The sequence below is a fragment of the Strongylocentrotus purpuratus genome, unplaced genomic scaffold (assembly GCF_000002235.5).
Source record: "Strongylocentrotus purpuratus isolate Spur 01 unplaced genomic scaffold, Spur_5.0 spur5_scaffold_19, whole genome shotgun sequence".
NCBI classification, from domain to species: Eukaryota; Metazoa; Echinodermata; class Echinoidea; order Camarodonta; family Strongylocentrotidae; genus Strongylocentrotus; species Strongylocentrotus purpuratus.
Genome location: NW_022145604.1, coordinates 18,686,603 through 18,959,304, shown reverse-complemented (window position 1 = coordinate 18,959,304; position 272,702 = coordinate 18,686,603). Strand labels below are relative to the sequence as shown.

Sequence of the window (272,702 nt, the reverse complement as noted above, 5' to 3'; positions counted from 1 at the left end):
TTTGTCTTCAAAACCCCAAATTACATTTTCTAAATTAAACTCTATTTGTCCTGGAGAACCTTCATTTATCCATTTACCGTTTCATTCCAGATTGATCTACTGATTTTACAATTATAAAATAAATTTACAATATCTTCCAGCTCATTTTTACGAAACGAACATTTATTATTACGGTACTCACTATTTTCATCTTATACAGTTGCTTGGTCAAATACAGAATCCTATTTACTTTCTTATACTGAAAATATCTCAAACCGATATCTGGAGTAAAACGAAATATCATCCTATGATATTTCTGCATTCTTTGACATTCAGGGGTATATTCTAAATGTCGTTCCCAATTCAGACATATTGAGGGTACACAACTTGTTTTCCAAGAGAAGTTTTGTAAATATATTGACAACCTTTTATGTCATGTATTAGTATATTGATATGTGACGGCATTAAAGGATCGACTACATTTTTAAAACATTTTTCAATATTCATTCGATAGCGACACTTTACAGCTCGGGTTAAAGAATAATACGACAAATAATTTAGTTTCAATCAGATTTTGTGTTCACTTTGCTGACGAGTCAGAAGTTTTTCCTTATCATCAATCAAGTAATTTTATACATCTGATACCTTTTTTCATACAGATTTTTGTATACCATTTTGATACCATTGTACGGCAGTAGGCGCTAATTGAAATTTATCAAAATTTACCGGGAGCACCGGTAAATTTTTATATTCAATATAAGCATCCACACACCAACACAAGTTCACGCATCCACACACGCACACAAGTTCATGCATCCACACACCCACACAAGTTCACGCATCCACACACCCACACAAGTTCACGCATCCACACATCCACACAAGTTCACGCATCCACACACACACACACAGGTTCATGCATCCACACACCCACACAAGTTCACGCACCCACATACACCACACACATAGTCATGGCAAGATATCGCCGTCTTAAAGTGATCCCTAATTGATAACAAACTTCAAATGCGCTATTTCATGAATGTGGGAGAATGAACTCAATCATGTTTAATATATACATAACATGCAAACGACCCATTTCAACATTGAATACCTTACCTCCTGCCTGGCGATTTCTACCTTGCCTCGCTGTAGTGGCATAAGAAGAAATAATGATGAAATAAAAAACACTGTTACAGTTATACATGTAGGTTCAAACAAAATAAAATAAAATAAAAACAAAATTAACAAAAATGTATACTGGCTGAGTAATGAGCATAGAAAGATAAGGAAATCAAGGTTAGTAGCCCCGATGCCATTTGTGTAGTCCCATATACATCTTCCTGTGTACAGTGCTTGTTACTTAACCAACTGGGCCAGAACCTTACAGTACACACCACTACTTACATGCTACATGATCAACTTTTTCTGATCCATTCCACACCTGTTTTCTTTCACAATGCAATCGCATGACCAGAACTCAACTTTATCTTTAACTTATCTTGTTACATATTTCAATAGCTCGCATACTTAATTCCGTAGAACTTTTGTAGTTATGCACTTAAATCGCATCATAAACTGGAGATGGGGAGGGGGTAGGCAAACATATTGGGGCATATTATGGCGGGCAACCGTCACCCTCATATTCGGCAGCGAGGTGGTGTATTTGTAATTCTTTTACTTCTTTTCAAGTATCAATTTTGTCATTTAATTTCTAGGAACATGATACATGGCGATAAAAACAATACCGATAATAAGCAAATGCGAGAAGTACCCTAATGAAATAAGGATTATCTCTATATAAAAGCTTTCCTCAGTTCTTGTTTCAAAACACCCCTGAAATCCCCCCCAATAAAACAATGACAAGAACGACAAGAACAACAACAACTGAAACAAACAGTAAGTTATAAAATATCTGAAAATTAAATACATGTATATCAATAGTTTGTTTACTTACCACTAAATCTGCGTCCAGTTCTTGATCCTCCGCACATTTTAGTTGAGATGGATGGGGTTCTTGTCTGGCTCGTCTCTGACTCTAAAATCAATGAGTAATTAATCATTCACGTTTGGAAAGCTTTAATGTTTTTCCACTTTTCGTTCATCTGACCATTATGGTGTAAAAGATCATATGATCATGTAAAACATGTGACAACCTTCTGGTTTTTTTCCTTTCCTGTTTTGGTTATCCGAAAACTGTGCAGTAAAAAAGCACTTAAAAGCGTAACTTATTATTTTTGTGTGCTTGTCTCATATTTTGGGGCGAGTTCCCTATCCCCTCCCCTTGTGGCCAGATCATCATTTCCCTTTTTATCTGTATACTTGTTATGCTTCGTGAGAATAGAAAAACGTCAAGATCCCTCGTAGTCTGAAAATATCGGATCCGCCACCATCATACAGATTACAGAACATAAAGACTGCTTTTACCTTGACTTGTTATGAGCAGTGAGAATCTAATCCTGCACGTGGAGGCGACATCAGGGTAGATCCTAAAACAGGCTCCCTCAACTTCAGCATCAAACGAGATTGACATCTCACCACCAAGCACATTACCAGTGAAAACCTTGCAAGAAAAATGCACGGAAAATGATTTGAATATGAATATGAAAATGATTTGAATATGAATATGAAAATGAAAATGATTTGAATATGAATATGAAAATGATTTGAATATGAAAATGATTCGAATATGAATATGAAAATGATTTGAACATGAAAATGATTCGAATATGAATATGAAAATGATTTGAATATGAAAATGATTCGAATATGAATATGAAAATGATTTGAATATGAAAATGAAAATGATTTGAATATGAATATAAAAATGATTCGAATATGAATATGAAAATGAATTTGAATATGAAAATGAAAATGATTTGAATATGAATATGAAAATGATTCGAATATGAATATGATAATTCGAAATTCAGGTGGTCTTTCGTGAAACGAAGAAGATGGACGTTAAGGACGCGACCTTTCGTACATTTGCCGTAGGGTTTTCATAAAGTGTCGGGTAAATTGGGCCGGACCCAGTTTAGAGGAGAGGTCGTTATTTCACAATTCACAAACATTACCCCCGACATTTCGTGAAGAAGGGGACATGTTTTAGGTTGGGTAACGCGACCACCCTATCCGACGAGATGATCTGATTATTCGAAGTGAGCCATAATAACAACAATAATAATTATATTAATGAAAGTGATCATGATGACAATAATATTGATATGAATAATCATGATAATAATTAAAAATATGATAACAATAATACTATCGAAAATAATATCGCTAGTGATATTCCTTTGTAATAATAATTATGATGATGATGATGATCAAATCTACCCGAATATAAAAGTATACAACCTAAAGAAGGCAATTATACTCGATACAACACGACTCATTGGGAAGAAATGTTAACAGTAGAAAAATACATTGCAAAGTTGAACTTGATGACAATTAGGGCAATAGAATATACAAACTTAAAGGAAAAGTTCATCCTGATGTTAAGCTGGGAAAAACCAATCAGTGAAAGTTTGAGTAAAATCCGTTTAAAATTCGAGGTCCTCTCCCATTTGTTATTTTTTCACTTTTTTTTAATAAAAATACTTATTTGTTGGTCAATGAATAACTATGTTGTTTTTAAACAGAGATTGTGTAAAAACATAATTACAATTAATTATCTAGGATGCACGTTTAATAATGAATCTGTACAGAAAATTTAATTTTCCGATTTTTGCTCAAGCTTTCACTGTTCTGTGTCACTAAGTTTTCTCACGGAGTTTTAAGACATGGAGTCATATCTAGCTCATTCCCTCTGTACCATCTTCGATGGCGCCATGAGAAAATACGTCAGGCATACGCTTAACTGGATCTTCCTTGCAGATACATATACAAAAGATTCCTGCCTAGCTGCAAACTAACGGGCCACTTTTGAAGGGAAATATGCTTTTGTAATGTTAATTACTTTTCGCTACCACTTTTTTTTTTTTACTAATAAAACGAGCAGTACACAGTGCCACCTTTACAGGAGGCAAGCGAAAGGAAATGGAGCAAAATTTCCTGAAATATTAATCAAAATTACTCGACTGGGCATGTTTGGGCACTAATCTGACATATGACATCATTAAGGACTGTACTTGAACACAATTTTATTTTCGTAAGCCGGAAGCAATCGGAAAAGTGTCAAATTGCAGGTTTTATGGTTGTAAAATTTTAATATGTTTTCAGAAATTAAAACTGCTATTATACAATGTAAGCAAATTTCTTTACACAATTAGGCTTTTGTATTCATATTTTTATCATCAGTACGATTTTTCCCTTGTTAGTTCAAATAAAAAGTGTAATATTAACGACATTTCTTTGTGAAAAAAATCACTACTCAAGCTTTCCAATTATATTGGCGAACCTCGGACATCAAAGGTAACAGCACACCTGTAGATTCTATTGTGCAACCTTAGAAAACGGCGGCTGCTTAAAATAATTTGTTGCCAGTTGGGACTCCAACTCTTAAAACTCCTTTGTTTTCTGTCACTATTAAAATCAACCTATTATCAGAGTGGACTTCCCATTTAATCCAGCTTAAAGAGAAGGTTGAGTTCTGGGAAGAGGTGAAAATAATTTGTGAGCGTTATCATTGCTATTATGCAAGTGTGGAAGAACATCAGATAAAACTTGCTCCCTGAAAAGTATGGCTCTTAAAATGCCATCATATTCTAAATATGGCAAGTAAAATCGTATAAATCGGGACGGATTTTTACGCCACGTGTTCGTGTAGTCCCATATACATCTTTCTGTGTACAATGCTTGTAACTTTACCAAGACCTGGCCAAACTTGTTATCATTTTGATGATTCCAGAACCTTGCAATACACACAAATATTATGCTAGATGATCAACCTTTTCTGATCGACTCCACACCGTTTCTTTCACAATGCAATCGCATTACCATAACTCAACTTTATCTTTAACAGATAATCAATCATAACAAGAAATAATATTAACCTTTGGCAGCCCGTCGGCACCCGAAATCATTTGACAATCCCCATCCTCGCCTTCTGCTGGACATGTTGAGCAGTATTCGATCTCCAGCTCATTGACAATGTCCGTAAGGCCCGATGGTTTGATGTCCAAGCCGTTAACGACGGAGGCGGCATCAAGTCGTAGTTCGATCGCAAGTCCTTCGGCCTCGATGGTTTCATAGTTTCCATTGATCACGGCGGTTTCTTATATTGTTAACGAAAAGATTGTCATTGAATATAGTAATTGGTTCCAGGAGAACAATTCCATTTTTTTTTTTGGGGGGGGGGGTCGGGGGGGGGGGGGGGGGGTAAGGGCTTTGATAGAGGGGCTTTGGGCTTCTTGTATTCGATTTCTAAACTTGCCTTGCGAGAATTTATTCGTTGTAGTGGGAGGAGGGGGGGGGGGGGGTAAGGGGCTCGAGCCGGTACAGCAGGGTTTCGCTGAAAATTTGAAAATTATCTATTACACCGGGAAATCGTAGTATCAAGTCAAACACGATAAGCAAAGGTGTACATTGCAGTTTTAATGAAAGTTCTAAATTTTTTACCTTAATCTTAATGACGTTACCTACATGTTTTATGGTATCCATGGGTTAGAGGAGCTGAGGAGGAATTACACATGTTGCTATTGCGTCAGTACTATCTTTAACTAACGTTTATAAATTACTTCATGCCGGATACCGATTTACGTTACCTGGGCAGAGAGATGCAAATGCAGATTAATGTTGAATAGTTCTAGGAATAATTGGTAATTGTCACAAATTAGAGGAATAGTAGCAGTAGTCGGTATGGCTGGAAATTACCATGGGCTAGAATTCCAGGTAACTGTCCTAAATTTATTGTTGTCATGGAGTTAGGAGTCTGGAGTAATTATCAAGAAGAGAGTAGTCCTGAGTAATAGTCCTAAGTTGATAATTGCACTAGGACTAGGAGTACTAACTGGTCGGTGTTTGTTACGGGGTTAGTCCGGAGTCCGGAGTAATGTCCTAGAGGTATAGTAACGAGTATTAGTAGCAGGAGTATTAGTAGCAGAAGTAGTAGAAGTAGTAGTAGAAGTAGTGGTAGTAGTAGTAGTAGTAGTAGAAGTAGTAGTAGAAGTAGTAAATGTAGTAATAGTAGTAGTAGTAGTAGTAGTGGTAATAATAGAAGTAGTAGTAGTAGTAGTAGTAGTAGTAGTCGTCGTAATGATACACTCAGAAAGAATGGTGCAATTGGGGTGCAAATATTTGGCATAGGGTGCTGCTATCGAAGCAGAATTGTACCTTTATTTCTTAGTGTGTAATATGGCTGGTAATTTTTATGGGATAGTAGTCCTGGTTACACTGTCTGTAACTGACCTAAGAATAGTAGAAATAGTAGTAGTAGTAGTAATCGGATAATAATCGGGAGCGCCAGGAGGGTCAAATCTGACTGACATGAGCGCTATACAAGAACCCAATATTATTATTATTATTATTATTAGTAGTAGTAGTAGTAGTAGTAGTAGTCCGGCAATAAATATTACGGGTGAAGTCGACTAGGGTAATTGTCCATGGGGCTAACCCCCATGGACAGGGTGATTGTCCTAGGATAAGTCGTCTAGAGTGTTTGCCTAATGCAAGGATAATGAGTAGCATGGCTGGTAATTTTCATGGGTTAAGGCGTCCGAAGTAATTGGATAGTAATCTGGGGTAATTTTCCTAGGGGTAATGGTCCGGGGTAATGGTCCGGTCTAATGGTCCGAGGAGCAGTAGCAGCCGGGCTAATGGTCAAGAGTAATTTAGTTTACCTCTGACTTTCTTGCCTCGGCGGCTTCCTTTGTTCCTGTTTCCTCCTCGTTCTGGAAACAAAATGTAACATGGAAAATGTGAACACGGATCTTTAAAAAAAAAAAAAAATGTATATAGGCTATACATATATATCTTCAAGAATTCTCTGAAGTCCCATTCATTTTGTTAAAGAACGGGTGACTCACCTGGTCTGTTTTGAAGCAATATGTTACGGTTTAAGTGGCCCAAACATATGGAGCAATGCGTGCAACGCTTTGTAACTGGAAGGAAAGTGTCTTTATCAAATACTTTGTTGATTGGATTGAATTGAATTTGAAATGGTTCGTAATTTAACACTAGAAAAGGTCGAGGGAAAATGTTGCCCCGTACAGTACTAGGGCAGATAGATATTTCAAATTATTCAAATTCATCGAACAATGTAAAAATGAAAAAGCTCGTGGGCTTTCTCAATCGTTTTATGTCATAGTATTGATATATAGGAATAAACAGTAGAAACGTCCCCTGAAAAGGATTGCTCTTAAAATGCCTTCATATTTGGAATATTTTGTCTTGGTTTTATTGATAACTACATCTCTTATGATTAACCATGGACCATTTAGACTCCCACACCATCATGAACCTTTGGCAGAATTAGAAAGGGTAGTTGATTTATGTAATAGTCTAAGACCACAATTTTCATAGAGCTGGAATTCCATGGGTCATTTTTAAATCAGAATGTAGAGTTCTGGTAAATTCGTAAAATTCGTCGCTGTTTTCACGAAGTGACGGTAGTGAAAACAAATTGCAAAGACGCGCTCATCCCGTGCAGGGCTCCAGTTTCCAGTGGGACGTGTTCATCGGTTCATCATTTAATGATTCATCAGCTCTTTCATTCATTTTATTTAGTGTAAAGTAGTGTCATAAAAATGTCACCGGGAAAAGATTTTTTGCCTATAGACCACATTTTAATGCCTCATGTTCGTGTAGTCCTATATACATATATCTGCGTACAGTACATGTGACCTTCTAGCGAGACTCGACCAGTTTCTTATCATTTTGATAATTGCAAAACCTCAAGTATATACACCAATACTTCACGGGCTACATGATCAACCTCTCCAATCGCTCCCTTAAAGTTTCTTTCACAAAGCATTCGAATGACCTGGGCCCTGTTGCAAGCTACTGTTATAAGCTACTGAAATCATGGCATCTGATTGACTGAGAGCAAATTTGTCATAGAAATTTAGCAGTTGAACTCAGCTTTATCTTTACTTGGGTGAAAGGAACCAGTCATCTTACCTCTTTTTTGTTCTTGTTCTTGTTCTGTTTGAAAGAAAAATTGCTAAAATTATTCCAGAACAATTATACAATCTCATTTATATTTCTATCTTTAGTATGTAGACCTATTTCGTGTACAACAACAAGAATATGACGATAACCATGGGCATGTGCAGGAATTTGCGATGAGGGGGGGGGGGGGGGGGGGGGAGCTGACAAATTTCAAGCTTGTTTTTTGAGGGTAGCGCATACAATCTAGGGGCCTCATCTTGGATACATTTTCGACAAATTTAGCTATGAACGAAACAAACACCGTTTCTCCTTTCATACACGTCTCAAATATATCGCACAATAGAGAGTTTAGTGTTTGAAATACGAAATCATGAAAGCTATGCGAATTTTTGAAAGCTTGACATTTTAATAATTCTGTGTGTTGGAACAAAGGGGAGTGTTGTCCGGCACTACGCCACAGTGACGTTACCGATTCAACCAATTTGAAGACCCAATACGTAAAGTAAGAAATAATAAACAGTCATACCTAACAGCTCTCTGCCCCTTCTTGATCCACTGCATTTCCTAACAGATCTCGAAGATGATTTTTTTGCTTGTCCTGTATATGAAAGAGAATGAAGATTATGGTAATACTGCGTGAATAAATACTGTAATACAATCATGTGATAACGATACTGACGACGACGATGATGATAGTAATCGTGTGCTACTGTAACTACAACAACAAATACTACTACTACTAACAATAAAAATTCATGATTTAGTAAATAAATAGATGAATAGATAAAATAAAAATGATTGTATAAATTAAACAAATATAAATATAGATAAGTACAAGAGCAAATTTGAAATTTGACCGTCATATCTATAAAAATAGTAAGTTGAATAATAATCCTTGAGAGGTTCAATTCGCTATAAACAATGAAACTAGAGGATCTTTATTTCAAATGGTTTTATTACTATAAGTGTTAATTAAATGATTAAAACAATCAAATTAGAATCCTTGAGAATTTCCTTCTTCACTATGACTGGTTCAATTAAATTTCTTCAGATAGTGAATTCAAAATTACAAATTCCAAACAAGTGCAACAAAATACATACAAACAAGGTGTACAAGCGCTTGTGTCACACACACGGACAAACACATACACACAGATGACAGGACCAAGTCCATTTCCAGACATGGATGAAATCTGGATCTCACCAGCTGGTCTCTTACAAACTTCTTTCTTCTCTCCAGATACATAAAGCTATACTGGACCAGAAAAACTTCCTGCACAACTATTAAAGAAGCTGTCATTACAAATAATTCAGTGTTGGCTATGCTTTTTCAAGCATTAATGAGACGTTCCACAGGACTGGAAGAAGGCAGATGTAGTCCTCATCTTTAAGAAGGGAGAGCGGTGCCAAGCAGTCAACCACAGGCCTGTGTCATTGACATCTGTTGTCTGCAAGACATTGGAACACAACGTATGCAGCAGTACCCTTAAGCATCTTGATGCCTTTCACATTATGTAAGATGCTCAACATGGATTCCGGAAGAGACGGTCTTGCACATCCCAACTTCTCTTCACTATTCAAGATTTTTCTAGTAGAATTGACTTGAAAGACCAGATAGATGTGCTCCTGTTGGACCTATCAAAGGCTTTTGACAAGGTGCCGCATGGAAGACTCCTTCATAAGATTTACTTCTATGGAATCCGAGGTGATACCCAAAACTGGATTGAAGAATTCCTTACAAGCCGCTCACAGAGGGTATTGCTTGATGGATGTACTTCTCACTTCTCTTCCCTTCTGTCAGATGTTCCGCAAGGCAGTGTAGTCGGGCCTCTTCTCTTCCTGCTGTTCATTAATGATCTTCCTGACTGCATATCAGCCTAGTCTATGGTGAAATTGTTTGCAGATGGCTGCATATTGTACGGGTAGGTGATGTGCAGATGATGCAGAATGCCTGCAGAAGGACTTAGATGCACTCTAAGAATGAGAAGCAGACTGGCAAATGCAATTCCACCCTTAAAAAAATGACAGGTTATGTGTGTCATCCACAGCCTCTTTTTCTTACTTTATTCACAGAGAGAAACTATAGGTGACGGAAACTGCAAAGTACTTGGGCAGTGGCGGATCCAGGGGGGGGGGGGCCGAAACGGCCGCGGCCCCCCCTATTGGCGGCGCAAAAAAAAGAGAAAAAAAGAAAGGAGAAGAGAAGAAAAAAGGAGAAGAGAAAAGAAAGGAGAAGAGAAAAGAAAGAAGAGAGAGAAAAAAAAAGGAGAAAAGAAAAAGAAGATACCCCCCCCCCCCCCACCTCACTCCCACTCCGGGGTCGGAGGGATCGAATTTGTGTTCCCAAAATCTCCGATAAAGGGTTACTTTTCACGCAACAAAGTCCGGCCCGTAATACACAAAAATCCGGCCCGCACTGACTTTACACACCGAAGATAAAGGGGTGCTTTCAAAGAGAGGGAACATACATGTACATGCGCGTACTCTAAACAACACTGAGTGGGTGGGGGGGGGGAGAGAAAAGTCGGGTGAGAAAGGGGGAAAGACAAGGAAATGGCGCTAGGTGACAGTAACGACGAATAAGGGAAAAACTGTAATCGGAAGATTTGGGGTCATTCCAGAAGGCTTGGGAAACGTTATTGAATAGAGGGGGCCGGGCCGGCCGCATAAAATCTCGAGCCACGGATTCAAAGTAAAACGTTAAAAACAGCCCCTGCTTTTGAAAAAAAAATTGAAAAGGGCACAATATTTTGGATGTCTTTTAAATAGAAGCTATATACTCAACAGTCAAATTTTAAATTAAAGGTAGGGCCGCTTCACAACTCTTATGTTGCTCTTCAATTGGATTCAGCTCATACAAACTCGCTTGCTTATATATCATGTTGGTAGTAATCATGGACAGGGGCGGCGATCCTGGGCCCGATAGAGGGACACGTCCCCCTGGAAATTTAGATATATAGCTAGAAAGAAATGAAGGAACGTACATATTGGGCTGAGGGATTTTCTAGAATGCATAATTTCAGCATTCTACATTGCAAAATCATGCTTGGTTGCTACGCCCCGGCCCTCGCCCGATAACACGAAACTATGACATGGATAGTGATCCCGGTCGGGTCGGGATTATTCCATGGTTGGTGTAATAATTTTTTTTCCCCTTTCATTTCTACTGACCTAATTGTGTGCTATCACAATCATGATTGTTTCATTTTCCCTTTAAAGCATGCGTAGCTAGGGCGGTAGGGGCATTAAAAGGACATAGGAGCAGACAAAGAAACAATTTTGAGAATTCTTACAAGTCGAGAACGGTACAACAAATCGTCTTCTTTCTCTAATAATTTAATGAAACGTTAAGCTTCTGCGCTTTCCGCTAGAGGGGGAAACTGAATTCAGAGAAGGATTAAGAGTCGAGAATGAAACAATGAATTATCTTCTTTCTCTAATAATTTCATTACACTATAAAAGGTCAAAGCTTCCGCGCCTCGCGCGGAAGGGGGAAAATGAATTCAAACAAGGATTAAGAATCGAGAATGGAACAACGAATCATCGAATCATTTCTCTAAGAATTCAATGAAACGTCAAAGCTTCTGCGCGGGGAAAAAAAAAACTCAATTCAGACAAGGATTAAGAGTCGAGAATGGTACAAAGAATTGTCTTCTTTCTCTAATAATTCAATGAAACGTCAAAGCTTCCGCGCTTTGCGCGGGAGGGGGGAGGAACTCAATTCAGACAAGGATTAAGAGTTGAGAACAGTACAACGAATCGTCTTCTTTCTCTAATGATTTAATGAAACGTCACAGCTTCCGCGCTTCGCGCGGGAGGGGGTGGGAAAACTCTATTCAGACAATGATTAAGAATCGAAAACGGTACAACGAATTGCTTCTTTCTCTAATAATTGAATGAAACGTCAAAGCTTCCGCGCTTCGCGCGGGAGGGGGTCTAATTCAGACAAGGATTAAGAGTCGAGACCGGTACAACGTATCGTCTTCCTTCTCTAATAATTTAATGAAACGTCAAAGCTTCCGCGCTTCGCGCGGAGGGGGCAAACTTAATTCAGACAATGATTAAGAATCGAGAACGGTACAAAGAATCGTCTTCTTTCTCTAATAATTTAATGAAACGTCAAAGCTTCAAAGCGTCAAAGGGGGGAGGAACTCAATTCAGACAAGCATTAAGAGTTGAGAACAGTACAACGAATCGTCTTCTTTCTCTAATGATTAATGAAACGTCACAGCTTCCGTGCTTCGCGCGGGAGGGGGTGGGAAAACTGTATTCAGACAATGATTAAGAATCGAGAACGGTACAACGAATTGCTTCTTTCTCTAATAATTGAATGAAACGTCAAAGCTTCCGCGCTTCGCGCGGGAGGGGGTCTAATTCAGACAAGGATTAAGAGTCGAGACCGGTACAACGTATCGTCTTCCTTCTCTTATAATTTAATGAAACGTCAAAGCTTCCGCGCTTCGCGCGGAGGGGGCAAACTTAATTCAGACAATGATTAAGAATCGAGAACGGTACAAAGAATCGTCTTCTTTCTCTAATAATTTAATGAAACGTCAAAGCTTCCGCGCTTTGCGCGGGAGGGAGGAACTCAATTCAGACAAGGATTAAGAGTCGAGAACGGTACAACGAATCGTCTTCTTTCTCTAATGATTTAATGAAATGTCACAGCTTCCGCGCTTCGCGCGAGAGGGGGTGGGGAAACTGAATTCAGACAATGATAAAGAATCGAGAACGGTACAAAGAATCGTCTTCTTTCTCTAATAATTTAATGAAACGTCAAAGCTTCCGCGCTTTGCGCGGGAGGGGGGAGGAACTCAATTCAGACAAGCATTAAGAGTTGAGAACAGTACAACGAATCGTCTTCTTTCTCTAATGATTTAATGAAACGTCACAGCTTCCGTGCTTCGCGCGGGAGGGGGTGGGAAAACTGTATTCAGACAATGATTAAGAATCGAGAACGGTACAACGAATTGCTTCTTTCTCTAATAATTTAATGAAACGTCAAAGCTTCCGCGCTTTGCGCGGGAGGGAGGAACTCAATTCAGACAAGGATTAAGAGTCGAGAACGGTACAACGAATCGTCTTCCTTCTCTAATAATTTAATGAAACGTCAAAGCTTCCGCGCTTCGCGCGGAGGGGACAAACTTAATTCAGACAATGATTAAGAATCGAGAACGGTACAAAGAATCGTCTTCTTTCTCTAATAATTTAATGAAACGTCAAAGCTTCCGCGCTTTGCGCGGGAGGGAGGAACTCAATTCAGACAAGGATTAAGAGTCGAGAACGGTACAACGAATCGTCTTCTTTCTCTAATGATTTAATGAAATGTCACAGCTTCCGCGCTTCGCGCGAGAGGGGGTGGGGAAACTGAATTCAGACAATGATAAAGAATCGAGAACGGTACAACGAATTGCTTCTTTCTCTAATAATTAAATGAAACGTCAAAGCTTCCAAAGCTTCAAAGCGACCTGCCCGAATATGATTTTTTTTAAATCTTTTCTCGTATATTTTGGAGATAAATAACACTTTCACAAAATATATATTATCCTCAAATTTGTGCTCGCTCGCTTCGCTCACTAGCCGAATTGTGAAACCATAAAATTACTTTTTCAGGAAAGAGGCTTCAGCCCCCCCCCCTCGATGAAAATGTAAAAAAATTGTACCGGTATGGTGCTTCTAAAATGACCTAGTCAGTATTGGTATGTTGAGTTGAAAAACGGTCTGCCGTTTTTCAAATCTCCGGCCCCCCCTATTGGAAAATCCTGGATCCGCGCCTGCTTGGGGGTACACATCCAGAGCAACCTGAAATGGAATCACCATGTACACATCACCACCCCAAGAACCAACTCTGTATGGTGCTTCCTGCAAAGAAACATGAGGGCCTGCACACAAAAGACAAAGTACATTAGGACGCCCTGTGATGGAGTATGCTGCAATAGTGTGGGACCCGTCCACCCAGAAGAACATCAGAAAGGTAGAAATGATGCAACGCCGTTGTGCACGCTTCGTCCCGGATGACTATAGGCGCACAAGCAGCGTCACAGCAAAGCTGAATCAACTTCAATGGGCAAGTCTGCATGAAAGAAGGGCGCAGCAGAAAGTATGCATGGTTTACAGTATACTCCACGGTCTGGTTGATCTTCCAGTCACCTATTCCAGTTGTTGGTCCTGAACCTGTGGAAATCCACGTCTCCTTTGCCCGAACTCTGCTATTCCAAACCACATTCTACCCAGATACCATCCGACTGTGGAATTCCTTACAATCTTCTGTCGTCGATTGCACCTCTTTGGAACTTTCAAGCAGAAGGTGCAACACATTAAGCTCCGTTGAGCATCAGACTGTTTAAAGATGCACATAGAATTCTTGTAGAGCATGTTTACTTGTACTGTACACTCGGCACTTGACAAGCACAAGGTACGATAATACGCAAACGGCGGTCTGTACTATACCTTGGAAATATACCTTGGAAGTAGGCATTTAAAGTTAAAAACTTATTTGCCTCTCGTTGACATTCAGAAGAAGATTCCATATTTTGGCACATGTTTAGTGGCGCTATACAGCAATTGACGAACATGGACAAGCGAAGGACTCCTCTGGGTCAAATTGGTCTTTTCTTGACGACCAAAACTTCAACAAATTGGATTTAAAGCTGTTTAGTGACTTGCTCTCCACAACTACAGAGGAGAGGTTGTTCCATTCATTGATACTTCTCTGTGAAAATGATCCATGTCTAAGCTTCGAGTAGACTTTCTTCTTAACGATCTTGTATCGATGGCCACGGGTTCTATTATCAGTTGGATGGTCAAAGAAGTGTGCTAGATCCAGTTCATCTAGGCCATGCATTATTTTGTATATCTGTATCATGTCTGCTCTATGGCGTCTGTAGGCAAGAGATGGTAAGTTGAGATGTTTTAGTCTCTTCTCGTAGCTCAAGTGTCGTAGCATGTGTATTTGGCGAGTTGCTCTACGCTGTACCTTTTGTATTTTCGTGCTGTCTTTTTTCAATACAGGATGCCACACCGTTGAGCAATACTCGAGTGTTGGTCTTATAATTGATTTGTATAGATGTATAAAGCCCGTTTTGTCCAAATTAGAAAATGTCCTCTTGATAATCCCTAGCTTGCGATTTGCAGCAGCACATACAGCGCATCCACATGACGTGAAAACCTCAATTGCTGGTCAAAGGTTACCCCAAGGTCTGTTTCTACTTCAACGGCAGGAATAGGTATATCTTCGTCTGACATGAAATAATCATAACAAGGATTTCTTCGACCATAGTGGGTTACCTTGCACTTCTCTTGATTAAATGGTAGTTGCCACTGATGGGACCATTTTGTGAGCTTTGTTAGATCTGCTTGTAGATTTTTGCCATCCAATGAAGAGTGAATTGGTGAGAAGATTTTGGTGTCATCTGCAAATAGTTTGACTTCTGATTCAGTGTTACATATAATATCTGGAATGTCATTAACATACAACAAGAACAGTGTCGGCCCCAGCACGCTTCCTTGAGCTACGCCGCTGACAACTTTTGATGCACTCGATGGGGTACCGTTTATAACTACCCGCTGAGTTCTTCCAGTCAGGAAAGGCTTGATCCATCTATGCAGATTACCTGTTATACCGTAGGCCTCTACTTTTTTCAGAAGTCTAGCATGTAGGACACTGTCAAAGGCCTTGCTGTAATCCAAGTAGATACAGTCAATACTTCCCTTGTTGTCTAATTCCTTTGTCCAGGTTTCAGAAACATTTAGCAACTGTGTAGCACAAGATCTACTTCTTCTAAATCCGTACTGTTCCTCCGTGAACAGAGAGTTCTCATTCATATATTTGACAATTTCATCACGTACAATGGTCTCCATTAGTTTGGAAAGAGAACTGGTTAGACTGACTGGACGATAATTTCCTGTTTTCTTTTTATCTCCTTTCTTAAAAATAGGAGTCACATTGGCTTCTTTCCATGAGTCACATACCACGCCACTCGACATAGATTTGTTAAAAAGATGGGCAAGTGGCCGGGAAATGTCGTCTACTAATTCCTTCAGGATGCGATTGTGAATGTTATCTGGTCCAGGAGATTTTGATTGGTCCAATCTCATGATAGCTTTTTTGACATTTTCATAATTAAAACAGACCGTATCCAGTTGCTTGTCACGAATTCTCAGATCAAGGGCTGGTACAAGAGATAAATCCTCCTTAGTAAAGACTGATGCAAAGAATAAGTTCAGTGTTTCTGCTTTATCTGCATCATCGCTTGCAATGGTTCCATCAGGCTTTTCCAAGTCACCAATACCCTGTCTAAATTTGTTTTTACTTTGAACATATCTCCAAAAACTTTTAGGATTGGATTTTATTTCTAAGGTCAGCTTACGTTCAAATGACTTCTTTGCTATGTTTACTTTATCGGTTGCCTCATTTCTTGCTATATTGTAGGATACTCTGTCGGACTCACTTCTAGATTCTTGGAAACGGTTCCAAGCTTTATGTTTACATTTGATTGCTTGACGTACATCGTTGTTCATCCATAGTGGCTGCTGATTATTCCTGGCTTTGACCTTTGGTATAAACTTGGCTGTTAACTCTTCCAAGCAATGTACAAGAATGTCATTATCCGTATTAACATCACTGTCCTGCACCATTGCTGAAACAAACATATCTTTTACTTTCCCATGCTTCCTCATACTCTCATAATCTCCTTTGAAGAATGCAAAGCGTTCTGTTACAGGTACACTTGTTACCCCACCAGGCAGAAAAAGTCTGAAATCTAGCACCATGTGGTCACTTTTACCAATCGGTGGTGATATCCCTAAACAGTCGACCATGTCTACTTGGTTTGTAATGACGAGGTCTAAAACGTTGGACTTCTGCCCGTCTCTCATCCTAGTGGGCTCTTCCACAAGTTGTGAAAGATATAGATTTTGTAGAACTTCCACTAAGTCTCTGGCAAATTTATTTCCAGTTCCCGATACAGACGGAATATCCCAATCTATCTTTGGTAAGTTAAAGTCTCCAACAATGAATATATTTGTGTGAGGAGAATTTTCTATCTCATAAAAGAGTTTCAAGAGAGCCTCATTATTTGGGTCCGAACTATTTGGGCTTCTGTAGACACATCCAAAGAGAAAATACTCTGATCCTGATGAAATTGCACACCATACACTTTCCATGAAGTCACTGTCTTTGAAAACTACTTGCTTTGATTGTAAGTTCTTTTTGCAGTAAATTATAACTCCTCTCTGACTTTCTGCTGGCAAAAACATATTGTATCCACCAATCTGAAGTTCACAATCATCAACTGGATGAAAAAGTTCTTTGGAAATATTTCAACTAAGGCTATGATGTCTGGGTTCCTCATAGAGATTCTTGCTTCTAGTTCTGATTTCTTGTTGAGTAAAGAATCTACATTGCTGTACATACAAGTTAAATGTCTATTATTAATAATACTATTTACATCTGAAAAGTTTCCTGGGTTGACTGCTGTGTTAGGCATCCTGAAAAGGCTGTGGGCCTTTTTGTTTACCTTTGTTGCTTGGCTGAGATGGGGGATCCTTTCTCTTCACAAGTTTTTCACCCCGAATCATCCAGTTGTTGTCACCCTCACTCTTCCTCCTTTTCATTTCCTTGACGAGTTCGTTCCTTGCTGCACGTTCTGTTTTTGTGAGATCTGCTTTGATATATAGCTCTTTAAAGTCTTTTGGTCCAAAGCGAAGCTTACTAGCTTTCCTCTTTGCTTCCGCACTGGAGTCTGCATTTGAGAATTCCACAAGCACCGGTCTTGGTCTCGAGCTAGTTTCGCTTGCATCCAGTTGCCTTCTTCCCAATCTAATCACACGTTTCACCTCTCCTTCGATTTCCAGGTAATCGAGCATCCCTCGGGTAGAGGCTGTATCATAGTACTGCCTCTCTTTGCCGTCCTCAGAATCATTTTCTGCCAGTCCATAGACAACTATGTTATGTTTTCTTTTATCTTTTTCACTTTCTTCCTTAACACAATCTTGGAAGATTGACTGGACAGATGATGCCAGGACATCTTGAGCTATGTCACTTGGTTCCATTCTCTGCTTATCTGTAAGGGAGCTCTTGATTTCTTTGACGTCAGATTCAAGCCGCTTGCATAACTCTTCCACCTTAGACCAACCGTTGCTCATTTGTTCAAGTTTTTCAAGTCTTTTCTGTGTTTCTCCGAGAAATTTCTTGCACCGTTCCTCAACAATCTGGTCCATTTTGACAGCTTCCAAGGCCTTAAATTCACATGGAGGACAGAACCAGTGAGCTGCATTCACCTTGGTGAATAATCCAAACTCTTCCGACGGCAGGGCACTGCATTTCAAGCAGAACCATTTTTCACATCGCTCACATTCGATGCTGTCCTTTCCACTAATGAGTTGTGATTTACAGGCTCCACCACACATTCGGCCGGGACTTCCGCCCGTTCTAGGCTTATCATTCTCTGTGTGAGATCCCTGACCCCTAGACCTAGTAGTAGCCGACGTCTCCTTCAAGTTACCAGGTTTTTCCAGGATTTTAGGTTGGGTCTCTGTATTAACGGTGCTACTTGATGAGGATCTAGTGTGAGGTTTACTTCGCAGATCATCCATAGCTGATGATGTATTTAAACAACCAATATAGGTCTAGATCTATAACTCAAAATTGAATTTGAAAAACTTTATTTGGATTTCCTTGATCAAGTACAAATAAGGCTAAGTCAATCTTCCAAACATCCACTCAAAAACCCCAAAATAGATATGCATTTATAATGATGTGCATAAGTATTGTTAAGGTTCTGGCAATAACAAGGTTGGTCACAATGTTAAGTCATCCCCAAGACATATCATTCTAGGCAGATGAAGCCTGATCCTTCTCACACCAAAATGAATGAATGGGATAGTGCTAAGAGCAGCATAGCCAAGTATACATACAGTTTGCTGAATAATATCCATTAAAATCAAGCTGAAGAACTGGCCATCCTGCTTCAATCTTCCTAAATCCTGATTGTCCAGATACTCAGAACCCTTAAATATCCACTATTATGTTCCAGTCTTCCCACAAATGGTGAAATTTTGACCCTAAAAACATCTCAGTCTAGAGCCCTAATATTAAACATGTTCCTTGCTGCATAGCGCCCTCTCCCTAACTCTACTGAAACCAGGGGCGTACGCAGGGGGGGGGGTGTTTTAATGTATGTAAACCCCCCTAAAAAAACCTAAAACCCCCCCCCCCCCTTTGGTTTTTTTTTTTTTTTTTTTTTTATTTAAAAAAAAAAAAAAAAAAAAAAAATTATACCCACGGCTAACCTAAATAAGGTGACCTTACCCCCCCCCCATACGTAAAAAAATGTCAAATTTTGAAATTTTGAGACAAAAAAAAAAAAAAAGTGTCCGCTTACCCCCCCCCCCCCCCCCCCCCCCCCCCCCCCCCCCACTGAGCGACTTTTCGGCCGGCGCGATTTTCAAATTTTCGAGAGCAAAATATTTTAAAACCCCCCCCTTGAAAAAATCCTGCGTACGCCCCTGACTGAAACTATACTGAAACTATACTGAAAGTGGCAGAAGAAGACAGTAAATTAAAGTAGATAAATAGCACTCACCCTTTGCAACATTAAAAAGGGAGAAGTCGACTTGGCATGGGCCATCAACATTTGCATACACCTTGAAACAAGTTCCGGAAATCTCATCAAATTGGACGGTTACGCTCGAACCATCTTTACTGCCAAGGAAATTCTGCAAATGATAATTATGATGATGATAATGATAATGATAATACTACTACTACTACTATTACTACTACTACTACTACTACTACCACTACTACTACTACTACTACTACTACTACTACTAATAATAATAATAAAAAACAACAATAACAAAAGTAATACATGTATCAGCAACAAAAATAATAATATTTATCCTAGTATGAGTAGTTGAAAATATGCGTTGTTGACATTTTTTCTATCGTAATTCCTTCAAAAATTTAACTTCAGAAGATGTTGAATAAAGGCATACTAAAGAAAATCACCTAAAAACACGCAACTGGTTGTCTTATAGCTTTTGAAAGTAAATTACGTAGAGCGGTTATATATTTCCACATTATCCTAATACATTAAATGCCGAGGTCGCGGATTCTTATGAACGGCCCTTTACCCTCTGTTCGCCGTCCTCGTTAAGAACAAACGTGCAGGCATCATTGTCCTCGTCGTCGGAACATTCGGAGCAATACTGAAGCATGAACCCGTTGACGATGTCGAGAGCACTTGCTGGTTTGATCTCCAAAGCGTTGATGGTGGTTAGAACTCCGAGGTCGATCTCAACGACGCTTTCACCAGGGAAGAGAACACCGACTTGATTTTCTGTAGCATCTAAGACAATGATGATAATAATAGTAATAATACTAATAATGATACTGATGATGATGATGATGATGATAATGTTGATAATGATAATAACAGTACGTTAATAAGTTTAAAGCCCAAATATCAATCACTCAATTTCGGTGCTAACTACAGTGCCTCCCCCTCCCTCTATCTCTCTCCGTATATGTATTCATATATTTCAGTAACAAACTGTTTATCATATAAATTAAGTTCCGATAGATTAAACGTTATTGTAATTACTCAAAAGGTGATTTTGACTGGTTTAAGTTGATTTTTTTAAGAAAGTCCTAACGATCGTATTCAATGAACTTACCATTCGAACTTCGTCCACTTGGGCGATTTGAGCCTCGACCTCGATTTCCTCTTCCAACTCCTCGGTTGTTTCCTAAATGGGGCAATTATTGATGTAAAAGATTAAGTTAAATACTTTTCATGTCGCAAAATCATGAAAGAAACTGTAAGCAATATGGGATGGTCGATTATGGACTCCAATCGCAAAAGAAAACCCCTCACTCTCATAACTTTCTCTGCCTCAGCGTACCAAACCGAAATAATACTTCTCAATCTCTTTCTTTTTCTCTTCTATCCCCTTTCAAACCAAACTTTCCTTTTCAGGACTACCCACACGGTGAAAGCGCCATAGCTTCAGACTGCAGAAGAATGTGGTGGTTAAACAAAAATCATCTAAACATCATCCTCAAGAAAGGATACCACTTACGTTGGAAATTCCTTCCTCCCCTGGAGCCCGTACATCTCCGCGTTGAAACGGACGTTGGCGATGATAACGGACAATGATGATTATAATAATAATACTTATAATGATAATGATGATGATGATGATGATGTCGATAATGATAATAACATTACTAATATCGATCACTCAATGTCGGTGCTCACTACAGTGCCTCCCCTCCCTCTATTTCTTCGTATATGTATTCATATTTTTCAGCAACATGCTGTTTATCATAAAAATTAAGTTCCGATAGATTAAACGTCATTGTAATTACTCAAAAGGTGATTTTGACTGGTTTAAGTTGGTTTTTTAAGAAAGTCTTAGCGATCGTATTCAATGAACTTACCATTCGAACTACGTCCACTTGGGCGATTTGAGCCTCGACCTCGATTTGCTCTGCCACCTCCTCGGTTGTTTCCTAAATGGGGCGGGGGATCAATGATTGATGTAAAAGATAAAGTAAAATACTGTTCGTGAAAGAAACTGTCTGGAAGCAATATGGAATGATCGATTATGACGAACTAGCTTTGGTGTATACTGTGAGGTTCGAGGATCATCAAACTGACAAGAAATGTGCTGTCTTGCTGGCAGTCGCTTGAACTACAGACAGAAAGAAATGTGTTAATGGGACTACACAGACATGTGTTAATGTGACTACACAGACATGTGGTATGGATGTTTTGTTCACAACTTTTTTCTGCTATCACTTGTCTAGTTTAAAAACTCATTTTAAGAGCAATCCCGTCAGGAGACATTCTTCCATGGTGTTATCCAAAACTAACAAAAAGATAATGAGAAAGCTCAACAACTATTTTTCGCCTTTACCAAATCATTATGAGTACCGACTTCCATGCACAGGTTTAAAAATTCACATTTTCTTCACACTCATGTATCTTTTCTTAGGAGGCTTATTTGCTTTATACTAACTTTTCACCCATTATTTTCAAAGGGTGGTTTGTACCGTTTAAAGCCTATTAAAGGGAAGGCAAATTTATTCCAAATTTTCCTTCCCTATTTAAACGCACCTCTGAGACTAAAAAAAAAACATCATCTAAACATCATCCTCCAGAAAGGATACCACTTACGTTGGAAATTCCTTCCTCCCCTGGAGCCCGTACATCTCCGCGTTGAAACGGACGTTGGCTCAGTGACTCCGTTTTCTGAAGGAAAAAATGAAACACCTCAGGTTGAAATCACAGCTCAGGTTTCTTCTAAAACCTGATGTTATTTTCAAGTTAAATATTTGATACCTCGTACCTCTGTAACACCAAGAGTGACCGACATTGGGCCGATGACCGATTGAACGAGAACAAAATTACACTATCCGAATGGCCACACTGTGAAAAGGTTGGGCAATATTTTTCCAACACTTTGCCCAACGTTGTGCCAAAGTCAACCCAATCATCTATTGGGCAATATTTTGCCCAGTGGTGTTGGTAAACGTAAGTACTCTACTCCACACGTGCATAATTGTTTCGTATTTTGTCCAAAATGTGGGCAAAGATATGACCCTTCAACTGCCCAAATACGGTAGCCCACTTGTTTGGAAAATCTTGACCAGCTGTTGGGCAAAATACGAAACAATTATGCACGTACTTACGTTTACTAATACCACTGGTCAAAATATTGCCCAATAGATGGTTGGGTTGACTATTGGCACAGCGTTGGGCAAAGTGTTGGAAAATATTGCCCAACGTTTTTACAGTGCATGGTCGGCTTGGAGTCGTTTATTGGGTAGACGGCTTGGCGGTGTGACAAAGCTATTTATATCTAAAATAATATTAAAACTAACGTATAATCTAAAGCGTATGAATTTCTAATGTAATCTTTTTCTGATCAAATCATTATAAGAAATTATTTTAATGATTTTGATAGATTGTACGAAATTTACCTTCCAATTCTTTTTGCTAAGCGCCAGAAAAAGTAGTTTCTGCGTTTAGACGCTCCATATCATGCACATCTAAATTCAATTGATGTTTACCTTTTGATATTGTTTCTATGCATGTATAGCAATATCTTTGAACAGGGCATTTATCCAAAACCCAGTAAGAAGCACACAATTCAAGGACTTTGCCAACAGCCAACAGCCCTCGACACCGACTATGTTGATCTAGTTATCACTCGATCAACTTTTCAAAAGGCCAACCAGACCAACAATATCGGTCTCGTTGGCCATTGGTTTCGCGGCATTCTAACAAACTTTTCAGAAAACCTGACAGGTTGACAAGGTCTGTTTCGTTGGCCATCGGTTTCGCGGCATTCTAACAAACTTTTCAGAAAACCTGACAGGTTGACAAGGTCTGCTTCGTTGGCCATCGGTTTTGCGGCATTCTAACAAACTTTTCAGAAAACCTGCTTGACTGACACTGTCGGTCGCGTTGGCTATATCCATTGTGCCTTCTGAAAACCTTTCAGAAAGACCGTCAGTTTCTTGGTTTGTCAGTCATTCTGATAACTTCTCAGAATGTTCGCCAACTGGACAATGTTGTGTCTTCTGACTTTTCAGAGTGCCCACCAGACTGCCAATGCCGGCCTCGTGAGCCCTCGGTTTCTTGAGTTCCTGTCCACTTTAAGGACGGCCCTACAGACCGACATGTTAATATCTTGGCCATTCTGACAACTTTTCAAAATGGCTGCCAGACTGCAATGTCGGTCTCATAGGCTGTCGGTCTCGTGATCTGTAACCAAAGTCCCCAAACCAACGAATAGATATTAAATTAAATACATTACCAGGCGCCTTTATCAGGAGAGAAAAACCAATTCTACAGGTTGATGACACAATGGGGTAGATCCTATAACATTCCCCTTGAACCTCATTAAAGACAATAGACAGCTCCTCTCCATTCAGATTGCCAGTGAATTTCTGCAAAGTATAAACGAGAAGTATGTTGAAGGGCTGCCACTCTCATGAAATATTGTGTTGCCATATCTCAATTTTTGTTTTCTGGTGTTTCTGTCGAAATGCAGACAGGAGCTCACCAAACCCCCTCTAACTAATTATGAGGGGAGGGGGTGTAAAAAGTGGGATTGAAAAAAAAAGTGATTATATCCCCCTTTCCCACACCTTCGCCTGCTTGGTAGCCGTTCAATTTAGGCCGTCGACGGGTCGTTGACCAAGGAGGCGGCATCGGGTCAGAGTTCGATGACATCGCTGTGGATAATTTTTTTAAAGTCTTGCGTTCGTCCTACCAGAAAGCATAATGTTGAATATTAGTCATGCAAAGTAAAATAAATAAATCAGCTGTCTGGAGGCAATCGAAAAAGCTTGCAATCAGCGGTTCAATGATAAAAAAATTGACTCAATTTAACTGAAATCTGAAGAGCACACACCCACTCAACTCAGTATTTCGTATATTAAAGGGATTAATACTTTGGCTATTTGTTGTCATATTTCAAATTCGAGGTCATTTTGATAAGCAGTCCTTTTCAGGGGACGTCCCTATTATATTCCTCAATGGTAGACAGAATGAGGACGCTCAAATCACCCTCCCCTTAACAGAACGGAACCTTCATATACCGTTGAATTTACGGACACCTTATATTTGGCTTTAAAGACACCATAAATTCCCGAGAATCTTTGCAGCAATGGTTTTCCAACGACAAAGTATTTTTGTTGGAGGTCCTAAGCCCCTATTTAATTTCGATGATGCACTTACATGTGTATCTTTATTCTAAAACGCAATTCGAGATTACCTTCGGATTTCCATCAGCATCTAAAATCCTCTGGCACTTCTTGTCATCATCATCGTCTTCATCATCGACTTCAGATGGACAGCTTGAGCAGTATTCAATCTCTAGGGCTTCGACGATGTCTTCACGACTGGATGGTTTGATCAACAGGCCGTTAACTACGGAGGCTGCGTCGGGTCGGAGCTCGATGGCGAAGCTGCCGATCTCGATGGTTTCGAACTGACCTCTGATTTCAACAGTTTCTTGGATTGATATGGATTAGAAAAGGGCGATAAATACATGATATTGATGATGATGATGGTACTACTACTACTACTACTACTACTACTACTACTACTACTACTACTACTACTACCACTACTACTTCCACTACTACTACCACTACTACTTCCACTACTACTACTACTAGGCCTACTACTACTACTACTACTACTACTACTACTACTACTATTACTACTATTACTACTACTATACTACTACTACTAATAATAACAATGATAATAACATTTGTAAGTACTTAAGGGGCCAAAGCACAATATTTGGTTGGGGGGGGGGGGGGGGGTTGTAAAAGGTTGCTCGGCATCAACGTACTCAGAGGACCTCCCCGCACGATTTCTAGGTTGACTTCCTTGAAAACATGCTGCTGAACAAAAAATGGCGGCCATTTTGCAATATTGCTGCCATGTAACTACTGTTGGATTATTTTGGAGATCACTTTTTAGCACAACCTCATTTACCATGTGTGAGGGTCATATGACAGTGAATCAAATTTACTGCCAGTTTATATTACATGAAATAGGTTTGGAGATAAGAAGCGTAACAATTTGGAGCCATAATTTTTTTTTTTAAACTATTTTTTCCAAAAATATGAATTGCGCCAAAATATTTCTCAAAATTTGAATAAAATTATCACGGCTGCTGAATTGGTACTATCTGGAAAACTGTCTATAAATATGGTTGATATCACAACCAAATTCTAAGTACATTGCTTTTCTAACAAAGAAGTTATAGTGCTCTAATTGTTAACAGTGATACTATAAAAAATAATACATCATATACATTACGCAGAAGCCATTATAAATTATACGCGGTACTAATGTCCTTTGGCAAAACATTAATCTAAGAAATGAATCGAATGCCAGAGCGCCTTATCTGAGTCACTCGGTTAATACCGAGGTAATAATAGTCCAGCTCTAAGAAAAAAAATCACCATTATTATTGATTTAAACTTTTATACATGCACGTAATAAATATAGTACATGTACAAGGAAAGCGAAAATACGAAGAATATGCGTACAATCACATGATTTCAAACATTTGTGAGTATGAAAAGAAAAAACAAATCAAGTACGCTTACCACTGAGTTGTCCGAACCTGCCACGCCTGGGCCCCTTGCCGCGGTTACCCCGTTCTCGACCTTGAATAAGATGTCGAATATTGAATGTATTTTATTTATTATTAGACAGCATGAAGACCACTTGAATCAAAATGTTCTCTGCAGATTTCCATAGTGACTGAGTATTCACGACTGGAGAGAACGAATAAGTGATCGAGATCGATAAGGTTGTAAGTAGGTCACAAAAGTTTGTTTGTTTGTTTTAATGTTCCACATTCCACATGACAAGGTTGTCTCACTATATAGGGCTGTTTTTATTAGACCGAAGTTGCAAAATAACCCGTTACTTTAACTAGCCCGATCTCAAATTAGCCAGCTAATTTGCGTTGTCATCAGCCTGCAGTTGCAATTAGCGGGCTATTTGGTCGAGAAAATAGCCCGAGAAATCTTGGTCTCGTTTCCCAAATAACCCGCTATTTGGGAAATAACGGGCTAATTTGCGCCCGTCCTACCATCCTCATTGATCCAATTACAAAAAGTATGAATTGACAGAAATTCTTACCCAGCAGATTCCGCCCCTCTCGAGACCCACTGCATCGTCGACTAGACGCAGATGGTCTATTTGAACCTTCTACGAAAAAAAAAAAAAAATTATAGTAAAAACATGAAAAACACAAAAAGAGAATAGCTATTTCACCTTTGAATGTTCAAGCAAATCATTCTTCTGATAAGAACTGAAGAATAAGGTGCTATTACCACCACCACCACCACTACTACTCTTGTACTGTTTGCACTGCTTAGCGCTTATACATGATGCTGCTACTACATACAAATGCAACGGGTTCCAGAAGGAAATAACTAATAATTAAGGTAATGCTAAGAACTGGTTTAACAAAAGGAAATTTATATATATATATATGACCAGTTAATACATATTGAATAAAAAAAGTTGGAATAAAGATCCTACATAGTTTGAATTCAGTCTTACAATGATTACAGGTTATATACGGCCCGGAAAAGAGATAAAGTACCTTCAATATACCAACAAACCATCAATGATATTTCACATGACTTGATAGCGGGTAAATATTTCCTGTTTACCTTTTTCCTTTATAAGAAGATCGAGGGAAACGTCGCAGGATTCTTCGACAACGGCGTAGACTCTGAAACATGAACCTTCAATATCATCAAATTGTACGGTCAAATCTGCTCCATCGACATTACCGAGGAACTCCTGTATTCAACAAACAAACAAGAGACGAAAACAAAGGTAAATAACGAAAATAATACAAATACAATTACATTTTGTACTTACTCGTTTTGCTGCGGATGTTTTTTGCCTTCTAAAATAAATAAACAAACAACATTACAAGTCTAATAACTCGAATCCTAGATATTTTCTACATACAGAATATTATGTGCCCCATATCGTGTTTCTATTATCGAACCTTATATGAATGGAATGCTTTATGTTGATTAGATGATTTTGCATCTGAAATACAGATTAGCAACCGATAATTTCAAATTGCATAGATCATTTCCTTTCCTGGGGCCCATTTCATAAAACTTTTTATCTATAACAAATGCTTAATTTCTCTGATAAATTTGCTCTCAGCCAATCAGATGCCTCGATTTCAGTAGCTTATAACAGTAGCTTGTAACTTGTTATTGATATCAAGTTTGATGAAACAGGGTCCTGGTCTATCATCTTTCTAATAACACATGTATAGCATTAGCTTGGTAGGGTTATTTTCCAGTTCAGTGGGCTGTAAAATAACCCCAAAGCAAGATATTTAGCACTGCTTGGATCCTTCCCTTAACAGTTTCAAGACAGATATTTTAGTGCATAAATTGGTCGCATGTTATTCCTCAAATTGGCAGCAATAATATTTTGAAAACAATGTACATTGGTAACCAATTTTGTTCGAAAAACAATGTTAAATATTTTAAAGATTATTTTCCTTTTTCTAAATACCTGTCCTGAAGCGCAATGTGATCATGCAACAAAAATAGACACCTTATTTAAACAAATATTTGCCCTTTCTTTGTCATGCATCCGGTATCTTCTATAGGGCTCTGAATAAAAAGTTACTGAGTCAAACCAGAAAATCTGGAATGTTTGTCGGGATAGGGTTAAAGTGCATATTAAAGACTAAAGAAGTCTTTACCTTTGGCTTTCCATTTTCGCTTTTCACAAAGAAACAGGAGCCCTCATCCTCCTCCTCATCAGAACAGACCGGGCAATACTGCAACAGGAATCCAGAAATTATGTCTGTGGGACTGCGTGGTTCGATCCGCAATCCATACACCGTCGAACTTTTGTCGAGTACGATTTCGACAATGCTGTCACCGGATGTTATCGTATTTGATGTCCCGGAAACTACATTTAATTCTAAAATTAAAAAGGATTGCGACATTATTATACTTGTACTACATGTATGTAAATTGATTTCAAACCTGCAATTGAGGAATAAATCTGAGAGAAGTGCAACATACCATATTGATTTCTATTTCATTATTCAGACTTTACTTAATGAAATAGCATACAGAGCGGAAAGAAGGACATAAGAAACAAAAATGAATGATGAATAATAATGAATAAAAATTGCAAGGCGCACACATTGATGCAATTATCTTGGTTCTTTCATGGAGCTCCATTTTGAATACATCAGCTGTAAACACAGGTACGCCATATGTGAACTCATTCTTATAATGATTTGTTTTCTTCAGTTGCGGTGCATTGCGAACCGACATCGCATTTTCATTCAGATCAGACACAACTTCGAAAACTGAGAACACGGAATAATGTTCACTGAATATAGAGCCATCATCACGCAATGCTAGGCATTGTGTATACAAGGCATGGGAAAAGTCAACATGATGTTGATACTTATACATATTTTTTAAAATAAATAATGCTGTGGCTCAATTATCTTCCAATCCATCAATGAATAGTCTTATAAAGTACCATTCAAATAGCAAACAATTGAAGGCAGTGCATTCACAGCTCCCCCCCCCTCCCCGCCAAAAAATATACTTAACAGCAAGTTGACTTTCCCCATAATATCACCTAAACAGCCACTGCTGGTTAACACTTTGTTAACAACAAGGAATTGCTTATGAGATCTGGTTGTCTTTACGTAGATACTACAATATTCTAAGCTTTTGGAGGAAGTCTTACCTATTGTATTTCTATATCAATGCAATATTAGTTTTAATAGTATTTCTATATCAATACAATATTAGTATTATCATAATTCGATATCACGTTTCTTCAACAGGGTGAAATTAAATTAAGTAGGAGGAACAACTTTTGAGAGCTGACACCTTTTCAAAGGGACCTCCTTTTTGTTTTGCCTTGGGGTGACCTCTTCCCTTGTATTTTTTCAATTATATTTCGATAACAATATAATACGGTAATAACATCATAGTAATCGTAATTACTGCCTTCAACACTGATCGCATTAGATAATAACTAGTTATAGCTTATGAGAGCGGGCATTCTTTTCGGAGGTACTTCTCTGTTTTGGGTACATTGCCTACCTATTTATGTTTATTCATCGATATAATAGTAATATCATCTAAATAGATACTACTGGTTTATATCAAGATAATGACATGGAAAAGCTTTTCAGAACTGATATTCTGTACATGGGTACTTGTTTATGTATATGTATATGTGTCACCGTTTTACGTCTACATGTTCCCTATTTTGTTTTCTCTTATCCAAAAGATCTGCATATTATTATTGAGTCACGGCTCTTATTAAAGAGTGTACCACACCATTTAATTCCGAATTCCAAATATACAACAACAAAAAATGAGCACCAACAAAAAAAGGAAAAGAGAATGAAAAAATATATATTATATATATATTTATATATATATGAATATATAAAAAGAAATACCGCCATTTTTAGCTGGCATAAATAGTCATTTCTGACTGCAATGCCAAAACAAATTTTAAATAAACAACAACAACCCATTGCCCCTATTTTACACACTGCCTTGCATTTAAAGAGATAGTTGTGTTCTTGATTCAGACCGCAAATGCCTTCAAAGTGCATGGTTATTGTTCTTATTCTTATTTATGACATTTCTAGCGCTCTTTTAGGACCTAAAATTGCTATAAAGATAATTTTAGACTCCAAAATGTGTAATTGAGCCAATACGATCATACCAAATCAGCTCCACTTTCAAAAAATACGATGACCCTTAAGTAACTAATAATAACAATACACGGGCCGGCTGGTTGTGCGTATTATAACCAACACTAAAAATCCAACAAAGAGCCAACATCAGCATTTGCTGGAATAAAACTTAAGAGGCGCTATCTCGTTTTTTCAACGGCTGATTCAAATTATCGAATATTTTGTGGGGCACCACAAATATTAGAAATCGTTATATTTATGGATATTTCAGCCGTATCTGAACCGATTTTGATCCAACAAAGAAGATTTTGACATTATAATTGTATGTTATTTCAAAATTGAAACTCACTTTTTCATTATCTCTCAAAAAAATGATTGTGTGTAGCGTCCTCTGCAATAAAACTCAACTATCCCTTTAACGATGAGGGATTATATTCAATGTGTGTAATTCCCTATTTTCGAAGAATTTGCCTGTTCTCGGTTTCCCGAAGTTGTGACTGATTTTCATTTAGCGATATCTTCGGAAATTTTTGTGAATAATTTTTCTACTTGCACACATTTGTAGTCTTAAACATTACTCTCTGTTTTTTTAATAAATTGACATAAATAACTTTCGCAAACATTATGAGAAATTGTGCATCCTCAAAAATCTGAAGTTATGAGCGAAACATTAAAACCCCTTCAGGGGCGGCAGAGCAACTTTTAAAGTGGGGGGGGGGCACCAACAAAAAGGGCAGTTTCTGGAGAAAAAAGGGCACCCTACAAAGGGAAATCTCAAAGCGAAAATATACCATTTTGTATACGTCGGTATATAGGCTACCCCTACATTGTGATTACATTATCGGGGATGATTTCAATATTTGTTTTTCGTAAATATCATACAAGATTTTTCTTAAGCATCAAACTCGTCAGTTGGGTGTGATGGTCTGAATATTCATTTGCGAGAGAGGAACATTTTAAGGATCTGTGAGGTCGCAGTGCGAAATGATGACCTTTGTGTATCTGTTTGCTTCTCAGTAAATGTTAGGAAAACTTGGCCTACGAGCCCGACCATCCTTCATAGAGACGGGATCTGAACATTTTCTGTAGCTCGTCCAAGCCTTCCGGCAACGTTTTCGTCATTCCAGAGGGTTCAAAAGGGCGACATTGTCGGTCTCTTTGGCTTTTGATCTACATAGATGTCCCGGATTAAAATGCCTTTATTACATTATATTTAAGTTTTAGAAAGAAAGAAAAAAGAAGGAGTAGAAATACTTTTTTGTTTTACCTGTCGTCTTTCTTGTTTTTACGATCGCTGGTTGAGTGTCTGAAGGTCCACCTGAAGAAAAAAAAAGATGACAGGCGTTTTAAATGATAACAATAATAATAATACTCAGTTTTTATATAGAGCTTATTAAAATCACTAAGCGCTTCCAAACTTGGAGATTATTACCCCGGTTTTAGCTGTGCTGCCATTACGACGCTCTAGCATTTCAAAGAATTAATTCCTGCCAGGTACCCATTTACTTTGGGGACAAGATAAGATGACCCTTTCAGCTAAAAATGCAGTCTAAATCTGCAGATACACAATAACAAGTTACCGTTTAATTAACGTAGTGTTCTTTGTGATGAGCATCTTTAAAGGATACCTGTTTAATCTTTTGCGGGTACAATAACACTATTTTGCCAATAATTCGAGCAGTGTTTTTCATCATTAAAATGTTAAATCGATCTAGCCTGTATTTAACAACATCGTCCGTTTAGAATAATATTATGCTATACAATATAAAAAAAACTTTCAATGAAAGAAAAAAATAAAAATCTAGTGATGAACTTTGCTGGTGTCATTTCAGATTCAAAATCGTAACTCATGACCGTAAGTCGATTAAAAAGTGTTTCCTTTACTTCGCATACTTTCAAGAATATTTTCCTGAAATTACGAATCTTTGTGGTAAAAGCAGGTTCATAATGGCCTCTGAAATTAAAAGGTTTTTGGCTTTAATGCCAAGTACACCTTTTTTTCCTTCTTAATGTTATAAAAAGATATTCAAATTTATAATTTGCAGGCAAAGTCATACAAAGTTAAAAAAAAAGAGGGATATCATTTCTAAAATCCACTCCCAACTATTCCTAAAACTATCAGGTTGAAAAGAGATGTAATAGTCATGATAGTATATAGACAAGACAGCTAGCTCCCAATCAACAGTAGCGAAAGCTTTCTCACTCAGCAATAAACTTTTTTCTCAAACATACCATCATCTGAAGGTAGATCAGCGGTCTCAACTTGATTTCCTGGGTTTTCCTCGACTTTTATGGTGTTTTCATCATTCGTTACAACTTGATCGCCGGTGTTTTCAGGATCGACAGCTGTATTTCAGGAAACATATTGATGGGTATGATATTCCAAAGATTTTAATAAGTTAGATTTTAAGCAGTATTAAAGATAACTATCAACGGACCGATATTTTGGTATTGATGTGTCTTACAATTTTGACCTACACAACCAAATTATGTTAAATAATCAATTCATTCACTCTTTCTTAAAGGGATAGTTGAGTTCTGTTTTCAGACCGCAAATGCTTTCAAAGTGCATGGTTATTGCTCTTATTCTTATCTATAACATTTATAGTGCCCTTTTAGAACCATAAATTGACATGAAGGTAATTTTAGACCCCAAAATGTGTAAAATTTAGCCAATACGATCATACCAATTCAGCTCCACTTTAAAAAAAAAAACACGGTGACCGTTAATTAATTTTTTAATTTAAAAAAATTAAAAAAAACATGAGCCGGCTAATTGTGGTTAATATAAGCAACGCGAAAATGCAAACAAAAAAGCCAACATGGGCATTGGCTGAAATACGACGTGAAAGGCGTTATTTCATTTTTTTTTTCAACGGTTTTTTCAAATTTTTCAAAATATCTAATATTTGTGGTGGTACACAAGTATTAGAAATCGTTATATTTCAGCCGCCTCTGAACCGATTTTGATCAAACAAAGATGATTTTGTCATTTAAATATTATATTCTTTCAAATTTGACACTCAGTTTTTCATTATCTCACAAACAAATAATTTTGTGTAGCGCCCTCTGCAACATAACGTAACTATCCCTTTAAGCTTGTTTCTTTATCAGTGTCTGATTGAAAGTCGAATAATACCTGTTTCTGAAGTCCCACTTTGAATCTCCCCCACGCCGGCTGGTGTTTCGTCAACAGACACCGCCTCGGGAAGATCTGAATCTTAAAGATTAGATCAAAAGATATATGACGTTTATAGCAAGTACTATAATGGAGATATTATACATACAAATTAGAAACTAGGAATTCCATGGCACTTCAGAAATACATAGTTTACCAAAGGCAAGCGGGTAGAAAGAAGGCACAATAATCAGGGTTTAGACGAGACACCCCTCCCCCTTGAAAGTATCAATAGCTGACTCTCTCTGCTCGCTTTCATCTACCTTTTCTCTATTGAACAAACCTTCATTTGAAATTTCACCAGCTGTATCAACTTGATTTCCTTGGTTGGACTTTTCGAGTGTTTGCACCATTCACTTTGCACTTCTTCGCCTTCTGTGTTACCCCCTCCCATCTTAAATCTACTACAACTAATAGGCTCTTTAATATAAACATTAGTCTTCATAGTGGGAGATTCATTAAAAGGTACAAATGAATCATGATGACCTTTGTGTATCTGTTTGCTTCTCAGTAAATGTTAGGAAAACTTGGCCTACGAGCCCGACCATCCTTCAAAGAGACGGGATCTGAACATTTTCTGTAGCTCGTCGAAGCCTTCCGGCAACGTTTTCGTCATTCCAGAGGGTTCAAAAGGGCGACATTATCGGTCTCTTTGGCTTTTGATCTACATGGATGTCCCGGATTAAAATGCCTTTATTACATTATATTTAAGTTTTAGAAAGAAAGAAAGAAAGAAGAAGGAGTAGAAATACTTTTTTGTTTTACCTGTCGTCTTTCTTGTTTTTACGATCGCTAGTTGAGTGTCTGAAGGTCCACCTGAAGAAAAAAAAAGATGATAGGCGTTTTTAATGATAACAATAATAATAATACTCAGTTTTTATATAGAGCTTATTAAAATCACTAAGCGCTTCCAAACTTGGAGATTATTACCCCGGTTTTAGCTGTGCTGCCATTACGACGCTCTAGCATTTCCAAGAATTAATTCCTGCCAGGTACCCATTTACTTTGGGGACAAGATAAGATGACCCTTTCCGCTTAAAATGCAGTCTAAATCTGCAGATACACAATAACAAGTTACCGTTTAATTAACGTAGTGTTCTTTGTGATGAGCATCTTTAAAGGATACCTGTTTAATCTTTTGCGGGTACAATAACACTATTTTTCCACTAATTCGAGCAGAGTTTTTCATCATTAAAATGTTAAGTCGATCTAGCCTGTATTTAACAACATTGTCTGTTAGTATAATATTATTCTATACCATTAAAACAAAAACTTTCAATGAAAGAAAATAAAAATCTAGTGTTGAACTTTGATGGTGTCATTTCAGATTCAAAATCGTAACTCATGACCGTAAGTCGATTAAAAAGTGTTTCCTTTACTTCACATACTTTCAAGAATATTTTCCTGAAACTATGAATCTTTGTGGTAAAAGCAGGTTCATAATGGCCTCTGAAATTAAAAGGTTTTTGGCTTTAATGCCAAGTACACCTTTTTTTTGCTTAATGTTATAAAAAGATATTCAAATTTATAATTTGCAGGCAAAGTCATACAAAGTAAAATAAAAAGAGATATCATTTCTAAAATCCACTCCCGACTATACCTAAAACTATCAGGTTGAAAAGAGATGTAATAGTCATGATAGTATATAGACAAGACAGCTAGCTCCCCATCAACAGTAGCGAAAGCTTTCTCACTCAGCAATAAACTTTTTTTTTCTCAAACATACCATCATCTGAAGGTAGATCAGCGGTCTCAACTTGATTTCCTGGGTTTTCCTCAACTTTTATGGTGTTTTCATCATTCGTTACAACTTGATCGCCGGTGTTTTCAGGATCGACAGCTGTATTTCAGGAAACATATTGATGGGTATGATATTCCAAAGATTTTTATAAGTTAGATTTTAAGCAGTATTAAAGATAACTATCAACGGACCGATATTTTGGTATTGATGTGTCTTACAATTTTGACCTACACAGCCAAATTATGTTAAATAATCAATTCTTTCACTTTTTTTTAAAGGGATAGTTGAGTTCTGTTTTCAGACCGCAAATGCTTTCAAAGTGCATGGTTATTGCTCTTATTCTTATCTATGACATTTATAGTGCCCTTTTAGAACCATAAATTGACATGAAGGTAATTTTAGACCCCATAATGTGTGAAATTTAGCCAATACGATCATACCAATTCAGCTCCACTTTAAAAAAAAAACGGTGACCGTTAATTAATTATTTAATTTAAAAAAAAAACAATACATGAGCCGGCTAATTGTGGTTAATATAAGCAACGCGAAAATGCCAACAAAAAAGCCAACATCGGCATTGGCTGAAATACGACGTGAAAGGCGTTATTTCGTTTTTTTTTTCAACGGTTTTTTTCAAATTTTTCAAAATATCTAATATTTGTGGTGGTACACAAGTATTAGAAATCGTTATATTTCAGCCGCCTCTGAACCGATTTTGATCAAACAAAGATGATTTTGTCATTTAAATATTATATTCTTTCAAATTTGACACTCAGTTTGTTATTATCTCACAAACAAATTATTTCGTGTAGCGCCCTCTGCAACATAACGTAACTATCCCTTTAAGCTTGTTTCTTTATCAGTGTCTGATTGAAAATCGAATAATACCTGTTTCTGAAGTCCCACTTTGAATCTCCCCCACGCCGGCTGGTGTTTCGTCAACAGACACCGCCTCGGGAAGATCTGAATCTTAAAGATTAGATCAAAAGATATATGACGTTTATAGCAAGTACTATTATGGAGATATTATACATACAAATTAGAAACTAGGAATTCCATGGCACTTCAGAAATACATAGTTTACCAAAGGCAAGCGGGTAGAAAGAAGGCACAATAATCAGGGTTTAGACGAGACACCCCTCCCCCTTGAAAGTATCAATAGCTGACTCTCTCTGCTCGCTTTCATCTACCTTTTCTCTATTGAACAAACCTTCATTTGAAATTTCACCAGCTGTATCAACTTGATTTCCTTGGTTGGACTTTTCGAGTGTTTGCACCATTCAGTTCCACTTCTTCGCCTTCTGTGTTACCCCCTCCCATCTTAAATCTACTACAACTAATAGGCTCTTTAATATAAACATTAGTCTTCATAGTGGGAGATTCATTTAAAGGTACAAATGAATCAAGATGACCTTTGTGTATTTGTTTGCTTCTCAGTAAATGTTAGGAAAACTTGGCCTACGAGCCCGACCATCCTTCATAGAGACGGGATCTGAACATTTTCTGTAGCTCGTCCAAGCCTTCCGGCAACGTTTTCGTCATTCCAGAGGGTTCAAAAGGGCGACATTGTCGGTCTCTTTGGCTTTTGATCTACATGGATGTCCCGGATTGAAATGCCTTTATTACATTATATTTAACTTTTAGAAAGAAAGAAAGAAAGAAAGAAAGAAAGAAAGAAGAAGGAGTAGAAATACTTTTTTTGTTTTACCTGTCGTCTTTCTTGTTTTTACGATCGGTAGTTGAGTGTCTGAAGGTCCACCTGAAGAAAAAAAAAGATGCCAGGCGTTTTTAATGATAACAATAATAATAATACTCAGTTTTTATATAGAGCTTATTAAAGTCACTAAGCGCTTCCAAACTTGGAGATTATTACCCCGGCTTTAACTGTTCTGCCATTACGACGCTCTAGCATTTCAAAGAATTAATTCCTGCCAGGCACCCATTTACTTTGGGGACAAGATAAGATGACCCTTTCCGCTAAAAATGCAGTCTAAATCTGCAGATACACAATAACAAGTTACCGTTTAATTAACGTAGTGTTCTTTGTGATGAGCATCTTTAAAGGATACCTGTTTAATCTTTTGCGGGTACAATAACACTATTTTGCCAATAATTCGAGCAGTGTTTTTCATCGTTAAATTGTTAAATCGATCTAGCCTGTATTTAACAACATTGTCCGTTTAGAATAACATTATGCTATACAATATAACAAAAACTTTCAATGAAAGAAAAAAATAAAAATCTAGTGTTGAACTTTGCTGATGTCATTTCAGATTTAAAATCGTAACTCATGACCGTAAGTCGATTAAAATGTGTTTCCTTTACTTCACATACTTTCAAGAATATTTTCCTGAAACTATGAATCTTTGTGGTAAAAGCAGGTTCATAATGGCCTCTGAAATTAAAAGGTTTTTGGCTTTAATGCCAAGTACACCTTTTTTTTGCTTAATGTTATAAAAAGATATTCAAATTTATAATTTGCAGGCAAAGTCATACAAAGTAAAATAAAAAGAGATATCATTTCTAAAATCCACTCCCGACTATACCTAAAACTATCAGGTTGAAAAGAGATGTAATAGTCATGATAGTATATAGACAAGACAGCTAGCTCCCCATCAACAGTAGCGAAAGCTTTCTCACTCAGCAATAAACTTTTTTTTTCTCAAACATACCATCATCTGAAGGTAGATCAGCGGTCTCAACTTGATTTCCTGGGTTTTCCTCGACTTTTATGGTGTTTTCATCATTCGTTACAACTTGATCGCCGGTGTTTTCAGGATCGACAGCTGTATTTCAGGAAACATATTGATGGGTATGATATTCCAAAGATTTTAATAAGTTAGATTTTAAGCAGTATTAAAGATAACTATCAACGGACCGATATTTAGGTATTGATGTGTTTTACAATTTTGACCTACACAACCAAATTATGTTAAATAATCAATTCATTCACTCTTTCTTAAAGGGATAGTTGAGTTCTGTTTTCAGACCTCAAATGCCTTCAATATGCATGGTTATTGCTCTTATTCTTATCTATGACATTTATAGTGCCCTTTTAGAACCATAAATTGACATGAAGGTAATTTTAGACCCCAAAATGTGTGAAATTTAGCCAATACGATCATACCAATTTAGCTCCACTTTAAAAAAAAACACGGTGACCGTTAATTAATTATTTAATTTAAAGAAAAAAAACATGAGCCGGCTAATTGTGGTTAATATAAGCAACGCAAAAATGCAAACAAAAAAGCCAACATCGGCATTGGCTAAAATACGACGTAAAAGGCGTTATTTCGTTGTTTTTTTTCAACGGTTTTTCAAATTTTTCAAAATATCTAATATTTGTGGTGGTACACAAGTATTAGAAATCGTTATATTTCAGCCGCCTCTGAACCGATTTTGATCAAACAAAGATGATTTTGTCATTTAAATATTATATTCTTTCAAATTTGACACTCAGTTTGTTATTATCTCACAAACAAATTATTTCGTGTAGCGCCCTCTGCAACATAACGTAACTATCCCTTTAAGCTTGTTTCTTTATCAGTGTCTGATTGAAAATCGAATAATACCTGTTTCTGAAGTCCCACTTTGAATCTCCCCCACGCCGGCTGGTGTATCGTCAACAGACACCGCCTCGGGAAGATCTGAATCTTAAAGATTAGATCAAAAGATATATGACGTTTATAGCAAGTTCTATAATGGAGATATTATACATACAAAATAGAAACTAGGAATTCCATGGCACTTCAAAAATACATAGTTTACCAAAGGCAAGCGGGTAGAAAGAAGGCACAATAATCAGGGTTTAGACGAGACACCCCTCCCACTTGAAAGTATCAATAGCTGCCTCTCTCTGCTCGCTTTCATCTACCTTTTCTCTATTGAACAAACCTTCATTTGAAATTTCACCAGCTGTATCAACTTGATTTCCTTGGTTGGACTTTTCGAGTGTTTGCACCATTCAGTTCCACTTCTTCGCCTTCTGTGTTACCCCCTCCCATCTTAAATCTACTACAACTAATAGGCTCTTTAATATAAACATTAGTCTTCATAGTGGGAGATTCATTTAAAGGTACAAATGAATCAAGATGACCTTTGTGTATTTGTTTGCTTCTCAGTAAATGTTAGGAAAACTTGGCCTACGAGCCCGACCATCCTTCATAGAGACGGGATCTGAACATTTTCTGTAGCTCGTCCAAGCCTTCCGGCAACGTTTTCGTCATTCCAGAGGGTTCAAAAGGGCGACATTGTCGGTCTCTTTGGCTTTTGATCTACATGGATGTCCCGGAAAATGCCTTTATTACATTATATTTAACTTTTAGAAAGAAAGAAAGAAAGAAAGAAAGAAGAAGGAGTAGAAATACTTTTTTTGTTTTACCTGTCGTCTTTCTTGTTTTTACGATCGGTAGTTGAGTGTCTGAAGGTCCACCTGAAGAAAAAAAAAGATGACAGGCGTTTTAAAGGTAAAGACCAGTTATGGTCATGCGATTGCATTGTGAAAGAAACGTTGTGGAATCGATCAGAAAAGGTTGATCATCTAGCATCTGGCATCTGCAAGGTTCTGGAATCATCAAAATGATAAGAAATTTGGCCCATTTTTCGTAAAGTTACAAGCACTATACACAGAAAGATGTATATGGGACTACCCTATATCTCTCAAAGACCATGAGAGAAACAAATTTACCAAATATATGAATTAGTAGGCGGTTTCCCGGCAAATTTTTTATCATCATATTCTTTCACATGATTGGTAATGAGAGCTTCCATTTCATTTTTTGAATTTGGGGCATTTCCAATACTGGTCTTTACCTTTAATGATAACAATAATAATAATACTCAGTTTTTATATAGAGCTTATTAAAATCACTAAGTGCTTCCAAACTTGGAGATTATTACCCCGATTTTAGCTGTGCTGCCATTACGACGCTCTATCATTTCAAAGGATTAATTCCTGCCAGGCACCCATTTACTTTGGGGACAAGATAAGATGACCCTTTCCGCTAAAAATGCAGTCTAAATCTGCAGATACACAATAACAAGTTACCGTTTAATTAACGTAGTGTTCTTTGTGATGAGCATCTTTAAAGGATACCTGTTTAATCTTTTGCGGGTACAATAACACTATTTTGCCAATAATTCGAGCAGTGATTTTCATCATTAAAGTGTTAAATCGATCTAGCCTGTATTTAACAACATTGTCTGTTTAGTATAATATTATTCCATACCATTAACACAAAAGCTTTCAATGAAAGAAAATAAAAATCTAGTGTTAAACTTTGATGGTGTCATTTCAGATTCAAAATCGTAACTCATGACCATAAGTCGATTAAAAAATGTTTCCTTTACTTCACATACTTTCAAGAATATTTTCCTGAAATTATGAATCTTTGTGGTAAAAGCAGGTTCATAATGGCCTCTGAAATTAAAAGGTTTTTGGCTTTAATGCCAAGTACACCTTTTTTCTTCTTCTTAATGTTATAAAAAGATATTCAAATTTATAATTTGCAGGCAAAGTCATACAAAGTATTAAAAAAAGAGGGATATAATTTCTAAAATCCACTCCCAACTATACTATCAGGTTGAAAAGAGAGCTAATAGTCATGATAGTATATAGACAAGACAGCTAGCTCCCCATCAACAGTAGCAAAAGCTTTCTCACTCAGCAATAAACTTTTTTCTCGAACATACCGTCATCTGAAGGTAGATCAGCGGTCTCAACTTGATTTCCTGGGTTTTCCTCAACTTTTATGGTGTTTTCATCATTCGTTACTACTTGATCGTCGGTGTTTTCAGGATCGACAGCTGTATTTCAGGAAAGATAATGGTGGGTATGATATTCCAAAGATTTTTATAAGATAGATTTTAAGCAGTATTAAAGATAACTATCAACGGACCGATATTTTGGTATTGATGTGTCTTACAATTTTGACCTACACAGCCAAATTATGTTAAATAATCAATTCTTTCACTCTTTTTTAAAGGGATGGTCGAGTTCTGTTTTCAGACCGCAAATGCCTTCAATATGCATGGTTATTGCTCTTATTCTTATCTATGACATTTATAGTGCCCTTTTAGAACCTAAAATTGACATGAAGGTAATTTTAGACCCCATAATGTGTGAAATTTAGCCAATACGATCATACCAATTCAGCTCCACTTTAAAAAAAACACGGTGACCGTTAATTAATTATTTAATTTTAAAAAAAAACAACAATACATGAGCCGGCTAATTGTGGTTAATATAAGCAACGCGAAAATGCCAACAAAAAAGCCAACATCGGCATTGGCTGAAATACGACGTGAAAGGCGTTATTTCGTTTTTTTTTCAACGGTTTTTTCAAATTTTTCAAAATATCTAATATTTGTGGTGGTACACAAGTATTAAAAATCGTTATATTTCAGCCGCCTCTGAACCGATTTTGATAAAACAAAGATGATTTTGTCATTTAAATATTATATTCTTTCAAATTTGACACTCAGTTTGTTATTATCTCACAAACAAATTATTTTGTGTAGCGCCCTCTGCAACATAACGTAACTATCCCTTTAAGCTTGTTTCTTCATCAGTGTCTGATTGAAAGTCGAATAATACCTGTTCCTGAAGTCCCACTTTGAATCTCCCCCACGCCGGCTGGTGTTTCGTCAACAGACACCGCCTCGGGAAGATCTGAATCTTAAAGATTAGATCAAAAGATATATGACGTTTATAGCAAGTACTATTATGGAGATATTATACATACAAATTAGAAACTAGGAATTCCATGGCACTTCAGAAATACATAGTTTACCAAAGGCAAGCGGGTAGAAAGAAGGCACAATAATCAGAGTTTAGACGAGACATCCCTCACCCTTGAAAGTATCAATATCTGCCTCTCTCTGCTCGCTTTCATCTACCTTTTCTCTATCGAACAAACCTTCATTTGAAATTTCACCAGCTGTATCAACTTGATTTCCTTAGTTGAACTTTTCGAGTGTTTGCATCATTCAGTTCCACTTCTTCGCCTTCTGTGTTACCCCCTCCCATCTTAAATCTACTACAACTAATAGGCTCTTTAATATAAGTATTAGTCTTCATAGTGGGAGATTCATTAAAAGGTACAAATGAATCATGATGACCTTTGTGTATATGTTTGCTTCTCAGTAAATGTTAGGAAAACTTGGCCTACGAGCCCGACCATCCTTCATAAAGACGGGATCTGAACATTTTCTGTAGCTCGTCCAAGCCTTCCGGCAACGTTTTCGTCATTCCAGAGGGTTCAAAAGGGCGACATTGTCGGTCTCTTTGGCTTTTGATCTACATGGATGTCCCGGATTAAAATGCCTTTATTACATTATATTTAAGTTTTAGAAAGAAAGAAAGAAAGAAAGAAAGAAAGAAGGAGTAGAAATACTTTTTTTGTTTTACCTGTCGTCTTTCTTGTTTTTACGATCGGTAGTTGAGTGTCTGAAGGTCCACCTGAAGAAGAAAAAAGATGACAGGCGTTTTTAATGATAACAATAATAATAATACTCAGTTTTTATATAGAGCTTATTAAAATCACTAAGTGCTTCCAAACTTGGAGATTATTACCCCGGTTTTAGCTGTGCTGCCATTACGACGCTCTATCATTTCAAAGGATTAATTCCTACCAGGTACCCTTTTACTTTAGCGACAAGATAAGATGACCCTTTCAGCTAAAAATGCAGTCTAAATCTGCAGATACACAATGACAAGTTACCGTTTAATTAACGTAGTGTTCTTTGTGATGAGCATCTTTAAAGGATACCTGTTTAATCTTTTGCGGGTACAATAACACTATTTTGCCAATTATTCGAGCAGTGTTTTTCATCATTAAAATGTTAAATCGATCTAGCCTGTATTTAACAACATTGTCTGTTTAGTATAATATTATTCCATACCATTAAAACAAAAACTTTCAATGAAAGAAAATAAAAAATCTAGTGTTGAACTTTGATGGTGTCATTTCAGATTCAAAATCGTAACTCATGACCGTAAGTCGATTAAAAAATGTTTCCTTTACTTCACATACTTTCAAGAATATTTTCCTGAAATTACGAATCTTTGTGGTAAAAGCAGGTTCATAATGGCCTCTGAAATTAAAAGGTTTTTGGCTTTAATGCCAAGTACACCTTTTTTTCTTCTTAATGTTATAAAAAGATATTCAAATTTATAATTTGCAGGCAAAGTCATACAAAGTAAAAAAAACAAAAGAGGGATATAATTTCTAAAATCCACTCCCAACTATACTATCAGATTGAAAAGAGAGGTAATAGTCATGATAGTATATAAACAAGACAGCTAGCTCCCCATCAACAGTAGCGAAAGCTTTCTCACTCAGCAATAAACTTTTTTCTCGAACATACCATCATCTGAAGGTAGATCAGCGGTCTCAACTTGATTTCCTGGGTTTTCCTCAACTTTTATGGTGTTTTCATCATTCGTTACAACTTGATCTTCGGTGTTTTCAGGATCGACAGCTGTATTTCAGGAAACATATTGATGGGTATGATATTACAAAGATTTTTATAAGTTAGATTTTAAGCAGTATTAAAGATAACTATCAACGGACCGATATTTTGGTATTGGTGTGTCTTACAATTTTGACCTACACAACCAAATTATGTTAAATAATCAATTCTTTCACTCTTTTTTAAAGGGATAGTTGAGTTCTGTTTTCAGACCGCAAATGCCTTCAAAGTGCATGGTTATTGCTCTTATTCTTATCTATGACATTTATAGTGCCCTTTTAGAACCTAAAATTGACATGAAGGTAATTTTAGACCCCATAATGTGTGAAATTTAGCCAATACGATCATACCAATTCAGCTTCACTTTAAAAAAAAACACGGTGACCGTTAATTAATTATGTTATTTAAAAAAAAAACAATACATGAGCCGGCCAATTGTGGGTAATATAAGCAACGCGAAAATGCCAACAAAAAAGCCAACATCGGCATTGGCTGAAATACGACGTGAAAGGCGATATTTCGTTTTTTTTTTCAACGGTTTTTTCAAATTTTTCAAAATATCTAATATTTGTGGTGGTACACAAGTATTAAAAATCGTTATATTTCAGCCGCCTCTGAACCGATTTTGATAAAACAAAGATGATTTTGTCATTTAAATATTATATTCTTTCAAATTTGACACTCAGTTTTTCATTATCTCACAACCAAATTATTTTGTGTAGCGCCCTCTGCAACATAACTCAACTTTCCCTTTAAGCTTGTTTCTTTATCGGTGTCTGATTGAAAATCGAATAATACCTGTTCCTGAAGTCCCACTTTGAATCTCCCCCACGCCGGCTGGTGTTTCGTCAACAGACACCGCCTCGGGAAGATCTGAATTTTAAAGATTAGATCAAAGATATATGCCGTTTATAGCAAGTACTATAATGGAGATATTGTACATACAAAATAGAAACTAGGAATTCCATGGCACCTCAAAAATACATAGTTTACCAAAGGCAAGCGGGTAGAAAGAAGGCACAATAATTAGGGTTTAGACGAGACACCCCTCCCACTTGAAAGTATCAATAGCTGCCTCTCTCTGCTCGCTTCATCTACCTTTTCTCTATTGAACAAACCTTCATTTGAAATTTCACCAGCTGTATCAACTTGATTTCCTTGGTTGGACTTTTCGAGTGTTTGCACCATTCAGTTCCACTTCTTCGCCTTCGACCAGCTATTTTATGCTTGTATCAATGAAAACATATTTATTTAAGGTAGAATTCTGTTATTTGTAAGTGTATATCTATGTGAACAGCGGCTTCACTAGAGACAGAGAGGTCGAGAGTAGTGACCTTGTGACATTTAATTTCAAAATATCATTTAGCAATATTTCATTTCTTAAGCCACTGACCAGAAATTTGTGACTTCATCATTTTCAATTTTATTGTTATGGAAACATTTTTGAGCTGAAATGGTTTTTAAATAGCTTACAGGCTGTATGATTTAGACAGAAACTATTTAAGCCTCTCTATAGCCTTACATTGAGGGTACTTTCTTCTACCTATTGTTTGAATAATAATAACCTTCCAAAGAGCCTACATGAAGTCAATATCAACTAGGCGATGCTGAGTTGTAATAGCAACATAAATATTTTAAGAAAAGCCTCCAAATTCTATTTTGCAAGGGCAATTATAATGTTTTTATATGGTAAAACAACTTAAAGCTACCCATAAATGGAACATTCTTTTGCACAGGAAAGTGATTTTAAAAGATTATGTTGTCCACAATAGTACACTGTTGCTCATAAAGTTGGAATACTTTTTTTTAACCCCCAATTAATGGAATTATTTTGACAATGATTTATTCCTAATAGATCTAGATAATAGTATACATTCTCAGATTTTGTAAATAATTTGCCAGTGTTTGTTTTGCGTTAGTGCTAAAGCATGTGTATGCTACTATGCTCATCAACTAAAAATAAAATATTCCAACTTTATGAGCAACAGTGTATGTGTAAGATCCGAAAGGCAACTTGGTGGTTTAAATGACGGGTCATATGCAATATGTAGGTATTATTCTTACTCCCTAATACAGCTTTGATCAAATGAATGGAAATACGGTGTGCAGTAGAAGTGTGATACACAAAGAATATTCTGAGGCATTTTTGCCTCCATGCCTCAAGCGGCATGTGTATGTACATGGATATTTTGTTTAATTCGTTGGTAATTTCAGATAGTTCCCATGCCTTATACAACGGATTAGGCTTAGGAATTTCCTAATGAAAACAGTGTCATTATGGATATTTTTCTTTTAAATATAATGATTTTATCCATGCTTTATGACAAAACGCTTTACACCATATGTCGTGTAAATGTTTAATCTATATCTATTGACTGATTAGTATATTGGGTCATAAAAATGCATTTTAAATGCAAATCTGATATTGGAATGATATTGACCTGCAGACACAATCTGTCATTAACTTCGTAAGACTACTATAGTGTTCTTCCAAAGAGAACAAATTTACTAATGTCATGGATATGACTTTTATAACAATATCTGTTAAACATATGGCAGAAAAGGCAAACTAACATTCAAGGAATCCTATTTTTTATCTTTGGGTTTTATCGTTCGTTTTGTGCTCCTTTAGATTTTTTTCTTCAAATACTTGATTATTGGTGCATGCAACTAAAGAGGTGGCAAACAAAGCAGGATGGACTTTGGTAGAAAAAAGAACACCCTCCTATTTGTTATCTTTCCATCGTTATTTCTCTTTATCTCTCTTTCTTTTTATATCTTTCTCTGTCATTCTCTATCTCTATTACTCTTTCCTATCATTTAGAAGCTGTGGTAGTACGATTCAAACAAACGATTGAATATATTAATAGAACATAATATTTGTATACCTTATGCCAGCCTCTTCCTACTCAAATCGTTACTATTCATACTATATCAAGAAGTCAAACAAAAATGAAATATTTCGTTATACTTTCCAAAACAGTAAATTTACTTTACTGCTCGAACAATATGATTATAAATCTTTATGAAAATGATGAAAAGACACAAAAGATGAAACGGACATGTGACCAGGGCCCTGCTTCACAAACCTTGCTCTAAATAGCTGCAAACCAAATTGCTTTTACAGATTTGCTCACATCAAATCAGGGGCGTACGCAGGATTTTTTCAAGGGGGGGGGGGGGGGTTTCAAAATCTGGCCCAAAATATTTTGCTCCCGAAAATTTGAAAATCGCGCCGGCCGAAAAGTCGCTCAGTTTGGGGGGGGGGGGGGGGGGGGGTAAGCGGACACTTTTTTTTTTTTTTTGGTAGTCCAAAAAAAAAATCGCAAAGACTCAGCCAACCGAAAAGTCGCTCAGTTGGGGGGTGGGGGGGGGGGGGGGGGGGGGGGTGGGGTAAGCGGACACTTTTTTTTTTTTGGTCTCGAAATTTGAAAACTTGACATTTTTTTTCGTTGGGGGGGGGGGGGTAAGGTCACTTTACGTTAGCCGTGGGCATAATTTTTTTTTTTTTTTTTTAATTTAAAAAAAAACAAAAAAACAAAACAAAACTGAACAAAAAAACAAAGGGGGGGGGGGGGGGTTTTAGTTTTTTTTAGGGGGGTTTACACACATAAAAATATCAAAGGGGGGGGGGGGTTTGAACCCCCAACCCCCCCCCCCCCCCCCCCCCCCCCCCCCTGCGTACGACCCTGCATCCAATCAATTACAAAGATGCCAGCAGCTTATATCGCTTCACGTAACCTGTAATAGCTGAAATTTCTTTTGGGAAACAGGGTCCTGAACCAATTTACAAATAAGACAAAGAACACAGAACACAGAACACATATAGAACCACAAACACAGTGAGTAGAGGATGGACATTGAGTTTAATTTGAGACAACAGGTGACAGAGTATTGACAAGCAGAGGTGTGAACAAACAAACAACGAACATTTCCCGCTACATAAATCCCATTTAAATACAATAAAGATAGAGGTTGAAATAAGGAGTATTTATCACAAATTCAGAAAATAAAACATGTAATGAGAAATTAAGAAAGGAAAAAAGGGAGGGGGGTAGGAAACAAACGTTACATTATAATGTTTTTAATAATGGATGTGTTATATAAAAAGCATTAAGTAAAACGTACAATGAGAAATTTAATTTCTTTTAAAATGTATTCATTTTCCATAATCGTTAAGAATTTATTGCTAACCCAGCTTCCTAGCCATCTTTTTGTAGAATGTTAGGTTTCATTGGAATATTTAATTATTTAAGATCATGATTTTAGCCAATAACATACCTGTGCATCGAGAACTTTTATGTCAATAACTTAACACTTTTGTATCATTAAAAAGAGCCATAAAATGTATGCATACAGCCAATACAGACGTACGTATATATTTTTTTTTTTTTTTTCATTCTTTATATAGGACTTCAGTGTATATTCGATCAGCTTTGAGTTGATTTTTTTAATCCTGTCAAAATATATTTAAATAAATGAACAAGTAAATACATGCCTTTTACGGGTGTTGAAAGTTCTCGAACAGGAAAAATGGACAAATATAGAAAAATGAGTTACAGCGTCTCAACACTCAGACACTGATCGAGTGTGAAGTATAGACATGCTTGTCAGCTATTACATAAATAATGTCACCTTGTTTGTGCGGCAAAGAGTTTAGAATTTGTGTTAATAGCTGTTGCTCTGAGGCCTCTTTAGGAAATGAAGAAATCTGAGAAAAACCAAGAAAATAAATGAAGAAACAAAGAACTACGATTTACAGTATCTCAACAATGATCGAATTTGAATTATAATCATGCTTGTCAGCTATGACATAGAATCAAAGTCACGTTGTTATGGCGGCAAAGAGTTCGGAATAAGCGTCAAAAGATTTTTTTCTGAGATCTTTTCCTCGTTTTTTTTTTAAATTAAGAATTCAAAGCAAACCCAAGAAAATAAATGAAAGAAAATAGCATAGGCACGAGAAATAAAGTGTATTAGGTCAAGAAAGATTTGGTACAGAGGTACGCAAAATTGCCTAGTTTATCTTTATTTTACTCCTTAAAATACATTTAACCCTTACCGAGTGATTAAGCAATATGTTAATAATTACATTGATCAAAATATATAGATCAATCGCTACTTACCATGTCTTGATTTTTAATGTGATTTTTTTTCAAGAAATCATAGAATTTTGACAGAACCACTAAGTAATCGAGAAAGCAACACAATTATTACAGAGTTTTTTTTTCTTCTTCAAATGAGCACGGTAACAAACACAACTAAACATAAATATCCCACATAAACCAGGTTATAACATAATAATAACTGTACGCATACGACATAAAAACAGACATCTACTGTGCCAACACGATGGATACATCCTGTAATATATAACCTGACACCCAGGTGTCTAATGGGTACCCGGTAGGATGCGGCCATCATTGTTGGCCAAACAGCTTGTGAGCGTCAAGTAACGCCCGGCTGGAATGCTCCCCATGGAGTGGAGATTGTGCACAGTGTGTGCGGGCAAGCACTGAATCCAATGACCGGGGTAATATTTTATTTGTAAATCGCTAAGAGACATTTGAATTAAGCGCTTTATACAAATTAAATATTTTTATTATTATTTAAAAAGTCCGAATAAATTCATGAAACCGATTTGAGGATTTAAAACTAGATTGATATTTTCTAGAACGTTTTATTCTAAATTAATTCAAACCAATTTATCGGGCAATATTGTTTTATTTTTGTTCCTTTTTTTAAAATTGTTTTTATATCTTTTTTAAAGTTTTAGTTTGTCTCGAATCCATTACCTCGGCCCAGTTTCTCGAAAATGTCAAACTTAAAGAGGCGAATTTCGTGGACATCCCATTGAAACCGTGTCATTTCTACAACACGTATTTTAACGGGATACGTAAGACGTTAGACGTGTGACGGTATTGATAAACTGACCCCTTGTTCCCACTAACTTAGGTATACTTCATTAATAATGACTCGACTACGAATACAGAGATATAAAGCAGACAGCAGGAAAAATTAGCCTTAGTAAAAGCTTGGGGAATACACAAAGCAGAAACAAAACCTGTTTTACTTTTTGGTATATCGGTATACATGTTCTAAGACTAGAAATATTATTATAGGACGGATATATATATATATATATATACTCTAAATTTGTTTTCTGAACGTGTACCTGATTGATATCGTTATTATGATTACGATTATTATTTTTATGATCATTATCCTTGTACAGAACGCAGATGCATGTTGATATTTTCCATTCCATACATCAATGGAGAAATTATAGGGGCTGGAGGGAGGGGGGGGGGGGGTAAACCTTGTCTAAAGTTAAGTGTTTCTCTATAGTACGGGGTAATAACATTAATAAGACAATAACAAAGGATGATAATGTTTATTGAATTGATAATAGGATACATGAATAGGGTATTTAGACGGAACGTACTATTAAATAGCGATCCCCTGAATTTGATTGTATTTTATTGGACTTAGCTATACTTTGGGTCGGGGGTTCTCGCTCTCGAACTTAGTTACCTGCAAGATATGGGAAGACAAAATGAAAGATAGAAAAACAAAGAAACTTCATTAACAATTTTATATACACTCATTTCACGAGATTATTATTACAATAAGATAAGACTATGTTCAGTTCCGATCTATCTGTGTACGGCCCATCAGACCGACAACCCACGAGTCAGACGGCCCAACGGACCGACAACCCACGAGTCAGACGGCCCATCGGACCGACAACCCTCGAGTCAGACGGCCCATCGGACCGACAACCCACGAGTCAGACGGCCCATTGGACCGACCACCCACGAGTCAAAAGGCCCATTGGACCGACCACCCACGAGTCAGAAGGCCCATTGGACCGACCACCCACGAGTCAGAAGGTCCATTGGACCGACCACCCACGAGTCAGAAGGCCCATCGGATCGACGACTCACGAGTCAGACGGCCCAACGGACCGACAACCCATGAGTCAGACGGCCCATTGGACCGACAACCCACGAGTCAGAAGGCCCATCGGATCGACAACCCACGAGTCAGACGGCCCAACGGACCGACAACCCACGAGTCAGACGGCCCATCGGACCGCCAACCCACGAGTCAGACGGCCCATCGGACCGACAATCTACGAGTCAGACGGCCCATCGGACCGATAACCCATGAGTCAGACGGCCCATTGGACCGACAATCCACGAGTCAAAAGGCCCATTGGACCGACAACCTACAAGTCAAAAGGCCCATCGGACCGACAACCTTTTTCTTAAATTTTGTTTGTACTCCGCATACATAGGGCTCTATGCGAGAACCACCGAAGCAGCGAGTTAGGGAACCATACTGCTACAGGTGACCTGAGATGGTGCTAGAGGGGATTTCGCAGTATTGCTGCTAGTACAGTATGGCTTCAACCATTATTTGGGAAAGTATTACACTATAATTTTAAATGGGTTTGACTTTCAAGGAAGTGACCGTCAAGGTGACTCCCAAAAGTGGATTCTCACTCTTCTGCTTAAAAAAAATGCTAAAGACCAACTCGTAGATGGCATAAATAACCCAAAATATCCTTAAATTGTAAGCCCCACTATGTGCATTTTTAAAATAATCACTGCCAAAGTTATGGAGGTACATCACCTTTGTGTGTGCCTTCTTGAGAAAAAAAAAGTTTCTGTGTATCATAGCATGTGCAGTGGTGCATAAGTAATAATGTTTACATAACTTTCATTAACACGTATCCTGCATTTGTTTAGATGAATTTCACACTTTTGTATAAATCACCATAATCGGCCCCTGCGAACAGATATTTTCTACGAACTGGCTTGTTCTCTCATTTCGGGTCTATATCCCTTTTCTATTCCTCTTTCAAATAAAGACTTTAATAGCTAGTGGTATGTGATAAAACAACCTTATTATGCTAAATAGAAAGAAACTGGTCTACTTCATGGAAATGCATTAGCATATTCTTTAAAGACAAAGTTGAGTTCTGGTCATTCGATTGCATTGTGAAAGAAACGGTGTGGAATCGATCAGAAAAGGTTGATCATCTAGCAAATAAGTATTGGTGTGTACTGCAAGGTTTTGGAATCATCAAAATAATAAGAATTTTGGCCCAGTCTTGGTAAAGTTACCTAACTTACAAGCATTGTACACAGAAATATGTACACTGTTGGTCATAAAGGTGGAATAATTAATTTTACTCCAATTTATGGAATGATTTTGACAATAATTTATTCTTAATAGATCTAAATTATAGTATACATTCTCAGATTTTTTTTGGAATAATAATTTGCGAGTGTTTGTTTTGGGGGGGGGGGGGGTATTTGTGGGGGCGGCGACGTACCCTAGCCCTCGCTGTGTACAGCCATGACTCAGTGGCTAAGCAATGGTCTCGTTACTGTGAGCCCCCATTATCAAAACCGTGTCGATGTGCTATATTAGTGCCCTTTTATGAGGCATTAATCCTCATTACTGTCAGTTATGACTTAAGGACGTTGGCCCCCTAGTCGATTATCATAGTAGCATACACATACTTTAGCAGTCACGCAAAATAAATACTCACAAATTATTATTCAATAAATTCTGAGAATGTATACTATTATCTAAATCTATTAGGAATAAATCATTGTCAAAATCATTCCATAAATTGGGGTAAAAATAAACATTCCATCACTATAACCAACAGTGTATATGGGACTACACGAACATGTGGCATCAAAATCTGGCCCGAGTTGTATGCTGTTACATGCCATATTTAAAATATTAAGGCACTTGAAGAGCCATGCTTTTCAGGGCACTTTTTTTTAATCAGATGTTCTTCCACTCTTGCATAGTAACAATGATTACGCTCACAAATTATTTTCACCTCTTCTCAGAACTCAACCTTTATTTTCCCTTTTTACCTAGATGGGCGTAGACTTCCACTCTCATGCAGAGTAGATTGGATGGTGTGAAAGCTTCTGGAAAGATACGGAGTATCTGCATCTTCTTTGGGTGAGGTAACGTGATTACTGCGTCACAGTTGGGGCCAACGTTGGCTTTGAATATCTGGAGAGAAAACACAAAACAAATAATAGCAATTTTTTAAACAGATGTTTAGTATTATTATCGAAAGTTGGATATTTGCGAAAAAAAAGTCTTTTTAATGTTGTTTACATTCAAAGCAAATTTATATTCTGCTTCCAATATAGTGTTTATAAGGATCGAGGTTATATCTAATGTTCTTTCACTTTGATTTTTTTCTTTCTCATTGTATGTATAGCTGAATCAGGGGGTTATTTATATGCTAGGTTGCGAAATGACACTTGGGTGTGGTTTGTTCGCAGCATCCACGTGCACAGAGGTATGGTAGAGCGGGGCAATTTTTTTTTTTGTTGAGATTATTCGGGTATGTAGACTTATACTTGTAGATGCAATTTTAAGACATTGAGAAGTCACTTAGTATTTATCTTAGTATATCTTATACATGGATCACTTTATGCCAAAATGTTGGAATCATGTGTACACGTTTATGAATCGTCCTTTGATATAACAAGTTAACAGTGAATTTGCAAATGATTTATTGAGAGTGAAAATAGATAGTGAAATCATTGTAAGTCTTTGCTTTGTTAATTATTTCACGTTTAGTAATAACAAGCGCAGAAACTTGTTTTTAGTAGTTGAAGAAAATTATCAACTCAATTAGTTTGGGCTAAGCTCTTAGTAGTTATGAACGTAGGTGGAAGCGTTTTGTAAACAAAAATGGGGGATCCCATGAATCGTAAATACCAACGTAAGGTATAAGATTGTGTTTATATAGTATAATCATAGATTACAGCAGATAACCGTAGCAACGAACAGAGTTGACAAAAGACGTAATTCCGTTTCGTTGATGATCAGCCATGCATCAAGTGTTTCGTCTTCTTTGTGCATGGCTGATCGTTTAATCAAATTATGGAAATACAAGCACTACTTTAAACAAACTTTGTTATTCCTGGCTCATTTTTCCTGATTGAGGTGCCTTGTCATAATTATGAAAGGGCAAACAATTTTAGAAATGTGATTTACTCTTTGAAATTCAGATACCGCCCGCCAAATTACTTTTTGGTACCCTCTCTTCAAATTGATTTTAATCACTCATGCGTGACATATGCATCATATGAGTTGCATCAAATGAAAGAGGAAGATCTAAGCTTTACAAATATGTGTCATTTATTGATTATAATTGTGATTAATTTAGGGTAAAACATCGATAATTCCCGGTTTCGTTTTTTCTGGGACGCACTGTATATATTTGTTTGTTTGTTTGTTTGTTTTATATATTTTTGTTATAAGAAGGCATCCTCACATGGCGCATCTGGCAGTGCATGACTCGCTGACGATGACAAATTACGGCTCTCGTGCACAAAGAGGGTGGCTTCTGATTTTTGTTTGCCTCGAAAACATTATCTTGAGGCTCGTTTAGATATGATGTGGTAAACCTCCCAAATAAACCGCCATTTTTATTTCTCTTTCTTATTTTCTTCTTCATATCAGATGATGTTGAAGGCGCGCAACAAAGCAAAGATTCTTCGCGTATTCTCTGAGCTCAATGTTATAATATACATAAATGCGAAGCGTATATATACGCTTTACGTCATCATTTTAAAACTAAAACGCCGTGGGTTTGCCGCGTCATAACTAAAAGGAGGCTTCACAATCATGATGCTTACCTCTTCGATTACTTTGGTGACTCCGGAAGTGTCGACATACTCCAATCGTACAGACTCGACCCACGCGGGGTAATCTTCGTGGTTATTCCCGCGAAGGACAATCCCATAGACGTACAATGGATCTCCTAAAATAATGGAGACGTATTCCTCCCCTGTCGTTGTTTCTGCAGCACACCAGGCCAGGGGGTTGTTGGCAGGATCTATCAACGGAAGCTTGTCGGCGCCATGATGGATATTGGAGCGAGTAGAGGAGACTTCGACATTTAACTCATCGAGATAATTTCCGCTAAAAAGTGCCACTCCATTGGGGTATTCTACTTCTGGGCACTCCTCTGCAAGGAAAGAAAGGAAATGAACTTTAATCGACATGTACTTTCTATTAGATATCTATTTTACAGTAGAAACAGTAGGAGTAAGATGTAGGGGAGGAGGAGGGGAGAAGAAGGAGTGGGATTAGTAGTAGTAGTAGTAGTAGTAGTATTAGTATAGTAGTAGTAGTAGTAGTAGTAGTAGTAGTAGTAGAAGTAGTAATAGTAGTAGTAATAGTAGTAGTAGTAGTAGTAGTAGTATAGTAGTACTAATACTAGTAGTAGTAGTAGTAGTACTAATATTAGCAGTAGTAATACTACTAGTAGTAGTAGTTGCAGTAGTAGAAGAGGTGATGTTTAGTGGTAGTGATACATGTATTAGTAACAGAAGTAGTAGGAGTAGTAATAGTAATAGTAGTAGTAGTATAGTAGTAGTCAGGTGCCTACGCAGAGCGCGGGTTTTGGGGGCTGAACCCCCTCCCTTTTTTCTTTTTTTTTTAAACAAAAAATAATAATTACAACAACAAAAATCAAACAAATTGTGTTAATGGGTGACCCCAAACAAGCTGCCCTTACCCCTCCCCACAACGAAACGAAATATCGATCGGCTAAATTTGCAAATTTTGAGACACGAAAAAAAATTAAAAATGTGCTCTTAAGGCCCCCCCCCCCGCTTTTCAGCGGCTGGCTGAGACGTTGCGAAATTTTTGAGACCCCCCAACAAAAACATGTCCTCTTACCACCCCCCCCCCCCCGGCGTGATTTTCAGATTTTAAACCACCCCCCCCCCCTCGAAAAAATCCTGCGTATGCGCCTGGTAGTAGTAGTATTAGTAGTAGTACTAATAGTAGCAGTGGTAGTAGTAGTAGTAGTAGTAGTAGTAGTAGTAGTAGAAGAAGTAGTAGTAGTATTAGTAGTAGTAGTAGTGCTGGCATACGTTGTTATGCGTATATGCGCGCGCAAAAAAACACAATGGAAAGCCTCTTAAAATCATGAGGTTTTTGTCAGCTTTGGTGAATTATAAATCCCTTACATTATACAAAATCTTCAGTTCATAATGGGCGTAGAAGAGGTAGTAGTAGTAGGTATATAAATAATGTATAGGTCAATATGTCTGCGTATGTCTAAAATAGTCTTTATCACCATCGACATTATTCTATTGAGTTCTTTTTGATCATGTTGATTCGAAGTTATGCCTTTAAAAAACATGAATGATCAAAAATATGAACACATAATATGTGTTCATAGTATGTATATATTATGTATGTATGTAGTAAGAACACTTAACCAACACTTTAGGGAACTCACACAAATAAGATATATCGATCCATGAGAGGGAAACGAAATGGCTTAATATGAAGAAGAAGAAAAAAAAAAAAAAAAATCGTGTACATTATCCTTGTTGTCCCTTGGAATTTGACAAGGGATTAACGGAAGGAAAACTGTTTGTATACCTGCAAAATGAAGGCTTTCAATGTTGTTTCTACGTATCTTTAACAATTAAGAAGGCGTACGGAAATTATGAAAAGGTGTTTGCCCTAAATTATACCAAAAAAAACTAAATTGCTGATTATAGCACTTGGAGGGCTATATATAGCACTTTTAGGTGCTCATTATAGTGACTGCACTTGCAGTACCGCTCAAGCACCATTGCAGGTGCTACCTGGTACAACACCTAACAAATTGCTAATGATTTTGCACAAGGCCTAAGGGTATTATTTTGTATAGCGCCTGGAGAGCTAGTTTCAGCGGTTTTCAAGTGTCCGTATAGAGACTGAACTAGCAGTGCTGCTTGTATGAAACACAATCCGGACACAATTGAACCGCGGTTGAATATCCTGCACTAACCAATTTGTTAACCCCTACCCTATAAAAGGCAGAGGGAGGAGGAGGCGGGCACACCTGGCCCGTGTCCGCTTTAAACGGAACAGATGAATCCTGTTGACCTGTGTGTGTGTTTTTGCTACTCAGTAAACTATCCGTACGTCCTCATAATCATTTAATCATGATTGCTAATATTAATCAAATGATTATTATATCTCCTATGGATGGTAGACGAAATGGGAAATTTACAAACTGGGAATTAAACTAAATGCGCAATAGACCAATTGATTAGCAGACTTATTGGAGATGGGACCACGTTAAAATTAGACCAAATGACTTTTTGACTGAATGGTCTTTAGACCAAATGACAAGAAGACGAAATGATTATTAGACCATATTGGGTAGAAGACGATCTGGTTGTAGATCTAACGACAATATATAGGTAGCCTACATATGGTGGTGGTGGTGAGTAGTAATGCCCTCGGAGCGTTCATATCTACCGAAGACAACGGGTGGCGCATCTGTAAGCAGGGATAAAGGTTGTATCTTCTTTCCATCATGTGTTCCGATGTTTGTTAATTGGTAAATTATTTAATATAGATATGCCGCTGCTGGCCAGAACCATTAATTTCAATAACAAGAAACTTGTTCTATTTTTCAACAGCTTTCACCTTCAGCGGTTTCACTTTCTATTTTCTTTCAGATTCTTATATGCATGGTATGACTCATTAGACATTAAAGTATCCGTAGTACACGGGGGGGGGGGGGGGGGGGAGCAGCACGTGCCCGGTACTAAAATAACAAAAACAAACGAGATAGAGAAAAGGTCGAGTGATGTCCCATTCAGTGCAGGCCAAACAATGAAAATGTTAAATTCCAACGGCATTTGAAATTCAAATACTGATTTAGAACTTCCCTAAAAAAAAAAAAAGGGGGGGGGGGGGCTTGAAAATGTCTTTAAGAGTGAAAATAACGACTATTAGTTGTCGAATCGACATAAGAGCTATAGAGCCAGTAAGTAATAGTCTAATCTTCAGACCATTGTACCGAATTGTCGTAAGTTTTATGCTGCGCAAAGATTCAATCAGTTTAATTTTGGCCATTACAGGAAGTGGGTTATTGATGTAGACAAATGCTCATGTACCCTTTACAGCTCATTTTATGTCTGTTATTACCAAAGAAGAAGAAAAAACCAGTCAGTCACTCAATAGTGTCTGCCAGTGTAGTTTAGCAAGTAAACGGGTTTCCTTGCATAATTTGAGCATTAGGACACTGCTAACGTTTAAATTCCACAGATAAGACATGCATGAAATATTCATAATTCCTGCAAAGTTCTACAGAATTTGATGTTGGCTGCAAAAGGGACATAGTATCTTTAAAGGTTAAACATACTAGATGTGCCATCCCTGACAAGAAGAAATACAAGAAGAAGGAGAAGAAGAAGGAGAAGAAGAAGGAAAAAGTCGAATGAAGACGAATATGTGTAAAAATATAATTTGAGATAAGTCGTTACTCTTTTTTAGAAAAGAATTAGAAAATACATAAAGAACTAGATTATGTGATGAGCCACAGAAAAATCGACAGCTGAAATTAAAAAGGGATAAGGAGACAATCCCAACGTTGCATGAATGACCTCTTGGCATTAAAATACATTAATTTGTGGTAAGAGAGCAAGTGTTTAACATTAATTCTTGATACGTTTGTTTAAAAGCATTTATAAAAAAAAAGTTTGTGAGGGTACCAAGAATATATAGTTTCATAGCTTGGGACCTTAGAAAAGTATAGACCATTGGGTAAATATAGTTTGTACAGAGGGCATATTGTAAGCACATTGTCTGTGAGATTCATAGGAATGAGTACTGACATTTAAAAAGAAATATCTACTTAGTGAATCGAGGATTATTTTTTTATGACAAGAGAACGTTAACAGTGCTAGGAACATTTGATACAAGTCAAAGGCATTATGATGTTTTAGTGGTTTGAAAACGATGTGACATATTCAAATTAATAAAAGCCGGAGTTGCCCACACATTACAATAAGTTAAAAAACTGAACATCATTGTTCGATATATATATATATATAGGTTAATTAAATTAATCTTTGGCAGGAAACTTACTTTGTTCATTTTATCAATATTTTCTCGAAATTATAGAACATACATGTATATGATCAAAATGATTAGACCAGAAAAGTTAATCATCAAGTAAGACACCCAATATTGTATTATACATTGTATGTTTAAAAGTACATTATTTTTTGGAAATATTATAACAAGTATTCAGATTTATGTTGAGTTAAGAAATCAACTCTGACGTTTCAGAAATATTTGTGTCTATATTCTATTGCTGTAATGTAATTTGGGTGGTATGCAGCAAAAGAAGATAAATTCAATTTCAATAAATTCAATTCAATTCAATTATTATTATTATTACTATTATTATATCAGACCCGAAACTCTTACCTTTTTTGACGTAAACTTGAAATTCGAATTCACATGTCTGGAAGCCTTTAATGCAAAGAACCTCATATGTGCCTTCTTCGTCGAAAACGCTCGGTGTGCACTCCAAACCGGAATTTACACCCCATTCCATGTCCACACTCTGCTTCTCGTCCGTCAGAGTCACATACCTGTCTTCTGGGCATTCTAATGCAGGTTGGCTCGGTCCTACGTGTTCAAATGAGTGAAGAATTCGTTGGTTTATTTTATTTCTGTCTTTCTCAATATTACTACGCATGGGACTGTGAAGGCCGTCGTAGATGGAACATAACATTGCAGATTATAACGGATTGGATCAGAATTTGATAACTAAGTTGCGTATTAAAAAATGAAAGCAGTAAATTGATTGAAGCGAAATAATTTAAGTGAAATCAGAGATGAAAAGCTGTTTTACGTGGAAGCTGAAGGTTCTATTACGTGCGAGCAGAAAATCAATGAGTGAAAGCAAAAAGTTGCTTAATATGAAAGTAGAAGTTGCGTTAAGTGCAAGTAGAGCAGAAAGTTCTTTTACGTGAAAGCAGAGCAGAAAGAAGTGAAAGCAGCAGACAGCTGCTTCACGTAAAAGTAGAAAGTTGCGTTAAGTAAAAGTAGAAAGTTGCGTTAAGTAAAAGCAGAAAGTTACATTAAGTAAAATCAGAAAGTTGCGTTAAGTAAAAGTAGAAAGTTGCGTTTAGTAAAATCAGAAAGTTGCGTTAAGTAAAAGCAGAAAGTTACGTTAAGTAAAATCAGAAAGTTGCGTTAAGTAAAAGTAGAAAGTTGCGTTAAGTAAAAGCAGAAAGCTGCGTTAAGTAAAAGCAGAAAGTTACGTTAAATAAAATTAGAAAGTTACGTCAAGTAAAATCAGAAAGCTACGTTAAGTAAAATCAGAAAGTTAATTATGCTAAAGCTGAACAGAGAGATGTTTTGCTAGAGAGAAACAAAGCGAATGCAACTGTGTTTCCAAAATGCCTACGCCAGAATTCACTTAAAGGGATAGTTGAGTTCTGTAGCAGAGGGCGCTACACAAAACAATTTTTTGTGAGATAATGAAAAAACTGAGTGTCAAATTTGAAAGAATATACAATTTAAATGACAAAATCTCTGAAACAAGAACTCAACTATCCCTTTCATAATAAGTTCATAACTCAAACCAAATGCGAAATGTCGAACTAACATGGCTAAATTACCTAACAAAATTATAGGAAAAGATCCCAATACCTATAAAAATGAATTCAGCTTTAAAATTTAAGTTAAATCTGATCAGATCGTCTTCCTGTGGTTATACATACTGACAACATGCTTGAACGTCATACCTGTGGTTCATGAGACATTGCGACAATATGAAAGAGGACATACAAATGTATCTAATTCACCTAAATACAAGTTTTAAAATCGTCTTGGTTTCGAACCCGGGTCACCTGATTATGAGACCACTGCTTTACCGACTGAGCTATCGCGCCTCCTCCTAGACAATACAGGTATATTAATGTATTAGTCGGGGTCCTCTCTATTGGAACCCCTAGTGTTTGGTTGGATGAGGTTATTTGTTTTATGTTACAACTGTTTTTCATCATTCGTACAATCTATGTATTGAAAATATATTCAATCATGTCAAGATGAAAAACAGCTGTATGTTTAATAATGATTTATGTTGTTAATGTTATGGAATCAATAACAAAAAACGATTTAGAAAAAAGGGTGTGTAAATGTATGAAGCGTGAATGAAACGATTGAGTTTTGCCTGATGTACCTACCTACAGTAATGGACAGCTCGCATGGTGCCATTGTGTCCGTCAATCCAGCACCGTCTGTGATGATACATTCAACGTCTGTCTGCCCTACGTCCCATACTAATTCTTCATCGTAAGGAAGGTTCGCTCCGTCGGCCTTTCGTCTACAGTTAATGGAGTACGTTCCCGAATTGTCACTTCCAGTGACTCTTCTGCTGAGTGTCAGTTGATTGCCATTCCTTCTAATCCTTTTGCTCTCACAAAAAAGGAAATTTGGAGGCATGATATCTAGTAGTGGAAAGAAATTAAAAATTGTTATGTGCGGTGGAAGATATACTCTTGGGCACGCGCAACGTTTTTAAAAGTGTGTGTGTGTGTGGGGGGGGGCTAAAGTATTTACAATAAGGTAGAGTGTAGGAACCCCCGATATTTTTGACCTAGCCCGACGTTTTTCAAAGTGAGGGGGGCTAACGTATTTACGCTCAGGTAGAGCGGAACGTAAACTGGCGTGGGTCCAGGGTCCAGGGGGCAGAGCCCCCTGAAAGCTCAGGGTTTTTTAGCATTTAATAACGGTCAGATAAGCATCCAAGGGGCGAATCCCCCAGAAGTTCAGGGGTTTTAGGCATTTAATTACGTTCAGATAAGCATGATCCAGGAGCTGTCTTAGTGCCCCTGCATGGTTGGGTCCAGGGGAAAGCCCGGGCGGGGGTCAAGGAGGTGGAGCCTCTGGAAGCTCTGGGGCTTTGAGGCATTTAATTACGGTAAGATGATCATATTTTAAAACCGTAATTGTGACATTAGCAGGTCACTTATGCAGGCACGTAGCCACGGGGAGGGGCACGTGCCCCCTTAAATTTCCAAGATCGGTTGAACTTTTTTAGACCCCTTTTTTGACCTCGATCGATTACATGTAGGTGCCCCCCCCCTAAACATCGAACTCTGGCTACGTGCCTGCACTTATGGCATGGGGTCTAGGGGGCCCCCTTCCGACCGTAATTAAAAGCCTAAAACCCCTGAGCTTAAAGGAGCTTCGCCCCCTCGACCCCCGCTGGGGCTTTGCCCTTGGATGATCATCTGACTTTAATTTCAGGGGCAAAGCCCTGGCGAGGGTCCAAGGGGCTGAGACCCTTGGAGCTCTGAGGCATTTAATTACGGTCAGATAAGCATATTTTGATACTTTATATTTGTAATACTGGCAGGTCACTAATAAGCGTGGGGTTTAGGGGCCGTCTTAGGGTCCCTTGTGGGGTTCAGGGGAACAGCCTCGGCGGGGTCAATTCCCCGGAAGCTCAGGGTTTTTTAGGCATTTAATTACGGTCAGATGAGCATGTATTATGATACCATTTTGAGACACTGGCTGGTCACTATCCTTACTTTTCTTCTTTCTTTCTTTCTTTCTATTTCTTTTCAACAACTTTTTTAAAAGTGGGGGAGGGGGAGCTCGAGCTCCTCGCCCCCCCCCCCGAGCCCCGCCTGAACGCGGACCCTGACTCCTATATGACAACTGCTCCACGATCAACTTACCACAAAATATTTCATTGGGGCTTACAGCTTTACAAGCTTGCTTTCATGTAGGTCCCATCATATTTCTCTCAGTTAAATCAGTACTCTATATTGACCACTTAGTTTATGTAATATTTATTATGTCTCACTTATTGTTATTTTATCACACACAAAATAACTTGAACGTTATTTTGAAATGTATATGTAATTTGATAAATATGAAAATAAATGAAATGAAATAACTTTAAATAACCGAATCTCTTAATTAAACCCACAACCTAACCTTCTAATCGTCTTTCACAAAATTGTCACCAGAGCAAGTGTTAGAGGGTCGGAAGAGGAGCCCATAGAAACAGCCCGCAAAAATATATACCTCGACTGTCTCGACATGACATGGAATATAAAATGTTGATATTGAAGAAAACAAAGTCGTGCAATGTGTCCATGCAGATATGACGCGCGCTGGTTGTCAGAGGAGCCGGAGAGAATGGATTAATCGCCAGGCTGAGAACCAAAAGGTACACGATTCGTCTTTTTTGCCACAACACTTTCTTTTGTCAAGCCATTAATCGAAAATTGCCAAACTCAAAACAGGTGAATTAATTGAGCCCCTAATCATGGTACACGGAGTAATTATTTCGATTGCAGGGCCCACCAGGGGAACAATATTAATGATACGAGACAAAGTTGTATACAAAAAGAAATAACATAAACACTAGTTGAGACATTTCTGTCAAACGATATTTCGCCCCTTGGTCTTCTATCTTGAAGTCATACTACTATAAATAAGCACAATACATTTTTTTTAAATCCAGACAACGAATACGTAGGATGTCAAGAGTACTGGCTAAAATCCTAAAGCAAAGCAATTCAATTCAAGGACGGAGAGAGAAAAATAGAAAGAGGTAGAGAAAGAGACAAGAGAGAGAGAGAGAGAGAGATAGAGAGAGTGAGAAACAGAAAGAGAAAGAGGGCGTGACCACAAGTAAAAGAAGAAAGTATACAAGGACGTAATATAAGGACAAAAGAGAGAAGGGAAGGAGATCGAGAGGAGCAAAGTGAGTGAGAATAACAACAAAGGAAAAAGGAAAAAAAACAAGGGAAAAGAGAAAAAATATTAAAAAAAGGAGAGGAAGATTAACATGTAAATACGTCAAACGAAGCAGTGAAATAGAGTTTTAAAAAATATAAAAAGGAAAGAAAAGAAAAGGAATGGGGAAAGTGAGAATGAGTAGAAAGTGGATTGACAAGTGAGAGTGCAACAGGGGGGAAAAGGTACTAAAAGAAGGAAACTTGGAAGAAAGGTAAGCTGCAAAATGAGGAGGCAAGAAAGAGGTAGGATGCCCTAGCATCGTTTATCCATCCATGAATAAACCTGCATTCAATCAGCAGATGTATTAGATTATTTTGTTGTATTAACAGAAAACCAACGCTCCTTCTCTCTCCTTTCCTTTTTATTTTTTATTTCTGTTGTTTATTTGTAGCACGTCAAGCTACTTTGCTTATTCTGTAGCCCTCCTGCATCTAATGTATGTTAATGATGAATTAAATATATATGTTTAATTTCGTATATCATCTGTATAAAATTATGTATACTTGAAATTTTGTATCAAACCATATTATGTTCATGAACATGTATGATGAAAAAGAAAGAAAAAAAAGATGCAGAAACCAATAAATCAAATCAAATCAAATCAAATCAAAGTAGAAAAGGAACGGTAACTAGTTGCTAGAGAGAATATAGGCTTAAAGTTGATCTTTTCTTCCTGGCTCTTTCTTTACTCATCTATCATCATCCACCATAGTTGAACGACAAACGTTTTGTCTCGTGGCATATCTATATAGTTCTATAGTTGGATTGTTGTTTTTATATTGATATATGTATACACGTTTGGTCAATCAACCCTTTTAGAACTTACCTTCAACGGTAACTTGAAAATCGCAGGATAAACTGTCCAGTGTACATGTTATATTATGGAGACCTGATTTGAATTTCCCTGTATGTGGGACACACGTGACGCCTTCATCCACCACCCAGTCTACCTGTACGTCATAAACTTTTTTGTTCGGTGGTGTGACGCTGAAGTCAGCTGGGCAAGTTGGACCTTCTGTATGGGCGAGGAACATGCACACAAATTAGGGTGCCAGGTAAAAATGTCAGAGGTAAAAATGTCAGAGGTAAAATTGTCAGAGGAAAAAATGTCAGAGGTAAAAATGTCAGAGGAAAAAATGTCAGAGGTAAAAATGTCAGAGGAAAAAATGTCAGAGGTACAAGCAAAACAAATGAGTGCCGTCATAATATCTCAGCACTTTTATCACTCAGAATGTTGAGACGTACAGCTACTGCATGGGCTAGTCTATTATATTCCTTTCTAAATGGCTGTGTGTTGTATATCGTACATGTCCTGAGGATAATATAATGTGGAAAATAGATTTTGAATTTTTTTTTTTTTGTGGAAGCAATCAGAGAAGGTTAATTATCTAGCATAAACATGTAAGTATTGGTGTGTAGTGCAAGGTTTTGGAGTCATCAAAATGATAAAAAATTTGGCCCAGTCTTGGTAAAGTAACACGCACTGTACACAGAAAGATATTGATATGGGACTACACAAACATATGGCATACAAATCGGGCAGGCATACAAAGATGTTACTTGTCATATCTGGGATATGAAGTCATTTGAAATAGATTTTCAGGGAATAATTTTTTCTTTGATGTTCTTCCACACTTGCATTGAACGCTCACAAATTATTGTTCACCTTTCCCCAGAACTCAACCTTCTCTTTAATTGATGTAACATGGGCGGCTTTCTGCTTTGTATCGGAGTAACAAAGCTGCTTATTGATTTTCTCCCAGACTATTTTATACCGCAATAGTAATCGACAATATTTTATTGCAACGCACGCACTTCGGGAATGTGATGGTGCGGTTAGCATTGATAACATGGCTCTCTGCTTTGTTTCAGAGTATCAAAATACCAAGCCCACAAGAAAGTGGAATTGTCGGAAATATGCATTTATTGGAAATTACATATAATAGTAGACATTGCCATGCAGTTAAAATGTCCAACAATCTTCAAATATGAAGGAGAAATGGGAGGGGGAAGGTTCATAGATATCTGATCCTATTTTGGGGACTGTACTGACTTTTCTTTTTATTTAATGATTACACCATGGAGCGACAACTCAGCCTATAAAACATGGCCAAACTTCTCGATTTTAGAAATCTTTTTCCCAAGAAGTTTGCTCAGTGTACCAGTACCATTTGCTTATACAAAAGCATAATATACCGGTATATAAATATTGAATAAGGCAGACTAATGGGACATGCATGGTTGCTACTCCGAGTTTCACGCCTTGCAAGCGATCATCAGACAACTGATAGTATTCTTACATGATTCCTCTTACAACCTTGGTACAAATACGCTCAAAATAAGACTTAACTAATACAATACAATAAGACAGCGGTGAAATAACGACTGCAAAATATCCCTCGCTGTTCTTTTTCGATAAGCCTGATATATAACCCGGGTGTAAACATAACAAACTTGTCACATGCTTTTGTTTTTATTTTATACCTCTAACATTTTTACCTCTGACATTTTTACCTCTGACATATTTACCTCTGACATTTTTTCCTCTGACATTTTTACCTCTGACATTTTTACACCGAGCCGGCTGCAAATGGGACACAGTACCTTTAAGTGACTCGGTAACATCGTTGAAGGTTGATTAAAAAATTTCGTAATTTTTGTATGAAATGATACTTATAATCTTCCTTCTACTGTACCAACCATTTAACGTGCAAACAATCCTGAAAAAAAGTTAAAACATTTTCAAGCCCCTCCTTTTTTTCTTTTCGTGATGTCATGCAGGCGCCATTTTGTGAAATCACATTATCAATCATATCTTCATGATGAGTCATCAAAGGTCATTCATATTCATATCACATATACTTTAGGTCAAGGGTCAACAGGTCATGTCATCAAAAGTTACATAAAGGTCACGATGCGCTCGTCAAAATTCAAAAATGCTCAAAATCACAAAACTATTAAACGAGAGTACGAATCAGGTCATTTTAAGCATTTCAAAAATCTCCACCCGCAGCGCCTACAAAACGTAAACTTGCCGTTTTTAGCATGGTTTGCATCAGCACCATTATCATCATGATCACCATCACGACCATCATCATCATGATCATCATCACCAAAATTATCATGATCATGATCATTATCTTTATAATCATTATCATGATCATCATTTATTCATTATCATGATCATCAAGGAGTTAATTTCATTATGGTCATGATTCTGATCATAATTATTTCTTGATATTTTGTTCATCAGTTAAGTTATCACTTCAGTTCAGGTCCAATCAGTTCAATCTATCAGTTCATCAGTACTTCATTCATCAGTCCATATCTTAATACATAATATTACATTAACATCATTATATTGGATCATTGAATTGAAGATGAGCATGATCATAAGAATTGAAGACAGACCACCTAATTCGTCATCATGACGATTTAAATTTGTCATTAAATTAGATCATTGTCATAAGACGTGTCATAAAACAACAGAAAATGAAATAAATTTTCAATAATTTATTGCTTTTACCCCGGTTCCCAACATAAACAAATCTTCTGTGTGCCCATGCCTTGAGCAATAATGCATGGCCGTCCAGAGGATTTTTTTGATGTTGGAGACCGGGGTAAAATGCACTAAATTATTGCAAATTTATTGCATTTTCTGTGTTTTTTTTATTTATGTAAACTGCCCCCTACCCTAGCCCCTGCTGCGTACAGTCATGGTTCAGTGACAAAGCAATGGCCTCGTAAATGTGAGGCCCCAGGACCAAAACCGTGTCGATGTGCTATATAAGAGCTCTTTTGTGGGGCATTAATCCTCATTACTGTCATTTATGACTTAAGGGAATAGGTCCCCTAGTTGATAAGCATAGTAGCATACACATGCTTTAGCTGTCACGCAAAACACAGATTGGCAAATTGTTATTCAATAAAATCTGAGAATGTATACTATTATTTAGATCTATTATTTTTTAATTAATTTTAAAACAATACCATGAATTGGGGTAAAAAAAAAATTATATTCCACCTTTATGAGCGACAGTGTATTCATTACAATTAATTTCGACGTCTTTTCAAAGAATTAATTATATCATGTGACACTTCTAGTATATTTTATATTATGTTCTAATTTTGTCAATTATGTGAAATGTGAAACAAATAAAACTTGAAAAAAAAAAAACTTGAAGATTCCCATGAATGAATGGAATGCCACCAAGTGCGTAAAGGTGTTTTAAGATACTCACGTTTGAATACAGTAATTGTGAACGTGCAAGACCATTCATTTCCACTTGGATCCTTGGCCACATACGTAATATTATATGTTCCTGGATAGAAAATACCCGGTCCGCGAGAAACAGTGATTTGATATGTCGTGCCGGATTCATCTGTTGCTGTTGGAATTTGCCATGTAATGAATACCTGTGTTTGTCCACGAGGCACAGTCTCAGTAAAGTTTGAAGGACAAGTAAAATCTGGAGGGGTGGTGTCAGCTGAAAGATATTGCAAAGGATAATCAATCCAGTTAAACAGAGACACAACCACATTAGTATGACTTTGCTACATAAATTCTAGAGCTACATATGACACTGAACTTAGAAATTATAATCATTAGAAAATAAATCATTTCATGTATGCTATTCCGAAAGAAAAAACAGTCAGTCCGTCACTCAATATTCTGAAAGCGAGGTCTAGAAAGTAAACGGGTTCCCTTGCATAATTTCAATACACGGACATTGCTTATACGTTTAAATTTCGCAGATAGGACATACGTGACATGTTCATAATTCCTGCAAAATTCTACACAGAATTTGATGTTGGCTGCAAATGGGACACAGTACCTTTAAGTGACTCGGTAACATCGTTGAAGGTTGAATGATATGTCCCCTTTAATTTGTCTAGGGGGGTCGTCCCCCCCCCCTCCCGTAAAATTTGAAAAAGTGCAAAAACAAAAATATGTATAGCAAATACTGAATAAAGACTGCAACACACGTTAAGGCTCTGCAGGGCACAAGAGTGCAGCGTTTAGACTGATACAAATGCAAAAATCCTTTCTCTCTCTCGGTCGCTACGGTACCGATGATGGCGATTTAAAGAATAACTATAAAGATATCTTTTGGGTTTTATCTTCAGCCTTGCGAACACTTAGCCGGCACATCACTCGACCATTTTGAATATAGTGGGGACACGAAGATACTGAGATTTTAAGCATTGACAAGTCAGATGAAAGGATCTCAGACACTAATCTTTTCCAAAAGAGGTTTTGAACACATTTCGCAACAGACACAAAGATGGCTATTATTTATCAGGGAAAGTTGAGAAGACATGAGAAAATAAGTTCGAGATTTGGAGGATGACAAACCCTTATTGAAAGTCACCGATGATTGGTTGCAAGCATTAGATGGAGGCCTTTATACTGGTGCTGTGTTTATCGATCTGAAAAAGGCGTTTGACACTGTGGACGTTCAAATACTTGTTAAAAAACTTTCCAGAATTGGTGTTTCGAGGGACACATTACCTTGGTTCAAAAGTTACTTGTATAACCGTAAGATGTGTACCTGTATTGATTCTGCTACATCAAATATTTTAGATATAGATTATGGGATTCCTCGAGGGTCCATACTTGGCCCTATTTAATTACTATTTATATAAATGATCTGGTGAAACAAGTAAACAATAGTAAATTGCATCTATATGCAGATGATACTGTGCTATATTTTTCTCATAAAAGTGTTGATATTGTTGAAAAAATATTAATTTCGCTTTACGTAAAATACAAAGCTGGCTTTGCTGGCTTTAATAAACTCAGTTTTGACGTTGACAAAACCATTTGTATGTTATTTGGAACTGGTGCAATGTTATCGAAATGTAATATCTTAAATGTAAATATATGTGGTAAACGTATTGTTCAAATTAATACTGTGAAATATCTTGGAATGCATCTTGATACCAAGTTAAAATGGGATATTCATATTGACTAAATGTGTAAAAAAAATAAGTAAAGTTGTAAGTTGTTTAGCTCGTCTTCGACATTTTATATCGGAATCCAATCTGAAGATGGTATATAATTCAATTATTCTTCCACTTTTTGATTATGCAGATATTGTTTATGATTCGGCAAGCAAGAAATACACTGACAGCCTCCAAAAATTACAAAACAGGGCCGGTCGTATCATTTTTAAAATTAATCCTTATAACCATGTTTCAAATAACGATATTCATATTAAATGAGGGTGGAAATCTTTCCATTCAAGACGTAAATTGCATTCAAATATAATGGTCTCTAAATCCCAGAACACTTTGGCTCTTTCAAATACTGTATCTATCCATATTCTCTACGATCACAATGACATATTAAACTCCCCAAACCAAAGAGTAAATGCTGCCGTAAAATGTTTGTGTATAAAGGCTCACGTGAGTACAATGACCTACCGTTAACTATAAAGCTATCCAACAGCTTAAAAACTTTTTGCAAAAATCTAAATTTAAGAAATCAGTTTTGCTTTGATCTGTAATGGAACATGCTTGGGATAGGGGGTGCTTATGCTTCTCTAATATGTTTTAGATTTTATATGTATTCAAATTATATTATTTTATGTTGGATTGTATGTTGTTTAATAACTGTTATCTTAATTCCTGGACCCCAGTGAAGAACAGTTTTGTTATACTAACAAAGCTGAATGGGTTATCCGGCCATTCACTACACCATTGATTTTACTATTTACATGCATTTTCTTTGTATTGTTTTTAATATTGTGATATGGAAAATAAATACCAATACCAATACCAATACCTCTAGCATTACACTACCAACTAGGTTACCTCGTCAAAATAACTTACTTTCAATAGTAGCAGAAAATCAGACAAACCTATCAACAAATGTTTGAGCAAAATCGGATAACTAATTAGAAAGTTATGATTTTTTTTTAAAAGACATGAACAACTTTGACAATCACATTCTGGCTCGCTTCGCTCGCCAGAATTTTCGGACTCCAACAGCACCAGGGCCATCGACAAGAGGCTAGTGACGTCATAACCTCATAGCAACTTCTTGCCCTTTATAGGCATCGGATGAGATGGGAAATGGGACGGATACAATAAACGAGTGAAATCCGTCAAAGAATTCCTTCTTGGTTCTCAGGCTTCTTCAAACTCCTCTTTTCAACATCAGAATGTAATACTTACCTTGGCAGATTCCTTGAGGTTCAGACCACTGACCATCACCTTCCACTAGCGCACAAGTTACTGTCGAATCACCATGATAACCATCGTTGCATTGGAGGGTCAATGTGCTGCCGATAGTATGGTCATCTACGCCAACGTAGGTCCCGTGATCGTCGGTGGGTAATGCATCATCACATTCGATCACTGTACAATATCCAACAAATTAAACATACGTCAACAAAAGTTTCGCCGCAAAGTAAAATTCCTCTTTCTTTTTTACATTTCATCTTTTATATTCACCATCATGTATAAATTTATGTGTGTGCAAATGAGGAACAGATGCCAGACAGTATGATTTTTTAGAATGAGTATGTGGGTAAAATTGATCCAGGTGATATAAATAAGTACCTGTAACTGTACTAACAATAAAACTTACAAATAATGAATGAATTGATGAATAAATAAATGAAGTAATTAAATACGTCATAATTAAATGAATGAAATAGAAACTAAACGCACAACCTAAAAAGGAAACGAATAAATATATTAATAAATTAATAAATAAATACATGAATAAATGAGTGATTGAAAGTAGATTAATAACTGAAAAATAAATGATTGAAAATGCACTGAGCTCAATAAATTTCTATAATAAAGTAAAGAAAAACCAAACTTAAAAAAAAACGCTAAACGGGGGTTAAATGAAACCATGGACCTATTACAGATGGACATTCGACGTGATTCTTTCTTTGATCCAATAAGAGATACCGCCTTCTGATTATACATTCAGCTGTTTTAACAATAACGACTGCGTAAGCATTTTCGGTCATTGACAAAGGAGCAGTTTCCCTCTCTTGAGTTTTGTTTGGATGGTGTGCTCTCTAAAGCCCCTTTCACACCGGATCTGCGTAGAGTTGCGTAGTGTTGCGTACCGACTACGCCGAAGTTAAGCTGCGAACTCATGAATAAATTGATGTTTCGGCGTAGTCCCTGCGTAGGTTATGCGTAGGCTTGCGTACGGTGGCGTATAGTTAAGTACCCTGTGCGTAGGCACCGCGTACCTACGGCGTAGGCAATTGGCGTAGGGTTACGTACGATTGCATAGGCCTGGCGTAGGGCTAACGGTTGCGTACGGTTGCTTACTGTGTGCGAAAATGTCATGTAAAAATGCAATAGACGCTCGTAGGAGCCGCGAGTACAGCCATTGGCGCTTTACAAACATATATAATAAAAAAATATGTTAAAAAGAAAGTTCAATTTATTGTATAAATGAACTGTGCAGTGTACAAAGAATTGTACATGTTATTACATGTGAACATAACTTGATCTTAGTATAATAATAACATTCTGACAAACAGTGACATCCAAGGGGCAGTGGGTCTCTTTTGCATGCGTGAAATAGGGCTGAAACGCCAATTTGCGTAAAATAGTGAGTGCAGAAAATAACATTTATAAACCTGCCATAAGTTTTAATAGTAAAAATTGGCATTTGGTACACGTTTTTGACCGTTAAATTTTCAGTTTTTTTAGTAGGTATTAGCAACTGCTGAGGTTATTTTGCAGTAATGTTAATTTGTTCAAGATTTTATTTTCCAAAAAATGCAGGCATTTTTGTTGATGTACTACATTATTGTACTATGTATCATTCAAAAGGGTAATATATGAACTTTCTTTTGATGAACATTGCAAGGTCACGTGATGTGATTTGATACCTCAAAACGCCAACAAAAGAGAGCGCTTATTTTGATTTGTGAATAAATGTGGACAGAAGTCTGATATTTGTTGACCATCCCCTTTTTTCACTCATTTGTAAAATATCATTCCAAGAATGATCAATGATCAATACCTGCCAAGTTTACATCCAGGTATATACCAAAAAAAATCTTTATACCTTACGTTTTTAATGCTTCGTCGGACTGGCGTAGGGTAGCGTATTGTTGCGTAGGCTTGGCGTACAGTTGCGTAGGCTTGGCGTGCAGTTGCGTAGTAAAGTCTACGCCAAAGGTACGCGAAAAAAATTAAACATGTTTAATTTTTTGCGTTCATCTCGCGTACCCATTCGCGGCCCTCCGCGTACAGTTGCGTAGGGTTGCGTACGATCGGCGTAGGGTTGCGTACGATCGGCGTAGTCGCTACGCAACTCTACGCAACTCTACGCAAGGCCCGGTGTGAAAGCCCCTTAAGAGTGTGTCTTGAATAAAAACATCCCCAATGGGGAGCAGTAAAGTTAAAAAGCAGACGATTTTGGTGATATGAAATGTATTATTAATGATTCGCACACTTTCGCACACACCCATTACCTTATAAAACATTAACCTTATAAGCCCTGTGCGTCGTAACTTTGAAATATTATGAGTAAAATTGGGGGAAACGGGATTTTAAATCACAACCAATCCAAATATAACCTCTATGTGGTAATATCAACATGTTTTCAAACAAAAATACAGTACATAGAGCAACAATTTTTGATTATAAACCAGAACTGCACATCGATTTCCCATGATTTAAGGGATTTATTATCTTCTGCGCATGTAGATTAACATGTGTAAAATCACTATCTTGATTCTGTCCCGGCTTATTGGCGGTGACCCTCATGTATGACACGCCTTTAGGGAAACAAATAAATATATGCGACACTTTCAAAAAATATATTTCACTCAAATGTATAGACAATTGAACGGCGGTTGAATATCCTGCACTAACCAATTTTGTTAAACCCTACCCTAAAGGCGGAGGGAGGAGGGGGCAAACTTGGCCAATGTCTGCTTTAAAAGGTACACATGAATCCTGATCACCTGCGCTTGTTTTTTTGCTTCTCAGTAAATTTTAGAGAAACGTGACCTACGATCCCGACTACCCACCATGCAAACGGGATTCGAAACTTTCATGTAGCTTGTGCACGCCTTCAGGGCTTCAGACAACGTTTTCGTCATTCCAGAGGGTTCAAAAGGGCGACATTGTCGGTCTCTTTGGCTTTTGATCTTCAAGGATGTCCCGGATTAAAATGCCCTTATTACATTATATTTAAGTTTTAAAAAGAAAGAAAAAAGAAGAAGGAGTAGAAATTCTTTTTTGTTTTACCTTCCCTTTGGGGTTCTTCGGTCACGCCAGGATTGTCTAAAGGTGGAACTGAAAAAAGCATGTGATTATGCAACAACACCGTCCATTTCAGAATTCTTTTTAATCCATCCTTTTTTTAAACTTTCAATCAATTAAAAGTCTAGTTTTGAATCCCGATGGGGTCATTTCAGATTCAAGACTGAGAATATTATTACTTTTCGGACGGAGTGAGTCGACACTTTCAGCTTGATTTCCAGGGTTTTCATTGACTTCAACTTCGTTATTACTACCCACGATAAGTTCATCGCTGTCTGAATCTTCACCGTTTTTAACTGCATTAACATGATAAACACATTTTCTAGTATTGGTTGGGAACTGCTACAGCAAGCGAGACCTAAACCTCCACTCGTGTGGGGAGCGAGGGAGGGGAGGGATGAAGGGGTAGGGAGGAAGGGGAGGGGGAGAGGGAGGGTAGGGGCGAAAGGAGGGGAGGGGGGGAGGGAGAGGAGGGAAGGGGATGTAGGGACAGGGAGGTGGAGATAAGGGAGGGAGGGGAGGGAAGGGAGGGAGAGGGAGGGGTGGTTCATCTAAACATATAGGGTGCCTGTAAAATATCCCCAAAAATTAAACATAGGTCAGCCAAAAAATCGCCGCAAAGTAAAATTCTACTTTCCTCTAAATAGAAGCAGCAAAATAAAAATTAAAAAGTTCAATGAACGTTTGAGCGAAAACCGATTAAAAATAAGAAAGTTATGAATATTTGAAGGTACAATCAATTATGCGCAAATAGGCAACTCTGAAACGTATGTTGCGAGCTCCCCTCCCATTTCCCATGTACTAACAACAACAACAAACTCACAAATAATGAACAGATTGATGAATAAATGAATTAAATAATTAATAGTTAAATGAATGAATTTGTATAAACTAAACGCACATCCAAAAAAGGAAGCGGATAGATAAATTAATATATAAATAAATGAATGAATAAATAAATGAATAAAGTCATGATTAATTGAAATATTAAGTAAATAAACAAAAAATAATAATTGATTGAAAATGCAGCTAAATAAAATTCTATGATAAAATAAAGAAAAACTAAACTAAAAAAAACCGTTAAACTGAGCTTGTATATGAAACACACTCCGTAGACGAAGGAGGAGGGTGGGGACGGGAGGGAGGGGAGAGAGGTGGATGGGAGGGGAGGGAGAGGGAGGCTGAGAGAGAGAGAGAGAGAGAGAGAAAGAAGGGTAGGGGGCGTCATTCGCCCTGAATACTAAATGCATGCCACTTGATATGCTTAAAACATGGGGTGTCACGGTCCGGTTGTGCCTTGTCACAAGTGCTTTATAAATAACTTATATTAAAACTGACTTTTGCCAATTAGATGACACTCTTTATTCTATAATATGGGGCTCATCATGGTTCTATGGTTGGGGACATGATAAGATGACCCTTTCCGTTAAAAATGGAGCCTAAATCTGCAGTACACAGTTTGCTGCCCCAGAATACAGACTGTGCGTTATTTTATTTTTTTTAAAAGATAACAGAACGATTTTAAATTATTGTTGTAATCTTGTTCTTGGGGGGGGGGGGGAAGGGGGGAGGGCACACGTCCTTTTTCACAAAATGACTTTCATAATATCTTTTCTTACGCACTGATACACTCTCCATTCATTTACATGTACAAAACGGGGGATTCTTGTTTTTGCGTTTGCACTTTGCAGCGGGTGGTTTGTCGCAACATATTTTGTGAATGACCTTTCAATACTCTCAATATATTGTTAAAAACAAGCTAATCATCACCATCAACAAAGTAAACAATGTTTGTAACGGTTACGTTAAAGAGCATACAACATTTCCAACTTAGGCCTACTTACCAGCTTCATCAACATACACTTCCCATCGCAAGCATATACAGTCTTTCCAGGACTCCGGAGTGATTCGGATGAAACGAGCTGACAGCGGCGGGGCGAATTTAGTTATTGCGTAACCATCTCTACTGGTGCTCCCCTCAAATGCCTACATGTATGGATATGAGTTTGTCAGAGGAAGTATTAACCTATATCAGTGCAAAGTTACCTATATGAAATAGCTTTTCCTCCTCGAATTGGCAAGAATTATTTGTATTTTCCGCTCTGTCATAGTTTAAAAATGAAAATTACAAACGGTCAGCAAGAAATAGTCTGACGTGCCTATTTAGATCCCTCAAGGATCAATCAAATCACTCTAATTAATAAGCGACATAATTATGTTGCTGCTACAGAATTGGAATCAAAATTTCCAGTGATTTTTGCACTTTCTTCTCATTTCAGAGCTTTTTGGATCAAAAGATTTATTCAAAATCACTAAACGGAAGGTGACAGTACACTGCTGCGGGTTTTAATGAGAAATTGATCTTTTCACTTAAAGACAGTGAAAGTGGAGGCCTAATAACTATAGATAAAACATTCAGTGCTAAAGGTTGAGTAAGAAAAAACAGTAATGAGCATTCTTTAGAATTTGCATTCAAGTCTCGCTATAAATTTGAACAGAATACAGATGAATAAATACATGGTACAAATTTCTATGATCATTTACCTTTCGTATTCCTTACATTTCCATACACATCATAATGATGTTTCCAACTCTAGATATATACACATACATAAACACACATACAAGCACATGCATATGCACACGTTATACATGGGCACATATACTATTACTACTTCTTATAATAATAATAATAATATTATCACATATATATATATATATAGGCCTATATATATATATATATATATATATATATATATATATATATATATAAATTATGTTCATTGGTCGTAGACCAGAGTGCAGATTTTTCGTACAAAGGATAGGAAGTATGGACACGGACATGTGTTTTTTCGGAATATGATGTGTCAAGCCATTGCCCCATTATTCCTTTACGAAAATGATAGTAAATTTGGCAGTCACTAGGAGAACAATCAAAAGTGTTCGAGTAGTATTTTCCCGATTTACGAGAATTGTTATCAAAGAGCTTTAATTTTGCATTTAATTAATGTGAAAGGGCATAAGAACAAAACAAAAAAACTAATATCAATCTTATCCCTAAGAAAAGCCAAGATCTTCAATGATTTTTAAACAAACAAAATTGAGACCAATTTATTTACAAACACTGATTATACATTGCTTGGTAAGTGTCTTGCGACGAGATTAAGAAAATGTTAGATGAGATTATTATCTTTGATCAAACGGAATTTATCAATAGGAGATACATTGGGGAGAATATCCGTCTAGCGTTAGACATGATTGACTACACTAATAATATATATGGGGAGTGTTTCACAAAGACTAAGATCGAGTTTAAGTTGGACTTAATTAAATATGGCAGGCCGTTCATGCCACTGTTGTGCTAACCATTGGTCTCACCATTATGATCCTCATATAATATTTTTTCCGTCAATAATGAATTATCAACAAATATAAATTCTGTAGATTTGTGACCGTGATTTTTACGTCCCTTGAGAGACAACTGCCAGTAAATGGTACGCGCAATCAGTGGCATAAATGGCCCTTCCATATTTAAGTCCAACTTAAAGTCCATCTTAGTCTTTGTGGAACACTTCCCCTGGTTTTATGATGTCAGCAGATTTGGGAAAGGCATTTGATAAATGAGAGTGGTCGTATATGTTTAAAGTTTTAACATATTTTAAGTTCGGGAAAAATGTTCATATCGTGGGTTAAACTTTTATATACAGACATATATTCATGTGTCATCAATAAAGTTCATGCTTCAACATTTTTAAATATTACTTATGGTGTTGCCAGGGTTGTCCCTTGAGTCCATTGCTTTATATTATTTGCCATGAAATAATGAGTACGAGTATTACTGGGGGATTCCAACGTTCAAGGTATTATCCTCAATGATGTTGAAGTTAAAGGGATAGTTTATTGAGTTTTGTTGCAGAGGGCGCTACACAAAATAATTATTTGTGAGATAATGAAAAACTGAGGGTCAAATTTGAAAGAACATAATATTTAAATGACAAAATCATCTTTGTTCGATCAAAATCGGTTCAGAGACGGCTGAAATATAACGATTTATAATACTTGTGTACCACCACAAATATTAGATATGTTGAAGAATATGAAAAAACCGTTGAAAAAAACGAAATAACGCCTTTTACGTCGTATGTCAGCCAATGCCGATGTTGGCTTTATTGTTGGCATTTTCGTGTTGCTTATATTACGCACAACCAGCCGGCCCATGTATTGTTATTTTTAATTAAATAATTAATTAACGGTCTCCGTGTTTTTTTTTAAAGTGGAGCTGAATTGGTATGATCGTATTGGCTAAATTCCACACATTTTGGGGTCTAAAATTACCTTCATAGCAATTTTAGGTTCTAAAAGGGCACTAGAAATGTCATAGATAAGAAAAGGAGCAACAACCATGCACTTTGAAGGCATTTGCGGTCTGAAAACAGAACTCAGCTATCACTTTAATGAGGTAAAATCTTTTAATCAGAATTATGCATATTTTGCATGAATTCAAAATATATTCTGGATTATGTATAAATCGTAATTATTGTAGCACTTGGATATTACAAAGCTCATCCTACATTTAAACATCTTACTGGTCTGAAATATTCAAAAGGCTCATTTCTGTTATTGGGAATACGGTTTTCATATGACTCAAAAAATGTTTTTATGGTTCATTTTATTCCTAAACTTTAAAATATTGAAAAGAACTTTAAATGTATGGTCACAAGAGACCTTACCCCTTTGGGCAAAGTAACCATTGTGAAATGTCTCGGTATGAACTAGAATCCCTCATTTACTCTTGTATATGCGATGGGAAAACCTGACAAAATTAATCGTAATACAATTATTAGAGATTTAAGCACGGAAGGCTTAAAAATGTAACATATAGGCCTAGAGTAAATTAGTATGGGTTTTAAAATTTCGTTAATTATAAGACTGTTAGACAATGATAACAAAGGTAGCTAGAAATGCTTTGGTAATCTTTGTAGTTTTAAGTGGTCTTGGTGAAAGTTAACATTTAATAATTCCATCCTTGGCATCCCATATTTTCGACTAAATATTAAAATATATTAAAATATCATTATGAAGTTGATCCAGACGTAACAAGATAAGTTTGTTTTATATCTTGGTAGAAGGAGGCACGTTCAACTTATTTGTATAATTTTAGTTGGTCAAACGCATGTATCCATCATTTTGTATTTTTCCTTATATTGTTGTATGCTTTGAGTAAAATTGAATAAAGATGTTATTTGAAGAAAAAGGAATTATCGGTATGCATTCGCTTGTTTATGCAGATTGAAGGACTTGTGTATCTGAGCATCAAAGGTACCTACTGCGGTAGCGCCTTGTTCCCTGATTGGCGCAATTAAAGGAAATGCCGCATTTTTCGGCCGGTGTCACAGGCGGGAATCTCCAGCTGGTCAGTTCACTGGCCTCGCGCATAGCGTTATGAGTGTCCAGATAGTTTTTTTTTCTCAGACTTCTTTACAGCGTCTGTTTTTTATATTTAAAATCTTGTTGCATTTCTAGAAATAAGAAAGGCTAATGAATAGACCAGTTCACGGTTTGCACATTACTGCGATGACCCCGAATATTCACAGATCTTCAAAACATGAAGAGGTCCCACTTTGTACATTTTAAAATAATCTCTCCTACAGCGATGGAGGTGCTATATAAATAGCCTTTGTTTCCCCTTTTCAAAGAATACTTCCACCTGTGTATCAAGGGGTGCACTTAATGTGCATGAATGAATAATGATTACATAACTTTCATGTGCACGTATCCAGTATTTCGTCTCCGTGTATTTCAACATTTGTTCTGCAATGACCTTTATCTGCTCATGCTCAGACTGCAACCGTGAACTGGCTTATTTGATGTAGAAATACACCGAATGTTTATGCCACACAAAAATGGTTTCTTTGTATAATTATCGATGAATATCCTGAGAATTGACGCGGCCGGATAATCTCGCCCGCGATACCGATGCATTAGCATTGTCAATCAAATTCAAGAATTACCTCTGGCTCTGCACTGTCCCCAGACTTAATGAATTCAAAGAGTTCGCCATTGATGCTGGTGGATACGATGAAACGTGAGACCCAGAAGTCCCTGGTAGGATCACCTTGAAGGACGACTCCATTTACGGTAGTTTCGTAGCCGATGTCCATCTGAATCCACTCCTTTGATTCATCAGTGCTCTCCTGCGCGGCACACCAACTCCCGCCGTACTCCGGAAGCGCTGGAAGGGTTCCCAGGGGACTCCTGCTGGGAAGGTACTTCGGCCAGCTAGAAGACGCGGTGATGGTGCTTATGTCGACGAGTCCATTCTGTATGACTGGCACACCCTCTGGGAGGTCGGCTGTTGGGAAAGGAGGATCAGCGAAATTGCAAATGCGTCGTAACAGTATGTATCACTACAGTGTGAGTCAAAACAAGAGTTTACACCTACACGATTGCTTATTATTACAAAAAAAAAATCATCTATGAACAGTAAATTATTATACATCTTATGAAACAGTGTTTAATCCCGAATCATTTGGTATCATTTGTGTGTGGTATGTGTTCACGCTTGGATGAACAGGAGACATTGTTTAACCCTTACTGTACTAAGGGGGGGGGGGCCTGGGAGGCCCCCCTCGACATTTTCGGAGATTGCGCCGCAACCGCTTGGAATTTTGAATTGTCGTTTCATGACTTTTTTCCCTCAAGTCTTACGCACATTTTGATACCATTTTTGTCGAAATCGAATATACCTGTAAGGTGTTACATAACAATTAGTATGCGCATGTCATCAAAAATATGCTATAGTTGCATATATTCATGTACAAGCAGAAATGTGAATACTATGAATTGATATCAAATTGCTTTTATATGTTTCTCAAAGTAACTTGATGTATTCCAGAACAAAAGAATACATTAGAAATAAAACAACAGATATAATAAGAAATTAAAAAAACAATAAAATAAAAAAGAAAATAAATATTTGAAAATCGCATCAAATTTGCATAAATTATCATTATTAATTACATCAAAATAGATATTTAGTGTTAGAAAAGAAGTTTCATATGAATAATGGGTTTCAATTAACATTCAAAAAGTGGAGTCTGACAATTTTTGTAATCATTCTAGTTCCCTGTATATTTCTAGATTTGATATTCATGAATGCGTATTCATAATTTATGCAAATAAACCTATGCATTTTCAAATATCATAAAAATAATGTAACCTCATGAATTTGAGATGAAGGAAACATTTATTCAATACATTTTCAACATTCTTTACAAGTCTACAGACAAATATGAAGAGTTTTCTGTAAAATGCATAAAATTACCATTTTGCATAATTAATTAGGCTATAACGACAAAAATTTGCATATTAGGAAAAACTAATTATACCATCTTGTTCCTTACGTAAATATCTACAAACATGTAAATTTTCGCGTTCATCGGACTTTCGACGGCCGAGATCATAGGAGCCCCCCCCCCCCCCCCCAAGTCACGAGGTGCTCAAAATAGCCCAGTACAGTAAGGGTTAAGAGAGTGCAAAAATCGACTGGCGCCAAAGCAATACATGTAATACATGTTTTAATAAAACAATTGGGATTTGGGTATTGCAGTTCCAAATGACATCCCTAAAATTAATCATGCCACACATATCGAATATCAAATATTAAAGAACGTTTGTGCGCGCGTGTGTGTGTGTGTGTGTGAATTTGCTTTTGCAAAAAACATATGCCATCCATCTCATTTGATACATTCAATTCATTCTCTCTCTTTTGCGCAAGTCGATTCTCGCAAACGGTGCCTCCCTGTGTTCATCCAAGCTTGAACCCATACCACACAAAAATCATAACAAACGTTTCGGGATATTACACTCTTTCAAAACATGTACCTTTCGTTCATAGTTGAGTTTAAAAATAAAAAATATTCCGATTGTAAACTTTTTGTTAACTCATACGGTATATCATAGAGATGAATTCTGTCGCAGCTGCCTGCACGAGGTCATAAGAGCTATATGCATTGTCAATGGCAGAGACGGCCTTCTTGCCGAAAACGATTTTGTTCGTTTAAAATAAATATTTTAGTTAAGTAGCAAGGTTAGTGGCATGGTTCTTTTCATGGGCAAGTCTAAATTATTCTGCCCAAAATGTTAGCGACCACTTCTACGTACCGTCATATAAATTCAATTTCAATATAAATTTATTGTCCATTATTGGAAATTTGTTTTGCTCACATTTTACAAACGTACAAAGAATCAAAAGAAGTTTACATACATAATACATCATATACTGTGACAAATAAATTCTTAAGAATATTGCTTTACTGAAAGTTTTCCTACGTTATTATAAAACAAAATAAGTGAATTGTTTTAAATGTTCGAGTGAACGGGATGGTCCGGAAAGGTTACAAAAATAACTTTACAGAAATAAACAAGAACGCAAAATTCAGGAAGCAATTCAGGAAGCTGGAGCTTGGACCAAACACAATATCAAGTAAAATGTACTTCATATGAGCAGTCAAACCTGTCTAACGGCCACCCATATATCGTCTTCAGCTATATGTTGAAGATCTTTTTCGAAAGGCTAATTGTCAACAGTGACCACTTTTTATGTTTCCCTTGTGCCGCCGTAATAGACAAATCTGACTGTATATATAGTGTTCACGATTGAACATTACAATTCCATAATACCTTGTAAGGTATGAGACATACCTTGGTGGAACCTCGTTATAAAAGAAGAACGGTTTTAATAGAAACTATTGCTATAATAAGACAATTTGCCGTCGCAATATAATGTACTCTATTTTTCGGCCCTAATATAACATGAAGCTCAAATTCCACTTGGGTTATAAGTGCGCGGGTATAATTTTTTATCAAATTCTTTATTTTTATCATAATCCTGAAACGTTAGCCCCCCAGAAACCAGGTAAATATTGTTAATGTTGATTTTACATCGATAATTCTCGGTTTCGTTTTTTCTGGGTCGCACTGTATAGTGTAAAGATATTTTTTGCACTTTTTTAAATCTTCGATTCATGTGTGGCCGTAGGCACAAAAGTCCTACGGGAGCTGTTTCAGTGACATACCGTACCACACTATTAGTCTGAGGTCTAGACACCCTTGAGATCTTCGTGCCAAGGTTGGGGTTAAGCTGAGTAAGTAGAATATGGAAGAGTTTTTTTTTAATACAAAAAAATTGGTAAACTTCTTGAAAATCTTTCGTATACCTACCAGGGTTATAAAGTTCGTTGACATATATCTCAAGCCTCATGCACGCATGTAAATGGCTCTTTGTGATGTTGATTCGTACGAATCTCGCTATTGGACTTGGTGAGATACTATTGAAAGAGTTCCTTCCTCCTTCGAAATTCTGAAATGCAAATTTGATGACAGTAAGAAAGTAAGAATAGATGCGACGTACTGACGTAACCCTTTCAGAACAGGAATAATTGATGCCATTCCCTTCTTCAAATTGGCATGTTGGCAATTTATGTTTCTTCTATTACTATATTGTTCTTATGAACGCATGTTTATAAAAACAATATGCGGGGTTATACGTTTTCATGTAGACAAGTTGTAAAGAAAGAAATTGCCAATTCTCTTCGGGAAGCAGTGATTTTGAACCTCTCAACGTGTTGCCAATTTCAGGAATTTAAAGTTCATTTTTTCATTTCAGAACATTCATGTCAAGCACAATGCATATAGTCATGCGAGAAAATGGGCACAATGTGTGGAAAATGTTTTGCCCTGTTCCTTCCTGTGGGTTTTTGTGTATGATATGAAGTGCATCAACAAATATCATCAACTTTTTGGATTAAAAAAAATAAAATAAAATGTCATTGATAAACTGATATGAGAAATGGTTGAATCTTGGTGGAGCGAACCTTCCTGAGACCGTAGGAATCCTTTATGTATTTGTATTCCGTTCCTTGCTTCTTTGTCTCGATTTGGAACTCTTCCACAAATGCATCAAACGATGTGTGGCCTGTTCCTTGAACCACGATGCCCGTGATAGCATGGTCAAGTTGCAAGTCCACCTGAAATAAAATAAAGGCAAAGGAATGAAGATCCAGTCCAATTCATAGGAACCTTTAATAGTTTCCCGTAATTTCCCCAAATTTGTCAAATCTTCAAATGAGATACATTGAATATTAACATTGCGCACGTAGGCCTATCCATCCCCAGGGGATGCTCAAGGCGGCTACAAAGTAGTATTATTACCCTGGTTTCAAGGTACTGAAAGCCTTAGGAAAAATCACAACAGATATCCATTTACTACACCTTAATGATGAGTCGCAAATGTAGATGACTATCTTGCCAAATGACGTGTCGCAGCGGGACTCGAATTGGGAACCATGACATCCACTAGAGTGACTAAACCACAACACCTCTACATGCAGATGATAATGATGATTAAGCCTAGAAATGCAGGATTGGAAAGTGCTTTCACGTATTGTGACCGCGCGCGAAAGGAGACCTGACCTCTCATTTCCGCTTCCGTTTCATGACCGCAGTAGCAAACTACGCACCTATTCGACGTTTCGATGTAGAGATTCGGGATTACTGTCTTGTGTGTGTGGACACCCTGGAATCTATACTTTGATTCTTTATACGAAGTTTATTGTGTGCATGGAGGCCCTGAAATTTATACGATGATTCTTCATACGACGTTTCTTTATAGATTTTCGGGATAAACAAAATTGTGTGTGGACATGCTGAATGAGTGTGACTTATTTTAAAACTGCCCTCGCTCTAAATGGTCAATGGTGTTTTAACGAATGAGAAACACAATGACAGAATCAAAAGGACACAAACTGATGAAGTGTGAATACTTTTCAAGTTTGTTAAATTTTGCTTGTATGCATTACTTTGAATGTTGATAGTCTGTTGTCTTATTCTCCAGCTTGTCAAGGCCTTGTTCGAGATCTACTTGAACTGGCGTCATTATGTTTCCCTGTTAGTTCAAACACGAAGAGATGACCCGCGAAAAACACCATCGCAAAATCTTTCGATATTTCAAACTTCGAAACTGTCAACAGCCTTGCGCTTCACCTTTTGAAATGCGCGAACATCACACTGGCAAGTGATATAATCCGAACATAATTTTTACGGGTAATTTAATAGGGTATTGAAATATGTTGCCCTTGAGTTGATTATTTGAATGTCTAATTTGCTAACATGTTGCCAAATGATTTCACATTCATCTATATTAACATTCGAATTTGTAAACCATTGAAAGAAGTCGTAAATTTGAATCACACAGTAGATTCAGCAAGCCGGTGTGTAAGTGCAAAACAAACGACCCCTAAACACGAGCCCCCAAAAGTTGATTTCCTCTCCTCTAGGTTGACTCTTTGAGAGCAATAACAAAACTCCTCACTTCACCCAGAATATACTTGCAAATTTAAGGGGGAAAAGATCGGAGAGAGGGCGAAAAATGTTCTGAAAGATGACGTCAGAGCCATCACGCGTTGTAATAAGGAGTTTACAGATAGCACATGGTACAAATGACCCCAAATATCCACAGATCTTTTACACATGGAGAAGTTCCACTTTGAGCATATTAGTAGAATAATAACTGCCAAAGTCCTAGATGTGCTTCATGAATACCTTTTGTTTGCCCTCTTGAAAAAAATACTTCCACCTGCGAATCATAGAATGTACCGTTGGTGCATAAATGAATAATTTTACATAACTTTCATGAGCGTATATCCATAATTCATCTCTGTGGGTTTTACCTTTTTGGTACAAATGACCTTTATCTGCCCATGCGCAGATTGTATCTGTAAACTCCCTTATTAGGCGGAAACCCAGCAGAAGCCGTGTTTGTGGCCCTTGTTTAGATGCGATTTACGCATACTTTTCTGTGTGAACATATGCCAAATTTGGTATCATTCGAAAAGGCATTTCATCGGCGCGTATTGTACTTCAAGCATTTAACGCCCTGTTATGTAATGCATAATAAATTCATATTTTGGGGCGATAACTTTGCGATGACGTCATCAATTTTTTTTTACTAAACTTGGCAGAAAGTTGTCAAATGTATCATTCATTGACGTAGGTTCAAAATCGCCATTCTCGAGCAAGTTGAAGTTATGTCGCAATTTTCTCTGAAACTGCGAATATTGAGGAATATTTTCGCAAAGTCGGTTGGAGATGGGATATATTTGTTTAGATATGGCTGGAAAGGGCATATATTGAAGCCTCGGGTTCGGCCAGCTTCACAGAAAGAAAGCCATTTTCAGAACTTTAGAGGACGCTATTTATATCATGCGTGCAGTGCCATTGATTAGGAGAGTTCGGCCAACACGGTTCGAGTTGGACACAATATGGCGACTACTGCTTTGTTGGGCAAGCACAAAACAAAAGAATATACAACATGCTGTGACCCAGTGAAACCAAGTTCGCCAAACTCTGTGTATAGATGGCTCTGCATGCGTGATCATTGGTGCCTGAATTCGGCATGGGTATGTGCAATTATGGGATAAAGATACTGTTGAAACTGTTAAAAAACGGAATTGATATTAGAAAGTTATGGCAATTTTTCGATTTTCATGAATTAATTATTAAAGAATTTTAGCGATTTTTGACCTAGTCGATTTAGGATTTGAATTTCAAGTACGAAAATGGCATTTTGAAGGCCATGTCTAATATATCGCAAATGAAAGAAAATTTATTGGACTATCTAGAGGAATTTGTTAGAATTCTGTACTATTATGAAGGAAGAAAGGATGGCCTTAAAACGGACAAGAAACTTACAAAGTAGCGCCTGGACAGTTACGCTTGAGTGAATTCGGAAAACGAAGAGTCAGGTGATCTAGTTTGGATGCCGGAAATTGCACATAATATATGTAGGCCCGAATTCACAAAAGCGGTTTGTCGACAAACCTAGGTTTAAGTGCGTCATATGACGCGTTTTGACGCGTTTTTACAAACCAACACGTCGAAACGCGTCATGACGCACATACGTTTGAAAGGAATCGGGCTGGAGGAAGGAGGCACTGCTTGCAAAACGAAAGGGATTTTGGGGAAGAAGACGAATAATAATTCAGAACGCGAACAATAACAAGGCATTGACGAAAGGTCGTCAATGCAAAGTAGAAGAAAAAGAATATATTTGGAAGTCGACTGGGCCACATGCTTCTACGGGATGTCTAAGAAATCAGACGTTAACTAGTTGCTACGCTATTTACCTCTAAATACGGGTCAGAATCATCCGAACTTGCACACCAACCACCATTGCCATTGTTCAGTCCAATACTGTCGCCTGGGTAAAATTCATCTTCGGTGGATACGGTGATGTGATCAAAGCTTCCACTCTCTAAACCGATGGGCACACCAGTAGGATTGAAAGCTGAAAAATAGTGGAACATTTTCGTGACATCAACCAGCACATTTAAAAAGTCCATTAATAATAATAATAATAATAATAAATAATAAATATATTTCTATAGCGCATTATACAAGGTATGTCTCTATGCGCTTTACATTGTATTACAAGCTTAATTAATTACATACATCTACTATTGAACTATCCTCAAACAAAAATTCTGACAAGATCTTAACTAAAATAGTATAACAGTAACTAGATAGATAAACATTATAATTCATTCTTAAATAATGATACAGCAATTATGGTTCAAGATTTTATTTATATATTACCAGTTGTAGGCATATACAATTTCAATTGAAATTATAGATAGCAAAGCATGATAATAATTAATTCTTAAAAAAGGTAGGTCTTAAGTGCAGTCTTGAAGGTCTGGATGGAAGGTGCAGTTCTAATGGCGAGCGGGAGAGAGTTCCAGAGGGTGGGAGCATTGAAGGTGAAGGAGCTACGGCCGTAGTACTGGGTCTTAAAACGAGGAACCTGGAGAAGATGTTTGTTCTGGGATCTGAGAGCCTTCTATTTTGTTATTTTAAAAAAAAATATCTATCTTGATTTTTTTCTTGTCGTTTTAAATATGTGATGTACCATTGTCATTTTTATGTTAATTCGATGTATTTCATTGTTGCACACGGCCCCAATGGATTGGTACTGTTTGGCCTTTTTTAAGCGTGTGCAGTGCGACCCAGAAAAAATGAAACCAAAAATTATCGATGTTTTATCATAACTTAATCACAATTATAATTGTTTAAAGTGATGTTTACATTTCCATAATTTGATTAAACGAATTCGTTTCCACTGACTGCCTGCCGTAGCAACAAACGGAATTGACAAAAAACTTAACTCCGTTTCGTTGACGATCAGACATAGACGAAAGACTTCATGTATGGCTGATTGTCATTGAAACTGAGTTAAGTCTTTTGTCAATTCTGCTTGTTGCTACGGCAGGCAGCCAGTTAAAAGGAATTTTTTAAATTAAATTATGGAAATACAACCATCACTTTAAACAAACAGAACTTTGTTATTCCTTGCTCATTTTTCCTTATTGAGGTGTCATATGAAAGGGCAGAAACGGAACTTTTTCTTCGAAATTCAGTAACCGCACGCCAAATGACTTTATGGTTTCCTTCCTTCAAATTGCTTTTAATCACTTATGCGTGAAATATGCATTATATGAGTTGCATCAAATGAAAGAGGAGGAGCTAAGCTTTACAAATATGTGTTATTTCTTATTTATAATTGTGATTAAGTTATGATAAAAAATCGATAATTCTCGGTTTCGTTTTTTCTGGGTCGCACTGTATATATAAAGATATCAATTCAATTCAATTCAATTCAAAAATACCCTTCCGCCCTCTCTCAACAGATGCGTCTGTATGCCCAGCAGGTCAGGGGCGCCGAAAGCAATTTTGAATTGGGGGGGGGGGGGCAGAAGAAAAATCTGTACACCACCAATCTTACATGTTACATGCAGGCCCCGCAAAACGATTTTCAAAGTAGAGTTTTAACGATCAGGCATAGAGCGAAGCGAGCAAAGCGAGTGGAGCGTAAATTAGCATGGGGTCCAGGGGCTGAGTCCCCGGAAGCTTAGAGTTTTTAGGCATTAAAATACGGTCAGATAAGCATATATAAATACCTTATTTGTGACGCTGGCAGGTCACTAATTAGCGGGGCGGAGGCGGGGGGGGGGGGGGGGGGGTCAGGAGGCAGAACTCCCGAAAGCTCAGGGGCTGTAGGGATTTAATTACGGTCACATGATGAGCATCCTGGGGCCTGCCTTAGGTCCCTTAGTGGGGTCCAGGGGGCGGAGCCCCCGTCAGCTTAGGGATTTTAGGCATTTAATTACGGTCAGATGACCATCCAGGAGCCCTCATTAGGGCTCTTGGTGGGGCCCAGGGGGCAGAGCCCCCGGAAGCTCAGGCGTTTTAGGGTAATTAATTACGGTTAGATGAGCATCGTGGGGCCCGCCATAGGGCCCTTGGTGGGGTCCAGGGGGCGGAGCCCCCGTAATCTAATGGATTTTAGGCATTTAATTACGGTCAGATTAGCCATTTTTTTCTCTCTTTCTTTCTTTTTCTCTATAACATACTTTTTCAAAAAAGTGAGGGTGGCTCGAGCTCCCGAGCCCCGCCATCCTGCAGGCCTTGACATGAAGGCTTCTAGACAAGCATATTTTTTCGTCCGACTGAAAATTTGGGAATTTGTAAGTTTTCAACGAACGCATGAATAGGTAGGCCTATGATTTACCCCATAATATTGTCATTTCAGCAACATTTGTAAATCACTGGTATCGAATTAGAAATACCCCCCCCCTCCCATCCTATCAGAACGCCATGTCTTTCCATCACGTTTTTCCATCCTCTCATAATATTTCCACGGTTAGCGCGTATCGCTATTATAAAGTCCTCCATTGATAAATACAGGGGCATGCGAAATGTTTAGGAAATTGAACTCCTGTTAACTTTCCTTTTGTTCGAATGGATATAATTTATATGTGATTCATATATAAATTTGTTGTTCTTTTGAGTTAAACTAAATGGACCTTCGACTGCGCGCAGTCGAAAATGATGCCTCCGTCATGGAGCAATTTTACAAACCAAAACAGAAGCAATTTTCAAAAGATTATCAGAATGATTACAAGCCATTTTTTTATATACATGTTTGACCTTTCGATCTTTGACCTCATGAACCTAAATCTAATCACTTAATTGGCTCTGCAAGATACATGTTTTGTACTTGATAGTAATCCATCCGTCAGTTCTATTGATAATACGTTCACAAGCTATTTTTGCACACATAATGAGCCCCATATCCTTTGACATTTGACCTCTTGACCCCAAAATCTAATCAATCCATTGACTCTGACAGATACATACATGACCCAAGTTTGGCGGGAATCCATCAATTGGTTCTTGAGATTCCAGGTCGGAATTCCAGTTGAAACCAGTAGGTAACTGGTACCAGTTAAAACCAGTAGTCAACTGGTACCAGTTGAAACCAGTAGATTCAACTGGTTTTTAATATGGAAATTGAAACAACGCTAACTGGGACCAGTTGATTTACCAGTTGATTTACCAGTTGAATTACCAGTTGATTTACCAGTTGAATTTCCTGTTGAATTTACCAGTTGATTATCCAGTAATCAATCGACTGATAATCAATAATCATTATTAGCATCTGGCCACCAACTTGACCACATATACTAACTCTTGCAATTACCCCATCACAATGATCATTTGAAGTAGATTACAGATGTGTATTATGTAAGTTGTCATTTATAGTTTGTGCATTCATATATACAAATTTATACACTTTATTTCCTGGTTAGTAATTACATATATCAATATATCTAATGTTATGTCTTAAATTAGAAGAAAAACATGATCAGACATGTGTAATATATTTGTCAATAATTAACTAAGAAAATATAAATCACAAGAACGGGACGTACGTACGGACGGACGGACAGCCCGAAAACATAATGCCTCCGGCTACTTTGTAGCGGAGGCATAACAATAAAAACCATCTTTACTCATTTACTCCAATTTAAGTTAGATTAAGTTGATTTATTTATTCATTTATCTGTAACAAACTGTAATTTTGTAACGTAAACCAGGGGTGTTACAAATCCCTGCGTAAATATACTGTAATTTTGTACGGAATAATATTGTGTATTCGTGGTGCTGTCGTCCTGGCTTTTATTTCGTGCAAGGACATTGCTTCTGGCTGCTGGGACAACAGCACCACAGCGCCTGAAAACAATGTATTAGGCGCGTGTTGATTAACAAAAAATTGAGCTCCATATACTCTTTGGTAATTAAGGTTGAGAGGGAATCTCCAACGTTCCCAAATTTTACCACGTAAAGTCTGTCTGTTTCTTTTTCATATTAAAAAAATAGAGCTCCATACCTGGTAAGGTTGAGAGGGAATCTCCCATGTTACTTACTCAAATCTTCCACGTAAACCTCTAAGCGCAGACAGATGCAACCGTGCCAGGCCTTGGGAATTATTCGGACGTAACGGGCCGCAAGGCTCGTGGAGAGATGAGAGATCGATACACTGTCAACATCGACATTGCCACCATAGTACTGGGAATAAAAAAAAGAAAACAAGAAGAGTGCGGATGAGATTTAGGTTCATCAGGTTGGGGGGAGCAGCACCACTATCTTACTGGGCGAATGAAATATGAAAATAATAAGGCCATTAGTGGAGTCGTTTCAAAATGGAGTCCTATCAGAGGCATTGGTTAGGAGACTTGGCCAACTCGATCCGATTTAGGCATATTAATGTTGCGACCCGCGGGGAAATTATGTTTACCTTTTTCTTAATGCAGATTCCCGAGGTTAGATTTGATGTTGAAAACAATGGCACCGACTAATTTGTTATTAAATATGCCCAAAGCGAACAAATTTATTGTTTTTTATGTATTTCAGAACAAATACTTTGACCGTTTGGTGTCGAATACAAACTATGAACAATATAGTCAAGATGGTATAAGTTATGACCCACAGAAGACTGAAATTTGGTCCAAAAGGGCTACTCTAGATAGTCAGAGGACGATTTAAAAAAAAAAAAAAAAATTTTTTTTTGGGGGGGGGGGGGGGGGGGGGGGGGGGGGGGGGGGGGGGGGTAACAAGAGCATGGTAAATCTCTATTTCGGTAACAAAATACAATAACACATTGTGGGTATCAGGCTTCGGTAGCCAAATATGCGTTACATAAAATCTAACTCTCAGGGCTCAAAATTATGTGTAGTTCAAGAGCATAAAACAAACTATTGTTTGATATATTTTCTTTCTAAAGAGATGTGTAAGTGCGTCCTACTATGTATGTGTGAATATGAGTGAAAATCATGTATTTTATTGACCAAAATATAAAAACATATGCTATATAATGTTTTGAACCTATCGATTATCATGGATAATGAATTATACACACCAGTGACTATTAGACATTCCATCACGATGCTTAAAACCTCACATACACGGATTTTTCTTACGAGTCCTTACGGATCGCCAACTCGTAGTCAATCGCAATCATCCGTAAATAACTTGCTGGTATCCGTAAATAACTCGTCACAACTCGCAACAACTCGTAGACACTCTTAATGATCCGTGAAAGGAGAGGCAAATTTTTTGACATGTCAAAAATCTTCTTACGATTGTCCACGGATTTGTCCGTAAATAGCTCTTAAATAGCTCGTAACAATCCGTAACCATCCGTAAACCGCTCGCAACAACACGTAACCATTCGTAAACTGCTCGCAAGCATCCGCAAATGACTCGTAACAGATTTTCGTAACGATTCTTTACGGTTAGTTTACGATTTGTTTACGGATTATTTACGGATTATTGCGAGCAGTTTACGGATGGTAACGTGTACTTACGTGTTGTTTACGATTTTATTCGGGTCATTTTACGATGGCTTTACGGATTGATACGGGTTATTGCGAGCATTTTACGTGTAGTTATTAGTACTTTACGAATAGATACGTATACTTTACGTATGCTTACGAAATGTTTACGATTTGGGTAAAGGTATAAAAGCTGCAAATTCGATCACATCACTTTCAGTAGTTATTTTTTGGCTACAAATCGTAAGGACTCGTAAATACTCGTAACTTACTCGTAACTATTCGTAACAACACGTAAACAGGTCGTAACTAACACGTTAGTTGCTCGTAGTTATCCGTGACAACTCGTAACAAATCGTGAACTGTTGCCGTAAAAACATCGTAATAACTCTTAAACCGGTCGTAAAAGTGGCCAAATCGTAAGGATCCGTGAAAGATCCGTGAGTTGTGCGATCCGTAAGGACTCGTAAGAAAAATCCGTGTATGTGAAGGGGGTATAATGCCCATTTTCTTGATTAATAAGTAACTATTATGGGCACTTCGAAGGGCTTATCGGGCACTTTGGGCACCTCCTATAATGTACCATCTTTTTTAGGATTAGGTTTTACCTAGGAATCCTCATTAACAAAATGTGAACAACATCTCCCTGTTGGATCCGTCTGTGTACATTATAGTCTGGACTGTCGGGCATGTATTGTGAGCGAGTGTAACCCAGTTGGCCAAACTATATGCATGGTTCTGGGTCCTATCATCTCTTTTCCCTCGGGACTCGTCCTATTCCCGTTACCTTACTATTTTCTCTATCTCTCTCCCTCTCTCTCTTTCTTATCTCTTTTTTTATTTTTCGAAGGGAGGGACACCACTGAGTTTTACCTCTATTTGTCCATGAGAATCAAGGACGCAGCCCCAGTGGATCCCGTCCATACTGATCTCGATCCGGTAACGAATAATCCAACACGGCTTATCGGTTTCACCACTGCCTTGAATGGCAATTCCGATCAACATTAACTCATTCTGGAGGTTGATGGTAACCTGGAAAAAAAGACGAAGAAAGGTATTACTTTAAAGCCCTTTATTAGAGTTAATAGGAGTGGTTTTACTATACAATATCCCAATTTGCACAAAGGCATTTAAAAGTTTCTAGGAAAATTACTGATTCCATTTATTTAATAATAATAATAGTAATAATATGATAACAATAATAATAATGATAAAAATAATAATGTTTGATGCTGCTTGTAAGTATCGGCTTGCATGGTGATGTAGATATACAGTAGATTTGCGGGTGCACCCTCTCTCTCTCACATGGTGCACCCGCAAATCTACTGTATAATAATAATCTATATAACACTAAAAAGACAACTATATGTATCATTTCAACGTATTTACCGTATAAAATCAAAGAGGATTAAGTACTAAACTTGATTAACTTAATTACTAAACTTAGACCGGTAACCGCTCGGCAGCCTTTAAACTAGCGGCTTCGATTTTTGACCTAAATCGCTCGACGGCGAACGCTCGATTAGTTCGGTGAGCGTATGTTGGGCGGCGAGTGAAAGTAAACAGGCGCCGCCCGAATTTTAACTCCGCGCTCAAACTTCAGCGGCGACCGAGCGATGCCCTAAAGACAAGCGGTGACCGGGTGGCCGCCGCTCGGTGCCTTGTAGTCGAGCAGGCTACTTTTGGGGGTTGTGACCATAGCTTTAGAGAGGTAAAATATGTTATTAAAACATTTGCATTTTATTCCGAAACTACCGTAAATCCATAACGATCTGTAACAGCAATTACTAATCGGCTAATTAAACCCCGATTTTTGTAAATATGGTGCAGTTATGAGTTTTTGGATTAGACTATCATTGCAAAATATAATTAAATGGACATATTCAAAAATATTTTGACAAATATATATTGTTTAGCGCCTTTCAGAATCATCCAAAAAGCGTTATTTTAGGGGGGGAATATTTTTCTTTGAGAATGTTTTTATAAGTGGTAATGTTTTGAAGAGATAAACAGACCATGCTCTGCTTGCATAATATATGTGATTTGCGATTATTTTGAATTGTTAAAGATGTTTAAATGAGCAAAAAGGAAAGTCGGACTGGAGTTTCATTCCCAAAGGCACTATATCTCGGGCTTAATCTCCAAAAAATGAAATTATAAAAATCTAAGAAAAATATCATTTCTTACTGGATTTTTTTTTAAAAGATGATTGAAATTATGTACCACAATACGAAAGTGCAGTTTTAAGGGTTATAGCTGACGAAGGGAACGCAGTAAATTAAAAAGCTCAATAGAATTAGATAAAACGGTCGTGTATCCTCCTTACCCATTGGTTTTCATCATTTGAGGCCGCGCACCACGCCCCATCGTCCGAGTTAAGACGAATCAGATCAGTCGCATGATGTGATGAAACGGTCACTTGACTCAGAGGAAAGTCACCATTCTCCAGCCCGATCGGTACCCCTGTCGCTTCAAGTACTGGGAGGTGCGAGAATTCAAACAATTTATTGTAAAACGAAATAATGATAATTGTTTATTCACAAATTAACTGTCAGCCAATACGGCTGAATTGCAGGTTACTTATAGTGGTCGAATTTTCTGATTGAATGTATTCGTCAGCTTGACATAATATTATGGTTCTTGGTTCGAGTCCCTCTGCGACACTAATGTCCTTTGTCAAGATATTAATCTACATTTTGCCATACTCCACCCAGGTGAGGTAAATGGTACCCGGGGGGTGTTTCATAAAGCTGTTCGTAAAGTTACGCATGACTTTACGAACGACTTGTATATGAAGTGCCAGATAGGATGCCCAAAGTTTTTTCTGATATTTCCAATAACCTCAATTAAATTATGGCAAAAAATATGATTTGCATTAAAAATGTTAGTTATAATAAGAATGTTAATCTACATCTGCAGAGTTCAACTTAATAAATAATAATCAATAATAATTGAGCATCCCATTTGGCTTTTCATATACAAGTCGTTCGTAAAGTCATGCGTAACTTTACGAACTCTTTATGAAACACCCCCCCCCCCTACCCCCCCCCCCCGGTATGATGACACATCCTGGAATGCTTGAGCGCCTTTATCATGGTAGCTCGGCCAAAACCGAATACAGGGCCCTAATAAAGAGAACATTATTGATACTGGCGAGACAATCCTGAGTAAAGATGACACATTGTTATTATCATTATAATTATTATCATTGACATAACTCGTGGCATTGGTTAACTTTTTAATAAAAATTGTTTATTAAGTGAGGGGTAGTGAGCACATTTTTTTTTTTTTTTGTTCCTCGAAAATTTTAAAATTTGCACCCCCCCCCCCCTCTTGAGCGCCAGGGGGGGGGGGGGGGCCCAACCCCCCCCCCCAAAAGGTAAAAATCACGTGTTTTTACATGATTTTTTTTTCTCAAGGGGGGGGGGGGGGGCCGCCACTGTAGTAACTTGTATCAAATTGAGGATCTGAAGTCTAGCTTCAGAGAAAGCTCTTTAGTTATAGACTCCAAGGCAAAGGTTAAAAAAGGTAGCCTATTCGAGAAAAAAAAATCTATTACAAATCAAAATCGAATTATTGGAATACAAATTTGATTTATTCGAAAACAAAAGTTTCCTATGAGAACAAAAAAGCTATTAAAAAGCATAGGTACTCTACTCTTAATCCAAATCCATAAACATGTATGTTTAAAACCAAGTTAATCAATTCATAACAAAAGTATATATTCAAAAATAAAATAAGAATATTTTTTTTAAAGTCCTTTAAATTCAACATCGGGACCAATCTGAGAAGACTTCATAATTTGTTTTAAATATGAGTAATTGTGTAATGTGAGTTTTTGAAGAATTAAAATGATAAAAATCTTGCTAATGAGGACATAATAGTGAAATGTGCTGCACACAAATAGAGGTATGTGGGACTATTAATTCATGTGACATTAAATACTGTTTTTATTTTTTAATAAGGCAACTATTAGTCATAATTGGAAGATGAGGTCAATCAAGGATTAACGCCATAAACTCGAGAAAGATAACCCACAGTCCTTTTCATGACTCCCGATCATCCACCCCTCCTCTCTCTCTCTCTCTCTCTCTCTCTCTCTCTCTTTCTCTCAATGTGCAACCGTAATCCTACTGTATAATATTGTTATTAATATCAATATTAATAATAATAACTAATTAAAGTAATAATAATTAAAATACTAATAATGATGAGGATAATAATCATTATTATAAAATTATACTATAATTCTATATTAAAGATAGAGATGATAATGATTATAATCTTAATTACTATCATAATAGTAAATAATTACCATAGCATTAGTGACGATGACAGTTATACTAGTCATAATATCATTGAAAATAATATTAGTAACACTTTAATGTGTTTACTTTCTTCACAGCTTAACCTTCTCTTTTAGAGTAAAAGGAATACTGGGTAGGCTAACACCACAGTGGCAGATTTACAACACTACAAAGCAGAAAGAAGAAGAAGAAGAAAAAAAAAGAGGGTGAAGAAAAGAAACAGACTGATATCATTTTATTTTATTTTTTAGGCTTGCATGTTTATCGTTTTTAAAAAAATGCTCACCTTAATTCTTTGACCTTTTTTCTCCTTCTCTTGCTTTTCAAAGAATTTTTGGACATGTGCCCTCCCCCCCCCCCCCCCCATTCCTCCTGCCAAATAAGCCTGTATCCGCCATATTATTAAATCAATCTTACCTTTATGAGAAGCGATGCTACGTTCGCACGTTCTGATTTCATTCCTTAGTTTATCCAGGCTCAAGAGGATGGTCGAATGGGAGTAACCAGCGCACTGCACGGCAAGGAGACCTTGTACTGTGTCGAGCAATGAGTGTAAGTCTGCCACACTCGCCGCTGATGGCAGGAAGACCCCGCACATTAACGTCAGCAGGAGAAAAGAGCAACGCACGCCTCGCTGGGCGTTCATTGTTGGAGATAAGTCTACAGGGGATAAATGGACGAGCACAACAGTATTACGTTATCAGATTATCATACGATGACATATAAATAAAAAAAAAAAGGATTAACGATGAAGTATAGTAAAACTAGTTGTCGTGGCGGTGGTGGTGGTAGTGGTAGTAGCAGAGGCAGATCCAGCCGGTGAATAATCGGGGGGGGGGGGGGGGGGGGTAGTGAGCACTAATTATTATTAATTTTTTTTTGCCCCCGAAATTTTTTTATTCCCATGGGAGGGGCCAATCTTCTTTTCTTTAACAAAACATGGTAAAATTACGTGTTTTTACCTGTTTTTTGCTAGGGGAAGGGGACCCCCTCCTCCTGGATCCGCCACTGATAGTAGAAGTAGAAGTGATAGGTAGGTAGGTGGGTAATAAAAGTATCAGTAAAAGTGGTGGTGGTGGTGGTGGTGGTGGTAGTAGTAATAGTGGTGGTGGAGGTAGTAGTAGTAGTAGTAGTAGTAGTTTTAGTGGTGGTTGTGCTGGTATTAGCAGGTGGAGGAAGAGCAGTACTAGCAGTAGTAGAAGTAATACTGTAAGAGTAGGAGAGTAGTAGTAGAAGTAGTAGTAGTAGTAGTAGTAGCAGCAGCAGCAGTAGTAGTAGGCCAAGTAATAGTAGTATCAGTAGTTGTTGTAGTAGTAGTAGTAGTAGTAGTAGTATAAGTATAAGTAGTAGTAGAAGTAGAAGTAGTAGTAGTAGTTGTAGCTGCCGTTGTTGTTTTTGTCGTAGAAGTAGTAGTAGTAGTATCAAGGGCGTATCCAGGATTTGTTTAAGGTGAGGTATTTTTTTTCTCAACTTCGTGAGAAATATTAAGCGGCGAATCAGCCAACCGGTGAATAAGTGGGGTGGGGTGGGGGAAAGAGGGAGGGCGGGGGGTGTAAGGAGCACTTTTTTTTTTGGCCCAATTCTTGAGTAAATAGTTAGCGGCGAATATCAGCGAGCCGGTGAAAAAGCGGGGGGGGGGGGGGGAAGCACACATTTTTTTTCTTTCAACGGGGGGAGAGGGGGGGGGGGGAGTGAACACCCCTTATTTTTTCCTTAACATCCGACCCCCCCCCCCTTCATAACAAAATTGCTTTACCGGGGGAGGAGGGAGGTCATAAATAAAAGACAGATAAAGGATGTCTTTAAAATTCTAGAACACCCCTTTTTAACAAGGGGGGGGGGGGGTATTTGAACATCTAAAACACCCCTGTTTGCCAGGGGGTGTTTGATAAAGAACGCAAACATTTTAATGTTATTTATTTTTTCTAATTTCATTCCTTTCATTCTATTTATTTGTTCACCTAATTCACTTACCTCATTTTGTAAAGAAAAAGAAATTCCCGCATATATTCCTTTAAGGCGTTTTTATCACTCCGAAATCAAATAAAACAGTGTAAAAATTAGCTTTAATAAATTGATTGATTTAACGGAAACATATTTCTTACGGTATGAAGATCGAAAGAAGTTGAATGGTTATTCAATCAATACATTGATTTACAATTAACGTACAATGAGAATTTTCTTTTCATCTTTGATTATTAGATACAGTAATTACTGGATACAGGACCACAGTGGCACGTACCACCCTCCCCCATTGAGGGGTAACATAAATAATGAAGAAAGACAAAGTTAGAGAAGAGAAAAAGGAAATTAAAATGGGGGTGGCAAGGAAAGAGGACGCCTGTGCCCCAACCCCCGTCAATAGCCTCGTAAATTTGTATTTTATGTTCCGAGTAAGATCAGTGACCCCGTACCAGTGGACTCACACTATGCCAGTGATTATTGAACTTCACTTACCAAATTTCTTTTAAGGTTGAACAAACTGTTTAGTTCCGTTTTACTGTAGAAAACCGTACGTTCTGTTCTGGCGACGAATGCCATTGGAGAGAAGAACAATTAGGAAGACACGGTAGGCATTATAGCAAATAATGATAATGAAAACATTGATAATACCTAAATAGCGCATTGTTTAACGAATGTTCATTATTACAGCTGCAGAACACTGATCAAATGGGAGAATTTGGTTCCCATAAAGGCTTGTTCTATGACAATGACGATTTATTCTCAGGTCACCCACATTGGGGTATTGGAGAATTTTATAATCAGTTTGAATATGTCAATTTAGCACTGTACCATTTACAATTCAAGCCGGATTAATTAATCAATAAAAAATATCACTATCGACAGGAGTGTGAACAAATTATGATAACAATAATAACAATTACAATTAAAATAGTAATATTAATAATAATAATAATAATAATAACAATAACAAAAACCGATAATGATAATGACAATGATAATTAATGACATGATGAATGGAAGCAATTGAAAAAGAAATTGGCCTGCACCACTAAATTGTTATTTGAATTAATGAATTACTGACAATATTCTTGATATCAATTTATTAACTTGATATAAGACAAAAATGAGAAACAAAAAGATAATATTGAACTCATAACATTTTATGGGCACATACTTAAATTAATGAAAACGAAGCATTATTTGTTGACTGAATTTTACTTAGTTTAAAGGCCAAGTCCACTCCAAAAATAACTTACTTCCAATAGAAGCAAAAAAAATCAGACAAACTAATCAAAAAAAGTTTCAGCAAAATCGGATATCTAATAAGAAAGTTATGAATTTTTGAAAAAGTGCGTAAAACTATGGAACAATGAAAATCATGAGACAAATTGGAAATTTACTCATGAGTCTGTGCGTCATGTCCTCACTATCTACTAATTGTTTTTTTTATATTGATAATGTAAATTTCCTATTTCCCCCTAAGAATCTAATTTCTTCACACAAGGCATCCAAGTTAGATTGATAGTAATATGTTTTTGTGTGGATACACTAATATAGAGTAAATTTTTTTCAATTAAATCATGAAAAATGTGACTTTTGATAAACTATTTCGATAAAAACCAATAATTATGAATATACAATATTCAAAAAATAGTATCAATTCGTCAAAGTTCATAAAAGATTCTGTGCAATGTCATGCACACAATATGATACAAATCATATAACCTGGGCAAAGGCATGGGGAAATCAAATTTTTGAGGATAAGAAGAGAAAATTAATGGTTTTGTTTTGTTTTGTTAAATGAATTTATTGATAAATATATGCTTTTGAATAAATCAAACAATCATACACAATCAATTGAAATAACATCGTAACATCTTAACATAGTTCAAATAAGTACTTTTCGATCTCTCATCGGTTGTGGATTAATCTTTTGAAAATACAAATTAATGGGATTAAACTATGTAAAGCAATTGATAAATAGTGAGGGCATGACGTCACAAACTGATAACCATATTGGCAATTTGTGTAGTGATTTCCATTGTTCTATAGTTTTACAACTTTTTCAAAAATTCATAACTTTCTTATTAGTTATCCGATTTTACTCAAACTTTTTTTGATTGGTTTGTCTGATTTTTCTGCTTCTATTGAAGTGGACTTGTACTTTAAACGTTTTTGTACAATATTGGAGTTAAAAAGCTTATCCATTTTCTGTGTATTCGGTCTTTCAATAAAATATTTATCGAGGAATAATTTTCTGTCTGAATGAAAGGCAGGGCATACAAACAAGTAATAAAAATCATCCCCAAGTGAATGCAAATTGCAGAGCGTACAAACCTCATTTTCCTGGAATAAACGTCCGAGAAAAGGCACCTTGGTTTTTTTTTTTTTCTCGTGTAAATGAATAGCAGCTGCGCGCAATAAAGACTATGCGTGTTTTCAATGAGCTCTATGTTATAAGATATCGAAACTTCAAACGTATTACACTTTACGTCATCATTTAAAAACTTGAACTAAAAGTTTTGCCGCGTTCTATCTGAAGGAGCCTTAAAGTTCTCAAATATGGGCCGGTTGGATATGTTTTGTTTAATTTTAATTAAATATTCTATCTCCATAATAAGATTTTATGATGAGACAAACTTAAATTTTATCAATAATCCACCTTTTCATGCACAGTCATAAAGATTCATAGATCGTTAAATAAATGCTTGCCTTTCGCCAAATTCATGATGGAGCAATGTTTAAAAAAATCTGCTTGAGATATGTAAGACATGTCAGATTATCTAAATTTAGGCCTAATTGTTTCTATAAGTTCAATATGCATTCAAAATTATTTTAAATCGGCAAAATGCTAAGAAAATTTGAATAAATAAAAGAACTTACCAGCGATCATGCACAAAATCCGTCAGGAGCGGTGCACGGTGCATGCACCCTTCACAAAATAGCTCAGGCGTCTGATTCTCAATGCACCGCATGCATATTTGAAACCACGAAATACGTCAGCTCATCCGCACGACACCTTCACGAGCTCGCAACACGACCACGCCTGTCTGTACTCGCTCTGTGATTGGACGAAAGCAATGCCACGTTTCCCGGAGCCTATTGTTCAAAGCGATCACGTGGTAATTTTCGAGGCCGAATCCGCCGCTCCGGCTGTCGCCGAGTTGTCACTTGCACCATTGTCTTGATTGGCAGTTGGGCCGATTGCGTTAGGTGGGGTTACGGAAACAGTTTTGATTTTGACAATCTGTGTTGTTCCCAAAATACTTCAGTGTACCTGAGAGACTGTACGTAACAAGATTGTGAGAAATAGTTGTTGTTGAAAACTCACAGAACATGTGTTGTCTCCACAAATGGAAAATTTCTTATTTTTTCTTCCCCCCCCCCTTCCCGTTTAGAATATAATATAATATATCATTTATTGTCTTCTTCCGAAACAAAAGAAGAAAAGTTCCATCCAGGTGAATCAAATTACATAAAATAACACAATTTATACACAATTAATAATACAAATACATTCATATCAAAATACCTTAATAATAATGTCCCTTTTGCAGCCAACATCAAATTCTGTAGAACTTTGCAGGAATTGTGAATATGTCATGTATGTCCTATCTGTGAAATTTGAACGTTAACAGTGTCCTAATATTTGAATTACGGAAGGAAACCCGTTTACTGGCTAGACTTCACTGTCAGACACTATTGAGTGACTGACTGGCCTGTTTTTCTTATTTGGTAATAACATACATAAAATGAGCTGCAAAGAGTACATGAGCATATGTCTACATCAATAACCCACTTCTTGTGATGGCCAAAATTAAACTGATTGAATCTTTGCGCAGCAGAAAACGTATGACCATTCGGTACAATGGTCTGAAAATCAAGACTATTGCTTATTGGCTCTATAGCCCCTAAGTTGATTTGACAACTAATAGTCGTTATTTTCCCATTTGAAGACATTTTCAAGCCCCACCTTTTTTAGGGAAGTTCTAAATTAGAATTATCTTTTCAAATGCCGTTGGAATTTAACCTTTTTATTTGTTTGGCCTGCAAATGGGACATAGTACCTTTAATACATAAAAAGGATGACTAAATGAAATACATTATTATACAAATTACATGTAGCATAACGATACAGGAAAGAAGACTAGATGGAAGAAATAGAGAAGAATAATAGAATGAGGGGATTAAAGGATAATGTATATAGCCCTGGGGAAAAGTGCCTCCAAAAACCGACCCCCCCCCCCCCATCCAAAGTACGAAAAGACAGAGAGACAAAGAAAGGAAATGGAATGAAGAAGGGGGGAAGATAGGTAAGTAACAGAAACAGAGGGAGAGAAAGAGATGAATTAGAGGAAGAAAAGAGAGAGAGAGAGAGTCAGGAGAGAAGGAAAGAGGGAGAAAATACATAGCATATATAAAAAAAAAAAAAAAGGTTTTACAAAAGTTATTGGGTGAGCAGCTGCACTGCTGCTGCTCGGAGGAAAAGTACACACAGTAATTACAAATGACCAACTCCCAAGTACATGTTAAAATGCATGGAAATATCGGCGGGCGCAAGCCAAGTGGCTACCATGCCACCCATTTTTAAACTTGGAAACATTTTCAACAAACCCGGCTTTAATATGCAACTTCACTTACACTTTTAGGCGTGATTATTCAGAATTGAATGACAAGCACCATAAAAGTTTAATTAACAACATCAACGAGGCGCCTGTGAACTTATTAATCTAAGTTATTTGCATAGATGTTTCCCTAAAACTTAAATAAAGACGACAATTTAGTACTTAGATTAGTATAGATTGCATATTTTGTTGTTGTTTGTGTTTTTGTTTTTGAATTGAATTGATATCTTTATTTAAACACGGTTAAAAAGCCCAAACAGTTACAAGACTGATTTCCATTGGAGCCGCGTGAAACAATGTAAATACATCGAATTAACATACAAATGATAATGGTACACCAAATGAAATATTTAAAACGAACAAGAAATAATCAAGATAAATATCTAAAAAAATAACGATAGAATAGTACTGCCGAAAAAGTATATGTATATAAATAACAATAATCATGAGTGTCCAAACAAGAGTACTGTAAATATACTTTTCGGGGTTTCTGTTTTTGGTATGTATCCACCTAATGTGCAGATTGGGTTCTGTTTGAAGGTGAACAAATATCCTGAGCTTTTTCTCCCCACGTCTGCAAGTGAAAGAATAACATTATAGCACTGTCGCAATGCAGACGAATGGCCTTGAAGTGCTCTCATATTAAAAGAGATTACAACTTTCGACCTAAAGCTGGTATCATATGATTGTGTAGCCCCATTTGTCAAGTGTTTTTCATGGTATGTGATATTTAGAAAGCAGCGATCAATTTGGTAGGAATTTGATGATGATTACTCATCATTACCTTTGATAGGAGTTTGAGCACGAATATTCTTATAGGCTTGGTAATTTTTTTTTGATGTGGAAAGTAATGATAATAATAATAATCTGTTTTTGTTGTTAAATAGTTTTAACAAGGTTTGTCATCTCAACAAAGAGTAGTAAGCCATCGTCCTAAAAAAAATCTCTCACTTTACGGTAGAATGTTAGGAAAATATGTGACAAAAATTTATTCTAACAAAAGCAGCAAGATGACAGACAAGTTTTACATTCTTTATCTTACTCTACGATAAAGAGTAATACAGTTATGCATGTTCAAAGGATCAATACAGACAAAATGATAACATCTAAGTTAACATTTGCGATCGAGCTACTTTTGATATTTTGTCAACCAATTGTTCAAAAAACATCAACATTCACATGAACTGTTCACTTATCATCCTCTTCGTCGCTCCCCTATGAAAAACAATGTTCCCCCTTTATTTCGAAATTGAACATTTTGATATTTAAAAAAATGATGAGTAGCTCGAAATTATATCATTGAGTTACAAAATGTGAGTGTAGGAATCTTCACAAGTTAAAAACGTCGTAAGTGTTTCATCCTTCCGTCGGACTTCTCTTAACATGAACGGATCAGGTTCTCAGGGGGCTCCTTTTGCATCTATTAAGTATACTATGTATGCGTTTTAAGATGTTAAGGCTCATCATGAATTGTAATCCCACGTGAAACTCTCGTAAGTCTTATCAGAATTTATCAATGAAGCTTTTGGGGCGCAACAAATTCAAGATTCAAGTTGTATTCTATCACGATGATTAAGAAATTATTTCATTGAAAAAGGCTGCGCCACTGGTGGAACTCTGTCAAAATATTGAGTAAACATTTCCCAAAGTTAGGATCATTGTGTTTCCATCCAACTCTTCAGAAATGGTATGATTATGCCAAAGTCGGATGGTTTTGGCTCAATTTGTTTTCAAACATGAACTTGATAGGACCAAGCGTTATCTCAAATAGATTGAAATAGCCCAAAGTTGGTCAGTCATGTTGTTCCACTCACGTATGGCCATTTTTACCCAATATTTCCCTACAGCGAAGCTGCCCACTTATTGTTTTGTTGATGCAAGACATAGCCGACCCAGCTGATAACAGATATTGATTTTAGCACCTCTCCGTCGAGTGCGAAATTATGCTTTTGTCGTTCAACTGACGGCCGAGCATGAAAACAAAATTGTTCTCCAAATACTGTACGTCACTGGAACAACTGCAATTGGCCAACTGTTGCTATCCCATGTATCTGATAACTTAAGAATATTTGTGATAATATAAACGGAAATTGTTTTGCATAAAAGATTGGCGCTGGGTTTATTATTATTCCTACTTCGTTGAATATTGCACTGTCATGTTTGTGTCAACTTCTATTGAAAAACACAATAATTACCATAATTTATAACTAATATAGTCTCACTTAGGTAGCCACATCAGTATGAATACTGCTTTTAATGGTGATGGTAATAATGGTAATAACAAAAATTATTATTCACTATCAATATTAGTATTGCCATTATAATAATAGTAATACCACTATTATTAATAATGATAATAATGGTAATGATAATAATAATAATAATGATAACAATTTTTTTTAAACTATGGAGTCTTCTATAGCGTTCATGTCTGGTACGTCGCCACTACTGGTGCTCCACTATTATTACCCCAGATTTAGCACTCCTACCATTACAGCTTTTAGCTCACCTTAGTCGAGTGTGGCAAGTAGATAAATGTCATGGCAGAGTATAGAGCTGCGACAGGGATTCGAACCTCGATCGTACCTTGCGGCTCACAGTCCGGAGACTTATCCACTGGACCACAACACATTTTCGGAGAGCTATTCCCCAGGCATCGATCGAGAGGGACAAATTGTAGATAGAAGCACTTTATCTTTAAAAGATATGGGATGGTAAAAAAATGTCTTTCACAAAATTGGAATGTCTGTCATTCGCACATGGGAGAAAAAGATGGAGGAGAAGGGATAGACAGATCGAGGCTGAATAGAGAGAAGGGAGAGAGTGAGTGAGAGAGGGGGAAAGGAGGAGAGAGTGAGTAAAGAGAGAGAAGAGCGAGAAAGGAGGAGTAAGGCTAGAAAGATCGAGGCTGGATAGAGAGAAGGGAGAGAGTGAGTGAGAGAGAGAGAGAGAGAGAGAGAGAAAGGAGGAGAGAGTGCGAAAAGAAAGAGAGTAGAGCGAGAAAGAAGGAGGAGTAGGGCTAGACAGATCGAGGCTGGATAGAGAGAAAGGAGAGAGAGAGTGAGAGAGTGAGAGAAAGGAGGAGAGAGACTGAGAAAAGAGGGAGAAGAGCGAGAAAGAAGGAGGAGTAGGGATAGACCGATCGAGGCTGGATAGAGAGAAGGGAGAGAGTGAGTGAGAGAGAGAGAGAGAAAGAGGATAGAGTGAGAAAAGAGAGAGAAGAGCGAGAAAGAAGGAGGAGTAGGGCTAGACAGATCGAGGCTGGATAGAGATAAGGGAGAGAGTGAGTGAAAGAGGAAGAGAAAGGAGGAGAGAGTGAGAAAAGAGAAAGAAGAGCTAGAAAGAAGGAAGAGTAGGGATAGACAGATCGAGGCTGGATAGAGAGAAGGGAGGGAGTGAGTGAGAAAGAAGAAGGAGGAGAGAAAATGAGAAAAGAGAGAGAGAAGAGCGAGAAGAGAGAAATACAAAAATAGAGAGGGGATGATAGCTAACCGGGTAGGAGAGAGACAGACAGACATACACACAGAGAAATAAAAGGTGTTCTTGGGGAGTCAAACGAAATTGGAAAAATAGGGCGCACCCTATTACACCTTTTAGGGAGTAAAACACAAAAATATGCAAGGGTGTACAGAATAGTCATTTGAGGGGTGTAATTTTACACCCTATTTTAGTCAGACGAGCTCTGATTGGTCAAAGCATTTTTCTGTTGTGAGTGCATATGCGCATGTGCTACAGCAATGGCGCATCGTGTCGATATAGGTACTGCCAAACGAAGGAAAATTAGCGTAATTTACATATTTTAGTCATGTTGGGGGAATTATCATGTTTCATTTGGGCATATTATTTGTGTGAAAGTTATCTGATGAAGAATAAGGGGTTGTGCGGAAGGTTATATTTGATAATTTAATGAAATTAGCAGAAGCGTTGTTTTATTAACTAGTACATAATTGCCTTCTTATAGCAGGATTGTGTATTTAAGTAGTTCCACTACAGTTGATCCGATACGTCCATCCAGGCCAGCCTCACCGAGGCTAACTTAGTTGGTTCTTACAGTCTGCACTTGTGTTGAGTTCACACTAACTGAGATTTTCGACATATAACTCGAGATTTGGTTTGATTTCAGTAGAGCAGTGAAACGTAGACAAAAGGGTGAGAATCAGTGACTGTTATGTGATTACGAAGCATGGATGATGATTGCTCGAAAAATGATCAATTGGTTGATGCTGTGCATAAGAAGGGTGTAGATTTACTCCCCACAGGGTGTGGAATCGTTCATATAGGGTATAAAATTCAACCCAACGGGTGTAAATTTGAACCCATTTTTCATGAAAATGGAACCAAAAGGTGTTAATTGAGCACCATTGGGTGCAAATTTCACTCCTTAAAGGTACTATGTCCCATTTGCAGGCCAAACAAATAAAAAGGTTAAATTCCAACGGCATTTGAAAGATGATACCAGTTTAGAAAGAAAAAAAAGGTGGGGCTTGAAAATGTCTTCAAGTGGGAAAATAACGACTATTAGTTGCAAATCGACTTAGGGGCTATAGAGCCAATAAGTAATAGTCTTGATTTTCAGACCATTGTACCGAATGGTCATACGTTTTATGCTGCGCAAAAATTCAATCAGTTTAATTTTGGCCATCACAAGAAGTGGGTTATTGATGTAGACAAATGCTAATGTACCCTTTACAGCTCATTTTATGTAAGTTATTACCAAAGAAGAAAAAAGGCAGTCAGTCACTCAATAGTGTCTGACAGTGAAGTCTAGCAAGTAAACGAGTTTCCTCGCATAATTTGAATATTAGGACACTGCTAACGTTTAAATTTCACAGATAGGACATACATGATATATTCATAATTCCTGAAAAGTTCTACAGAATTTGAGGTTGACTGCAAAAGGGACATAGTACCTTTAAGGAGAGTAAAATCATAACCTTGGGGTGCAAATTTACACTTTTTTGGGGGGTGAAAATTTACTCCCTGCATTGGGGATTAAATTTACTCCCTGAGGGGTATCACTTATGAGACAAGCAGATACTCCATATAGTGAGTAAATTTATACCTCTTTTCTCTGTGTGTATGCCCCCCCCCCCCCCCACTCAGAGGTCGGAATGACCGCATGCGTGTTGCCAAAATGTCCGATTAAGGGGTACTTTTCGTGCGACAAAGTCCGGCCCGAGAAGTGTAAAAAAAAAAGGGGTGTATTTGACTTTTCACCCGGAGATTTCTTTAAAAAGGGTGTTTTTCTTCTTTTTTCTCTCATCTCTTTGGACTCCTGAGAAATTATTCCGAATTTAGGGGGGTATATAGAGCATTTTTCCTGATTTAGGGGGGTCTCCAAGGCAGAAAAGCCAGCGAAAAGCCCGCGAAAGGGGGTTCGGAAATGTTGGCAGTCCTCAGATAGGGGGTGCTTTCAAAAAGAGGGAACAAGCATATGCGTACCCTAAATAACACTGAGGGGGGGGGGGGGGGTGTGTAGGTAGAGAGAGAGAGAGAGAGAGAGAGTACAGAGATGAGAAACAGAAGGTGAGAAAGAGACTGACAGGCTGACAGGAAGAGAGGAGAAAGAGGGACCAACATGAATTGAAATAAACATTTATATCATTTTCATTAACATTAATAATAATACTAATAATACTAATAATAATAATTACAATTAAGTATCTAAGCGCTACAGAAATAGAAGAAAATAAGAAGTGAGTACAGAAGAAAGGAAATAATAAGAACATAATAGCATGATAAATATTCAAACTGGAATAATATCTGTATGATACCTTGCATTGTATAAAGAATGATAAACAATAAACAAATAAAAACAATACAGTAAACAAATTCAGAAAATTAAGATGCGAAAACCCGGAAAGCAAAATGCTTGCGTTATGAGTACCCATTACAAATGAATGTAAAAACTGTAAAAAAAAAAAATGAGTGTATACATGTGAGTTCATTTGAATTGTTTCTAAGAAACACTATAGACTAAAGATTGCACTGTACATGTACGAGAATATTATTGATAATACAAAACGCAGCAACTTAAACAGGGGCAGGTGGGCTGTTTGTGCGAGAGTGCGTGTGTGCGTGCGTGCTTAGGTGTGTGGAGCGTAGGTGTGTGGAGCGTGAGCCTTCTTGTGAATTTCCGGGGTTTCATGAGGGTGACCACTCAAGAGAGCGATATTGTCATAGTTTCTTTTGTTTTTCGCTTCTTCCTTTTCCTTTTCCTTACACATGGAACATTTTCCTTGCATAAGCCTACTTCTTTCATCTTTTCTTTTAGTGTTGCCCATGTATTTTATTTTGTTTTGTTTTTGCTTTTTTGCTTTTACTATTTTCAGTATTTCACTATGTTTACGTTTTCTTCTTTTTCTACTTCTTCCTCTTCTCTCTCGTGTTTACATTCTTTGTTCTCCCCTAATTGTTTCTTCGTCTATCTATTTCGTCTTTATATTTATTACTTTGTGTGATATCAAGTAATTTATTCCTTCTCATATATTTTTATTCTCTATATTTTTTCTTTTACATTTTCTATCTTTGCTTATGTATTTTGTTTATTGTTTTTGTTCATTCCCCGAACTGGCTGACTAAAAAGATAATATGGGCGTTTTATTCATTCCCATCTTTCTGCGAGTTTGATTACGCCGCTCTTCTTTATCAACCTCCAGCGTGCACTTCTCGATGTGGGTATCTCGTATTAGCGATTGTCCCAACAGTTTGCAATTAAAAAAGCTCCGTTTAAATCCCACTGCACTACTTATAGCTACTAGCGCCCTCTATACAGCAAACAATGCCTAATCGGTGTCTGTTGGTCCCCCATTATCCTCTTTTTCTTATGTTAATTGAGAGCTGATTTGATAAGATAACATGCACCTGTCAGTGACCTTACAGGGTGTTCTATTCCCCCTAGCCAAACTAGTACAGACGGGCTTTAAATTGTGTCTCGTTTCGGGGTCCGCTAATTCAGTTGGTAAGCAAAGAGAGAGCTGACCGTACCGCGGACATTTACTAGTCTGCAAGCACAAACCCTGGTCAGTCGTAAAAGAGAGTCTGCACTATAAGACTACCATAGGCCATGTACTGGGCTAGGCTTCTCTCAAGGCACAATGGTTTTTTGATAGAGTGTCAAATTAGGGTCTGTGCTTGCAGACTAGACATTTACCGCTAGACCGCGGTTCTCACGAGATCAACAAGTGTTTTCGTTGACCTTCACAATATACCGATTGGATCTGGATTGGATCTTGGTCTAGCGCCATCTGTCGCTTCTCAGCGTAAACCTGCCTGAACATTAAATAATCTCAATCGAATATACATGTGTTATCAGCTGTAAGCGATATATGTAGGCTTTTAATCCTAAATTGAACAAAAATTACGCCTAGCACCAGCATTAATCAAAGTCTACTTTTTTAAACCAAAGAATCACCTGTCTCTCAGTATTTCACCCTCCCTTCCTCGCCCATTCTCACTCTATCCCTCTTCCCCTCTCTCCTCTCTCAATCTCAATCTCTCTCTCTCTCCTTCTCACTCTTTCTCTCTCTCTCTCTCTCTCTCTCTCTCTCTCTCACTCTCTCTGGTTGCAGTACGATGTGCTCTTGCACAACTCAAGATAGTATGAATTATGTATAAGTTGTACAACATTTTTTTGTTCAAATTGCCTTCGCGGACTCCTAATTCTACTTCTCCTTCTTTTTCTTTTTCTTCTTTGTTTTTCTTCTTCTACTTCCCGTTTTGATCTTCTTCTTCTTCTTCTTAATCTTCTTCTTCTTCTGGGCATATGATACCAAGTGGATTGAACCCAGGACCTATCGTATGAGACTCAAGAGCCTCATCAAGATTAGATAGAGCTCCCATCAGAACTTGTGTTCCTTCCTCACTTACTATTGGACTCGCATGAATATGGCTTCCGGTATAGACTTTATTCCTATTATTACTTCATATTCACGGTTGTTCAATTGAATTATCTTTATCTAGGAATTATCCTAGGAAATGGAGGATAAGAGGAAATGGAAGACAAAATGGGAAATACCTGTAGGAAGTTTTCCATGTGACACCTTTTTGGAAGCTACCCAAGTTCATCTCCACGAGAAAAACAAGAGAAACGAAAGACAGGAGAAGATGGGATGGGTGGGGTTTGGGGGGGGGGGGTACATCGATGAAGAAGTAAATCCATGTAATTGGAAAAACATGTGCGATTTGTGCCTTTTAAAAATCGGCCTTGCTCCGATGATAAGGATCTAGGCTAAAGGGAAAGGGGTGAAAGGTGAGCTTTAATTGGCGGCGCCCTTACCCTTTCACGGGTCATCGAAGTTCAATCCCCAGCCGAAGAGGGCTCACAACGTCAGCACACGTCATGGGATTTTATTCCCGTTGCCCATGGTGATGACATTGGGTAGGATGTAAACGAAAGATGATTTCCCTCATGTCGGCCGAGGGGATCAGAAGAGTCATAATGGGTCAAGAAAAAAGCCTTGAACATAATCGGAAACAATCTCTAAGATCCCTCGATGCCACTTTTAAGAACGAAATCTAAAAAGATAAACCATCGCGGGGGCATTCACGTCTCGAAGTGGTAGCTACATCAGTGAAATTGCACATGTTATGTTCATGACAATACAATGTGTCGCAAGATAGATTAAAATGTATAGGTAAACCAGGGAAATGACATCTCCCTTGCCATACAGACCAGTATTTGCGGCAGGAATGATGGTATTAATCATTTGTTCGAAAATGTAGTTGAAAAATCATCATGATAAATTATGCATATCAAATATAAAATAAAATAAAAATTCTTACATTGAATTAAGGAGAATTAAGTTCTCAGTGCCCTTTGGTACAACTAATAAAGAAAAATACAGCCGAGTGTTGGCTTGTGTAGTTGGCGTAGCTCTCCGGTGGCACGGGGAGGAACGTGTCTCCGTGCTTTATAGTGATCTCATATTTGAAATATCCATAACTTTCTTCTTAATGATCCGAATTGACTTTCGCCATTCGATCTGTACATCGCAATGCTGTGCTGCTTTCATACAAATAAACTCGGATTGCCCTTTAAGAATACTAGTATTTGTTTTCTTCTTCTCGATCGTTACTCTTTCCATGGACCCTACGGTCCATGCTCTTTCCAAGGAGTAACTCCTTGCTCTTTCTTACTGCTCTCTTTGCTCTGGTGATCCCCTCCTAACAAGCCCCTGAGGCTTTTTCGGGACATCCTTTTCTCTCATTTCTTTGTATTTGTATTGATAGCTCATATGTATGTATTACTTGGTTATCAAATATATTGATGTAACATGAAATTATGCATGATATACTGTTAACATTTTGGAAGAAATAATGAGGGCTATATCATGGATCTACGCTCTCTCTCTCTCTCTCTCTCTCTCTCTCTCTCTCTCTCTCTCTCTCTCAATCAATCAATCAATATACTCAGACGATATATTTCCTACAACATTTGAGAGAATTGATTCAGTCATATACTGTAAGTCATATCATTACATTTGAGTAATTTTTGAGTTGTCCGGCACCACATCACAGAGACATTACTGATTCAGCCATTCCCATACCTACATTAATTACAACTTTCAATGATTCATAACTCTCTCATTTCTTGTCCGATTTTATTCAAACTTTCACCAGTTTGCTCCTCTGAATTTTCTGTTTTCTACGAGAACAATTTCCTATCAAGGTTGGATTTCCCTTTGAAGTTAGAGTTGAAGTCTGCTCATGGAATATTATATTGTAAAAGGCACTGTCCAAGGAAAATATGTGGAAGGGATGATTATAAATTATATTGGTTTTCCAGCCATGGGGTTTAGGAATACCCAGAATAAAGAAGATATTTACTCTATCTCTCTGAAAATCTCATGAACTTGACACAGAAATGGGTAGATGGGACGACACTCAAAAGTGGCAAGAAAGTTTGGTCCAGACTCTTCAGCCGTTTCTTGTAAGCTTCAGTCGAACATCAGGGCATTTGCAGTGCGCCTTTTTCAGGGGATATCTTTTTAATATTCTACCAAACGTATGTTTATAATCAATGTTCAAAACAAGTGAAAGCTCATACATTGCTTTTCATTTCTGAGAACTCAACTTTATATTTATTATGAAATGAATTACAATCATTGCAGCGGTTATCTCCTTTCGTCAAAAGGTAACTTCCGCTGATTCGAACAAGAAGGGTTGATAATGAAAACAATCTGTCGTTTCTCCCCCATTAAGAGTAATGGATTTCGCATATTTTTCTCTGTTGGTAATTGAAATAAACCTGAAAGTTCAAGGCTAAAATGTGATACCTTCCATGGGAAATAGGTCAATTCTGTCAAATGTCATTAAGTATGAATTCAGCCCAATGATCCCATTTAAAAGTAAAAATACTGTTGTGTAAATAATCTGATTTAGAATTACATTTAATTTATTACTTTTAAAGATAACGTTGAGTTCTGACAAGGGCGGAAAAGCGTTTTCAATCATTTTAAAGAAAATCATAGGAGAAAATATTTTCCCCTAAAATATTGCCCTTAACGATTCCCTTATTCGAAATACAGTGAAAAATAGCTTTAAAAAATATATGAAATATTGCCATCAAATTGTTGGGGCTCCCCACACCTTAGATAGGCTTTAAGTTTGGTCCAATTTTGTTAATGTGAATTAGCGGAAGTTTATTTCAATTCGATCCCTCCAAAACATCACATGCTTATGTAAGATGATCGACCTTCCCGATGGATTCCATATAAGTTTCTTTTACAATTTCTGTAACCGCATGATCAGTACTCCACTGTCCACTTTCTCTATTTTCAACAATGTATCCAATCTTCATAAAATGTGTTTCCTATGAAAGACACTCTCGTCATGATTGTCTAGTCACGTGCTTGTTGTGTGAACTGCGTCGGATTTCCGATTCGCAATACTAGCACATTTTTTGTTCTTTTTTTTGTATTGTTTTTGTTAGGCTGGGGGAAGCGGGGGCGCGACTCTAACAAGAAGCACTTATAAGTTTGAGGTTCCGAATCCCCCCTCCCCAACCCCTCTATTTCGAAATTCAGGAACCGCCAGTGATATTGTTAGTCAGATGCATGTGTTCGTATCTACTTCAGGGGCGTAGCAAGTGAACTCATTGAGGGTACTTGTATCACGGTGGGGGCACCGATATTTAGAATAAGGAGGGCGATTTTTTTTAAAAGGGGAAATAGTGAGGGGAGTGACCTCTCCCATCCTCTCTTTCTCTCTCCCTTCCATCCTTTTTTCCTTTTTTCCTTTCTTCCATTCTTCTTTCCTTCCTTCCTTCCTTCCTCCTTCTTTCCTTCCTTCCTTCCTTCCTTCCTTCCTTCCTTTCTTCCCTCCCTCCTTCCTTCCTTCCTTCCTTCCTTCTTTCCTTCATTCCTTCCTTCCTTTCGTCTTTCCTTCCTTCCTTCCTTCTTTCCTTCCTTCCTTCCTTTCTTCTTTCCTTCCTTCCTTCCTTTCTTCCTTCCTTCCTTCCTTCCTTCTTTCCTTCATTCCTTCCTTCCTTCCTTCTTTCCTTCCTTCCTTCATTCCTTCCTTCCTTCCTTTCTTCCCTCCTTCCTTTCTTCATTCCTTCCTTCCTTCCTTCTTTCCTTCCTTCCTTCCTTTCTTCTTTCCTTCCTTCCTTCCTTTCTTCCTTCCTTCCTTCTTTCCTTCATTCCTTCCTTCCTTTCGTCTTTCCTTCCTTCCTTCATTCCTTCCTTCCTTCCTTTCTTCCCTCCTTCCTTTCTTCATTCCTTCCTTCCTTTCGTCCTTCATTCCTTCCTTCCTTCTTTCCTTCCTTCCTTCCTTCCTTCCTTCCTTCCTACCTTCTTTCTTTCTTTCTTTGTGTGACTCCATTCTTTCTTCCTTTTCCAAACTTAGGGTGAGTTCACAGAACTTTTTTTTTTATGATGTATTCACTTCTCCTCGGAACTGTCCAATCTTTCAATTTGTCCAATTTTCCAATGTAATAATCACCTTTCGATTTATTCTCATATCTGTCCGAGTTCGTTTTTTATTTCATAATCATAAAACTACTTCCAACCACCCAATGACCTCGTAAGAAGACTGCAAAGAAAATTGGAATCGACATGCAGAGATATAATAATTCCTCGAAACATTGTAGGTATCTTTGCTGACTCCGGCGTGGTCGGGTTCAAGTCATGAAAAGGGGGCGGGCCAGGGCGGGGAAATAAGGCTAGTGGCACAGTCATCTTCTTTGTAAGTATGATCTCTCTCTCTCTCTCTCTATTTATATATATCTAGCTCCCCCCTCTCTCTCTCTCCCTCTTTCTCTATATAGCTTCTTTTTAATATCTATCTATCTATCTATTTCGTCGTCATTATTTGTATATTAATCTATCTATCTATTTGTCTATGTGTAGGCCTATATATTTATGTCTTTATCTATTTAGTTAATTACTTACTTACTTATTTGATTTATAAGCAGCTTGATCAGGCTGAGACGCTCGTCACTTTAAAATCAAATAGCAATGTCATGTCACGTTGCATAACAGCTTGGCAAGAAAGTTATACATGACAAGTGGTAATGTATAAACCAACTTGTCATAAACGGAACGAATGATAGATCTGGAGTACTGCACATTACAATCTGCAATTTCAAATTCATACATGATTCATACTATCTTGAGAATATACAAGAGCACATCGTCGTACTGCATAGTTGTTTTCCTTGTCCTCTTTCTCTTTCTGTTTCTTTTACTCTTTCTCTCTTTTTTTCTCTCTCTCTCCCACTCTCTCTCTCTCTCTCTCTCTCTCTCTCATCCTGTCTCTTTCTCTTTTTGCCTCTTCCCCCTCTCTCTCTCTCTCTCTCTCTCTCTCTCACCCCTCCCCCTCTCCCCCCCCTCTCTCTCTCTCTCTCTCTCTCTCTCTCTCTTCCTCTATTATATTGTTATGTAATGGTAGTACACCCATGCCCCAATACAGATAAGACCCACCCTGTGATATACCAGACTCCACCTTCCAGAACATTTGTTTAATAACTAATTAATCCCAGCCAAATAAACCCCAAATTGTATACATCTGATAAGAACCCCCAAACTTCCAAAACAAAAGACTTCGTGTCTCCCTCCTAATAATTAAAGCACCCTTTGTTTGATAAGACCAAAGATAAGACCCGTTCCCAGAACAGAATACGTGTGTTAGCTAGATGATCGTGAGAATGAACTTGGGAATATATTGAGTGTGCAACCCTCATGAAAGAAGAGAGGAATTCAAACCATCACCAAGCTAACACCTATACTTTGGCAGCTCTACATCTTGTGAATATAATTATATTGAATCTGGACTATGTGACTCATCGTTTTTAGCGTTAATAATTTATACTCTTGTATATTACACTTCAAAGAAAGTCTCAGCACCTCTTTATTGATGTACCTCTCGATATTCCAATAACTACAAACACGCCGATCCCAAACACAACAATATATATACATAAATATATATATATATATATATATATATATATATATATATATATATATATATATATCCTTCCTCCTCATCTCTCTCATTATACCCCTCTCTCTCTCTCTCTCTCTGTCTGTCTCTGTCTGTCTCTCTTTCTCTCTCTCTCTCTCTCTCTCTCTCTCTCTCTCGCTCATTGGTCTCTGTTTTCAACCTCCTCTTTTCCATCTAGTCGAATTATAATGAGGAAGGGGGTACCAGGCGCGGATCCAGGATTTCTTAGGGGGGGGGGGCCCAAATTTGAAATTATGCGAGCCAAATATTGGTACGTTTTGGTGACTAACAGTGACGTAATGCGGGGGGGGGGGTCTGTGCAAGGGGGGAAGTTTCCCCCTCCCAGGCTTTGACGTTTCATTATATTATTAGAGAAAGAAGACGATTCGTTGTACCGTTCACGACCCTTTATCCTCGTCTGATTTCAGTTCCCCCCCCCCCCCCTCCTGCGCGAAGCGCGGAAGTTTTGACGTTTTATCAAACTATTAAAGAAAGAAGACGATTCGTTGTACCGTTCACGACCCTTTATCCTCGTCTGATTTCAGTTCCCCCCCCCCCCTCCCGCGCGAAGCACGGAAACTTTTACGTTTCATTAAATCATTAGAGAAAGAAAACGATTCGTTGTACAGTTCTCGACTCTTAATCCTTGTCTAAATTCAGTTCCTCCCGCTCCCCCTCCTGCGCGAAGCGCGGAAGCTTTGACGTTTTATTAAACTATTAAAGAAAGAAGACGATTCGTTGTACCGTTCACGACCCTTTATCCTCGTCTGATTTCAGTTCCCCCCCCCCCCCTCCTGCGCGAATCGCGGAAGCTTTTACGTTTCATTAAATCATTAGAGAAAGAAAACGATTCGTTGAACAGTTCTCGACTCTTAATCCTCGTCTGAATTCAGCCCCCCCCCTCCCGCGCAAAGCGCGGAAGCTTTTAATCTTCATTTAATCATTAGAGACGTAGACGATTCATTGTACCGTTCTCGAAAATAATCCTCGTCTGAATACAGGTTCCCCCTTTCCGACGTTTTATTATTAGAGAAAGAAAACGATGCGTTGTACCGTTCTCTATACTCTTATCCTTGTCTGAGATTTCAAAGATGTTCTTTGTCTGCTCCCTTTTCTTCCTACGTCCTCTTCCGATTGGGGGACCGCCCCCCCCCCCCCCCAGGCTACGCGCCTGCGGTCAGATAAACACATCTTGATACCTTGTCCGACCCCGCAAGCTCAGGGGTTTAAGGCAATAAATTACGGTCAGATAAGCTTTCAGGGGCCCGCCTTAGGGCCCCTGGTGGGGTCGAGGCGGCGGAGCCGGCCCCGGAAGCTCAGGGGTTTTAGGTGTTTAATTAAGGTCAGATGAGCATATTTTTGTGTATACCTTATTATTTTGTGACACTGGTAAGTCACTATTTGGCGTGGGGTCCAGGGGGCGGAGCCCCCAAAAACAGGGGTTTTCGGCATTTAATTACCGTCAGATGATCATCTAAGGGCCCGCCGTAGGACCCTAGATGGAATCCAGGGGGCAAAGCCCCCGGAAGCTTAGGGTTTTAGGCATTTAATCACGGTCAGATGAGCATATTTTGATGCCTCATTATTTTGTTAACACTAGAAGTTAACTATTCTTATTTTCTTGCTCTCATTCTATTTTATTTCTCTTTAATATACTTTTTCAAGAAAAGTGTGGGGGGGGGGGGCTCGAGGCTCTCGATCCCCGCCGTACCTCGGGCCCTGACATGTAGGAATCTCAAGAATCATATTTTTGCCTGGTTGTAAATTTAGGAATTTGTCATTTTCCAACAAACACATACAAACGTATAATTTACTAAAAAGTGAGGAAAAATTTCGGAAATTATGTCATTTCAGCATTATTTGTAATCCACCGTTGTGGAATTAGAAATAAACCACGTTTGAATTTGATTTCCCCCAAGCCCCCCCCCCCCCTATCAGTACGCCAGTATCTCCTCTTTTCCTTTTTCTTTCCCTTTCCTTCCTTCTCTCTTATTTTTTTTTTGATTGGGGGGGGGGGGGGGGGGGGGGGGGGGTTAACAGCCTTGGAGGCAAGGCCCTTTCGTCCCCCCCCCCCGATCTCCTTCTTCCCCCTTTTCTTTTCTTCTTCCTCTTCTTTCTTTCCCTTTTTCTCCTTTTCCCTTTCTCCCTTCTTTTCCTTTCTTCTCTCTCTTTTTTTTTTTTTTTTTTTGCGGGGGGGGGGGGCCAAGGCCCGCTCGGCCCCCCCCCCTGGATCCGCGCCTGGGGGGTACTGCCCTTGGTAGCTACGCCACTGCTACATCAAGATTACCACAAACAAGATTGATGTATACAAGTGCAGCTCCATAAAACCTCAGACGCCGTTATGACGCCCACAACATAAAATATAATGTTTCCAGACTGTTCCAAATATTAGATCAATCTTTGAAGGCAGTTTCGACACTTTTTGTGTCTTCTTTTTTTTTTGCTGTCAGTTTAAATGTAGTTTGCCGACACAAGCCCTTGTCAGTTGCTATGCTTAACAGTACCTCAATTATTGTGAGACTATGGTGACGACATACTGCATAGAAAGTGTCACATTAAAGTCTGTGCCTGCAGCCTATATTATGAATGAGTTTTACAGATATTATAGAAACACAGTATTCGCGTCGCCTGTTTATTTCTGAAATCCACTTTGTAAACTTGGGATGGTAAAGAAAAAGATAGAGAAGAAAGGCAAACAACTGTTGATTGAAGTTACGAAATCTGAATGAAATAGGACCGAAAAGTTATATTATATCCTAATCTTGTTTATATGGGTTCTGGTTCTATGCAGTCTTGTTATGATATGCATTTAATATAGTATATCCTTATACATCACTCGTATTCACTGCGGAAGTCACTCATGACACTCCGATTTCCAATGCCAGCTGTCATATTGTAAATAACGATATGACGTACAAACATGATTATGAATATGCTTGGAATACATACCGACATAAACAAAGTTTAGTGCTAGTTTGGGGGACTACACGATATTTGAAAAAAGAAAACTGAAGAAAAAAAACCTTGACTTTCCGCGAATGATCAGGCAGGTGGTATCGGGTGACGTCACTCATTTCAACCTTGACTTGCAGTTTCGGTGTTTCTGAGGAAAAACAAAGCAGCAGTGTTTTCTAAGAAAATTATAATTGCGAGAAAAAAAGGATATATTTTGATTGGTTTTGCTGTAGTTATCAAGAACTGGGTCTTTATCTTCTGCCACAATAGTATCCCACGGGGTTTATCAAGGACTATAGAGAATCACTGACCGCGGAACAGCAGAGGATGTTAACCCCAACGGATTTGTTATATAAATAAAACCATCCCCATCATTACCGCAATATCTTGATTGAGTTCTTACATCTGGTATGGGGCACCGACAATTATTTATTTAGACTATTTATTTATTATTTATTTTGTATCTATTTTAACTTTGTTATCAGTGAGTCAGTTTGGTGAGGTTCATGGTGAAGTATAGTTTGATACTTCCAGACTTAAAACCATCAACTTGAGACCAGAAAGACGAAATCAAAATTTGGAGCATCCCCATCCTTCTCGCAAGTTCTCCAAGCACCAAGTGATGTTCCAACTAACTCTCCTAAGTCATCCTACCATTCCAATACCAGTCTCACTCACGGCTGTTTGAAGGCAAGACCCACTCTGGGCGAAATAGCACATTCGCTGGTGATTGACGTTTAAACTGGGATCGTAGAACAAAAGGTTATGACATAAGAACGACTGGCGCAGACGGACATATCGTGACGAGTGGGAAAAAAAATATACCACTCTCTACAAAACATCACTGGTTTTGTTCGACGTAAAGGGATAGCGAGTATTTTCACTCATCGTTTTCTCATGGTAGTTCCCAATACGTCAAGGGCGTTGCGTAGAAAGGGGAAGGGAATATAATTTGTGTTTCATGGGCGTTGGGGCATTGATCGGTTACGTAAGCAGGACAGAACTGTCGGTGTGAGTGTGAGGACCGTTTGCGTTTCCGAGTCATCGCATATCTTCATCTTCATCATCGACTCATCGTCAATATTAACGACGAGTGGAGGAAATCGCGGCATTTTGCCGATTTAATTTCAAATATTTTACTCTGAAGGTGTAGGTCGGACGACCGCTAGTTGCGCCACCGGCATGCTGGGTCTTCGGGTGATGAGCGCTGTTTGGTTGTTTTTATTAGTTTGTTTATTCCACGTGGCCTGGACTCGACCACATGCAGACGAAGAGGAAGAGCTAGAGGTAAGAAAATGTAAACTAATCATGCGTTGTTGGTTTACGATCATGAAAGGTTATCAGTTGGAATTGAATGTTTTGTTTCGACGCGACTTTGTTCTTAGCTTGTCTGGCTATGTTAATTATTTATCCCCTCTATCTCTTCCCACGCTGGCACTGCCCACTAAATTGCTCACGAGAGAGTAGCCACCCACTTCAGACACATCCTCCATCTCCATCGCCCCACCCCAATCATATTATAATGCACATGATACATGTACCACCATTGAAGTATCATATAATTATTGTCAATATCATTTATTACACTTTTAGGCAACATATATTATAGAGATCGACATGAAAATGACACATGGCACTAAATGATGATGGTGGTGGTGATGATGATGAAGATGATGGTGGTGGTGATGATGATTAGTGATAATGATGATGGTGGTGATAATGATTAGTGATATGATGGTGGTGGGGATAATGATGATGATGATGCCTCCAGAGTTTACTAGACAGCACGATGTTCAAATGACGATGTAATAACATTATACTGAAATCCCCCACTCCGTTTCTCCTCTTGGCACGAAGCACTATCTTTTCGTATTCTCTTTATTCTTTTTATCTGTTTTCTTTTTGGGGTTGGGGATGAAAACTGGCAAACCCTTGTGATTTCCACTTATAAACCAAATCTCATAAGGTTCCTTATTAAATTGTTCTTGTAGACAGAGAAGACATCGCATTTTCGTTTTTCCTACTTTGAAATCACATGTTGCAGATCGCTCAGGGAGCCTGTTCTAATCATCTCGACCTTGGGCTGCAAACCCACGGAGTCAGCCTTTTTTTAGAGCAGGAATTAAAAGCACGTGTGCCGGATCGGTCCTTTATTGCAGTACTAATGATTGAATTAAATTCCAGGCGGAATACCCTAGAAATAACCGCCGATATACGTGATACCATAGTTCACGGATATGCTATATAGCCGCACATCCATGAAAGAACCCAAGGTTTTTCTTTAACATACTACATAACTATTAGAAGTTTCGATTTCAAATGTCACAACACATTCCATCCCAGTTTAGCTGGAAAAGCAGTGATTATCTCACCATGGTTCAATGTTGTGTATCTAGAGATCTACTCCTATACACTGCCCCCGCTCTTATCTAATTTTCATTTGACCAGGGGGGGGGGATAATGAAGTCTTTCCTATATTTCACTATTGTAAATGGTTCTTATAATTGAATTCGATTCTGGGTGCATAGACTATAGAGTAACTAAACAAAATTATACAGCGTTATAGTAGATTTCAATTTGAAAAGAATATTGTCAAAGATTTCTCCGTTCTCACCATTTTTAGACCTGTGAAAAGAATAAATCCTTTAATTATATATGTGTATTACTTTATTAAATAGTAGTATACATTTCAAATAATTGAATTCGATTCGGGTGGAATAACCCGACATTTTTTCGACAGCATAATATCAGTTCTCAATATAAAATGTTTATTGTAGTGTGAAGAACGCATTTTAATTATAGTAATTGTCATAATATAGTAAATTGGTAATAACTACATGTATATAGTTAGAAATAAAACTTAGAAATAATGATTAAACTCGATTCCGGTTGGAACATTAAGAAAAATAAACAATTTGCAGTTCAAAATGTATTTTAGTTCAAGGTAATACAAAGTTTTGGGAAATTTTGAAAATTGGATGGATAGTGAATCTTTACAATTTTGATATATTTGGATATCCATGTGGACGTATTATAAGCACTAAAAAATTAGCCCCTAAAACACTTCTGCTTTCGAGAAAAAATGAATATAAAAATTTACCGGTGCTCCCGGTAAATTTGGATAAATTTCAAATAGCGCCTATGGTCGTACAATTGTAGCTGCGACCATGAAAATCTCAGAATATGTAGTTGTGATATATAATTTCCAACGGAAATAGCTAATTTTAGTCAAGAAACATTGTTTCATATAGCTAAATTAATAGCTTGACCTTGAGAGTGAGCTATACAACTTAAAGAGTTTATTATTTATAATTTCATAACTTCAGACTCGATTTCAACCGCGACAACGATCAATGAATATTGTAGGAACGTATATGCTCCCAATATTTTAATTTGAACCGAATTCATGACCCCATACCAAAAAAACTTTGTAGTACCTTTAATAGAGATCTTGTTTCGTTTGTACCTTTTTTTTTATTTGACCGGGAAAAGAAATAATTTTTTATTATGGGTACCTTATTATAATATAGTTTTAAACTTCTAATGGCTGAAAGGGGAGAGTTCTGAGACCCGTTTCACAAGGCTTTTTCAATGACAAATGACAACAATCAGTGACAAATGTGCTGATAACCGATCAGAAGCAGGGATTTGAAGTGGCATGTAATACATAAATATATATATATATAGGACTACACAAACATGTGGGCTTGTGGTCCACTGTCCACAACCTCTAGCTGTTTACTTGTCATAAGCTTAATAAGAGCATTTCAAAGACTATTCCTTTCAGGGTGAAATTTTTCAATAGTAATCTTTCATACTAAAACATTAAAATGAAAAGTTCACACATTACCTTTCAACTTTCTGGTATGGGAATCGTATTTTGAGAAAAAAATTGCTATATATTATTTATTCTGGATTGTTTATCCTGCAGTATTAAGATTGGTTGTTTGAATCAGTGAAAAAACGAGATGAAATATATATATATTTGACATTCATCCTCGATAAATAAAAAAAAAATCTTTCTATGCTAATTACTCAGCCACTATACATTTTCTACCGACATTATATGGCACATGTCATTTATTTGTAATCTTGAACATTCAGTGTAAGTTTCGTTGGATTCTGTGAGAATATATTTTTTTAAATATTTATCAGAATTCAAGGTTAACTGTAATGTGAGTAGGATTGGGGTCCGAATATTCATATTCTCGTTTACCAACAACTTTCTGGAACAACCACCGAGGTACACCTAACCATGCACCATGGCCTATTAGACCAGTTATGGTCATGCGATTGCATTGTGAAAGAAACTTTGTTGAATCGATCAGAAAAGGTTGATCATCTAGCATAATTTTTGGTGTGTACTGCAAGGTTCTGGAATCATCAAAATGATAAGAAATTTGGCCCAGTCTTGGTAAAGTTACAAGCACTGTACATAGAAAGATGTATATGGGACTACCCCACACGTGCGCGATATCTATCCGGTCCAGATAGATACAACAATAATTTACCAAATATATCAATAGTAGGTTGTTTCTCGGCAAAATTTGTATCATCACGTATTAGTCAAAAATATTCTTTCACATGATTGATAATAAGAGCTTCTATTCTATTTTTTGAGGGGGGCGTTTCCAGAACTGGTCTTTACTTTTAACCAGGGATATGAGAGTTAAAACACCTCCCTGCTTTAACCATGTACCTACTTGGCTCTGCAGTGTTACGTAATCACTCTCTCTAAACACCTGTTTAGGAAGATTTTTGATATAGTCGTCGGGACTACGTGCTGGGTCATAGTCCATACTGTATTATTTTATTTCCCGATCTATCTGCGGCAAGCTGAATGAACCACGAATCGATGGTATGCCAAGCCTAAACAATTTTCGCCGGGCGTAGAAATTCGGGGATCATTTCATCTTTGTCTTAAAAAATTAAAATCGACCAGTGGAATCGCGCGTGATCGTCAGAACAGAGTCTGCACGAGTAGACTATTGAATTACGTGTGTTGCCTAAGGTTTTTGTTTACAACTTTTGAAAGAAACACTCCAGGTGTTTGTGCTGTTATAAGAGCAAGCTTGTGGTTAGTAAGTCGCCAGATTGTGTTTAGATAAAATTAGGTTAAAGGTAAAGACCAGTATTGGAAACGCCCCAATTTCAAAAAATGAAATGAAAGCTCTTATTACCAATCATGTGAAAGAATATGTTTTGAATAATACATGATGATAAAAAATTTGCCGGGAAACCGCCTACTAATATTGATATATTTGGTAAATTAGTTTATCTATTGGTGTGTGAAAGATAAAAACGTACGTGTCGCGCACGTGTGAGTAGTCCCATATACATCTTTCTGTGTACAGTGCTTGTAACTTTAAGAAGACTGGGCCAATTTTCTTATCATTTTGATGATTCCAGAACCTTGCAGTACATCTATGCTAGATGATCAACCTTTTCTGATCGATTTCACAACCATTCTTTCACAATGCAATCGCATGACCATACTGGTCTTTATCTTTAATTCACTTTGCTGGTCGAATCAAGGAGGATATCTCTTTGGTCGAATGGAGGAAAAAAAGAGAGGTCCGATTGAATGACGACAGCATGCGACGAGAAAGGCGAAAATGTGTTTTATATTGTATCTAATTTAATATAGGAGCCATTTTACATTCGAGAGAAAAGGCGACATTTCCTCATAGGAGGCTGTATATGAACGTACATTTATATTATGTATAAACAATGACCATGTATTTATTTATGTATTTAGGACACTAGAATGAGAGAAATAAAAGACTCCGTTAGCAGCACATTATAGGTGGAAGTGTTTTGGGTCTATTTTAAATATCCCTGCCGTCGCCGAAAGTTATCTTCTCTTATATCATCTACCTATATAAAGCAATGAGAAATAGTAAAGCAGTTAGCCTTCAAAGAGAAATGTTTATGTTCGATCACGTGAATCATTCTTAGCCAATCAAAATACAACAAAATGTACTATGACACGAGGGATCTAAGGCGCAGTGCATATTCAAGAATTCAGTATGTATTTTAGTCAATGTATAACCATGGACATGGTATAACAAATAGTTTACAATATTTGAAAACAAATCGTCTGCTTTGTCTATTTTCAGGGTGGCGAAGGAGGAAGACATAAGAGAAACTCGGACGTCAGTTATGGCTGGAAACACACGGAGTACCTCATAGCCAGCGTCAGACAACGACTAAATAACAATGATCTATACTGTAAGTATTCTTTAATTTCTTTTGGGAGCCCTTCTCACCCCCCCCCCCCCCCCCCCTCTCTCTCTCTCTCTCTCTTCGGCTTGTGTAGTCATTGCTACTATTTGGCTCTTATAGTTATCTGTATTACTTATAAAGGTTGGCAACGATGATTATGGTTAATTGATAATAGTAACAATGAAGATGATCATGATGATAAAATTAGTAATGATGATGGTATAGTGATTATAATAATATTAATAATAATAAGAAGAATGAAAATGATAAATAATAACAAGAATTATGATGATGATGATGTTTATAATTCATTTAGCATTTCTAAAGCGAGATATGTGCTTATAGAAAATGTTTAAGCCAATGTGCTACTTAAAAAAACTTTACAAAATAAGAAAATAACAATAAAAATATGATTTAATGTTGAGTTCATTAAACATCTAAAGAATAATCAACTGAAACATAATATAGTGTACATATGAGTTCCATTGAGATCTATTGGATGAGTTTTTTATGCCAAAATTCTTATAAAGCTTACAAATATATTTAGGGAGAACAAAAATGGAATGATTTATGTCCATTGATTTTCTTTTGCCGAGTCAATTCCATGGTTTCTGTTCTATGAGGATTTGATTTTAATCAGTATTTTTAATGCAATAATTAATGGATTCATTCAATATCAAAAGTTAGTTACTAAATAATCAGATTAAAAAATCACATAATGTAGAAACGGTTCCCCAATCTATTTTACACACAATTCGTCAGTATCGTGATAAGACATAGGGTTCGCACAATGTTACGTAAATTCAAAGTGGTCGTGAATTGTGTTTGATTATCGTAAAGTTGTAAAAATGGTCAAGGAAAAGAACAATAAGTGTGGAGACGGTTTCGAATACGCGGCAACATTTATTTATGGGACAGTCCTAGACCCCCTTCCCCTCTTCGATAGATTTAACACGGTGAAAGAAAGTTAGAAAGCAAAGGGATTTGGGGAAATCTGATACAGAAGTGATTAAATATCAAATATCCCTGTGATAAGACAGATTTGTGTTGAATTTCAAATGCTTTACAATACATTCACTTACTCATATCGTTACTCATATCGTTAAAGTGGTGAGCGTTTTCATTTCTTAAATAGGCATTATATAACGATATGATTGTCAAATTGCAATTATTTTCAATTACGTGAAATAGGACCCTATATATTATAAAGATTAAAATTATTCGCAACTGTGACTGTGTACTTACGAGATAGAAGTTGCAATTAATGTAAAGTTGCGATCGATTTGAATCAATCGCAACTCTTTATAAGACGGGGCCGGTGTCATAGGCGATTTGTTCCGTGCAGGCGATCGGTTCCTCCGGAACCGATCGCCTGGATATGTACCCGCCGATTTGTTCCGGATTCGTAGATTCGTTCCGCTAGTCACAGGCGATCGGTTCCGGCCAGGCGATTCATTCCGTGGAACCAATCGGCGGGATATTTAGCCGCCGATCCGTTCCGAATCTCATCGGAGAGCGTGCGTGCTCACGTATTATTGAATACACGACATGGTACACCCCTAAAGCAAAATGAACTATTCTGGTCGGCCTTTGCAACCAATCAAACTTCTCCAAATTAGCTACACCAACGATTGCCAATTTGAGAACTTTGTATAGAAATGCAGATTCCCGTTGTTCAAATATGTTGATAATTGCGGCCAATGATTGACCACAAACAGTAACTATAGACAGCGCCGTCGCGAAGCGACGGGGACTGGGTGGTCTAGCAAAAAGGGCAGTTGTTGCCATAGGCTTAGTTTGCCTGTTAAAGCAGATGTCGGGGTGTTTTCTAATCAGGCCTTCTAATTTGGTTTGAATGCTGCTTTATATGATATCGTGTTACGTCAACCACCTATTACCGGGCTTCATCACAGAATCTAATTATGCATGTGGGCTGCATGCATGATGTACATGTAGTTTAAATGAAAGAGATGCGGGGTGGGGTGGGGTGGGGACCGGGGTGCGCATATTTTTTTTACACAACTGTTTAGCCATTTTCGCGAAAAAAATCCAAGAAGTGCTCTGGTGAAAGATTCTAGGTCGTCAGCGCACTATTATGTTCAAGCACGTACACCAAGGGAAGGGAAGATGATAGAAAGGGGAAAACAAGGATAGTGGAGAGGATATGGAGAAGGAAAAACAAGGAAATACATAAGGAGAGAGAAGAGGATAAGTCAAAGGAAGAACATAGAAATACATAATTAAAGAGCTAGGAGGATCATAGATCTAGACTATAAAGGAAAAACAGGGAAATACATAAAGAAGGAGAAAGGGAATCTATCAGATTAAAACAAAGAAAAAGATGACGAAGGAGAAAAGGATAGATTGGAGGAGAAACAAAGAAATACATAAAACAAAAGAGAAGAGGTTAGAATAAAGGGAGAAATACATAACGAGGGAGAACTTGTATGGCCGATAGATTGAAGAGAAAAATAGAAATACATGACAAAAGAGAAGAGGATAGATTGAAGGAGAACACAGAAATACATAATGAAAGAGAAGAGAGGATAGATTTAACCCGAAAAAAATAACGAGTATGTATGCCATGTACAGCTAGCTCCAGCAATCCAACAAAACTGCTAAGGGTAAAGCTAGACTCTGTCTCTAGTCGTTTGCACAGTATATTTGACTGAAGTGGCTAAACAGTTGTGTAAAAAAAAATATGCGCGGCCGGGGTCAACACAAAAAGAAATGAGTGGTCGAGCTGATAATTAAGAAGGACCAATTAAAAAAAAGAAGAAGAAAAGAAGAGAAAGAAAATTCCTCAAGTAAAAGACGTGTCCGGCAGAATAAAAAAAATTAAAAATAAAAGAAAAACCCGACATATTTTGTTGAATTTTCAACCCTTGGTACTAGCCATATCATAGTGTGTCTATACCCCCCCCCCCCATTCCGCTACATACAGTGGCAGATCTGTTGCGCCCCCTTGTTTGGAAACCACTAATTTCACGTACATTTTCACGTACATGTAGGCCTAATATCAGAAAACTGTCGCCTGCCCCCCCCCCCCCCGTTTTTCTGACAATGAATGCTGAAGGTCGATGCTGTCGAAATTCACGTTGACGTTATCGAGTTCGCGCCCAGATCAGCATGCCGTGTCGCAATATATCGTGCCGAGCATGCACGTGCGTGCATGCATATGATATACATGTACTCTATGCGCATACTAGTCAGTAGGTTATTTATTTATTTATTTTTCGTACCGCGCGCGGGTAATTCCGTACGAGGTTATAAACCTTATTATTAAGTAATATTTCAAAACAAATATTATTGGTTTTCATTGCAACAATAAATACAAAAGTATCAAGATAAAGCTAAAATCCATGTTTATTCGACACAAGTAATAAAAATATACGCGATTATATAAGCAGAAACGTTCGGCCAATGTCGGATAAGAACGGCGGCTTTCGAACGTATCTGCGAACGAGTCGATCCAGTAGATTCGTTCCGCGGAACAAATCGCCTACCACACCTGCCCAGAACTCTATTCTACCGTTGTGTTAAAGATGAAAGACTATACTCTCTCACTTTGCGTAACAGCTGCACTGCTAAAACCAAGGTAATTATGCTGCATTATTGTAGAGCGCTTAGAGACTTCTGAATCTGATAAAGTAAGTGTTAGGCGCTATATAAGCAAATATAATTAATTTGTATTATCTTACAAGTTTATTGTCACATTATTTTCATTTATTTGATTCCAGTTTGTAATAACGATCCATTCCTTGGAGTTCGTTGTCCAGAGGAACAGCATTGCGTTGATTGGCATGAAATATGTGATGGCCATCAGGTATGTAATGTACGTTACGATAATACTCAGGGGGCAGTTGACCCCCCCCCCCCCCAAGAAGTTTCGATTTCCCGAAAGTTCATAAACATAAAGGCTCATAATTCCGAAACATAAATGCCCTATTGGCATTGTGGGGGAGGGGGGATACATTCGTACTCTTCTTGCATTACTTTGAATGTGCCTTTTAAAAAAATCTTTTATTCGAGGGTTCAATATTCTGAAAGTTTCTTGCAGTACTACGAATTTTCATTATTCCAAAGATTCGTTTATCAGACGGTTCATAGACCCGAAAATAACAAAGAGCTCATTATTCCGAAGCTTCGTGAATCCAAATAAGGCTCATTATTCCTTAGATTCGTAATTCCAAAAAATCTTATAGGGTTCTGTTCCATATTTGGAATAATGAACCTTGGGAAAAACTAACATTATTTGATTTTAGGAGTCCTTGATCTTCCAAATAACGAACCTTCGGAATAACAACCTTCGGTGTAAGTGCAACGAACTTCCGGAATAGACATGCATTCTTTTTAAGTGGACAAAACTTTCTCTTAAAGACTCAAAGCTTGCCAGAGGCCTGTCCGAAATGGCAACAACTAATGTATGCAAAGTAAATACCATCCATAGAGATGCATTTTGCATAGCTGACTTTATTAACCAAGCTGCCCTATGCCAAGGCGTTGAAAGCATTTTAGAGAATAACTTACTTACTTCCAGTTAGTAGGGAGTAACACCTTGGTAGAGAGTAGCAAATATGGTTTCATGCCTTGCAATACTCATAGCTATTTGCGCCCTCTAGACCGTATAGTAAACAATGCCTAACCTTGCAGGGGGGTCTAATCCCCCCTGGCCAAACTTGTACAGACAGGCTTTAATGATAATTGTTATATCAATGATGATACGATCAAATTAGCGTATTTGTGATTTCCGGCAGGAATTAACTCATGGGCTTAAGGCAATCCAGGGGAACACGATGCTAAAGACTTTCAGCAAATTTATTTTGGAACATTTTCAATACCCTGTGGTATTACCTCGGGGAATCAAGATCTGATTACGTAATATGTTATTTTTAAATCCGATTACGTCATAGGTTAATTTAAGATCTGATTACGTGATATGTTAATCTAAGATCTGATTACGTAATATGTTATTTTAAAATCTGATTACGTCATATGTTAATTTAATATCTTATTACGTCATATGCAAATTTAAGATCTGATAACGTCATTAAGTTTGCACATGCCCAAAGTTGATGGACAGTGGACAAAACTATTAAAAATTCCTTTTGGTTGAGTTTTCGAAAGTTTTTTGCGATCATATTAGGGTGGTTTTAGAGGATAACAGCAATTTAGCATTTTGGAAGTATGCGATGATATATTGATTAAATCATTAGTATAATGATTACCCTTGTTGGCAGCATAGAACCTATTTCGGGAAAACGAGTGATTTCAACTTTTTTTTCCTATTTTTCCAGTCCCCCACAGGTTTTATTATCCCCAATAGTGTCTACTGTGGTGGGAATCGTAAACTTAATACATGTATCATTGTATCATATCATTAAATGATATATTCAGGAGCTTCAACCCATCCAACCCCACCTCCTCCCACACATACAGACACACCAGCACAGACAAACGAAAATTGAATACGTAATATTGTGAAGCAACGAATGACCGCAATAAAGTCCAAGTCCCCATCTCAATTATTCTTTGAGAACCACACATATAGATATATATATATATATGTGTGTATATATATATATATATATATATATATATATATATATATATATATATATGTATTTCTGGTCTTAGTATAGTACTTCATTCACTTGACTATCAATTTAAAGATAAACTCCAGTTCTGGTAAAAAAAGGAAATTAATTCTCACAGAATCAAACGAAACTTACACTGAATGTTCAAGATTACAAATAAATGACATATGCCAAACAATTTTGGAGGAAAATGTATACTGGCTATGATGTATGATGAGCATAGAAAGACAAGGAAATCAAGGTAGTACTAGCCCCGACACCATGTGTGTTGTCCCATATATAGCTTTCTGTGTACAGGGCTTGTTAATTTACCAAGACTCGGTCAAATTTATTACAATTGTGATGACTCCAGAACCTTGCAGTGCACACCAATACTTACATGCTACATGATCAACTGTTTCTGATCCTTTCCACACCTTTTCTTTCACAATGCAATCGCATTACCAGTACTAAAGTTTATCTTTAAGATATGAGGGTTGAAATCCCAGCTCGACAAAATGTTATTTTTTCCAAAAAAATAATACACATTTGCCACTCTCCACCCATGGTTAGTGCAGGGCTCTGGGGAGGTCAGCATTGATGCTGATTTAATATTCCTGTGTGAACACAATTATTATTATTATTGTTATTATTAGTAGTAGTAATATAATTATCCTTATTATTATCATTACGTCCGCAGACTTGTGGGCTAGAGGTTCGAGAGGCCTGTATAAACAGTACTATCGACTCGTATGGAAGGACGGACGATCGGTTCTGTGTCGGCGATGAAGATGCCAAATGGTGCGATTGGAAAAAAATGGCGCCTCATCGTGAGTTTTTGTCTCGAAGAATCAAATCGAAATTTTAAATGTGCTTTTCTTTCTGCTTCTTCTTTTATCGTCTTCTTCCTCCACCTTGATCTTCTTAAAGGTAATACAAAGTTTTGGTATGGGGTCATGAATTTGGTTGAAATGAACATATTGGAAGCATATACGATCCTATAATATTCAGTGATCGTTGTCGCGGTCGAAATCGACTCTAAAGTTATGAAATTGTAAATAATAAACACTTCATGTTGAATAGCTCCCTCTCAAGGTCAAGATATTAATTAAGCTATAAAACATGTCTATTGACTAAAATCGACTGATTAGCTATTCTCGTTCCGAAATTATATACCACAACTACATACTCTGTGATTTGCATGGTCGCAGCTACCATTGCACGGCCGTAGGACCTATTTGAAATTTATCAAAATTTACCGGGAGCACCGGTAAATCTTTATATTCAATTTTTCACGAAAGCAGAAATGTTTTAGGGGCTTAAATTTCTGGTGTTTTAATACATCCACAGGGGCATCCAAATATATCAAAATTGTAAAGAATCACTATCCACCCATTTTTCAATATTTCCCAAAACTTTGTAATACCTTTAAGTTTTTCTTTAGACCAGTCTCACTTGAGGCGTCAACCGCAGTTCGTCAGGCCAGGGCATTAAGGCCGACGGGCAGTGGGACAGGGCGACACCAAAGGGCGCCAACGTAGGAATTTGGTGATATTTCTAATTTGTTTCATGTCCTATCACCCTTATTATACTGCTTACTGGTAATTCTCCTTCTGAATGTATTTTGAGAGTTTTACGTATTTCTTTAAACCTGAAAACCAGAAGCCTTCTTGTATTAAACCAACATTAACAGGGTTGACTTCCCTTTAAAAGGCACGGTATTATACTGACATTTCGTCAGATTTACGTACACTTCTGTCTGCTGTTCACAATGTCCCGATGTCCCACAATACATCACTATCTGCATGAAGCACGTCTGTGATGATGCTTGGGTACAGGAACCGGAAATCGCTTTATGTATGCCATCAGAGAAAAATGGCACAATTGAAAATACATTACAGAAGTCGAAGCGATTAAGTGTGGTAAAATAAATACCCTGGCTTTAAAGGCCAGAGTTTGATTTCTTGTAATGCTATATCAATCTTCTCTCCTTTTCCTAGGTTGCGGAGAGGATTTTGTCTTTGACTTGTCGAAGAAACGCAAGCAGTACCGGATCCGTCACCCGGGGTTTCCCAGCGCGTACCTGACCGACCGGTACTGTTTTTGGACAGTCAGTACCGTCCCGGGGCATTTCCTCTACGTCGAGTTCAAGAAATTCAGGACCGAGACAAACTACGACTACTTGTCCCTCGGCCAAGGTCTTCTCCGGGATAGTGATCGCAACACGCTCATCTTCAAGCACAGTGGCGTTGACAAGCCTACACTTTTCAAGACGAACCTCAGACTCCCCAATGCGCACCAGCTTTGGGTTACCTTCAGATCGGACGATTGGGATACAGATGAAGGTTTCATCATCGAAGTCAGCGACAGTTCTAGGGAAATAAACGGTAAATGTCCTCTCTTTTTTCATTTCTCTCAAGACAAGTATTTTAATGGGATATCGGCAAACTTGTAATAATAATATAATAATAATAATAATAATAGCCTAATAGTCCACTCCAAATTGTATTAAACCGAAACGGAAATTCGGATGATCGTGAGCCCGGCAGCCACTGAGCAGCGCCAGATCGACGTTGCTCTATCCCTTATTGTTGAACGCCAAACAAGGTAGCAACAACTCCCATCTTTTAACGTCTTTTGAAGAACGACGTCCATATTCTTAGATCCCAAAGACTTTTGAAAAATCAACCCTATGACGATAACCTTGTCCATCACCTACTCAAATATGTGAACATGATTTCTAGGGGATATACGTCAGTGGATCGAAATTCTGTAATGGTTTTGCATTGGTAATTAAGTTTAAATACACATACATGTACGGAAGCAGCAAACTACGAAAGAGGCTTCCCTTCTAAGCGGGCACGTAGCCACGGGGGGGGGGGGGGGGGCACATGCCCCCCCCCCCCCAAATTCAAGATCGGTTGAAATTGTTTAGACCCCTTTTTTATTTTTACCTCGATCGATTACATGTATGCGCCCCCCTCCCCCCCCCCCCCCCCCCAAAAAAAAAACCCCAAAAAACACATCAAACTCTGGCTATGTGCCTGCTTCTAAGACATCCTGAGTTGAAACAAAATTGAGATGTCGACAAATGTAAAATATATATCGCACCTGAATCTATAATTAAACATGGAAACTATTTTTATGCGATGATATGCATCGCGAATTAGAGGCACGTTCTGATATGAAGCAAAATATTGCAGTGTGAACAACTAGAAAGGTTCAAAAGCTCACAAAGTAAATTTTATTTTTCCTAGAGTGCAACCTCCTCTTTAAAGATACTTCCCTTATGCAGCCAACATCAAATTATGTAGAATTGTGCAGGAATTATGAATATGTCATGTATGTCCTATCTGTGAAATTTAAACGTTAGCATTGTCCTAATATTCAAATTATGCAAGGAAACCCGTTTACTTGCTAGACTTCACTGTCAGACACTATTGAGTGACTGGCTGGCTTTTTTCTTCTTTAGTAGTATAACTTGAAAGTTGAAACATACATAAAATGAGCTGAAAAGGGTTTATGAGCATTTGTCTACATCAATAACCCACTTCTTGTAATGGCCAAAATTAAACTGATTGAATCTTTGCGCAGCACAAACGTACGACCATCCGGTACAATGGTCTGAAAATCAGACTATTTCTTACTGTATTGGTATCACTTAATAATAATAATAATAATATTGGATTCTTATATAGCACACGTATCGACCTTAAGTCGATTCGACAACTAATAGTCGTTATTTTCCCACTTAAAGACATTTTCAAGCCCCCCCCCCCCCCCACTTTTTTTTTTAAAGGGAAGTTCTAGTTCAGTATTATCTTTCAAATGCCGTTGGAATTTAAACTTTTTCATTTTGTGGCCTGCAAATGGGACATAGTACCTTAAACTTATACAGAGTAGCCTATTATTCTTGATTTCAATCCTCCAAGTAAAGAAATGTGTATGCTATGTTATACCTCAAAATAAAAATGATACAGTTATTAAAGAGCATGAGCAAGCCTCTCTATCGTGGTCAACGCAAAAGCTCACTCAGCGAACTCGCACCTTTTTGTTGCTTCGTGGGAGCATTTCCTTTCAACAGAAAGCGTCGTTGCTCTTGTTTTCTAGCTTGATGAGCTTTTGCAAAATGTATGAATACGGGCTTTTCGATTTCTTTGTATATTCGTGACATACGATTGAATGTTTCTTTATATTTTGTTTCGTGTTTGTTTTCTTCTCCAGTTCCTGCGGCAGATATTATGATCGGCTCGAACCCATTTCAAACGCGACCAAAAAATGGTGAGTCTTTACCTTCCCTCATTATTCCGATTACATAACTTCGTATATTGATTAACACCGATGGTTCTATGATAGAAAACAAACCAAACAGTGCACAGTCAATATGTTGTCATCAAATTTCTTGTACTTTGGGCACTAATCTTTTCGCTCGTACCTTGTTAAACTTTACCTTTGTGTCTGCGAGATGTTAATATCATTATGATAATAATTCCTTCATGGTACGTACACACCCCATAGTTTTGCCCTAAGGTGAATTTGATAATTTCTTCTCTGGGAGAAGGTTCTTGCCGGGCGCATAGTTGTCAAGTTTGTTTTGGTGGCATCACAAATTCTTCAAAGGCAGTGCCATTGATTAGGAGAGTTTGGTTTATCCGTTCAAGTAGGCCATAATATGGCGAATACTGCTTGGTTGGGCAAGCACAAAGCAAAAGAATATACGCCATGTTGTGACCAAGTGAAACCAAGTTAGCCAAACTCTGTGCCAAGGCAATACAAAGATGTTTTGTAACTCCCTCTTTTTAAGATCTCCTAGGTAAAAGATCGTAGGTATTTGAGGTCGTTATGTACCACATTCTAACTACGAAATGATCAAAATTGAAAAGCACTGGACACTGAGCAGGTACAGGCAAATATGATATGTGGCATATTGACTATTGGATTTCTCTATTTCCATTAGCATTGATATGGCAGGATCTATCCGGTTCCAGTGGGCCATGGTGTGTGTGTGTGTGTAATTGGGTTTTTACAGACGTGTATCAATCAGATATGATTCTTTACGTCTGGGACCGACCTTTAACGTCACCATCCGCAAGACGTGACTCAGTTTCGAACCTGTGTCCTCGGCTGAATCAGTTTGTAACTTCCACTGTTAGCTGGATTACAGGCGCACGCCACAACGCCTAGTTGTGGGTTAATGATTCTTGATTTTATAATTTGTTTTCATAGAAACAAGCCGAGTAGTTATTCCTGTCGGTGGCAAAACCATTGTGAAATCACCAAACTATCCCAAATTCTACCGTAATCACGTCACCACCAATTGGATTATATCGGCAAGGAGAGGACGCCGCATAGAAGTATGGTAAGTGTTGGCTAACTTTGTCCCGTTGGGTCATCGCGTCGGTTGTTCGGTTACACGAACGTTTTGTGAAAACTCAACCCAATTTTCACGAAAGTTGGGTAATTCACGTTACAAGTTAGGGTTACAATTTATAAGGGTAATTGCAAAATTTGTCATGCCCCAAAGGTGTACATAACTAATAACGTTCGGTTCTTGGTTTGTGCTTACATCAGTAAACCCACATTGGCCCTCAGTCTCAACCCAAGTGTAGTGGGTGGCTTGCAAGTTGCAATGCTAATGGTGCTAGCGTAAAATTGCAGGGCCTGTAAGAATTAAAATTTAAAGAACGAGTATTTGGTATAGCGCCTTTTCCTAGTAGTCGCGCTTCACATGACCTCATTAACATGTGGTGTAAAGGATCAGTTGAATATTGATGATAACGCTTAAAAAAACACAAGTTTTCCAAAAAAAATAGTCATTGTGTTTAGAGAAGTATTATTACTGATACAGGTACCAATCATGCGTAGAATAAACCTGGCTGATATCAGTATTATAATTATCATTATTGTATTATGAAAAAGTTAACAAATTATTGTCATATTAACCAGAACTCAAACCTTCCCCTAAAATGACAGGTTTGACAACTTTGACGTGGAGGACGACGAAGATTTCGTTAGCATGGGCAATGGACCCCTATTACGTGTATATCCGATATTTTACCGGAAAACGGGTAAAATTACCAACACCAATAGCCTACGTTTCGTTTCGACCGCCTCCGATGTATGGCTTTCATTCGAGACCAGTCTCGCCATTGCCCGTAAGGGTTTCCGGGCCTACTTCAGGGAGATACCTATCACGGGTAAGTAGCGCCCTGTCTCCGTCCCCCACCATTTATCCGCTTCATATCACATTGACTGACCTTTAAGCCCCACTGTCATACTTGTAGCTACTTGCTCCCTCTATATAGAAAACTTCCCCAATCGGTGCCTGTTGGTCCCCATGATCCTCTTTTTCTTATGTTAATGAGATAGCCACATGTTTATGACCTCGCTGTGTGGTCTTATCCCTTCTGGCTGACCTTTAACGTCATTATCCTAAAGACGTGGCACCGACTCCTACCAGAATCCGTTGAGTCAGTTTGAAGGCGAAGATAGAGACCTCACCTTGTCAAGATCGTTACCGCTAGACCAACTCACATCTCACATCTTCTAAACATTATGATGTTTAAAAGAAATCTTTCGACACACTCCTACATGAAGTCAAGCACTTCTTCAGTTTCTCCACATTTCTGTAGCTTCAAGCCATAGCTTAGTCGGTTTTCATGTGTATTGCATGAAATTCGCTGACACCATTGATTGAGTATACCAATAGACCAGTTCACGGTTAGCACATTACTGCAATGACCCCGAATATCCACAGATCTTCAAAACATGAAGAGGTCCCACTTGGTACATTGTGAAATACAGCGATGGAGGTGCTACATGAATTGCCTTTGTTTCCCCTTTTTAAAGTATATTTCCACCTGTGTATCATGGAGTGCACTGAATGTGCATGAATGAATAATGATTACATAACTTTCATGACCACGTATCCAGTATTTCGTCTCCGTGTATTTCAAAATTTGTTCTGCAATGACCTTTATCTGCTCATGCTCAGACTGCAACCGTGAACTGGCTTATTAATGTGTCTGACCCAACAGAAAATTACTCTAGCTTGCCTCCATATCTTGGGAATGAAGGGAAATGTATTATTATGAGAAATTCTACAAGATGATATAGGTTAAGGGAACAGTGCAATACATAACTCCTGTCGGGTTGGTCGTAAAATGGAAATCCACTCTTGGTGATTGACAACTCCTGTTTTGGGGTTGTCATCCGAATGGTTTAAAATTCCTCTTGAGAATCCACTACTACGAGCCTTTAATTATTTTGTCTATCCATTAATTTACTCAAGGTCCAGCTTTCGCAACCATACGCAAGGGCAGACCAAACAGACTGAATGACATTAATGCTTCTAAGAGTTGAAATTGAATATTTTTAAAGTAAACAAACGTCCTTTGTTTCTTAGGTCAAAATTGAGTCTCACTCTCCAAGTTCTCTCACTTTTCCTAGACTGCGGGGGAACACTCTTAGTGCCGGACAACGGGTCGATCGCGGTGGCGAACAAGAACTACCCGGAACGCTACTACCCAAGCAACCTGGACTGCACGTGGTCCATCAAGAACGAAGAAGGTCGTCGCATGTGGATCAGCTTTCATGACTTCTCAACCGAGTGGCGCAAAGATTTCCTCAGCATGGGTAACGGCGCACCGCAGGATCGCAACCGTACCTCTGCTATTATTACCATGCACAGCGGAACTCACATGCCGGATCCCTACGAATTCACAAGTTCAGGAGATGAGGTTATTATCGCTCTCGTTGAGGTTATTGTTTTTTACACGTCCGTTTGTCCCTGTGTATGCTTGTCTGTTTTGTTCTTGTTTTGTTTTGTTTCGGGGAAGGAGTCGTCTGTAACCATGACTTTGTTTGCCCATGTTAGCAGTGCTAATATTAGACGTTGGTCCTGTAATATACTTTGTTATTGTTATTTATTTCAGTTTTTAATGTCTACTGCAATTACTCCCACCTCCACGACGACGACTGCTGTTTCGCTGAATTTACATAGGATTATCTTGTACTATATGGTGTCTGTTTTGTTGTTTGTTTAATAATCAGTATTCACTCCATTTTTTTACCAATTAAAGATAAACTTGAGTTCTGGTAAAAAAGGAAAATGAATTATCACAGAATCTAACGAAACTTACACTGAATGTTCAAGATGACAAATAAATGTCATGTACCAAACAATTTTGGAAGAAAATGTATACTGGCTGAGTAATGAGCATAGAAAGATAAGGAAATCGGGGTAGTACTAGCCCCGACACCATGTGTGTTGTCCCATATACATCTTTCTGTGTAAGTGATTGTTACTTTACCAAGACTTTGCCAAATTTATGATGATTTTGATGACTACAGAACCTTGCATTACACACCATTACTTACATGCTATATGATCAACTTTTCTTATCCATTCCACACCTTTTCTTTCACAATGCAATCGCATTACCAGAACTCAAGTTTATCTTTAACCTGAACTAACACAAGGTAATCCTTCCCGGGATCAGATAGTAGTGCTAATATTTCATGTTCGTTTATATGTTCTTGTGTTTGTTTTAATTTGTTTATTTGTCATAATCGATATACATTACGTTTTATTTACCCGTTGACCTGAGTGGCTTCAAGGGAACCTTACCCACGGTCAGATAGCAGTGCTTATATTTGACATTTATTTGTTAGTTGGTTTGTTTATTATCATTTGTTTATCTGTCATAATTTATATTCTATTCATTTTTTTTACGTAAAGGTGTGGATGACTTTTACGTCGAGTCGTTACAACAATCATGGTGGATTCGTGGTGGATATCTTTGATGAAATGCTACACCCGTAAGTACATGTACTTTCATCCAGATAAACAATAGCGAGGGCGTAAGTGAAAACTATCTGAACATGGTGTACCTTTGGAATGGTCCGACATCCGCGGCAATAGCGGAGGGGTCTGACTGTTTCGAAGGTGGATAGCTTTACCTAATGCCCGAAACTTTGATGTGATTTTTAAATGTTATAAAATCAAACGGTGACGTGGATCCTTATCATTTGACAAACCCTACTCTCATCCAAAATTAGAGTTGACTAATAAGTTAGATGATTGGGTTGCTGCGAGTGAAAACAAAAACATGAGAGAAACGGAGTGGTAAAATTCTGACAGAAAAATGGACACAAGGTTATGAGTGTTTAAAAGATGAGATCACTAAATCTATGGTAATCACAAACGTGGCCATTAGGTCAGTTGAACGTGAGGTATTTATAGACCTTTCACCTGTTTATTTTACACAAAAAAATGTCATTACTTTCTTGTTTTCTCCTAAGCACTTTTTATCTCTGGGTAGCCCTCAAAATATAATATGGATAGCATACTGTTACAGGTCCTCAAGTTAGAAACATACCTACTAAGTACACCATGTAACTTATGTTTTGACTATTGAAATTAATACACCTAAATAAATGCAATACTTCATGTCTTGGGTCAAGTTGTTGTAACGTCCAAAACACTGAAGGCATAATAAATTGGTCTGTTTTTGTCGCATAAGCATCATCATCGTTCATTAAAGGCAGCATTTTCCCTCTTACGAGGAGTTACTGACTTTCGCGGCATGATGACATTCACTCACTCCACTTCTCCTTTTCTCAAGCGTCCTCCTCATTTAGACTATAGCCTTATAGCTTTCTTTCTTCACCATATTCTTTCCCTGAAATCTTCGGTCTTCCTTTCCCACTTCCCTTTACCACTTCCACCACAGTTTCTTCCAGACCCAATCTTTTAATGAGCATTCTTGTGTTCTTTCTATCGGACAGTTTCACACCACACATCTTCCGTGACGCGGCTCTTTATGTTCTTCTTCTGTCTTCACATTCCAATTTTCTGAACCACTCCTGCCAAATATCGTTTAAGCTAATTTTTGGTGTGCATTGTTTCCATACAGACCACCGGTCACAACTGCCCCTCCAACTACCCAACCACCCCCTACCACAGAGCCACCACCGACCATTCGTGGAGAGGTACGACCTACTAGACGTCCAAAGCCTACCCGCCGTCCTAAACCACGTCCTGCCCCCGTGATTTTGCCAGGCTTCGAGCCCGCGCCGACTAACGACGACTACGTGCCGTTCACCTGGCCACCAACGACAACCACTAGAAGGCCTACGACTACGCGACGAACTACCAGACGTACCACCCGACGTACCACCACGACAAGGAGACCAACGACTACACGACGGACAACGACTACCCGACGACCCACGACCACTACCCGTCGCCCAACTACCACAAGGCGAACAACGACAACCCGTCGCACCACCACAACCAAACGCCCCACTACCACAACCAGAGCACCCACCACCACCAAAACAACAACCACAAGCAGACCAGCTATTATCAACCCGTGGGAGATCCCTAGCGACTCCTCCTCGTCCTCGTCAGTCTCCTTCTTCTCCAGCATCGACTCTACCCAAAGCCAGTTTTAGTGAGCGGTTTGAGACGGTTTGGACCAGTTCCGGCTGCCGTAAAGTGCTTCAAGCATACTCTCAATGTCTTATAATCAATTTTCAGTCAATTATTAAAAGTGACTTCTGTTTCTTTTATAATATTTTCTTCTTTTCACATACATGTAGTTACATTTTAATCTAGACAAAAACCCATGACATACGTTTTATAGAACAGTTAATGTATTAGCCATTTACGACACTCTGGCAAGTCATCGTTTGATAGTAAATCGAGACACAACCAACTAACGATCGTTTTTAGTTCTAACTTACTTTTTATATGTTCTTTCTGTAAATAGTGTTTCGTGCATCACGAATTTTATATTAATGTTTTAGCTTAGATTTCGTTATAATCCATTGTGACCTCCCATATTATGCAGAACTTCATATTCACCATTTATTTTGAATTGCATCAAAAGGATTCTAGAATGCTTTGCATTGGTAAATATCATGTGTAAATGTTTATTTGCCTCATGCAAAAGAAAAATAAACATTTTACCCACTCGAAAATTGTCATTAATAATCATTTGCAACTAAATAGGAACAAATTACTGTATTGTAGTAATTTTGCTTGTTTCATTTACACCAAATTTCTTTTCCTCAACTGATAATGTAACATAACAAATATCATGCCTAATTCGGACATTGTATCATGGTATTTGGTCAGTGACATGAACATTGATGGGTCGAGATTAATAAACCTACTATTAGGGGAAACAAAATCATTTCATGAAGAATACAATAAGTATACATTCGTTAATTGATGGATGCAACCAGTTGTATATTATTCAAACAGCAGTAATATAAATCACAACAGTAATTGCGAGTCTTCTGATACGTGTATATTTTACCTAGTTTTGTATAATACATCATCAAGTAGCTATTCGATATGTTGTATTAGTTGCATTCATGAAAAGTATTGCCAAATAACAGCTTTCATCTTTGTTCTTATTCTTTTATTCTGTTCATGTTTTGGTAAATAAAAGCCACTCGACTGACTATACAAAGACGCGAGTTCCATGTTGTTACTTTCAATTTTCATCTCGTCAGTACCCGCCCGCCCCCCCCCCCCCCCGGCATCCCCATCGGCTAAACAAAGGATTATATCTGAGTAAAAACGACAAGTTGTTTGTTAGTTTGTTTGTTTTTGCTGTTGTCCAATGAAGATATTATCCTTCATGATTCCATTTCACGAGGACAGCAGTCCCCCCCCCCCCCCCCACCTCCTAAAAAAGAAATACAGGTACATGTATTTTTTTATAGCGCTTTCGAATCCCTCGTAATAATTATATTGAAAATGATTATGCTCCTTGAGCTTACATTGCGAAATTTTTAGAATGAAGGGGGGAGATTTTGAGAAGAAGATGATGGTATTCATGATGAAGACATTGAGAACTACGTTGATGATTATAAAAGTGGTGACGTAGATGATACAAGTGATGATGATGATGATGATGATGAATGATACTGATGAGTATGATGCCGATGATGATGATGAATGATACTGATGAGTATGATGATGATGATGATGATGAATGATACTGATGAGTATGATGCCGATGGTGATGATGAATGATACAGATGAGTATGATGCCGATGATGATGATGAATGATACTGATGAGTATGATGCTGATGGTGATGATGAATGATACAGATGATGATGAATGATACTGATGAGTATGATGCCGATGATGATGATGAATGATACTGATGAGTATGATGATGATGGTGATGATGAATGATACTGATCAGTATGATGCCGATGATGATGATGAATGATACTGATGAGTATGATGATGATGATGATGATGAATGATACTGATGAGTATGATGCCGATGGTGATGATGAATGATACTGATGAGTATGATGCCGATGGTGATGATGAATTGTAATCTGATGAGTATGATGCCGATGATGATGATGAATGATACTGATGAGTATGATGCCGATGGTGATGATGAATTGTAATCTGATGAGTATGATGCCGATGATGATGATGAATGATACTGATGAGTATGATGCCGATGGTGATGATGAATTGTAATCTGATGAGTATGATGCCGATGAGTATGATGATGATGATGATGATGAATTGTAATCTGATGATAATGATTGAACCATCGCGGTGAAACGGTAGTGATGGAGAGAGAGGGAAGGGAACGAGACATAGGTGTACAAGTTGGTCTATATATATATATATAGAGAGAGAGAGAGAGGCGGTGATGGGTAAGAACAGAAGAGAAGCATTTCGTGAACATTCCTTTTTGTCGTATAATGACCCACCCCCCCCCCCCCCCCACCCTCTTCCAGCTCTTTTCTGGAGATGACCACCCTTGTCCTTTGCTTTGATTTTTCTTCTTTCGTCACGTTCGTTCTTGTAATTTACCATTGTCCACGGAGACACAGAAATCGTCAATAAACTTAGTCGTAGATGTATCCACCACATGTGAGAGGTTAGAGGTCATGCACATCCTCTATTGAATTAGTTCCATGAAACATGATTGGGTCAAAGGTGACAGATGTAATACATATATAGGCTTCCTCCCCAGTCGCCCTTTGACTGGAGATTTGGAAATTATGATGAAAACTTGCGCCAGTACGAGAAATAATTTTTGTTCACGTTATCATACTCTAAGTATATTTATGTATAAAAACAAATGAGAAGAAAATGTCACATTTGGCAATCCATATATCAACAACACCAACCAAAAATATTACCTCTAAAATGTAATAGGACTTATTTTAGAAAAAGTGATGTCAATTGGACTATTCTACAATGTATTGATTTATGAATTCATGATGAGAATATGATGGAACAGATGTTAGCATGACAAATTTTTCTTCAACCATGACTCACTGTAAGTTTAAAGTTTTTTGTAAAGGTTTGTTCATTTATTTGTTCGTTTTTTGTTTGATGGTTTGTATGTTTTTTTTGGTTCTTTTCACACTTCACCATTGCTCTCTCTCTCTCTCTTCTCTCTTTCTCTCTCTCTCTCTCTCTCTCTCTTTCTATTTCCGCATCCTTCTCTCTCTCTATCTCTATCTCTTTCTCTTTCTATTTCCGCATCCCTCTCTCTCTCTCTCTCTCTCTCTCACCCAGCTCTCAAGCACTCTCTATCTGTTTATCTTCTTCTTGTTTCCATTTCTTTTTTTTTCTGGCCATTCGATGCAAGCACACGCCCCCGGTACTGACATCGCGCCACTGCCCCCCTACTTTTTTTTTTTTTTTTTTACATTGACCTGTCAACGTGAGAATGTTTTTTTTCTGTATCGAGGAATGCTCATATTTAATGACATACATATGTGAACAGGTGTACAATTATTTATTCCTGTCACGTGATCATGTCATGAGGTCATATATTTAGACATTTGAGCAAGTGACCGAACACAGGTTTATAACTGTTTAGTGGATTTAAAGCAAACACTATTTGTAACTGTCAATGAATATTATTTGACTCTTGAAATGAAACGGCTCTATACTAATATAGGCCAGAAAAACAGGCCTACATTCTGTGAAGGAATTCAATATCTCGATCTGGCTACATGACAGTGTAAATAAAAGTGTCAATGAATATTATTATTTGACTCTTGAAATGAAACGGCTCTATACTAATGTAGGCCAGAAAAACAGGCCTACATTCTGTGAAGGAATTCAATATCTCGATCTGGCTACATAACAGTGTAAATATTTCTGCCTATATATCATTTCCCACCACATCTTGATACCAAAGTAAACGCAGATTTGACATTAAATAGTTAATTCGCGTTACTGAAATTAACATTTTATTGCACTTAATAAATGTTGGCCTACTGTGCTTTCATGATATAGCCTCCCTATATTATGTATCACACTTATTTATATAGCACTCCTCTGTAAGCATTATCATTTCTCTGCCTCAGCTTTGCTATATTGAATAAGGGTGCTCCAATTTTTCTGCCAGGCACCTATTCACTTCACTTGGGTCGAGAGTGGCAAATGTAAATTGTTCCTTGACAAATGAGGCTGGCTGGGATTCGACCTGGGATTCGACCCGTCAAGCTCTCGACTAAAAGTAGAACGAATAAACCACTATACCACAACACTCCCACCTAATATAAATCATATCGCCATAATATATTACAGTCTCGATCTCTTTGAACCCAGTATCCCCGGCATCATGGCAAACAATGGCGTAGCTACTGGAGGCACAAGGTTGCACGTGCCCGCAGTCAAATGACAAAGAAAATATGGAAAAGAAGTAAAAGTAAAAAAAAAAAAGGGGGGACCAAGAGAAGGAGCGATAGTAATGAAAGGACAGTGAAAAGGAGGGGATATGACCCCTTTCATGCCCCCCTTCTCTGATCAGTGGCCTTAAAATCAACATTTGATTTCCGTGTGAGATCCGGGTGCAACCCCCTTCCCCCCCCCCCCCCCCCCCACCTTTATGATGTAAATGCCCCCAATGCCTGGACTCAGCCTACGCCATTATAATGACAATCCTTACCTGTGACAGCGAAGAGAATATCAAATCAATTAGTTGGAGCCTTATAGCGCTATTTATGGATGCAAAATTATTTTTGGATTTTGTTTAAAGAATAAAAATCGATTGGTTGCAAAATTCTAAACGCCCATCCTAATTGTTTTGGTCTGAATCAATAATTTCTGACGTCAATAACACTTTTTTTTCCAGTTATTCAAAAATACAAAGGAACGACAATCAGGGGAACGGCGTGAGCAGGAAAGCTGGGGCGATAGAGAGAGAGAGAGAGAGAGAGAGAGAGAGAGAGAGATATAGAAGCAAGGCGAGAATAAGAAGGGGAGGCAGAGAGTGGTGGGGGAGAGAGGCGATGAGAGGGGGTTAGAGGGGGGAAGGGAAAGAGAGAGGGCAAGAGGGGAGTGGGAAAAAGAAAGCGAATGAATCTTCTGAATCGCGAAATGTTGTGGAAATCAAACAGCTATAGCTTCGTAAAGGCATCGGTTTTTATTCATTCCAAGATTTAATTTCGAAACGGGGTTTTATCGGTTCGGGGTAAATATACCAAAAGTAAAGGGACATTTTCTACTTCTGAATTGTTTATCTGGCACCGTTGAATCCACATCCAAAGTAATGCTCTACGAATTTTGCCAATTTGCTTCAAATTCGCTTTTAGGAAATCCACTTCTTTTCAAATGTTTTGACGATTATCAAACTAACCAATGATCAAACAAAACTTTATGTGAAGTTAAAAATAGGAAGGTCGATCAAAGTGGGACATTCTGCACTCCGGGAAGCTTAATTTGATTTTTGATTTGTGTCCAAGAACTTGATAAGAAACTCAAGCTGAAACTCGTTTGCAAAAATCTGCTTCAAATTTGCGCAAATTCGTCTCGCAAAATGGTGGGGGGTCGTCAAAATTAAGCCGTTTAGGGGAGTATTGGATTTTGATCAAAGAAACTTCTCGGCTCATTCACTGCGGGTTTCTACGTCCAAATGAACATTTATGTTTATCCAATTCCCCGCCGTCTGCGATATAAAATGTGAAGATATGTGGAGACTTTTGCGTCGGTAGACCATTTTGAAAAAAAGGGTCGGGGTAGGCCAATTGTCCCTACAAGGCCCGGTCCACTTTTGTTATCATTTGCTGATTATTTTGTTTGGAAGGGGTAACAACCCCATCACCCTAGCGCCACCATTTGAATACGTGCAGAAACTTCTTTCTAATGCCAAGTATCTCTTAGACTCTTAGAATAACGGCACCTTGACCCCATGAAAGAAGAGTTGTCCAGTCGGTACTCTAGTTTCAAACTTTTCAGTGCATCAGACTATCTTCTTCTTTTTGTATTCTTTCTTTTTCTTTTTTCAATTTTTTTTAAAATATATTTTTTCGAATGGAAACACATACATATAATGCTTATTTTACCATAAGTATTTGGAATGATATGACCGTAAGACCGTAAAAGAGCCGTAAAAACCAAATGAACAACAACAATAACAGCAGAATGGAGAATAGGATAAGGGGGAGAGAAATTTATCATTACGAAGCACTTGGGGTGCAATTCTCTGGTTATATGACTTGTATTTTTGCACTGCAATAAAGGATCATATGTTTTGGCTCTGTTTTCATATTGAATAATTGTTATTAATGAAGAGTTTTAATCATTGGTATAACACTGGAACTGTTAGAATAGTCTAGCTATGAGTAAAGTTTTGATAGAATTGTGCGACACTTGTTATTGATGACAAATGTTATAAAACAAGGCCTGGTCATGCTGATATATTGTATCGCTTTTACTTTAAATGGTAAAGCATTTGTTTTCAAGAGAAAGATCGACTACCCCACCCTTTTCCCCATGGAAATTAGTATCCTATATCATTATCACAGTATACCAAATCTATTGGCCAGTAACTGGGATTGGCAACTTGATGGGGAAAGTGGTAGGCAGGCAGTGGCGGATCCAGGGTTCTATGACGGAGGTGGAATGCAGATAACAACAATTAAAAATCAATAAAGAACAATATGTTCTCCCATAGCTACAAGTACATGTATATTGTATATCCATCTAAGGTACGTTATGCTCAATGCGCCTACAATGTATTACCCTGGCTTGATTAGCCCTACATTCCCATAATATAAACCTTCAAGTGAAGAAAACAGGTATCCATTTAATACACCTGGGTGGAGAGTGGCAAATGCACATTAATGTCTTGCCAAGGACATTAGTGTCGCGGCGGGGATCGAATCGTAAACAATACCTCCTCCTAGATGCGCCCCCCCCCCCCAAATAGAGGTCACCTATCCGGTAGACCACAACAACTCTACACCTCTACCTCGGCCCGGTCACACAGAGGGGACGCATGGGGGACGCACGGCCGGCGCATTGAAAATCGAAAAAAAAGTCGTGAGCCCTAATTTTGTCAGGATTTGGGAGAAGCTAGCGAGCTGACACCGAATGCAAAGCGTGTTGCTAGCGCGCTGTGCGTATACAAGGCGTGTGCTCCGCGTATGTCTGGCGTTGGTCTAGCGCGCTCCGCACATGTCTGGCGTCCCTTCAGTGGCGTGTACATTCATGCGTCGAGCTCCGCGCACACTTTTGAGCATGCTCAAAAAATCCCGACGCAGACAGCGAATGACGACGAATGCATAGCGTTGGTCCAGCGTTGGTCCAGCGCGCTCGACGAACGAGTAACGAATGATGACGTACACATAGCGAACGACAACGCACTGGCCAAAATTGCGAATCTCCAATCGCGCTGGCCGTGCGTCTCCCATGCGTCCCCTCTGTGTGACCGGGCCTTTAGAAAGCGTTGCTCGTCCAAACATCAATCACTATTAAGAAGAACAAACATTTTATGGCAGAAAATAGAAAATACTATTTTTGAACGAGAGATCAGTGGTATCGCCAAGTTGTGCGTTTGTAAGATGGCGCTATTGCGTTCAGTCGTGTTTTGAAACTGAGGAGGGTGTTGTTTTGAGGTGAGGTTAATTCTCTGCTTTTTCAGTTTGTTATGTATGATATGATTGTACTATTGCTGAATTAGATCTGTTTCATTGTGAATTAAATACATTTTTCTATCGACCCCACTTTGAATCCTTCGAATAATGTTTTTGATCCTTATATCTCAAGGAAGAGAATATTAAACGCCACGGTCTCAATGATTTGTTATGCTGTGATTTATTTCAAGATAATTGGTATGCAACCGACTTGACTGTAGCAAGGAATGCAAAATATCATAAATTTATAAAGACATCTTTTGAAAAGTAAAAAATGTCAATAATACAAAGGACGGGAAAAACTTTAAAGGGTGAAAAAAAGCTTCAGATAAATGAAATGCTCTTGATTTATTTTTGATTGTAACTATAAACTTGACGTGAGAGGGCGTATTACATATATGTAATTTTCGGAATAACGCTGATTACATTCATGTATCACGGGTTCTAGGACAATTACCCCCCCCCCCCACCCCCGGGATATTACCCCCAAGCACAACAACCCTCCCCCTAAGGACAATTACCCCCCTGAAAATCAAACCCTTTGGACAACCATGTACCCCAAGACAATTACCACCCCCTGAAAAAAAAAAAACTTATTATCAGGGTGGACAATATTTCCTTCAATGAATAGGGGGTAATTTCGGGGGAATAATTATCCTCGAGGGGTAATTTCCTAGGGGAATTATGGGATGGGGGTTATTGTTTTCGGGAGTAGGGGGTATTTTTTTTACCTCGGGGGTGGTTGTCATGGGGGTAATTTTCTGGAGGGTTATTGTCCTTAGGGGTAGTTTTTCGAGGTGATTTTCCGGGGATGATTGTCCTGGGGGGGGGGTTCACAACAGTATATTGTAAAAACATGGAAAGGAAACTTAAAATGATACCTTTTCCGCTGTGGGACATGCTTTTTACCTAATTTTATTTATAATTCCCATGTTAGAAATAGAAAAAATGCAAATGTTAGAACTTTTTGAACTGTCATGTACCATACTCACAAAATTCGATCAAAATAATGATAAATCTTCAAGTGATATCAGATAGGGGAAAGGAGGTCAAACGCATGACCCATACAATGTCAGCGTCTCAATTCTCAAGCACTCCCAGCTTTTCTCCCTCATCTTGAAAGTGAGAAATGACGGCGTATAGCTATGGGTAATGTTAGGGGTAATACACTCCCCTCCCCCTTTGTTGGTGTTTAAAATGTATGCTTTCTCTTTCTCATTCTTCTTCTTCTTCTTCTTCTTCTTCTTCTTCTTCTTTTTCTTCTTCTTCTTCATTTACTTCTCCTTCTACTGTTTCTTCTTCTCCTTCTTCTAATAAAAAATGTTGGAAAAGCGAGTGAGAAAACTTCTTACTAGCAAACTGGGTCCGATTGACCCCCCCCCCCCCCTCTTACCCGATCCAGCCCTGATTGCCCAAACGATTTATAGGGCATTAAATTCAATTCAATTTTTTCAATTCAATTCTGTAGAACTTTGCAGGAATTATGAATATGTCATGTATGTCCTATCTGTGAAATTTAAACGTAATCAGTGTCCTAATATTCAAATTATGCAAGGAAACCCGTTTACTTGCCAAATTTCACTGTCAGAAATTATTGAGTGACTGACTGGTTTTTTTCATCTTTGGTAATAACATACATAAAATGAGTTGTAAAGGGTACATGTGCATTTGTCTACATCAATAACCCACTTCTTGTAATTGCCAAAATGAAACTGATCGAATCTTTGCGCAGCATAAAACGTACGACCATTCGGTACAATCGTCTGAAAATCGGACTATTACTTATTATTTTCCCACTTAGAGACATTTTCAAGCCCCCCTTTTTTGTAGGGAAGTTCTAAATTAGTATTGTCTTTCAAATGCCGTTGGAATTTAACCTTTTCTTTTTGTTGGCCTGCAAATGGGACATAGTACCTTTAATATAGTGTATGGTTGGATCCATTTTCTACAACATACAGGTGCACCGATGTAATAACAGGGCCCATGAGAATCGGATGTCCCTTCATTTTATTTCAATTGATTTCCTGATTAGAGACGGATTAAAAAAAAATAACCTTTTACAATTTCATTAAAACAATCAAGGAGTCATTGAATACTAGGAAATGAAAGAAATTAACGTGTGCAATCCAGGACGTTACATTACATGTTTCTTGAAGGAGATAACAATGACAACATGGGAGAGAAAGAGGGAGGGAGAGAGAGAGAGAGAGAGAGAGTGCTTGACTGCCAAAATTGTTGTTATGTTGACCCCTGCGACCTTTAATGACGTAATGATGATCCAGCTGACAGGCCTGTCATGTCAAAAGTCTAAATCATTTTAGGCGGACAAAGAAGAGTGGCTGGGATTCAAAGCTCTATGAAAGTGGTCGAAAAATAGTATGTTATATCATTCAAAACTTTGCTTTTTATCATTCAACCCAAAGAAGGAAGTACTGATATGGTTGCCAAGGTACTGAAGTCATTATCACTCTCCGGAAGTAGACTTTATTCTCATATATTCAAGTAGTGGCGTAGATAGGGGTTTTAAAGCGGGGAGGGGATGGGGTAGGGGCGCAATGACTCCAACACAAAAATAGGGTGCCCCAAAATTCTTCTTGTAAAACGCGTAGGTTAAATTTATTTTCCTATTGAGTGAAGCAACCTAACGAAAAAAATATATATAATTGGCATTCAATAGCACGACAGAACTTAGGTAGTTTTTGACAAAAATCGGATGGAATTTGGGGGGCAAAAAAAATTGTTGGGAAGGTGCACCTTTTCCCAGCTATATATTTGTTTAGGTATAGAGCTAAATGGAGGTCTATACCTTTTTTTTTCTTCAAAAAGTATTTTTCATTATAAGTGGTAGAAAAATAATTAGTCACTTCACTCGCTTGTAAAACTGTGAAACTGTAAAACTAACGAAAAACATGAGAAAGAGAGAAAGGGAGCAAGTAATTCATACTGCCGACCAACTGAGGGCGCCCGAGAGCATGCCCTCAGAGTAAGACCGTAAAAAAAGTTGAGTTTTCAAAATGACTTGGGTTGTTAGATTTGACAGAATTGGTTTCATATGTCAGGATGTAAAGATGATGAATCCAATATCAGCATGTACCCTTGTGGAAAAAAAAACTTACAATTTATTAACATTAAATAATCTTCATAAACTTTTTAGAAATTGATGCTTTCCAAACTTTTTCAATCATCACCATTGACGCCTTAATTTCGATACAGTACTACGCGGTTTCCCTCGCTGTATGGTTTTAATGTTGGGCCAATAGGGGTACGAGGCGGGTGAGGCTCGGGGGGGGGGGGCTAAAAAAAAATTCACTCTCCCCAAGAACTTTACACATGTTGATATTCAGAACCGTCTCCTCACATCACCCTTATAATGTTTATTTCAATAGAGTCCTCACTTCCCCAGCAGAAAAATGAAACGTGCTCAATGGGGGTGGGTGGTGTTTATGAGGATAATGGTCATCATCACCATGACGAGGGTGATGTTGATGGGGTGATGATGGTGAAGATGTTAACGATGCAATGGTACATCGCGATTCCATCGATTGAGGGGGCACATACCTGCACGATGAAGGTGGGGAGGCGACAGGTCTGACTCCGGTAATAAAATGCGATTAAACAAAACTATTTGATTAGGGTGCACGTGCCCCTCAGTGGCGGATCCAGGGGGGCGGGGGCCCCCCCCCCCCCCCCCCCCATTGAGAATAAAAATAATCAATCCACTGAGCGACTTTTCGGCCAGCGCGATTTTCAAATTTTGCGGGAGCAACAAAAAAAAAAAAAAATAGTGCTCACTACTGGATGATGATGACAATGATGGCGGTGGTTGTGGTGGTGGTGGTGATGATGATGATATTGATGATGATATCGATAATAAGATTGAATAATGTCTCTATTGATGAAAATGGTTTTCTATGTTGAATGTGGTTTATACAGTAGGTGAAAATAAAAATGTGTTGGTTTGTGGTTAGTCAGATGAAATATCGATAAGTAAACTTTTTCAATGGGGACGAAGGATACGCCCCCCCCCCCCCGGAAAATTAGAAAAAGTGGAAATGATTGATTGATTGATTTTATTCGTCAAGTATAGTACAATGAATGGATACCGAAAGCAAAATGAAACGAGAAGATACATTGACAGGATAACCCATGAAAGCCGGAAAAGGCTTATTTCCAACGGGGTCCTATAAAGTACGTATACAGTACGGCATGAGAATAAAATATCACAACTAATAACTACTACGAATATTACGAATAAATAATATAACATAAACAACAACAAAACTTTCTAGAACTTATAGCAAACAATGATCTGCGGTATATTATGCAAGATTAAACTTAAAAACATGCGCTACACATAATGAACTGTGATTTAAGATAAAGCGTATAGCAAATACTGACTAAAGACTGCAACAAAATTTTAGGCTCTGGAGAGCCCAATAGTGTAACGTTTAGACAAATAAAAATGCAACATCATCTCGCTCGGTAGCTATGCTCCCTCACATAATATCCTTTAAAGTGTTCAAGTAAATATTGTGGAAACGTGAAGTGTGAAAAGGGTATATTGCTTGTTTTTGTACTTAAGTTTTTTTTCTGCCCCAACGTTTTTGCTCATTACCCCCAATGCTCCCTCGCCCATCGCATTTCGCCCCCTCCCCCCCCCCCCGGTCAATAAAAAGAAATCGCCGCTCCTGCCGCAAAAGCAAATGTCCCTCTGTTTAAACAGGAGTACTAACAAGAATCTACAGGGATATGTTTAAGTACTTTATTAGCGAAACTAATTCATCTTCAGAATGTGCACGAATGGACAATTTGTAAAGACAATTTGATGGTTTTTAAAGATAGAAAAAAAAAATTAAATTTGAGACAGGCCTCCAAGTATAGACTCTTACTCTCACGGTTTTTAATCACAGAACAAACATCATGACTCTGGTTCATCTTATTCCCAGCTTGGTTGATGGCGACAATGATGCTTTTGATGGTGACAATGATGTTCCTGATGATGACGATAATGATGATGACGAGGATGACATGACGAAGATGACGAGAGGAAAAAGTATACCACCATTCTTAAAGATTAATGCTTGAAATTGTGTTTCTGTCATCGTTAACGTTGTTGTTTAGTCCCTGTTTAGTGTTGTTGTTGTTGTTTTGCTCTCTTTTTCTTCCGCTAAAGTCTGTATCAAGGCTGCAGACTGAGGGACTTTAACCTTTCCAATCCTTCACGGTAACGAACTGTTATGTTTTCCAATTTATATAAGTGGGACAGCTGATGCTGTTATTAGATATATTTTCTGGTCGCTTTTCAAACACAACAAACCCTGTGCCAAGTTTGCAATGATCACGATGATTGGATAATAAATGTTTGTGCATTGCCCATTATGAAAATACTGCCGTGCAAAGCACCGGTCGTTACGAAATAAGGAAAAAATATGTCAAGGGCGCAGTGATGAAAGAAAAGAGGGCCCCAAAAATGATACAGTATCCACAGGGTGCTGAGCATTATCTTAAAGGTAAAGACTAGTTTTGGAAACGCTCCTCTAAAAAAATGAAATGGAAGCTCTTATTACCAATCATGTGAAAGAATATGTTTTGATTAATACTAGGTATAGCACACCAAAAATAAATAGAACAAACACATGCTATCTGATGATTGCAAATCATCAAGCTTTATGAAAGCTTCAAAAAACAAAAAACAAAATTGAAATCGGTCAATGTGTTGTGATTTTATACCATTTTTTTGATATCGCAAAATTACCGAAAAACCTGCCAGAAATGGTCAAATTGGCAAAAATGGCAAAATTCGACAAAGTTGACTACTTATGCCTGGATTACATTTGCCCCGGGCGCCGTACGATAAATTAGTTTACGATTTTTCGTAGACATCGTAGGAGGCTACGGGCTACGATGTTTGTGTTTACATTATCTACGAGCATCGTGCCATTTATTGTATTGGCCCTCGGGGGCAGGCCGGGGCAAATCCGTACAGAGGCTGCTCGGAGATTGTACGGAAATCGTGCAATTTGCATGCAGTAGCCGTGCAGTCTCCGTAGCCTCCGCACGGAAATCATACGGAGCCCGTGCAGCTTCCGTGCAAAGGTTGCGCGGAGAAGGCGCGGTGACCGTAAAGCAACCTTGCGATAGCTGTGCAATTTCCGTGCGAATGCCCCATGAGTCTACAATCTCCGTACGATTTTCTTTGCCCCCATGTTCACCGAAAAATCGTACGTTTGCTGCACAATCAGTGCGAGGCCTCCGGGCGATGTCCGTGCGGGGATTGTGCAAATCCCACCAACGACAAGTATACGGGCTACGGGCTTACGATTTTTTTCAATTTTGTTTAACTTCTCGCGAAACAAAATCGTAAAGGCTGCGGAGCCCGTGAATCCGTACGAAAATCTCACGGCCGCTTCCTGCCACCGCACAGAGGCCGCACGGAAAAGGGGATACGAGCAGGATACGGGCTCCGTAGGCTAATCGCAGGCCAAATGTAATCCAGGCATTAATTCATCACTTTCTTGGACACAAATAATAAATTGAATTATCAGACACTAAAATATCATCTTAGTGGTAAAAAATACAAAAAATAAAATTCATATAACTATTACCGTTTTGAAAACAGAAGCCAACAAAATAAGTCATTTTTGCAGATTTTTGCGAATCTGCAGATATGAAAAAGTTGTGAAAATAACTAAGTCCGCCTAATTAATATGAGCATATGTAATCAAATCAAAACCGAACATGATACATCAGTGAAACCTGATATACATAGGTTTGGAAAATGGAAATATATTTCATTTGAAATAACAAAAAAAAATCATAAATATTCATCAAATATGCAAATTAGGTAATTTAGCTAATTATATAATCGCGCACACATTATGCAAATTATGAAAGTCAAACCGTTCATTTTTTTGGCATTTTTTAAATCATATATTCATAGATCATATTTACACCAAATATTAACCTTAAATTCCAAATATTTTTGCAATGCCAATAAAATATGGCGATGGAAATTACTTGGATCACCGTCACAGCTATTTCCTCATGTGTTTCACAAATTATTCAGAAAAACAGATCATATGATAAGAATTTGCACACTTTCAGCTACATCACAATATATTTGTATTTTTAAAAGATGTCAGATTTGAGGATTTATGACGATTTTCCGAGAAACCATTCAACAGGCCATAACATTCCACAGGGACTAAATTCTAGAGTAACAAAAAGTTTAGTGACCCCAGTACAGTTGTGGCTACTTTGTGTGTAAACAACAATTTGATTCAATGAGTGAAACACATGAGGATATGGCATTTTTTGTAGGGTAGTTTTATACATTGAGGTGCATTTTCACCACGCAGAATAACAATGCGAGTCAATGGGCGATCAGAGGGCCATGTCACACACTGAAAAGACAATATTCTAATTAAATAATTTAACATATTTCCCACATGCATATAACAATGAAACTACACAGAATTGTAGTTAAAGGTATGCTTAAAATATATGTGAAATAAAAAAATTAAAATATTGTTGAGTTTTTTTAAAAATAAATTTACAAAAAATGCTATTTCTACCAACTGACTGCTGTTGTGTGTGTGTGTGTGTGGGGGGGGGGTGTGCGTGTGTGTTTGAGCATGGATAAAACGTCTTTTATATGGAGAGAAAAGTTTGGGATGGAAATTGTTTTTTGATCATTGCTTACAGTTTGTGGGTGGTGGATTTATTTTTTTATGTGATTATGATTTAAACAAGATTAAACTCGTTTTAGATATTCCACCATACTATATGGAAATGTTGCAAGCATGGCAAGAGACAAGTAATTTAAGATATTTGGAGGGTTATATTAATCCAATTATTTTTAATAATCAGAATATATGTATAAATGGAAAAAGTATATTTGATAGATACTTGTTTGAAAGAGGGATTGTTCAACTGAATCATTTGGTTGAGAAAGGTCATGTTAAGCCTGTTAAATATTTTATGAACCTCGGTATGAAAGGTAATAATTTGCTTATGATTATTGATATTTATGATGCGATACCCAGGTTATGGAAGGATGATTCAGGGTTAATAGAATTCCTCGAGGTTGATTTGATAAGCTTTAATACTTATTTCCATATTTCTAGTAAAAAAATACAGTTTGTGGATGTGGGTTCAAGAACAATCTATGATTATTTCATCAAAGCACTGCAGCGAACGTATGATTTGCAGGTAAGGGATGGGCAAAATGACTATGATTTTATAGATAAAGAATTAAAAGAAATATTTGTGAGACCAAGAATTACTATACTCATTAGAAAACAACGTGAATTTCAATTTAAATTATTGCATGGAGCCATATACACTAATGAGCATCTTCATAGATTTGGTTTTGTTGGTGATAATTTATGTTCGTTTTGTAAGCAGGAAATAGAAACATACAAACATTTATTTTTATCTTGTGGGAGCGTTCAAAGGTTATGGCAGGCTTTAATACAACTTTTTGAGTTAGATGAAATTAAAGATTTAGAATGGCGAGATATATTTGTTGGGTTGGTAGGTAGTTCATATAGAATAAAAATGTGTAATACTGTCATTTTCATGGTGAAGTATGTTACATTTATGTCAAGATCGGGGGGGCGAGTACTAACTTTAGAAAAGATGAAAAAAAGCATTTTTAAGTATAGGGATGAGGAAAAGAAAATAGCAATTAAAATGGGAAAGCTAGGATCACATTTTTTAAAGTGGGAGCAGCTTAAGATTAATTAAGATTTGCTTTCTTCTCCACCGTGAGCTTGTTAAAAGCGTAACTCGATTTTGCGGCCTGGATAACTTATTTAGTATATTTTTCTTAAGTTGAGAATGTTGGCAGACATCCACTGAGTGAGTACTGTGTGTGTGTGTGTGGGGGGGGGGGGGGTGGGTGGGTGGGTGGGTGAGTATGTGTGTGAGTGGGTGAGTATGTTTGTGTGATAGAGGGTGAGTATGTCTGTGTGATGTAGGGGGCAGGGAGGGGGCAGGATTGTTTCAGTAAAATTATCTCCAGATTTGTTTTTTTTTGTAATATATAAGTAAATAACATTTACAATTGACATATTATGTTTAGGTACTTATACGTTTACTTTGTTGTTAAGTTATATTATACTGCAAATAAGTTTGTGTTTAATTATGTTTATGTAAAAGCATCAATATTGAACACGTTTATTTTATTCAATTGTATGTCAGGGTTTGTGTTACACATCTGGAGAAATAAAACAAAATTGTTAAAAAAAAAAAAAAAGTGTATGTGTGTGTGCATGGGGCAGACTGTGTGCACAGGCATTGTGATCACCCTATTAATACGTGATGGTACAAATTTTGCCGGGAAACCGGCTACTGATTGATATCATGTTCTCTGCATCATGTTCTAAGGCCCAGTCACACACAGGGGACGCATGGGGGACGCACGGCCAGCGCATTGGAAATTTTATAATTTTGGCCAGTGCGTTGTCGTTCGCTAGGTGTGCGTCATCATTCGTTACTCGTTCGTCGAGCGCGCTGGACTAACGCTATAAATTCGTCGTCATTCGCTGTGTGCGTCGGGATTTTTTGAGCATGCTCAAAAGTGTGCGCGGAGCTCGACGCATGAATGTACACGCCAAAGGGACGCCAGACATGCGCGGAGCGCGCTAGACCAACGCCAGACATACGTGGAGCACACGCCCTGTATACGCCCAGCGCGCTAGCAACACGCTATGCATTCGGTGTCAGCTCGCTAGCTTTTCCCAAATCCTGACAAAAGTCGGAATCACCTTTTTTCCGATTTTCAAAGCGCCGGCCGTGCGCCCCCATGCGTCCCCTCTGTGTGACCGGGTCTTTATAATTATGAAAGAATGCTCGACCGATATACCTGGCGCCACAACAACATACTACGCATCATGCTCAAACACATTAAAAACACTTCAAAAAAATTCCACCAAAGTATATGCAGATATAGAAGGAGAAAGCATCAATGGGGGCACCATACCACCAAACATAATACGTATTTATGTATCATGTATGGGGATCTTTCCTTCCTCATCATAATGTTACAATCTTCTTCTTTTACCCTGTTCTGTACTATACCACTTCTGTTTTCCTCTCCTTTTCTCCTTTTCGCATCTTCCTTTTCCCTTTCCCTCTATCCCGGTGCTCCTTTTTATCACATATATTATTACACTGTTACTTGTATTGCTATTGTTAATGTACTTTGCTATTGTATTTAAACAATATTGAATGGATATTTTGCACCCAAAACCCTTAAACCGCAATGTTACCACTACCGGTCTATATGAATAGATCACGATAGGTCATGATTTATCAGGCCTCTTAAAGGTAGTGTACTCTTTTTGCAGCCAACATCAAATTCTGTAGAACTTTGCAGGAATTATTAATACATGTATGTCACGTATGTCCGATCTGTGAAATTTAAATATTAGCTGTGTGCTAGTATTCAAATCATGGAAGGAAACACGTTTACTTTCTAGACTTCACTGTCAGACACTATTGACTGGCTGACTTTTTTTTCCTTTGGTAATAAAAGATAAAATGAGGGAACATGAGCATTTGTCTACATCAATAACCTACTTCTTGTATTGGCCCAAATTATACTGGCTGAATCTTTGCACAGCGCAAAACGTACGACCATTCGTTACAAAAGTCTGAAAATCAAACTATTTAATAAATTTGGATGGTTATCTAAAATGAATATACAAAATATGGAATAGATTTCTAGTAGTGTATTTGTTTTTGTGTGATTATTGTTTTTGTTGCTGACACAATGCCGTTAAAGGACTTTTTGGGTTGTCAAACAGGATTTTAGGTCGTAGAGAAGCTTAGAATAACTTGAGTTTGTCACCGGCTATGGTTTATTTTTGCCCAATCCCTTGCCCTGTTACTGTTAGCGTCAATAAGCCGTTAATGTGAGTTATCAAAGTAGTAGCTAAAGGGGCACCCCCCCCCCCCCCCCCGTCGAATGACATGAATTGAAGTAAAAATGGAAACAAGAGAGGAAACCAAAGAAAAAAGGGATCGGCTGGGGAAGGCGTTGTGAAAAGATTATATGTTTATATTTTTTTTTCCACCTGAAAGGTCCGCCCCCAATGGCCTACGCTTCGCCACAGTAATTGATGTCATCATCTAGGTACTATTTTCTTTGACCCATAGTTTTGTATCACATGATAAATTCATCCAGAGCGTATATTCATGGAGCTAGAAGAGAGATAGCTCCATGGTATATTCATTCTTTTTTTCTATAACCTAGTGTGGGACTAAAAAGAGTCTATTCTTATACTATTTGCTTCAGTTTATGAACTGGAGGATGATTATCGTTCAAAGACGAACGCATCCAGCGGCTTATTTCAAGACTAGTTTGGGTGAAATTAACGACGAAGCATCATTTTCTGTGACTGAGTGGGAGATGAATGAAGTTGATATGTGGACGTGTTACCACATCACAAGCAAGTTCAGTCAGTGTCCCGCTGGTGTTGATCGCTGATATTTGCCTAGCTTTGAGGCGGACGGAGAAATCCTCCATCAGCAGTGGTGTCCGAAACATCCTTAGTGGTATCCCACCAAACTAGGGCACATCGATACCATTCCTGACCTTCTTCTTACTCCAATAATCAGTATAGTTTTTGTCGTGGGATTCGAGGACGAGTGGTTGGGTGGTACAACTATCTCTTCCTAAATAAAAACTTTATCGCGATTCGTCGTCTGCCTCTTTCCCGACTTCGCGGAAGTTTTAAGCTATCGATATTTTGTTTACCCCTCTGAGCTATAACATTAGGCGGAAGGACCGTGTCTGTGCGATCTCCCTTTGGGTTAGCACCCTGACAACAAGCACACGTTCGCCCGACCAGGCTGTAGTTGACACGTCGACACGAGATCGACAATTCCAACGACGCCTCGCCATCGGCGCGTTACCAGCATCGCTATCGATCCTGTATCAATTAATCAATCATCTAGTCGATAATCTTCGTTCGGTCGTCTGCGCTGGTGGAAAGCGAAAAGATTGGAACAGGCGCATTGTTTTTTTCTTGGAGGAGAAAGAACAACGGAGCCAGGATGAGGACTTTAATGGGGTTTTGTTTATTGGTGATCTGGTTGGGCTTGGTAGCCGCCAAACCTAGACCACTCTTTCTCAACGATGGTGAGGTGAGTTGAAAATTTAGATGAAATTATTACAGTTTTTAATATTTTAAGGAGAAAACGTACGATTGTAAAGCAGGAGTGAATGAATCATTATGAGCGGACAGGAACTCAATGGGAATTAACAACAATGTGTGAAGGGCGGGAAAAAACTGATGACGAGGAGCAAAATCGACGAGGAGTGCATGTATTACTATTGCTATTGCTATTTGTTAAGCCAAGATCGAGTTCATCATCGGAAATTATCGTAGAATGCCTAAAGCAAAAGGGGAATATCCTTGCAATCTCGATTGATGCAATGTCGACCTAAATGTATATGCCAAGGTTAAACCCCAAATCCATGATTTTCTACATTATAGAAGTAACTAGCAAGCAAATTTGGCATGTTTGGGTATCTCGACGAAAATGACAACTGGTGCACAACCCGCGTTTCGGGTTGGGAGTGGAGTTCAATGGGTATTGCTTTTATTTGTTCCCTGGAAAATAACTTAAGTGACGGAAATGTTTTGTGCGGTATCTTTCAAACGAATCGTATAAGTGTCATCGGCATCCGAGTCGTTTCCCTAGCTTTTTGCTTGTTAATCAATTTTTCATCCATTGACTTTACAACGGGGATTATAAAATGCTTAAGAACAGGTTGTACACACTCTCTCTCTCTCTCTCTATCTCACTCTCTCTCTTTCTATCTCTCTCTCTCTCTCCCTCTTTCTCTCTCTTTTTTGTTTTGTTTTGTTATTCTTCTTGAAGTTTCTCCTTCGATGGCGATGCAATGTGATTCACAATGTATTTCGACTGGGAGCCGAAAGGATCCAAAATGTAAGGGGTGATCATGTGGGATTGAGGGAAATGGATACCAAATGTTCAGCTTCATTCGACAGGTCCTCAAGTGCAACAGGTTGATGAGGGATCCATGGCTTGACGCTGGGTCAATTATGGACGTCGATCGGTCCATTATGGACGTCGCTCGGGAGGGGATTTGGAACGGTTCAGAAACGCATGTGGCATAGCGACGCGACATCTGCTTTTTGAATCCAACCCAATTAAGGGTAATATTTGAACTGATCTCTCTCTCACCTAAAAAGAAGGATCTTGGAGAGGCGGCACCCCTCCCCTCCTTCGTTCTATTTTTTATTTTGTCACCCCCTTTCTATTCTTCCTTATATATATTTGTTACCCTCTTTCTCCTATTCTATCTCTCTCTCCAAAACCCACACCCAACACACACGCGCACGCATACTCGCACGCACACTCGCACGCACACTCCTACATCTCACATACAAGATGAAGTCTAGAGATATGACCCCTCGCTCTCACCTTTTCAATTTAAAGATGAAGTTGAGTTCTGGTCATGCAATTGCATTGTGAAAGAAACGGTGTGGAACCGACCAGAAAAGGTTGATCATCTAGCATATAAGAATTTGTGTGTATTGCAAGGTTCTGGAATCATCAAAATGATAAGAAATGGGGCCAATTCTTGGTAAAGTTACAAACACTTGCACAGAAAGATGTATATGGGACTACACGAACACGTGGCGTAAAAAGCCGGCCCCCGATTTTTACGATGTTACATGCATATTTAGAATATGAAGGCATTTAAAGAGCCATGCTTTTTAGGGAACATGTCTTAATTTGATGTTCTTCCACACTTGTATAATAAGAATGAGTAATTCTCACAAATTATTTTTCACCTCTTCCCAGAACTCAACCTTCTCTTTAATTCTTACCTTGCCCCTTCTCTTCCTCATTTTTTTTTCTCGATTTTTTTCTTCTTCTCTCTGCCTGGCTTTCAGTCTTGAGCACACCCGCACGCACACCCGCACACTCCTATCACCTTGCACATACATTATGCACGCCTCACTTTTCCTTTTCCTTCATACCCTTATCATTTACCACTTTAAGTAATGTTTGTACATTCATAAGCCTACATGTGCAAGATGTATTTCTGTCTCGCAAAGTTCTCTTTGTTGTTAATTGGATGGTCAATGGTAATGGTAATTTTTTTAATAGTTTATTATGGGCAGCTCTTTCGTATGTTACCTTTGTGTCTTCTTTCATGTTTCATATGTAACGAAATCAATTACCATTGATTCAATTCATCATAAAGCTTCTTTTCCTCTATTCTCCTGCATGAATTTCATCTCCATGTGGTATAATCAGGGAGGTGTTTTAACTCACATACCCTGGTATAATCTTTATTGAAAAAAGGCCATCTGTTTATTTTGAATTGGTGAATTTCGATCCACCGACAATTGATCCGTGTTTTTATTTCGTCAAAAGTGTAGGTTAAGGGTTAGGACTACAATTGGAGTTTAGGTGAGATATAGGATAATAGTGAGAGTTATAAAGCTGGTTCCAGGACTGAATCTAGTATAGCCTTTGTCGTACTCGTACGAGCATGAGCCGTACAAGTTACAACCTCATTCGAGTCCTAAAATGTGGCATTTCCACGGTCCTGATACTGTTTTCACACTGGCAATATTTTGCTTAACCCCGTACTATAGGTGGGGTTGAAGGGTATCTTAACCCCACCTATAGTACGGGGTTAAGCTTATTCCACTTTCTTTTCACACTGGCAAAAATTTGCTTAACCCCCTACTATATGTGGGGTTAAAGGGGGGTCTTAGCCCTACCTATAGTCCGGGGTTAAGCCTATTCCACTTTCTGTTCAGACTCGTTTTTACCAAAGTGGGCTAACCCCACCTTTAGTACGGGGTTAACTAACCCTGCAAAATAGCAGGACTAACCTCGCAATTGTAACTCCTGCTAACTCCCCAATTGCGGTGCCAAGCAAATGAATGAGAACAGAAACGACAAATAGTCCGGGACTACGCAGTGAAGCGAATTAATGAATTCCATGGCTATGGCTAGTACGGGGCTAAGGAATTGCAGTGAGAAAAGCCAAAAAAAAATAGTCCGGGGTTAAGGATAGTACGGGGCTAAGCAAAGTACGGGGTTAAGCAAAACCAGTGTGAAAAGAGTATGAGATTCTCGTTAAAACTAGGTCGTCGGCTTCCCTCCCTGGGGAGCAAAAGGCCACCGATAAATTAAATTTAGAGATGGAAGGCATTGCGGTTCGCCGTGAAGTGGCTAGCCCTTTCAGCACGTGAAGGCTTAGGCATGGCCAGTCTCTCTCTCAAAAGCGCTTAGTCGACAAGTCTTCTCCGTTCATCGAATGTGGTTACACTTCATGGATTTATCCTTGTCGGTTTGTTAAAGGACTACCGTTGAACTTCTACGTTATGAAGTCACTGCATGTCATTTCTGGTATATTATTCTAAACATTTTGAAACAATGGAATAATTCATAGGGTTGACAATCCTGTTAATCAACCAAGAGCCGTTGCACTTGCTCTTGTGGTACTTCCTAACATTTGACGCCCTGACGGTTTGACGCGTTATAGGCCTACCAATTCAAATTCAAATTCAAATTCAAAATGTTTTATTAGATTATAATCCACCCAATCAAAGGATAACAAAATCTCAACATCATAGTGAAACAAAAAAATTGGATGCACATAGCAGAATAAAAATAACAAGAAATAGCAAAAATTAACGTATTACCACAAGACTCTTTGGAAATGCTATTATAATACAGAGATGATAATCAATTTAATTTCTCGTCATCTTTTTTTTTCTTAGCGAAATTGGCCTAATATGATATTTCAGAAATATTCCAATTCCAATTCGAATTCAATTTTGTTGCTTAAAATTCAAGCTTGTGGCGTCATACACAACAATATGAATATTAAAAATCACGAATAAGTTTTGCATCATCTACCCCACCCCAACCGATCCCTTACGATAATGATTGCGATTTGCAAACATGAACTTAACTTTCAAAGTCACAACGTGTTCGCTCTATCCGGAGGTAAATACAAGTACGAATACAAGGCGAATGTTCGTTTTTACAAATAAACAAGAGTTCGGCTAATGTACCATATATGCTTATGTTTCTAACATATTGACCTTTATGACTGTTATTGCAGACCCAATGAATATACATATTAACAGAGTGACAACCGACTGAACGCGTGTGAGGTCGAAAGTCGACCGGGGTCGAAGTGTTTGAAATACGTGATAACATGTTATGAAAAATAGAGAAAGGCACTATAAACCGGGTGCCGGGAAAATATTCCCAAAGTTTGGTACCCGAAAAGCAAAGTACCAAATGGAGTCCATGCAAGAGCGTAAATAAAAATTGAACGGGCTCGAGCCCCTAAAGCTCCAAAGAATATTGTACCGGAAAGGGACACTGTTTAGTCTATCCTGGGAAGGGTGTTACGTGTTGCGGAGGGGGTGAGCGTCGCTAAATATACAACCGTTGGTTTTACTCAACTCAAGCGTGTAGCCAAGATTTAATTTTAGGGGGGGCGGTAGTGAGCACGCGAATCACTTATAGAGCGCGCGATGCGCTCTCTAGGGGGGGGGGGGGTCAGGAAGGGGGGAGTTTCCCCCTTCCCGCGTGAAGCGCGGAAGCTTGACGTTTCATTGAATTATTAGAGAAAGAAGATGATTCGTTGTACCGTTCTCGACTCTTAATTATTTTTCTTCCTACGTCCTCTTCCTTTCTTCTTTCTCTCTCCCTCTTTTTTTTGGCCGGCGTTTTCTTTTTTCTCTCTTTTTTTTTTTTTTTGGTGGGGGGGGGGGGGCGACCGCCCACACCGCCCCCCATGCTACGCGCTGGACTCAACTCCAAACGGTACCATCCGGAACCCTGTATTAGAATGATACTATATTCACTAACGGTACAGTTGAACAGTCACAAGTGGGGGGGGGGGGGGGGGGGTCCCTGGGAACTTCCCCAAGGCAAAATTCACACAGTGTTTTCCTGGGCCGTGAATTGTCCCTTTCATGAAAAAATACCAGAGGTATACCCTACTCCCTATGCATAAAAAGGTGGCCCTTAAAGGTACTATGTCCTATTTGCAGGCACAAAAAATGAAAAGGTTAAATTCCAACGGCATTTGAAAGATAATACTAATTTAGAACTTCCCTAAAAGAAGGGGGGCTTGAAAATAACTTTAAGTAGGAAAATAACTTTAAATAGGAAAATAATGACTATTAGTTGTCGAATCGACTTAGGAGCTATAGAGCCAGTAAGTAATAGTCTTGATTTTCAGACCATTTTACCGCATGGCCGTACGTTTTATGCTGCGCAAAGATTCAATCAGTTTAATTTTGGCCATTACAAGAAGTGGGTTATTGATGTAGACCAATGCTCATGTACCCTTTACAGCTCATTTTATGTATGTTATTACCAAAGATGAAAAAAGCCAGTCAGTCACTTAATATTGTCTGGCACTGAAGTCTAGTAAGTAAACGGGTTTCCTTGCATAATTTGAATATTAGGACACTGCTAACGTTTGAATTTTACAGATAGGACATACATGACATATCAAAATTCTTGCAAAGTTCTACAGAATTTGAGGTTGGCTGCAAAAGGGACATAGTATCTTTAAAGCTAATTGCAGTAAAAGTTGGGAGAGTAAATTTCCGCTACCGACCCCACCCCCCCCCCCTCCGCCTCTTGCATAATAACTTTGATCAACATGCCCTTCGTTCACTCCAGGGCTCTGTATTATAAAGAGTTGCGATTAATCCAAATCAATCGACACTTAAAATTAGGTCCAACTATGTAAGGAAATAAGAATTTCACGATGATTTAAAGGTTTGTTTCCAAAACACGCTACATACCAACAAAACTAAGTTATAACAAATTAGTTCATAAATATTTGCATGATCGATTTGAAAATAAACTCGGACCTTTCGTACTTTTGTGAATGGGATAATAAATTATACACATTTCTAGGTGTCTCTATAGCCCTAAAGTCGATTTGACAACTAATAGTCGTTATTTTCCCACTTGAAGACATTTTCAAGCCCCACCTTTTATTGGGAAGTTCTAAATTAGTATTATCTTTCAAATGCAGTTGGAATTTAACTTTTTCATTTTTGGGCCTGCAAATGGGACATAGTACCTTTAAGTGTGTATTGAATGTGCATTGATTTGTTAAGTTTGAAGTGTTGTATAGGCCTCTATTCAAATGAGGGCATTATTCTCTGAATAGAGCAATCAAACCGTACTTTATAACTTTTTTGTCTTTTTGTTTAGCCCATTTTCATTGGTTTTCAAGTTTTTTGTATAAGGACAAGCAAATCCAACAAACCACTTGACGTTATTTCGTGGGTCCTTTGCATCGCAAGCCAACTGAGACGTAATTCAAATTGGACAAGACATTGGTGAATTAGCTTTGAGATCAGCCTCAGCGGGAGCACTCGGAAGGGCTCTAACTTTTTTCAGGACCTTCCTCTAAAAGTGCACTTATCCAAATGGCTTTGTCAAAATGCCATATGCAATGCTAGTCTGATTGTTTCTGCTCAAGGATCAAATACAATTTCGTCACTGATTGAATAAACTAGAGGATTTCGTATCCTGCTGTGCTATTACATTCTGTAATTTTTCAGTTTATTTTTTGTTATGGAATTATTGAGATAGAAAAATGCAAGCTAATCATTTTATGTCGTCCGTCTACGTTTAATCAAATAACACATACTTTCAAAGAACAATGTTCTTTATTTAAGACTACCCTGTTTATTTCTGAAAGCGATGAGCTTGTTTGTCATGAAAAGGTAAAATGAAAGAATAAGAAAAAGAAGGCCCTTGCTTGTCCTTTTCCATTTTACCATGGTATCCTTCCTAAGCTGTAACGTAGTTACAGAAAATGCACAATCCGAGCAATTTCATTTTCACTGGAACTTGGTGGCAGACCACTGTATCCTTTCCCAAATTACAGTGACATTGGTCAGTACATATTATCCTTTCTCGTACATTGAAAGGTGAAATATTATGAATATGCTCAAACTTAAAGGGACTTTGTAACATTGTTCAGATGAGAGAAAATGGTGCTAAGTAAAGTGGTGACTTCAATGCTAGATATACAATTAAAGATAATCTAAAAGTTCGAGTGAAAACAGACCATTATTATATATTAATGAAAACAAATTGGGAAAAACTGATCTGATCGATCCCTAAATTCTCCCAACTTATATCATTATAATTATTTTTTAATTTAAATTTTCGGTTAATGTAAATCATCACAAAGCAATGAATTTGCTCTTTTTACTATTCCAAAGTGTTGACAAATTTTTTAAAGCCTGTTTTATGTCTTATTTTCATGAAAAAACGGATGGAAAAACATAATTGTCTTTGTGGTTTGAGAATTTGTCCAGGATTGTTTCAGGTTAGAGGGTTATTTAGAACAGTAGAAGGAATATATAATTAGTAACATTTCATACAATTTTTGTTTTCATCAACCTTCAACAATGTTAATACCGTTTCACTTTCAAGAGATGAACGCATACGGCAGGGACTATTAAAGGTACTATGTCTCATTTGCAGCCAACATCAAATTCTGTAGACCTTTGCGGGAATTATGAATATGTCATCAGTATGTCCTCTCTGTGAAATTTAAACGTAAGCAGTGTCCTAATATTCAAATTATACAAGCACACCAATTTACTTTCTAGACTGCAAATGGGACTCGAAGGAAATGGTTTAGCTTTGGAATTTTGGTAAAGGGGAAGAATTGTGGGCTTTCTCAATCTTTCTTTTCAGTGATGTTGAAATGCTTGCTCTGGAAAATAATGCTTTCGGTCTTCAAATTTGACATACAAATTTCAGAAGGTTGTACCAAACTCCGATGCCACATGTGTTTTATTATAGTCCCATATATACTCATATCTGCGTTCAGTGCTTTTCATTGATGTTCTCTTTAGTATTCAGAAAGTTACAATGTTGGTTTCTATTAAAGACCTTACTCACTGTTTAGAATACATGACTTTATTATAGACAGTTTCCCTCACATTACAGTTTCACAACTTTCTCAACATCGAACTCAACAGTCTTCAACATCTTCAAATGAGATCCAGTCAAAACAACTCGATGTACCGCCTCCTCCTTTTTAGCTTCACAACGTGCATTAAATTCAGCTCAATCTCGAGATGAAACCAGGGTTAATTCTTCGTTACCGTTCTTCCTCCTAACAAAATCCCGAGGCCAAACCTAGTTAACCTCTCCCTCTATGCGTCCATAGGCGCATTTATACTGTCAAATACCTCATTTTGAAAAGTCGCGATGTTTCGTGCACCCGGTTGCGCGTTTCCGTTTTACACCCTGCCCTAGGCTTTTCTCCAATAAAATTTTACAAACCGACTGGTATTCGGAGTCTAGTCGTCCACATCTTGCCTCGGCGCTCTGCACACCACCAGAACTCTGAAAACGTCGCGTAGCGCTAGCTAACTCTCTATACTAGTTGATCTTCCTAGTCGTATCATTTATTTTTATCCATTAATACGCAATACTCTAAGAGCGTGAGGATGCGTGATCAGCTCGCAAAATTTAGCCCAGCGATAACAAAACAATAATATATCGGGAAAACCGTCTTGAACAAGAAGACCCTCGCATCCCCAATTGAAATTGTACATAAGCTTTGGCTTCGCTATTCTTGACGTCGATAATTATAAACAAACTTAGACTTCGGATACAGCATGTTTCGTGTAATTTCTTGCCGAAAAGCCTAGGGCAGGGTGTAAAACGGAAACGCGCCACCCGGTTACACTTGTGCTGAAACATCACCGACGGAGCTGTTCAGCGATGTTTTGGCGTGTTTCGGTTGGTAATGCGCATGTGCAGTCTTCCCGACCTTTGACCCCGGCCTGCTATAAGATTTTTAGCGCGCGCAATTTCCAGCTAGCGCTATAGCTAGCTAAATAGCGATACATCCCATGCGCATGCATGCGATATGTTTTGTTTATCTCGGGTGTAGTATTTGAGGCAAGAGTGGATAAGTTACGAAGTACGGACTACGGCTGCTGATTCAGTTTTCCCAAATTCAATCGAAATCTAGTAGTAAAAACGATATGGGAAGGTTAAGAAAATCATCGTTGTTAATTGTTAATTTCATGCTTTCACTCATTTCTCTGAAGCCCTTTTCCCCACGTTTGCAGGGACGCTTGGAAGTCTGGTGGAGGAGCTCTCCCTGCCTCCACATCGAAATCAAGAACTTCATCTCATCATCAGTCCAATGGGAATTGTTCACTTCCATATTAATTAATCTAACAAAACACTCAAATACTACTACTAGACAGATATGGCCAGACGGGAATAACGAAGATTGAATAAAGGATGAGTTAACGGAATTGGAACAAACGGAGCTGAATGAACGGATAACACGCGCGACGATGGAAATGCTATAAATATCACACGGGAAGAACGTGGTTTAAAAGAGCGCGGGTAACAATCCGGAAGTGCCGGAAGTCACGTGCCTAACATCGCGATGTTACAACTGCGAGCGGTTATACTTGCCAAACACGCCAAAACACGCCAAAACACGCCAAAAGATCACACTTCGTTTTGGAATGTTTGGGGCTTGGCATGTCTGCCGGTAAAGCGTAGTTGCCCTTGGTAACATCGCGGCCAGGCTCCGGTTTGGCATTTTTTGGCGTGTTTGGATGACAGTGTAACTGCCCCTCATATAATATTCTATACAATATTATCCACCTACCACAAGTCGTAACCACCTCTAATAAGAGGAGAATTGGAATCGACCTTGCGCTTTGCCAATCCTAAGCTCAATCAGTTCGGTCCTTTAGTCCCATCTGTGCCATTCTGTGGTAATGTGAAAGTCATCTGGTTCTGATCTAGACCTGTTAGCTAGCATTATCAGGCTTATGCTAGACACCGGCCAACTCGCACTGTTCTCTCTCCACCTGCAGACAGCCGTATCTATACTAGCGGTGCAAAGGGGGTATGTGCCCCGGGTGGCAAAAAAAATAACGCAAGAAAATAGCCAGAAGGAAAAAGGGAAGAAGCGGAAGAGAAATTATGGTCCCTCGGGATTATATCTTATAAACTACTGAAACCATTGCTTTTGGTTGGGTGTGGAAATTACATGTATGTCATAGAATTTTAATATTTGTTGTTGTTATTTAATAGGTATAAATGAAATTGGTCCTGATCAGTTACATATACGGCGCTGCTAATTAAATGGTTGTTGAAAAGTTCGGCTCTATATTCCAGTTGAATGTTCCTGAAGGATGATATAAGGTAAGGGTGGATAATAATCTGGAAACTTTCTCCATCTTTGTATGTCAATTTAGAAGAATATCAAAGGAGAGATGTCTCCTGAAAGGATTTAACAGGTATTGAATAAAGATCAGTAGCGCTTTATATTAAAAGGAATAACTGGCATTCAGGTTCAAATGACACGACCATGAAACGAATAAAATCGTAATCATTTGAGAAAGGAATTATATTTCTGATTAACTAATTTTCTTTTGTTGTGTTCTATTCTGTTGGTTTACTTCTTAGTCCGTCTGTGTTTGCGGTTATTATTTTGGTTTTTGCAAAGTGGATGTCTCTTTCACGCTTACCTTCCAGACTATGCAAAATTTCTGCGAAATTGTCCTGTGCAGTATACCTGCGGCGTCTGAAAATTGGAAGTCTTCCACGTTCCACCCTGCCCCCGGTACATTACCATATGGATTCGTGGAAGATTTGCGATATTTGTTTCACCTTGAGTGAAGAATCTACCCTGAACTTTCGCGACTTTATTATTTAACTCCTGACCTCAATATCTGGCACGCAGGGTGTTCCTGGTGGGAGGGACGAGATAGACGAAATAACTCAGCTTTTTAGCTTTTTTCTTTCCTAATATATAACAATAATTATGAAATAGTTCAGGGTTGTGTTTCTGCCATACAGGCTTCTTCATCAGGCCAGGTAAACTTTATTCCTTGTTCCAATGAGGAGGGGGCTCCATTTAATTTCATATCTGATATTTTTTCCTGTGGCTTACGTGGAAATGCCATCTAAGCAATGTTTAAAAAGAACGTTGTTAATTCAATTTCATTTATATAAGCACTACAAAGGATAAAAACAACATAAAATATTGCATTATGACATGAATCTAGGTTAAAAATGTTTAGTTATTTCATTTCAAATCAAAAATACCATGTAACAAAATAAGTGTGGCGGGCTGAAAGAAGGGTCGATTGAGGGGAAGAGAAACTAGGAAGTATTTTACTATTTCGCCTTGATTACGATGAGTGTTTACACGTTACGTATTTAGTCCGAAAGTAAGCATATTTGACATATGATCTGTTGATCCAAATAATTACAAGTACAAGAGCCTAGTGCGTTCCATATTGAATTAAAATATGTGAACATAACATTCATGTGAAATTGTGTCCTATTATTAGAAGAAAATTTCCAAAGGCATAATGAATTATGGAAATTGCCTTTGAATTTATTTCTTGTTCTTCTGTGCGATTATGTGACTTGTGTGTGCGCGTATGGATGTGGGTACTGCTCAGATGAGACATGGTGCGCTTTCTAGCAGTGGGAACAGTACCCTAACAAATGTTTACAACAGGTGGTCGTCTAGAAAATATTTCTATCAGCATTGCTGTGTTTACATTGATGTCTCACTCAGTCGCTACCAGATACCCCATTGGCATTTCTTGTCAAAGCCAATTTTGAGTTGGAAGAAGAAAAAAAATATGAAGTAAAAAAAAAAAAAAAAAGGGCGAACACAACTAATCTAATACAATTTCAATACCCTTATGTATGTGCCATAAAGAAATAATAAAGAGATGCGGACAGACAGGAAAATAAAGAAAAAGGAAGATGGAAGGATTTCTTTTTAAAACCTAGACTTTGTAACCATGAGATATCATCACATTGTAATTGTTATCTCCGGTTTTCGCTGATCTCTGGGGGAAGTAATCTAATAAAAAAAAACGATTTGTTTATTCAGGAAACAAGAAGAGAGAATCACAGATGATAATTGCAAAAACAGTCCAGAATAGATGTGACTACATGCCACATATTGAATATAAGGTGAGGATATATGTGAAATGTTCTAAATAGACAAAAATAAAAAGTTGGAAGAAACTTTTAAAGATCGGGCTGCTCTTTTGATCACAGACAAGGAGGAACTATAAGGTTCTAATTGCTCATAGTTAACCTGATGTATTAAAGAGGATTTTTATAAATCTTTTTTTCTTTTATAGCTTTTCCCTTTCTTTTTTTTTCTTCTGGGTAATCAGTAACATTTTTTTTTTTTTTTTTTTTTTTTGGGGGGGGGGGAGGTTAAATCGTGATATTATCATTTTTTTTAATTTCTTTTTTTATTAAAACATCTTTTAACAGGATAACATTGATCAGCTCGCAGGCTGTTTTACATAGTGGTCCTGCATAAAGTAAAATAAAAATTCAAGAACTGACGATAAGAGCATAGTTACAAACAAAATAGCGTTTTATACAAATGGTAAAAATAGAAACAACACAAATAGGAAAAAAACTAGGGAACGAAAAGAGGGGGGAAAATTCCTAGATAATAGAGCTAGCAATAAGTTTAGTTAGTTATTGCACACAGTGCTGTAGTAGTAGTTAGGAGAAACGGCAGTGAACAAATCAACAAATGTTATCGATTAAAGGAAGATTGTTTATACTGTTGTTTCAAACTGTCAACTGAATTGGCATTTTGGATATTATTGGCAAACTTATTCCAATTAACCGCTCCAACATACTTAAAAGATTGTTTGAATAAGGTCACGTTGGGTTAGGGCAATATTACATTTTAGAGTTGCATTTCTTGTATTAAGGCCATGGCGGTCGAAAATCGAAATACATTTCTATTTCGTTTGATAAGCGAGGTGGAGCAATGCCCCTTATACATTTGAACATTAGCATATCCAGAAAGTAACAACGGCGGTGGTCAATAGTTTGCCAGGAAAGTTGTTTTATCAATGTGTTGCCGCTTGCAATTTCATAGTCAGAGATACCAGTATATCAAGCAGCTCTTTTCTGCAATCTCTGAAGGGCAGATATTGCATAGTCTATACGGGTTCGGATTATTAAAGGGTGTTCAATAGTTCTGAATTTAGGAATTTACTCAGCTATCCTAGAGAATAAATGTTATAAGCAATATATTTACATAAGTCTCTTAAATATAAATTCCACTTCAATTTTTCATCAATCACTATACCTAAGTATCTTCTAGATTTTACCTGATCAGTTCATCTTTTATGAATATATTCAAAATATCAGAGGATCTTAATTGTATTAGTATTGTTTTGGTTTTACTTGTGTTAATGCGTAATCGATTTTGATTATACCAATTATATAGAGCGTTAATATCTTGTTTGCAATTTCTTTGTTACATCATCTAACCTACTATCTGCAACAAAGACTACAACATCATCAGCAAAGATGTTGCAGACGCCTTCAGTTAGGAACAAAATGGGGGCCAGGACACTGCCCTGTGGTACCCCGATTGAAAGCTCTCTTATATCAGATAGTTTTCCTTTGGAGTATACCATTTGCTTCCCATTACTTAAATAGATTTTTTTTAACCATATGAGCCTATTTTTTTGTAGTTCCATATTTTTCAACTTTGAATGTTTATCTTGTGTTGACCACACAATATAAACATTTAGAGATGTCTAAAAAGCATGCACCAACCACTTCTTTCATATTTAAGGCTTCGTAGAAATCGTCTAGTAAGTAACTGTAATTGCACATCCTTAAATCATGGAGAGTTGGAGACCCAGTTCTGTTTGCATATATAGCTATTTTGAAATCTGTGTATTGATTATAAATTATCAACGTTGTTTGTACATTGTTTTAATGGAAGTTATAAATGGAAGAATGTATGAATAAATGTGAAAATATATAACATGTAATAATTCAATATCATTGATGCTTTTAGAGACCTTTTAATTTAAACCTAACCAAATTGATTTTTAAACAAATCAGTAAATGGGGGCTGGAAAATGGAAGAGACGGGGGTTATGAATATGAAGGCTGAATATTTTGTTGTTGTTCATGTGTTGTCTGTGAGTCTTTGAATTGTGTTGTTATGTAGTTTCTGTGGTATATAAAATAGGTTAAATTATAGGATTATAAACTCATTAGTGTCCTATTGGAGCTGCTTTCCTCAATCAGAGTATAGACCTTTAAGAAGAAAGATAATTATAAAATAATTTTACAAATGGAATACTAGCATTCTATTTGAGTTGCTGTCTTGTTAGATATGAAATAAATAAAATTCGAAAATACTCTGACAAAAGTATGTCAAATACTTTGCATCAAGATATGGCGTCATAAATTCTTAAAGGTAAAGACCAGTATTGGTAACGCCCCAATTTCAAAAAATGAAATGGAAGCTCTCATTACCAATCATCTGAAAGAATATGTTTTGACTAATACATGATGATAAAAAATTTGCCGGGAAACCGCCTACTAATTCATATATTTGGTAAATTTATTTCTCTCATGGTCGTGTGAGAGAGATAGGGTAGTCCCATATACATCTTTCTGTGTATAGTGCTTGTAACTTTACGAAGAATGGGCCAAATTTCTTATCATTTTGATGATTCCAGAACCTTGCAGATGCTAGATGCTAGATGATCAACCTATTCTGATCGATTCCACAACGTTTCTTTCACAATGCAATCGCATGACCATTACTGGTCTTTACCTTTAATAGCAGCCCCCAAATATTACTCTCTATGTATGCTTTGATAATATTCATGTTAAGGAATTAAGATACCTAGAGTTAGAAATAAGTGTGAAAAACATATTGCTCCGTTTAGTCTCATTTCACAACGCCCCCTATCGTCAGAGTCAGCAGCTATACATGTTAGCCTATGGAATTGTACAAAACAAATCGTTAAAAATTCATTTTTTGTTTAAACGAAAAGCACATCCACCCCGACTTATGTTATCACTAGCTCTTTCATTGGAACCCTCATGTCCCATTGACTTTTGAAATTTCACCCACCGTCTCTTGATCAAAATAGGTTGCAAGCTCGTCATTGCCTATAATACACATGTGAAACAAGTCGAACTTTGGACTCAGTTTGCCAAGCGATTTAAAGATTATAGGTCAAGCACACGAAGGATAAGAAGCATGAATTATCGTAGATCACTTCTGCTTGGTTCATTTAATTGTGTCCATTTCATCCAACCCCCCACCGTCATTTTTGTCTCGCCTGCGTAGCAAAAAGCGAGACATAGGCGCCGCTTTTCCGGTGACGGCGGCGGCGACGGCGACGGCGACGGCGTCAACATCAAAAACTTAACCTAAGGTTAAGTTTTTGAATTTTTGGTATAATTTTTAAAGTATAAGTTCTTAGTCAATGAAACTTTGACTATAGGGTAATCAAGTATCCCCAATCATGTGAGTAGAATTTCAGATCACAAAGTCAAGGTCAAAGGTCATTTAAGGTCAACAGACTTGGACTATGTTGTAGCATCATCATCAAAAACTTAACCTAAGGTTAAGTTTTTGAATTTTTGATATAATCTTGAAAGTATAAGTTCTAAGTCAATGAAACTTGGACTATAGGGTTATCAAGTCTTCCCAATCATGTGAGTAGAATTTCAGGTCACTAAGTTAAGGTCAAAGGCCATTTAAGGTCAACAAACTTAGACTTTGTTGTGGCATCAACATTAAGATTTTCAAAATGCTTCTTCTTCGTTATTTTTCAACCGATTTTGATTCTGATTGTTTCATATGATAGGGCTAGGAGGGGATTTAAAATTTCTACACAGAATCGTGAAATTCATTATCTATACTAATTTATGCAAATTTATTCGAAATCACAAAAAAGGCTTCTTCTCCTTCATTTCTCGACCGATTTTGATTTTGTTTGCTTTATATCGTAGAGCTAAGTTTGGTACACTAAACTTCTACACAGAATTTTGAAATTGTTCTCCATTAATTAATTATGGTAATTTATGCAAATTTATTCCAAAAATAACAAAAATTGCTTCTTTTCCCTCATTTCTTGACCGATTTTGCCTTATCTGGTAGAGCTAAATTTGGAACAATAAACTTCTACACAGAATTGTGAGATTTTGCTCCATTGATTATTTATGGTACTTTATGCAAATGAAATGAAATTATGTCCCTTCCAGGGCATCAAATTTCTATTTTTTGACCAGTTCAAAAGTGTACCACATAAAATTTACTATATTTGTTGTTGTGAGATGCGGATGAGCGCTACATTATTGACGTTCTGGTTTATCATATTGAATTGCGTTATGCAGGCGAGACCGCCGAGAGCGTTTCCCTTGTTCCATTTAGTAAAAGCAAACATTTTGACGAGATAAGCAAAAACATGAATATTCATGACACACCATGGACTATTCGGTTATTAACAGAGGGGTGCAATCTGGCATCACGTCAAACTCCCCTAATTGCCACCAAGTATTTCACATCATTATATAGTTATGTTTCTTTTACTCACTCATGAATTATTGAATATCAATGATGGTTTAAAGATATGTAAAATAAATTTTAGTTGATATTTATTAACAAAGTAATTTATATTTAGCAAAGCAATCTCACATACAATATTACTATCAAGTGTCGTCTGCTACGCCGATTGTCGCCTGCTTCGTTTAAGGCACATATTTATCGTTTGGACTGTAAGGGTACCAGGGAGTTTGTATTTTCCTGCGGTACAACGTATATTAGGAAAATGTTGTATATGCGAATCCTTTTAATGATTACGTAATGGAAGTGGCGAGACGCCACGATTCCGCGAGGCGGTAGGGCAGGTGAAAGTTATTGTATTGAGAAGGAAAGTTATGTTAAGCTACAGATGTCTTTTTAACTGCACATAGTTCATTGTAGCAAGCGCGTAGCCACGATTTCATTTTAGGGGGCGATAGTGAGCACGCTTAGCGTGCGATCACTTAAAGAGCGCGCGAAGCGCGCTCCCTAGGGGGGTGGGTGCAGGGAGGGGGGAAGCGCGGAAGCTTTGAAAGAAAACGATTCGTTGTACCTTTCTCGACTCATAATCCTTGTCTGAATTTACTCCGCCCCTCCTGCGCATAGCGCGGAAGCTTTGAAAGAAGACGATTCGTTGTACCTTTCTCGACTCCTAATCCTTGTCTGAATTCAGTCCGCCCCTCCTGCTCATAGCGCGGAAGCTTTGAAAGAAAACGATTCGTTGAACCTTTCTCGACTCTTAAAGGGATCATTTAACAATGTTAAATCTGAGATACAGGGCCCTACGTGTTATCAGTGTCTGTGATATGGTGTAATATTGAAGCCCTAAAAAAATTGCGCCTCAAAATGATCAAGAAGTGCCTCAAAAAAGTAAAAATCTTTGAGTGACCGGTTTTACCATACTCGTTTTCCCCAATAGACTGTAGTGTTATGAAAACCGTCAGGCGAACGGTTTTCAAAATTTGTAATTCCAATCATAAATATCTTGATAATCAGACAGGCGACCGGCTCGTAAAAGTCATGGGGTTCCTGACTGACCTAAAGGTTTATAATTATCATTGCATCATGAGCTAAATCCAGAATTTTGTTTCAGAATCTGAGACAAAGTTACCGGATCCCTTTAATCCTTATCTCTATTCAGTCCCCTCCCGCATGCTTTGACGTTTCATTAATTTATTAGAGAAAGAAGACGATTCGATGTACCGTTCTCGACTCTTAATCCTTATCTGAATTCAGATTACCCCCCTCCCGCGCAAAGCGCGGAAACTTTGAAGTTTCATTATATTATTAGAGAAAGAAGACGACTCGAAGTACCGTTCTCGATTCTTAATCCTTGTCTGAATTAATTCAGTCCCCCCCCCTCCTCCCTCCTCCTGCGCGAAGCGCGGATGCTTTGACGTTTCATTAAATTATTAGAGAGAGAGGACGATTCGTTGTTCCGTTCTCGACTCTTAATCCTTAATTTGAACTCAGTTTCCCCCTTTCCGCACGAAGCGCGGAAGCTTTTACGTTTCATTAAATTGTTAGAGAAAGAAGACGATTCGTTGTACCGTTCTCGACTCCTTTTCCCTTTTTTTTCCTACGTCCTCTTACTTTTTTTTTTCTTCTCTTTCTCTCTCTTTTTTTTTTTTGGCCGGCGTTTTTTTTTTTTGGGGGGGGGCGACCGCCCCCACCGCCCCCCTGGCTACGCACTTTACCTTTTATTGAGACACTACATGGACACCTGCACAGCACCTACTTCAGTACGAGAATACACCCGACGGCGCGATGGCCTGTACTTATAGCGATAAGAAGAATAATGTATAATTCGCGCCATTTCGCGCGAACACATCACACCCAATGGCATACACCCGGTACCCTGCAACACAGTGGAACATTCTAAGAAATTGAAAAATTATCTTCAAAATAGACCTCTTGAATCATCTTAGACGTAACTTACCCTATTCTGATGACTTCAATGAATGTCAAGATAACAATGGCTGCGTTTCCATCCAAAAATAGTTTCACAAAATATATTTGCCGCCGCATTCAATATGACGTCATTGACAGCTTATTGGCTAGTTTAGGAGTGACGTCGAACGAGCTATGTTTGTGCTGCAGTGATCCAGCGAACGAAAATGAGACAATCGGAGCAATATGGTAATGAATTATTAATGACGCTCGATGGAAAAGGGCTTTTCGGATGGAATTGACCCGTATGATGAATGGTATTTTTTATTAAGTATTTACTGATTTACTATTATATTCATGGTTTGTTCAAAGCTGATATAAAATTCAAATAATATTATGGAAAACATATCTAATATCTAACTAATTTGAAAGCTGCTCAAACTGATTTTGATTTCCTTTTATTTTAAAGTGTGCAATTCCACACTGTTCACATATTGTACTGAGAGATACGAGAAGATACGGAGTACGAGAAGAGAGTGGGAGAAAATAAGAGTTAGAGGAGAGGGAATCAAGAGGAGGAAAGTGCTTAAAACAAAGTAAGAAGTAAGAAATAGGTGAGGGAGACCGAGAAAGAGATAGAGAAAGAGAGACAGAGAGACAGAGAGAGAATTGGAGGGAGTATAAATATGTATACACAATGACGGTTTATAGTGTCACATTTAACGCCATTCATACAGATCAAATAGTCAAATACAATCAATGCATTCAAGATTATTATTTTTTTAATGGGAATGTGCGTAGAGAAATTATGAGTGATGCGTAAATAATCAAAATTATTGTATCACAATAAAGATGTAAATGCTATATTCCAAAACCAAACTTTAAACATGTAGACTTAATAATGGCCCCTTACTATTAAAAGCTGATAGAAGAAAACAAGGGAGAGGGTGAAATCGGAAGAAGGAGGGGTGAGTCAAGAGAAAGAGAGAGAGAGGGGGTAGAAAGACAGAGAGAGAGAAAGGGGAAAAGATAGAAGGAGAGGGAGATGAGGGAGAGAGAGAGAGAGAACGAGAGAGAGAGAGATGAGGGGTAGAAAGAAAGATGAGGGAAGGGTAGAGAGTAGAAGACTGAAAAGAGAAGGGAGATGTAGGGCGAGAGAGATAGATAAATAAAAAAATATGAGGGAAAGAGAGAGAGAGAGAGAGAGAGAGAGAAGGAGATCGAAGTCCTGTGTGAAGTGTATGGTTGAATATATAGTTATTCACAATACATACCGTTACAACCATTTTAGTTTTCTTCATATTTGTATGTATAATTCGAAAACTCAAAAGATGCGATCATCGGTCATTTTTTTTTTTTGCTGTCTCTAACAAGATATTTTGCATCCGGTCTTTGTCATACAAACACATTGAAAGTGCAAGCTCAGAGTTGGCGGCACTTGACCCTTGACGGCAGTGCATTGAACCACGTGACCTTCATGTCTGGCCCAGCCAAATGCGACGAGTGATTTGCTTCGTGGTCACATGATCAAAATGGGTCATACGACACATGTTTCGGTGTTGATTGCCCTGCGATCAATTCACTTCATGGACATTTTAGCGTATTGTTTTCTTCTTTATGTATGACAACTAATTTATCTCAAAGTATAAACGGTTCCTTGAAGATGAAAACATTTCTATGTCACACAGACATGCCCATAATAAATTGATAATAAGTCTAATATGATTCTTTTTTTCCTTTCATTACCTAAATACTCCAATGCATCTGGAGGTGTTGTGGTAAAGTGGTTAATTCACTTTACTCTCAATTCAAGGGTCGAGGGTTGGAATCCCTGCCAGGCCAAGCACTAACGTCCTTTGGCAAAACAGCAATGCACGTTTGCCATTTTCCACCCAGGTGTAAATGAGTACCTGGCAAGTGTTGGGGTATTTATAATTCCAGGGCATGATGCGAATGAGGCTTCCCTGACTAAACAATATTATTCATTAGTGGTAGTAGTAGCAGTATAAGCAGTAGTAGTAATATCAGTAATAGTTGCTGTGGTAGTACATAATAGTATTTTACACGATAATCATGCTCTTTTCATTAAATTTCAGGAAAAAGTGGATTGGATGGTTGAGGCAAAGTCGAGGACACGGCGTCAGTCAGTGACGTCATTCAAAGAGGCGGAGCAGAAACTTAGGTTACTCAGGGTTCGTATGAACGATATCGACGAAGACCTCAGACGTGAGTATAACAATCATGATGATAATAATTTTGCTTTTCATTTCATGTTCTTTATGCGCTTAAAATTAAAAAAGCACATGTAAACAAAATAAAGGTTACAAATCGAAGTGAACATGATATAAACAAAATGCAAAAAATGTTTAATATGTAATTGTATATCAGTCTATTTTGTGTGTTATAGCGCTTAGAGACTTCGGTGGTAAGCGCTTTATAAGTAACGTTTTTATTATTTATTATTATTATGCATAAAAACAAACAGAGTACATTTCCTTCAGTAGTAGTCAGGTTGAGATAATTCTAAAACGTTTGGGATTTAACGTTAGAGTGTGTTGCACAGTGACACCTTCAAAGAAACCCATAAATATCTTTGTGGTTTCAGAATTTGTTCAGGATTTCCTGCATGTCAAAGGGTTGGTATACAGTAGAAGGAATATAACAATTCATACAAAAATTACGTCATTTTTCCATCGACCTTCAACAATGTTACCGAGTCACCTTAAAGCATGTATGTTCTACATGTACATAACGCCCGTTGCATACGAGGCGTCACTCGATTACGTCATTACCCGATGATTTTACCAGTGCCCCGAAATAGATGTGCATTAATGTAATTATAAAATTGTGACCATGATTCTGTTCATATTATTAATCACTCTCTTTCCATTTCTGGAGCTTTAGCTTCCTCTGTCAGCGTGAGATCTCATTCTAATTCAAATTACCATGGTCGGCCATTATCACTTTCTATTGACCTATTGTTCAGGTAGTTAAGAAATATGTCTGTCTGGTCATCAGTCTCCTCTCATCTTTTTAAAAGTAAATTCACATCATTCTATAAAACTTGATATTCAGTCCCGGAATGGGAATGCAAAGGTTGTAGGTTAACCACGACCATAACCCCTACATTACACCCCCCCCCCTCTATTTCTCTCATTCAGGATGCGTACATCAATGTGCTTCGATTAGTATGGGCAAGGAGGATATAGCTGGTATCGCTTTGGTATTGGGAATATTCTCTAAGGGAGTGGAGAGTGTGCACTGTAAAGTGCAGAATCGGGATAGAATCGTGTAACGGGGGTAATAATACTGTAAGCATCTTTGTCGGTTGCGCTCGTCAATTATTAAAACAGTTACTATCATCTGATTGTCTCTCATAGCATGCGACGAGGAGGATGTCTTGAAGGGTGTCCAGTGCATTGAAGAAGACAAGTGTATCACATGGGACCAGGTATGTGACGATGTCCAGGACTGTGGTCTTCAGCAGCTCGGAGCATGCCTCAACCAGACCGTGCAGCAGTACCGAGTGGAGCGGGAAGACCTGTGCAACGGAGACGAGAACAGGCTATGGTGCGATCTCAAGGAACACATTCCACGGAGTAGGTGGTCACCAAACATTTTTAGAAAAAACAACTCAAAGGCACTTTCATTATTATATACCATCGAGATTGGAAAACATTTTTTTTCAATCGTAAAATAAGGGGGATAATCAATAAGGAAGTCAAATCCTTTTCTTGACTGTTTTTTTTAAACTACCGATGCTAGATAGCACCATTTAAGATTGTAAAGAGGTTTCGCAAAAACCTCTGCCTTGGACCATTATCATGTCATTATCTCAATCCTGCCATTATGTAAAGGTGCGAAAATTTAAAATGATACTATGCGAGGATGAACATTCTCATGACCGCAAAGAGAGTCTACAGACTTTGGTAAATCAGTCAAGTCAAACGTTTCCTCTTTAACCAACCACTCACACTCCTTTGCTCACTGTAAACGGGGTCTTCTTTTTTTAGGATGTGGTGAATAAATTTGTAACTTTATAATGCTGAATACAAAATAATGTCTGATTAACAGAAATATATTTCCAATGATAATCTAGCGTATAGCCTCGAAACAAATGCATTTAATGAGTATTTAAGTGATATGAAGTATATATAAATGACTTTTCAACTCTCCCTTGTTTGTTCAAAAAACAATGTTAAACTTAGGCTATTGTATCACCCTCTGGAGCTACTCTTCTGCCGTATAGGCTCCTTCGTATCATCATTTCCAAACAAACCAGAGTGATGTTATACATTTAATGTTCTTATGTTTATTCAAAATACGTATGTATTATTCTCATCATTATATTTCTTGTACAAAAACTGAAAACGTGTAACCTTAAATAAGAATTAAACCGAACTGAAATGCAAAGCAAGTGTATGTAAACAAAAATTGACGAGCCGAGCATTTGAAACATTACATTTTATGCAGCACTCCTTCTTTATGCAATCTCCCTCCTTTCCTCGTCTTTTCGGTATGAATTGTCGAGGCTTCTTCTATATATATATATGTTGTCTATATATTTGAAATGCCGAATGAGGAAATATCTATGATTGGAAATATATAAACCTAAGTCCTATACAAATATGCATTATGAATAATCTGTCTCGAAATCGTGAAAACATTGAAGTGATACTGAAAATTTGAACAAAATAAACATTGATACACAAGGTAAGCGAATTAGTTTAGTCGAACAATCAAAACATTTACCTTTAACCGCCAATTCTTCTGTAAGCAATCTCATTCCCGTTCTTGTATTACAGGATGTGGGTCGGATTTCTGTCTGCGCCATCCGTGTCTTTGAATGAAATGATGGCTAAAAATATATGCCCTCCGAAATCCGAAATCCGAAATTCCTTCAGAATTCAGTGCGCTTTCCAAATTCCAAAGATGAACATGATTCTTTAGTTAGAGAACTATACAAGAAATCGAAGTGATTGTAGATAAATACACCTGTTAAATAATGGTATGCTTACTTTTTTAACGAAAGTCTTTATTGACAACTAAAAAATTGGCCAAAAGTTTGCCTGACATAGCAACAAGTAATGTATGCAAAATGGATTCCATCCATAGAGATCCCACTATGTATAAGGAGGTTATTCAAACATCGGAGACAAACATGCATAAGTTAATATACATATTAAATGACCTGGGGGGTGTTTCACAAAGATCCTAAGTAGAACTTAACACTAAGTTGGACTTAAAAATTATGGACAGCCATTGGAGCCTTAAAATGAAACATATTCAAAAGCAAAATGCAAGTATTTTAGACTTTTAATAAATTCCACATCAAGAACATGAAATCTTTCAAGATAATAGAAAATATGAATGATTTGAATCAACAATTTATGCCTTTTCAAATAATTTTTACAAAATATTTTCAATGATGCTAACGGCTTTCCATAAGTATTAAGTCCAACTTAGAGTTAAGTTCGACTTAGGGTCTATGTGAAACACCCCCCAGGTCTCTATTGAACATTTCATCTTTTATCAACCTCAATGTTCTCTCGGTTTTTTTCTTTCTTTTTCTTCAGGATGTGGTGAAGACATCGATCTGTCCGAGAGGACCAACAAGACTGTTCGAATTTTGTCGCCCAACTACCCCCGACAGTACCCGAGTGACATCCACTGTTACTGGATGATCAAGACCGCAGAGGGTAGCACTCTCAGCGCCTCATTCAAGAAGTTCGACACCGAGCCCGACTACGACTTCTTCAGTTTAGGAACAGGTATAGTCTGCTTTGCGTGGCGTGGTTATATTTAATTATGTAGAGGTGTCAAGGCGTAGCGGTTCATTCATCTGACTCTCAATTGGGGGGTTGAGGGTTCAAATCTCAGTTTGCCACTAACGTCCTTGGGCAAGACAGTAATCCTCATTTGACGCTCTCCACCTAACTGTTAATGGGTAGGCCTCCCTTTCAAATGCTGGGATAATACTGCTTGAAGGGCCCTCAGGAAGAACAGCATTAACACTATATATATATATATATATATATATATATATATATATATATATATATATATATTATTATTATTATGATTAATAATATTCTTATCAACATTAATTTTATAATTATTCAATAATAATAATAGTAATAATACCAACAACAAGATAATGATGATGATAATAATGATAATGAAAATGGTGATAATAATGATAAAGAGAAGCCTCATCAACATCAATGAATAAATAAATAACAATAAGAAATGAGATTGAGGAATTAATATGGCCGGTTTATGTGTATAAAGGTGGGAAATTATTTCAAAGCATATTTTCGGCCTTGTAGTAATGCATTTCTATTTGCTACGCTCTCCTCTTCTGTTTTTCCTTTCCCCTGCCCCTTTTTCTAAATTGCATTAGAATCAAAAGGGATTTAAACTATTTGATTTGAATTTTAAGGAAAGAAAAGGGACGAGGAGGACCCTACCAAGTATTTGATCTTTAACCCTTACTGTACTGGGGGAGGGGGCCTGGGAGGCCCCCCCCCCCCTCGACATTTTCGGAGATCGCGCCGCAACCGCTTGGAATTTTGAATTGTCGTTTCATGACTTTTTTCCTTCAAGTCTTGCGCACATTTTGATACCATTTTCGTCAAAATCAGATATACCTGTAAGGTGTTACATAACAATTAGTATGCGCATGTCATCAAAAAAGTGCTATAATTGCATATATTCATGTACAAGCAGAAATGTGAAGATATGAATTGATATCAAATTGCTTTTATATGTTTCTCAGAGTAACTTGATGTATTCCAGAACAAAAGAATACATTAGAAATAAAACAATAGATATAATAAGAAATAAAAAACAATAAAATACATAAGAAAATAAATAGTTGAAAATCGCATCAAATTTGCATAAATTATCATTATTAATTACATCAAATAACTATTTTGTGTTAGAAAAGAAGTTTCGTATGAATAATGAGTTTCAACATTCAAAAAGAGGAGTCTGACAATTTTTGTAATGATTCTAGTTCCCTAAATATAGTTCCAGATTTGATATTCATGAATGCGTAATTTGCGTATTCATAATTTATACAAATTAACCTATGCATTTTCAAATTTCATAAAAATAATGAAACCTCATGAATTTGAGATGAAGGAAACATTTATTCAATACATTTTCAAGATTCTTCACAAGTCTACGGACAAATATGTAGAGTTTTCTGTAAAATGCATAAAATTAGCATTTTGCATAATTAATTAGGCTATAACGACAAAAATTTGCATATTAGGAACAAACTAATTATACCATCTTGTTCCTTACGTAAATATCTACAAATATGCAAATTTTCGTGTTCATCGGACATTCGACGGCCGAGATCATAGGGGGGGGGGCCTCCCAGGCCCCCCCCCCCCCCCCCCCCCCCAGTCAGAGGGTGCTCAAAATAGCCCAGTACAGTAAGGGTTATTAGAAGTGGACGCCTTCCCCGTTTGTTTTTCATTTACCGTAAACAGAGAACCGAATTATGAGAGTTTATTCGCCCTATTTTAATTGCAGAAAATCAAAACTTATTATAATTATCTGATTTGAATTTTTAGGAGAGAAAGAAGATGAGGAGGACCCTACTAAGTACCTGATCTTCAAGCACAGTGGTCCAGAGCTGCCAGACCCTACATCTTTCAAAATCAAGGGAGATACCATGTGGATTTCATTCAGGAGTGATGACTGGGATAACTATTCAGGCTTTGAGGTCCACGTTGCTGATACCTCTGTTTTCGGTAAGTAACCAGGGTCGGTGATCCGGATAGTATATTTTTTCCGGCAAGAGGCCCTCACGGCAAAATGGGCCCATGCATTTATGTATATAAGAAATGGAAAACAAATCCTCTATAATAATTTTTTTTTCTCTTGATATGGCACGTCGCAATTAATCGCATATGAATGAAGTCTGTGCGATATTTTCATATTTATTTTTAACTCGCTGTCTATTTTTTATCTGTTTCCACAGATCCTGGTAATGTTGCCAAAAGTCCGTTCCCCGATGCCAGGAATACAAGTAAGGAATTAAGTTATTGTTCAAGTTCAAGTTCACTTTATTAAATATTTTATTGTATTATTGAATGTTCGTTTGATCTTGTGCTATGGCCTTCATTTCGAGCTTCTATTATGCATGTTATATAACTGCGTGGAACATACAATAAACACATAGGGAAAAATGCATATGTTCATAAATAATCTTACTTAATCGAACCTTGTATACTGTGTATTTTGTTGTATTTTGTATTGTTGTATGACAAAATGAATGGCATAGAAGACAGGATTCATGCTTTAAATCCAATGAAAAAAAAAGGATAAACAAAATAGAACCATTGTTGCTTAGATTTATTTTGACAACCTTTTCCAGATTTGAAAGGTCTAGGGAAGAGACAATTTCGCCGCGAGTGTATTCAGAGCCCCTTATGGAATTGCTACCTGTCGTTCAGATTTTTTTCATGTTGGAACGGAAGAATATCAAACACAACACTCTTTTTACAAATGATTTTGACAAATTTGACAAATATTAATATTGTTTAGACAATCTACGTATTCAGAGCCCTTGTAGAAAAAGTACGTTTAGATTACTTTTGAAACTGAAGTTGATCAAACAAACCCAAAGGAGTGGTATTTTGACTAATAATAATAACAACCTCTTTTCCAATTTGTGATGGAACAAAGATGTTAGATGTTGATTGGGAGGACTGACGAGACAATCGTGCGACTAGAATATCCAGAGGCATTGTGAAATTGCATTGTGTCGTTGAAACAGAAGATCATCAAACAAAGTAGCGATAATTACGCCTTCCGACATTATTATTAATTAATAGTAGTAGTAGCAGTAGTAGTAGAAGTACTAGTAGTGGTAGGATAATTTGTATTACTATTGCCTTTGTTTTGTACTTTGTATAATCATTATCATTGTTATTGTTGTCATCATCATCGACATTGTTGTTGTTGTGTTTCTTGGATTATTTGTTGGATGAAAAAATAACGACCTCTTTTCCAGCTTGTGGTGGCACGGTCAGATTGGACATTGATGGGGAGGAGACGATTACGTCACCAGGGTATCCAGAGCAGTATGGTAACTACATGCAATGTGATTGGTTAGTCAGGATCGTTCCCGGACGACGTATCGGTATCTCCTTCAGGACCTTTGAGCTTGAGACTAATCAGGTAAGTACAACGGGAGGCATTCGTTTTACAAAGGTTCTTTTCCCGAAGGTTTATCATTCTGACGGTTCGTCATTCCAAAATGGTCCAAATAAGTATATCATTGTTTGGTTATTGGTAGCCTATTTATATTGATAATACTCTTTTGGTGACATTAGTTGATAGATTGTTTGACAGTTTAAGTTCATTGATTATCCTTGACAGGATAATCCATGTTAGCAGATTATTAGCTTAATTCAAAAAGTGGAAACGTTGTGTTCTACTTCTAGTCCTCTAACTACGAAGCATAAAGTATAGGGTTCAAATCCCAGGGACGAAACCTTGACCTTGATCAATGTATGCCACTCACAACCCTTGATCGCCTTATCGTATAGCAACGGAGGCTCAAGAGGGCCGGGAAATAATATGACAGCGGGACAGTATCATCATGTTTATTATGGGGTCTTACAATACTCCCATGTAATGATTTAATTTAATCTAATTTCCACGTCCATTATGGAAAGGAAGAGTCTAACCATACTAGTATACATTATATACCTCATTTTAAGATTCTTTACTAATCCTGTCTTCTGATTGGTTGAAAATGCAGTCATGTTCTTAACCATGCCCGCTAATTGAAATTCATAGTCATTTTTCCCGGCTCTACCGGTTTATATCCATTTTTCATAGCACTTTTTCCATGGCTGTGAAACGTGACGTCATTTTGCTGCGATCCCCATTTTGGTTTACGTGTTACCATATAAGTTTCTTTTGTGCGATGACCGATGCGCAATACCGTTAACGGTGTTTGAGTGCAATTCGATTTTGGTCGCTGCATTCAGGCGACGAATCTACCAATCCACGCAGCGCAGACGACCGATCGCCATTTTGTGTACTAGTCTCGATCGCAAAATACTGAGGTTTTTTGTTTCCAATTTTTTGTCAATAAAGAGGCAAAATAGAGGACACAGCTATGCCAAGATTTCAACTTATGGATGACATTCAGCTGCAAGACTTAATCGATTCTGCTGATAGCAAAAATACGAAGTATGCAGTAAAATACGGCATTAAAATATTTGAAGAGTTCTTGCGAAATGTCAACACGGACCTCGGAGATGTAAACAGACTTCCGAATGCAGACCTGGACAAGATCCTTCAAAAATTCTATGCGGGTTGCAGGCAGAAGAACGGCGATTATTACAGCAAGAAATCAATGCTAACGATCAGATTCGGGTATATAAAATATATATTGACTGCTTTTAATATTCGAGGCATAGTTGTTTCTATAGGGTCTCGAGAAACTCACAACCTGCTATGACCCCGCGGCGCAAGCGCCTTGGGGTCATAGCAGGTTGTGAGTTTCCCTTGACCCTATAGAAACCACTATGCCTCTCAAAGCAGTCAATATATCCTTATTATATCATCCGTAGGACTTTGTGGAGATCGGATCTGGTGCCAGCGTTGGAACAGATCTTGTCAATGGCGGGAAACTCACTGGACATTCAGTTCCTCACAAGGCCATTGTGATCGAGAACAACGTGGCCTGGATAAGGTTCACCAGTGATCCGGCCAATGCCCGACGTGGCTTCTCAGCAATAGTCAGGGACCAACCTCATAATGGTAAGGACTTACATCCAGCAATGATGTCACAAAGGAGAATAGTAATGTTAGTGGATAGTTAGGGGTGCACAGCTAGCCCGTGTCAATTGGTAAACCCCAAGTACGCGACCCCCTAAAAAGCAAAACCCTTTTTAATTTCAACCCAAAAGGCATCTGAAGATGTGATTTATTTTCCTTTAAAGTTGTTTCGGCATTATGGCCCTCCTCCTCTACAAAATTCTTAAATTGACCCCGGACTACTTATTGGCAAGTATTCAAATAGGAAGAGTGAGTTGCCAGAAGGAAGAAATTCCTTGAATGCTGTGATCACCGAAATCGGAGCGTATATTAGCTATAGAAACGAGATAAGAATTGAGCACCTCATGAGGTGAATGTGTCTATGTGCGCTATATCGTTCAGTATTTTAACACTCTAGAATTGTAAAATATCTTATTTCTAAACACAGGTTGTGGTGGAACAATTGACATCCCCAACGACGGGTCTATCGTGGTCGCCTCTCCCCTCTTCCCCGACCTCGGTTACCGGGTCAACCTCAACTGCATCTGGAAGTTCACTGGATCTGAGGGCCGCACGCTCTCAGTCATATTCAAAGACTTCGCTACCGAGGAGAAATACGACACCGTGAGCGCTGGCTACGGGAGCAGCCCGGCCCGCGATGGATCCAACTATGTGATCAAGAGCGCCAGTGGTAGTGGACTGCCTGAGCCAGCAGGGTTCGATACCCCTTCCAATGAAGCTTGGATCTACTTCCGATCCGACAGCTCCATCATCGATCGCGGATTCAAAGTAGAAGTATCAGATACCTCGATCAGGCGTAAGTAGATAATGAGAAAGAATTTTACTTTACTGTTATTATCATTATTAGAAGCAGTAGTAGTAATATTACACACCTGTATTATCATCATCATCATCATCATCATATTATCATCGTAGGCTAATGGTCTAATCCCACAACTGAGAATCCAAAATCATGGGTTTGATCCAAGGCAAGGTACTTATGTGCTTGAGCAAGGCATTTTATTTGCATTGCTCCTCTTCACCCAGGTATTGAATGAGTAATCGGTAGATTGCGAACGTATACATGTGATTGGATAAGCACATGCGCTCGAGGAATGGTCCTGAATTTCGTGGGGAATGTACACTTAACAGTGCAAAATCGTAACAGAATCCTGAGTCCGGGGTAATGATACTCTTAACACTATTGTCCGTACATTGTAACTGGTCGAGTGTTTATAATAATAACAAATAGTTATTATGATTATCATCATAACCTTTATAACCAATGTAATTATGAGAGGAGCTGAAAATATGAATCTAACCACTGTAGCCCTCAGGCATACATATCCATCCCATAGAACTGGAATCACATGGCAGTGCAATATACAAAACACTTGGTTGATAAGCAGTCACTTAATTTCTCATGTATGTTGATAAACTGAAGTTCATATTCCCTCACATCGTGCTCCTCTCCTTCTAACTCTCTCTCTCTCTCTCTCTCTCTCTCCCTCTCTCTCTTCCAGCTGCCAACTTTACACCTGAGGTTCAACCTACCAAGGAGCCAGACACAAGTAAGTTCTGAAAGACATTCGGGAACATTATTAGCAATGTTATAAATCTATGAAGGCCCATTCACATTATGGCGAGTTTGGTTGTAAAGGGTAGTCCAAAGGTAGTCACTTTTTTTGTTTGTTTACAAGGTTCAAAAATGGGAAGTGCAGTATAGCTTTAAACCTTGTTCAGATGTGACAAGGTTTCCGGCCATTTACTGCGTCGTATTCAGCCTCATAAAGGGACTCCAAGGCACTCCAAGGCCCTCCACGGTATACCGTGGCCGCCACGTGAAAAAGCCTCGAGTGGAAATAAAAACTGTTCCGCGAGTTTGTCCAGTTCTTGCAGGTAGCAAGTTTGTTCAGACGGTCTGATTCTCGTTGGGAGAGGGGGACCTCAGTTCCTAATGGAGTCCCGTTTACGTTTGATCTTCGGTCCGTGAAGGGCACTTGAAGGCCTGATAAAGCCATTAGGAACTGAGGTTACCTGTCGTGTTTCTCTGCGGGACGCTTCATCAGGCACTTGGTCTGATTGGTGGCAAATTATCCCTCATCCTTGGACGTTTCCCCAATCCCTCGACCCCGTCACTGGTCAACCACCATTTGCCACCAAGGACCAGTCGGTCGGATCATGGACCTACTAGTCCCTGGTCGGATGAAGAGTTCCGGAGTTGACGTGAAAGCAAGTCCAGATGACTTGTTTATAACATTTGGTGTTATTAATCTAATACCTGCATGATTAAGAACATTCACAATTCCTAGGTCACATTTGCCGCGGCGGCCGTGCGTTCTAAATTATCTACGGCCAATATCAATTATACGGCCGCCGCAGTATTCTCACGGTCACATAGGTAGCGGTCACATTATGTTTGGGTAGCTGCATGGCGTATTGTGAATTTGTGGGGACAGAAAATCTGCGGCTGCCGTACGGCCTTTGAAGTGATGACGCATGGTCGCCTTAGGGCGTTCCTGCGGCGGCCGTAGGTTTTTGACAAATACTAAGGCAGACGCAAGGTGGCCTTAAGGTGCCCGCAAGGCGGGCGAAGATGACCATACGGCGACCGTGCGGCCAGACTGATGCTACCGCTTCACCCCTTGAGTATATAAAACGCAAGGCAACCGTACACCCAAAGTACTGTCGTCGTGGAACCGCTCTACGGCATGGCTAATGTGTGTCTAATCGCTACGGCGAACCTAGAAATGAAAGCAGTTAAAACTCCGCGTTACAATCCCATGGCGACCCGTACGGGCTGTGACGTCCTAGGGTGACCCTGAGGCCACCGCAGATTTTCTGAAGCCGCCGCAAGTATCTCTCGATTTCGGTGGCATACGGCTGCCGTATCATAGGCGTACGGCCGCCGTATACTAGCCGTAGACTAAATATGAACTAAGAATAAACAATAATTGATTTATAACATCGCTAGTAAATTCTACCTGACTAAAATTGGCACTTTGATTATTTTGGATACATTCGGATCGACAAGTGACCAGGGGAGTGTTTCACAAAGACTAAGATCAACATAAAGGGCCCATGACATCGAAATACAAGTGTATTCCTGTTGATGTGCAGTCTTGCATACATCTCATATTTTGATGTGTAAACTTCTGAATTTGTTTCATAGATTGTTAATATTTATTGAAATATTTGTTTTTCAAACTTGCTAAGCTCCACCCCGAAAACCTCCAGATCTCATTCCCCTTGTGACATCATCTGTCAGTCATCAATGAGATAACTTGAGAAAGTGGTATGTATCTTTGCCGAAGTCGACCACCTGTTACAATACGTAATACAATAGCAACATACAAGTTGCTATGTCAGACATGCTGTAGTATCACCAGGAAGACAAAGGCAATGATGATGTATTGTAGATATGTATGGAAGCATGCAATTCTATTATGAACGTGTGCTAATCTGGGGGAAATTACATACCATTGTCTATTCTAGAATATTAGTTTAGTCTGACATGTCTGACATAGCAACTTATATGTTGCTATTGTTTGTGGTATTGTAACAGGTGGTCACCTTTGGCAAAGTTACATGCAACTTCTTCAAGTTAGCTCATTGATGACTGACACATGACGTCACAAGGGGAATGAGATCTGGAGGTTCTTGGGGTGGAGCTTAGCAAGTTTGAAAAACAAATATTTCAAAAAATATTTAAAAATCTATGAAACAAATTCAGAAGTTTACATATCAAAATATGAGATGTATGCAGGAATGCACACCAACAGGAATACACTTGTATTTCGATATCATGAGCCCTTTAAGAGACTTGAACTATGGCTGCCCATTCATGCCACTGGTTGCTCTCACCATTTGTCTCTCAAGGACGTCACAAATCTACAGAATTTACATTTTTGATAGAACATTGTTGAAGAAAAATTACTTACATTATCAATTTAAAGTTATATTTAAGACGTGGACTTATACTACGGTATGCGATTTATGCCCTCAAAAAGGTCTTGAACCAAATGTAAAATTAGAGAAAAAAACCTTAAGATTAATATGATCTTTAGATATTTTGTCTTACTATAATGAACTTTTAAAAATCTGTAGATTCGTGACCACGATTCGTATGTCCCTTGAGAAAACAATGCCAGGAACAAGTAGCAAGAACGGCCTGCCATAATTCAATTCCAACCTAAGTAGATCTAGTCTTTGTGAAACACCGTCCTGATAAAACATCATACATTGAGTTCCTAATATATTTATATCGCTTCAGTTTGGAGCTTTTGAGAAAAAAAATAAGCTCCTAATAAAGCATCTCTATATTAGACCGTCTAATGAGTCAATATACACCTTTGCCTATGTCCTCCTCTGCTACTTTCTTCTCTAATCCAATTCAGATTGTGGTGGCGAGGTTGTGGGAGGCTCCTTCACTACCAAGCTGGTGATTGACTCACCAGGTGGTTCTACGTACAGGAAGTTCCTGGACTGTTTGTGGGAGATCGAAATTCCTTTCGGTGGCCAAATCCGCCTCTTTTTCCCGCAGTTCCAAACCGAGCAATACCGCGACATCGTCATCGTCGGCAACGGAACGGACTATGAAGACAACGAGAGCATTTTCATCACCCACAGCGGCCGAAAGAAGCCTAAGGAAGTCCTAACATACGCTAACAACCTGTGGGTCCGGTTCACCACAGATTCCGACTATGAATTGTCCGGTTGGACCATGGTCGTGGAAGCAATACCCTATACAAGTAGGTTACCTCAAATACCACATTTACATTTTGTTCTTCTTCAGAGTAAATCCCCTAATTTCCAAGGCTTTACAGCTCATATATATGCAAGGAAATCAAATATCGAGTAGCAAAATTATTATAAAAAATCATTATACATTTTCGTAAATAGAGTTTTTACCTGTAATAACTTATAATTGAAACTGCTTTACTTTCGATATGTATCCGTGTAAGGTGCTGCAGTTTCATTTGTTTATTTATATTTTCCTCTCATTCTTTCTTGATGCTACAGTCATTGGATTGTTTGTGGTTTATTTAATTATTTAAAAAGGAATCATACAGTGGTTACTTGTTTTAAAAAAAATTGAGGCCAATGAAATTACCTTGTTCCCGTAAAACCTTGTTATACCAGGCTAGAAACAAACAAAAATAAAATAACTGGGTTTGACAAATTACCTTGTTTATAACGAAAGTTTTTTTTTATTCTTCATTATGAGGACTGGCCTTTTATATCCAGCAACTACGCCAGCTATGCATATACACTTCTCAATTTTCGAATTCTTTAGAGTTTTTTCTTTCTTTTTCTTGGTAAAAACTTCTTAAAGACACACTGTCGGCAGCTTCCATTAAGAATATTTTCATATCATAATTTCCTAACACCTTGGTGGAATATTATGTGTCTACAACTCTACATACACGTATTTCAAAAGGACGTCCAACCAAGAATATGCTTACCCTAAGTCTCTCTGTAAGGGAAATTTGTGATGATAAGCTTTCCTTTTGGTGAAGGTTGGTGAAGGGTAAAGTGCAGGCGACTATCGCTATAATTGGTAACACCCGAATTCCTAACGAGGAAACCATGTGCATACATGTGTCTTATGATTACTTTCATCTTCAGATTGCAGTGGTCACCTCTCCATCCCACCCGAAGGCTCCATCACAATCGGTTCGCCAAACTTCCCCTACAACTACAACAATGGGGAGACGTGTTACTATCAGATCATCGGTGCCCCTGGTAAAAGGATACTGGTCAATTTTCTGGAGTTTAACACGGAACGAGATTTTCGAGACGTTATGAACATCGGAGACGGATGCTTCCTGGCGAGCGGGGATATCATTGTCAGAAACCATAGTGGCCATGGCTTACCTGATCCTGGGAGATACTTCTCCCGTCAAAACGCAGTGTGGATGACTTTCCAAACCAGTGATTTCAGCGATTACAAGGGATGGCTCATCAACTTTGCCGACGCCAAAACCCCCGCTGGTAAGAACAAGACTGTCTTTCTATCTTTCGTCGTACATCCTCTGTCTCCTCCTCCTCCTCCTCCTCCTCCTCCTCCTCATTCCCCTGCTTCTTCTTCCTCTAGTGTTTTAACTACACAACCCTTGTTGATATTTAGAAACGTTTTCTGTTTTTATTTTCCGTATTGTTCTGAAACTTTGCTCATATTATCTTAGCTTTACGATTGTGGATTGTCGATGTCCCCTGCGCTTATCATGCAGAAACAATCCCGGGTATATGCCTATATAGCGCCATTGATTATGAGAGTTCAGTCATTTCAATATCCTATTGTTTGTCCCATAGAAATCGTATTCAGATTTTGTCACTGTAATGTTAGCACATTTCAAACGGTGACGTTTTACGATTTACTGACTTTGGATCGTGTTTTAGTATTCTTTCGTTCGAATTTTCTCTTCATGCAAATTGAAATGTTTCCGTTACAAAATACCTGATTCGTTTGGGTTTGTTTGTTTTCTAATATTCGCCTTGTCTTTTTCTTCAGATGCCGGCGCTGAATGCGAGGTGTTCGTGCCCCCAACCCAACCTCCCGCAACCACCAAAGAGCCATACCAGCCTATAATCTACGGTGCGGATGAAATCTGGTCCGGCCTTGGTCCCATCCCCGCCTGGTACGATGATCTCAACCCCGACGCAGACGGCGCAGGGGATGGGGACACAAATACCATGACAGACTTCGAGTACTCCTCTCCTGTGGAGGAACGCGTCGTTGAGGGAAGTGTCCCTGCAGATAGCGCGTAAAGAAAGGCAGAAAGGGAAACTGTTTGCGATTAACAGGGTGAGTTTGGAAAAGAGTCATCTCCATTTTATTCTTCATGGCTTTACAATAATACCAACGATGATAATAATTTATAATAACAATGATTGAATTGATAATAATCACCATCTTCCTCACCATTATCATCATCGGCTCACCACTCCTAAAGCAGTTCTCACCACGCAAGGGGGTAGTAAAAGTTATCACGCTCTGACGTCACAATATCAAAAAGTAGAAAAGGGGTCGCTGTTCTATTAAAAATATATATATATATTTGATCGAATGAACAAGGAAAAAAAAATCCCATGAGGAATATGGAATTATATGTGGACCTATCGTGTGTCATTCTTTGTTATTCTCGTTAATCATTTTGTTCTTGCGTTATTTTTATTCTGTCCTCATTTAGGGTCACATCATTTTATAGAGACACAAATATTCATCAGTCGCTGTATAGAAAACCAAGGAAGAAACAAAAGCGTTTTGTAAAAAGCCAGCTACACATTCTCATTGGTTTGTATGACTCCGTGCATGAAGATATTTTATTTAGAGGTTCCGACGTACGTAGTTAGTTTTAGTGGTTTCAAAGCACAGTTCGACAGGAGCTTTGTTGTTACAGTTTCCTTTATTCTTGCATTACGACAAATTCAGAAGAGGTAACACGAGTCTGAGTTCCCGACCGCCTCTTTTCATTGATGAATTGCAATCTTGTAATATTATTGCTTGACACATTCAAATACAAACACAAAAAAGGTCGTTCCAAAAATTGTACCAGGATGACGAGGAGAATAATGTATCAACTGCTCATGCTAATTGAGATTCTATTCTAAAATCAGCATTTCAATTGAAAGAATAAACTTCCAATGACGTAAGGAATTGGTTGACGAATCTTTTTGTAGAAATATTATGTGTGAAGAAACATGCCTTTTCTCAAATGAGTGTATAATTATGTGACTCATTGGGGATTTGCCCAAGAAAATGTAAATCACATCGATAAGCTTAGACTTCAGCCTTTTTATTTTGTGTATTTCTAAGGTAGTTTTCGTTGTTTTTGTTCACATGTATTTTCCCCTTTTTGTTGGTATTTAGATATACTCTTTTCTTGATGTTCTGAGGACCATAATAGCGAAGCTGCTCAAATATTTTCATGAAGAAAGAGAAAAATCTGTTGTAGATACTCAGTCTTTGAGATTGAGACACAAGCTTTTTTTAGGGTATTTGTTTCTAATAGACGAAAATATAAGAGCATTGGCACATTCATCCTTTGAAATTTTAACACGAAAAGAAACATTAAAAAAGTGTGGTCCATTGGTAACTATATACACTGTACAAATAAAGCTACAAGATGCTCAAAAGATTTATAGACTAAAATGTTGAATCGTTTACTATAATCAAATTACTTGTGTATTTTTATTATGTAATTGCTAGAATTTTGATGGTTTAATAGGCTGTTACTTGTTACTTAAGATTCGTGTTAAAGTAATATTTTTAATTATCTTGTTGTTTATTAGATTTGAATCGTGATATGTTTCCTTTTATTTTCTAAATATTTGTATTCATCTAAAAAGCAGCGTGGAAGTTTATGAACAATTTTACTCTTAATAAAAAAAAACGAAGGAAATGTAACCAAAATATTGGTAATCAAGGTTTTCTATTTTGTGTAATTTTTCAATAAAATCGGACTCACAGCTATGCATCATGTGTAACGTTTCCTTTGTCTGCCTGTTAAGTAATAAATACATGTATTTAAAAAACGTGATGATAACTTGCCGGGGGCATAAGTCTTTAAAGGTACTATGTCCCATTTGCAGGCCAAAAAAATGAAAAAGTTAAATTCCAACTGCATTTGAAAGATAATACTAATTTAGATCTTCCCTAAAAAAGGTGGGGCTTGAAAAGTAATAGTCTTGATTTTCAGACAATTGTACCGAATGGTCATACGTTTTATGCTGCGCAAAGATTCAATCAGTTTAATCTTGGCCATCACACGAAGTGGGTTATTGATGTAGACAAATGCTCATGTACCCTTTACAACTCTTTTCATGTATGTTATTACCAAAGAAGAAAAAAGCCAGTCAGTCACTCAATATAGTCTGACAGTCAAGTCTAGCAAGTAAACGGGTTTCCTTGCATAATTTGAATGTTTGGACACTGCTTACGTTTAAATTTCACAGATAGGACATGTCATATTCATAATTCCTGCAAAGTTCTACAGAATTTGAGGTTGGCTGCAAAAGGGACATAGTACCTTTAACACCTCCGACTTGCAAGTAAAGCACGATGGCAAAGGTTTCGAGAAAAAAAAACATGAGGTGATGTCAATCCTCTTGTCCATTACCTTCTGAAATGTGCGAACAGCCGAACACTCAGATCCTGTTTACTAGGGCAATGCGACATGGTATTGAAAAGACCAAATGTTGATTTCCAGTTAAAAGGGCAATACAGAAGGAAAAAATATGGAATAAAAGGAAATGTTTTCGAAAATTCTTACACAAGCTAGCAAGCAAAAAGAGGTTGGCTCATGACATTTTAGAGAAGCCGCGATGACTCAATGGTCTCGTAACCTGGAGGTCTCGGGTTCGAGATCAATTTGATGAGCTTGTACCCTTAAAGGTATAGACCAGTTTTGGAAACGCCTCCCTCTCAAAAAATGAAATGGAAGCTCTTATTCCCAATCATGTGAAAAAGTATGTTTTGACTAATACATGGTGATACAAATTTTGCTGGGAAACTGCCTTATTTGGTAAATTATCATATCTATCCGGCCTAGATATGGCGTAGTCCGGTCTTTCTGTGTACAGTGCTTGTAACTTTACCAAGACTGGGCCAAATTTCTTATCATTTTGATGATTCCAGAATCTTGCAGTACACACCAATACTTATATCCTAAATGATCAACCTTTTCTGATCGATTCCACAAGGTTTCTTTCACAATGCAATCGCATGACCAGAACTGATCTATACCTTTAATTTAAGTAAGACATTCATTCTCATTACCAAGTCTATTACAAAAGACCTATGCTGTCGGTTCCCTGGTTGTCTTCCTATACAGTATAAGTCAAAAAAAGGTTTACACCACACCTAGAAAATTGCTGATTATTTAAAAAAATCATTAATGAACAGTAAATTATTCTACATCTTATGAAAAAGTGTTTTATCCCAAATAATTTGGTATCATTTTTGTGTGGTATGTGCATGGTCACGCTTGGATGAACAGGAGACATTGTTAAAGAGAGTGCAAAAATGGACTTGCGCCAAAGTGATGCATATTGTGATGTTTGAATAAAACAATTAGGATTTGGGTATTAATTCGGTCTTTGCAGATCTTAATAACATCCCTAACAAATTACTAACGCACACACACGCGCGCATACCACACAAAAAGGATACAAAAAGATTCGGGATACTCTTTCAAAACATACATCATAATTTCATAACCTTTTGTTCATAGCTGACTTTTAAAATAAATGACAATTTTCTGGGTGTAAGCTTTTTTTTTTTTACTCACACGGTATACACTTACTTTCTTAGCAGTCAGGTTTTAACAAAAAAAACTATGAAAAAACAAAATTTTAAAAAACCCAGAGATCTTACTCCCAGCCCCTAGATCCGACAACCAATGGTGTAAATTATGGGCTTGGGGCAATTCCAGGAAAGAAAATATCGTCCTTTCCATCTCCTTCTTTTCTTCTTCTTCTTCTTCTTCTTCTTCTTCTTTTTCTTCTTCTTCTTTTTCTTCTTCTTCTTCTTCTTCTTCTTCTTCTTCTTCTTCTTCTTCTTCTTCTTCTTCGTCTTCTTCTTCTTCTTCTTCGTCGTCTTCTTCTTCTTCTTCTTCTTCTTCTTCTTCTTCTTCTTCATCTTCATCTTCTTTTACTTCTCTTTTCTTCTTTATCTACTTCTTTACCCCTGTTACTTTTTTTCGTTACAATGGTTCCACTGGTTCCATCAAGACGTGTTTACACCGTTGGCGGGAAGCTAAATAGGGCATATTATTTTTCGTTTTGGGGTCAATCTATAACAAACTCGAGATGTACAAAGTGTACATGACTGTATAAGATCCCTATTCCCTTGAGGCATATTATGTAAAGAAGATTTACCAAAAACTACATGAACATAAATTATGTACGTAGAATTACGTAGGGGGCAGGTGTTTAAAATTCAACCCAGTGTATTCACTCAATTAAACCACATTAAATAAAAATACAAGTAAAAATACAAAAATATAAAATTGCAAAAATTATGACAATAAAATACAACTTAAGCAAAAATAATGAAATATTAAAAATCTTGTAAATTTCATCCCTACATTACACACGAGACAGACAATATCAGCTGTTTGGCTCAGACGGTACAACAGCGACAATGGAACGAAAGGGTATATAGAGAAAGGGGGTGAGAGGAGGGCAAGGAAGTGCAAAAATGAGAGAGAGAGAGAGAGAGAGAGAGAGGGGGGGGGGTATGCAGCATGCTGACATAAAGACGACTGCATGGGGAGGCGGATGGTTTTAGTGACGGGTTCGAAAGGAATACTTTTTAGTTTCAAAACGTTGTGGTGGAATGTTTTGGTGAATGATATAAAAACAACGGCTAAAGACAAGACATAATTATAAGGAGAAAGATAGGCAGAGTAGAACTAATATATTATTTGTTGTAGGCCTACTTCGAGCAATTATTATGTAAACGTACAATGTACATTGTAAAGCGCTTTGAGAGGGCCTTCGGTCCTGAAATGCGATATAAAAGAATTTAAAAAAACTATTATTATTATTATTATAATAATGATAAAAATAATAATTCAAATAAAATTTATTTATTTATTTAATTAGGGCAATTTGACCACATTTCCCCTTCTCCTTTTCTTCCTCCTCCTCCGTGTTCTTCTTCGCATCTCTTTTTCTTAATTGTCGCTGTATTAAATATTGCAGCAGTCAAGTCTGTCTATAGTTAGTAATTAGTAATTATAATTTTTTAATACCAATTCTAGGTTTACTTTATTCACGTACGGTTTACTTGATGATTGTTTAACCTGACTGTTCAGAAAGCATTATATGCTTGTAAGACGTGAACAATCAAGGGACCGACGACTTGAAGTCCCCTCCGAGGGACTATATGTAAAGCTCATATAGAGAACATTTCAGTATAATGCGCTATATACGAATTTACTTTATTGTAAGTAGTAGGCCTATATTATTATTCTTTTTCCAATTTTTCTTCTTGTTTTCTTCTTCTTATTTTTCTTCTTATAATTCTTCTTCTATAAATAATTCTCCTCCTCCTTCATCTTCTTAATTCGTGCTTCTATCTTCTTTCTTTAAATCTTTGGGGAATTAGATATATCGTGAAGCCCCGAGTGAAGCCGCTCCTTAAACAATTAAGCCTTTTGATGAGATCGGCCCTAAGCGGCCTAATCAGACACATTTGTTTTATTATACAACTAGGGCCAGGGAGATAGAGATGGAGAAAAAAGGCCGTTTTGGTGATTTGATGAATCTGCATGAATACCGCCGAGCAGGCGCGTACGCAGGGGGGGGGGGGGTGTTTGGGGGTTAGGTTAAACCCCCTCCTTTGGTATTTTTATGTGTGTAAACCCCCATAAACGCCCCCCCCCCCCTTTGATTTTTTTTTTTTTTAAATAATTATAACAAATAAAAAAAATTAAAAAAATTAAAATATTCCCATGGCTGACCTAAAAAAAGGGACCTTACCCCATTTTCAGCCCGATTTAAAAATGTTAAACCCCCCCCCCCCTTAAAAAAAAAATCCTTCGTACACGCCTGCCGCCGAGAGACTTTCATTTCCGCGGTTTTCGTGGTATTACGAAGCCCTACTTGGTTTATTAAAGCCCATAGAAAATAACAATATACATAACATTGTTGGCGAATACGTGTGGATACTGTGGCGTCTAAACCGCGGGCTAAACGTATCTCCTCGGTAACGTATGACGCTGAGCTGCGACGACTCCAATCTCATCTTTCTGAAACGCGTTTTATTTGAAATAACATAGACTCTAGGCCTAGGCCTACGCTAAAAAAATAGTTGGAGGATGGGTGACAGAGGATATAATCTAAAGTTTGGACCAGGGGCCGCTGAATCAGTGGATCAGTACCTGGAGTACAAACGGTAAAACTCTTTCTTTTTCTCAGCTGTGTATAACACAGTCTGTCTGGTGTAGATCTAGGCCTAGGCCGACCCGGAGCTCCGACGCCGATGCGGAGGGCGTCCGACGCCTTCGGCATCGGCGTCGGAGCTCCCTGGAGTTAGGTAGGGGTATGCAGGTGGACCATTACACCAGGGTTTCCCCCTACTCTTATACAAATAGTGCAATGGGTTCTTAACGTGCAAGGCTCTCATGTAGGCCTACACAAGGCCTTAACGTCCTATCCGAGGGATGGAGTGTTTTCCACTTGACATAACCTGCATCTATGATCAATGGAAGGGGCACGTTAACACAAAACGCAGGCTTCAGTCATCCTCCTGGCCCTGGGTGGGAGTCAAACCCGGGATCTTTGGTTCGACAGGCAGACGCTTTACCGACTGAGCCAAGGCCAAGCCAGGGAATAATAGACCTCTAATAGGGATTAGCCTAGGCATAAGCCGTACAGTAATGAGCATGCTGATGTTCATCGAATTCGAAAGATCATCACATTTTTGATGAATTTTCGCTTCAACCCCAGGCATGTTAATGTGCACACAAAGCAAATTGCAGTTTTGTACACAAACACTAAGGTCACTAGGTGTTATACAAGAACTACTTAGACCTAATTAATGTATTTCATTCTACAGAGAGCACAAATTCAACCGGAATACCGCGAATAAGTAGTAGATCTAGAGTCTGGACTAGAGTCTATTAATAGAATCTAGATCTAGTATTCTAGGCGTTGTGGAGTGCGCCTGTAATCCTGCTAACGGTGGAAGTTACAAACTGATTCAGCCGAGAACGCAGGTTTGAAACTGAGTGATGTCTTTCGGATAGTGACGTTTAAAGGTCGGTCCCCAGACGTAAATAATCATATCTGATTGATACACGTCTGTAAAAATCCAATACACACACACACATACTACTATTTACTAGTAATACTAATAGAAAATATAAAACCAAGATAAAGGAAATTTCCCTAAAAGTAAAACACTAAATTGTAGAAGGATTTTAATAGCTTCTAAAGGCCTATGGTCTACTCATCATTCTTCTCCTGAATCGTGCGGTCTATTTTTTATTTTAGGTGCTTTTATCTTATCAACTTAGACATCAACGTCTGCCATTCCGAGACTAGATTGATCAGTTAAGATCAACTATATTATAGACTGTATAGTCATTAATTTCATTAAAATTTAAAACATACATTTACAATAACAGGATTGTTGGTGAAGATGATGGCGGAACCTTGTTCACACCAGAGCAGTATGAGGCGTACAAGAAGAAGGTGGTCCCAACCCGTATGAAGAACCGTTTGTTTGTGAGCTGGACGTCTCCTACTGGGATGGACTGCAAGATGATCGGTCCAGAAACAAAGTGCTTCTGTCAACATAGGTAGTATTTCTCTAATTAAAACAAGTTCAGAGTTTACTTGAGGTCTAAATAAATTAACTCTCCATAAAAATAACAAAACAATATTCCTCTTATATACAGAATAATGAAAATTGCTTCCGTTTTGGTTTGTAAATTCGCATTGTGGCGGAGGCATCATTTTCAACTGCGCGCAGTCGAAGATCCATCTAGTTTTTTTACAACTTGTAAAATAAATGAATGCCAACTACGCCAACAAGGGTCCAGGGTGTATTTACTGAGCTCTGTGTTATTCAGAAATGTGAAGCGTTTTACACTAACAATGTAAATCATTTTAACAAAATAAAGAAACACTGCTATTTTGGCCTGTCACATCTGAAAGAGCGTATTACACATTTTATTACAAAAGAAAATAAAGAAACACTGCTATTTTGGCCTGTCACATCTGAAAGAGCGTATTACACATTTTATTACAAAAGAAAATAAAGAAAACGTTGCTATTTTGCCCCATCACATCTGAAAGAGAGTAGGCTACCGGTATTAGGAAAGAAAATTAAAACATAAGCTGTGATATTCAGTATTTTATCTGAACTAGACTTTAGTGAATGATAAATATTGTTCTCCACCTCTTTATGTTTGTAATATGAAATCTTGCTTCGTATTCCATCCTTCAGGTACAAGCAACACAAGACAGATTTTGAGAAGATCCCGACAGAGCGCCCTATCATGCTACCATGCCGGGTCAAAGGTTGCAAGTGCGTCTCCTACAACTACGTGCCTCAAAACGGCAGCCAGCCAATCAGATGCCGGTGTAAGCATTATTCCGATGATCACACTGAAGACCAACACCACGGGTGCCGTAAATGTAAGTTTGGTGGGCTATATCAGACGTTTTATTTGGTGACATTTGCTCCAAGATTTATTTCATCCAAAATGTGGGACGTACATGCCAGGCCTGAGGTTATGGTTGCGTAGGATGTTTGGTTAACGACTCCGTTAAGAATTCATTTCATGTTGGAAATAGCTCTTGCAGCCTGTAATGCCAAACCCTGCCTTTGGTAAATATATATGTTGTGATTTGCTGAGAATACCTTTTATCAATTACTAGTGTATTGGTGACATGAAAATTATAAAACCAGTTACAGAGGCCTGCCTAAATCTCTTTGTTTCGCCTCCTCTAATTAAAGCCCCTCTGCACTAGTTTGGCCAGGAGGGATTAGACCTCCCTGCAAGGTCACTGACAGGTGGTTATCTCATCAAATCAGCTTTCAATTAACATAAGAAAAAGGGGATTTTGGGGGACCAATGATCACTGATTAGGCATTGTTTGCTATATAGAAGGCGCAAATAGCTATAAGTAGTGTAGTGGGTCTTTAATATTGCCTTACCAAGCCATTTTTTTCTGTTACCACTTTTGATTCAGCTGGATGCCAATGTGTAGCTTTCAAGAGTTCCTACACCTGCAGCTGTTCCCAGCCTACCTACGCACACGAGACCATCGTAGAAACCAAGGATGAGCGAAAGGCCAGGGGTCATCCTGTGGGCCATGATGTTCCCTATGCAGCCATGGGGGGACTGACGGGGTTTAGCTCCCTAGCAGAGGGCTACATGAGGCTGGATGACAGTGGACTAGGTGGGTAGCTTTGCCGGTAATTAAGGTTGGGGAGGGGTAGGGGGTGGGAGGCTGGGGGCTAGACCATGCAGTGTCAATAATAGTCGGTGTGAAACAACCAATGTTATTAATGTTCTTATGAAGCTGTGGTGGGATTTAAGGTGTTCAGCTCCTTAACAGAAGGGTACACGAGGCTGGATGATATTGGCCGGGATAGGGATAGTTAGGGGGGGGGGGGGGGGGGGGGGGGGGGGGGGGGAGATAGTAGAAGAGGTGGGTAACTGTACCTAGTACTATGTTGGGTGTGGGGGGGGGGTGGCGCAGAGGAGATTACAGGCTAGACAACTTCTTATTAATAATCATTGTGAAAATATTTAATGTCCCTACATGTATATTCCCTGTTCAGCTGAGCTATGGTGCACTGAATGAATTAAGATATTTACAGGTCCCTAGCCAAGGGGTACAAATGAACTGAAGTTCTTAAATAAACTAGCTAGACAACTCCATACCCATAGGTAAACATTTCTCAAATCTTCTATGCTCCCTATGCAGTTGTAAGTGTGGAAAAGAGGTGGGGGGATTTGATATTCTATCAAAAAATGTTAGTAGTTCCCTTACCAAGTGGTACATGGGAGCGAGATGAAAGTGGAAAAGGGTGGCTAACTGTTCCCTAACGGGGGTTCGGCAAGCTAACAAATCTATGATAGATAAACATACAGTAGTGTTATGATGTTTCCTATATACTGTCAAAATGATTAAATAAATTTAATACCTTTAATGATAAGAAGAAGTATACCTGACTATTTCTTTTAAAGCGCTTTATCATTAACTGACCAAAGTGTTGACAGTATTATTATTACCCCAGTCACTGGATTCTGCACCAAATAGTGCACATTCTCCACTTCCTGGGAATCATTCTGACTTACTGTAATACACTAGTAAGCTAATAAATTAACAATCAAGTCACTTCCATCCCGTAAGGTACGCCGGATGAAGCCTTCCTGAACCAAGCAATAGGAGCAAGCGATCATCCATTCCTGCGCATGCATGCACCTACCCTCAACCGGCTGGAAGCCGGCAGGAATGGTCAAGAAGTGGCCCAGCTGACCGACGACATGGCTAACTTCAAGTTAACAGGCACTGATGCCGATATGGAATACTATGAGAAAAGATACCAGCAAAGGGTGAGTTCTAGATATGAGATAAAACCGCGACTTGATTGGTTGCATTCTTCTTCAAACTGTGAACCCAATTTTGATCGACACATCCAATATGTTTACGGATATTTCTAAATGTTTCTTGACCCATAGCAAAATGGGCAAAATTTAGCATTTCGAACAGCTACAAAACAACACAAAAGAGGTAATAAATTCAAATGAAAGCTTCTGATATACACCATGTGGTAGCTCTTGTAAGATTCTCACCTACCATGCAAATATCAAGTACTGTAAAACCATACTTTCTTGTGTGCGAGAAACTGTCAATTGCATGTCAGGCCCAGATATGCAAAATTTGTTGCCATTCAGAAAGTCTTATGGCGCAAAACAGTGATAGTGAACATTCCATGAAAGTTTTATGCCACAAAAGTTCTTGGTGCTACAGTTTTATACCAGAATCGTCCTTATAGTTATTTCCATTTTATTTTTCTTGTGGTTATGCCCAGCTAAAAGAAGAGCGGATGAGAGCAAGAGCTGCCCCTAACATCAAACCTCCTGCTCGTAGACAAGCCTTGCCACAGACAAGATCAGGATCATCAAGTGCTGCCAAGGCAAAGACCACATCCTCAAGATCTGGGAAACCTTCTGGGAAGTAGCTTATTCCTGCAATATGAGTTGTACTGTTCAGATTAAATTATTTAAAGCCTGTCTGTACTAGTTTGGTTAGGGGGATTGGACCTCCCTGCAACGTTATGACAGGTGGTTATCTCATCAAATCAGCTCTCAATTAACATAAGAAAAAGAGGATTATGGGGGACCAACAGGCACTGATTAGGCATTGTTTGAGATATAGAGGGCGCAAGTAGCTATTAGTAGTGCAGTGGGGCTTTAACCAAAAGTAGCAAAGGCCACATGCTCAAGAGCTGGGAAACCAGCTTATTTCCTGCAGTAGCTGTACTGTTTAAATCGCATTGATTAACCAAAGTCAAGCGCGACTAGAACAAAAGCTACATCATGAAGATTACGGAAATCAGCTACTGGACAATTTCACATTGCAAGTATTGAGCCAACCACTGGGTGCCAGTGAGGTAAAGGCTACACCATCAAGATTGTAGGAAACCTAGAGGAAACTAAGGGAACTCCTGCAATCGGACCTGGGGGGTGTTTCACAAAGATCCTAAGTTGAACTTATCTCTAAGTTGGACTTAAAATTTATGGGAAGCCATTAGCATCCTTGAAAACATTTTGTAATTTTTTTTTAGAAGGCATAAAATGTTGATTCAAATCATTCATATTTTCTATTATCATGGGAGAGTTCATGTTCTTGATGTGGAATTGATGAAAAGTCTAAAATACTCCTATTTTTGCTTTTGAATATATTTCATTTTAAGGCTCCAATGGCTGTCCATACTTTTTAAGTCCAACTTAGTGTTAAGTTCTACTTAGGATCTTTGTGAAACACTCCCCTGGACCAAGCTTAACCATGGCTGTTCTTATTGCATAGATATACCCAACCACTCCTAGGAGCTTGTAAACAGAGGCAATATCTGGAAGATCTGACAAAACCTTCTGGAGATAAGTAACTGTCGTGTGCAGCAAGATCTGCACTAAAGCTGTTCAAATGGCATGGATTAATCCTAAAACCAACCACTAAGTTAAAATAACCATACCCTAAGTCTAAGACCACATCATCAAAGTTCTTGTCTAATGGATAGATCCCTCCACTTCACAAATATCAATTGGCAAGACATTATTCTACAGTTGCCACACCCAACCCAGGTGAAGTAGGAAGCGGGTTACCTGATTAGATTATGCCTTTAAACCTCATCTGTACTAGTCTATAGGAGGGATTAGACCACCCTGCAAGGTCACCGGACAGGTGGTTGTCTCATCAACTTACATGCAGCTCTCAATTAACCTAAGAAAAAGAGGATCATAGGAGACCAATGGTCACCGATAAGGCATTTTTTTCTATATAGAGGGAGCAAGTATTTACAAGTAGTACAGTGTGGCTTTAAACTCTGTGTGCGCTGATAACAATTGCTGGAGGTGATCATTTCCCAAAATTTGTGGAAGTGCATATAGAATGGATGTTTTATCAAAATGTGATATGCATTCCTCACAAATAATATATTACTATTTTTTTGTTTAGGGTTCAACCCTTTCAACAATAGTAATACTATCACCTTGATATTAAGTGTCTTCAAATTCAAATGACTATATAACATATATTGAAGTACAATGTCTTGTTGCTATATATGTAATATACAATTTCTATGCAGCATATATATGTGAATCATTTGATTGAGTGGTTTAGAACTAGATAGAATTGCAATGATTTTACCCATACTTTCACCTTGACATTAAATGTATGCAAATTCAAATGACTATATAATGGTAATATACTGAAGTACACTGTCTTGTTGTTATATGTAATATACGATTTCTATGCAGCAAATATAATGCATGGGTCATTTGATTGAGTGGTTGATAACTAGATAGATTTCTTGCTTCTGCAATTGTAGTATTCAGCCATATAATGTGCTGACGTGAGCGGTGTGGGAGAGAGGTCACCATCTACTGTTGAACATCGTACATGTATTTGATGTAGGGTCAATTTCAATGATATCAAGCTAGATAAATTAAAATGCAAATAAGGATAAATGTTGTGTCTTTATGAGATGGTTTAAAATGGAGTTATGTGCACATTTCCAGATGTAAAGTTTTAAATGATTGAGAGGGGGGACAAAATTAGAAGTAGTTTTATGACAGTAATGTTGTAGATGTTTTGGTTATACTTTCCATAAAATAACACAATCATCATCTCTCTAAAACAATAGTAGGGAATTTCACACGTTGCAGATGAGCAATTTTGTTAATAATATATTCAAAATAGTGTTTTGAAGTATTTGTATTACAATTGTTATTATATTTATATATGTATCTGAATGTCAAACAATTAAGAGTTTTTAAACCCTGATATCTCCCATGTTTTTTTTTCTTCATTGGTTTTGTAGATTTTTTTTTTTACTGAGCTTTCATATCATTTATTTATTTTGGAGCCAGAAATAGGTAGTGAAAAGTACTGGATGATTTGGTTGTCATTTTTTAAAGGTTTGTCACATGACTGATTGCATTCAGGGAATGTTGTACATTGGAAGGCCATCCAAAATAGGTGTGAGATCAATCTTTTGAATAATAATATGTGAACAACTTATAGGAACTGAAATAGGGATTAGGGGGTCTGAATTCTTGAATAGTACATCTACGATATTAATATATGGAAATGGCTCATATATATGTAGCTTGATAACCCTCTGATAATATACATATTGAAATTTATTCTATTAATTTATTTCCATAACCCAGGGAAACCATATTATGACCCTAGGTTATGTCTATTTATATATAATATATCTAATTAAAGAATGATATTTAGCCCTCCACAGTTGGCTCCTTTTTTGGATAAAGTCAAAATAACAAAGAAACAATAGATATATTGATTGGAATAAGTTACTGGGTTTACAATGCAGTGCAGGATCTGTAAAGAAGACTACAAACTTTCTTTTTTAGTGAAGAAATGCAGCTAAGGTTTTGGATAATCTGTGTTTCACTCTGGTATATTAAAAAATAAGTCTTTTCTTACCGAATTATAGCAATTAAGTGTACAAATGTATTTTTAATATTACAGTATATATTTTTGAGAGATATTCACAAAATGGCCAAAATTATATTAAATGATTGATTTATTGATTTTTAAAAACCAACTTTGTATAGAAGGGAAGTTTGCTAATGGTACTAGTATGGCTTCTATGAAGCTGAATAATGATGTAAGTGAGAATATATCCTCTTTAGAGGAACATGCTTTGATTGTTATAATTTAACTGGACATTCTACCATTTGGACATCCTACCATTTGGACATCGTTGAATCATATCAAATCTATAACTGTAAGCAGTATTGTATATTGAATACCCCAAAGTTTTCTGGCAAATGTGTATTTCTAGCTGCACCTTTGTAACAGTAACTGAACTGGGGAACTTGACTTATTTCATTCACACACAGATATTTTCCTTTCGCTTAAGTTGCTTTTAATAAAGTTTATGTGTGTATATAAATATTTTACTTCAGCCATGGTCCATAGATCTAAAAATCATTTATACCCTTATATTTAAATTGTTAGGTTATGTGATAACCAACAGATAAAGAAATACAAAAAATTAGTGCAACAACATGGAATGAACATTTATTGGAAAGGTTAATTTCATTTTCTTATTAGAGTATACAGTTGTTGTTGCCAGAGTGTAGTTGTGTGCAATTATAACGATTAGGCCTAAGTACTTTAGAATGTGTGTCTATTACTAGCAATTAGACATATTTAAAAGTAAGAAAGATTTGATATTAGCTATCAGATGTACTTGTATCTTACAACATGTCTGTGATAAAACTAGGGTGTCTTTCGTACAGATTTTACTTGAATTTCCGTCCTTTGTGTTATTTTCTATCTTGTTAATGAATTTGTGCAAATATTAAATGTGATACTCAAATTGCTATAATATTAAGCCAAGGATGCTCTATTATTTTGTTTGTATTCATTTTGTTTACCTCATTGATGCACGGCACCTATATTGATGTCCTTGAGCTGTTACCAGTGACCCGTTCTGAGTGCTTGTTAGTTGTTCATGTAGGCTATTTATGTACACTATCTTCAGGAAAGGGGGGGGGGGTATTTGCAGCTAGCAAAGACAGGGTGTGGCCTACCCATTCCCCCACCTTAGCTTGAAAACCAAGTGGATACTTTCAATTATTAAGAAACAAAATGTCCCCTGTCCCCTTTTTTCATTCTTCTCTTCCTCGTCTTCTTCTTCTTCTTCGTTTCATCTTTTTCCTTTCTCCTTCTATAAAGTCGGAGCAGACCTCTATTCCTGTAATTGAATATTCTCCTCGTTTCATTATTACACGATTTTCAACTATTTTTAAGTATTCATATTATCTTAACTCTTACCAGATTTGTTATGAGTAATACCTTTCAGAGCAAGAAAGATATTCATAGATATAAAACCAGGATTTCAGCAGACACTCGTGTAATATTGGGTCATTCTTCCTTTTAAAATAATATATTTTTTATGCGAAGGATCCAATATATATCTGGAACGAACTCCCCCCAAAACTTAAAAAGTTGATTGGTTGGTCGGTTTAGTTATGATCATAAGATATGAAATTTAAACATCACAACACATAAAGAAACACTAATATACTTTACGTGGACTATTCTAGAACAATGAAATGAAGATCGAGGGATCACCCGTGTGCATCATTCAAGAAACTGAAGCTTTGCATCTGACAGCCGCCCTTTTTATGTTTGTAATTACCATTGAATGTCTCTTTTTTTTGTTAGTCTTTGTATTTTGTGTAGGATTGTCTACCTTTAAGTTTCTATAATTTCTGATAATCCGACCGTTTCGTTTGTATTTTCCATTGTTGTCTTATCCATATTTGTAAGTTGTTATTGTATTTGTGTTACTTTGCATGTTTGATGAATTTAATTCGATGCAATACAATTCCATTCTTCTTCTCCTCCTTCTTCTTCTTCTTTTTCTTTCGTTTTCTCAGTGATCATATGAGTAAAAGGGCACCTAATATTTTGGATGACCTTATGTCTATAACGTCACAGCAAAGCTCAAGGAATATTGTGCCCCCCCCCCCTCCCATTAGTGTAATCAAGAAGATCAAACCATGCCACACATAGTTATGACATGCGCACACGTACGCGATCAAAGTTCAATTCTTGGAGCTCCCATAGAGATTGTAAGATGACCCCTATTTGGAGCTTTGATCTTTGATCGTATGTGTGGCGTGATGAGCGTGTAACCAATAAGTTACCGGTAACTTCTTGGTGTAACTCATAGACAAATAAAGTGTCACCCTCCCCCTCCCCATCTCTCTATTAATTCCCTGGCCTACCATGCAAACCCAGTCATTTCCTTTTGATTTTTGTTTTGTTTTTGGTAGCTTTCATGAGTTAGGGTAAATGTTTCACATTTTTAATTGATTTGAAAAATAAAAAAAATTATCTGACGCAAATTAGATGTTAAAAATACGTGTGGTCCATTTGCAATTAAAAATCCAAGCTGATCACTATTACTTGTAAATCTAATCAATTGTGTAATGTTTGTTCTTTTCTGACTATTTATTGTTTCCTTGAAATTATTGAAATTATCGATTTGGTGGGGGGGGGGGGAGGAGCACAGAGATACTTTTGTTAAGACAAGAATCACGGCAGAGGCGGAGCTCCCGGGGGGTGGGGGTGGTAAGAAGGCACAGTGCCGGGCCCCCATTTTCTCAAGTACCACAACGTGCCCTTTTTAATAGGAATTGTGCCCATTTTTTTTCCTTATAAGTACGTACCCCCTTTTCACTGCTCTGGTAAGTTCCCCTATATTCAATTCTGCTAGGTGCCCCAATTATTTTGGCAAGTGCCCCTTCTCATTAGTACCCCTTTTAGGTGTGAGAAGTGACATTTCCCTTCTCATTAGTGCCCTTTTAGGTGTGAGAAGTAACATTTTCCCTTCTCATTAGTGCCCCTTTTCCCTTTTTAAGTGACCTTTCAAACATAATAAGTTCCCTTTGTTTCTTTTGATAAATGTTCATTTCCCTTTCTATATAATTTCGCTTTGACAAGTGCCCGTTTTCAACTATCTTTCCCATTTCCCATTTCTCCGGGGCCGGGGGGGGGGGGGGGGTATGGCAAGGTGCATATAATGGCCCCCAAATTTCATGACAACGAGCTTTATACGTGCCTCTTTTTAAAATATAATCACTAGTCCTTTTAAACCACCATGAGTCCGTGGCATATTTTACTCAACTGCTGAAAAAGGCATTCTTCCAACATCTCATCTTTTAAAAGCCATGCCTTTTGTTTGATAAAGGTTCAAACAATGAAGGAGTTTTCAAATTTAAGGCGCAACTGCATTTTCATCATCAAATGTCATTCATATTTTTTTTTTTTAATGAAGAAGCATATTTTATGTACTTGCTATGACAGTATGTTTTTATCACCTTATTTCCACCAGAACAATAGATTTATCATAGCCTACCTGACATAGCCCCTAATTCAAAGCGACTGGGATGGATTTCCCTCTAATTCCTCGCTACGCTCGCATGTTACATATTAAAGGTATTGTTTCCCATCTGACTAGATTGTGTTAAAACCCCATCCTGATTGATAATTTAATCTAAAGATTTTATCGGTCGCAAGTCGACTTCAGACATTTTAGAATTTTGCTCTCCTGCTTCGGCTCTCTTACATATGGATCATCGCTGATAATGTACTGATACTAATGCATGGGGATATAGATTCTATATCAATGTTTACATTTTTTCGCTGTGAGGTTACCCTATTGTGCCCCCCCCCCTTTTTTTTTTCTCTCCAGAAAGTGCCTTTTTTCCGAAGCTCTTCATGAAGAAAAAGAAAAACAAACGAGAAAAAAAAATGAGCCATCAGGGTTTTTGGTGAGCCATATTGGCAACAATCATCTCTGACCATGCTTTGCCCCCCCCCCCCCACCCCAACCCTCCCCCCCCCCCCCCCCCCCCCCCCCCCCCCCCCCCCCCCCCCCCCCCCCCCCCCCCCCTGCTCAAACTCGTACTCAAAACTTTTGCAAGGTTTGCGACTTTTGACAAAACGCCCCTTACGTCAGCCTTCAGTAGCAGCAAGCAAAATGGCAGCGACCATGAGTGGATCTGTGGCCGTGCGAGGTGGTGGAATTTTAACAAACCAGAGGCCAGTTTTTACCTCAGACAGCAAGTAAGTTTCTTTTAAATGCAACTCATTACATTATTTCTTGAAAACTTGTCATTGTTGTATATAAATGTGGACAAATATGGTATTGATGGTGAGCGATCGTGAGTGTGTGAACAGCACATGTCTGTACAGTCCCATGTGCCGGAAATGATGTTTATTGCCTTTTTTGGCGATAGTGGTTCTTGTAGCGCAAGATGTGACATTACTTCTTGTTTCCCAATCACACTTTTTTTTTGCAATATCATCATGGAAAATGTGTATCAGTATATTATTATCAAATATTTGTTGTAGGTTCATTGTTATTTTGGTGTTGTTGTCAATTGTAAATTGATTTCTTTGGAATTGAGGTTCAGAATTTGACATGTTTTCTTTCGTTTACTTTTAGAGTGCTTCTAAATTTAATTATTGTATGGATTATTTTTTAATGAACTTTAAAGTCTGAAAATCAGATTTTATAAATATTTAGATTCATGTAACTTTCCAAATCATTGTTCCTTAACATTTTTTAATGCCCAGGGGGTTTATTAGAGTTTATTTCTTTTAGAAATTTAGGCCAAAATAAAAGTAGATCTAATGAATATTTATATAATAGACCCTATTTGAGCTATGATAATATTGGACGACTCAAAGACGAGTCTAATATTGTCTTAGCGAGAGCAATATATTCTTGTATCACACGAAAACAAAGCCATACAATATTAGTCTGACTAGTGAAATAACAAAATTTGACTTACCTCTGTAAATATTTTTTTTTTTTCCCTTCCACTTTTCAAAATTTGAATATCTTCTAAACAATTCTTTCACAAATTATCATAATGAAATTGCATGATCAAAACTCAACATCATCTTCAAGAAAAGATATACTTCTCTGCAGTAGTGTCACTCATATTCTGTTGAACTTTGCAGGTGTCTGCTGGTATGCTCTGGGCACAGGGTCAAGATTATCAGCTGTCTGAGTGGAGAATGTATCAGGGAACTTACAGGTCACAGGTCAAATGTCAACGGAGTTCACATCAACCCATGGAACAAATTGCAGGTGAGATAGGATGAAGAAAAGGTCAAGTAGGAATTTCAAGTTTTCATAAATATTGTTATTGGAAAGATTATTATGTACAGAAGCCTATGATGTGTATCATTCAAATCAGCTCTTACAAAGGCATTGTAAGTCATCACACAATGAAATCACTTTCCATTGTACTTGCCCTTTGGTAACCTATATTTCATAGATATGTACACTTGCTGACTTTTGTGAAATCTAATACTCTTACATGGTCCAAATTTAAATTTGTATAAAAAGGACATGAAATGCAGACTGATTGATATAATTGTAATATTTTTTATTAACAGCAATTTAATTTGTTATCACCCATACTAGGCCATGGGCCGAGCGCAATTTTAGGGCTTAGTTTTCTTTTTTTGGACTGACTTTGTGGTACATAGTTTTTGGTAACCAGAAATTAGGATAAAAATACACAAATCCCAAATCAGCTTATCCCGCGACTGAATCCTTGTCGTTCGTATAAAACATAAGTTTAATTGACAAGTTATTTAAGAGTGTGTGCATGAACGAGACCGCCAATTTGAATAAACATTGTCATATTTCTTCCTCCAGGAAGAAAAATCGCCCAAATCCCCGTATACCCTATTATTAAGCGAGTACTCCCTCCCCCAAAACAAATTTTTTTTTTTTTAAATCAAAAAAAAAAAAAAAATCAAACATTTGAAAACATGTAAAATGTACTACAGGACTGGATATAAAAAAGACATATATCTTTTTTTATAGTTACAACTAGCAGGACCCGTGGAAAATCCACGGGATTCTAGGGGAGGGGGCCAAATAGATAGATAGATAGAGGCCTATGTGCTATCCAAAAAAAAATTAGATTATCTTTATATAGAGAATTTTTATAATATATGCTGTTTGACCATGAATAGCGCATCGTAAAGCAAACTATGTCAGATAGGATCTCGATAATGACTATTTATTTGCATTATTATTGTTGTGATTTCAATGTAGTTTCATGAAAAGACTACATATGCAGAGGCTTGGATTATGATTATGTTGGCATTGTTCACAAAATGTGTATAATTATTTTCAAAGTAAAGATTTTACGCGAAAAATCGGACGGTTTGTGCACAAATTGACTCGACTGTGTGTGGGACTGTGAGCGTAGAATCCAGTAAAAGATTTTTTTTTTCGGGGACTCGATCTATATCAAATTTTGGGAAAATTTTTGGGGGCTACTTTTTTTATCTTTCGGGGGCTCATTTTTCTTGGGCTAATTTTTCATTAATTCATTTAAAGATGCAGTTTGTTTAGTTTAGTAGCGTAGTGTTACGTTAAAAAAAGGCGTACTCTCTGCGTCAAGTTTCTACGCCGAAAGTACGTGAATTTTGTTAAACATATTAAATTGTTTGCGTCTATCTTGCATACTTTTTTGCGTCCCTCAGGGTAAAGTAACGTAGGCCATCGTACTCTCAGCTCAGCGTAGTTGGTACGCAACTCTACTATGGACCCCACGCCAATTAGTGATCGACCTGCCAGTGTCACAAATAAGGCATTAAAAATATGCTTTTCTGACCGTAATTAAATGCCTAAAACCCCTGAGCTTTCGGGGGTTCAGCCCTTTGTACCCGTGGACACCACGCCTGCACTCAAATCGCTTTGAGTTACCTGACCCCCCCCATACTTTAAAAATTGATTTAATGCAAGAACTGTATCATACTAAAAGTATTATCATGTTTTTAAACGACCATGACCATGATTTTCTTGTGAAAAATGATTATCAAAATTCAGTATACAACTATACATGGCCAGAATAATCACAATCCAAGCCCAGGTTTCATACATCTATTCACGAAACTATATTGAAATCGGGGCAATAATAGCAATTTCAAAGTGTTGTTTAGACTCTCCTCACACCCACGGACAGACCTGGCTACTCCGGTCACCGCTACTCCATGCTCACACACTCAGCTCCGACAGCACCGCCGACAGCGGCGCTCAGCTGCAGTGGCAATACACTGTGGACTCAAGGCAGTTTGCAACTGAACTGTCACGTGAAGGCGTACTATCACAGATCTATTTGCGCTATTCTTGTTGTGATTTCGATGTAGTTTTCATGAAAAGACCAATAAAACAGAAGCTTGGACTATGATTATGTTGGCATAGATCACAGAATTTGTATAATTATTTTCAGAGTAAAGATTTTACGTGAAAATAGGTACATGGTTTGCGCCAGTTGTCGCAATCGCCTCGACTCGAATCGACTGTGGTGTGTGCATGTGTGTGACCTGAGAGCGTGTAATACACGTACACTGTGGGCGCCTGGCCTACAAAGCATATCCTATAGAAAGACCCATAACACGGGTACGCTCAACCCGTTGAGCGTACATATTGGCTACATCCCATCACCCGGGTGAGTCGTCTGTTAATGTGTATTTCTCTTACATGCTACAAAGCGAATCCTATAGCAAGAGGCCTTACTCGGGATATGCCGCAGCCTTTACAATGAGACTTGCTACACCCGTTGACGCGAGTGGATTCTCGTCTATCGTGTGTCTCTTCGTCTCTCTTTGATAATTAGACAGAGGGCGGGTGCACGCCTTGTCAACTCGCTCTCGCGGGTTCGTCGCCTCCTCGCAATCCACGACGCCCGCCTTGCTCTCGTCCGCCCGTCCTCCCCGGCACCCCGAAACCGCGTTTAACGGCATGGACGTCGATCGCGGGGTCGACGTGGCACGCGGGTTACGGGAGACAGGCCTCGTGGAATTGTACCGCCCTCCCCGCGCCACGGCGGAGGCGGGCGGGGTCGGGGAAAGACGTTTTTGAGGAACCGTTTTGGCCCGTGTTGGACCCCCCGCGGCGATTTTGCGTATTAGTAATATAGATGAATATTTAGGGACTCTAATTCTGTAGGCCTATTCTTAAACTATCATTGCATTGCTTTAATATACAAGAAATGTTTTCATCAAAAGTTTTAATTACACAAAAATTACTCGAGTCTTGTCGGTACGGAGCCACCGATCTCTACACAGAGTACGTAAATTCAAGAGAATTGCATGCGTCTCGTCTGTTTCATGGTAGCTATGACCGCCCATTTTCGAAATATTTTCACCCTGACGAGGATTTCATTAGTTTTTCGAGTTCATATTTGCCCAGTCATATTATTTACATCAGCAAATGTGATTAGCTTTGGGAAATATTAGAATGGATTACATAATTTCTTCGTACGACGGAGACGGAGAATGTGCTGTTTCACTCTCGTTGCACGGTGAGTTTATACACGTGTACGAACGGAGAGTTGGCGGTCTCGTTCACGCACATTTCTCTTAAATAACTTGTCAATTAAACTTATGTTTTATACGAACGACAAGGATTCAGTCGCAGGGATAAGCTGATTTGGGATTTGTGTATTTTTATCTTTTTATTAACATTATCTAAATCTTGTACCGGAATCTATGCAACGAACTGGAAGGAAAAGCCCGCTCGGCCCACGGTCTATACCCATTCTTGTTTTTGCTTATGTACTAATGCCACCGTACATCGTTGTATGAATATGATTGACTTGATAATCCACCCTTCCTTGTTATGGATGTGAACAAGAGAAATAAAGATCTGTATCTCACATGTGCTGCTATTCATTACTTTTCATTGCACAGGTTTTAACATCATCAGAAGACGGCACAGTCTTCCTGTGGGATTATATGGACAATGTCATTCTCAAGGTGAGTTGCAGTGAGATCAAAAGTGTTATGAAACAAGGTCTGCTTTCCCTTATACTGACATACTTTCTTTTCTCACAGCAGGAAAAGTTGGTAGAACTTGTTTTGCATTTTGAATCTTTGTCATTATGATCTCATTGCTTTAATTATTACATGTTATTGCCTATTTTGTTTCCTGTAATTTTTATGTTTGCTTTTTCTATTGTACAAAACCTGTAATTCGGCTTTCGAGCCGCTATTGATTTTTATTTCAATAAACCATTACTACAGGGATTGTGGAGTTTGAATCCCGCCCAGGCAGACGACTGTAGCCATTGTTGTATGTTAACACCCCAGCTACATAGATAGAGGCTAGGTTACAGTGAAAAACACCCTGTCCCTCAGAAAGGATGTTAAATGGAGGCTTTATGTGTAGAAGTGTCACCACCTGTGCATGTTTAGAACCCACTGCAGTAGTGGTATATTTGCACATCCTTGTCTGTTTTTAATCCAGAAGGAATAACCAAAGGTTACAAAGATCAATTTTTGCTTTTCCCCTTCAATGCACATTTGATAACAAACAAGTAATAATGAGAGTAACTGGATTTTATAAGGCCCCTATTCTAATAAATTCAAACCCAATGCTCGGTTTGTGCTTGTACCCAAAATCAGGTTCAACTAAGGAAGGTAGTCTGAGGACTAAGTTTTGTGTGTGTGTGTGTGTGTGTGTGTGTGATCTTAGATCCGGGGTCAGTTTTAACTGACTTATTAGAAAACGGATGGTAGAGTTTGTTTCCATAAGATACATGGACTATAGTTTCCCCTGATATCTCTATTTCTGAGTTTTGACCTGTGTAGAATTTTTATCTCTTCAGTTTGATTTGTCTTCTAATATGACTTTTTCTATTTATTCATTTTTTTTTCAGACCATCAAGTTTGACAGACCGCTCTATGGCTTGTTCCTTCATGAGGCACACAAGAACGTTCTCTTTGTACTCTGCAAGAAAATGGATGGTAGGAATCGTGGTAGTTTTTATATACCTCAAAATACTTGATTGCTTATTCAATCTGCTTAATAAACAAATTACAACAGTTCTCATACATGTATTGTATCCCTTTCCCTGTGCATTTTCCTTTATTGTATCCCCCGGCAGTATGCCGGTGGGGTACTTTGGATTCAGCAGCGTAACGCCGCTGCGTCATATTCTTGTGTGCGCTGTAACTGCCACATTCCTTAACAGATTTCTTTCAAATTTTTGTATGGAGGTGTATCTTAGTATAATCTACACACCTATAACTTTTGGTGATGCTGCCCCCAGTGTTCCATCTTCTATAGGGTAAAAAGGCCATATTTTTGTGGATGGTTGAGTTGTGTGCGCTCTATAGGCCACATTTTTCAAGGGATTTTGTTCAAATATTAAAAAAAGGTGTATCTCAGTATAATCTACAAGATACCAGTTTTGGTGATGCTGCCTCCAGTGTTCTGTCTTTATAGGGTCAAAGGTTATATTTTTATAGATGTCTTGTGTGCACTGTAGTGTGCGGTCTAACTGCATCATTCCAGAGGGATTTGTTTCAAATTTTGTATGGAGGTGTATCTTGGTATAATCTACCCACCTATAACTTTTGGTGATGCTGCCCCCAAAACTATGTGATGCGAGTACAGGTACACTCTGATATATGATTACATCTGTGAAGGGGGGAGGGGGATTGTCATATTTGAGAAGAATGCAGAGAGCTGTGTGACGTGGGTTCACAACACCCTTTTACAACCAGCTGATATATAATTACACCTGTGTGTAGGGGGGGGGGGGTCGTCATGTTTGAGAAGAGTGCAGAGAGCTGTGTGATATGGGTTCACAACACCCTTTTACCACCAGCTGATATATGATTACACCTCTATGTAGAGGGGGGAGACAGGGGGAGGTTGTCATATTTGAGAAGAGTGGAGAGAGCTGTGTGATGTGGGTTCACAACACCCTTTTACCACCAGCTGATATAAGATAACACTTGTGTGTAGGGGGGGGGGGGTGGTCGTCATGGTTGAAAATAGTGGAGAGAGCTGTGTGATGTGGGTTCACAACACCCTTTTACCACCAGCTGATATATGATTACACCTCTGTGTAGGGAGGAGGGGAGGCAGGTGGAGGTTGTCATGCTTGAGAAGAGTGGAGAGAGCTGTGTGATGTGGGTTCACAACACCCTTTTACCACAAGCTGATATATAATTACACCTCGGTGTAGGGGGGAGGCAGGGGGAGGTTGTCATGTTTGAGAAGAGTGCTGGGAGCTGTGTGATGTGGGTTTACAACAACCTTTTACCACCAGCCGATATATGATTACACCTGTGTGTAGGGGGGAGGTTCATCATGTTTGATAAGAGAGCTGTGTGATGTGGGTGCACGTACACCCTTTTACCACCAGCTGATATATGATTACACCTCTGTGTAGGGGGGAGGGGGAGGCAGGTGGAGGTTGTCATGCTTGAGAAGAGTGCAGAGAGCTGTGTGATGTGGGTGCACGTACACCCTTTTATCACCTGCTGATATATAATTACACCTCTGTGTAGGGGGGAGGGGGATGCAGGGGGAGGTTGTCATATTTGAGAAGAGTGGAGAGAGCTGTGTGATGTGGGTGCACAACACCCTTTTAACACCAGCTGATATATAATTACACCTCTGTGTAGAGGGGGGAGACAGGGGGAGGTTGTCATGTTTGAGAAAAGTGCAGAAAGCTGTGTGATGTGGCTTCAAAACACCCTTTTACCACCAGCTTATATATGATTACACCTCTGTGTAGGGGGAGGGGGAGTCAAGGGAAGGTTGTCATGTTTGAAAAGAGTTCTAGGAGCTGTGTGATGTGGGTTTACAACAACCTTTTACCACCAGCCGATATATGATTACACCTGTGTGTAGGGGGGAGGTTCATCATGTTTGATAAGAGAGCTGTGTGATGTGGGTGCACGTACACCCTTTTACCACCAGCTGATATATGATTACACCTCTGTGTAGGGGGGAGGGGGAGGCAGGTGGAGGTTGTCATGCTTGAGAAGAGTGCAGAGAGCTGTGTGATGTGGGTGCACGTACACCCTTTTATCACCTGCTGATATATAATTACACCTCTGTGTAGGGGGGAGGGGGATGCAGGGGGAGGTTGTCATATTTGAGAAGAGTGGAGAGAGCTGTGTGATGTGGGTTCACAACACCCTTTTACCACAAGCTGATATATAATTACACCTCGGTGTAGGGGGGAGGCAGGGGGAGGTTGTCATGTTTGAGAAGAGTGCTGGGAGCTGTGTGATGTGGGTTCACAACAACCTTTTACCACCAGCCGATATATGATTACACCTGTGTGTAGGGGGGAGGTTCATCATGTTTGAGAAGAGAGCTGTGTGATGTGGGTGCACGTACACCCTTTTATCACCAGCTGATATATGATTACACCTGTGTGTAGGGGGAGGGGAGATTGTCATGTTTGAGGAGAGTGCAGAGAGCTGTGTGATGTGGGTTCACAACACCCTCTTACCACCAGCATATAAATTATTACACCTCTGTGTAGGGGGGAGGGGGAGGCAGGTGGAGGTTATCATGTTTGAGAAGAGTGCAGAGAGCTGTGTGATGTGGGTGCACAACACCCTTTTAACACCAGCTGATATATAATTAGACCTCTGTGTAGAGGGGGGAGACAGGGGGAGGTTGTCATGTTTGAGAAAAGTGCAGAAAGCTGTGTGATGTGGCTTCAAAAACACCCTTTTACCACCAGCTTATATATGATTACACCTCTGTGTAGGGGGAGGGGGAGTCAAGGGAAGGTTGTCATGTTTGAAAAGAGTTCTAGGAGCTGTGTGATGTGGGTTCACAACAACCTTTTACCACCAGCCGATATATGATTACACCTGTGTGTAGGGGGGAGGTTCATCATGTTTGATAAGAGAGCTGTGTGATGTGGGTGCACGTACACCCTTTTACCACCAGCTGATATATGATTACACCTCTGTGTAGGGGGAGGGGGATTGTCATGTTTGAGAAGAATGCAGAGAGCTGCGTGATGTGGGTTCATAACACCCTTTTACCACCAGCTTATAAATGATTACACCTCTGTGTAGGGGGAGGGGGAGGCAGGTGGAGGTTATCATGTTTGAGAAGAGTGCAGAGAGCTGTGTGATGTGGGTTCACAACACCCTTTTACCACCAGCTGATATAAGATAACACTTGTGTGTAGGGGGGGGGGGGGGTGGTCGTCATGGTTGAAAATAGTGGAGAGAGCTGTGTGATGTGGGTTCACAACACCCTTTTACCACCAGCTGATAAATGATTACACCTCTGTTTAGGGAGGAGGGGGAGGCAGGTGGAGGTTGTCATGCTTGAGAAGAGTGCAGAGAGCTGTGTGATGTGGGTTCACAACACCCTTTTACCACCAGCTGATAAATGATTACACCTCTGTTTAGGGGGGAGGGGGAGGCAGGTGGAGGTTGTCATGTTTGAGGAGAGTGCAGAGAGCTGTGTGATGTGGGTGCACAACACCCTTTTAACACCAGCTGATATATAATTACACCTCGGTGTAGGGGGGAGGCAGGGGGAGGTTGTCATGTTTGAGAAGAGTGCTGGGAGCTGTGTGATGTGGGTTTACAACAACCTTTTACCACCAGCCGATATATGATTACACCTGTGTGTAGGGGGGAGGTTCATCATGTTTGATAAGAGAGCTGTGTGATGTGGGTGCACGTACACCCTTTTACCACCAGCTGATATATGATTACACCTCTGTGTAGGGGGGAGGGGGAGGCAGGTGGAGGTTGTCACGCTTGAGAAGAGTGCAGAGAGCTGTGTGATGTGGGTGCACGTACACCCTTTTATCACCTGCTGATATATAATTACACCTCTGTGTAGGGGGGAGGGGGATGCAGGGGGAGGTTGTCATATTTGAGAAGAGTGGAGAGAGCTGTGTGATGTGGGTGCACAACACCCTTTTAACACCAGCTGATATATAATTACACCTCTGTGTAGAGGGGGGAGACAGGGGGAGGTTGTCATGTTTGAGAAAAGTGCAGAAAGCTGTGTGATGTGGCTTCAAAACACCCTTTTACCACCAGCTTATATATGATTACACCTCTGTGTAGGGGGAGGGAGAGTCAAGGGAAGGTTGTCATGTTTGAAAAGAGTTCTAGGAGCTGTGTGATGTGGGTTTACAACAACCTTTTACCACCAGCCGATATATGATTACACCTGTGTGTAGGGGGGAGGTTCATCATGTTTGATAAGAGAGCTGTGTGATGTGGGTGCACGTACACCCTTTTACCACCAGCTGATATATGATTACACCTCTGTGTAGGGGGGAGGGGGAGGCAGGTGGAGGTTGTCATGCTTGAGAAGAGTGCAGAGAGCTGTGTGATGTGGGTGCACGTACACCCTTTTATCACCTGCTGATATATAATTACACCTCTGTGTAGGGGGGAGGGGGATGCAGGGGGAGGTTGTCATATTTGAGAAGAGTGGAGAGAGCTGTGTGATGTGGGTTCACAACACCCTTTTACCACAAGCTGATATATAATTACACCTCGGTGTAGGGGGGAGGCAGGGGGAGGTTGTCATGTTTGAGAAGAGTGCTGGGAGCTGTGTGATGTGGGTTCACAACAACCTTTTACCACCAGCCGTTATATGATTACACCTGTGTGTAGGGGGGAGGTTCATCATGTTTGAGAAGAGAGCTGTGTGATGTGGGTGCACGTACACCCTTTTATCACCAGCTGATATATGATTACACCTGTGTGTAGGGGGAGGGGAGATTGTCATGTTTGAGGAGAGTGCAGAGAGCTGTGTGATGTGGGTTCACAACACCCTCTTACCACCAGCATATAAATTATTACACCTCTGTGTAGGGGGGAGGGGGAGGCAGGTGGAGGTTATCATGTTTGAGAAGAGTGCAGAGAGCTGTGTGATGTGGGTGCACAACACCCTTTTAACACCAGCTGATATATAATTAGACCTCTGTGTAGAGGGGGGAGACAGGGGGAGGTTGTCATGTTTGAGAAAAGTGCAGAAAGCTGTGTGATGTGGCTTCAAAACACCCTTTTACCACCAGCTTATATATGATTACACCTCTGTGTAGGGGGAGGGGGAGTCAAAGGAAGGTTGTCATGTTTGAAAAGAGTTCTAGGAGCTGTGTGATGTGGGTTCACAACAACCTTTTACCACCAGCCGATATATGATTACACCTGTGTGTAGGGGGGAGGTTCATCATGTTTGATAAGAGAGCTGTGTGATGTGGGTGCACGTACACCCTTTTACCACCAGCTGATATATGATTACACCTCTGTGTAGGGGGAGGGGGATTGTCATGTTTGAGAAGAATGCAGAGAGCTGCGTGATGTGGGTTCATAACACCCTTTTACCACCAGCTTATAAATGATTACACCTCTGTGTAGGGGGAGGGGGAGGCAGGTGGAGGTTATCATGTTGAGAAGAGTGCAGAGAGCTGTGTGATGTGGGTTCACAACACCCTTTTACCACCAGCTGATATAAGATAACACTTGTGTGTAGGGGGGGGGGGTGGTCGTCATGGTTGAAAATAGTGGAGAGAGCTGTGTGATGTGGGTTCACAACACCCTTTTACCACCAGCTGATATATGATTACACCTCTGTTTAGGGAGGAGGGGGAGGCAGGTGGAGGTTGTCATGCTTGAGAAGAGTGCAGAGAGCTGTGTGATGTGGGTTCACAACACCCTTTTACCACCAGCTGATAAATGATTACACCTCTGTTTAGGGGGGAGGGGGAGGCAGGTGGAGGTTGTCATGTTTGAGGAGAGTGCAGAGAGCTGTGTGATGTGGGTGCACAACACCCTTTTAACACCAGCTGATATATAATTACACCTCTGTGTAGAGGGGGGAAACAGGGGGAGGTTGTCATGTTTGAGAAAAGTGCAGAAAGCTGTGTGATGTGGCTTCAAAACACCCTTTTACCACCAGCTTATATATGATTACACCTCTGTGTAGGGGGAGGGGGAGTCAAGGGAAGGTTGTCATGTTTGAAAAGAGTTCTAGGAGCTGTGTGATGTGGGTTTACAACAACCTTTTACCACCAGCCGATATATGATTACACCTTGAATCTTGAATTTGTTGCACCCAAAAAGCTACGTTGACAGCTGTCCAGGGTGTGTGTAGGGGGGAGGTTCATCATGTTTGATAAGAGAGCTGTGTGATGTGGGTGCACGTACACCCTTTTACCACCAGCTGATATATAATTACACCTCTGTGTAGAGGGGGGAGACAGGGGGAGGTTGTCATGTTTGAGAAAAGTGCTGGGAGCTGTGTGATGTGGGTTCACAACAACCTTTTACCACCAGCCGATATATGATTACACCTGTGTGAAGGGGGGAGGTTCATCATGTTTGATAAGAGAGCTGTGTGATGTGGGTGCACGTACACCCTTTTATCACCAGCTGATATATGATTACACCTGTGTGTAGGGGGAGGGAGATTGTCATGTTTGAGGAGAGTGCAGAGAGCTGTGTGATGTGGGTTCACAACACCCTCTTACCACCAGCATATAAATTATTACACCTCTGTGTAGGGGGGAGGGGGAGGCTGGTGGAGGTTATCATGTTTGAGAAGAGTGCAGAGAGCTGTGTGATGTGGGTGCACAACACCCTTTTAACACCAGCTGATATATAATAAGACCTCTGTGTAGAGGGGGGAGACAGGGGGAGGTTGTCATGTTTGAGAAAAGTGCAGGAAGCTGTGTGATGTGGCTTCAAAACACCCTTTTACCACCAGCTTATATATGATTTCACCTCTGTGTAGGGGGAGGGGGAGTCAAGGGAAGGTTGTCATGTTTGAAAAGAGTTCTAGGAGCTGTGTGATGTGGGTTCACAACAACCTTTTACCACCAACCGATATATGATTACACCTGTGTGTAGGGGGGAGGTTCATCATGTTTGATAAGAGAGCTGTGTGATGTGGGTGCACGTACACCCTTTTACCACCAGCTGATATATGATTACACCTCTGTGTAGGGGGAGGGGGATTGTCATGTTTGAGAAGAATGCAGAGAGCTGCGTGATGTGGGTTCATAACACCCTTTTACCACCAGCTGATATATGATTACACCTCTGTGTAGGGGGGAGGGGGAGGTTGTCATGTTTGAAAAGAGTGCTGGGAGCTGTGTGATGTGGGTTCACAATACCCTTTTACCACCAGCTGATATATAATTACACCTCTGTGTAGGGGGGAGGGTGATGCAGGGGGAGGTTGTCATATTTGAGAAGGGTGGAGAGAGCTGTGTGATGTAGGTTCACAACACCCTTTTACCACCAGCTGATATATAATTACACCTCGGTGTAGGGGGGAGGCAGGGGGAGGTTGTCATGTTTGAGAAGAGTGCTGGGAGCTGTGTGATGTTGGTTCACAACACCCTTTTACCACCAGCTGATATATGATTACACCTGTGTGTAGGGGGAGGGGGGATTGTCATGTTTGAGGAGAGTGCAGAGAGCTGTGTGATGTGGGTTCACAACACCCTCTTACCACCAGCTTATAAATGATTACACCTCTGTGTAGGGGGAGGGGGAGGCAGGTGGAGGTTATCATGTTTGAGAAGAGTGCAGAGAGCTGTGTGATGTGGGTTCACAACACCCTTTTACCACCAGCTGATATATGATTACACCTCTATGTAGAGGGGGGAGACAGGGGGAGGTTGTCATATTTGAGAAGAGTGGAGAGAGCTGTGTGATGTGGGTTCACAACACCCTTTTACCACCAGCTGATATAAGATAACACTTGTGTGTAGGGGGGGGGGGGGGGGGTGGTCGTCATGGTTGAAAATAGTGGAGAGAGCTGTGTGATGTGGGTTCACAACACCCTTTTACCACCAGCTGATATATGATTACACCTCTGTGTAGGGAGGAGGGGGAGGCAGGTGGAGGTTGTCATGCTTGAGAAGAGTGCAGAGAGCTGTGTGATGTGGGTTCACAACACCCTTTTACCACCAGCTGATAAATGATTACACCTCTGTTTAGGGGGGAGGGGGAGGCAGGTGGAGGTTGTCATGTTTGAGGAGAGTGCAGAGAGCTGTGTGATGTGGGTGCACAACACCCTTTTAACACCAGCTGATATATAATTACACCTCTGTGTAGAGGGGGTAGACAGGGGGAGGTTGTCATGTTTGAGAAAAGTGCAGAAAGCTGTGTGATGTGGCTTCAAAACACCCTTTTACCACCAGCTTATATATGATTACACCTCTGTGTAGGGGGAGGGGGAGTCAAGGGAAGGTTGTCATGTTTGAAAAGAGTTCTAGGAGCTGTGTGATGTGGGTTTACAACAACCTTTTACCACCAGCCGATATATGATTACACCTGTGTGTAGGGGGGAGGTTCATCATGTTTGATAAGAGAGCTGTGTGATGTGGGTGCACGTACACCCTTTTACCACCAGCTGATATATGATTACACCTCTGTGTAGGGGGGAGGGGGAGGCAGGTGGAGGTTGTCATGCTTGAGAAGAGTGCAGAGAGCTGTGTGATGTGGGTGCACGTACACCCTTTTATCACCTGCTGATATATAATTACACCTCTGTGTAGGGGGGAGGGGGATGCAGGGGGAGGTTGTCATATTTGAGAAGAGTGGAGAGAGCTGTGTGATGTGGGTTCACAACACCCTTTTACCACAAGCTGATATATAATTACACCTCGGTGTAGGGGGGAGGCAGGGGGAGGTTGTCATGTTTGAGAAGAGTGCTGGGAGCTGTGTGATGTGGGTTCACAACAACCTTTTACCACCAGCCGATATATGATTACACCTGTGTGTAGAGGGGAGGTTCATCATGTTTGAGAAGAGAGCTGTGTGATGTGGGTGCACGTACACCCTTTTATCTCCAGCTGATATATGATTACACCTGTATGTAGGGGGAGGGGAGATTGTCATGTTTGAGGAGAGTGCAGAGAGCTTTGTGATGTGGGTTCACAACACCCTCTTACCACCAGCATATAAATTATTACACCTCTGTGTAGGGGGGAGGGGGAGGCAGGTGGAGGTTATCATGTTTGAGAAGAGTGCAGAGAGCTGTGTGATGTGGGTGCACAACACCCTTTTAACACCAGCTGATATATAATTACACCTCTGTGTAGAGGGGGGAGACAGGGGGAGGTTGTCATGTTTGAGAAAAGTGCAGAAAGCTGTGTGATGTGGCTTCAAAACACCCTTTTACCACCAGCTTATATATGATTACACCTCTGTGTAGGGGGAGGGGGAGTCAAGGGAAGGTTGTCATGTTTGAAAAGAGTTCTAGGAGCTGTGTGATGTGGGTTCACAACAACCTTTTACCACCAGCCGATATATGATTACACCTGTGTGTAGGGGGGAGGTTCATCATGTTTGATAAGAGAGCTGTGTGATGTGGGTGCACGTACACCCTTTTACCACCAGCTGATATATGATTACACCTCTGTGTAGGGGGAGGGGGATTGTCATGTTTGAGGAGAGTGCAGAGAGCTGTGTAATGTGGGTTCACAACACCCTCTTACCACCAGCTTATAAATGATTACACCTCTGTGTAGGGGGAGGGAGAGGCAGGTGGAGGTTATCATGTTTGAGAAGAGTGCAGAGAGCTGTGTGATGTGGGTTCACAACACCCTTTTACCACCAGCTGATATATGATTACACCTCTATGTAGAGGGGGGAGACAGGGGGAGGTTGTCATATTTGAGAAGAGTGGAGAGAGCTGTGTGATGTGGGTTCACAACACCCTTTTACCACAAGCTAATATAAGATAACACCTGTGTATAGGGGGGGGGGGGTGTGGTCATCATGGTTGAGAAGAGTGGAGAGAGCTGTGTGATGTGGGTTCACAACACCCTTTTACCACCAGCTGATATAAGATAACACCTGTGTGTAGAGGGGGTGGTCGTCCTGGTTGAGAAGAGTGCTGGGAGCTGTGTGATGTGGGTTCACAACACCCTTTTACCACAAGCTAATATAAGATAACACCTGTGTGTAGGGGGGGGGGGGGTGGTCATCATGGTTGAGAAGAGTGGAGAGAGCTGTGTGATGTGGGTTCACAACACCCTTTTACCACCAGCTGATATAAGATAACACCTGTGTGTAGAGGGGGTGGTCGTCATGGTTGAGAAGAGTGGCAAGAGCTGTGTGATGTGGGTTCACAACACCCTTTTACCACCAGCTGATATATGATTACACCTCTGTGTAGGGGGGAGGGGGAGTTAGGTGAAGGTTGTCATGTTTGAGAAGAGTGCTTAGAGCTGTGTGATGTGGGTTCACAACACCCTTTTACCACAAGCTGATATAAGATAACACCTGTGTGTAGGGGGGAGGGGGGATTGTTATGTTTGAGAAAGGTGCAGAGAGCTGTGTGACGTGGGTTCACATTAGGCCTGAGTCATGTCGGGATTTTCATAAACCGGGTCCCGACGGCCTCGCACCGATCGGGACCCGGTGTCCCGAAATCAGCTCGCAGGATTTGTCACTTGCCTGTATAAAAACGCATATCATCGGTATGTCCCTTAAAAGTGACCTTTTTTATCAATCAAATAAATCAACACATGCATACCTGGGCTCAGATCGGTATATTATTCCATTTGACATTATTTTCATCCATGATTGGCGATGTTTAGTGCCATTATCGTGCCTCTAAAAGTAAAAAAAACTGGGGCAAAAATAGAAAGACAACATTCGTGCCGCCATTTTGATTCATGCAGGTTGAATAAATTGGGTAAAAAAATATGAATGTTAGAATAATAAAACGGCCTTCTAAAGAGTACTTCCTTACAACATACCGATCGAATAATTTTAAAAGGACAAAATAGATATTTTTTCTTTGATTTTGAACACCGCATGCTTCTTTTAAAAGCTGAAAATTACTTGGTAATCACAAGAAGTTTCGATACGGATAGCTGTTGCAAGGCAAGTTCAGACTAGTCTCGGAAAAATGCGCCAGTGCACCTCGTTAGCTGTAATCCGTGCCCAAACGAACCCAAACAAAGACGTGATCGTAACGAGAAAAAAATCATTAAAAACTACGAGAGCACAATTGGAAAGACAATATACTCAAAATTATCGTAAGCAGATACATAACTTGGAGGAAGAATACAATAGTTGTCCAAGAAAAGCCACAGAAATAGTGATAATCGAGGAGTAACTGGGTACATTTTTATCGCAAGGGGCCTTGCTGCTGCAAATACTTGAATCCTTTGTTATACTGCTTTCTACCGTAGAGGGCAGTTTTTGGTTTGCTAGCCTCGTGTTCAATTTAAACACGTGTAATTCGGAAATCGCAGCAGGGCCATTCCGATAATGATTGTACCTATAGTAACTCCTTAAATATCACTATTTCTGTGGCTTTTCTTGGACAACTATTGTATTCTCCCTCCAAGTTATGTATCTGCTTACGATAATTTTGAGTATATTGTCTTTCCAATTGTGCTCTCGTAGTTTTAATTATTTTTTTCTCGTTACGATCACGTCTTTGTTTGGGTTCGTTTGGGCACGCATTACAGCTAACGAGGTGCACTGGCGCATTTTTCCGAGACTAGTCTGAACTTGCCTTGCAACAGCTATCCGTATCGAAACTTCTTGTGATTACCAAGTAATTTTCAGCTTTTAAAAGAAGCATGCGGTGTTCAAAATCAAAGAAAAAATATCTATTTTGTCTTTTTAAAATTATTCATTCGGTATGTTGTAAGGAAGTACTTTTTAGAAAGCCGTTTTATTATTCAAACATTAACGTTTCTTTCAACCTGATTTATTAATCCTGCCAAGAAACCCGGCCAGTATAGTAGCTAGCTAGCAGCTGGCAACAACAACCCCATATGGGGCGAACTGCTCTGCAACCCATATTTATATCAGCAGTTCGGATTGATTCAGGATGAGCTGGAATATGATTGGTAACAATTAAATACTTAAGTTTTAAGGTGGATTGATTTTAGTGGTGTGCAAAACTGCAATTTCTTACATATTTCATTATTTTTTTCGGAGCGTCGGTTCTCAAAAAACGAAACCGGGACCCGACGGCAACGGTCGGGTCCCGGTGTGATCGACCGTACCGACTCAAGCCTAGTTCACATCACCCTTTTACCACCAGCTGATATATAATTACACCTCAGTGTAGGGGGGAGGCAGGGGGAGGTTGTCATGTTTGAGAAGAGTGCTGGGAGCTGTGTGATGTTGGTTCACAACACCCTTTTACCACCAGCTGATATATGATTACACCTGTGTGTAGGGGGAGGGGGGGATTGTCATGTTTGAGGAGAGTGCAGAGAGCTGTGTGATGTGGGTTCACAACACCCTCTTACCACCAGCTTATAAATGGTTACACCTCTGTGTAGGGGGAGGGGGAGGCAGGTGGAGGTTATCATGTTTGAGAAGAGTGCAGAGAGCTGTGTGATGTGGGTTCACAACACCCTTTTACCACCAGCTGATATATGATTACACCTCTATGTAGAGGGGGGAGACAGGGGGAGGTTGTCATATTTGAGAAGAGTGGAGAGAGCTGTGTGATGTGGGTTCACAACACCCTTTTACCACTAGCTGATATAAGATAACACTTGTGTGTAGGGGGGGTGGTCGTCATGGTTGAAAATAGTGGAGAGAGCTGTGTGATGTGGGTTCACAACACCCTTTTACCACCAGCTGATATATGATTACACCTCTGTGTAGGGAGGAGGGGGAGGCAGGTGGAGGTTGTCATGCTTGAGAAGAGTGCAGAGAGCTGTGTGATGTGGGTTCACAACACCCTTTTACCACCAGCTGATAAATGATTACACCTCTGTTTAGGGGGGAGGGGGAGGCAGGTGGAGGTTGTCATGTTTGAGGAGAGTGCAGAGAGCTGTGTGATGTGGGTGCACAACACCCTTTTAACACCAGCTGATATATAATTACACCTCTGTGTAGAGGGGGGAGACAGGGGGAGGTTGTCATGTTTGAGAAAAGTGCAGAAAGCTGTGTGATGTGGCTTCAAAACACCCTTTACCACCAGCTTATATATGATTACACCTCTGTGTAGGGGGAGGGGGAGTCAAGGGAAGGTTGTCATGTTTGAAAAGAGTTCTAGGAGCTGTGTGATGTGGGTTTACAACAACCTTTTACCACCAGCCGATATATGATTACACCTGTGTGTAGGGGGGAGGTTCATCATGTTTGATAAGAGAGCTGTGTGATGTGGGTGCACATACACCCTTTTACCACCAGCTGATATATGATTACACCTCTGTGAAGGGGGGAGGTGGAGGCAGGTGGAGGTTGTCATGCTTGAGAAGAGTGCAGAGAGCTGTGTGATGTGGGTGCACGTACACCCTTTTATCACCTGCTGATATATAATTACACCTCTGTGTAGGGGGGAGGGGGATGCAGGGGGACGTTGTCATATTTGAGAAGAGTGGAGAGAGCTGTGTGATGTAGGTTCACAACACCCTTTTACCACCAGCTGATATATAATTACACCTCGGTGTAGGGGGGAGGCAGGGGGAGGTTGTCATGTTTGAGAAGAGTGCTGGGAGCTGTGTGATGTTGGTTCACAACACCCTTTTACCACCAGCTGATATATGATTACACCTGTGTGTAGGGGGAGGGGGGATTGTCATGTTTGAGGAGAGTGCAGAGAGCTGTGTGATGTGGGTTCACAACACCCTCTTACCACCAGCTTATAAATGATTACACCTCTGTGTAGGGGGAGGGGGAGGCAGGTGGAGGTTATCATGTTTGAGAAGAGTGCAGAGAGCTGTGTGATGTGGGTTCACAACACCCTTTTACCACCAGCTGATATATGATTACACCTCTATGTAGAGGGGGGAGACAGGGGGAGGTTGTCATATTTGAGAAGAGTGGAGAGAGCTGTGTGATGTGGGTTCACAACACCCTTTTACCACCAGCTGATATAAGATAACACTTGTGTGTAGGGGGGGGGGGGTGGTCGTCATGGTTGAAAATAGTGGAGAGAGCTGTGTGATGTGGGTTCACAACACCCTTTTACCACCAGCTGATATATGATTACACCTCTGTGTAGGGAGGAGGGGGAGGCAGGTGGAGGTTGTCATGCTTGAGAAGAGTGCAGAGAGCTGTGTGATGTGGGTTCACAACACCCTTTTACCACCAGCTGATAAATGATTACACCTCTGTTTAGGGGGGAGGGGGAGGCAGGTGGAGGTTGTCATGTTTGAGGAGAGTGCAGAGAGCTGTGTGATGTGGGTGCACAACACCCTTTTAACACCAGCTGATATATAATTACACCTCTGTGTAGAGGGGGTGACAGGGGGAGGTTGTCATGTTTGAGAAAAGTGCAGAAAGCTGTGTGATGTGGCTTCAAAACACCCTTTTACCACCAGCTTATAACTGATTACACCTCTGTGTAGGGGGAGGGGGAGTCAAGGGAAGGTTGTCATGTTTGAAAAGAGTTCTAGGAGCTGTGTGATGTGGGTTTACAACAACCTTTTACCACCAGCCGATATATGATTACACCTGTGTGTAGGGGGGAGGTTCATCATGTTTGATAAGAGAGCTGTGTGATGTGGTTTCACAACACCCTTTTACCACCAGCTGATATATGATTACACCTCTATGTAGAGGGGGGAGACAGGGGGAGGTTGTCATATTTGAGAAGAGTGGAGAGAGCTGTGTGATGTGGGTTCACAACACCCTTTTACCACAAGCTAATATAAGATAACACCTGTGTATAGGGGGGGGGGTGGTCATCATGGTTGAGAAGAGTGGAGAGAGCTGTGTGATGTGGGTTCACAACACCCTTTTACCACCAGCTGATATAAGATAACACCTGTGTGTAGAGGGGGTGGTCGTCATGGTTGAGAAGAGTGCTGGGAGCTGTGTGATGTGGGTTCACAACACCCTTTTACCACAAGCTAATATAAGATAACACCTGTGTGTAGGGGGGGGGGGGTGGTCATCATGGTTGAGAAGAGTCGAGAGAGCTGTGTGATGTGGGTTCACAACACCCTTTTACCACCAGCTGATATAAGATAACACCTGTGTGTAGAGGGGGTGGTCGTCATGGTTGAGAAGAGTGGCAAGAGCTGTGTGATGTGGGTTCACAACACCCTTTTACCACCAGCTGATATATGATTACACCTCTGTGTAGGGGGGAGGGGGAGTTAGGTGAAGGTTGTCATGTTTGAGAAGAGTGCTTAGAGCTGTGTGATGTGGGTTCACAACACCCTTTTACCACAAGCTGATATAAGATAACACCTGTGTGTAGGGGGGAGGGGGGATTGTTATGTTTGAGAAGGGTGCAGAGAGCTGTGTGACGTGGGTTCACATCACCCTTTTACCACCAGCTGATATATAATTACACCTCAGTGTAGGGGGGAGGCAGGGGGGAGGTTGTCATGTTTGAGAAGAGTGCTGGGAGCTGTGTGATGTTGGTTCACAACACCCTTTTACCACCAGCTGATATATGATTACACCTGTGTGTAGGGGGAGGGGGGATTGTCATGTTTGAGGAGAGTGCAGAGAGCTGTGTGATGTGGGTTCACAACACCCTCTTACCACCAGCTTATAAATGATTACACCTCTGTGTAGGGGGAGGGGGAGGCAGGTGGAGGTTATCATGTTTGAGAAGAGTGCAGAGAGCTGTGTGATGTGGGTTCACAACACCCTTTTACCACCAGCTGATATATGATTACACCTCTATGTAGAGGGGGGAGACAGGGGGAGGTTGTCATATTTGAGAAGAGTGGAGAGAGCTGTGTGATGTGGGTGCACAACACCCTTTTAACACCAGCTGATATGTAATTACACCTCTGTGTAGAGGGGGGGAGACAGGGGGAGGTTGTCATGTTTGAGAAAAGTGCAGAAAGCTGTGTGATGTGGCTTCAAAACACCCTTTTACCACCAGCTTATATATGATTACACCTCTGTGTAGGGGGAGGGGGAGTCAAGGGAAGGTTGTCATGTTTGAAAAGAGTTCTAGGAGCTGTGTGATGTGGGTTTACAACAACCTTTTACCACCAGCCGATATATGATTACACCTGTGTGTAGGGGGGGGGGGGTTCATCATGTTTGATAAGAGAGCTGTGTGATGTGGGTGCACGTACACCCTTTTACCACCAGCTGATATATGATTACACCTCTGTGTAGGGGGGAGGGGGAGGCAGGTGGAGGTTGTCATGCTTAAGAAGAGTGCAGAGAGCTGTGTGATGTGGGTGCACGTACACCCTTTTATCACCTGCTGATATATAATTACACCTCTGTGTAGGGGGGAGGGGGATGCAGGGGGAGGTTGTCATATTTGAGAAGAGTGGAGAGAGCTGTGTGATGTGGGTTCACAACACCCTTTTACCACAAGCTGATATATAATTACACCTCGGTGTAGGGGGGAGGCAGGGGGAGGTTGTCATGTTTGAGAAGAGTGCTGGGAGCTGTGTGATGTGGGTTCACAACAACCTTTTACCACCAGCTGATATATGATTACACCTCTATGTAGAGGGGGGAGACAGGGGGAGGTTGTCATATTTGAGAAGAGTGGAGAGAGCTGTGTGATGTGGGTGCACAACACCCTTTTATCTCCAGCTGATATATGATTACACCTGTGTGTAGAGGGGGGGAGACAGGGGGAGGTTGTCATGTTTGAGAAAAGTGCAGAAAGCTGTGTGATGTGGCTTCAAAACACCCTTTTACCACCAGCTTATATATGATTACACCTCTGTGTAGGGGGAGGGGGAGTCAAGGGAAGGTTGTCATGTTTGAAAAGAGTTCTAGGAGCTGTGTGATGTGGGTTTACAACAACCTTTTACCACCAGCCGATATATGATTACACCTGTGTGTAGGGGGGGGGGGGGGTTCATCATGTTTGATAAGAGAGCTGTGTGATGTGGGTGCACGTACACCCTTTTACCACCAGCTGATATATGATTACACCTCTGTGTAGGGGGGAGGGGGAGGCAGGTGGAGGTTGTCATGCTTAAGAAGAGTGCAGAGAGCTGTGTGATGTGGGTGCACGTACACCCTTTTATCACCTGCTGATATATAATTACACCTCTGTGTAGGGGGGAGGGGGATGCAGGGGGAGGTTGTCATATTTGAGAAGAGTGGAGAGAGCTGTGTGATGTGGGTTCACAACACCCTTTTACCACAAGCTGATATATAATTACACCTCGGTGTAGGGGGGAGGCAGGGGGAGGTTGTCATGTTTGAGAAGAGTGCTGGGAGCTGTGTGATGTGGGTTCACAACAACCTTTTACCACCAGCCGATATATGATTACACCTGTGTGTAGGGGGAGGTTCATCATGTTTGAGAAGAGAGCTGTGTGATGTGGGTGCACGTACACCCTTTTATCTCCAGCTGATATATGATTACACCTGTGTGTAGGGGGAGGGGAGATTGTCATGTTTGAGGAGAGTGCAGAGAGCTTTGTGATGTGGGTTCACAACACCCTCTTACCACCAGCATATAAATTATTACACCTCTGTGTAGGGGGGAGGGGGAGGCAGGTGGAGGTTATCATGTTTGAGAAGAGTGCAGAGAGCTGTGTGATGTGGGTGCACAACACCCTTTTAACACCAGCTGATATATAATTACACCTCTGTGTAGAGGGGGGAGACAGGGGGAGGTTGTCATGTTTGAGAAAAGTGCAGAAAGCTGTGTGATGTGGCTTCAAAACACCCTTTTACCACCAGCTTATATATGATTACACCTCTGTGTAGGGGGAGGGGGAGTCAAGGGAAGGTTGTCATGTTTGAAAAGAGTTCTAGGAGCTGTGTGATGTGGGTTCACAACAACCTTTTACCACCAGCCGATATATGATTACACCTGTGTGTAGGGGGGAGGTTCATCATGTTTGATAAGAGAGCTGTGTGATGTGGGTGCACGTACACCCTTTTACCACCAGCTGATATATGATTACACCTCTGTGTAGGGGGAGGGGGATTGTCATGTTTGAGAAGAGTGCAGAGAGCTGTGTGATGTGGGTTCACAACACCCTTTTACCACCAGCTGATATATGATTACACCTCTATGTAGAGGGGGGAGACAGGGGAAGGTTGTCATATTTGAGAAGAGTGGAGAGAGCTGTGTGATGTGGGTTCACAACACCCTTTTACCACCAGCTGATATAAGATAACACTTGTGTGTAGGGGGGGGGTGGTCGTCATGGTTGAAAATAGTGGAGAGAGCTGTGTGATGTGGGTTCACAACACCCTTTTACCACCAGCTGATATATGATTACACCTCTGTGTAGGGAGGAGGGGGAGGCAGGTGGAGGTTGTCATGCTTGAGAAGAGTGCAGAGAGCTGTGTGATGTGGGTTCACAACACCCTTTTACCACCAGCTGATAAATGATTACACCTCTGTTTAGGGGGGAGGGGGAGGCAGGTGGAGGTTGTCATGTTTGAGGAGAGTGCAGAGAGCTGTGTGATGTGGGTGCACAACACCCTTTTAACACCAGCTGATATATAATTACACCTCTGTGTAGAGGGGGGTGACAGGGGGAGGTTGTCATGTTTGAGAAAAGTGCAGAAAGCTGTGTGATGTGGCTTCAAAACACCCTTTTACCACCAGCTTATATATGATTACACCTCTGTGTAGGGGGAGGGGGAGTCAAGGGAAGGTTGTCATGTTTGAAAAGAGTTCTAGGAGCTGTGTGATGTGGGTTTACAACAACCTTTTACCACCAGCCGATATATGATTACACCTGTGTGTAGGGGGGAGGTTCATCATGTTTGATAAGAGAGCTGTGTGATGTGGGTGCACGTACACCCTTTTACCACCAGCTGATATATGATTACACCTCTGTGTAGGGGGGAGGGGGAGGCAGGTGGAGGTTGTCATGCTTGAGAAGAGTGCAGAGAGCTGTGTGATGTGGGTGCACGTACACCCTTTTATCACCTGCTGATATATAATTACACCTCTGTGTAGGGGGGAGGGGGATGCAGGGGGAGGTTGTCATATTTGAGAAGAGTGGAGAGAGCTGTGTGATGTGGGTTCACAACACCCTTTTACCACAAGCTGATATATAATTACACCTCGGTGTAGGGGGGAGGCAGGGGGAGGTTGTCATGTTTGAGAAGAGTGCTGGGAGCTGTGTGATGTGGGTTCACAACAACCTTTTACCACCAGCCGATATATGATTACACCTGTGTGTAGGGGGGAGGTTCATCATGTTTGAGAAGAGAGCTGTGTGATGTGGGTGCACGTACACCCTTTTACCACCAGCTGATATATGATTACACCTCTGTGTAGGGGGGAGGGGGAGGCAGGTGGAGGTTGTCATGCTTGAGAAGAGTGCAGAGAGCTGTGTGATGTGGGTGCACGTACACCCTTTTATCACCTGCTGATATATAATTACACCTCTGTGTAGGGGGGAGGGGGATGCAGGGGGAGGTTGTCATATTTGAGAAGAGTGGAGAGAGCTGTGTGATGTGGGTTCACAACACCCTTTTACCACAAGCTGATATATAATTACACCTCGGTGTAGGGGGGAGGCAGGGGGAGGTTGTCATGTTTGAGAAGAGTGCTGGGAGCTGTGTGATGTGGGTTCACAACAACCTTTTACCACCAGCCGATATATGATTACACCTGTGTGTAGGGCGGAGGTTCATCATGTTTGATAAGAGAGCTGTGTGATGTGGGTGCACGTACACCCTTTTACTACCAGCTGATATATGATTACACCTCTGTGTAGGGGGAGGGGGATTGTCATGTTTGAGGAGAGTGCAGAGAGCTGTGTGATGTGGGTTCACAACACCCTCTTACCACCAGCTTATAAATGATTACACCTCTGTGTAGGGGGAGGGGGAGGCAGGTGGAGGTTATCATGTTTGAGAAGAGTGCAGAGAGCTGTGTGATGTGGGTTCACAACACCCTTTTACCACCAGCTGATATATGATTACACCTCTATGTAGAGGGGGGAGACAGGGGGAGGTTGTCATATTTGAGAAGAGTGGAGAGAGCTGTGTGATGTGGGTTCACAACACCCTTTTACCACCAGCTGATATAAGATAACACTTGTGTGTAGGGGGGGGGGGTGGTCGTCATGGTTGAAAATAGTGGAGAGAGCTGTGTGATGTGGGTTCACAACACCCTTTTACCACCAGCTGATATATGATTACACCTCTGTGTAGGGAGGAGGGGGAGGCAGGTGGATGTTGTCATGCTTGAGAAGAGTGCAGAGAGCTGTGTGATGTGGGTTCACAACACCCTTTTACCACCAGCTGATAAATGATTACACCTCTGTTTAGGGGGGAGGGGGAGGCAGGTGGAGGTTGTCATGCTTGAGAAGAGTGCAGAGAGCTGTGTGATGTGGGTGCACGTACACCCTTTTATCACCTGCTGATATATAATTACACCTCTGTGTAGGGGGAAGGGGGATGCAGGGGGAGGTTGTCATATTTGAGAAGAGTGGAGAGAGCTGTGTGATGTGGGTTCACAACACCCTTTTACCACAAGCTGATATATAATTACACCTCGGTGTAGGGGGGAGGCAGGGGGAGGTTGTCATGTTTGAGAAGAGTGCTGGGAGCTGTGTGATGTGGGTTCACAACAACCTTTTACCACCAGCCGATATATGATTACACCTGTGTGTAGGGGGGAGGTTCATCATGTTTGAGAAGAGAGCTGTGTGATGTGGGTGCATGTACACCCTTTTACCACCAGCTGATATATGATTACACCTCTGTGTAGGGGGGAGGGGGAGGCAGGTGGAGGTTGTCATGCTTGAGAAGAGTGCAGAGAGCTGTGTGATGTGGGTGCACGTACACCCTTTTATCACCTGCTGATATATAATTACACCTCTGTGTAGGGGGGAGGGGGATGCAGGGGGAGGTTGTCATATTTGAGAAGAGTGGAGAGAGCTGTGCGATGTGGGTTCACAACACCCTTTTACCACAAGCTGATATATAATTACACGTCGGTGTAGGGGGGAGGCAGGGGGAGGTTGTCATGTTTGAGAAGAGTGCTGGGAGCTGTGTGATGTGGGTTCACAACAACCTTTTACCACCAGCCGATATATGATTACACCTGTGTGTAGGGGGGAGGTTCATCATGTTTGAGAAGAGAGCTGTGTGATGTGGGTGCACGTACACCCTTTTACCACCAGCTGATATATGATTACACCTCTGTGTAGGGGGGAGGGGGAGGCAGGTGGAGGTTGTCATGCTTGAGAAGAGTGCAGAGAGCTGTGTGATGTGGGTGCACGTACACCCTTTTATCACCTGCTGATATATAATTACACCTCTGTGTAGGGGGGAGGGGGATGCAGGGGGAGGTTGTCATATTTGAGAAGAGTGGAGAGAGCTGTGTGATGTGGGTTCACAACACCCTTTTACCACAAGCTGATATATAATTACACCTCTGTGTAGGGGGGAGGCAGGGGGAGGTTGTCATGTTTGAGAAGAGTGCTGGGAGCTGTGTGATGTGGGTTCACAACAACCTTTTACCACCAGCCGATATATGATTACACCTGTGTGTAGGGGGGAGGTTCATCATGTTTGAGAAGAGAGCTGTGTGATGTGGGTGCACGTACACCCTTTTATCTCCAGCTGATATATGATTACACCTGTGTGTAGGGGGAGGGGAGATTGTCATGTTTGAGGAGAGTGCAGAGAGCTGTGTGATGTGGGTTCACAACACCCTCTTACCACCAGCATATAAATTATTACACCTCTGTGTAGGGGGGAGGGGGAGGCAGGTGGAGGTTATCATGTTTGAGAAGAGTGCAGAGAGCTGTGTGATGTGGGTGCACAACACCCTTTTAACACCAGCTGATATATAATTACACCTCTGTGTAGAGGGGGGAGACAGGGGGAGGTTGTCATGTTTGAGAAAAGTGCAGAAAGCTGTGTGATGTGGCTTCAAAACACCCTTTTACCACCAGCTTATATATGATTACACCTCTGTGTAGGGGGAGGGGGAGTCAAGGGAAGGTTGTCATGTTTGAAAAGAGTTCTAGGAGCTGTGTGATGTGGGTTCACAACAACCTTTTACCACCAGCCGATATATGATTACACCTGTGTGTAGGGGGGATGTTCATCATGTTTGATAAGAGAGCTGTGTGATGTGGGTGCACGTACACCCTTTTACCACCAGCTGATATATGATTACACCTCTGTGTAGGGGGAGGGGGATTGTCATGTTTGAGTAGAGTGCAGAGAGCTGTGTGATGTGGGTTCACAACACCCTCTTACCACCAGCTTATAAATGATTACACCTCTGTGTAGGGGGAGGGGGAGGCAGGTGGAGGTTATCATGTTTGAGAAGAGTGGAGAGAGCTGTGTGATGTGGGTTCACAACACCCTTTTACCACCAGCTGATATATGATTACACCTCTATGTAGAGGGGGGAGACAGGGGGAGGTTGTCATATTTGAGAAGAGTGGAGAGAGCTGTGTGATGTGGGTTCACAACACCCTTTTACCACCAGCTGATATAAGATAACACTTGTGTGTAGGGGGGGGGGTAGTCGTCATGGTTGAAAATAGTGGAGAGAGCTGTGTGATGTGGGTTCACAACACCCTTTTACCACCAGCTGATATATGATTACACCTCTGTGTAGGGAGGAGGGGGAGGCAGGTGGAGGTTGTCATGCTTGAGAAGAGTGCAGAGAGCTGTGTGATGTCGGTTCACAACACCCTTTTACCACCAGCTGATATATAATTACACCTCTGTGTAGAGGGGGGAGACAGGGGGAGGTTGTCATGTTTGAGAAAAGTGCAGAAAGCTGTGTGATGTGGCTTCAAAACACCCTTTTACCACCAGCTTATATATGATTACACCTCTGTGTAGGGGGAGGGGGAGTCAAGGGAAGGTTGTCATGTTTGAAAAGAGTTCTAGGAGCTGTGTGATGTGGGTTCACAACAACCTTTTACCACCAGCCGATATATGATTACACCTGTGTGTAGGGGGGAGGTTCATCATGTTTGATAAGAGAGCTGTGTGATGTGGGTGCACGTACACCCTTTTACCACCAGCTGATATATGATTACACCTCTGTGTAGGGGGGAGGGGGAGGCAGGTGGAGGTTGTCATGTTTGAGGAGAGTGCAGAGAGCTGTGTGATGTGGGTGCACAACACCCTTTTAACACCAGCTGATATATAATTACACCTCTGTGTAGAGATGGGTGAAAGGGGGAGGTTGTCATGTTTGAGAAAAGTGCAGAAAGCTGTGTGATGTGGCTTCAAAACACCCTTTTACCACCAGCTTATATATGATTACACCTCTGTGTAGGGGGAGGGGGAGTCAAGGGAAGGTTGTCATGTTTGAAAAGAGTTCTAGGAGCTGTGTAATGTGGGTTTACAACAACCTTTTACCACCAGCCGATATATGATTACACCTGTGTGTAGGGGGGAGGTTCATCATGTTTGATAAGAGAGCTGTGTGATGTGGGTGCACGTACACCCTTTTACCACCAGCTGATATATGATTACACCTCTGTGTAGGGGGGAGGGGGAGGCAGGTGGAGGTTGTCATGCTTAAGAAGAGTGCAGAGAGCTGTGTGATGTGGGTGCACGTACACCCTTTTATCACCTGCTGATATATAATTACACCTCTGTGTAGGGGGGAGGGGGATGCAGGGGGAGGTTGTCATATTTGAGAAGAGTGGAGAGAGCTGTGTGATGTGGGTTCACAACACCCTTTTACCACAAGCTGATATATAATTACACCTCGGTGTAGGGGGGAGGCAGGGGGAGGTTGTCATGTTTGAGAAGAGTGCTGGGAGCTGTGTGATGTGGGTTCACAACAACCTTTTACCACCAGCCGATATATGATTACACCTGTGTGTAGGGGGGAGGTTCATCATGTTTGAGAAGAGAGCTGTGTGATGTGGGTGCACGTACACCCTTTTATCTCCAGCTGATATATGATTACACCTGTGTGTAGGGGGAGGGGAGATTGTCATGTTTGAGGAGAGTGCAGAGAGCTGTGTGATGTGGGTTCACAACACCCTCTTACCACCAGCATATAAATTATTACACCTCTGTGTAGGGGGGAGGGGGAGGCAGGTGGAGGTTATCATGTTTGAGAAGAGTGCAGAGAGCTGTGTGATGTGGGTGCACAACACCCTTTTAACACCAGCTGATATATAATTACACCTCTGTGTAGAGGGGGGAGACAGGGGGAGGTTGTCATGTTTGAGAAAAGTGCAGAAAGCTGTGTGATGTGGCTTCAAAACACCCTTTTACCACCAGCTTATATATGATTACACCTCTGTGTAGGGGGAGGGGGAGTCAAGGGAAGGTTGTCATGTTTGAAAAGAGTTCTAGTAGCTGTGTGATGTGGGTTCACAACAACCTTTTACCACCAGCCGATATATGATTACACCTGTGTGTAGGGGGGAGGTTCATCATGTTTGATAAGAGAGCTGTGTGATGTGGGTGCACGTACACCCTTTTACCACCAGCTGATATATGATTACACCTCTGTGTAGGGGGAGGGGGATTGTCATGTTTGAGAAGAGTGCAGAGAGCTGTGTGATGTGGGTTCATAACACCCTTTTACCACCAGCTGATATATGATTACACCTCTGTGTAGGGGGGAGGGGGAGGTTGTCATGTTTGAAAAGAGTGCTGGGAGCTGTGTGATGTGGGTTCACAATACCCTTTTACCACCAGCTGATATATAATTACACCTCTGTGTAGGGGGGAGGGGGATGCAGGGGGAGGTTGTCATGTTTGAAAAGAGTTCTGGGAGCTGTGTGATGTGGGTTCAAAACACCCTTTTACCACCAGACGATATATGATTACACCTGTGTGTAGGGGGGAGGTTCATCATGTTTGAGTAGAGAGCTGTGTGATGTGGGTGCACGTACACCCTTTTATCACCAGCTGATATATAATTACACCTCTGTGTAGGGGGGAGGGGATGCAGGGGGAGGTTGTCATATTTGAGAAGAGTGGAGAGAGCTGTGTGATGTGGGTTCACAACACCCTTTTACCACCAGCTGATATATAATTACACCTCGGTGTAGGGGGGGGGGGAGGCAGGGGGAGGTTGTCATGTTTGAGAAGAGTGCTTAGAGCTGTGTGATGTGGGTTCACAACACCCTTTTACCACAAGCTAACATAAGATAAAACCTGTGTGTAGGGAGGGGGGGGAGGTTGTCATCATGGTTGAGAAGAGTGGAGAGAGCTGTATGATGTGGGTTCACAACACTGTTTTACCACCAGCTGATATAAGATAACACTTGTGTGTAGGGGGGGGGGGGATGGTCGTCATGGTTGAGAACAGTGGAAAGAGCTGTGTGATGTGGGTTCACAACACCCTTTTACCACCAGCTGATATATAATTACACCTCTGTGTAGGGGGGAGGGGGATGCAGGGGGAGGTTGTCATATTTGAGAAGAGTGGAGAGAGCTGTGTGATGTGGGTTCACAACACCCTTTTACCACAAGCTAATATAAGATAACACCTGTGTGTAGGGGGGGGGGGGTGGTCATCATGGTTTAGAAGAGTGGAGAGAGCTGTGTGATGTGGGTTCACAACACCCTTTTACCACCAGCTGATATAAGGTAACACCTGTTTGTAGGGGGGGGTGGTCGTCATGGTTGAGAAGACTGGAGAGAGCTGTGTGATGTGGGTTCACAACACCCTTTTACCACCAGCTGATATATAATTACACCTCTTTGTAGGGGGGGGGAGGCAGGGGGAGGTTGTCATGTTTTAGAAGAGCGCTTAGAGCTGTGTGTAGGGGGGAGGGGGGATTGTCATGTTTGAGAAGGGTGCAGAGAGCTGTGTGACGTGGGTTCACAACACCCTCTTACCACCAGCTGATATATGATTACACCTCTGTGTAGGGGGAGGGGGAGGTAGGGGGAGGTTTTTCATGTTTGAAAAGAGTGCTGGGAGCTGTGTGATGTGGGTTCACAAGGCCCTTTTACCACCAGCTGATATATGATTGCACCTACATCTTCAATCAATGCACACAGGATGGTGATACGGGCCCCAAACTGCGCACATTGCGAACAATCCATGTGTAATGTATGCACGTCGCGCTCCGATCCGGGTACGTAAACGGGATACTGCCAGGTTTTTTAAGCTGCTCAATTGGGCAATATGTTAAGTTGAGAGATTTTTTCAAAAATACTGTTTTTTGCTCTTAAGAATACTTTTTTTTGTTGAAGAAGGTTAGCATCTCTGATGTATAGCTGAAATAAGTCTCTCCTTCCCTTCACTCATGCAAGCAAACAGTTAGAAATGCATTTTTGTCTGGACACAGGGCACCATTAACCATCCAAGCCCTCTTTTGGTTTTAACATGGATCAATAAATATAAGTTGTGCGACACATGTCTAAGCAAAAATTGGCCCACAGTCAATATCCTACTCTTACCGCTTTCCTTATGTCCACCCTGACCAGTAAATGCAAATAACCCTGACCATAACTAGGCATTGTGGCGTGCGCCTGTAATCCAGCTAACAATGGAAGTTACAAACTGATTCAGCCGAGGACGCAGGTTCGAAACTGAGTCACGTCTTTCGGATGGTGACGTTTAAAGCTTGGACCCCAGACGTAAATGATCATATCTGATTGATACACGTCTGCATTCTGTAAAACCCCGATACACACACATCATAACTGAAATCCTGACCAAAATATTAATTGCGACCCCAAACCTATACCTTGAAAAAATAAAACTTGTAGCAGCTGTCGCTGAAGCACATGTCAGAGTACTTAATGAATTGAAATCTGCAGCTGATCTGTATTTCTCTATGCAACGCTCAATGAACCTTTCTGTTTCTTGGCAGACAATGGCCAGATCCTGCACAAGAAACCCCTCCGGCTCTGCATGGCATCTATCCCATCAGGCACTTCCAACAAGACGCCGCTGACTCCCGAGTTTGTGATCGTGGTGGGGTCTGGGGGAGATCGTTGCATCAGCTTCGGTGCCAACGGCCAATACATGGCCTGCGTTATGGGGAACAACCTGAAGGTTTACAACTTTGATGATAAAACTATTCAAAGGTGAGTTACAGCTTGATTTGACCCCCTTCCGTTGATAGTTTGTTTGATGGTTTGTATACTGATCCTGACTGCCAGGAAAGCATGTGTAACCTACAGAGGGATTTTAGTACTCTCCAACAGACTTCTTGATGGGGATTTATGCCCTAAAGGGCACCAGTGCTTCAACTTGGTTTAGAACCAAGGACCTTTCAGTTAAGAGATGACTACTCTGCCACTGAGCCATTGGACCTCCTCTATGCCACTATGTTATAACATTAACCAGGAAATAGCCTTTTAAAGATTATAATTCTGGTTTTAAATCTTCATTTCATCTTTTCAATTTGGTTTTGAATATTTCTTGTCGGGGCAACCTTCACAATGTATGTAACATTGTAAATGCTTCTGTGTTTGTTTTAATTAGGAACAAAAAGGTATGTATTTATACATGTATATTTGTTGACTTATCTATATTAACTCACAGCACTGCAGGGGTCACCCCCAACTTCTTTTTGCAGATCATAGATCTTCTAGTCTATACTTACATACTTCTGATTTATAACTTGCAGTTTTACTCCCTGTTTTTGCTCTTGAAAAGAGGACAATTACCACCCCAATTTTACTCGTCTTTTAGTAGAATCACTGTAACTGTAAACTTAGTCAACAATGAAAAATTACTCAGTAGTCCTCTCGACATGTGTTGATGTCCATTGCAAAAACTTCTTGTCAATTAGGCCTCTCATGGCTGAGTAAAAACTAGCTTCTAAATAGTCCAGTTGAATACCTGTTTAACCTGTTCTATAGATGGAGCTATCACAACTAACAAAATGGTGGGTATTTTTTTTTTCATGCTACAAATATCTGATAAAGTACATTATTTTTCTTTTTATTCAGGACTGAAATGAAGGTGAAGCCGACCTGCCTGGCCTGCCATCCCCATGACAACTGCATTGCCGTGGGAGATGTCAAGGGTCAAGTATCGATTGTATGGAACATATTCCAGCAAGAATCCATCACCAAGAGTATCAATCACTGGCATGCGCTCCCTGTCCAAGACGTCTCCTTTTCCCCGGAAGGTAAATATGATCCTTAAAGGGATCGTTTAACAATGTTAAATCTGAGATGCATGGCCCTACGTGTTATCAGTGTCTGTGATATGGTGTAATATTGAAGCCAAAAAAAAATTGAACTTCAAAATGATCATGAAGTGCCTCAAAAAAGTTCAAATCTTTGAGTGACCGGTTTTACCATACTCATTTCCCCCAATAGACTGAAGTGTTATAAAAACCGTTAGGAAAACGGTTTTGAAATTTCGATTTCCAATCATAAATAATCAGACAGGTGATCGGCTTGTAAAAGTCATGGGATTCCTGGCTGACCTAAGTAAAGGTTTATAATTGTGATTGCAGCATGAGTGAAATCTATGTAAGTTGGGGCTCTGATCGGATCGGAAGATCGGAGCGACACCCTCGCACCTATGATCGGTATTGGATCGGAAGATCGACCAAAAAAAAATCGGCTGATTTTTTTTTTTTTTTTTTTTTTTTTTTAATGACGAAAATTTTCAAGTTTTTGGCTATCAAATGCTCAAAAAAAAATTCTTGGCTGGGATTATTTTGTCATTTGTAGTTGTTGTAGACCATGTTTGTTGATATTTAGTGCCTTTTCATGACTTTGAAATTAATAATATTGGTCTATAAAGAGAAGAGGCAAAACATGCGGGCCGCCTTCTTGGATTATAATGTAGGCATGCATTATAAAGTCAACAAAACTTGCTGCATGAAAAAATTGATTAATGAATATTTCATCATGAATTCTCATGTGGGTGGTGTGATTCCATCTACAGACCCTTTTAGGGTTAAAGCTATGTTCAGGAAAGGTTTTTAATATCATACACTTTGTTTCTCTTGCCTTAACAGGGACATATCTATTCAGCGGTGGCCATGAATGCACCCTGGTCCAATGGCAGTACAACTCCAAGCATAAAGATTTCATGCCACGCCTTGGCAACGCCATCACTCACATCGCATGCGCACCCAATGGACAACTGAGGGCGCTCTCCTTGAGAAATAATTGTAAGTACAATACATGCATAATTTGGGGCATATCATGTTTATTGTAGTGTAGGGATAGAAGATGTTTCTGAATTTGTTTAACATGTCAAGATGTTATTTAAACATATTTGTGGCTTACACCCAGTAAATAAGATCGATTGATCGATCTGTACTGAAAAACAAGTCAGAAAAAATCTTGGAACCTGCGGGATGTAATTTACTGGGTGTAAGCCACTAATATGTTTAAATAATTGAAATTTCTCCTAGGAAGCATTACATTTATAAAAATGTCAAGATATGTTTTTAAATTTGATAGACTGGTTGTTCATATGTTTTTGTGCACTTAATAGTTCATATTATATACTGCATATGAATATTGTAGGCTTCCGATTGGTCAAAACTGCAGGCATGAAATTGGCTACTGAATGTTGGGCAGTATAGCGAAAAAATGTTAACTGGGCATACTGCTTTTAGATATTTGTCTTCTTTTTCTTTTGCCTGTATGATACATGACAACCCAATGGATTAAATTTAGTTAAAAGCTGACAATGGCACTAAAAGGAGTACGCTACCTTGTATATGCTAAGTCGGCCATATACAAAATGAATTAATCTAATTTTTTATTGGGGAATATCATACATGTTTTGTTAGCCCAATCATTTTCTCTGCTCTCCTGTTCACCATCATTATCATCTGTTCTCTTTAGCTATCTTGCTACTCACCACCAAAGTGATGCATACTATCCAAGGTCTTGATCATAGCAGTTTCCACCAGAAGCAGTCAAATCCGGTTCCAACCGGTCTAGCTGTTGACCCTCGCACAGATGCTCTAGTACTCAATGGCAAACTGGGTCATCTTCAGTTCTATCAGCTGGGGAAGGACAAGCTTCTCTACAACGTAAGTTAGAGCCCCACTGCACTACTTGTAGCTAACTTGCCCCCTCTATGTAGAAAAAAATGCCTTAGCGGTGCCTGTTGGTCCCCATGATCCTCTTTTTTTTTAATTGAGAGCCGAGTTGTTGAGATAACCACCTGTCAGTGACCATGCTGGGTGATCTAATCCCCCCTGGCCAAACTAGTGCAGATGGGCTTTAATTCAAGGAACATAATTGTAGGATTGGGGATTTGTGTCCTAACAGTATTAAACATAAGTTAAAGGTAATACAAAGTTTTTCGGATCGCATATGTTTCCAATATGTCCGTTTGAACTAAATTCATGACCCCATACCAAAACTTTGTTACCTTTAAGCTGTTGCATTTGCCATTAGATTCTGTGAAATGCATGCTTCAAGTAGCAGTACTTTTATAGAGCATTTGTCATTAACAACATTCCATTTTGAAAGATACTTGCAAGATTGTTCAGTTTGTTGCTCTACCAAGTCTGTCCAGAAACAAACCATGTGTGTATGCATTATACAAGTGGATAACAGCATACCCACAATTTATGTTGATTGATTGAAGGTTTTATTATCTTTTCTGCATTGAGAACAATTTACATTGATAAAAGCATGCAAATAATGAAAATGTACTTAATATGAATGACCCAACTATGAGTTGTCAACATCTCTAAATGTGATGACAACTTAAAGGGACTTTGTAACATTGCTCAGATGAGAAAAAATGATGCTAAGGTAGTGGCTTCAATGCTAGATGTTCATTAAAAGATAATATGAAAGTTTTAGTGAAAACAGACTATTATTAATGATCAAAATTAGGGAAACTGATCGATTAATTAATTCTCCCAACTATATCATTACAATTTGATTACATTTTAGGTGAATGTAAATCGTCACAAAGCAATGAATTGGCTCTATATACCATTCCAGACATTTAAGTGTTGAAAGATTTTAAAAATTTAAAGCCTGTCTTATGTCTTTTCATGGAAAAACGGTTGGGAAAATTCCAAAATGGTTGGGAGAATTTACTGTTAGAGCGTGTCGCACAGTGACACCTTCAAAGAAAACCATATATTTATAAATAGGTTTAGTACAGTAGAAGGAATATAATATGAAACATTTCATACACAAATTATATGTTTTCATCAACCTTCAACAATGTTACCGAGTCACTTTAAGTATTGCTTTATCACTAGAAAAATAATGTACACTTTGTTACTGAATTCTCTGAGATATTTGGAAAAGAATTATCAAAGTCCATTGTGGACATTATTTCATATGTGCATGCATGTCCATCATCTTATTTTTTATGTGAAGTCCACTTATGAGTGATAATATGCAATTAACAGTGTCATATTTTTATCCTCTTATTCCATAGATGGACATCACCGGAGAGAACTACATCTCTCCTGAGAACCTTCACAAACCCCTGGCCCACACCGAGGTCACTCATATGACCTTTGACCTGAAAGGTGAGTGGATGGTCACTGCGGAGAGGAGAGACGACGGGGAGACGTCGGTGGAGATGAGGCTCAAGTTCTGGGAGTTTGATGCCAAGAAACAGAGGTAAGGGCAGGTTTTACAGTACTCTGGTTAGATCTCATGGAAAATTCTTGGAGGTTGGATGGCTTGCATGCTTGTTTAACAATGTCAAATATGAGATACACGGCCCTATGTGTTATCAGTGTCTGTGATATGGTGTAATATTGAAGCCCTACAAAAATTGCGCTTGAAAATGATCATGAAGTGCATCAAAAAAGTAAAAATCTTTGAGTGACAGGTTTTGCCATACTCATTTTCGCCAGTAGACTGTAGTGTTATGAAAATCATTAGGAAAACGCAAAATTTCGATTTCCAATCATAAAAAAATCTTGATAATCAGACAGGCGATCGGCTTGTAAAATTCATGGGGTTCCTGACTGACCTAAAGGCTTATAATTATCATTGCAGCATGAGCTAACTCCAGGATTTTGTTTCAGAATCTGAGACAAAGTTACCCGATCCCTTTCAGTTCCCTGTCTGTTCCAGACATCAGAAGTAAAGATTTTCCATTCATGTTTTTTGGTAATAGGCCATTTTCAAAATGTGATCAATTTAATGCACAAATCTTTGTTATAGGTAATACAAAGTTTTGAAAGTTGGGTGGATAGTGGTTCTTTACAATTTTGATATATTGAATGAAAGTCTCATCATAACATTATATAGTATAGTATTAATGACTGCTTTGAAAAAAATAGTTGTTTTTATTCACTCAAGGGAAGGTTAGAATTGTGCTATTGCCCGAGGCGTGCCGAGGGCAATAGCCCAATTGTAACCTTCCCGAGAGCGTATAAAAACAACTATTTCTCAAATATTAAAGCAGTCATTAATACTTTTATATGCCGAAAAAATTATGACACCACCTTGGCCTTTTTCTAGTTTATCTGCACGGTTGTTTTTTATGATTGTTTCTTTGAGAGTAGACTAGATCTAGATCTAGATTTTACTAGTCTAAGCAAGATATTTTTACAATTTTGGGGGTGGGCCGGCCCTGTGGGGAATATGGAGAAGAACCTGCGCTTTCATGTGACACCTCACTTATTGAGTATCACCTTCAGGATCACGAGCAATATTAGTTTGAATCTCTGGTAATTAAAACATCGACCAATCTAGCATGATCGAATGCGCAATGGCCAATGGAAATGCATAGGGATGTGTGTAATCTCTACGGGAAGGATCTACATCTGTCCGTGACGTACAAATCACTACAATCACCAGCATCTGGTTGTCGCGTACTAGAATCTAGATCTAGATCTAGGGCTACTGAAAAAATTATGGAAGATTTCACGTACCCTTTTTGGTGTTCTTGCTGTCAGCATGTCTCGCATTTGATCCTCATCCAGAAGTCAAAATCTTGGGAGCGTTTCTAATTCAGCAATTTTGGCCTAGTACAGGCGGTCGTCTGCATTCACTAGGGAGTCGGGCTAACTCGCCCCACGGGACATCTCGCCCCAGCGAGATATCCCGACATGATTTATCGATCGAGAGATACCAGTAGTCTGCTAATTAACGGCCAGGACGAAAGAATGTGAACAAATATCAGCCATATCGTCTAAAATGTACAATGAGCACAAACATATACACATTGGTATCTCTCGATCGATGAATCGTGTCGGGACATCTCGACCCAGTCTTTGATGCTGGGGCGAGATGTCCTGTGGGGCGAGTTAGCCCGGATTCGCTGCTAGTTGTATTACAAAATTGGTAAAATATAGCGACCAATTCTTCGCACACGTATGGTATCCTCGATCGCTCAGACCATTTTTTAACATGTAAACCTATGGAGTAACCATGGAGACTGAACTATTTTCCCAATAACCATGGTTACTGGGATTTTAGAACTATTTTAACCATGGTTACTGGGAATTTTACAGAAATAGTTGAAGTTTATGAATGCAATTTCGACCAATCAGATGGCTGGATTTCTTAAGTGAGGTATATAATTCAGTTCAGTGCATTATCACTGATCATCAAGGCCTCTGATTAGTGTGAAAACTTGTTTATAAAGAGCTCTGATTGCCGGTCCCAGCTCTTTATATTCCTTTGTGATCTTACCCTGATATAACAATGCAATTTCTATCTATCTAAGTATCTTCTCCCAGTTCGGAGGTTGATTGCAACATCTCTCCATTTCACTCTATCTTCTGCCATTCTGGTGCACTCTTGCAGTTTTAGTCCGCTCCAGTTCTTGACATTCTCTTCCAAGTTGATTCTGGGTCTCCCTCTCGGTCTACTTCCTTCCACTCTTCCTTCCAAAACATCCTTTAAGAGGCTTTGGTGCCTTTTAACATGACCATTGACCAAAGTATTTCTCTCCTTAACTAATCCTACTAGTGCAATTTGTTTATGTCCTGCCATGTGCAATATCTCTTTGTTGGTTTTCATTCATTTCCAGGATATTTTCATCGTTCTTTTGTAAATCCCTCCCCCCCCCCCAAAAGGCAATTTGCATGGTCCCAATTAAACAAATGTTTACTGTAATATAAATTGTAGGGAATGTAATGAAGACCACTAGACGACCCTGATCGACACTTTATCAACCTGCTTTTATTTGTATCATTGCAGCTTTACTTTGAACACAACTGTTGAGATGCCCCACCAAGAAGCGATAAATGCCCTGAGTTTCCGACCGTCAAGCAAAGAGAGGAAGAATGACGATGCCATGGTGGTGACGACCAGCGCTGATGGGAAGTTTAAACTCTGGGTGCTTGTCGATGATACAGATGTTGAGAGTAAGTTTCACGCAAAAAATTTCACTTCTCTTCCGTTTTTGTTGTGGCTGTGGTGGTGGCAGTAGTGACATTAAATGGCTGTTATGCTGGTTGTTGTGGTGGTGATGCAAGTTTTGATGTTGGCGGTGATAGTGGCAATGATGATGTATGGTAATGGTTGTTGTGGTGGTGATGCAAGCTTTGGTGTTGGTGGTGATAGTGGCAATGATGATGTATGGTGATGGTAGTTGGGGTGTTGGTAATGATGAGCATAATGACGAATATGGTAATCATGATCATAATCATCGTTAGACTTGTCATGCTAATTGTGCAGACGGTGTTAATTAAAATCTTGATGGGTAAACGCGCTTTAAGTAAAATGCCTACAGAAAGAGAAAAAAATGCAGAAGAATTGTGAATTTCCTAGTCGTCCAAAATTTCTTAGAGTCTGCCCTTATGTCTATGCGCTTCTTTCTACAGTGTAGATGTCTGTAAGGAATTCTTATTCCTGTGTTATTTTGGGGGAATGGTTAATCACGGGTGAGGAATTTAATTCTTTGTAATAAATGTTTTGTCCGTTTGGAGCCAATAGGGCCTTAATTAACACTGTCATACATGTTTACTTTAACCAAGAGTCAAGGCCCTTTCTTGCGCTGAACAGACAATAATAAAAAACAAATTTGTTTGTTCATCACACTCTCTAAACATCGGGTTATATAATATTTGCATGAAAACAAGTTTTTTACTTTCATCAATTGCACAGAAGCGAAACATTGTTGGAACTGTGAATCGGTGGGCTTCTACAAGAACACAGAGCCAAGGGCTGCGGCCTTCTCCTCCGATGGATCTCTGCTGGGGGTAGGCTTCAGCGAGGTCATTACACTTTGGAACCCAGAGGTCAACGAACTTAGAAAGATCCTTACCCATGCAGCAGTTAGTACAGAAATCCAGTGAGTTCTGAAGAGAAGGATTGTTTGGTACATAGGAAATGGGGAAATTGTTGCGTATTTGTCTGTAGGAAAATGTTACTATTCTTCAAATGAAATGAAATGGAGTGAATAGATTGGAATTACTTGTATCCTATTGGTTTGGATTTAGATGTTTTGAAATGGAATGAAATGGCAAGAAAGTCAAATGGAATGGAGTGAATCGGATTGTAATCAAATCAAATGAGAATAACATTTGCAATGGAAATAAAATTAAACAAAATTGAATACAATGAATAGATTGACGTATTTAAAAACATGTATCACATTGATCTTTTCTAGATCTCTATGTTTTGGTCATGTTTTTTTTCCTCATCTGTTGTATCTAGTACTTGAAGTGAATTGAAATTGAAAATGAAAATATGAAAATGAAAATGGAAATGGAAATGGAAATGGAAATGGCAATGGAAATGGAAATGGAAATGGAAAATGAAAATTGAAAATTGAAAATGAAATGGAAATGGAAATAGAATGAAATAGAAATGAAACTAAATGAGAATTGAATTGAAATGACAGTGGATGTTGGAATAAAATTGAAATGAAATAACTTGTATTACATTGGTCTTATTTCAGATCTCTATGTTTTGGTCATGGTTCATCGGCCCATCTCTTAGTATCCAGTACTTCATCATCCATCACTGTATGGAATCTACTCACATGTAGAGGTAGGTCTTATAATCCAATCATAACATGTCTTCTTATGTTGGATTTGATTGTTTGTTCATATATCCTCCTCTCGATTCCCTCTTCTCTAACTCTCCCTTTCTCCCACTTTCACTGTACTCTCACCCTTTTTTCCCTACATCTCTCAGTGCAATACCGTATTTGCCGGCGTAAAGGCCGCACCGCTGCATAGGCCCCACCCCCAACTTTGACATTTCGTAGAGAGAAAAAAAAAAAAAAAAGGAAAAAAAAAAAAAACGGACCAAAGAAAATAATCATAATTTTTAATCATATTTTTCCTACAAACTAATACCAAAATTATCAATCATTTTATAAATTTACAGGAAGTTTACCTAAAAAATGATCGTAATTTAGCAAATCTTCATAGATTTTTAGGCAGATTAGCACATTCATTGGACACTAGATGGCGCTTCGCATGCATACAGAAACATGAATGGCCTGCCATAACCAAGCTGTGGCCATAATGTTATCCGGTCTTACCCCTATCGTATCGCCAAACGAGGTTAGTTTGTCGCTTTAATTAATTAGATAGTCTCAATTATAATTCAGAATTATCTTACTGAAAAGTTAAGAACACCGACGATTGCGCGAATCTCCGAAGCTGCGTTGGATTTGTTGCAACTCCCAGCCCGGTAGCTCCCCACCACAGAGTGTGTGAGCGAGGTATGATTTTGGTTACCGGGCCATGCGCTGTCTAAGACAAGGACATTTTTACAAGTAGGATTTTTAGTAGGATTTTTAGAGTTTCTGGTCAGTTTTCTTCTTATTTCTTTGGTTGCACAACGATTAAAAAGATAACTTCTTCAAATTTGCTGCTGACATGGTTCAGACTAGATCTTGTCTGATGTGTTTTCAAGTCAATTTTGTTAATATATTTTTTGTATGAAGTTGCCTACAAATAATGGACGTGCTGTTTTGACTTGCGATTTTTACTGTTTCGGCGTATACGCCGCACCCCGACTTTTTGATATTTTCTCTTCCAAAAATACTGCGGCCTTTACGCCGGCAAATACGGTATGTCAACATAATTTGACTGTGTTTTACAAATACTTAATTACTTTAATTGCTATGTTTTATTTTGGAATGTTCTCACATTGAACGATAATTGTTGCAACATTGATGTACAAGTTGAATTATTTTATCTTGTAAACTGATTGTAATTCAGCCTAGAGGCTGCCAGGTACAGTATTTTAATAAAACATACCATCTTCATTACTGTTTGGGTATTGGCACATCATCGCACGTGGTACTGATTAGTTCTGCCAGATGATCCTTGACCTGTCTGTGCAGACCAATTTTCTAGTACTCTTTATCAGTGCTGCATATATTTCTGTTGATAAGTTCAGTTCTGTGATTTAAGGAGGCATTGTTATAATGTTATAATAATCCTTTTTGTTACACACCATATTTACTATCTGTGCAGACAATAACAAATGTATGTTTTTTTAAATAGATTTTGTTCTTCTTGCTCTCTTTTTCTCTCTGCTCCCCTCTCCTTGGTTTACCTCGCTAATTTTTTTGTCTCTCTCCATTTCTCACTTTCTCAACTCTCTCTCTTTCTCTCTCTTCCTCTATCTCTCAGTCTCTTGGAGTGTATCGATGCCTGTCAACATACTTATTGGTGATCCCTATTCTCAACACTTTGCCATCTTTGACAACAAAAACAATTGTAAGTATTCACACAGATATTTACAATCACAGATTTGGCCATCTAATTATATTATGTCAGCCTTCGTAGTATATAGTTACCTGCGTCAAATATTGATGTGTGTATGTTTGTACGCATGCATTGATGCAAGCATGTATAAATTTATTGTGCAGTTGTGAGTAGATACAAAATTTGTGTTCACACTTAGTGCATTAAATGTTGAATTAATTAATGAATGCTAGACACACTCTACCACAATGAGACTGACACTTACTTCCATGTAATTCCATTACAATCATACTATAGTGTTGGTCTTTACCCACCATTGTCCTCTGCAACAATGGGTTTTGAAATTTTTGGAATTAATGCCCCGTCTAATAGAAATTGATATCAGTCGCAACTACATGTATGTACATAAGAGAAACAAGACTGTAAACTTGCCATCAATTGGACAACTTGCACTTGATTTGGATCAAATGTAACTCTTAAAGTGACTCTGTAACATTGCCTCAAATTCTGAAACTTAATACTGGATTTAGCTCATGCTGCGATCATAATTATAAACCTTTAGGTCAGTCAGGAATCCTATAACTTTTACAAGCAGATCGCCTGTCTAATTATCAAGATATTTATGATTGGAAATCAAAATTTAATTTTTTGTTTTCCTAACGATTTTTATAACACTACAGTCTATTGTGGAAAAATGAGTATGGTAAAAGTGGTCAATCAAAGATTTTTACTTTTTTGAGGCACTTCATGATCATTTGAAGCGCAGTTAGGGCTTCAATATTACACCATATCACAGAAACTGATAACACGTAGGGCCATGCATCTCAGATTTAACATTATTAAACAATGCCTTTAATATTATGTGTAAAAGTTTGGTTTCGTGATTTTAGTTAATAATTCATGCGTAGATATTTAATCATGAAAAACAGAACATACAAATGCTATCATGGTAATCAATGGTAATCTATTGCTATATGTCGCTCTCTTGACAGTGTTTGTATTCGATGGGTGCGAGCCACGCCCAGTGTTCTACCAACCCTCCACCTCCTCTTCTGAAGTCCTCTCGGCCATCTTCACTCCAAGACAGAGCCCGGGAGACGGGAACGACAAGGAGGGGCTGCCGAATGATGCGTTGCCATGGCAGCAGGATTCTGAGCTGTACTTCATGACCAAGTCACAGGAGTTGCTGACGTTGATAAGCAAAGGACAGGCCAAAAAAGAGGAGAGGACAAACATATATGATGCAGTAAGCTTTAGAATTTTGTAACAATATATTCCGCTTTCATATAGCGCCTAATACAATGTCTCTAAGCGCTTTTACAGATGTATTACCCCAGTCATTGGATTCAGCGCACACTGTGTGCACAATATTATCCACTCCCTGGGGAGCATTCCAGCCAGGCGTTACTTGATGCTCAAAAACTGTTTGACCAACAATGACACAACTTGAATGATAAATTAAAAGTATGACATATATTTTCCTGGATTCAAGGTATAAAAAAGAGGAGGATACATGTTTGCAAAACTACTTTTGGAAAGAGACTGGAAGACAGAGTTAGGAGATGCAGATACCATACATAGAGAGGGAAATAGAAAGTGTACAATGTTAGAGAAAGCAGTTGATTTGAGAGAGACAGAGGGACAAAGATTAATAGACTTGTTATTGACAGAGTAAGACAGTCAGAAGAAAAGGCAGACTGATGAATGGAATTCTATGTGGGAGAGAGAAAGAGAGAGACTAGACAGAGATGGACATATAGAGATTGATATATTTCCATGTTAGCAAATAAAGCAGAGAGAGAATTAAAATGAAGGATTTCAAGAAGATGTGGTAAAGGGAAAGAAGATTGAAAGTGAGAGTGGAGATGCATTCAAAAATTGTCTCATCTTAAAATTCAGTGCAAATTCTATATCATTGAAGGTGCTAATGTAAAATTATTATTATTATCATTATTGTTATTAATATTGTCATCATTATTGTTCTTATCATCATCAATATCATTATATATTATTATCATTTGATCTGATTTATTTTCCTACCAGGCTGATCTACAAGGGAGCATACCACTCACACCTTTTGCTCAGCTACTGGGCGGGGCTTCAAGACCAGTGTGGACAGATGGAGGGAGTCAAGCACAAAGTCTGACCTCTAGCAAGGCTTCAGCAGCTGAGGTAAAGTACATTCAAACTTTCATAGAACTTTTAAGGGGAGCCAGTCACACTAATGAGTTGCATTCCTGCAGTTGCTAGCTTCCATCCTGGTACTCTGTGCGAATCATATCGGAATCCAAAATTACTTATGAAGCAAGATCTATAAGTTCTGATAACACTGGGTATAAACAATACTCATCACTAAATAAAAGATCAGGGATGCCCATTTTCAGAATTCAGGCCTTGGGGAATTATTTTCCAACCATAGTTTAGGCTTTTTTTGTGTACAAAATAGCTCATTCTAGGTGATTTTCAGGCCCTCTGATCAATTCTAACTGGCATCCCTTAAAGATGCAACCCAGGGTTTAACCCTAAATCCTGGTTCGGGTATTAAAAGTTCAGAGATTAAACCTTTTGACAAATCAAGTGTTGGATTAGTCCCCTTCACCAAAGACCTATTTGACATATCTTTGAGTAAACTTGAAGAATCGTCCTGTTTTTCTGTATCCTGAACGGAGTACTATCTAGAATGATAATTATTAAGTGTTTTACGTTCTCCATGTTTTCAGATCCTTGCTGCTCCACCTCATATTCTTCCACCAGCAAGCCACCTTTGTTCATCCTTCATCCTCTCTCTTCTTGGCCCTGCAAGTCACTTCTCTAAGTAAGTAGCTTCTTTACTTAGTACAGTGAAACCTGTCTATAATGACCACCCAAGGGAGACAAGAAAAGTGGTCTTTATAGGTAGGTGGTCTTTGCAGACAGGTTCCTTTAGTGCATACCTGCCAACCTGAGACAAGAGAAATTAGGAGTAAATTTTTCTGGATGGACTACAAGGTCACGAACCACCGAAGGATTGGGGTAGTAGCCCGTAGATTGGGGGGGGGGGGGGGGGGGGGTACACAGGACTTTAGGGTCTATTTTTTTTTCTCTCCATTTTAATGGTGCAAATGGGCCTTTTCCTTCAACCTTTTCGCCCCACACATAAACAATTTTTGAAATATCAAAATGTGAACACTCACAAAACTACATGTTTCACTACCCACCTCAGTTAGGAGCCCTATTTTGCAAAGGTAGAAAGATTCAGAATTACTGGCTACTGGAACCAACCAATCCAGCTGATGTACAACTTTTGGCCTTCTTCAGTAGCTGACTAGAATGGTTCATCATGTAGCAGGGTGTGTCTGAAGCAAGTAACTCCATCCGCCTGGTCATGAGGTTGCCTAGCATACGAGTTGACAAGCAAGCACGAAACTCTGTTTTGTTCTTATTGACGAGGCTGAATATGCATTCACAGTCCGCATTGCTGTGGTACATCACAAGTAGTAACCTCGCAATTTTGTACAAGGATGTGTACTTGGGCTTGCCAGTTGCAGGCGATGTCAGCTTGGAGATGGAATGCCACACCTGGTCAATTCTCACATCAGGTTGAAGAATTTCTTCAGAGAAACGGTCTGCTTGGAAATGACAGAATTCGTCTTCTACTTGTTCCTTCTCTTGTGGTGATAGACACTGAGGGAGTTTCTTCACATAGAACATCCACTGGGATAGCTTGATGTTTGTCCTCTTTGCTACATCAATGATCTCAGCATTGACAAGAACATCATCCTTGAAAGGGTAGGACTTCTTCATGTACTCACATGCTGCCACATAATATTTTCTTGCACTGGCATAGAATTCCTTCACATTACATGATTCTGTGTTCTCTTCAATGAATTGACGGGCTGGTTGTCCAATGAATAACTCATCATCACATTTCTGATTCATTTCAGAGTGAAAGTCTACTTCATATACCTTGGATTGTTTGGCTACAACATCTGGCTCAACAAACCTTACAAGCAATTCTTGCAGCTGGTGACACATAACACTATGTAATCTATGTATGCATGGCTCATCTTTTTGAAGAAAGATATTGGCCACTTCAAAAATGGGTATAGCTTTTGTCAAGAAAAGACAGTACAGTTTGTAGTTTGGATCTTTCATCATAGTGCAGACATTACGAGATTTTGATGATGCATAAGATGATGATGGTTGGGACTTTGCAGCTGATGACTTCTGTGCAGAATGTGGAGTCTTATCAGGACCAGTGGCACTCCCTGCTTTCAATGTCTTTGAGGATGATGCTACTTTGCTTGCTACAGTGCCAGTCAGTGTCTTTGAGGATGATGCTACTTTACTCGCAACAGTGCCAGTCAGTGTCTTTGTCTTTGAAGATGATGCTACTTTTCTCACCACAGTGCCAGTTAGTGAAGAACGTGATGCTATACGTACAGTCTTTGAAGACTTTGGTGTGTTGGTGGCATGTAGTTTCATCTGTTTCTTAGGGGGAGAGGTAACGAGAGGGTCCGATGCACTGCGTTTCCTTGTACATGGATTATTCTTCTTGTCCTCTTCATTGAAGAAGAACAACAAAGCATTCCATTGTTCTAGCAGACACTCAATACAGTGCCCCAGGGAAAGCCAACGGGTTGCCACATGCTTCACAATTTTGTGATGAGGGACACCAGCCTTTTTCTGGAACTCTTTGAACTCTTGTTTTCGTTTGCTGCTTTTCTCTAAGTAGTAGAAAATATCTACGAGGAGATCATCAACGGAAACTGGCAGTTGTTTAGCAGCCCTTCCTGCAGCCAAGTGAATAAGATGACAGGGACAACCTGTAAAGAAAAGAAAATATTGTTTTATAATAGAGAGTTTTATTATGTTATGAAAAGTATTTACTGTAGAATAGAATAGAAACTAAGAACATCACAAAAGTAACAAACTATTACATTAAAATCCACAATTACAAAAATGTTACTAAAATCAAATAATTAATATGAATTAAAAAACTGTATTTAAAATCAGTTTTCACCTTAAATCAATTCAGGAAGTACTAAATAGGGCGAGTGTCACATATATATTTTTAAAATTCACATTGAAAATTCTAAGCTCAACAGTTAAAACTAAATATCATCTACAGACTACACTTGTAATCTACATATTGGTTAGTCTCTTAAAGCCCCACAAACTCAATTCTGTGGGGGTGTATTTTATTTTGTTTAATTTAGACTTTGCTTGTCAGCCAGATTATTTGCCTTTTAAGTTTAAAATCTAAATTTCAAACACAAAAACTCACCAGCAATGTGGAGGGATGGAGCCTGCTGAAGAAGAAATGCAGCTACTCCCTTCATCTTTCCAAGCATAACAGATGCATTGTCTGCAGAAAAGCATATCAGATTTTCCCACCCAGGGAATTTCAAGCTCATCCATTTCTGCCTCCAACAGTTTGAAAATGTTTTCTCCAGTTGATGGCTTGTTACACTCTTTCAAAGACAGGATGACTGAGTTGACTTTGCCGCTGTTGGGATCACAGTATCTTACACAAATTGGGTAGAGTTTCACATCCTCGTAATCGGTACTGCCGTCTGTTGCCATACTGAACGGTGACACTCGAATTACATCCAAGATACTTTGCTTCGATTGTTTCCCAAGAGCTTCTGCGAGATACGACGTTTTCGTCCGTCCACATGAGTATTTTTTTGCAACATTGGAGTCAGGGAACATTTTACGAAACAGCTTGGTGCAATGATCAGCCACAGAAAAGGGCAAGTTGTGTTCTATGATGAATTCAGTAAACAAAGTTTCTGCTCTGATGACATCGAGATCTCCAGAAGAAGAAAAGAAGGTTGAAATTGGACGAGCCTTGTCCTTAATTTCGCTGAAAGCTTTATGTTTCTTCAAGTTCATGTGTTTCTGAATGTCATTCATTCCCCCATGGATGATACTGAAGTCGGCCGAACACACAATGCAAAATGCGTGTTGAAGTCCGAGTGCTGATTCTGCAACTGGAAATTGTTTCCCGTATTCTTTCTTATACTTCTGATTATGAACAGCACGAGTCTTACCCATTTTGTCCTTCAAAAATGGAGAAATCAACGAAGAAGAAGAATATAGTAGTAGTAATCCAAAATAAATCTGAGGAAGTCCGGTAAATAACAAGCTTCCACGATCGCAGTCATCGCACAAGCATTGAAGAAAACACGCCAATGTATACGGTGTTTATGCACGGTGTATCAACTCCACATGTAATATAAATACACGTGGGCTATACGCATGCAGTTACTATGCAACAACGCTGCATGTAGTGTATGTATTAGTACAACGTCCGCACACACTCTATCGATATAGCTTGCGCACGTGCTTCCATGTACTAGTACATGCAGTACATGGATAATGACTGCGGAACTAACGATCACGTTCGGGCTGCGCTGTGTATATCTTCTATGAGCGCGAGCGCGGATGTCGGCGTGATCTGGTTATCAATGCTGTGTTATGCTTTACTCTTATGCAACAGTCGTTTGTTTTAAAAATATTTTAAAATTAAAAAATATCAGAGTTTTGAGGCAGGCACTCGGAATTCGGAATTGGTATGAAAAATGCGGAGGAACTCCGCCTAAATCGGGGTGGTTGGCAGGTATGTTAGTGTATGCTTCAACAAGAAACCATTTTCAAAGGGACACAAAAAATGTGGTCTTTGTAGACAGGTGGTCACTAAAGCAGGTTTGACTGAATTACCATATGACAGGGATGAATGTAGAGGTGTCGTAGTCGAGTGGTTCAAGTGCTTGACCTGAAATTCAAAGGTCATGGGTGAGATCCCAGACATTGCACTTATCTCCTTTGGCAAGGCATTAGTCTACATTAGCCACTCCATACCAAGGAGAGAAATGGGGACGATGATGAAATCCTTTTTGCTTGTAATTGCCACATGCCCTCACGGTGACCATATGGTAGGAATACTCCCCAGGGAGTGGAGATGGTGCACATTGTGTGTGAATAAATCTGATGACCATGGTAATAATATCTGTAAAGCACTGAGAGACAGTATTCCATATTAAGTGCTATAAAAATCAAGATTGTTATTGTTATTATCATAATTAAGAATGACAATAAGGTGAACATTGACAACAACTAGAAGAAGTATTTTGGCATAATTTGGGGCCCCAGAAGGGTTGGTTTTTCTTCAGTAGTCATGTTTCTTTGAATGTAAATTGTCCATGTATGATAGCAAATCGTGAAATATATATTTGTATACCCCTCAGTATCTTAAAAGTCTAACTAGATGTATTTGTGTGTTTGACCAAGCAGCACAGGAGCTGATTCTGAGAGTGAGGACTCTGATGACGAAGACCACGCTCACCAATCCTCGCTGGATTCGGACATGGAGACGGAAGATGTACATGTAGCTCCGCCCATGGCAACAGAGGCTAGCACATCACTCTCTCTTGTCATTGAGGAGGAAGCGGAGCTTAGCGAGAAGGAGATGAAGAAACTTGCAAAAGCAGCCAAAACCAGTTTCAACTGGATCCAAAGAACTTCAGATGTACCTTCTACATCATGACCAGCAGGAAACATGTGTGGGACTGGAAGCAGTTGAAAAACAGTTTTAACTGGATTTTGAGAACTGTTTACTTGTAAATGTTTTGAGCAGCAGGAAAGACAACTTTCCAGACTGACAGCAGGCACAACCGGTTTCTACCTGATTCAAAGAAATGCAGATGTACCTTCTACTTTATGACCAGCATAAAAAAGAACATTTGTTTGGAAGTGGCCGAAAACCAGTTTTAACTGGATTTAAGCAACCACATGTGTATTTAAAGTGTATGTCATGGCCAGCAGAAAGGACTATATGTGGGAATGAAGGAAAAGGCTAAAGACCAATTAAGAGGTTTTTAAGATCAGTGATAAGATGGTAGTGAGAATTATTTATCTAAGGCAGTTCAAAAAGAAAGGTTGTGATTATTCCAATGGAGGTAGACACAACTGTCTGTAATTCTCACCTCGCCAATATATTAAAAATACCAGATGTTACATTCAGGCCCTATTTCAAATACACTCTGGGATAGTTTGTTTGTCTGCATTTATTGAAGTTTCGAGAGGCCTTCCATTCTTTCAATCTGGCCATCAATATGATTTTGAAGTATCTTTCTCTTTTGTTTTTCGTTGCTGCCATCACACAAATTGAAGAACTTAGAAATAGCTTTTGGACACGTTAAGTACCTGCATTAGGCATGCATAATATGTCTACTGTGTGTGCCACCAGAAGTAAGCCAGAAGTATTTAAGTCTCGGAAGTAGCACAAAATTATGTCCGAGAGGCTACATCTGAGCTTTTTTGGCGTATTAGCGCTAGTGAGAATTATTTATATAACAAACAAACATGGCATTTTCTGGTACCATTACCATTTATCATCATTATGTCAAATAATTTTTCATTCATGGATGGCATGGATAAATTGCGTGGACTCACATGTTTTTATGCCTTTTGTGCCTCTAATTTTATTTCAACATTTAATCTTAAATGAGCTTTTTAGTGTTTTTTAGTGCTTTTAGTGACCAGTTTTGGAAACAACCCCATCTCAAAAAATGTAATGGAAGCTCTTATTACCAATAATGTGAAAGAATATGTTTTGACTAATATGTGATGATAATTACAAATTTTGCTGGGAAACCGCCTACTAATTGATATATTTGGTAAATTATCATATTGATCCGGCCTGGATAGATATCGCGAATGCACTTCAACATTGAACATTTGGGCATATATATCTGTTTTTTGTGAATTTAGGTTAAAGTATTGCCATCTAAACCTCTGAAGGTAATATTTAAACAATATTGAATGGATATTTTGCACCCAAAACCCTTGAACCACAATTTTACATCTACTGGTCTTTACCTTTAAAATTCAAACCAAAATTACTTGTTTCATTGTTAACCCTTTGTTTGCTTTCTTTGCCTCTCTGCTTGGTTACTCGTTTGCCACACATGCGAATTTGCACAAAACAATTGGAACAAATTGATGGAGAGATTGCTTAATGCAACTCGATGGTTTTGCAAAATTCTGCATTTCACCCTTCATTAGCTCTGACAACACTTTTAACACCTGTTTAGATTAATTTTGTTTTGGAATATAGTTTAATAATCTTGAAGCCTTTAGTATGACTGTCCCACAATAAAATACAATGTGACACAGAGAGATTATTGTATGTGGCAGTTAAAGGTAATACAAAGTTTTAGTATGGGGTCATGAATTTGGTTCAAATGAACATATTGGAAGTATATGCGATCCAACAATATTCAGTGATCGTTGAAATCGAGTCTAAAGTTACGAAATTGTAAATAATAACTCTTTATGTTGTATAGCTCCCTCTCAAGGTCAAGATATTAATTAAGCTATAAAACGCTGTTTCTTGACTAAAATCGACCGATTAGCTATTCCTGTTTGGAAATTATATATCACAACTACATATTCTGAGATTTCCATGGTCACAGCTACCATTGTACGGCCGTAGTCGCTATTTGAAATTTATCAGAATTTACCGGGAGCACCGGTAAATTTTTATATTCAATTTTTCTCGAAATCAGAAGTGTTTTAGCGGCTAAATTTTCTAGTGCTTTTAATACATCCACAGGGGCATCCAAATATGTCAAAATTGTAAAGAATCACTATCCACCCAATTTTCAAAATTTCCCAAAACTTTGTATTAGGGCAGGTCCAAGCTATTGTCCCCTCTGGGGGTCAAATTTCATCTTTATATATATTTAACAAACTATACCTCATTTTAAAGCTGAAACTATGAATTTTATGAATCTGATAAAAAAAAATTAAAAAAATAAAAATACGAAGAGTGCCAAGGTCACGAACTTCGATTTGTATTAATTAGCGTGACGTACGGGACATTACATTTTTATTTTTGTATCTCGTTTGAATTATTTGTTTAAAATTAAATATCTCAGGAATTGTAGACCATTATGCTAGAAAATAGGAAAAAAAATATAAAAACTTTCAAAATTAATTAATTATGCAAATGAGGTAGGTTCCAAAGTGTGATGTCCCGTACGTCACAATTGGATCATAATTTGTTTAATTTTAATTATGAAAATAATTTTTTTTTTTAAAGATATTCTAGGAAGTTCTAATTTAGATGAATACCTAACAAAAAATAGGTTTAACAAAAATTACAAAAATTCTATGTTGATTACATAATCAAATTAAGAAATGTGACGTACGGGACAAGTGTGTGACGTACGGGACAACCCCATATAAAACCAATGCAAGATGTGAAAAAGGAAATGACCAAAAGGAGAATATATAGGAAACTTGTTGTATACAGGGATATATGAACATTCCAACTGGGTCCCTTCTAGGAATTTACTTGTTTGTAACTTTGTACTGAATTTGATGTAATTAGTCTTCAAGCCAGACCCCTGGTATTATCAACTTTGGTATTTTGCCAGTTGATGTCCCCAACATTGGCAGGATGCTAAATATGTAAATCATAATAGTGTACTAGTTCCTGGAATGAGTCTAATGAAATTATAAGGTAGTAGATGCACCAAAAGCTGGCTTTTACAACTCATAGATGCTGCAAGTAAGAATCTTAGCACATGTACATGTACATGTATGCTATCAAGCTCTCCATGTGAGGTTTTTTTGATATTCTATTATATGATGGTAAAGGATTACGGTACAGCATACACTGTACATGTTATGGAGCCAGAATTTTATGGAGCCAGCTTGTGAATTTTGATCTCCTAAAAACTAAATCATAACTTTTAAGGAAGGATAGCCTTTTTGAGTATTTCACACTCTCACCCGCTTACATTGTAGGATTTTTATCACTTTTACACCCATGCATTTGTGCTGATTTTGCTTTAATCTTTTGAATTGTGGAAAAGGTCACACAAACCTTTAGGGTTTTAATTTCTTATATCTGGTGGTGTTAATAAGATGTCTTTAATCAATACAAAATACATTCAAGATTTATATTTTTGTATCCATCTTTCACAAACATGTAGGCTACATTAATGTACCGGTACATCAAAATTCTTGAATATATGACAGCAACATATATACATGTTCTAATCTGTGATAAAAGGATTAAAAAAAGACAATATGTTCAGCATTATCTTTGAATTTCTTCAATATTCTATGATATTACTATCAAGTAATTCAAACAAGCTATGAAGAAAAGACTTCATATTTTTAATGTATCTTTGTTCACAAACACTTAGAGCATAAGAAATGTTCTTTGACAAAATATGATGTGCCGAGTGTGCCCCTGTGTTTCAAACAAGTTTAAATAAAAGTTTTCAAGTTCAAGTTCATCTTCTTAATTAATTATTATTTAAAAACATTTTGCAATGTTGAATAGAATGGATAAAAGAAATGAGAAAAGAAGCATGACTGCACATGATAGATGGCTAAATGGAATAAAAATGGTAATATAGTGTGTATGAATATATTAATTCAATTTGTTTTCTTTGTTAAAGTAATATTTGTATTGATTTACCCCATAAATTAACACAGATGATATTAAGTGATGGTCAGATGATCTAATTGGGTTCTAAAACACTTTAATTGTCACTGATTTAAGTTAAAATTGTTCACATTTAACAAATTTTGACGAAAATTCTTCATTTCAATGCATTTTCCCATAGGGAAAAGTTGTCCCGTACGTCACGTGTCCCGTACGTCACATACACACATTTATGTTTTGGTATATTACATAACAACGAAAGGTCAGAAAAATATGGTAATAGTTGTGATTAATGCTTGATTCCATAATGAATTAAGATATCATTACCATAAATCTCATAACTTAATAAATTCAGAGAACTTTTATGATGAACTTATTTTTGAAAAAGTCAGAAATTCTCTGGTCCCGTACGTCACGCAGCACATTAATTACATTAAAAATTAATTTATGAATTGGTCAGACCTAAAACTTTCCACAAATGAACTAACCCATAATAGCCACAGACTCATACCAAAAGATAGCCATATAAATAATGTCATCCATTGTTATTTCTTGTTTAAAGTCTCTGAATGTCCCGTACGTCACAAAGCAAATAGCTTGGACCTGCCCATTACCTTTAAGAGTTAATTAAGGTTGAAAAAGTTCAAAAAACACATTACCTTGCATGGGCTTTGCTACTCATATCTTGAAAAGAGAAAAGAGAAATGCTCCAAATCAGAAGATATTCAGTTTATTCCTTGTTTGCATAACAAACGACAGTTTTGTCGTGGAAGATCATAATTATGTACACATAATTCTATAAGTGACCTTTATAATAATTGATATAGATAATATTTACATGTAATTTACTTTGATACAAAGTATAATGTTTAAAGACCATGGGTAATAAAACTACATCTTTTTAATTCTAGTGACTTGTTGAGTTTTTATTCAAGTTGTTTAAATTGTTTTGTTTTCCTTTTTTTAATTCAATTACTGGTAACAAAGTGAGCGTGAAAGTGTGAAACAGCTACGGCAATTACTTAAAGTACTGGTATAAAAAAATATGTATAATTTTTTTTATATAACCTACAATTTTCACTAAATAAATTAATTCAAAAGTGTCTACTACCCATGAACATGAAATTTATCATCAACTTAAATATTTACATGTATGATATTTAACTGTAAATCAATGATTTTGTGATACAAAAATAAAACTATACATATTTCAATATGTAAAAAGATGTCAATTGAATACAAGGAGAACCAACCCCAAAGAATTAGTGTAGGTATTCAGAAAAACAAGATGAATTCCTGTCTTTTGATTTACAATAAATCTTACAAAAGTGTACAAGAGATATATAAATGAAGATTTCTTAGCATGATGTAATTTAGCATGACATGGGCACAGCCATTTTCTTGAAAATGTGATGTACCATTGCTTGTAACTTTACCAAGATTGGGCCAAATTTCTTATCATTTTGATCATTCAAGAACCATGCAGTACACACCAATAATTACTTACATGCTACATGATCAACTTTTTCTGATCAATTCCACAATGTTTCTTTCACAATGCAATCGCATAACCAGAACTCAACTTTATCTTTAAATATATAAATTTAGTGATCCAAGAATTGTTCTCCCCTAATAACCAGAACTCAACTTAAATATATGTATTTAGTGATCCAAGAATTGTTCTCCCCTATTATATACATGTAGGGTTAGGGTTAGTGTTTGATCTAGAATTACTTTACGAAATGGACCATGGAACAATTGCTGTGGCCCGAAAATGTGTCTTAGAATTGTATCTGGATCAGTTAGCACTATAGGTCACCTTGGTACAAAACTGGAATAACCCATACAAGTTCAGTGTCAAATCTATGTAGAAACATATTTGGATTATCTTTTGATCCTAAATGCTAGGAATTACATATTTTCATACATACATACATACATATTTAAGTAATATTGACTGCCTTCTGGGCAATAGGACATATATCGCCCGAACCGAAGGTGAGGGTGATGTATGACAAGTCGTATTGCCCTGAATTAGGCAGTCAACATTACTATTATTAACCACATCAGACATCTAGAGCAAACAAGAAACTCTTACTATCTTATACTCTTAAAGTATGTAGCCTACACTGCACAGGATTTCCTAGCATTAGAAGTTGCAAAAACATCATCAAACCAGCACTGTGCATCCAGTGCTTGACAAATTTTTGATACACTGCAAACGGTGTGCCTAGGGTCGGGTGTGATTGTTACGTCAATAGAGTTCGCGCATAGTGCGCATTTTCTTATATGCGTAATATACCAGCAGCTGGTGCGCGATGAAATTTACAACTGGCTCAATTATTGCTCACTAGTTTAACATGCATTTTGCCATTCACTTTTCAGATCAGGCAATAATATTTGTTAATTGGTTTACTGTATAACCGTATTGACCGGCAAATTACACACAAAATCCCATTGACTTTTCTGAGCGGTCAATAATATTTTTTCGCCTGTAGTTTTGTTGGCTTATATATCAAACCTTGAGGGCAATAACATTTAAAAATTGCCCTGCTGAGATGTCCGATACGGTTAATAATGATATTTATATAGCGCCTTTACATAAACATGCTCAAAGAGCTTTACGTTAGTAAATATAACAGAATAATTATTGTGCTCTCTAAGTGCATACACTGTAAATTTGTTATGTAAACTAAAGCTGTGTAAAATTATTCAAAAAGTTGTGCACCACATGAACCGAGCCTGGTTCATGCAGAAAAAAACTAAAATCACAGAAAAGTTGACAGTATACATGTAGGTCCATTTCTTA

General features: G+C 38.7%; 4 protein-coding genes across 5 annotated transcripts; all 4 read left to right on the top strand.

Annotated features, from left to right (window-relative positions):
* The first annotated feature begins 119,987 nt into the window (after window positions 1–119,987).
* On the top strand, window positions 119,988–142,893 carry LOC584145 (cubilin). 2 transcript variants are annotated; one of them, XM_030990512.1, is made up of 11 exons: window positions 119,988–120,896; window positions 125,729–125,840; window positions 129,575–129,660; window positions 132,111–132,240; window positions 133,411–133,797; window positions 135,635–135,691; window positions 136,637–136,769; window positions 137,384–137,607; window positions 138,860–139,170; window positions 140,151–140,230; window positions 141,328–142,893. In XM_030990512.1, exons 1-11 carry the CDS (start codon window positions 120,792–120,794, stop codon window positions 141,866–141,868), a joined length of 2,166 nt encoding a protein of 721 aa, XP_030846372.1. In that variant the 5' UTR covers window positions 119,988–120,791; the 3' UTR covers window positions 141,869–142,893. The 2 variants fall into 2 exon arrangements, with proteins under 2 accessions (XP_030846372.1, XP_030846373.1); XM_030990513.1 differs by having other exon boundaries at window positions 119,989–120,896; window positions 138,860–139,149.
* Window positions 142,894–160,774: 17,881 nt separating this feature from the next.
* On the top strand, window positions 160,775–198,947 carry LOC578723 (tolloid-like protein 1). The gene is made up of 14 exons (XM_778878.5): window positions 160,775–161,493; window positions 181,777–181,906; window positions 183,061–183,279; window positions 185,257–185,451; window positions 187,267–187,446; window positions 187,677–187,724; window positions 188,712–188,878; window positions 190,285–190,474; window positions 190,920–191,288; window positions 191,995–192,042; window positions 194,869–195,222; window positions 196,100–196,465; window positions 196,986–197,279; window positions 197,665–198,947. The coding sequence occupies exons 1-13, from the start codon at window positions 161,404–161,406 to the stop codon at window positions 197,240–197,242; spliced, it is 2,613 nt and encodes an 870-aa protein (XP_783971.4). The 5' UTR covers window positions 160,775–161,403; the 3' UTR covers window positions 197,243–197,279; window positions 197,665–198,947.
* Window positions 198,948–203,195: 4,248 nt separating this feature from the next.
* Window positions 203,196–208,342, top strand: LOC762791 (protein FAM221A). The gene is made up of 6 exons (XM_001198541.4): window positions 203,196–203,375; window positions 204,610–204,783; window positions 205,434–205,624; window positions 206,183–206,392; window positions 207,353–207,555; window positions 208,035–208,342. Exons 1-6 carry the CDS (start codon window positions 203,299–203,301, stop codon window positions 208,182–208,184), a joined length of 1,005 nt encoding a protein of 334 aa, XP_001198541.2. The 5' UTR covers window positions 203,196–203,298; the 3' UTR covers window positions 208,185–208,342.
* A 6,887-nt stretch (window positions 208,343–215,229) lies between these two features.
* On the top strand, window positions 215,230–266,355 carry LOC593812 (WD repeat-containing protein 75). The gene is made up of 17 exons (XM_030990509.1): window positions 215,230–215,335; window positions 216,239–216,368; window positions 219,995–220,060; window positions 220,963–221,050; window positions 247,726–247,942; window positions 248,813–248,994; window positions 249,838–249,993; window positions 250,679–250,869; window positions 252,246–252,433; window positions 254,972–255,138; window positions 255,881–256,067; window positions 256,677–256,768; window positions 258,370–258,456; window positions 259,437–259,690; window positions 260,488–260,616; window positions 261,165–261,259; window positions 265,723–266,355. Exons 1-17 carry the CDS (start codon window positions 215,250–215,252, stop codon window positions 265,973–265,975), a joined length of 2,568 nt encoding a protein of 855 aa, XP_030846369.1. The 5' UTR covers window positions 215,230–215,249; the 3' UTR covers window positions 265,976–266,355.
* Window positions 266,356–272,702: the final 6,347 nt, after the last annotated feature.

Bases quoted from the DNA above. Each gene is read 5' to 3' on its own strand.
- LOC578723 (XM_778878.5), top strand. From the start codon at position 161,404: ATGAGGACTTTAATGGGGTTTTGTTTATTGGTGATCTGGTTGGGCTTG. The intron at 183,280-185,256 runs GTAGGTGGTCAC...CTTTTTCTTCAG, and splicing joins CAAGGAACACATTCCACGGA to GATGTGGTGAAGACATCGAT. The intron at 190,475-190,919 runs GTAAGGACTTAC...TTCTAAACACAG, and splicing joins CAGGGACCAACCTCATAATG to GTTGTGGTGGAACAATTGAC.
- LOC762791 (XM_001198541.4), top strand. From the start codon at position 203,299: ATGGGTGACAGAGGATATAATCTAAAGTTTGGACCAGGGGCCGCTGAA. The intron at 205,625-206,182 runs GTAAGTTTGGTG...CTTTTGATTCAG, and splicing joins ACACCACGGGTGCCGTAAAT to CTGGATGCCAATGTGTAGCT. The intron at 207,556-208,034 runs GTGAGTTCTAGA...GGTTATGCCCAG, and splicing joins AGAAAAGATACCAGCAAAGG to CTAAAAGAAGAGCGGATGAG.
- LOC593812 (XM_030990509.1), top strand. From the start codon at position 215,250: ATGGCAGCGACCATGAGTGGATCTGTGGCCGTGCGAGGTGGTGGAATT. The intron at 215,336-216,238 runs GTAAGTTTCTTT...TGAACTTTGCAG, and splicing joins GTTTTTACCTCAGACAGCAA to GTGTCTGCTGGTATGCTCTG. The intron at 247,943-248,812 runs GTGAGTTACAGC...CTTTTTATTCAG, and splicing joins GATGATAAAACTATTCAAAG to GACTGAAATGAAGGTGAAGC.
- LOC584145 (XM_030990512.1), top strand. From the start codon at position 120,792: ATGCTGGGTCTTCGGGTGATGAGCGCTGTTTGGTTGTTTTTATTAGTT. The intron at 120,897-125,728 runs GTAAGAAAATGT...GTCTATTTTCAG, and splicing joins ACGAAGAGGAAGAGCTAGAG to GGTGGCGAAGGAGGAAGACA. The intron at 137,608-138,859 runs GTAAGTAGCGCC...CACTTTTCCTAG, and splicing joins CAGGGAGATACCTATCACGG to ACTGCGGGGGAACACTCTTA.